Consider the following 279,135-nt stretch of genomic DNA (forward strand, 5'->3'; position numbering starts at 1 on the left):
GATAACTGACTAAAAGACTGCAAAAATATGTTTCTATATACATCATTAGTTGAAGCAAATAGTTAACAATAGTTTTATCTGAGTAGTAATCTGATAGATGGAATAGACTGTACTCAAAGTTCTCCTCAATTATTAATCATCTCTCAGTGTACTGAAATAACTTTACATTCACTGTTGTCTTGAAAAAAAAAAGCAATGATTTTCTACCTGGTTTTCTTTGCACAAGGGAATATAGACTGTCATTAATATGCATGGGTCCCTCTTGTCTATGTTCGGGCGTTTGGTATTAACCCTCAGAAACACTGGTGACCTTTTGCACGAAACCATATGGTTAACAGTGAGCGATCTCCCTGCTGTTCAAGCATCATTTACCTCAGAAAGACATGAAATCAGAGAGCTTCACAGCACAGCTCAATGAAGATGGGTCAAAGCATGTCTACTTATGGAGCCTCAACAACATAAATATATGATTATACTCATGTTTTGAAAATCAAACATTAGGGATTACCGCCTTATGTCACTGGAACTGAATCCAGCGAGGTATATCGTACTGATAATGCATCCCTACAAATATAAAAAACACTAACATTTTTCTAAACATGCTGAGCCTTTGCATGTGGCGGCGGTGACAACACACATGGTGTGCTTTCTGTTATGCAAATATGAAATAGAACCAGAGCACAATAACAGCTTTATGGTCTCACTGTACATTTGCTCAGAACATCTGAGAATACCAGACTGCATAATTAACTGCCAATGAAATGTTCCCTCGAGTCAGTCTCCTGCTTTATTAACAAAGTAATGCAGTTATTTTTAATTGCCCATTTCATTGTAAACCAAATTAGATAAAATGACACAGGCACATTTCTGAAGAGCGGGATAGTGTATTGTCCTCCTCACCTTTGTATTTCTAATGACATATGGTCATGACAAATTATATTTTCCTCATCAAACATAAAGAATATGATCTAAGATGCACTCTGGGGTGGGTTTAATGAGTCCTGAAACAAACAATTTACTACAAGGTATATTCCTACATTAGTGTATGACCTGTTTAATGGGCATAATGTGTGGATATTATGACATGCACTGTATCTAATATAAACACAGGTATTTATTATGAATATAGATTTATGTCATGACAGGTCAATTTTTTCTGTAAGGTATTGAGACATGGACAGCATATGAGTATGTCAGTATTAGTGCTGCTGAGGATGATGAAAATTCATTTATATTTTAAATGGATTTTTAGTCACCGGTTTAGTTTCCAGTTTAGTCCAGTTTTAGTATATATTTACACATTTTTTTTATGTGTATGAAAGAGCCGTATATATCTACATACAGTAGTGAAAAGATATAAGTAGTGCTTTCATCACCTATTATTACTGTTTTGTTGTCTGTTACAGATTTCACATAGATGAAAATGCAGTGATATTGAAGATAATGTTGACTATATTGGATTTTTATGCAGTATTGTTGCCTGCAAAATAGCGAAGACACTGAGTAGCATTAAAAACATGATCTGGGGCTACAACAATTGCAGAAACAGTTGCACTCATCACAGTTTGAGATGGAGTTGAAACTCTTTAATAATTTAGATCAAAGTAGAAGTTAAAAAACTGAAAGCAGGAGGTGCCCTTTGTGGCACCACATGGAAATTTCTTGCAGCGTAGCTTGAAGAAGACAACCAGGGGGCTGTCGAGCAGTTGTGAGGACATCAAACAGGTCTGCTTCCTATTGAAGAAATACTAGAGAATTTTTGGTAAGGGAGCCTGTCTTTTTCCTGGCAGAGATCTCAGAGTTGGTGATGCACTTAGCAGCAGGGAGGCACCAGTGGAGAACTACCTGGATAGCTTTCCTAACCACAGACCTCTCCCACAATGGATCATTAGCATTGTGCCAAAGATGGATGGCAACTTTCTGCACGACTTGCTGGCCGCCAGTGCAAGAGCAGGGCTCAGGCTTTCCTGTGGTCCCTTGGCCTGCCTGCTGACCTGCTCCTGGGTCTTAGTTAACATTCAGGGGGCCCTGACCTGAAAAGCAGGCTTGGCAGCAGAACCAAGGTCCCATTCTCCCCAAAGAAATTAGAGGTGGTAATCTTTCAGGAACAACTTGCTAACCTTCCCAGACCATGTAAATGTAATAGATGCAGCTGATTGCTCTGCTTCTGTTTTGCAGCCCCTCTGTGTCTCCCTGTCACTGGCCATGGTGGGTCGTGTCCAATTTGTGTGTATTTGACAGCTCAGAAGTGACAAATGATGGCTGGGGCTATAAGAAGGTTACATTTAAACACAGCACAGGTCAATGGGGTAGATGGCTGAATGCTAAATCATTGTCAGGGAAACTAATGATACAACATTATAAGACAACAGGGCACAGTAAAAGATAAAGTGGAGGATGTCACGCTGATACTATAATCAACCAATGTCTGTTTCAACCACACATTCATCTTGATTTTGCATAGACATTCACATATTCTAGTGACTGCTGAATGGAAACACTGAGAAATCCCATACAAATAGCAATTTATGTTGCAGGATCCTTTTGTGTGGCACAAGAGCATCAGGACATTATGATTCCCGGCAACATTATTATAGTGATGCTGGAAACATAATGACCATTTATAGCCTCTCCCTGTAATACTATTGGGACTATCCCAGTTCCAATTAAAACATAAAATACACTTTGTTGAGCATTGGAAACAAATATTTAATCCGCTATGTCTAAGATCTGTTACACCTGCTGTAGCAATTTCAAAAACACACAGGAAGTCTGAATAACAAACACAGAAAGAGCCTGGGAACCGAAGCACGAGTTGTGGCATCTTGACAAGTCTTTAAGTAATTCTTACAAGAACAAACACCCTTAGGCTCACTTGCTTCATTGCTTAAGTCAAAACAGAATGTACATACAGCCACTAGGCTGCCACGGAAATAAATAGTGCCCACTCTTTTGATAAAAAAGCTGAAGTCATTAAATGGTCATCAGTCAGGAGAATACGGGCTATTGTGTTGTTGGAAATGATGTAAATGCAGTATGAATCTGGTTACACTGACATCAATACACAAAAGCAAAATTGTGTAATTATTTGGATTTATTGCTGGGGTCGTGATCTTGCCAATTCATTCACAATTTTGTTTACATCATACAAATACACACCAAATATTTCATTTCACTATATGTAAGATTTTTTTTTTTTTATATCATGAGGAAAGGACTGTGTGGCAGCTAATAATAACCATTAGTACAACCTAACTCCATGTAGCTGGAGGTTATGTGGACACGGAGTGCCCAGGAAGCTCAAGGACGGCTCACACTCCCAGATTAAACAACATTCACTCTCTGTCAAATGCTTAGCTCCCAAAACTGCCAAGCCAGAGGAAAATGAGCCCCCACACGACCCTCGCTGTGGATGACAGGATAAAACACAAGACAGTTGTGCCTGAAGGAGACCCAGGATAACGAAATAATCTTTAATCTCTGTCCCTTCAAGGCACTTTCAACACCTGTTATTCTTGATGCCATTGTGAGAGAGGGCAGCTCGCAGATTCATTTTAAGCCTGGTAATTATTACACTAATTATTCACTTCTGTGTGGGGTGATTACCAGTCCTCGTTCAGGTGAATACTCGTCCGCTTGCACACCAGCTGAGGCCAGAGCAGCTCGGTGGAACAGTTGTTCCACTCCTTTTTCCCTTGCAGATATTTGACCTCTTGTCATGTTTGCAATCTGTACTTTGGGGGGGGAAGGGAGAAAAACAGCCAGAAACTTTTAATTGCTCAACAGAAACAGGAGTGAAAAGCACAGGTTTGGCCATCTGTTCAGCTCACACCATCTCTTTAGCAAAGAAACATCCTATTAAACAGGTTGCATGGTTTTCACTATCCTGCGCGATGGATCTATTGGGACTTTGGCATTTCTCATAGCAGAGTTGTTGCTATGCCGTCCTACGTAACAATCAGACATTATTTCTCTTAAATTAATGAGTACGCATAGTATTTCTCCTCCTTTTCTCCTCCTCATCAATAATTAATGAATCAAGATATATTCTTTTCATTTAATGGGGTGCATTTATAATCACAGCTTGGGGGTCTGAAAGCCTTTAAGACAAATATTTCTGCTCTTTGACTAGATTTAATTCAATTAGTAGAAATACAACATCAAATACTATGCCTCCATTAACAGATCTTTCATGTTAAAAATGAGTATCATGAATATTGCATCTGTGGTCATATGAAAACAATTATTCTGTGATGCTGTGGAGACACATAAAGCTGTATAAGTAATTTCCCTATATTGTGCACATAGTGGTGAGTTTCACATCTGACAGACCTGACTGTGGGCTGTAATGTTCCCTTCATAACAGACTGTTTTAATATGAAATGGCACTTCACAAAACTCATTTAAATATGCTGTAAAATTATCAGATAATAAATACTGTGCAAAGGATCAGCGGCAGTGAAAACAGAGCATTTTACCCTTTACATTTTGATGGGAAAAGCTTATCATATGTCTGCATCATTTTCTTGATATTCATCACGGCCTCCTGGCATTTTGTGCTTAGAGATTAAGGTTGGCGATGAATCCCTGCTCAGACAGAAGTAAATACTGTTTTTGCGAGGGACTATTCTTTTAGTTATTGTGCAAATGAGTTATTTACGACGCCAGAATAGTGGGATCAAAACAAGCTACGGTCCCAGTGAGAATCATAATTAAAGAACATTTTAGCCATTGCAACAATGAGTTTGTGAGAATGTGCTCTTAATAGTTTTTAGAGTCGAGGTATATCAGGCTTTGGCTACACAGATAGTACAGCGGTTAAATTCATTGTGGGTCATTTGTTGATAATTAGAGAAATGTAGAATATCACCAGACTTATCTTTTAAGCACACAATCTAAGACAGGGATCGAGAATTTGTGTGCAGATTTTGATATTGTCCATTAGCTCTTATAGATAAAGAGAAATATGGGATAGTGTCACTAATAGTGTTAGCATACACACTAAATACAACATATCTTGATTTAACACATATTTCGACACAACTCACTCACTTACTACTAACCTTGAAGGAACTCAGTGGTAAGAAAAGTCTTTTTAAAGTTGTAAAACCAGTGAAAAGAAATGTAATTCTTTGCCAGGCCTCCTAAAAGGTCAGGTTTCATTGTCTCTGGAAGCCCCGCTGAAATATAAATGCACTGTAACACCATGTCTGCTGATTGCTTTACTCTCTAGGCAATGTCAATTTTGTGAAAGTACTTGCAGATTAAGTCGGCAGGACGTCAAGGGCCCTTGTAGATGCTGCTATCTTGTCTTAGCGAAGGGTCCGAAAGCCCTTGTCTATTACTGGAGACACCCCAAGGACAGATGTTTTAGGCTTAGGGGGGTGATAGAGAATAATAGCACATTAGATTCCTAATGTCTCTCGGATGCAGGACTCAGGGGGAACAGAACTCCTGGGTAATCCAAATTCATCTCTCTCTCTCTCTCTCCCTCATTTCCTCCTACCTTTCTTCTCTTTCTTCGCTCTAGCCAGAGTTGGGTCCTTTCTGCCTCTTGAGGTGCTGAATCCTAGCCTGAAGCTACAAGCTACACAGTCCATTCATCAAAAGCATGACCCTCTCCAGTGAGAGACAGGATGCTATGGACTAATGAACTCGATGCATGGTATGAACGTATGTGTGTCATATCTCTGTACACAGGGGAGGGAATCTTTACTTATTGCAGGCTATCGCAACACGTAAAACACACCAGGATCATATTTCAACACAAAGAGAAAAGCCCTCGTCTCTCTGGTGGGTTTGTCTTTGTGTTTGATGTGGGACGATTACACTAAAGACAACACTGAAAGGCTTAATGTCACTGTGATGTATCAAGTGTGATGCTCATGTCTGAACAGACAGACAGATGTTTACGGTTTAGTGAGAAGTTTCATTCAATCTTTTGCCAACTTTAACTTTTTCTCTACAAGGAAGCCTGGTAAATATATTCCCTCTAAAGCTAATACGCAATGAACAGCACTGTAGCCGCATTCCCCTCTGGAGTTTTTTATTGTCATACATCATAAGTAAATTGGGGAAAAAGGGACTTTAACTTTTTTTTTTTTTGTCCCAGCATGTATGTTCGGGTGTGCTAAACACATGCTAGTGATATGAAATTCCTGCCCCCACCCTCCTCACCACCAGCATGGAGCCCCCACCCCCATCTCCAACCCCAGGCCAAGGGTACACCTTGATGAGTGAAGAGGGAGGCTAATTCAGTCCTCAGGCTTAATTAATCCTATGTCTTATTTGATGAATGACTCCCCAATTGTGCTGTAATAGTGGTATTTTTTTTTCGAGGAGGGGGCTGCGGAGCGGCGTGTTGACACGAAGCTAGGAGAAAGTCAAAGTCGGGACTTCTGAGAGCCTGGACTTGGGGCTTTGTTTGCAAAGTTGTTGTCCTCTGTGGACAGCTTAAGCCCTGTCCTCTGACGTCAGGCCAGCTGCAGAGAGTGATGGTGCGCTGCAGGGAACATGTGTTTATGGATTTCTCCTAGCTAAGATCACTATAGGAGTCCACCGCCTTTGTCTCATGCTGGGTTTGTCAGTTTTGACAAACATGATTTGTTGTCTGTAAATACCCAGAGTGCCCTGCGACGTTCTTTCTCTTTTACATGAATATCTGCCTCAGGGGGGCAACACATTACAATGATAAATCCCATGTTTAACTTTCTAATGAGAGGTGCCTAAACTATTGAAAACCAACAGTTATAATGAATCTAAATGTGACTCTGAATTGTTCAGTTTTACAACTATATTTATAGTATGGGTGTATGAGGCATCTGAGATATGCCATGTGTCTCACTTAAATATAGAATTTTATAACAATTTTAAGGTTATAGGCGGATTCCTAGCACAACTAATATATCATTTCATTGTTGTGATACTACACACTATTTTTTCTGTGTTATAAATGTGCCTTGAGACCATATGATATCGGTCTGCACACAGATTCAGGACTCTTGCTTTTGCCCCGTTTAGTATGAATCCTTTTGTCACAAAGGGTTCTGCTTTAAGTATGCATTGTCCTAACAGAGGTAGCACTTAAAACTAACGATGTCATAAATTTTTCTGGCTAATGTGGCAGGCGTAAAGGGAGCTTTGGCGGGTGGGGTGAGGGTCTGGTGATTTGAGAGGAAGGATGATGAGATTCAGTGGCCTAGCCCAAGCAATGAACTTGATTAAACTAATCTCATCTCTATCAAAGCATCACTCTGATCCCCCTTGTCCCATTATTCATGGCAATGGGATAATTACACTGAGATGCATGGGGCCAGACAGACAGCACTGTGACACGGGCCCTTAGACCCTGGGCTATGCTGCCACTACTATGTGGCCTGTTCATTTTAAACACAGATTAATTATGGTCAATGGGATGGTTCACATCTGTCACTCTTGGTGAGAAAAATGGAAATGATTGCCCTCAAGATGATAAAGGATGTATATTAAGTCATCTGCTAGTTGGAGATTCAATAGGGATGGATACGATTGGCATTTTAATTTTGACATCAGCACTATGAGTGTTAGAATAATGTGGTGAAACAGCAGGAGTAGACGGGATTATATTTATGTTTACAGCCGTTGTACCAGAAAACTCACAACCCTGTCTCATAAAACCAAAGTATACAGAGATAATGACAAGTGACTCTGATATGTTTTACCTATCGACACCCGAACATAGACAGACACACCAACATGGAGCATATTTCCCATATGGTCAGAAAAAATATTAAATTAAGTACTCCACGTATTACAGCTAATACAACTCTTGTAACATCGAGGAGAATCCCCATTAACAGTATTGAAAAACCGTAAGTCCAGCATTGAAAAGACAACAATATTTATTCAGTTTTATTGGATTTCAAACTTTATTCTGGGTCATTTTGACCCCCAGCACACGGGATGATAATATCTATGTTTATGCTGCTAAAGCATGCTTCAATATATTAAACAAAAGTCCTGTGATTCTACATACAAATATTTTCCTTTTCAAGTAAAATGTTTTTTAATTAATAACACATAAATAATTGAGTAATGCAATATTTATGTAATCAACTCAGAGGTGTTTGTGGTACAGCGCTATAACGCCTACACACATCAGTAGTTTATACTGTGTGCAATCTTTCCAGGCACTTACATTTGCTTGCTCTGAGTGCCTTTTTTATTTATGGAGACTGTAATAAAAAAAAATAAAAAAAGTCAGGCCTTTTCCTTTAGTTCAAAATAAATATAACCCTAAGCTGCTTAATTGCACAGAGTGTGTTTTAACAGGTTTTGTGTCTTTATTTTATTTTTGTTTGGTTGGCTGCGTCAAACACATTAATTTTTGTTCAGCAAAGCAGTCAGAGGTGATTTCAGTATTGGCTTGTCGGTTTGCGGGGTCCCCCAGTACACACACACACACACACACACACACACAAGCACACATGCACAGTCCCACACACACACCCCAAGGGACTACTGGGGGACAACGGGGAGCGATGAGACAATAGACAACCAGCCAGTGTAATTATCTCCTGGAGTGGTATATGTAGTCAGTGAGCTCTGCTCTGCTGCGACCGGAGCTGTGTGGCCCTCACTGCTCGTCTGCAGGTTGTTTTTATCACCACAATGATTGGGATTCTTCCCCCAATAGCCCCAAGGATGTTTTTCTCCAGTTCAGTCTTTCAACTCTGTCCCCGAGGACTAACATCAAGTCACTGCCAACTGACCATACCACTTGAAACTAACAAGATTATTTCGCTGCACAGCGTACTAGCTTTCATTTTCAGTCTTTCTTGTTTTTCAAGTCTACCTGAGAAGACATTGTTTTGTTGTTAGTTTGTTGTTAGAATACAGATCAAAACCTGCTCCACAAGCATATGCGATTGTAAAATAAAGGTTTACTATATTAAACAGGCTGCGCCCAGATGTGTGCAGACATGTTTATTTTCTTCTTCAGGGGTTTATATATTGAATTAAAAGTGCATGTTAATTAACACCCCTCTCCTTGTGCAGTAATTCTTTATATCTGGATTTGCTCCAACACAGTAAATATGCTCTCAGATGCAAATGTTTATTGCTTTGTTGTTTGTAATAGTCACCTTTCATTGAACCAGCATTTTACATGCTCTGACACAACAGTTAGAGATTGCAAATTAGGAATATTGTAATTTTAAATGCGGGAAGTGAAATGTGAAGGAAAACTACACTTTTGATACAATCTGGGTCTTCTTTGTCAAAGTTTTGTCATCATTCCCATTGTCTCTTTTACTCACCACTTTTGTTGCTGAGATCTGGACACACAGCAGCATCACCAGACTGTTCGGGCCACATGAGTATAGTCATGAGTAAACTGATCCAAAACCTTATTTGGAAGTATTTAGTGTACTAATTGAAACAATCCTATTGTTTTCAATCACTTTACGGTTATTTTTATGTGTTTATAGTCCCTTTATTTTCACTGTTAGAGCTCTAACACACACACTACACATAGCAAAATATGGCACATGGTCTATACATCCCAAAAAGTCACTGAATAGGTCATGCTCCAGCAGTAAAAACAGAAAAAAAAATGTTGATCTTTTAAGCTCAAGGCCTTCCTTTTTTCCTAACTCTGTTTGGTTTTTTGTCAACATTGACATCGTAGTTTTCTTTTAGCACCCAACTGAAGTTCAGTTTACGAATATTAATTTATTTTCAGACAAAAGAATTACACAAAACTGTAGCAATATCCTCACAAAGCCTGTTGTAGAGCTTTGACTAGTCTTACATGGTGACTGGAGTTGTGAGCACACACAAGGAAAGAAATGTACTGAGCTAATAAGGCTCCTAGAAACCCCTGAACAATCCTCTTCTGCACTCCTGGCTCCACTTTGTTAGTGTTGTTGTTATAGTTCACCGGTAACCTCAAATTCATAATTTACAGTAATTTGGGTTAAATGTGTGTTTTCTTGCAGTGCACTTCTTACAGTGGAGTGCATGTGTCCTCTACAATATTATTAAGTTAAGTGTTGTAGCTCAGCAAGAGGTATATTATATTATCATATACTATATACTATAACTATGAAGCTAAGACAAAATACCACAAGATTTCCTTAAACACATGCAACCATTAGAATAAGATACATTTTACTCAAAAGCTGTGAATGTGATGCTTTTGGTTGCGTGAGCAACTTTTGTACCTATCCCTAAATAGTAAGTCTCTGCACAAGTTTGTTTGGTAAAATTGTGGTTCCACTGGTGCGTAAAGCATGACAGTCGCACAGTATTTAAACTTTTAGTAATTACACCCTATGTATGTTAGTATGCCCTGGAAATGTGAGTTAACAGCAGGTGTTATATATCTCCTTTCATACACCTCTCTTATGAGTAAAAGAACTTTATATACTTGTCCTCAGTGCAGTGGTAAAGTATACATTTACTCAAGCACTGTACTTAAGTACAGTTTTGTACTTTACTTGAATTCATGCCATTTTATATGTCAAGGCCACTATACATTTCAAAGGGAACATTTTGCTTCAATTCACTTATTTAATTACCTCAGTTATTAGTTACTTTGCTGGTTAAGATTTTATGTACCCCTCATAGGATCGGCTACAAAAATATGATGCATTTTTATATATTAAATTACCCAACAACATATAACACATTTAGATAAACTACAACATTAAAATGCCATTTTAACCGTAATGCATTCATGACAACAATCAAATTTTATAGAGCACTCTGAAAGGGGTCATTCTGCAAAGTAAGTGATTTTACTTTTGATACCCGAAGTACATTTTAACATAAGTACGTCATACTTTTCTTTCTGTAAAATGTTGAATGCAGGACTACTGCTCCTACTAGCACTGCTACTAGCACTACTAGTACCTTTACTTGAGTAAGTATGTGAGCATTTCCTCATTCACTGCCACTAAGGTAAGATTCATGCTAACTTTGTGATGTTGTGCAGCTCTGTAGGTATATTGCACAAATGTCAGTGGAAAAGTACAAGTGTGAAGTTTCTACACTCATATTTCATAGTTCAACAACAAACTCACCCCCAGTAGAGACGGAGCTCATGACATCAACCATGCATGACGAGCTCCACCTCAGCTATAACAGCACAAAAGCCGCCCGTTGTTACTTTTTAGCTGGTTTGAGTGTACTTTAGTGATTTTTATTTGGATCATGTCTTAAGTAAATCAATATGTCTTTCAAGCATGGCCATTAACAGCGGTGTCCTTTCATTCCCTTTTTTTTCCATCAAACCACACTAATCCTGATTTACACAGTTTAAAACCTTGGCCATATCCCTTACCTTCCAAGGAGATAGGGTAATTAAATTGGTACTTTTTACAAGTCGTACTCAATAAATCTGAATAAATTAACAAGGCATTACTAAGACTGCTACATTAAATTTGCATAGTGTGTTTAATGAATATGCAACTGCAAGTGAAAAGGTCTGCTACTGTGAACTCTTGAAATTAGCATAACTACTTCCAGCGTGTTTCTTAAATAATGCTCTCATTTGCACATCACTGAGTTGGCTAATTCTAACTTCAGTCAGTGTAGCCTCATAATTAAGACTCTTGCTTTAATTTTTAATGAAGTTTATGTTACATCAATCCTGACAGTAATGAGAGGGACATGGAAACAAAAAGGCTGCTAATAATTAAATTCACCAACCAGTTTGAGGCGTAGTAATTCCTGAGGAGAAATTACATGACTAATTATTAATTTGATATTCATGCCATTCCATGGATAGACTCACATAACTGCTTGTCCTGGTGCCAGTTATGCTGAAATGCAAAATGCCTTTTCACTGCCCCCATGACTGGGAGGTCTCACATGGATTTTAGTGTACAATTAATCATGTTGACACTCACGATTAAATGCTTTTTATTGGCCCCAATTTATTAGCCCATATTACCTGAGTTGGTTTAACGCCCGTTGAAGTCTGTCAGTGAGACGAGGACATAAACAGAGTAATGATTGAATAACAGTGCTGATTTGGGGGCAGATCAGAACCGGAGCTGACTTTCAGCACTCCGATTAAACCAGGAAAAGGCCGTCTCTCCTTCCCAGTCGTGGCTGTTAACTTTCCCCATTAAGAAGTTTTCGTAAATATTCCTAGACTGTGTTTGTACAAGACTGCATAGCTTATAACTTAATGAAACCTTTGTACATCAAGACAAGAAAACACACTCAAAAAAACCTCAGTGAAGAGCTTGAATGCAAACCTTCATGTTTTTGATTTCAATTCTATAACCATGATCACCTATATTTTCTGTTTCTGATCTATTTCTTTATTTATTTTTTGTAGTTGAAGTTTTCCATTGGTTCAGTGTTTTCTGAATGAGAGGCTTTACGTCCCACCTGTCGTCCCACCCATATACAGAGGACACACCCCTGAATGCACCCATGCTCAGGTCATGCTCAGGTATTTCCCCTGCCTGGTTTTTAATTGTTTCATTACTAAGCCATAATAGCTAGATTATCTATCAAAACTGCACACAATTCCGCTCCTGTCGTATTGCTGTTTGACAATGGACGACTGCTCATTGCATTTTGTCATATTCGACATTATTTGATATGGAACTGGATAACATGCATACAATTTTACACTCATCTGGTTAATTGGCACCTTCTTTTATTGATAGATTTAATTATAATCAACACACAGAACATTATGTTTGAATATATTTTGTGTTAAAGGAAAGTTTGTATTCCCTCTAAGAAAAGGTAATTGGAGAGTCAGGATAAGAGTTCTCCTTGAGTAAGTGGAAAGCTATGGAAACCTATGATATGTGCATCAATACTTTCCAATAGAAACAACAGAGATACCATCGCTGTTTATAGAGAAAGTGGACACATTTTCACCAAAACTCTGAGTTTATGATTGAAGACTTTTTGAGATCAAAACATGATATCACTGTGTAAAAGTGTGCTGTGTCATTATCATCTGGTGTCTGAACGCAGTCTGTGACTTAGAGATGTGGTGAGATAACAGAAGTCTGAAGCATTTTATTCATTCATTTTGATCAAAAACTGTTCTCCATGCAGATCTCCTCATTTTAGACGTCACGACAACTGGCTACTCTGTTGAAAGTTAATTATTTGGGATTGTAATAGCTTTGGTTTAGGCAGGGGAACTGAACATTTCCCCAGCTGATAAGGCTGTTAATACTCGCTCTGTGCCTACAGTAGCTGTGACCGATAAAGATTTTTCCTGGCATGCAGCGGTACTTGACATTTCTTAGGATTCTTCTTCTGCTTTTCCATCAGTGCATTAAAAAAAAAAAGCGTCAAACTCAGCTCTAGATTAAATTTGTTTGATAGAATCGTAATTGCATTCTTCTGTGTGCATGCTGTCTGTGTGCATTTCCCATCTACAATTCAAATGCTTTGTCACATCTGGAGTACTTGCTCCTGAACAGGTCAGAGTCAACAACATTATTTTCGAGTGTGGGCCCTCAAGGGTGTAGTAATCAACATCACAGTTCATCAGTTCTATTACTACTATCCTTCAAAAATAAATCTCCTTGTGTATCAGCTACAATACCGCTTCAAGAGCCCTTAATCAACAAGATTTCAGATACATAAATACATATTTTTCTCTACATATTAGCCATGCTTTCCAAGGTCCTTGGCCGCCAGCTAGGGGTTGCATCCTCACACTGACGGTGTCAAAGCAGTCTGGTGGAATAGTAATGCAGAGTCGGCACTGTGCCCTGCCTTATGAGCGTGCTTTCATAGACGCAGAATTATTCAAACCTTGCCATAATTAATATGACAATATCCTTCTGGGGGTTCTTCCTGTGCCCTTTTGATTAGCCGTGGATTATCAGGACCTTTATGTTTTCCTCACTGCACCCATGTTTTCAGCACAGGTTAGCTCTCCTATTACTAAACAAATGAATTAGTGCCTGGAAATGTGTCATGCATATTACCTTTCAGCAGGAGGCACATTGAGCTGGTCAACCATAAAGGAGCAGTGCAAAGCGTACCATGCCACATTGCTTGTTTGCGTTTCTCTTTAAAGCTCTTTGTGATTTACTGTGAGGCTTGTTAATGCTTAGCAATGCAAATTTGAGTCTTACAGCAGCATATATCACACACCAATTAAAATATATCAATAGAAGTGGCACTTGGTGATTGGTCATTGTGTTAGTCACCCGTGAACACTGCCTTGGTGGCTGCAGTCCTGACCAGTCCTCACTTGTAAAATGCAAATACTCACTGGCATTAAAACACAAGACGGGCCCTTGTCTCTAAAGGAGCAGCCTTTAGATGTAGGTCAGAAAGAGCAAAGCCTAATTTAGATGTTCTAAATTGTGTCTCTCTGGCTTTGACAACTGGATGCCTGCACATGGGTTATGTTTGCAAACTTTTTTGCTAAAATTTTCAGTGGTATCTTTTCATTTCATTACCTTCCCTGTGGGTGTCACCAGCCTCAGCCGTGTGTTTTTGTTTATGCGTGTTGTAAACACTCCTGTATTGTTATTGTGTATTGTGTTGTTCTGGTCTTTGGCTCTGTTAGCCATCCTTAGAGACCAGGCATTTCCCCCGATGCACAAGATGAAAGACGGAAACAAAATGCCCCTCATTTAGTCCCAGTTGGTTAAGTGTGTTCTGATCACTGCCAAGGTCTGGATGAACATGAGCCACACAAAGGACCGTGCCTTCCAACCACACAAGCTCACAATAAAAAGGATTTGCCTCAGTCAGACGTCCTACATGCTAACCCCCAAAGGAGAGACGTGTTGATAGTGTTGCCGAGGACATGCCTACCAAACAACAATGTCAACTTTCTCTGAATTGATCCCAGAGTTCAAAGTACCCCACGCCGCACAAACTTTGTATCTAATTTGGGGCAAACAGTCAAAAATTAAATAGATTAAAACTGTTTTCCCACATTATTAATAACCCCCACAATGAAAAGATATCAGAAAAGTACACACAAAAGGAACGGTGAAGGGTTTAAGGTTAAACCTACAACACTGACCTCAAGGGGTTATAATTTCACTTAGAGTGACCCAGTGCATCGATCCATTCATTCTCTTCAGTTAATATGTCATCAGGGTGTGAGTACATCAGCGTTTAATGGCGCAACACAGTCCAGGGGAGTGCCAGCTTTCAAATCCTCCCTCTTTAAACGTCCTATACCTCCAATAATATTGTTTCATCCTGCTATCCTCATTGTGCAGCTGCTCAGAGTCGTGGTTATCCATCTCAAAGCCTTGCATATCATTTATATCCTCTATGAAAGGTAACTCTTTGTATGTGATTGAACTATGTTAATTCATACTTTCTTCTTTTTTTTGCATAATAGCCCTTTTATCTTTCTGCTTTACGGTGAAAGTTCACTCCTTTGTTGAGTTTGTTGTTAATATATTATGATCTCACATTGCTTAATATTGCATTATTCTCTGCAACAATATATACAGTACCTGTGAATCTCCATGATTATTGCTCATATGAAACAAGTTCATTATACAGTAATACATAGTACAGTACAGGCTTCTGCATTTTCTTCTCAATATTGAAATGGACTGCCATACTGTTATTCTGTTTTCTCCTCTCATCTCCATCACTCATTTACATTTTTTTCCCGTCTCACCATCTCCGCAGCGACTTTCTTCTTGCTCTCTGCTCCTTCCTCTTTATATCAGTCAGCTGGCTAAGTATCATGTGCAGTTTAATAGGATGATTTGTTGTCACGGAGTCATCTGTCACCAAAAGCTAAATGATGAAATGAGAGTGTGAGCGGCACTGTCTTGTCTGTAATGAATTATGCAGGGGGTCAGGGGCCTCTGTTTTGGTTACAGTCGACAGCACAAACACGGACCTCAGGTAGTACACTCATCAGTCCTGCTGTTTCTCACCATATGGAGTCAATGAACTGGGACTCCCCTCCTACACACACACACATACACACACACACACACACACTCACTCACTTCACATTGCACACACTCACATGCGCCTGCGGACAATTTCATAGTATTACAGTAGATAGATGGGTAGATGTGTTGTTGTTTTTTTATATATTGTGCTAAATTGTCATGTTGGCTCTTTAACTATCAATTATAGTCTACTGAAATGATAGATAGATAGATAGATAGATAGATAGATAGATAGATAGATAGATAGATAGATAGATAGATAGATAGATAGGTGGATGCATTTATGAGATTACATTACATGTGACAGATGTAATTATATTTAAGGTGCATAAAATTGTACAGCCGTATCTATAACAGAATAACCCAGAGAGACAGACTCCAGAGCCTGTCCCCATCTGATGGTCACAGAGTGAAACTGCTGCTGTTAATGCAGCTGAGGAAGAAAGCAGTTCTCCAAAAAAAATAGATAAATGAATAAAATAACGAATGAATGAATATGAATCAATATGTCTTTCTTTTTTCGTGTCTCTCAGTGTTTAATTGGATGAAAGTACTCACAGACAAATTGAATTAGAAGTTCCCGCCTCTGTTCAATTGAGATATCTGTTACAGATGATGTGCCGTATAATGAATGCCTAATTTATGTAATTAGACCATTAAGCATAATCCCAGCATATGTTCTAAATGCCCTAAGGTCTTCTTCCAGGTACTCCCTCTGATGTCACCCAGAAACGACTAATGGAGTGGGCTGCTGCCAGGACTATAATCCCGCTGTTTGACAAAACAAACAAAAAAACACAGTCACTATATTATAATATCATCATATTATATATTGCGAGCACAGAGACATGTTGTGATTCTGATGTCTCTTTCAGGTGAACATTGATATTCAGTGGGGCACCGTGTGAAGATGGCCTTTAAGTAGTGTGAATATCCCGTCATATAGGCTAAATTTGCCATCGAGGAGGTTGCAGTGAGAGCCCTCTGTCTGCTAATTAATTGTCATTCTGCTGAATATTCATACCTTATCATCAGCGCGTCCTTAATTGCACCGTAAAACATCTCTGGGGGCTGAAATCACCACGGACTTAATTAGTAGCGCGGGCCTATTGGTTGGGTTGGAGAGTCGCAGTTTTGCAGTCAGACAACAAAACTACACCTGCTTCAGCTGGAACACGGAGAAGCAAGGTGGAGAAGAAAATCCCTTTAATACGGGCTTGCTGATCACAATCCGCGTGACAAAAACTGAAACAACTCCAATGGAAAAGTGCGCTGATTTTGCACTCGTAATTCATTGGGATTAGGAATGTTTGTCTTAAAAAATGCGAATTTGTTCACCTCTAGCGACGATGTGTATATTTATAGGCTGCTTAGTGGCCTAAATACACATTGCCTGCAGTCAGCAACCTGCGTGCTCTGCAGAACCTGGAAAAGTAAACCTAAAAAACTGTGACAGACATTTTGAGAATCAGTTGATTTTAGCCTGAAAAAAAATGTAGATGCACTTCAAAAAAAAAAAATTAAACCTTACAGTAAAGTATCTCTATTAAATAATCTTCTTTTTTTTTTTTTTTCAAACTTGAGCTCGCCCCTTGGATACATGTTTTCCTGCGTAATAAGCATCGCCCTCAGCTTTAGATTTCTCTTAATCGTTCCCTGAATGGCAGATCCCCCCCCACCCCTTCTCTCTCTCTCTCTCTCCGTAGGTCTGGGTGGCAGCATATCTCAACTCGATTCAGTGTGACAATATTGTTTGGCTATCATTCGCTGCTTTAGGATGAATGGCATCGATCCTCTTTTAACAACATTTGTTTCCTATTGTGTTCGCGGTGCAGCAGAGGAGGGCAGACGTGTGAAAGTGGCTGTTTGATTCTCTTTTTCATCCCCATGACCTCAGCTTTTGTGTCTCGTCACCCTGGGAATGTCACGCCTCACTACTCTACTTTAAGATGTTTCAGAAAGTGCCCTTTGTTTTCGCTCCTCTTTTTTTTTTTTTTTTTAAAGCTCACACAAAATTGTTCTTGGTCCCCTCCTGCTATAAAGGATACTTCAGGCTGAGGCACGGTTCACAAGTGCAATGCAATTTGGCTTATCCCAACCTTTGTTCGGGTTTCTACAAATGACCAAACATAGTGCAGACTTGATCTACTGCTGCTTGAACTCAGGAGTTTGGGAGCAGCTAAAAACCCTATTCACATTCAGAGTCATGGTGGTATTTTCAGTGTGTGCATTCGGCAGGGACAAAAGGCCTACCAATATCCCATAACCCTGAAGCTCAAAAAGCCACACCGTCTGTGTGTGAGAGGAGGGAGAGAGAGAGAAAAAAAACTCTTACTGCTCCTCTGTGGCCCGGCTGGTTAATGCCGAGTGTTGCAGGTTAACTTGCAAAAGCCCAAACTGGCATGACAGCAAGTTTGCAGGACAAATAAAACTGACAAAGAGTCGAGAGGAAAATGTAGGATGAAGGAATCGTGCGTAAAAAAAAGTAAAAAAAAAAAGAAGATGCTCAAATGATCTGCTGCATGACATCTCATATTAATCACATTTCACAATCATAATTATTACACTGACAATTGCAACCACAGGCGGATCTGACTGCTGTGTTCACGGACGTATTAATCAGTGAATCCCTGTGTTTTTTTTTTTGTTTTTTTTTAAATGAATGAGTGGATGAACAGGCTGGATGTCAGAAGATGTTTGGTACTTGGCAGTGTGTTGTCATTATCCGCAGTGTTTGAGATGGGTCGACTTCCTTCTGGACGAACTCTTTTCAGCTGAACATTAACTGGAAACGACAGGTGTTAAAAGGCACTCTGCACGCTGGAAGTTTTAGACTAGACACTGAAGAAATGTGACTTTTTTCCAATTTATATTCTCTCTCCTTAAATGACAGGAGAGAGAGAGAGAAAAAAAAATCTATTCACTAGAATTCTTTCCTTTTCTCTTTTTCCGTGTTGCTTCAGGGTGTGAGACTGTTACACGGTGCTCATACTGCAGGGAGGACGCTCTTCTTCAACCTGCTCCTGGTTCCTGGGTGGAAAAAAATAGCTCGGTGTCCCCCCGCAATGCGATTCTTTTCGTAATCCGTCAGACTGGTGATGGGGTGCATTGTGGATTTATGGGAGGAAATTAGCATAAATTATGAGCAAATCTGCGTGCGCGTGTGTGGTCCCTGGCATTGCAAACCCTCCAAGCGGAAAGGTGGCCCTGGCCAAAAGCTTGAATAGCAATAGCTCAAAATAGGCTTCCCATTTGGTTTTCACATTCATATAATTGACTTATGGATATTTTATACAGTTTTCACCACACCATCCTCAAGGGTTTATTTGCATTTCTGAAGTACTTTTGAATCTTCTTTACATAAACACAATGGAGCTGATTGCCTCATGAAGTTTCAGTTTGAATAAGCTGTTTGCATTGTGTTGATGTTTTCATATCGTCTACTTCCTTTGCTCAGCTCTGGGCAAAATTAGCTGAGAAAACTAATAGTCGGCTCATCAACAAACCTGCTCATGGCATTATTTTGTTTGGCATTTCGTAAACAATATTAGACTCTAATTAGAGAAATGAGAAAAATGCATTTTCACAACATTTTCTTTTCCCCTTCCCTGTAAAATCAGCGGGCGTTTTCATTCATATCCACATTATAAAAAAAAGGATCAGCAGCCTAAAACACTTAATGGATTATTTTGATAAGTGTACTCATCACACACACCACAGCACAAGGCGGGAATATTCTTTTTTCTTTCCTTTTTTTTTTAATAATAAACCCATGTTTAGTCTCCCTCAACAGCAGCACAGATGGTTAAAAGTCCATTTTTTTTATGACAGAAAAACATCAAATTACAATACGCCGAATTATTTTCATGTCCACTCACATCCCATATATAGCCTACTTGTGAATTGCAACTGTAAAGTCCGCTGAAGAAGTATTAGCGCATACCTTCACACACTGAGTGCCATCGCAGTTCAATTCCGGTTGCCGAGCCTTTTCACCCCTTTTTCTGTCTTCAAATGGAAATGATTTCCATTGGCCCAAGGTGTCCATGTAAATAGGTGTAAATGAAACCAGATTATGCCTTCCTCCCAGCCCCCTCCTCCCATGGCAATTGTCATGTGATAGCGAAGAGGTGGCACATTAATGGAGCGCCTCTACAGGGGTCTTTTCTGCTCATGTCACTACATAAAACTATCAGATGGTTAGAGGAAGGCCATGGAGGCATCCACTTAGCTCGTCTTATCAAGGACGCCAAATGAAGTCTATTCAGCTCTGCTAGCGGGACAAGCTGACTTACTTTGCAAGAAAGACTTACAGCAGCCGTCACTCCATAAATGTGCACCGTCCGCCCGCCTGCACACAGCAGAGGCGCTCGAAGTGGCTGTTTTACGCACGAGGCAACTCCAGCTTAGCCTGCACCGAAACTTTCCCCAGCGGTTGTTTTCATGAAGAGCGGCAAGCTTTCGGCAAGGAATTAAGGGAGACTACTTTTTTTTTTTTTATTGCTTTTTTCTGAAAATATCGAGGATGCCTCGTCCAGGGAGAAACACGTACAGCGACCAGAAGCCACCTTACTCCTACATCTCCCTCACTGCCATGGCGATCCAGAGCTGCCCAGAGAAGATGCTGCCTCTCAGTGAAATTTACAAGTTCATCATGGATAGATTCCCTTATTACAGAGAAAATACTCAGCGGTGGCAAAACTCTCTGCGGCACAACCTGTCCTTCAACGACTGTTTTATTAAAATCCCCCGGCGCCCAGATCAACCAGGTAAGGGCAGTTTCTGGGCTCTGCATCCCAGCTGCGGGGACATGTTTGAGAATGGAAGTTTCTTGAGACGCCGCAAAAGGTTCAAAGTGTTGACTTCTTCTGATCATTTGGCTCCGAGTAAGCAGTCGGATGCTGCGCATTACCTCCAGCAGCAAGCCAAGCTGAGACTGAGCGCCCTGGCAGCCACTGGCACGCACCTTCCCCAAATGTCAACGTACAACCTCGGAGTGTCTCAATCGTCAACTTTTAAGCATCCGTTCGCCATCGAGAACATCATCGCCAGAGAGTACAAGGTCCCGGGGAGTCTGGCTTTCTCCACCATGCAGTCCATGTCTGCCGGGTACCCGCTCCACAACCAGCTGACGACAGCCTGGCCGCACATGTACAACACCAGCGTGATTGACACGGCGGCACCAATCTCCATGGCGAGCAGCGACTACAGTGCCTATGGCATGCCCATCAAGTCCCTGTGTCACGGGGGACAGTCCTTACCGGCGATCCCTGTGCCAATCAAGCCCACCCCGACCTCCATGCCCGGTTTCTCGGCGTTACCTCCACACATCCCCGCGTTTCTATCTAACTCACCACAGTCTCTGAGCCCGACGTCCCCACAGACAGCGACGAGCCAAAGCAGCCCAGCAACCCCGAGCGAGACTCTGACGAGCCCCTCCACACTGCAGTCTGTGGCTGTGCACTGACCAGCTGAACTTTTCCCAGCAAACGAACTGCTGGCCGGCTCCCGGCCCCTCTTTACCAATCCCAAAGTTTATATTTTCTGTCGTCGGAAACTATCAAGGCGAGTTGCAGTTGCATATCGATTTATTTGTGTATGTGTTGAATGTGTCGCTTTAAATTGTGTCATAGAAGTCCAGCACAGAATCGCACAGCGAAGTATTGCTCTTGAAAATATAAATTATTTGATAGTTCTATTTTTCAGTTTATTGTGAAATGTGAGTGTTGAAAGTGGAGCCACTGAGGGGATTCAGGGGAAGTTTGTTTTGGCACCATCAACTCTGGTTTAAAGTGCTTGTAATTCCCGTGGCAGTTTTTTTCTCTCTCTCTCTCCCAGTTTTATCAAATAACAAACCTTTTGCACCGTTTCTGTGTGACCACTGTAATGTCAATGAAATTGCGAGGCAATGGCTCTGTGTTTTTGTTTGCTTTTAATACTGGAATGATGGATAAGGGTATACCAAATAGGAATAGGATTTAGATTTGTTCTTACCATCCCTGTAAAAAAAAAAAAAGGAAGCAAACTGAGTTATGAAATCTTTTCAAAATGGAAAAGTAGTATTGTGAGACGTCCACAAAATGCAAGATGTGAATATTGCAAATAACTGATACTGAAATGTTGTAAAATGCACTTTTTAGTTTTATGTTTTAGATATCTATTTTCCAGAAAATGTTCTGTGAAGCATTTAATTTAAAAGGCTGTGGTGACCATGTGTATCAGATGCTGTAAATTTGTACTTTTTTTTTTTTTTTTTTTTTTAGGTAAAGCATGCATTCTAAAAAAAAAAAATTTGTGTTGTTGCCGTTGTTGTTATTGTTGTTGTTTTGTTTTTGTTTGTTTATTTTTTGCAAGCATGCGTGCTTTCGAAAAGTGTGCAAACAGTCTGCAATGAATTGGAAAAAAAAAAAAGCTGGTCATCGAAATATTTTCTCATTAAAAGTGAAGTAAACAATCAAAAATGTTTCTGAAGATTTAATCAAAGAAGACCGTTATTATTATTTTTATTATTATTATTATTATTATGATCGTTATTGTGATTATTATTACCATTCGTATCAAATAAAACAGCTATTATTCAACTGGAAAAAACTTTAAAAATTTTTTAGCCTTCATAATAATAATCATAATAATCATAATAATAATAATAACACAGACTTTATTTGTCTTGTGTCCGGACCTGTATGATTTTGTGGGAGCTGCAGAGAAGCTGTGGGGGCAGAAATGAATCGTGCAGTCGATTAGGATGCATGGAGCTGCGATGCCATGGTCACAGCGCACACAACTGGGCTCATTCATCAAGCTGTTGGCTAAACACAATTAAGCCCAACAATAAACATTTAGAAAAGCTGCACACAGTGTCCGAATAGATATTGTTTCATATCTCGACTTCAAATGTCACAGAGGGCAATTTAATAAGTGTCATGTTGATTTTCTTCCTTCTAGTAATGAGAGCATCTCACTGTTCCGATGGATTTTCTTTTTTTTTTTTTTTTCTTTTTTTTCCTATTCGGGGGAACTCAGTTCAACAGGTTTATAAATACAAGCGGGGAAATATCTGCAAAGAAAGTGGAAATAAATGTTACTTTCTTTTATTCGATTTGTTTTTTTTTTTTAGAATTAAATAAATAAATAAAAACACAATAACGCGCTTTCTCTGCCTCTCCTATAGAAAGCAACAGCCTATTTCGGGGCATTAAACAAATACATTAGAATTCCGTCACTTTATGCAATCGAGTAGATCAAATAAAGGGTCTCGGGCCACTTCATTCTCCCTCATTCACTTGAATTGAAAGTGCAAAGAATAGCAAACTTAGACTGGGCCACCAATGTAGATTTAGCCTTTTTTCAGCAAGACAAAAAGACTGATTTTTCACAAACACATTGCTGACTGGGGAACTAGGAAACGAGCTGCAAGACCCTTTTGGAATTTAAATCCACCCCTCCCCCATGGACTGTTTGGACAACAGTGTTAGTTTTTTTTTTCTCCTCCCGACTTTGTGCATTTGTGTGTGTAACATTAATTCTGACTGTGGATGATTAAAGGTATTGAAACTGCAACTCCAGATTACAAGCTTTAATTTTGGGTCAGATTTTATTTTAGTTTTTTTGTTCAGGCTGGTCACTGCAGTTCCTACTTTAAAAACCACAATATCAAACATATTGAACTTTTTTTTCCACTGAGCACATAAAAAAACAAAGAAATCCACCTGTGGTACATGCATTTTACAAAGTAACAACATATAGCAACAATATTTACAATATTTACCACATATTTATAATGTTTTGTTTCTATTCATTTGGATTTCAGTGTTTTTACGTTTGTCTTATTTTGGTATGTATTGCACTGTTACAGTTAAAATGTCTATGTAATATATGTAGATGAATGTTCTCAAATAACTCTTATGATTAAGAATTACTTCACTGTAAAGTCATCCCGGCATGTGAAATGTAAAAATAACCAAAAGTTTTCATTTGATGTATCGTGTGCTACTCTGAGGCAGAAATGCCTTATTCAAACAGCATGTTGCTTTTAAAAAAAAGAAACATCCTATGATCATGTTTTAAGACACAGCGAATGAGACACGATGACCCGTGCAGCTAGTGGAAATGTTGCACATTACTGGTATGAAGCCAGTCTGGAAAATCAAGATGAGGGTGCTGTTTGGCTGGCACTAAGCTCCATTGCAATTAAAATAAACACCTTCAGCTTTTCCTGCACAAAATATTCAAATGAGAAAATGAATTTAACCCCTGAGAGACAAAGTGTAAAACCACTGGCATTAAAAAAATGATGTAACAGGTGGGAGGGAGAGGAAGCACGTAGTAGACCTCAGTGTGTAGGAAACTCATCTTTGACACCTGGCACTCATCAAATTGAAATAAATAGTCTGGAAAACTTTTTTTTTTTTTTTTTTTTTTAATGAATAAAAGCCCTGAAACAAAGATTGTCTCTGACGCTACAAGCTTTTTTTTTACCTGCAACCACGGCTGCAGAGTTTTCTTCCCACTACAGTTTATAGCCTTTTCTTTCTCTCTATAATACAAATAAAATCTGTTCTTGCTGTTTCACTCTGTTGTTCGCACCATATCATCCGCAGTTCAGCAGCATCAGTATGAACTCAGTTGTATAATCTAAGTCTGCATTGCCCTTGTTCTCTCAACTATGTTCCACTTAGACAAAGAAGAAGGTCATCGTAGGCAGGGGATGAAATATAGACCACATGCAAAACCCCAATGTTGTAGTTTAATTAAAATAATTCATTAAAGTGGAGGCCCAAGGTAATTAGCATGTATAATTTATGATTTGCTTAATGCATGCAGGCAGTGGCCTCCGCAATAAACTCAACTTAACCTCAAGTAGGGAACTGATACAGACAGGGTGCCGTTATTTACTATGTGTTTATTGTTTGGATATTTGTCAAGAGGAAGCAAGTGTTCCATAAAACCCTGGCCGTTATCTGACTTCCACTGCACACAAACAACTTATTTGTTTATGACTTTATCTTGTGGATTTATGCTCACTCGTAAGAGGAGCTGTCAGATTCGCCGTGAAGGAGAGATATTGGGAATTGCCTTTTTGGCATGTACGTGTTCCTGGTTATCCTGCTGGTCACTGGTGTTGAAAAGCTGGTTTATTTGGGCTTCTCTGAGCTGACAGAATGAGGACGTGGACCAACGCCACGAGGTAGCTCCTCTTCTCTCCCACCGCAAGACTGTCAGCTCTGACTTTTAGAGGAAGCGAAATAATCAGTGATAGACAAAACGTGCATTAATTATGCTCTGCAAATGTGTCAATCCTTGACAAGCCTTTGACACTTCGGAGCTTGGCTCGTGGCTGTATTTTTATCATTTCTTGCAAGTGCATGTAGTTTTTTTTTTTTTTATAAAAACAACAGAGTAAAAACAAATATTTTCAGATGGAGCTGCGGACCATGGTAAACAGATTTATTTTAGTGGTAAATAGAGCAGCATGGAGATCTCCTGATGGGTTGGGGAAAGAGCTACTGAATTAAATTCCTATAATGTACTATGGTTCTTTTAAAACCTTTTAGCACAAAACATACAGCAGGTTTTGTCAGAGATCATCCCTCTGTTTCATTTGACATCATAATAAAAGTGGTATGAGGGTGGGAATGATGCTCTACGAGTGAAACTCACAGTGCGCATCATCATTATGAGACTACATGGTTAAATCATCATAACGTCATAACGTGTGACTCCCAAGTTAAATACATTGCGTGGCTGTGCGGGAGGGCAAAGGGCAGGTATAGTGGGCAGCTGGAGGGAGAGGCAGGGGAACGCCGCAGCATTCAAGGCTGGCTCAGCCAAACACCCATGTGTGCATGAAATTAGAGTGTCAACATCTGATTCATGCTGCTGGGTGGTGACTGTGAAACAAATTATGCCAGCGGGTGGCAGCGGCGAAATTCCACTGAGCTGCAGCAGACAGCGGCTACGTGGAAAGTTATGGCAGGCCGTAGATTCTGTTTCATCAAGTGTGATGAAACTTTCTACGTGATAAATTTAAAGGGTCACAGTTCGTGTTGCTGCTCATCCCCAAAAAACTGAGTGAAAATATATTTAGAAGAATTCTTGCGCCACAGACAGTGAAAATTACGCTCTGAAATGGAAGTAGGTGTCGTAAAGAAGATCTAATGGTCCCAGGAAATGGGGTGATAATTGTTATTCAAGATAGGGATGCATATTGTCACAGACAGGGTGTGAAGTGCAAATGTAAGAGTTCCTACTGTGACATGGTCAGTAGCAACTAAAAAGGGTCAGAACTCTCTGCAAGTCTATTTCATGAGACAGGATGAGTAGATCCAACGTGCAAACACTGAGCACTGTCTAACTTGCAGTGATACATTTATTTGTGACGTGCTCCATCAGGCAAAAGTGTGTGGGAGTGTTGTTTGCAACTATAGATAGAAATTCCACATCCAGGAAACACTGAATTTTTCAAATGTAATTTTTAAAAACAGCCATCTCTCTGCTATTTCCCCTGACATTTCTTCCATTTTTCTTCCTGTTAACTGTTTTTGTGGAGTTTTCTGAATCTGAATAGAGTGTCTTAGGATAGAGAATTCCATATGCTGTGCGGATTGTGAAGCCCTTTGAGGCAAATTTGTGATTTTCAGCTATATAAGTAAAACTGACTTTGCTTGACTTGACTAACAACATTAGGGGTGATGTTCTTTCGGTTAGACACTGATTTCACAGTACAGTGACAGTCACTGACTCGTTTTCCATTTTCAGTGAACAATAGGCTGATGTGATGCAACACCACACCGCGTCTTTACATACAAGGATCTGCGTTGGGCGGGTTGAGACAAAGTGAGACAGACAACCAACAGAAAACCATTCATCAAACTTTAGGCTCCACTCGTGTCAACTTCAACCTTCTTCCATTACATCTGACATTTGACTCACATGCATTTTCTTCGTTTCATCCTTAAAGTGGATTAGGCAAATGGTTAAAACTAGTATGGTTTGGACTTTTTTTTTTTGCTGTGCATGTCCACATGGGTGATCGTATCTAAATCTATTGTGTTAATTACTGATAAATCTATTCATACTCCCCTGTGTTTAATTTGGCATGCCTGTGAAAGGTGTGTTCCGAGAGCCAAAGCTTCTGCTCTGTCCCAGCTTGTCATGTCTTGTCTAGAGAGTCTGTTGCACTTTCAGGGTACTGGATAATTACTGTATATCTATTTCTTAATTCAAAGAAGTCCTACAGCTACGACCAAATGCTTGTTCGTGCAGAACGGGAAGCCGGCTAAATACAAACAAGCTGCTTTAATGAAGGTACTAAAGAGATTTGACACGACAATGTTTTTGGTTCTCAAGTGCTTTAGCTGTTAGGTGTTAGGACTTTAACAGATTCTGTGGATTTTAGCAGCCTGCTATTTCCCCTTTTAAATGTGGGGAGATAAGCTAATTTATCACCTTTCCTTGGGATCTTATCGTACCCTCTCCAGCCATAAACTAACACTTACACAGGACTTCAAAGGTGCACTAGATAGCAGAGGTGAGAAAGGGGGCCTGCATCCACTTGGGGCCAGTTCCTTCCAGAGATGAGATGGAGCTGATTAGCGGGAGTGTGCAGCAAGCCCCGTGGGGCAGCAGCTGGAGGAGCGGTCCCCACGAGAGCGCAAAGAGGTGTGAGTTTTGACAGCTCCTGTCTCTCCCCTCTGGATACTGCAGGGTCAGGGCACCCTCAGCGAGCCCGGGCTCCGAGCTGGATAGGAAGTCAGCAGTAATTGCCATTCAGCCTGTGGGACAGAATACAGGGGCCACAATAACCGGCGAAGAACCCACAGCCCGTTTCCTCTTTGTCTTGATGTGTTTGAGGAAGGATGCTACCTCCTCTCTGACACAACAAAGTCGCAATAAAGTTCTCACAATCAAACTCAATCTTGCAGAAGTTGCGGAGGAAGATTCTGGTGTAGCTACACACTCGGAGCCTTTTCCTATAGCAGAGAAGGCCCAGATGGCTGCTTGTTATTGCATAACAAGGCTGCTTTGTTTTGTTAATGTAACTTCATCTGTCTTTGATCTAATCTCATGTTGTCATGGCCAGTGTGAAAATCCCCATCAAGTGCATGATCCGGCACTACTCTCATTGTCATTGTGATAATCTCCTGCATTGAAATTCCACTTTGTTCCTTTGTTTCTTTGTTAGCGAACACAATGTGAGGTTAATTAGCAGCCACTGGTAACCTCTGCGTTCCTGGATACTTCATCACAGCTGAAGTGTACTCTTCACCGGGGCCGCTGGCACTAACAAGACCAAACACAAGGCCTTGAGCCAATTGGAAGTAAGCAGAATACAAACGCAGCAGCAACTTAATCCCTTTCACACTAACACACAGGCCTTGAAAGTATTGACAGTAATTGTTTCTTCATGTCATTAATTGCTCTCATCATTGTTTCCTTTCTTGGACCGAAAACACACAGAGGAGGGGCGGGGGGGTTGAATAAACCAGCGTAGCATTAGGATATGTTTGCAGAAAAGGTTGCAGTGATTAAGTTTGTCAAACATTAAAAGGCTTTAATGTGGTTGTTATCTGATTCCAAGGTGTCACCGTGTAAGTTTCTGTTTCTTATGCGGTGCAGAAGCTCTCAGCACATTGCATTTATCTGCAATATTGCCCTTCCGCCACTTCAGATCTCCCCATTCCCTGGTGGTCTAATTTATGTTAAGTCACAAACCTCCCCTATGGCTGTTTTGAAACGTTCAGAATGGAGACTGTGTGCTCCAGGTTTATGCCAGCACCACAATCCCCTGTACAATTGTTCTCTATGGGAAAGCACATCTCAGTGAAACCATCTGCAAGTCCATGGGGCAGTTTCCTAAGAATGAGTGGACTTCTTAGGGGGTTCCACTGCAATCCAGTTTCTCTTGTGAAGCAAGTAATTAATTCAAATCTCAGGAAGTCAATAGCTGCCTGGATCAGAGGAACGTAGCACACAGCTGCTGATACCTCCGAACACACTGCTTGTCTTCTCAGGAAGTCGCCAAACAAAAAGGTCACAATGGGTGCACACACCCATACAAGGCTCAGATAACACTCATGTTAAACTGATTTTTGTGTACTCTTATCATATGTTGCACACTTCATTAATCTAAATTGTAGAGATGATAAGAGTCAATAATACTCCTGGGAATTGGGCTTCTTTATGAATGATGCAATGTGCTGTCATATAACAGGCTTTCAAGGTTCTTTGGTTCCTCTAGCTACGCTTATTTGATCTCACCTTGATTAGCATTGCCTTCGAAATTGATGTTAAAAAAAAAAATAAACTGACACAGAACATCTTGCCATTATGCAAAACATCAATTGAACTTGACAGGATCCTGGTTTCCCAAATGGTTGATATCATCTTCATGTAAAGTTGAGCTTCCAAAATTGTGTGCGGAGAAGGCCCGCAGTTTTTGTGATGATGTGTTGAAAAAGTGGCGTTCCTCTCATTTGCTACTTTTTTTGGGTCATTAAATTCATTAGCAAAAGCACAGAATGATGAAATATGATGAAAGAGCCAGGGCAGCACTTTAAGAACCACAAATGAACATGACTCGCTTTCTGCATCCATCTTTCTTTTCCATAAACTGTAAAGTAGAGCAAATGAGAAGAGAGAGCCACTTCGGTTCATTTATTCCTAAAGTTGACCAGTTAGGCTTTGAGCCACCACAGCTCAGAATTTATAATAATTTCAAGGTAAAAACTTAAAGGTGCAAAACTACTATTTTAGACCTGAAATCAAACTGGAGTCTCTTCCACTGGACAGGGTGATCTCCGGGGATCTGCAGGACCGGAATGCTCGGTGTGTGGGGAGTGAAAGTCTGTGATTCACGGGCAGTAAACTTCCCTCTCCCCTTCTTCTTGAGACGGGGCAGGGCTGGGCTAAATGCCTCGCTGGGCTGCTCCCTACAGCTCATTGTTATCCGGCCCATGGAGGAAGCCACTGCTGTGCTTCCAGCCTGTCTCTGACAACAAGTGTAAATAAGGATCTAAATAACAAACAGCGGAATGCGAGCCTGAGTGTCACAGTGAGCTTCAGAGGGCTCAGCTTTAGCTCCACACCGGCCACCTTAACGACTCGGTCAAAGGGAGCGTGCAATGGTCGGCTAATTTCTTTTCTTTGGCATCATTAGATGGCACTCTAGTGGACAAATGAAAAGCAGGGCTGGTGTGTGTGTGTGCGTGCGTGCGTGCGTGTGTGTGTGTCATGGATTACAGGCTTTGGTCTTGTTGTAAAGCCCAAAGACCAAAGAGCTGGATAAGAAAATAAGCACAAGTAATAATCTTTTTTAAATGTGATGTGAGGTATGTTAAAGTGATGATAAACATCACTCTTGGAAAACGCCTCAATGCAGAATGACTGACAATACGCCTGGGCCCTGTGGCAATGCATACATTCCAAGCCTTATTTACAATTCAATTTGTTAAGCATCTAAAGTAAGTGGTGCAAAGTTCATGCTAGATTCACAGCTTTGTCTTCTGCTTTATTCTTTAATGGGAGACTTGCGCAAAGACTTATGACTTGTGTTTGTCTAAAACTGCCATCAGCACCTGTTTTTGAAACCTCATGAAGTCATCATTAATGTTTCTCATGAGAGGAAAGTCATTTTTTTGTTTGCATCTGATATGACTGTGACTAAAACCCCATGGTGTCACCCGACTCTCCATCCACTTGACCTTTGGCAGTCAGGAGCCCTGCTTCATACTGCATAGAGTGTGTGTTGTGCAGCTTGATTGAGGGTCCTCGAGCATATCGGCGAGTTCTACCTCCTTCTGACACCCTCTCTGGTTTGGCGAGAGCGTTGTGCAGGGCTGGAAAAGGGCTTGCCCTTCTGGCCACAAATCAGCCGGGAACGCAAGCTTGTATCTTCAAAGGGTGGGCTTCCCCCCGTGATTTACAGCCCCCACAGAGACGAAGTTAGGCACGGCCACTGTCTCTGCACCTGGGCCTTTATCAAGCAGCCAGGATGAGCTCTTTGCAGAAGACATTCAAATGTACAAGGAGCAGATTAGGCTGACTCAATCTTCTTTTGCTCTGAGAGAGAAAAAAAGAAAGAGAACCGGCTGACTTCAAAAAGACCTCTTTCCCCCTGCTTCTTGAATGAGTGAAAGGGTTCGGGAATGAAAACGGCCTTGTGTATTCAAAGTGCTAATTCACAACTTATTCCTCTAATACACTCATGAAGCACTTTTAATTGTGTTAGTTCGCATTCCAAAGACATGTTTGTAGCTTTTAATTGGAGGTCTCTTTGAAATCATTGAAATGTATGACTTGTGGGGCCAACTTAAACAGTTCTTATGTGCTTGGCGTGGAGGCTGCCTGGCTCTCATTCCCAGGACTGGGCGGTACTCAAATATTGGCAATTAGATTAAAAGTGGTCCCGAATCTAAATATAATGTTTTTCTTGTTTGTTTGTTTTTTATTGTTGTTTTTCATCATTATAATATTAAAGTTTTGTATATTTCTGGCAGAAAAAGTTTTGTGATTACTGATGGTAAAAACTATTTTGACCTTTTGATTGGTCCATTTGTCAATTATTCCCCCCTTTATTACATGCCCATTTAAAATATTTAAGGTATAAAGGCAACAAATGACTTTTTATGCTTTTTATAAAATGAGCTAATAAAGTATGCTTAAGTCACGTTTTTGTTTAATTACTGATCCAGTACTTTTCCATAAGTAAGTTTAATATCAATAACTGTAATACAATCAATAAATTACAATTTCAAACAGCAAAAACTTGACCAGTTGGAAAAAAAAGTGTACCTTTGGTATCCCTCATGTGCCAGATGACTTTCACTAATTTGTATTTTATTTTGAAATATTTCAATGCATGTGACCTTCTTTACAATTAAAACAGGAAAGGATGGGTATGTGTGTGTGTGTGTGCGTGCGTGTGCACGTGTGTGTGTGTCCTGTGGTGGTGGATGGGAGGAGTGAGGGCTACAGCATATTTCTCTGTCAATCTTCACACATGTCCGCAGTGCTCAATACACTTTGGCAACCTCTGCAGGTCTCAGTTACTTTTTTCAGATAAACTATGGACTTCTTTCTCCCTGACTGAATTCTTTCTTTAGCCATTCTGCCTTCCTCTCCTGAATCATCCTTTAATCCAGAGAAAAGGCCCCCAGAACTGGCTGTCATTTAATGCTGCCACTGCCAGAACTCTTAGCTTAAATAAAGTCAGTGTAGCATGAATCTAATTCTGTGGATGTATGGGCCTGGGACGGTGAATGTTGCGTCTGGAGAGCCAGTCCTCCTCAAAACCTCCGTGCGAATGCCTGGCGACTGCACAGTTACCCACAGTGAAAGGACCACCCACTTAGGGTTGAGAGGGGATTTGAAGCTTCCCTGCCTGCTCATTCCTTTCCAAGCCTTTCTGATACTGTTTGCAGCTCATCCAATTGTGCCACTCTCAACATTACTCTGTAGCTGTTTGAAAGCAAGCTTCAACTGTCAATCTTTCTTTTAGGATGATTTCAATGTTTGTGTTGTATGAAGGATGTCCTGAAGACCTTGAGCATACTTCATTAGATCTTGTTATTTAAGTTAATAACATACAGAGACTTATCAAATATTGAATTTAGGCACAGTACTTTCATCCTTTGCAGCTCAGAATAACCACATGAAGAGTACTAATACTGCAACTCATGCCATAAAATCTGTAGTGAATCTGATATTTTTAGTGTTGATTGTTGTTGTTAGGGCCAAATATAAAGGGAGAAATGACACGTCACATTAGAGTTTAAAAATGTTATTAATGCATTTTCACAAAAGCACACTTAGAAATCTCAACGTTTGGTGTTAAATTATCGCACAGTTCTCTCAGTCGCTCCTGTAGTTTGAATTTCAATGCTTTATACACACTGTCTTGGGCTTCTCTCTCTCTGCTTTTGCCAGTTTTCTTTGAGGTCTTGTATATTTGGATTTCCCGCTTCACTGCTCCACCCCAACATGTTCATTTCCAACTGCCCATCTCCATTTACAACCTGTTTTTATCAACTTTTTTCACAAAGCACAACAAAACAGAGGGAGTGGAGCCTTGCTGCTTGTGGGGGGCTAACACAGCCAGGAACATTGTCCATGAACTTCTCCTCATCTCCATCCCCCAGTGTTATAGACAAACAATCTTTTCCATATGCAGTGGAAGGGGTCATGGCGTTAACAGAAGGAGGAATGCTTTGGGGAGAAAATATTGTTCAGCAATGACACAGAAGTAATTTGGGTCTCACTGAGTGATTTCATCAGGGCCTTTTGTTGCCTCAAAGTGTTTGACCCAGAGGTCCCTGTCAGCCCTGTTGTTAATGGGAGCCAGAGCAGAGTGACAGCCCCAGAAAGTAAAACATTTTACTACTAATAGTGGGCCTCCAGAGGCTTAGGCATAAATATTTAAGCTCTTCTCCCTTGTCCCAAATACTGGGGGGTCTCCATGGTGCATTTATCTATAATGCAAGAAAAAGAGCAAATATATCCGCTAAATGCGACTATACCGGCTTGTTGGCGTTTTTTTTCTCCCTCAGAGTTGTTAAATGGAGTAAGAGAGTATGTTAACTAAAAGTTTTTATTCAAGCAGGAGATGCAATAGCACTGTATGTTGTTTTTAAGCCTCATCAAGCTCCTCGGGCTGGCACAACCACAAATATGAAGTCCTATCATCAATGAGGTCTAAAAAAAATCTTCCCTAATATAGCCTAGCATGAAGAAAAGATACTAGCTTAGGCCTATTTTTCAAAGTAAACTTCATTAAAAAAAGCCTATGTGGCTTGTGAAGGTGGTCTGACGTGCCTTGAATGATGGTCTCCACAAACAAAGCTGCTACACAAGCCATCGAATTATCTCTGTCAAACTTTGGCGTAATCTGAGCTGATCCTCTTAAAAATATTTAAATGAAAACATTTGCACATCAATGGGCTCCATGGCAACACTGTGTGTATTCTTCTTCGGGGTGCCTCTTTAACACTGAGCTTTAGAAAAGCACATCTCCTCTGTTGTGTTGACAAACAACAAAACAAACAATATTAAATGGAGGAGCTGAAGTTTTTCACATCATTGATGGATAGAGGAGTCTGAAAGGCCGGAGGAACCCCGAGTTGAATGAACACTCAAGTTTGAGACGCTGGTAATTATATGATTGGTGCTTGGGATGTGTCGTTATACATGGGCTATAAACCAGAGTGAGAGCATTTTGAATAAGATGACCAAGGTTGTGAGAGTGAATCTAATGCAGGACTCTTCATAAGTATTCACTGAGCCGCCTCATCAGTACTTTATAGCTGCATATTATGGCTCTCCATAGTGAGACCTGTGAGGAGCACCTCTCCCCCTAGTGGCAGAAAATAAATCAGCCTGCATGAACTTAAAATCATCCGCCTGTTCAGGTTTGACTCCTTCACCCAAACAGCTCCGACGCCTTCTGAATACATTATAACATAAACTCGGGCATATTCGTGGGTGCAACTGTTGCAACAAAATGTGATTATGTTTGTGAAAATAATGGTGCTTCCGTGGTACTTCCTCTGCATTCTGGGAAATGGGCGATGTATTAATATAGCTCGTGGCTTAATTGAGTTTTGGATGGTAGATTAATTAATTTGTGGCTAATAGGCACAAACATGAGAAAACAAACTTCTTTACTTTAAGCTCAGGCTGTACATGCATCTAAGTAAGTAATGTAAATTATGCAGATGGTGTTGATTATTCTGACAAAGAGGTTTTTGTAAGAGGTGCTTTAAAAGATTACTCCTTCCTGGCATTTTATCAATTGTACACTTCCATGAATAAGTTATGCTGCAGATTTGAATTATTAGTCTGCTTTGCTCAGACAAATATTGTGCAGTGATTAATGATATGGGTTGTTTATAAGTGAACTAATATCATCACTTTTACAATACAATAGCGTGTAGACTATATAATATACAACAAATGCACTCTGCCACCAGTTTCTATAGAGTACTACAATACAAATATGAGTCTTAACCAAAGCGCTAAAACTGTCACTCTTTTGTAACAGAGACAGTTTTAGTATCGGTGTCGGCGTTCAGACTTTCACACAACACAGAACTTGTGTTATAAAGCTAATTATACTTTTCTGTCCTTTAAATCCGCCGTTTTATCTGCAGCTTCCCCAGAAGACACTGGATCTCTGATGCAATACAAAAACAGATTTGGGGTTCAGCTCAGCCTTGTAACTCTGCTGCAATCCATGCCTGCAAACGGATAGCTTACAGAAATAGAGCCCCCCTGGTCCTTAGCATAAAATGTGCTCTAATCAGCAGAACATCAATTAACAGTTGGAAATAAAATGTCACCTTGCTGTTTCAGGGTAGAAGGCTTCTCCCCTCAAGCTTTCATTTGGAAAACTTTTAAATTCTTTCTTATGGTAATTTTCTGATTGCACTGTGTGCTAATGCCATTTTCATTTACTGGGGGTGTTAATTATGTTATGCAAAGTTTTAAAACTCGACAGAACAATTAGAGCCAAATAGTTGTACCAGAAAATGTCAGTATTCAAATATGTTTTCAAGGCCCCCTGTTAATCTAAGTTTTGTGTTAGGAAATGCTGATAGAGATGTTCTTTTGACACGACTGAGGCACATTCATGGGAAAAGACAGACAAAAGCCAGTCAGGAGAATTCAATATGATTTTAAGGAGATGTCTATAGGCCTAAATGCTAAGATTTTATAAACTTGATTTGATATTTGATATATATATGTATATATATATATATATGATTTGATCTAAAATAAACCTTACTTTGATGTATAAGCTCATACAATATCTCTAATGAGGCATGCTCCTGTTAATTATTGAAGAAATTCAAACAATATGTGTTACATCAGAAATAAAATGAAAAAAATCCTTGTTTTGTCATAAGAGACAATTTTCACAAAAACAGATGTAACACCACTAGGATAAGATTTGTGGAATGCCTTGTTTCCATTATCTTCTGTATAATACTAATTCCACATACATTTCTTTTTGTCAGATTAAGACATCAATGCAAATGTGCCAGTGCGAGGTCAGGCCACTGTATCTACTATGTCTGCAGATTTGGTCCAAATAATGGCTTTAGATCCTTTACCTAAAAAGCAGAGTGGATATGGGACTATGCTGATGTAGGACTGTGCAGCATATATCAGGCAAGACCTGCCAATGTGATAATTCTCCAAAGTTAAACAGCCATAAAAGGCTTGAGAACTCTGACCTTCACAATCTAACTAAGCAAGAGAGGCCAATGATGTGGAACAGACCCATCGCAGCACTCACATGATGATAAACTATGCTCCAGCTTTGCTAAAAAATAACTGTATGTCTTCGCTGACATATATAGCGCCAGCATTTCAATACGATCCCAATTTATTTTGCACTAAAATGGTTTATTGTCGGCTATAAAGCATATGCAGCAAGAGGCGGAAGGACGTGGCTGCTTCAGTGCAGCGAGTGTGTCTCAAAGGCATATTGTTCTCTCTGCAGCTCAAGAGCACATCTCAGTGATGTGCCTCAGCTCCACGAGAAGGCCGTAAAAACTATCAAAACTTATAAACCTTATCATTAGTCTGCCTCTTGTCACTCATTCCTGCTACTTAACTCACAGTTAGCTGTTTTCGTTCCATGACTTTCTACAAACTTATGAAAAACTTCTATCATAAGTGGGAATTTTGGCACAACAAAAAAATAATTTGATCTCCTAAGAAGTGTTTTACAACAACCCCCCCCCCATCACCACATGCACAAATTCAATGAATTTACAGACATTTAGGCTCCCAAGCAGTATTTGTCACTTTGTGTCAAAAAGTTATCATAGAGACTAAAATGGAAAAAGGAGGCTTTGCTTGTTGTGAGACTGTGTCACGATACGGGGTCATTTACAATCCTATAACATATTCAGACACTGAGCAGATAAGCGAGCGATACATCTTTCACCATGCCTGCCCTTCACACTTGTCATAGCAGCACCATAAACAGCATCCATAACAATTGAGCCCACAGAGGGAAAACCTCCAATATGCAGAGGAGCCTGGAGCTAGGGCATACTTTACTAAGAAATGGATGTTTTTCAAGTCGTTGTGAAAATATGAAAAACATTGTTCTTGTGACAAGCAATACATTCTCAGCAGGAATTTTATTTGCAGCAAACAGCCCTATAATTAATGAATAATGTAGTGTTTAGTGAGAGCGTTCTATTATTTGTATACCTGGTAGAGGAAATCTTTACGGGTGTGTAATTAATCATAATTAAGAAGATTTTGACAAGAGCTTGGGGACAGAGCAGACAAAGCCCTCTTTCTATATTCCCAAGGAGGGCACTATGAAATGATGGTATGCAGGCAGCTAATGAGATACGTTTCCTGTACTGTAGGTCTCGTTATGATCTTTGGTTTCCTCTGTGTTAAGGGACATCAGTGAGGGTTACAACCGCTGGCTGGAGAAGGGAGGACGCACACCTCCTTGTTTCTCTTAACCTCCTACTTAGATCTATTACAGTGCACTTCACAAGGCTAAGTACCATTTAATTTAGTCGCCCTCTCGTATTTATCTTCTGCTTGTGATTTATGGGGTTAGAATCTATGCGCTGGAAATGTAGGGTATCTCTTTGCTGTGTCGGTCCACAGATTTTCATACTATGTTGCATAAACAGCTCGTCCTTTGTTTGATTGTTACCTTAATTATTAATACACAACATAATGATTATTTACAATTTGTGTGTGTGAGTATATTTGTGTTGTTTCTGGTGGGGGAACTTATGACATATGTACATCTTGCTTATTTTTTACTACCTTATTTATATTTTTGATCCTTATTTTATCCCTTATATATGTCTTCTAATGCTTATGTTTGACACTTCGCTTTGCATTTCCCTCCACATATTACTGGTGTTTGTGACAAAGAAACCTTTAAATCCATGAAAAACTATCTACCACTAATCTTCATTGTCTTCCTTTTTTTTTTCCTAAAAATGAATTGGTGTTCTAATAGGACTTTTAGCATTTAGCATTCAGCTACTGCTCATCATTCGGCCACAGCTATAGTAAACTGACACAGTCAAGATCGGCTCCAGTGTTGGTATATTAAAGGTCTTATTCACACATGAAAAACAAACAGGCTCCGTTGTACTTACATGTAAAAGGGAGGTGCAAACACGCTCAAATTGTACAGCTAGAGACAGATATACTGACAAGAAAGAGGTCAGTGACCTAAACATCGAGGAAAGTTCCTGGGTGACAGCAGCTTGTCAGTACCTGTGTGTGCCTGACCGGCTGTGTTAAAGGTGTGAAGAGTTGACTGTTTGATTAAAGTCCTGAGACTCTTTAAAGTCCAGATGAAGAGGCGCCCATGTGATGAATGACCTCGTCCCTCAGTCCACCTCTCTAATTTTTCTTTTGGAAACGAAATGAGCTTGTCTGTTTGTGCGCTGTTAGTTAATTGCTCTTCACGAGCAGTGTTGTGAAAGTGAATGACAAAGTGAACATACCATCTGCAGCAGCTGCTTACTGGAGGCTAATGCCCCAAGAGCACGCATACTGTCCTGACACTGGCATTTCTCACTCTGCGCTGCTCCTCCACTCAGGAGTAATAACACCTCAGGTTGAATAATTTAGCCAGCGATCATCCACAAAGACAGCCTGAGAAGGGATGGCCCCAAGGTTGCATAGTTTACACATGTTCCATTTGGTTTGGATGCTGTAAATAAAGAAACAGTAATGTTCAATGCAAGTCAAAGATCGGTGAACAGATTACCAGCTTTTTGACGGTGGAGGTATCAGGAATATGACTCCTTCTGCAATGTCTGGTATTTGACTAAAAGATGATTATGAGCAGAGTAGAGATTTGTTGAGTGATTTAGAGAGCTGTCCCACTTGGCGAAGTGCTGAATTGTGTTTGATTTCATAAATAATTGCAGTCATCAGGGACACACATTGTTTTAGGCTTAACCGTGTTGTTTACCCATGCCACATGTCTGAGGGAGAGACTGTTGTGGATACACATCGCCCTCAAGGAATCTTACCAAGGGCCCATGGTTGGCAAGTGTATTAAAGGCTTTTCCAGTGTGTGCGCTCGTGCATGTGTGTGTGTGTGTGTGTGTGAATAAGTGAGGACGAGAACTTAAAAGGGGAGAGAAAAACAACATGCATCTAGTACTTGAGGTATTTAGGCGAAGCTGTAAGCAAACACATCCGTAGCTAATGAGGCCTGGCATATGGAGTGATGATTGGAATTCATCATAGCTCACTGTTGCTGCAGTGCAGGAGTGTTTTTTCTCCATCACTTAGACAACCACTAAAGACAAGTAAAAAAGCCTTTTTTACCCCAGTGTTAACAAATTATCTGACACATATGTGGGCCAAAAAAGAAAGTTGAAAAGAAAGGTGATTGATTGTTCCCTTGTTGCCTTCCTGTCAGCTCGGTTTCTGTCAGCAGAGGATACATGAAAGATGGAAACCATCAACGCCTCTGGCCGAAATCCCACTTTGCACTCACAAACGTCGAAATTCTTCGAAAATAACAAAAAGCAAGAACTTTTCTCATCCTAATGACCCCAAGAGTTTTCAGAATAAGAGGGAGAAAGATTTTTCTTTTGGAAGAGGTGTTGCTCTCGCTTCTACATTTGTTCATCAGAGCCTTGTGAGGATGTCTCCGGTGTGGACTGCGTGCGTGTATTTTTGTGTACAAATGTGTACACTTGCATTCATGTGTATGCTAAGGAGTGCCGAGAGGTGGAGGCAGTGGAGACAGATCTGATTAGGAATCAGTGTTTCTTGCTTCCTCTGCCTGTGTTTGGTGCTGGAGATGAAAGGGAGTGGAGGTGGAGGTGTGGGTGCAGGTGCTTGAATCTTTATTTGAGTGTCTCCCTGCACAGTGGAGGGACTGCTATGTCCCTATTATGGGTGAGTGCAACGATCTCAATAGTCCCCCTCAATCACCCCTCAAAAACAGCAGTGCAGCAAAATCGGCATGGTGCCAATTAGGATGGAGCAAGCAAACATATGCCTCTCTCAGAAAAATCCTGATGAAAGTGCATATTGATGTCATAAATTAGAAGAGTACAATAGATTGTTGGGTGTTTGTGTGTAAATGTTTAATTAACCTGCTTGCCTACATCACTGCTGCGCTCTGCAGCGAAGGAATCAATCTACTTAGCAACCCATTTAACAATACAAGGCCTGCCTAGTATGACACATTCATTGGGGACAGCCGAGCAGTTGTTAATGTCTTCAAATTAACAAAGCCATTAACCCAAGTGATAATGGTCTGTTTCGTGTGTATGTGCGGGTTGTCCAAGGACAATAACTCTGTATAAAACCTAGGTCTAATTTTCTTTATGGCTTCAGGTGAGTTATCTGTAGTTTAATGATCACAGGCACGTTTAAATCAGGATGCTAATGACCGAGGATGTGCCCAAACTAGCTGTGTTTAATCAGGAATGAAAAAGGGGAAATGTCTAATATAAATGTTAATAATAATTAAAAGAGCCGTGTTATTCCAGAGTGTGAAATTGGCATTAATTGTTCAGCCTCAGCTCTTAGTTTTCACTAATTCAAATATTTATCCAACATTTCAATACTACATGTGAATGTTGTGGACACGGAAATCTTTAGACGAATCTTGATTTTAACACCTATTAAGTCCTTCACGTTTTTTTTTCCAACAGTGGTACATAATAGTGAGCAGACTGCACCCCCCTCCCTTTTTTGCAGAGATCACAGAACACAGAGGGGGCCAGGATGACCCCATCCCAGAGGACCCTGCTGTTTTGCCTGCAAGGTAAAGAGCTGGGATGCAGAGGAGTTTTTTGATTTAATCACCGTGCTCCTCAGTGCACAATGTGTACTAGGAGGAGATGGCAATTATAACGCCCATGCCTGCCTGCTGTCCTGCCTGTGTGGTGATGTATTCCCCGGGGCGTCACAGGGAGACGGTGGCGGGGGGCACCGCCACCATGAAAGAGAGCAGAAATCCCCCCGCAGACACGCCAGGCTTATCACTCTGCACTAAGAGCCAAAGACGAGCCGGATCACTGGGGCGTGCCACACTTAGTTGGTGCCTCTGTTTGAACAGAATAAACACTTCAAAACAAGGTGCGTGGTATTTTTGTGTTTTCTTTTGTGAGTACTTTTCTGCCAATCCAGAAAATCCCAATACCACACTGACCCAGTTTACCTTCCTGCTTCAAATCGATTTGATTACACAGCTTTGTATTCAGTGGTTTCACATTTCCCTTAATCCTCATATTACTGCCATTCTCACAGTCCAGATTTAAAGTACCCTTTTGATTGTATTGTTTATACTAAGAGGAGAGGATATGGTATTATGATACAATATTGATATTTCCATAAATAAGTACTAGTGCCAGCTCTCCCACATACTGCATTCGTCAGACTTCTTCATACTGAGAGGAACTAGCTCAACAACTTTTCATATTGGATCAATCCTACAAGGAATATTGTTGTTTATTGGCAAACATCCTGACACATCATCATACACAATGAAGCAGGCATGAATAATTAATATCCTCTCATACAAAATATGCACTTGCGCTCCAATGGTGTTTACTCCCCTGCAGACATCCATACTGAGGATAACCTCTGCTGTTTAGAGGAGCGCTGCGTCTCACTTCTCTGCTGCTGAATACTGAGAAGTTACAAGAGACACAGTAACAACATAAAAGCAGCAAGAAATAGATCAGTAAATACACAGCAGCACTGTTTAAAGAGTGGCTTGAAAACACTGTGATTGTGTTTTTGGAACCAGGAAAAATAGTGCAGTGCAGCAGTGCAGACAGGAAGTGGGGACTGCAGAGAGACTGAGGCTAAAACCTGTGTACAGGAGAAGTGACAATGAGCTTAATGTGACTTTTGGCCTTTAAATGTAGAGAGTTTTAGGCGCAGCATGATAACACACTAATGGAATAGCTTGTTTGATAACCCATAAAATTTTGCTATCTGATTATAACAACTTTTTAATTCCTTGACACCACATTAGTTAACTTTGCCTTATCTTTGTTTGCTCAACAGTTGTCAACACATTTTTGCATCAGATTTGATTTGATTGGCTCCACAGAGTTTTGACTTCCCTCCTTCAGGAGTCCAAAAATGTTGCTTACATACATTTTCAGCCACACGAATTATGCTCTCGACAAATTACTGTTATTGTTAATACTTTACATTTCATTTTGAGCGCATTCATGTTAAAGTTAGTCACTCTGGTTTAGACTAAAACCAACAGACTTACAAGTGAATTTTGTATACCTTAGTGAATGTAATCCAGTTGGGTCCCGTAGACCGTGTACAGCTGAATATTAAGCTGGAGACTGACTGACTGATGGAAGACGGTGCAGCCCTGGGGAGACGTCTTTGTGGGAGAAATGACACTCCCCTTGTAACTGTCTCGGAAGTCAATGCTATCACACTGTCAAACTCAGAACTTGCTTCCCGCATTTCTTTTATTTCCCCACATCTCTGCATTCGAAATCATTCCTACAGCCTACAGCTATGAGCGCAGACTTTTAGTGCACGTCCGCTCTAGACGGGAAGTGTGGGGGACGGGGTGCATCCTGGGCCACCCTCACCAGGGAAAGTGACAGCCTGGATAATTGGCACTAATCAAGTGACTGCTTGTATTGAGTGAATGTCGCTATCTGTGCAGAGGGAGAAACAGGGTTGACCCACAGAGGTAGTGCCCAAGGCCGTTACACTCCTACAATAGATTCTGTCAATCTGCCGTGTGTCACAGTCATCATATACCAGCGCAGTCCCTCTTTGGTCAATATGCAAAAAAAAAAAAAGAAGAAAGTCGGAGATAAAGAAAGAAAGAGAAAGAGGGGGTTGGCGGGAGAGGAGAGGGAGGAAGAGAGACATTTCCTATTTCACATGAAAACTAGGATGTTATGGAGTGCATACTACATTATTCTTTTTTATAATATCTCTTACAGCTATTGCTTTGAATTACAGAGGACTTTTTGTCAAGAGCGAGAAGGAGATGAATCAAAAATTCATCTGAAGAAGTTCTGCATAGGGTGAGGCGAATATACCTCTGGTGGAACCAACATTTGCAAAAGTTCTATCTCCTTAAGCAATTATTAGCGGTGATAGTTTGACATGTACAAGAGTTGTCAACAACTGACTTTAAACAAAGTACAAAGCAGAAGTAAACAGTGCCTTGGGCAAAATTAACTTGGGGGACTAGCCACCTCATGAATTATAAATGGCTATCCATTACTGCAGTGAGTGGTACTACCAGGAGGCTTCGTTCATTGGAATAGACTAACCTATTTTCAACACATCTGACAGTGAGGCACTAAAGAATGCAGTTCAGGGAAAAATGAGCCTGTTATTTAGTAAACGAGTTGTGTAATTTCTAAATTGTACCAAACTAACCATGGAATACCCTCAGGGATTTGTGTCATCTGTTATACACGTTTGCCTACTAACTGCCATTCACTTGCAAATTAATTCCCTTCACAGAGCACATTTTAATCCATCTAATTAGCAAAGTGGCCTATACATAAAAGCCTATGTTTTATCTTTTTAATCCTCACCTCCCGGATGCTGCATGGTAATAATTGAAATTATGTCAACTAAGATTATATCGAGTCAGGATGATTTTAACAAACCGGACTCGGACTTTAATTTGTCCTCTTTGAAGACGCGGCGTAAATGAGCGCTGTCTCTGTGCATCTCAGGAGAAATGAAAAGTTCGAACTCATCAACAGATAAAAATCCACAGGTTCAGAGTATTTTCTTTACCTTCAGAGTATTTCCTTTGTCATAATTCTCAAGGTGGAAATGTAATACATCTACTGACCTGAGATGACAAAGAAGAGGGATTTGAGAAGCTCCCTGATGTGGCTGTGCAGGAGCCACAAGGAGTCTGGCTGGTCAACATTGATTAAAGACAGCAGCATGTCCTAACCAGGGACTCGTGCCTGCCTGTGCCTTGTGGGCTCTTTCTCAGAAAGGTGGTGAGACGTCTGGATTGGCACCTCTCTGGATACACTGCTACCCACTGGAGAGATGTGAAGCCTGAACTGCTGAGGCTCCCTGTAGAACAAGCTGCACACCAAAGGCTTCTTTAGACATGCAGAGAAAACAGATGCTGAAAGTCATTTTATACAGAGCACTTTGGGTAAGGTTTTTACAGACGTTAGATTCTGAAGAGGACGCTAATTTACATTCGCCTACATCTGATAATGAGTTTTACCTTTTTTATGCCGGGTGACATACAGAATCTGTACGGGGACAATATTTGTCAAATCTAGAAGGAGCTGGGCCACATCTGCAGCGAAGGAAGTCAGTTTCCTCCCCTGTCAGATAAGTCGACGAAGCTGCAGCGGACATGCAATCTCCATATCTGTGCAACTCAAGGGTGGGAATACTTTGCCTGACTTCTAGTGCACGCTCACTACACACAGCACGCTCCCTTTTTTCTTCTTCTTTTCCTTTTTGCAATTTGCGAGTCTTTGCACCGCATGTGCAGCGCCGCCTCATCTTCAAAAGGCCAGTAAATACAATCTTTTTACACCAGTGGAAATAAGTACATAGCTGAATACAGTAGGAAAACAACACTGTGATCTAGCTCTACAAACACCGTGATTGGCAGGTGTATGGCACAAAGTGGGATTCAAGCACAGCTTCACACATTAATTGTAGCTGCCGTTAAGGGATGTTAACCAATATATATTCAATGCTCCCTTTTTAGACTCAGTTCTGAGGAGTCACTCTTCAAGCATGGCGGTGTTATGTGAGCCGCACCGCTGTAGATTTCAGGAGACTTGAAATACCTTTTTTAGTCAGCGTGTCACTGCAGAACAACATTCCCCCCAGCTGTTTATTGGCAACAAAATAAACTAAAATAACTTCAGTTTGTTTTGAATTTAAAAGTCTTCATAAATGAAAATAAACAACGCTGCAGCTATGTGCTGCCGAATATTCTTTCCCGTACAAATGAATATATATTTACTTTTGTGTACTTTGGCACATCAATATTAAATTTTCCCTTATTTGATTTGATTGTTTTGATAAGGTCCAGAATTATTTATCACCCTGGACACACCGAGGCCGCTGTGCTTTGTTGTTTCTGATTAAGGCCCTCAGTTACAAGTCTATGCTAATCTGAAGAACACAGGGTTTGGTGAAGAACTTTACAGATGAAAGTCGCTGTGCTCTGATAAAAGGACAGTGAACACAACACTGCATAACATTAGCAAGGTGGAGTTACTTCTACTGACTCATAATTGTCCAACATGCCTGGGAGATACAAAGATGAGTTCACGGGGCACCAGAAATCCTCGCCCCTTGTTTTGCATAATACTCAGCTTTCCATGGAAGAAGGCAAGAAGGGGAAGCAGGGAGGGGCAGGTGCCAGTGATCTTCCCAGTGTCTCCAAGTCATTTTGTTTATCATTCAAATGAAAACCTTGTTCCATTATCCATGAGGGAGCAGCAGTAATGTGTTAATGTCCCTTACTCGTGGCTCGTCTTTTGGTCCGAGCTGACAGCACAGCACCCGTCCATGTCACAGATGATGAGAGACAAAGGACAGAGGGCGGCAAAACAGGTAATTACTTCATACCTCCACTTTCATAAAGGCGACACCCCTCAGCATTCATATTTCTGTATATTATAATTAGGCCAACCAGGCCACGGTCTGGGGATGCGTTTGAGGACACACAGACTTTGGGACTTTGATGAAATCTGAGGTGTCAAGCAGACATGAAGGGACTTCTGCACTTGTGCCCCTCACTCAGCTTATGTTTATGCTGCATGCACTAAAAGGGTCTCCTCATAGGGATCCTTTGCCTTTATGATGCTCTATGTGATTGATTATTTAGTAGAAAACTCCACAGCTCAAATCAGTGTGAAGCCAGCAAATAAAGTCAAATAACAAGGGAGAGTGCAGGTCTGAGGGAGGGAAAGATCTCAAGATGTTTTTGAAGCGAGTCAGAGTAGCCAAAGGCGAGTAGATCTTCATGCTTTCATATCCCCCCTTTTTAATATTTCTCCGCCGTTTTAATGATGTGCTTCCTATCCTTGAGTAAAGTTCTTCACAGCCAGTCTTTTTGCCAGAGAGGATTTTTTCTCTTTGAAATAAAATGTAAGTATATATTTAGTCTCGTAGTTTAGAGGCTTACAGGCCAAGGCAGAAATTCAAATTTGTGCTTTTATGAATACGCATATTGACGGTTGTCTGGCTATTGCCAAAATGTTAACAATACATTAATAAACAGTGTGTAAGTTCTGCTTTAGAGCTTTGCTGGAGGAACGTGAAGTTGGAGTTTGTAAATTAACAAAAATAATTACATAAATAAAAAAATACGGCACACTTTAATCATCTGAATGTTAAGGAGAAGAAAAACTGGGTACCAATTGGCTACAAAAAGAACATTTACACACATATATATATATCTATACATACATAACACAATAAACAGACAGGGCCGAGTGTGTGCGTGCATGAGGATGTACACAGGTATATGGGGACTTTGCATGAAGAAAAATCAAATATTGATGATGATAGTGGAGAAACTTCCAACAGAAAAAAACAATGAAATCCAAAGAGGCATGCGGCTGTCATTACAACACCTATAAGTGTTTGAGGCCCAGATATCAAAGCCATCCTTTTGATATAACCAGTCTCACAGAGGCCTGCTCTCCTTTAAACATATCTATAATGAAGGCGTTCCATCCCGCTCTGTCCGTCTCAATTATCAGCCTGAGCCTCGCACTTCCAGTCGCAAACCCCGAGGCTGGCTGAATATACCTGCATCTCTTTTTCTCCTTGACTAAAAGACACTGGGTGCACTTGAAAGGACACGCAGCCAGTAAAGTTGGCATATCTGACAGTTCTTAGTCTGCATTTTAAAGCAGGGGTAACTTGGACCCATCGTAAAATCTGTAAGACTGCACCATTAAAATACAAAAGGTAACGATAAAGAGAGACACAAGATAATAGGAGATTGCAAACACTATTTCATACAATGGAAGCCTAGTTATTATAGTTATTTTAACCTGGTTGAAAATGTACAATCCACATATCCAATGTTTCTGTTTCTAAATAAGCTCTCAGACACAGTTTCACTATAACTAAATCAAGATTATAGATTCTTTTTCCTCATGTAGCATGTTTTGTAGACATGTAGTTTACGAGGCTGTCAGAAACTATAACACTGACAGTTATAGCTTAACACAAAGACGGTTAACAGTATTGTTGAACCTATTGTTCTGTAACAAATATACTATAACTTTCTGAAAAATGATGTTGAAAGGGAAATATGTATAGAACAACTCCCCTCCCCTGTCTTAAGGCAGAGATAGCCATTGAAAAAGTGCTGGTTCAGTCTCCCTCTGTCTCTGGGCATAGCTTTGATCAGTCCTACCTCAAGACTTATCCTGGAGGGAGCGCTGCACTGCTATTCTCCATGGCTAATCATACTTCCTGTCTTTGTCTTTATGTGCTTTAGACAAGCGTCAGATAGAAGCACAGGAACAGATTTGCCCCGAGAACCTGGAGAATAAAGCCTCTGGTTGTGCTGCAGCTCGTCTTCTCCAGCGGATTTCCTCATGAATATTTCCAGTTTTGAAATGCTGGATTTCAACCCATTGCCGCTTTGAGAAAAGATGCTTTTGGGAGAGAAAAAGAAAGGCTTTTGGAGTTCAAGATGCCAGAGCAAATGTACTGTATGTCACCTGACTGTGGTGGATAGTGTATTTTTAGCTGTATCTATAGTTACTGATGACAGGAGAGATAAAGGCCAGAGGTTAGGCTGCTGTACAGTCTGGGATTACTCTTTACTTTCACCCCCAGCGCCTTGCTAACCAAAAGAGATGAGACACAAGTGGTGAAATGGTTAACAAAACAATTTCACATGCACAGCATATTCTTTGGGCTCAGGCAATATTGCTCTGCCTGCCACCAGTGGCACTTTTCACCAAGAAACGTGCTTTGTGTATTTCAAGCAAGTACAGAAAAGACCATTTCTGCCAAGAGCCAAAAAGAATGAAAAGAAAAAGACAAAAATCCTTTTTTTTTTTTTCAGGGAAGCTGAAGGCTATGAAAACCATCTTGTGTTCTATTTTTGAACTGATTTCCATATCCATGGCCACCTGAGGGAGGTCAGGCTGCTCTGGCCAACTTCCTCACAGGGAGAGGGACTAACGGTGACAGGGACACAAACCCAAGAACAAACCATACTCCATCCTTTCTAACACCCACGCCACTCACTATCCTCACTGGCACCAGCAAGACTCTCACACGGATAGGGATATTAATCGCCATAAAGAACCAGAAAACAACAAAATCATTTTTCCTTTTACTTCTTTCTTTTGCTTTTTTCCCCTCCTGCTTCAAAGCCTGCAACTCTCCGCTGTGCCCCAGGGTTAATTAACATGAATCAAACAGTGAATGATCAGAGAGAATGGAAAATCTCCAAAGGTTAAGTGTCACATGGGAAACGTGTTGTCAGAAGACGGCGGCTGTTTTTCTCCGCACGTTCAAAATCAAATGAGAGGGTAGCGTTGCAGAGGGAAGAAATTTGTAGACACCTTTCCAAAACTTTGCATTTCTCCTGTCAGAGGAGGCAGAGCTCAGAGTGTGGCTTCAAACAATATCTGTAATTCCATGACATTTTGATGAACAAAAGAAAAAAAAAAAAGCTTGCAGCTTTCTCGAACTTGCTGATCTTCCAGTGGATTTACTCCCTTTTTCCTGTAATGTAATTATATTTCACTTTAGAGAAGTACACACAACCCAGTTCGATAAAGTGATGAGCAAAAGCTCATCAAAAAAAACACATCCATCACAAAGTTAATCACTGCTTTTAAAGACCTACTCGTTGAAATTGTGTCTCCTCTTGGTTTATCCCAGGAGGGAAAAAAAGAAAATGACTTCATGATCCACAGATATCCTGAATAGCATGCCTTGCAGGTGAAATAGTATGATTTGTCTCTGTAATAATTAACATGGGCTCCTCTTCTCTCCCTGTGGCTTGTCGCTGACATTTGGTTCATGCTTGAGTGTCTGCCTAGCTGATTTCAATCTCTTGCATGAAGGTGAGCCTGTGTTTGTGTGTGTCTTCGCACGAGTGTGTGTGCGCATAGGGTCCAGTGGCCAGTCTGACAAGGACATTGGTGACAGGGCCTGCCTTCAGCAGATGGGATTAAGCATCATGACAATATGGATTAGAGCCCTGAACCTCCAACAGGTTAGAGGTTGAAAGCGCTGCAACACAAATGAGTCTTGTCAGCGTGTTTGTGTTCTTGCGAAATTGCGTTATGTAAAGGGTCGTATCTCACTTGCTTCTGAATACACATTTTGACAATTCCCAAATTGATCACACTGATCTGCATGCATTTTGTCTGCAGTGACACACCATATTGATTTACGCCGTCATCCGAGGATGGAAACACCTCGGAATGGTCACCTCATCCACTGCTGCAACAAGCCTTATTTTACATTATTACATTATGTATGCAGGCTTGAGTATGGATAATGGATGAATCTAAAGCAAAGCAGTTTAATTACCCACCATCATTCTGCCTCACCTTGCTGCGGAGCACACATCTTATTAGCCATGGTGTAAATAAACATTAATATGCCACCCTGATACAGACTATCCTTATCCTTGCTGTTCTTGGTATATCATCAACATCGCTGCAAAGTACACACACCCAAACTGATCCAGTGGCATGTGCAAACAACAGAGGAGATGCTGACGCTGGGGCCAGACAATTACAACCACTTCACAGAAAATTATCATTAGTGCATCTGGCTGGAGGCCACGCAGCCCCATCAAAAGATTAAACTGTATGCATGCACGCATCCTCTAACAGGAACCCCGTGTTTCCATAATCTATGTCAGACATTTGATCAAACCCAGTGGATCACAACAATCTTTGCAAATGTGGTTCTTTGTCTGAAAATTCCCCTTTGCATGTTTGGCAGACCGACGAGTGGCAGAATATGCACAGGGGATGAAGGCTGTCTCTGTGGGGCGACTGAAGTAGGGGAGACAGTGAGTATAGATAGAAAGCGTGTAGGTTAACCAGCCACAGGGTATTCGCATCCATTCAGCACATGGCAATAGAGAGGAAGCTTCAAGCAAAGAGAAAAGTCAGCATCCAGTCCAGCCTTGAGCCTCATATACTGCTGATCTGATAAACTATATAAAAGTCTGGTTAAGCCTCCAGGCATACTTTTTAACAAACTGGATTGTGACTAGTATCCGACATGAGGGACTTAATGTACAATCAATAACAGCATCGTCCTCATGTAATGCAGACTTACTTCATCTTGAGTGTAAATATCAAATAGGACGAACTGAAGAAGTATCATAGTGTGCATGAAGTATAACCTTTGTGAGAATCATTCTGGCTCCTCCAGATGACAGAAGCTGAACTCTTCAAAGACATAAATTGTGTTGCATGTACACAAAGCTCTTTTATAAACTTCTCGATGTGTCTTTTTTTTTTTTTTTGTCTGCAGATGGACTGACTGCAGCCAGAGCCCACGAGGAGACAGGCCTCATTCTGCTCTCTTATGTTGTTTCAATTACTAGTCTACTGTACAAAGGAGGCAGTCTGATGGCATGACGAGTGCACAGCGCTCTTCTGCCTGTGCTGTTGTCTCAGTTTGAGCCTCATAAAAGGAAGCGGGCCTGACGATGCCAGAGGCGGAGGATCCGGCTCTGCGGTCTGAGCAGAGAAACATCAGCAGTGTGCTATTCTTTAGAAGGAGATGTCCTTCAGTGTGGTGCCAGCTCTCCCTGGGGCGGCAGCATAAGACGCAACCTCTTATTTACCATATACTGGATCTCTCCGTGCCCTTAACGAGCCAGGATATTCAGCATCACAGAGACAAAGGCCACACTTTCACTGAAGAACCCGTGGTTTTGCTGAATTAAATAATGATAATTAAGAAAATATTAATCAAACTCTGGCTCTCTCGGCTCTCTAGCTGTGTTGGGGGAGCGGATCCTCCAGCTTAGCCTGTAGGAGTTCTCATTTGGAGTATGCCTGTGACCTATAGAGCTGCAGGCAAACACACACACACACAAACACACACAGACACACACAATTAAAAGTAGACCTTGGTGGCCTACTACTCTATAATTAAACACCCTTTGGTGCTCTGCACAAATATTCCGGGCTGGGTTCAGATGTGTCAAGGAGGGAGAGATGAGAAGAAACATTTAGAAGCTTTCGATTATCTAAGTTGCAAGTTCTGTTCAATGCAATGAATTAATAAAAAGCACAAACTAATACCTTCCCAACGTGCAGTCGGTATGTCTGGCGGGCCAGCAGCAGCTATACAGCTGTACTGTGAAACTTTAATGCTGCTGGATGCCTGCAGCGCTGCCTGGGCTTTGTCTCTGAGGTGAAGGAGGGGAGCTCTCCACATGTTCAATCTAACTGGAACAAGTATTAGAAAAAGGAAGAGCATTTGTCTGACCTTTAAGGCTAAAACCACTACGATACAGGAACCTGACAGTGGGGAGTGGCCACCGGTTCCTTATCTGTATTTTAGATGATTAAAAACAAAAAAACAGTCACACTAATCAGAAATCTCTTCTCAAATTCAAATGTTATTAGGTGATTATATGGTATTATTCTTCACCTTTTAGGCGTCAGAGTGCTTGTCATTTGGCTCTAGTTGTTATGGTAATGCAAGGTATTCCATCTCCTTCCCAGCGTGCTCTGTGTTTGACATTCATGGGGTTAAAGTCCTCTGAATGATGAAGTGCCAGCGTTTGGGACAGTAAATTGCATCGTTTCAATTGAGAAGAGAGTTCCCCTTGGGTTTGCTGGAGGTCCCAACGGGCTGGCCTTGAACAGAACAGCATGTTGTACATCCATATAAAAAAAAAAGAAAAAATATGGTGGTACTTTCCTCTTTATGATGCAGAGATTAATCTGTCACCATATTCACACGTAAATCTCCCTCTCTGCTTTGCAAAATACTGTTTTACCTTACTTTACACTATATTTTATTTTTTTTATTGCCTATAAACATAAACCATCACAAAGGGCTAATGTTCTCATCAATATTATTACAAAATGATCATAAATCCAACGCCTTGTTAAAACTTGAGGCCATTTCTCTCCTTAGCTACTCAACCAGTGAAAATATTAGACAGAAGCATTATTTTATCAGGCAATTTCTCCTGAAATAATAGATGATCTTCTATCATATTTGAGCCACAGTACACCACTTTGTTTTCATTAGATTATTAAGTCTGTGCGCTTTCCCTCACATCCTTTTCCTCATCGCTGTGTTCAGCAGTACTGATCTTGCCTTTTGGGGCCATTTTTTCTTATACTTCAGTAGAAATGCCTTGACAACACTGTGGTGGTTATTTCATCCTGAGAGACCACAAACTAAACAGCAGAAACACACTGTATAGACGCTTGTTTAGTGGTATGCAAATCATCTTTGCCAGAGGTAAAATTAACATTTTTAATTAAAATATTAGCACCAAACAAACACAGAAAAACACACTAATGATTAAATCATCTTGATGGAACCTCATAGTGGAAAATGAGGATGATTTCTCATGATTCTTTGTATGATAACGTGTTGCATTGACCATACATTCCCATTATAAAGTCATAAATCTTCAAGTTTGCAAACAGCGCAGCTGACATTTTGAATTTAAGCAGAGTAATTTTCACGACAAGTTTTAAATTTGACAAGCTAAAAAAACTGTTTTGATTTCATTCCCTCGTGCAAATAAAATATAGCACATAGCTGTTTTTGTTGATTGTAATTTAATGGACTAATTCCAATAATTAGAAAAAGGATGATAATGTAATGTAAAAATGTCATTTAAGATCAAATATTTCATTATATATTAAAACATTTAAGATCTTTGAATTTCTTCAGCAGGTATTAGACATGAGGCTCTGAGACACTGAGGAGCTGGAGCTTTCTCTAGCTGCCTCTAATGCTACTATAGCGCCCTCTAATGGTTGTCTACGTAAACATCATGTACAAATAAACTAGGTGGGGTGCAAACACAGTAAGGAACAAGACTCCAAACAAAGCAGCTTTATTGCTGTTTTGGCATAATGAAGGTAAGTGGTAATACAGGTTTTTCATGTATGAAAAAGGGAAATTTGTGTCCTTTAATGTTGCATTCAAATGTGTGCAGAAAAAGTAGGATGGGCTTTTGGTGGAGTTTGTTCCAAGTGTGGTATTCATAAGCCCACCTTTCCAGTACTCCTCCTCAGTGAGGCCCATTTGATACTGATGGTTCATCTTTCCTGCTCTGGTCCACACAGGCCGAGCAGCACCTTTTGGTAGTCTCCCTTTGTGTGCTCCTGCAGAAACAGAGCAGATTACAGCGACTGCATGACAGAACAAGCATTACTGTAAATCACTAATAGGCCAGGGGCAGCTTGTATGATCCACTTACTGTGATAGTCTTCTGAACAGTCTGTCCAAAGATGGTCTTGTATTCAGAACAGATCTTCAACATGTCGACCTCGCAGCGTGACACCACAATTCTGGTCACTACCTTCTCTTTGGCTCCTTTACACTGAGCAGACAAGCGTAAGTCAGCACTTACTTTAGTTGCATATGCTCTAAACTTAACCACAGCAGCTGATGCAACACTGTTGTAAGATAACTTTTGCCAACTTTGGATTCTGTGTTCCTGCAGCAAAATTGTACTTTCACAAGCAGATGTACTTTTTACATCTGTTCCAAGAAAAAAGAAAAAAAAAAAAGAAAAAAAAAAAAAGCCTGGCCCTCAAAATAGCCACATTTCAACAAGGAGAAAGAGAACAGCACTGCAACTACCTTCATAGCTTCATTCAGTCTCTTGGCAAAGTACAGCTGTTTGTTTTCAAAGCACTGAACTAGAGCAAAAGAGAAACAGAATAAACATCCACAATAATACAATTTGTCTTTGACAGATCATTTTCTCTTGTAATTTTAGAAATACTTCGTGAGAAATACTTACTGCAGATAATGAATAAATAGGGTCACTGTCAATTCGAAGAAACTATCTGCATCAATAATGTGAATTACTGATAAAATATATGTGTACCTAGCACCAGAAAGGACCTTTGCAAGTCTCCTTTAACTTCCTTCACAATGCTCTCCTGCATGTCGTAGGGGCTGTAACTCTTGTACCTCTGAAACACTAACAAGCAGAGAAAAATGATTAACTGATTGTGAATTCATTTATTTTATTAAAGAGAATTTTAAAAAAAAAACACTTATCTAACAATGATATCAAAAGAAAATGGGGTCTTTTACCTTTTTGCAGGTGGGGAACGCTTCTCTCAGACATAATGGAGATCCAGGTGGCCACATCAGTTCCTTTTGTCCCTATTCCAGCATCATAGAGTGCCTGAGTTGAATCAACAAAAAAAAAAACAATAAACACTGACTACTCCTTTTGAATGTGAAGATAGCAAAGTTAAGCATTATTAGCAGTCTGCAATGGAAATGCCTACTTGTACAAAATCATCAACTACACATAGCTTTACCAAATGATTCAGGTTTTCCAAACTCACTTAGTTGCTAAGTGACTTAGTTGCTTTGTGAAATGCAAATGTTCAATTTTGTACAATTTCTTCTGGGGTAAAACATGACACACACAAAGTAGACATGGTATTTATTTATCAATAAACTTGTGAAGTAAATAAATTGTTCATATTCAAACAACTTCTACATCAAATACCAAACAAATACAGTTGATCTTAAAGAGACGTGGGAGCACATCAATGAATCAATGAGAGTATTAGAATGGTTACAGGAACAATGTTCAGTCTTTTCTAGATCAAGAACAACTGAAACACATTCACTGTTGAAATCCTTTGTCTTTCAGAAATATTGAATATTGAATTTGATGTAAAAATTGGTCAACTTACTCTGGCATCCTCATCAATCTTTTCATAGTCTACGACAGCAGATGGTTCTGCTCTCTTGGTCTGCGCAGAAATGAGGCACAACTCAGGTCAGATTCAACTCTATTGTGTAATATAAATCATACAGACAGGCACTAACGCATCTCACCTGCACCAGAGCCAAAAGCAGCTTGGCAAAGTTCCCAGAGGTGTCACCTGCCACGTCTTTTTCCAGTTCCTTCTTGTACACTGTGGGAAGCAATATTTTCAATTTAGGCATTTAGCTCTCTTTACGTGGTCTAAGTAATTATATAGAGTGTCTGGTACAAAAACATTTAAGACAGGACACAAGGGTTTTGATGGACTGAAGGAGCCTTGGTTGTACAACAGCTTGATAGTACAGGGAAAGCAGATGGCACAACAACATCACAGTGAGTCATTATATATATATTAAAATTTCCAGCCCATTTTATGAATGCATGGGACGTTTCAGACTTACTCTCCTTGTAGTCCCTCTTGATCTCCTGTAGCTCACCACTGCTGCGTGAGCACAAAATCTCAATCAGCGTTTCTTCATCTGTTCCTAAGCCCTGAGGGACACAAAAATCTTTATTATTTTTTTACATATGATATTTTAAAATGTACTTGGAAAAAACAAGTTTCGTCATTTTTCCAGGAGAGGGCAGTGTGACCCTTCAATGGAATCCACTGATGCCGAGCACCACTGATACAATCCGTGTCCTTTACCTTGATAGATGCTCTGATCTCTGAGGCATCGTACTGGGTCGTGCTCTTCATCAGTCCCAGGATCACTGTTTCCAGAGAGCCAGACAACGCTCCCTTCAGGGCTGTGATCATGTCCTGAAAATACAACAGCGTTACCCGAATGGACTGATTGTGCCCCTCAGTGTTAAAGCCACTTTGCAATCAGATCTGTGAAGAGTTCAGTTTCCTGTCAAGGCCTACTGTACCTTCTTTGCCCTCCTCTCATAGGCAAAAGCGACTTCTCTCCTTTGTGAGTAGGTCCGCTTAGTCAGGACATCAATGATGGTCTGTTCATCTACTCCTGATGTTAGAATGAAATGGGCACACGTACATTAGACACATCAGGTAAGACAAAATGGTTGCAATTCAACCACTAAATACATTTGCAGAAAAAGTGCAACACAGCTGAGTGTACATGGCTTAAGAGTGGAAGAATAGTTAAGAGGAATATGGTACAAAACCTGGTTTATCAGCTAAACATGATGCATGAAAAATGACAAATGTATGTCTTACAACCTTTAATCTTTGGTGTCAATTTAACATTTTGAATTAGTTGAGTTAGCTGTTCAATAAGTAACAATATTCAACTTTTACAGAAAGTTATATTGTGTTAAATGTAGCCTTAATTCATTTTTATAAGAGGGCTTGGCAGGGAAGTTTCTCACATGACTTGGTCACAAGGTATTTTTCCACTCACACCCTCATTAGTAAAGAGACATCACTCCACACAGAATATTGTTCGTTTTAACAAAATGGTGGGCTGTTAAGGAAGTTTGCAGTCAGATCGTTGCCAAGAGTTCCCAGTCAGTGGCCAGAACAAGGCCTCTGCCAGCATCGAGGCACAGACTTGGAGGCGTTCCCAGCATGGTCAAAATATTTTAAGCCATGATGCTGACTCACAAATACCAGCTACTCATCTCTAGAGACAAACTGTAGAACCTAGCCCTGATTTTTTTTTTTTTTTTTTTTGAGCTACACATATAGTACTGCATCTTGCCTTTGGTTTTGATAGCAGTCTCTATTCTGGCAGCATCTCTGTCAGGGTCAAAGTCCTTAGCAGGTACCACCGTGGGGAGCCTGGGTTCATAGGCCTGAGGATTCAAAGGAAGTTTAGAGTGTGAGGGGAGAAAAATGATGCCAAACAACATAATGAAAATTTTCATCATAAAAATGAGACGGGAAAAAAAAAGGCCATCGGTACCCCAACGTTGAGAGACAGCTGTCCCAGAAATTCTGATACCAGAGCCATATTGACTGACCTGAAAAAGATGACAGAGCGATTAACATTACACAGTCTTGATCAAATCTCACTGTAATCCTATCACTGAGTTGTCTCAGCTGATGCAAGAGGGCATGTTTGTTTTGTCTCAAGATATAATCACCTAAGCCACAATGGAGATGTCTTCCGAGCAGGAGCAGAGAAAGTTTATTCATTTAAGTTGCTAGTTTTGGTTCAACCGAGTCACACAAATCACTGCAACGGACTTTAGAATTTGATCAAAAGTAATTTCTTTCGCCATTTTCACACAATAGTTTATAGTAAAAAGGTTAGACACTGAAAATCCTCTAACTCTTTCAAATCCTGTTTTCACTGCGACACACATCCTTAACAACCCCAAAGAGACACACCCTGGAAAAAGTGCTACTGTACTCCAGTCTGTGTGAAAACTGAGTACATTCACATGCACACAAGAGAAGAGGTTGGACAGCTCACACTGCAGGAATCCAAGGAAATCAATCTTACTTGACCAAAACTCAACTAAAGAAACAAAACATGTTTACACAGTATATACAGAAACTGTATGGAAATCATCTGTCATGACTGCCTTCAATCTTCCTGTAGTGTCAAGTTAATCTCAATTACAATTTGAGCTAGTCCACATTAAAATGTATAATTACACTGAACTTACCTAAGCTGTAAAAGCTGAGATGATGCAGAGATTTGTCCAGACGATGTTCAAGTGGAATGGGTGTGAAGGTTTAACTTTTCAGGGTTTTCCCTTTCACCTCCCCTGACTCAGTTTCCCTCCCCTTTTCATGCACTCATGACTCCACCCTGTTCCACAAGTAGACATTAGAAGCACAAGCAGGGCCGAAGCTTTGTTGAGTTACTGGAGCGCTGTGCCTTCAGGAGAATTCTAAGATGATGTCTAATCTTAAATTCACACGGTCTAGACAACAGACGCTTGCAAACATAAGCATTACAGACAATAACCATACTCCCATATGAGAACTTTTCCAAAGTTTATTGTTGATCTGTTTTCACAAAACATTAGAATTGAAAAAATATATACAAAAATGTTTCTGAACAATATAAAAACATAAAGTAAAAGTGCTTCAGCATTCACATTTATATTTCAGATCTCCTGTATGAAATCACAGACGTTGTCAGTGGTTCCTTTCCTTTCCTTTCCTTTCCTTTCCCTTAACAGTACAGATCCAACTCCTCCTCTGACTCACCTAACCTATGGTGTGCAATGATATGAATGACATGACATTAAATCTTTTGCCATGGGACTTTAAATGGACTTCTGAATGAGCTTTTTCATATACTTGTCACGCTTGGCCGCACGTTTGCTTTGTTTTTTCTTCGTGTTGCCTCTTGCATTAAAGTTGTTCTTTGACGGCCCGGCTCCACGATTGTTGAACTGCGATGACCCATCGTTCGCTGTCTGGTAGAATAAAGGACAGAAATAAAGTTCTATCTTTATTTAACTCAAATAATGTTTTTATTTGTCATTCTTAGAAGTACAAACATTTAGCGGCAAGTGTTGAATCCAAATGTCCAGTTGAAAACTTATTTCATTGAGAGTTGTTTTGTGTGTGTGTGTGTGGGGGGGGGGGGGGGGTTCCCACTGTTTGTGTAATGAAGGGTGTGGACTTCCGAAGCATTACCCAATAAACACTTCGTAATAGTTCCAGCAACCTTTCACCATTATTTTCTAATTGCCATTATTTGTTCCACCATGACATTCATTGCCTTTCTAGTCTTTCATCACAGTTACAACAGCGACATAAATCAAGTACACACCTTGAAGATGGGTTTCACTGGGAAGGTGCAGGGGACATGGCTGTGTTTCTGGTGGAAGGGCAGGACCACAGCTGGATCAACAGGTATCCAGGGCACGAGGCCGGAAGCCGGGGGCTGTGGGACAGAGCTGTGGACCTGCTGCAGGTTGTATGCCCCCCGACTCACTTTCCCATTAGCCGCTTTTAATAAGGTCACAAATGGTTCCCTGGCCTTGTGCGCCATCAGGTACTGTCCTTCCTCTAACCTACAAAACCAAATTAAGTAATCGAGGATGTGTTAACGTGAAAAACCACACACTGAAACATGCTGTACCGTTCGCAGCGATTTCTTGTTTTCTTGCCAAGTGACTGGAATGTAGGTGAGCAAAGCCTTAAGAAAGCAGAAGGTGACGCGTCTATTGTGTGCCGTTGAGCAATCAGTTGTGTAATCCTCTTGTGCAAACCCGGGAATACAAACTAATGTCATATTTTTCACCCAAGGCCGTCAGATCTGACTGTACATAGGCAATTTCATCATCTTAAATACAGCGTGAACACAGATGTGCCCAGACAACTCATGTGCAGACGTTGTCTAACTAAACAAGAGTTTAGAAGACAAAGATCAAACTTTTCTAAAAACTTAGACCAATCTAAAAATTGATTATTGACATACACATATTTAATATGTAAATGCATTAAATCAAAAGATGTAAAGGAAGCCTGGGCGAACATTCTTTCTGTAAAAAGCTCAACACTAATAATCTACAAACAAAACTGAGATAATTCATGTCGTCAACAACTCACCCAGTTAGCTTTTTCAGGAGGTGGTGCAGTATATTCAGTGACTTGGATGGCCTGTGGATGGAAAAGAGAGATCATCGAGCCCGCCTACTTTGGTGGGGATCTAGATGTCAACAGTAACTCTGATGACAAAACCAGAGGGGTTGATAGCTACTGTTGATGAGCAGGCTTGGATTATTGATAATCTGACTGGATCTCGAGATGACAGCCACTTAAGTGACATAACCATACAGTGGTGATAAGGTTCAGGCCAATCTTGTGCACACATCTGTTGTAACGACACTCACTTGAACCCACAGGAGATGTTCTGTTTCCAGTCATCAGGCAGCTTCCTCAGCACAGCTACTTTTGATGTGTGGGCATTGATGTGAGCTACAGATACAGAAAGGGAGGGTGAGAGATACATGAAAAAGACCAAGAGCTAATGAGCGTGCACATCAAGCACTCCACTTGATCATCAATGCCATTCCTAGTGCTTACAAACGTAATTAGTCTGTGATGATTTCCAGCATTGTTACAAGCTTGAGTGGGTGGTAAGAAAAGCTTGTTGCTCCTGTCTCCTTTCCTACCTCCCACACCAGCTTGTAATGCCTGCTCATTTTAACAGAGCCTTCCTTCAGTTATGGACTGTTTTAGACTCTGCAAACGCAGCCATAAATACACAATTGTGGAATGCCACATGATAAACCACATGATGGACTATGAAGCACTAAGCAAAGAAGGAAGTCTTCTGTGGCTGGTTCAAAATGCCATTAAGTGGGAGATATTCTATATTGTCTCACATAGCTTGAATGCTATCACTGTTCTCTCACTGGCTATCACTTTCTTATGCACTTTCTTATTATTAAACTGAAACGTTCTCTTCTAAATTATCTTGGGTCTCAGACGCCCGACACAGAGTTACGTCCACTTTTTTGCAAAGCTATTTATAGCAGTGAAGCTGATTATAAGGGAGCCAGTAGACAAGCTGGTTTTGCTGACAGTAATGCTGATGACCCTGCCCAGTATGTCAACTATGCTAACAGGAGTATAATTTAGAGGCTGCTTTTTTCTAAAGCTCTACATTAGACAGAAAAAAAATCTTTACGCTGGGAAGACATGTATATTCCCAGGCAACAAATCAATGAACCTGGTACAAAAAAAAGGATGGAGTCTTCCTCTGAGGTACCAGGTAAGCAGCACATGTAAGTGGACAAATACCCATTGAGGGAATTTAACCGAAGTTCAAGACAACATTTAGCTGAGCTCTGCACACCGCATTCTTTGTAATTCCCCACAATCAAGTGTGGCTGTAGTTATGGCAACAAAATAAACTCAATCACTACACAGTCACAGGAGGACGGTGAGTCATCGGACGACTATTCCATTGGTTAGTGGGAGGATCTGCCATGTGGACATTACTGAATCCTATGAGGGAGGGAGAAGAGGAAATCCTCTTTCTTCATCCACTTATATGTTTCTTTGGCTATTTTCTTGGCAATTGCGTTGGAAAATGAAAGACTAAACAGGGATACTCCACATTACACTTGAACTGAGAGCAATTTGGGTACATTTCTGTCTTGGTTTACATTGAATTTAGGAGGAAATAGAAGAAGAAACGGCAGGTAAAAGCGCTAAAAAGTTTTACCTATGTAGGATACAGTGCTGGAGTGGAGCATTGTCTCAGTCCACAGCTGGCAAGCCTCACTGCTGGTCAGACACTCAACACCATAACACAATTGGTACTCCAGCTTGGGTAAGACATGCACTGGCACAAACTATTGGGGCAGTAAACAAAAGGACAGAAAGAGGGCTGTTAGATATACTCATTTTATGATTTAATATGTGACATGAAAAACTGGAGGCTGTGTATAGTACAATATGTATACCTGGTTTTGGTTGCCTCCTACTTTTCTGGTATGGGTCAGTGAGACAGAGCTGCGCACCATGAGCAGCAAATCTTGCAGACTGTAGAGTTTGTAGAACAGGTTGCCTTCCTCTGGAGCCTTGTAGTCTTGTTCATCTTCTGCACCAGCCTGCAGGTCCAGTGACAGTATTTCTACACGTGGGGCAATAACGTACCATATGTTAATTGAGCACATAGACAGAACATGTATCAACAGAAGGAAAATCAATTTGACACCAACTTTTGTGCTCTGTAGCAGTAGTCTTGACCACTGGTGCAGATTCCTGAGGGGCAGCATAGATCTCTCCATCCTGGTTCTTGTTCTTCTCCAAATATGAAGACACACAGGGCTTAACCAGAGACACAGGTTGGGAGTGAACTGAAGCTGCCGTACATCGGGTGGGTGAGTTGGCCTCCTGTGACAGCGTGGAGGATTTGGCCGTGTCACTGGCGGAGTTGAACATGGCTGTCTGCATGCGCAGTATCTCACCCAGCTGATCGCCAGATACCTTGTCTCTTTTGATTTGTCGCCTCTGTTTTGTAAGTTTTTGAGGGGAAGATGAGTCTAAATTCATAGATACAGTCTCAGACACAGTGGTGGTTGCAGAGCATGGTGTGGTCTTAGGTGTAGGTTGTGTTATAGGTTTTGCAGATGGAGACACAGTGTCATCAATGACCAGCTTCTCATCATCCGAGTCTCCTGTAAATGCTTGGTCTTCGTTGCTTTCCTGAGCAGAGTCTGGTCTCATTTGTTTAGTTTTTGGTTCGATGGACTCACTCCGAACTGGTTGAGTTGTCTTCTCTGCTATGGGATCGTCCATATCTGTCAATGAGGTGTTCATCTCTTCTTGTGAAGTGCTGCTAGTGTTTATAAGATGCTCACTGGACCTTTTAGTCTTAATTATGTTTGGGGAACCTGCAACTTTTTTACTTTTTTCACACACATCCTGCTCACTCTGCGTCTTCTGCATCTTGGAGGTTTTAACGGGCGTCTCTCCAAATGTCTCCAGGTCAGTAAGGTCCACCTCAAAGTCAAGACCATTGTTGTCAAGAGACACTACATTTCTTTGTGAATTCTCCTGATACAGAAACAGAAAACAAAGAATCATTGTTCAGATGAAATAAGGCCATGTACATGATGCCATATGTATATGTGCACCGACATACCGGTGAGAGTTGCTGCTCGTTTGCAGGACACTCCGTCATCAGATGAAACACATTTTTACTTCCATTCTTCTTGATGGAAAGCTTCAGACTCTCAGAGTGGTAGATATGACTCCTCTCTCTCACTGTTATTTCAGTCTTCAGAAGAGGTGACTCTATGTACACAGTCTTTTTCTGACCGCTGCCTGTAAACAAGACAAGGCGGTAAGACATGAGTTAAAGGATGTGTGAAACAGTGCCACCATAAGGCCATTCAATATCAATACGCACAGTGATTTATCTTCAATTTCTTCACTGCTACATACTGTATTTCTTTCACACATGATTAAAAAAGGCTCAACCCTCAAAGACAGATTTACATGATTAATTTGTAAAATCTTTACATGTACTGCCAATGTGAGACTCTTTTTAGCTATCAGTGTAATAACCTTATGTCATATTATATGTGCATGACAGGTATATGAAAGTCAATAGCAACACAAAAAGGAGATAAAAAAGTGTGGGGGGGGGCTAGGCATGTTTTAATCTTAAACATTTTACCCATTGGAGGGAAAGCCTAATTAAACTAACTTCCACCATAACAGCTCGAGTGTCTGAATGATGGTTCTGTACCTTTTGCTGGGTTTAATTTGACGAACACAGGCAGCTCCCATTGCTCTCCAAAGTCAGGGCCATGGTTGTCGAGCAGCCTGAGCAGGGCATCTCGAGTCAGACACACGTGAGGCTCATAATGAGCACACAGGTTCTCAGCATTACTATCACTGCTGATTGTCTATAGAGGAAAAACAAGACCAGGTCACGCTACCAGAGAATCTACTGCATCACTTAAATGAACACAGGTAACTACACAACTTTCTACAATTAACTGGACTATGACGGTACTGTGTGTAACTGGGATCTTTCAGACACACAATTAGCACTGGTTTTGCTGAGCAAGACATGAACACCCTCTGGTGTCTTTTATGAAAACTGCAAGAGCTGGAATGGAGTTACAATAGACCTGCGGACATAAATCCCATTCTAGCAGTAAAACATCTCTGTGACTTACTTTATTGAAGTAATTAAAAAAGTGAGACAATTGCTTACAGCGTGCATGTCCTTAGCTTTTTTAGCTGGAGGATTCTCTGATGAAACACTCTGATAATCCGATGCAAGCTGTGCATCAGCAGGCACTATCTTGTGGTCTGTAACATCCACATTGCCCTGGAGAAATAAGGGGTACAAATATGGAAATAGAGGAAGTGAATCACCAGAAGACTGCAATACAACACTCAAAGTTGAAAGGTTGAATAGAAAACTGGACAATGGCATTCATGAGCAGCCCAAATGTATGAAGTCGAGTTGCTCCTTCAAAAGATCATTACCATGACCAGCAGCTGTTTTTCAAAGGTTATCGTCAGCTCTGGGTTGAATGTTCCCCCTGTTAAACTAGTCATCTCATGGATCTGGTAAAGCTGAGGAAATTTCTTTATGCACTCCAAACAGCCCCTGAAGAAATCCTGAAAAACAAATTAGGGCCCTATGCTTTAACACATCTCACAGGGCTGATGATGGGTAAAATCCTTGTAGTATCAGTACCTCTGAATATTGCACAGCTCCCTGTGATATGAAGTTGTAGTCGTCAGCACATATTTTGGCCACATCGTGCAGGTACCTCATGAACTCCATCACTTCATTGTTTACTCGTGCATTCAAGCTCTGAAAAATTAGAGATCGTTTGAAGAGGCGATGCAACAAGGACTGACACAATTTGCGTCCCATTAAAGGGTAGAGATTAAAGAATGATGGTACCTCTGAAAGATCCCTTGTTTTCTTACTCATCAAAATGCCAAGATATGCCTGCTGCTGTTTGCTGGACAGACTGGACAAACAGGGGTAGGGCAGTCTGGGTTCAGGAAAAGCAACATCTTCCTCATTCTCAACCTGCTTTAGCTTTGCTCTTGATTTTTCGGTATCCTTACGTTCTTCTGTGTCCTCTGCAGCATTGTCCGCATATACATCATCACCATCACAGCTGTCCCAACAGGACTTTGCTTTGCTGATGCAACTGTTGTCTTTAAAGTCTGCAGCTTTTGAGCACGAGGCTTTTCTAGCCTCAACATCACACTCCCGTTTTATGTTGGCATCCTCTACAGGACTTTGGGAAGGAGAAAAAAAAAAGGAAGTAAAAAGAATATGTAAGATAAACACTCACTAGTTAGCCTTCAAAAACTCACTAAATGATGAATTGATTGTTAATGTATTGACATACCTTTGAAGAAAGGCCCACAGTTCTCTGATATTAGGTGCAAGTGAATATTTGTCATAGAGATCTCTGGTAAAGAACGGAGCCTCAGGGACTGGAAGGTCCTCCCTTAAATTGAAAGGAGTATGTATGTATGATATTAGAGCGCCTTTGTTGTACCCAAACATGCATAAAAGTTTTGGCATTGGCCTGCTTTTGTACAGGGACAGACTTACATTTCTTTTGACATGCAAGACAGAAGAACTTAATTGGTAGCTGCTGTAGTCTAGTGCACACTATAATTGACCATTACTCTATGTAATGGATGACTCAGGTGTAGCAGCACTCTGTTTTGTTTTCCAAAATATACCACTACTAAGTTTAAAGTCAAAAGAAATGAGTTTGACATGAGATGAATCTTCAGAAGTCAGCAACTCAATTTCAAAGATTCACTGTAAAAAAAAAAGAGAAAGTATTCCCACATTGATCTATTGACAACGTTGCCATTAGAGTCTCAAAAACTCAAACATTTTAGCTACTACAACATTAACAACAGCAATTATCTAAACTTCCAGAAGACATAATGTCACTCAATAATAATAACATTACACAGTGGTAAAGAATTGTTTTGTGCAATATAACATTATTTTAGGGGAAATTATATCACATCACATAGGTATTATGTGTCTCCATTTAACTAACCAAACACAAATCAAAAGAAAAGAAAATCAAATAAATAAATCATATTTTGCTCTCATTTATTTTATAATAGATAAGCATCCAGCAAGTATGATCTAATATTACATTAATTACGTAAATTTTGAATAATTAGTGTGATTTGAAATCTTTCTGATCATGCTGACATTTTAACTTGAGCTTAATCATTGACCAACATTATATCTGTACTGAGCTGACACCATTTAAATGTGTGTGATGTTGTTAGTTTCTACTTAATTTGATTACATGTTTGTGTTCATCTTATTGAAATACAGCAAAAATGTAACTGTTCACATGTTGTGCCTTGTGATAATGCCAATCGTGTTATGTTTTGTATAAATAAATGCGGATGTTTCTGTATTTTTAGTGATACTGCGATCAAATTCACCTCACAGCTGCACAGGATGACTCCCTGCTATATTTTCACACTGTCCGTGATGAATGGAGTGACATTATACAACCAAGCACAAGCATGTCAGCACTAACGTGTGTCTGTCTGCTGCTGCTGCTGCTGCTACACAGACAGAACACAGACATTACGTTTAACTTCCCGTGTTAGCCTTCAAAATACAAGCTAATGTTAACGTTATCGCAACGCCATTAAAATCCAATTTAATCACAGTCAACACCAACAGTAACATTATTGTTTAGCTGGTCCAAGTAGGATATTTACGTGGCTTAAAATAGTGAGAAAACGATATAAAAACAGTCCAAAAACAAACTTTTAGTTAACTTCCTGTCTCATTATAATGACTTGACTGTAAGCTACTTTTAGCTTTGTGTACATCTCTCGTTTATCATTAATGTAAAAAATTAGAGTTAAACATTAACAACGAATAATGACACAAAACCTGTGACATAATGGTGATAAGTGCACTTTTGTTGTACAAGAAGCCAGAATTTGGTTAGCAAGGTTACCGTTAGCCGTCAGTCACAACACAACTCGTAGTATGCTACCTAGCTTGTTAGCTAACATTAGCTAGCCATGCGGTTGGTGAGTTGAGATGCCAGGTGAGTTGTAATCATGCCTCTGGGACATTCTACAAAATATTGCAGTGAAAATAATACGTACCATATCAGCTCCATCACTGTCACTATCTATCGTTCCGCAGGAAAGACAGCATTTGTAAGCTACTGTGGACAAGTCCGTTAGCGTTAGCCAGCTAGCAAACATTTGACAGGTGACTTTCTTCGCCTGGTGAAAATATGTTGACGTTAAAGCGCTTTGTGTACTTTGCTGCCCCCATCCGGACATCAGCTGATCTGCCCATCTTCTGTGCATTTGAATACAGGTACTTCAAACAACTGAACTATTCTGTGCAGCCTGACTTTGGTGTTCAGTAACCCCCAGGAAGAGAAGTAATCACATCCCTTTGTGTTCCCACCGACACCACGAGACTGCAGTGTCTTAGTGCGGCCTGGATACAATTATTCTCTTTACTCAAAGTTGTGAAGGCCTTTGTCCAGCACTATTAGATTAGAAAAATACTGTTTCCTTTTAACTGCTAAACAAACAATTCCCTTATGCCGTGCCTGATTGAGACCTCTGCATAAATCCTTATTATAACCTTATTACCTCAGCTGAGGGTTTGTAAAAAGTAAATACATTTGGAGATGTGATCTGTAGCTCCAGTGAGGATGCTCTCCAGGCAGACCTACCTGGATCTCATGCATTTTCCACTCTTACTGATACTAATTATCCCCATCTGGCTCAGGCACCTTTTTCTTTTGGTAAATTCTATTGAAAAATATCGAAATGTAATGCTCTAGAAATAGCTATATGATCATCATCTGGATTATCTGGACACAACTAGCTCAAATACTCCCACTGATGGCACTAAAATGGGAAGAATGTTTCCTTCTTGCACTAGTCTAACGATGAAATGATGACACCTTATATTTTAAATAGATGATATGGACATTATTTCACAACTTTATCACATTGCATTGGAAAATGAGGTGAAAAAATATTGCATCCCTGCAGCAAAATTGAGTCATTCATTAAAATAATTGACCTGTTTCCCAAAAATGTTAGGACCTACAGAACTACAGCCTGTTACGTACAATTTGGCAAGTTTATGTAATGTGTTTTAAAATCGCTGAGAGTGGTCTTTCTTTTTACTTTTTAAAGTTTCCACATTTGTATCATAGTTCTCATTATCACGTGTTTTAATACAGTTCAATGCTATAAATTGTTAGATTGACTGGGATTCTGTTTTAAGGGAGATTTTAGATGTTCCTAAACAAATTGTTAAATCTTATACATTATCTTATATATTATCTTGTTTAATCTTGTAAAAAGAACATTCATCTCTGAATTGATTGATATAAGTGTTCACCACTAAAATTCCTTTTATAATGTTAAGTAGATAGCATATTATGTTATGTGGGTAAAAATGTCCTGGACTGGCATAGCCATTTTTTAGTGTAATTCAAAATAATTAGTTATCAGGCCTGAAAAATATGCAATTTGATAAATGTATAAAATGTTTGAGAGTGAGCTAGAAAGAGACAACAGAGACAGATAAAGAGTCAGGAAATAAAAGCCCATTACAAGCGGTAAATTTTATTATGGGATAACAGCACATAAAGCACATCTAAAATCGATGTGTCCAATGCACTTTTAATAAAGGTAATATTAAAGGTACAGTTTCTAAGTACAATATAACAACATTCATATTAGAATGAAAAGTATTTAAAAGACAACATTAAATTTCTTATTTTTCTTTACAGCTGTATTTACAAAATGAATCAAAATACTTATTTTCATATTTAAGAATCAGACAAGAAGGAGCAAAACTACGTTTGTGAATAGACTACCTGCTAAAGAGAGTTCAAAAGAGCTGGATAAAAAGGTACATGATCATCTGTCCCCATTTTAACATCAGTAGCAAACATGTGACTTAAAAATTTGTGACAACCACACACTAGTTTCGGCTTTCCCATGATTTGTACTGCTTTTGCATGGAAAAAGAATCCACCCGTGCTCCACCCACCCTTCATGTTAAGTTACCCCGACTGAGCGCACATTGAACACAGAACATGAAAGAAATCCAGATGTGTTGTATGCCTCTTTTACAAACATTACAATGCATTAGTAAATCTTCTGTTCTTGGTGAAATGAAGAAATATGATACAAAACAAACAGAAAATGAAGAAATGTGAATTGCCTGTTAGTTTTAGTTTTTGCCAAAAAAATAATAAAATGTGCAGGTGAACTTTTTGTTGTAATATTATCTGCGAGCATTTATTTGACCATTCAAGATCAACATGAAAAAAAAAAAACTTCCAAGTTTCTCAAATAAGGTGAGGGGTGACATGTACACTCTAAACAAACCATTGAAACATTGAAACCCTTTAACATAGCGCATCACGTGAAAATGATTAACATCACATAAAGAAAGAGTCTGAAAAACATTTGAAGCATGTGAGAGTGAGAATTCATCCTCATGTACAAAATACATTGTCACTTCAGTACACGTCTGGAAAACCACAAAAAAAGACAATCAAAACCATGTATGCATCTTGTTACACCGAGAGGCACTCAGTGTGATACGTGTATTATTGCAAGCATATTCTCACTGATATTTGCTACAGAGTGGAGAGAAAAGGTCAGCTTTGTCCTCAAATGGCAATTCTTTCATGTACATTTGTAACACTTCATGTGGTGCAAAAGGTTTATGCCACTGGTCTGAAGAAACCACTATCAGGATAGTCTAAAATGGGGATTAACAAAAGCATACTGAGGCTCTGTTTAATAAAATCCAAGCACCACTTCCCTGCATCAGGTGAAGAACTATGCAGACACAAGAGAGGTAAATATTTAGTATGTTAAAACCTGACAAACTATAGCCTCAGTGAGTGGTTTTTACAATCAGACAAAGAAAAAACACAATACTGCTGTTTCAGTTTGAATATTATCATTTTTCCACAAACCAGAAAAGCAACCTTAAATAGTTTGTTAATTAGCAGATACTAGCTTTGCTATAAGTCAGAAGGAAATAAGTGCCTTATCCCAAGACTAGCACACTGATACAGGTGCTGGCTGGGTAATTTTACCACTATCATTTTCATTATCATTATTATTTATTGAGTCCTAATATCAATAATACATTAATATGCAATGAAATGAATGGACTAATAGGGTGGCCAGGCTTAGGAATCAATACTTTGTTCACAAAATTAACTTACCTAGCACCACACATTAGGGCAACACAAAATAAATGTCAGCACACCCTATCTCTATCAAACTAATCCTAAAGGAGGGAAGCAAACTAGAAACAGAGTTATCGTACAATATGGTGTAATCGATAAACAGATAAATATCTTCACTGGGTAGGCCTTAGTAGCAGTATTTTCCTCTTACCTATACAGACAGAAATTACAAAGCTACCTTTATACATGTGATCAATAATAACATTAAATATGGTGAATAAACAGCCGAGAATGAGGGAGAGAGAAAGAGAGAGAAAATAAGATATACAGCATACAGGCCATGTCAAGTTCTTAGTTCTCCACCTGGGAACAGAACTGGTCAAATATACAGATGAAACGTAAAAACATCCACGAAATCAACACAAAATAAAACAAAACCAAAAAGTGATAAATAAGAGGTGTATTTACATGCAGATGTTCAAAGACTATTATGCACAAAAGAATCAAAAATAATACACAGACATATATTATTGCTTGACATTCGATTATGGCTAAAAGTTGCTTTTCATTTTTTTTTTTTTAAACTATATTCTTAAACGTATTTTTAATCATAAATCCTTATCAGCTGTGCTTTGGAAAATGAGTTCTGTTAAAATGTGATGACTGACTCATAGTTCTGGGTAACACACCGACACTCCAGCACAACTTTAAGCGTGACATAACTCGGATCTTCACAATTTATAGTCAAGAAGACTCATTTTCACAATTTACAGTCCAGAATTCATTTCAGCTCAGGCTGTGGACGCGGTGTCCGAAATGATAGTGGAGCGTGTTTGCACTGTGAGTGCAATGCTGCCTCATAGCATTCTGCAGACCTATGAATTGTTGAAGGCGTTATGTCATGCTTTTAAAACCTACACCTATTATGGATGGATCAAGCTCAGCATTTCCAAAACCTTTTTTTCCAAAAAGTCCAAAATAAAACCAAGACCTCCTCGTTCACATAACCCTGTTCCTCTGTAATTATTAAAGCCTTGTCTGGGGTTTATTTTATTCACACACGGTGAGAACAAACACATACACACACGCACACACACACTATTGCTTTTTACAAACAGACAACAGAGCAGAGACAGAAGGACCAGCACATTTTACTGAACACTATACACTGATTGAATAGCACACTTAGCATCAATCCCTTAGTTAAACTGGGATATCTCAAGTGAGAATATACAGAAGGACATCACTTTATAGGCCTGTGTGAAGGCGCCGTTTATACTTAGACACAAGTATCCATGTGTTTGATGACCACTTTCTGCTATCCTGCCAATATACCAGTACATAAGGAGGTGAAAACAGAGTGATGGGGCTTTATTACTTTTTGTTCTCTAGGCTGAAGAGAAGTTTGAGTCGGCTGGAGAAATAAAGTCAATCCAAAAAAGGTTGATGACTGCACTGTAGAGACCCGTAATTGTAACACAAGGCATATTGCTTGTTTCATATTGTAGAACACATTACATGCTACTCAACCATTTAGACTTGAATGAAAAATAAATGAACAAATTTTCACCTCACGAGAGAAGAACCGTTGTGGTGGTAAACCTCAGCTGATCATATTTGAAAAAAAAAAAAAAAGAAAAATACTGAATTGTTTTTTGTTTTTTTTTGACCATCAAGCAATATTACAACAGCGTAAGAAAAAATGAATAATTTCCAAGAAACAAACCATAAATTTTGCTAATAAATAACAGGAAATCAGCCAAATCTTCATCTCTTAATTGTTTTCTGAACAGTAAGTGCTGCACTGCATGTTCAGTGTGCTATGCCAACTCCTCTTATGAATTGAGTGCTTTGAAGAGATTTTCAAGACCTCATGAATTCAGAAAAGAGCTAATTAAATGCTCTGCAGCTGTCCAGAGGAAAGCGAGCTGCTTCTTCGGTCTACCTGTTACCTCCCTGAGCGTTCACACCTCATCCTCTTCGCTGCTCTTGCCGGGCCACTGGGCCTATCAACCTGGATTGTCTAGCAGTGTTCCAGACTGGGTTTCTTTTGCTGGGAGACTGAGGTTTACTAGTCGTAGAGGGCTTGTGCATATCCAAATAGCATTGGATCATAACAGAGATTATTACTTAGGTACAGCATATCTACTACAACCCAAACACAACGGATTTAGTATTGCATAAGAATATTTGGTTTTTCTAACAAAGAGGGTTATCATTTTTAAAGACCCTGATGACACCATTTGAAACCAAAACAGATTTTTGTGTGACAGGAATATGCTGTGTACTGATAAAACTGCGGTTTGTAAAAGTGATGGAGATTATTGTTTGTTTTTTTTTCCTTTACAAATGAGATTTTCTTGAACTTGACAACAGGGGCGCAATGGTCTATGAGTGGCTGGGGGCCCCTTAAGGACATCAGTAATGTAAAATTATGAACCACTCAGTGATGAATATTCAAATGTTAATCTCAACCACTTCTCATGGAACATCCCTGACAAAAAAAATATATAACTTAAACCTAATGAGTACAAACAAATGTCCTCTCAAACAGAGAGCGCAAAAGAAACTCGTCCCTGAGGGGTGACAGCACAAGGCATTAACGCCTCATACAAATTGCACGGCAGAGGAATGATCGTGTGCAAACAGAAAACAAAAGACAAACAACTGGATTCTATGTTACGGTTGGTGACAGATGTATTACCATGCTTTGTTGGGTTTCTAAAGGGATATCATTTTTTTTCTCTTTTTGTTTTTTTTTTTTGCTCTTTTTTAAAGATATTTCTAGAAGCCGCTACTGAGATTGCTGGAATGTCTTAGGTATCCATTCTACATTATAGACGAGTAGACTGGAGAGCGGAAGCAACGACTACTGTTTGGCACATCCAGGGTTTTTTTTTTTTTTTAACCACTTTACTACCACACTGACAAGAAAGACACACTCAACAAAACAGAAACACAACAACAAAGCATTCTGAAAATAGCACTTGTCCTACCATTTTTATGTTTCTCCCCTAATCATACAAACAACAGCTAGTCTAATTATTGCGGGAATATAGTTAAGTGCTACCTGACATCTTTTTCTCTCCCTCGTTCTCTTTCATGAGTTTATTAACCAAAACGTGTTACAAAAATAGAAGCTTTACTACCAGACAAGGCTTTGAATATTCACTTTCCCTTCACTGTTCCTTCTGTGTCCTGTTGTGGCTTTGCTGGGCTGAGGCTGTGGTGAGAGGGCAGATAAAGTAACTCAAAAACAACAACAAAAAAAAAACACTCAAAACATTTTGACGGAGGCTCAAAAATGTGCTTTTAGGTTAGACCTCGTATCTTCGTGATTAGGCAGTTGAATTGCTTGCTGTGTCTTTACCTTCCACTAGGTGGAACAATTGGATTACTGTCTATGTGTGATCTGTCCAGTGCAACCTCAAGGCGATTCAGCATTGATTTGTAAGACCTGGCTGCGATAATGTGTGATATATATTTTATCTTGTGCCCTTCTTTACTTAATATGTGAGGTTTTTCACAGTTAAATTAGTACCAAATATTTAGATAGTATTAATTATAGATAATAATTAATAATAGAAAAGAATATGAAAGTCGGTGTATTGCAAATGTTTCTTGTATTTTAAAAAGGCTTAAACAAATGCTGTTCAATCCAGGTCTGTACATAACAAAGACCAAGAAAGCCACGGGACTGTAACATCTCTACATGGCTTGTTGGCTGTTGCTGTACTTGTGCATACTCGCTAAAAGGAGTATCAGAGCTACATTTTGACAGGTCTCATGCAGGCGGTTGTTGAGGTAACAGGTGATAGAGCTTCTCTAACCTGCCATCTCATCCAGTGCCTCTTTGTTCACCAACCAGCAGCCACGCCAGCAATCCTACCAGACAGCCCTTGCACTTCCAGACCAGTATCATCTGCAGCTCCCAGGACTAACCTCTGTGACCATGGTTCAACTTGTATTTCTTGTGCACATGCAACACATCACTAGGTAAATATACAAGTCTTAAATTAAAGAAAGGTGTAAATAAAAGTGCCTTATCAATTCAACAATTAAGAATGGTCTAACTACTAATATCATACATGTTATTTAAAATAGATTCTATAAACATTACTTTTTTCTGTATAGTAAGTACTTATGACCATATACCCTGTAGTACATTATAAAACAGGTGGAATGGACCCTTTTCATTGTGTTGGTGCCCTGTGCTTCTCCAGGGCACCTGTCCAGAGAAGGATTAATAGCAGATGGCCTTACATGATTTCACTATGCAACAATGGTGGATGGAGTCTTTGACAGCTAAAATCATTGCGTTTTCAGTAGAATTACCAGAATTCTATGTTTATTTTTTTTTTTTAAACGATTGTCCATAGAGAGGTGCCGATTGCATCACCATGCCGACAGACCCTCCCTCAAAGTCGCTGTGAGTTTTCATTCCAAGAACTGCGTCCAAAAGATACAACTGAACACAACAGAAGAACGGCTGAACTTGACCAAAATGTGCGCATTTATCAGCTATTTCTATCAGTTTGGGGATATAGTGTATGAGAGAGATAAGGATGAAACTATTTGAAGTTTTGAATATGAAAATACCAATATTTTTTTTACGAAGCGTTATCTGAAAAATAATACTGATGTGGATTTATCATCCAGTTGAAGTTGTTTTCAGCTATCTTAATTCCAAAAGTGACTCACACATTGTGCTCGAGAGTCAGGTGCACGGATAGATTATAATCATGGTGATGCAATTAATAGTGGTGATAATGAATGGATGAAATGAGGTGAAACATGAGTTCCATGTTAGAAATGCGCAAAAGAGGGTCAAGTTCAACCAGACAGAAATTATTTGTCCCTATCTCCTCTTCATGTCCCATGGGGTGTCGGGTCCCACAAGTCTTCCAAAGAGAACTAAATTCAATAAAGTAAACCTTGAAAATCAACTCCCTAAGCCCTCCCCTCCAATGTAAAAGAAGAAGTTGAACAGCGTGCCATCTGTCCGCTCTGGTTTGTGCAGGGCACCAATAAAGTGTCTCAGATTCCTCCTCCACATTCCCCTACGGTGGGCACACTGGCACCTGGCAGGGCTGCTACCCGTCAACGGGCATGGACTGCTCAAAGTCTGATCCGAACAGCTCCTTGTATAAGGGGGGGAAGTGGGCACGCACAATGTCTGGGTATATTGCTTTGAAAGCTGTAAGCTTCTCTGTATGCCTACTGCACAGCGCTCGCAGTGTCGACACTTTGCATATCAACTGTGGAGAGAGAGGAGACAGGCTGTTTAGATTCACAGGGAGGCAAGGACATGGAGCAATGGTAGTGAAAAACATTCTTCCCTACAGTGTATTCCCTCTCACACAGGGCCAAACAGACTTGTAAATATTGAGACAAGCGCTGAGGCACGAGGAAAGCTTGACACTTCATATTATGGGGCTGGTACAATTGATAAATTGCCACTTCTCTACCGATAAAAAGGCATTTCATGTAACATTATGAATGCTTCCCCTAAAATCTGTGCTAGTTTAATCTAATACACTAAAAATGGTTGATGGCCTGTGGATAAAGATCCTAAACAGTGAGAGATTACACAGCTACAAGGGTTAGAGCATGCTTAGCAGACAGCCACTTTAAGGGATAATGAATGGAGTGTGTACTGCATCGCACTGTACCTTTGTAAGTATACCATCCTCTCTGTGGTTCTTCTGCAGAACGTGCTGGAGGGCCAGTTGGATTTTCTGCTGGAGTTTCTCCACCTTCACCTTCTCTTGAAGCCAGGACCGGTCTGAAAGGTAAATTAACATAACTTTTCGTTATAGTACACGGGCCCCTTAACATTCAGCTTAGCCCATACGAAAAGTAATGATGCAGTGCCATTAGTACAACGCATTAATTGATAGAGAAACAGGAGGGCAACAGAGTTCCTTGTTGTAGTGAATGTGTGTCTACCTCTTTTTTTTTTTTCTTTGCACTGTGAGTGACACCTACCAGCAGACATCAACACAAAGGCGGAGAACAGGGCGATCTCATCCTCAGACAGGTGCATAGAACACAAGTTTTTCCCAAACTCGAAGACGGAGCTGATCAAGTCGTCACAGCCTGCCACAGCAAAGGACACAGAGAGAGGGCTTAGGATGAGGAAGACCAAAGAACAACATTCACTCTTGATCTTTATTGGGAGAGAGGCGCACAGGGAGGGGAGAGGAAGGGGAAGGAATGGAAAAGAGCGGCATGCTGACAGCACATGGGAGCGTCTTAAGCAGAACAGGCAATGCTTTTACCGAGTTTTGCCTCCCAGACGAGCCACTTTTGGCAGTTGGGTGGTGTTATGCAAGCCAAAATGAGGTCACTATTGAGGCTTTTAGTTAAATCAATTATCGGGGATAGAGAGAGACAGGCGGATGCCATCGCAGCTCGGGAAGCCCATCACTCTGCCTCCCCCGCTGCGGACCCCTCTGTACTGAACGCACAGGACACTGGGACTCGCAAAGCTGGGACAGATACACATGCTCACTCATATGCACACACTAACAGTAGGAGTTGTAAGAAATGGCAAACTTGCACCAAGAAACAGAATTCAGTATTTTTACTGCCACTGTGGGACGCATTAACATTTTTTTTTTTTTTTTTTTGTCAGAAAGCAATTGGAAATGCGAGAAAATCCGTGGTGGAGAGTCTCACTAATGTCATGGCAGTCAAACACAAATGCTATTTGCTTTCGCCTGAGATGTTTTATGTCAGGCTATCAGTGATGATTTTGATAGCGCTCTCCCTAAAGACACTCCGTCTGGCTTTATTTATTCCACAGTAACAGGAGCCATATGCAGCAGAGCCTCACTAACATCTCTGTTCTACCATAAATAACCGTTGCAGAGACGGCAATGCCAGGTGAGGCCGGGATGAGTGCTTAGTCTTTGCTTCCAAGCCTTTAGCATTGTCTAGAACAGAACAGCAGACTCTAATTTTGGCTATTACACCAAGGAAAGGAGTGAGACACTGTAAGAAACACACACAGCATACAAATACACACATGCAAACTCATTCAGGCACGCACATGCACACACCCACACCCACACCCACACACACACACACACACACCCATTCCACTTACCTAATGACTTGAACACATCAGGTCCGGCATACTTTCCATCAAAATAGACTGTGTTGTTTTGCGAGTCAAAGGCACGGCACATTCTGACAAACACAACTTCCAAAGAGCCTGTGGAGACAGACAGGAACAAGATGCTGAATCTGAGCTTTGTTTCTTTTTTCCCTAACAGTTACACATCAGTCAGGGATGCAAAACACATGATTGTGCTTTGTGCTATTCTTCTACAACATGAACAACACAACCACTTTGAAATAAAGAAGCCTGCCGTCAGAGGGAAAAAAAACACCTCTGCAGACGATAATATCATAGACAGAAGGCTATTCTTCCATAATGACATGCCAGATAAAAATTGAGCTTCATTCAGTAGTGACAGTGCTTATTCATTCAACCTTTATTTAGCAAGATAGGTAGGGATTTTTTTTTTCCATCCTGCAATTTGTACCACTCTGTGGGAGTGGATAAGAGGATCAAGAAAATGTAACAGAAGCCATTACTGCCTCTAAGGGAGATGCTACTGTTTTAAAATGTCATGTCTGACAAGGGATCTCGGTCTTTATTTCATTATTCATATTGGCTGTGCTAATGTAAATAATACTCAGGGAAAGACCTGTGAGGTGTTTGTTTGCTGCATGTGCGGTGTGTTTGTATCTGTGTGAGCGTTTGTATTTGTGCATAAATATAGGTGACAGTGTGCACAGAGCCATAGCTGCATTCAATATTCTGTGAGTACGTCTTCATGAGAGCAGTTTGAATAAGTAGACATCATCAGCGTCTGGGAAAAGAGAGGGGAATGGCAGCCGTCATGATAGGTATTATCTGAGCTCAGGAACACATTGCTTATCTAATGCTGTGACCATCCCTGCTATGTATGTAATGAACAGAGCAAAATAGAGAGCGACAGAGACAGAGAGAGGAAACAGGCAGGGTGGGGTCTTCTCTCTGTGACACTGTGTCTGTGCGTGTGAAGAAGAGAGCTTTGTGCAGTCAGGTCAGCTACGCCCTTGTGACAATGCCAGAGGGGGGTGGTAGGGGTGGTGGGTGAGTTTGACGGCAGCAGGCCATGTTGACAGGCTGTCATACCTGCTTTCAGCAGCACTATCTGATCATTCTGACACAGCTCCATGAAGCCGTCGATGCGCTTGGCGAACTCCACCACATACTGAATGGCCTCTGTTATTTTGATAGCACACAGCTGCCACATGACTTCCCGGGGCTAAGAACAGATAGGACAGAGAATTGGTTATCTGCTTTAAAACAATGGATTTGATTACTGTAACTGCCGTGGAGGCCAGCACCGGCCCGGTTGTGGACGAGTTACCTTGTTCTGGTAGCTCTCCACCTCCTCCTGCAGGAAGGCCTGCCAGGTCATCTGCTGCAGCTCCTCCCTCAGGTACTGACATGTCTCCATGTGTGACTTGGAGATGTTCTGGGCCAGATGCTCTGCAAACATAACCACCGTCACAAACCCAGAGGATCACAGTTAAGATCTGAATGTAACACACAAGGCTATGTGAAAGTGAAGACCTCACTGATGAAAAATGCCACAGGAAAAGACGATTTATTTATTGAGCTTTCAAGAAGGAGGAGTGGCATATACGCGTGGGCTTTTTTGACTGGGAAAAGGCTTGTTGACATTTCCTTTTACTGCCTGCAGGAAGCTCATAACTTAAGGTTGAGGCAAAGCCAATCTAGTTATGACACAAATGCATGGAGAGGAGGAGGGGTGCCACTTTACTCACTGAAACAAAGGTCACATTTTCTCTGAGAGAAATATTGAGTATAAGAATTTAAATGGTTTTGAAAACACATCTGTTAAAAGGAGTTCCTAGGCACAGGGGAGCCTAAAAAAATGATTTCCCCAGACGCCTGCCCTGCTGGATCCTGATTGGCCCTAATTAATGGAAACTAATTACAAAAAAGAGGCTCTTTTAATGAGTGTTGGAGATGAGTCTCCAACCTCCTGCTATTTTAAGCAACCTTTGTGTCGTTTGCCCCACGGTTGAGTTGTTCTCCCCCCTCCTCCATTTTGCTGTCTCTCTTGTCTCCCCCTGTCTCTCTCCTGCTCCTTACCTAGTTCAGCCATGGACACGGTGGGGGAAGTTTCTCCGTTGGTGAAGGAGCAGTAAGGGAAGAAGCCAGAGCCAGGGGCAAAGTCGCAGATGGGCTCCGGCTTGATGCCGTTGATGTCCAGGCCTGACTGGTCAGGAGATGGCTGGATGTCCAGGTAGAAGCTGCTGACCGCCGAGTCTGGTTTGCTGCCATCAGGGGTGTGACCATCCATGTAGCCACTGAGGTCGTCATGGAGCTCTGTGAGGCCATTGGCTGAGAGGCCATAGCTAGGTGTGAGCGGCTCCGCCTCTCCAGGCTGTTGTTGGTGGTCACGCTGCTGCTGCTGCAGCCGGTGCTTCTGGACCTCAGCATAAAGGCTGTCTCGCTGCTTCTTCGACATGCGGCCAAACTTCACCGCTGTGATTAGTAGAACAAAACATGTGTGAAACTCCAGTGAAATATCACAAACAATCAAATTCAACTAAACTGGGGTGTTTATTATAGAGCCTTCTCTGCATCAAACAAAATTAACAGAAATATGTGATAATAACTCGTAATCAAGTCATGTCTCTGTGTTATAGAAATGATACATCCTTTTAAAGGCGATTGCCATTTTACTGACTCATTTTGTTAATTTGGATAACCAACACAAAGATTTCAATAATTCAAATGCAATTTTTAAGATTCTATCATAGCACCCAGTTTTGTCTTGAAGATACTGAGTCTCATGTCTAGAAAATGCCTGAAACAGTGGAACTGCTCTGAGAACAAATCAAATTATCACAGTATTGACTAGATTCTTACTCCTTTGAAGAAAAACTAAATCCTGGGGGAAAATGATTGAATTAGATTTTTTTGGGCACATTAATTCCTTTCTTGCTATAAATTGTGTACCATATTCAGATCATTTGTTCAATTTAAATTTGTGCCGTTCCTCTGACAGAGAACCATACCACTAATAATCTGTGTAAGTGATATGTTACTAGACCCAAATGCTGCACCACACTCCACTATGCAGTACAGTACTAAGGAGCGATATACTCTTTTAAGAGATGAGAAAAAAAAAAGAAGCTAATTTCCATATTTCAGGGGGGAGCAGTAATGACTGAAATTATCACAAACATGAACAGCTTCATCAGTAGAGAGGCAGAAGTAGGAAGTGACTAACAGCCTACCAGCCTCCCAAACATAAGACAGGCTAAGTTGCTGCCTTCCGTTTCAAGGTTTCCAGACTAAACAGTGGCGCTGAGAATGAGACTCCTTGGCCAGAGTTCTGGGGGCCTGGCAGTATGTCAACCGGTCACAGTGTGTGTGTATATGTGTGTGTGTGTGTGTGTGTGTTTGTCTACGCACAGTGGAAAGCGAGTGGAGCAACACAGAGGAGAGTGCGGGCAGATGGGCTCTGGTGTGTTGAGTGAAGGCAAGAGTCACCTTCGTCTGTCCTGAGTGTGTGTGTGTGTGTGTGTGTGTGCGTGCGTGTATGTCTATGTGGGAATGTGTGTGGCACAGCAAAAGCACTCCTAAGTGCTTATGTACTTCTGGATTCATTTACATTCATGTATAAGTCTACATGTGTATAACTGAATTTAAGCAAAGCAGTGTGCATAAAGATGTGCCAGCCTCTGTCCAAGCACAGTCAGGTTGCTCTGTTCTGTCATAGTCTCCTCAGCTCAGCCCAGTCTGGGCCAGCCCAGTCTGGACCAGTCTGGCACAGCAGGAGCCCTCCAGCACATATCCCCACCTGTGTGCTCTCATTACTGCATCTCAGCTGCAGCAACACTAATGACAACCTCTAACAACCTCCTATTTCATCAAACCTAGTTTCTATCACAGCAACAAATTAGTCCCACAGACAAAGCACTCACCTGCTACTGGCAGACAATGAACACAGAGTGACGTCTTAGCATGTGTTCATGTCACGTTTTTCTTGGGATATGTCTATTGTGTCTCTTGGAGAATAATGGCAGCCATTATCTGTGAGTGCTTTCGTTGCCTCTCCACCAAGATTCAATACAGTACTCACAATAATACAGGGCCAGTCAACAATCATAATGATGAGCAGAAAGTAACACACAGCTAGCACAATGTTAATGGCTACTAAGAGGCAGCTATGAGTTGAGCTGTTGGAACAGTGTTGTGTTTTTTTTTTTTTTTGACTTTTTTTTTAGACCTCAGGCTCATAATTTTTGCTGATTATCTCAGATTTTTATGCAGGAGACAAAAAATGACAACTGATATTTTGAAGAAACTCTTTCCTTTCTGGCCCACCTTCACGGGGAGTTCAGAGTCCACAACAGCATCGCTGAAGCACTGGTCCAAAAGCACTTCAGCGGAGCAGATTCTTGCCCACACAGGGGCTTGAACCTGGACTCTTCACCTCTCCCTATTCACCATGCCACCCTGCTGTATGCACCCACCTCTTCCATCAAGCACTTACCATCTCGTGACATGCCTACTGCCAGGCACTTCTGCAGTCGGCAGTGCTGGCAGCGGTTGCGGCTGGTGCGGTCGATCAGGCAGTTCTTCTGACGGGGGCAGGAGTAGGCTGCATTGCTCTGCTGACTCCTCCTGAAGAAGCCCTGCACAGCAGAGAAGCATGAGGACACCTCGGGTTACTGAAAAATATTGTGGGACTGATGGATCTATTCATGTCTTCATAGCGTTTTAGTGCTGACATAATTCATTACTGATTAATAGTCATTCATTGTGTTCCCAGTGCTGATATTTTCAGTTTACTTCTGCCAAACAGTTTAGATAATATCACTACTGTGCTGGTGGTATTTTCCTGGCTCTTACACTGTAATAGCTGGCATTCAAAGAGTGCTATATTTCACCACTGTGTACTGCAGGAGGGTGGTGTGTTTGGGTAGGACTGATAACAGTGGATGGTATTTTCCTTCAGTGGGGTTATTAGTGTTGATTAACGCAGCACTGGCATGTGCAGTGCAAAAGGATTGTGAATGCACACCGACTGGATTCCTCATCCTTTGACTTAATGAATTGATTCCAGCACATCATTAACATGCCCCACTCTACTGCTCCATACACATATGTCTTAATTAGCTGCTCATTGGCTGTTTAATTACAAGAAAACAGCTGACAGCTGCCAAGTTGCTTTATAATGGAAGCCATTATGGAAACAGGCTATAACTGCCAGTGACAAGCAGCACTCTTTAATAATGCTATGATTTATGGTCCAAACTTTTGTACTCACACATATCATTAAAGGCCTCTCTGCTTTGGACTAATTAGCAATCATTAAAGATAGATTTCAGCAGTTTATTTTTTAGTGTTTTGTTCCTTCCAGCTCCTGTGTGAGGGAGAGGAGCACTGAATAACTGAAGGCAACCTCTCTCTCTCTCTCTTTCTCTCCTTCATTGTGACACACACACACACACACACACACACACACACACACACACACACACACACACACACACACACACACACACACACACACACACACACACACACACACACACACACACAGAGCAAACAGCAAAGGTGCAGGCTGGCTGAGGAATGCTAATGATGTGCTTGGTGACAAGCACAGGGACAAGAATACACTTAAAGCACAAAATTCCCCTCACTGTGAATGGCTGGTACATTTGAAACAGTACAAAAGGCAGCTTCAATGGAAGCAACACTGTAGCAAACAGCCAACAATCTGCTATAATTCAAAGCACTCTCCTTTTGATCATTTTATTTCAAGAAGAGCAGGCTGCAGCAGAAGCAAAAAAACTGTGAAAAGACATGTCCCTGGGAGGGAAAGGCAAGTGCAAGGCAGAGGAATGACTTTGTCCTACTAATTGTGGTTTTCTGTGATGTCCTCTGTGGGTCTTGACCACTTTAATGATCATGTTCTGTATGTTTACACTTCGCAGTCCCTCTCCAAATCATTGTAAAACTTCAGCAACATTTTCAAACGTTTTTCCTAGCAAGCAACTTTCTTTACTTCTTCAATTTCCCCTGTCTTCCCTTTTTCAGCTCTCCTGTCTCTCAGACACGCGCGCACACACACTCGCACACACTACTTCCCATGACACAAACAGGTTCAGTCTCTCGATGCTTACCTTACAGCCTTCACATGTTATCACGCCGTAATGGATGCCTGATGATTTGTCTCCACAGATCTTGCAGGGAATTATTTCGATTTGAGCTGCAGAGAAGAAAAGGAAATGAAAGAAATAAAAAAAAAAAAATCAACATTTTGCTGTCACAAGTCACTGTACAACACCCTCACCATGGATCCATGTTGGTACATGAAAGAGCACTGTGCTTCTAAAAACATCTCATCTGGTGGCTTTTGAATCCTCCACTTCCACAGAGCATTAGCTGAATATTTACAGTGTTTTGTGTGTGTGTGCGCCTGTGAGTGCGTCTATGTGTGTGTGTGTGTGTGTGGGGGGGGGGGGGGGGGGGGAGGGAGGCCATTTTAAGTCCTCATAAGCAGCTAATGTAAACATGGTATTAATTTGCATCCTAAACAAAAAAAAACTATCCTAAAAACCTAGCTAACCACAAATCTAAATTCACCACGTTAGTACTAATACTAGCCCTGTACGATGACAAAGACTCATTTAGCCACATGAGGAAACATATTCACTGTTGGAAAACTTGACTTCATGAAGCCTCTTAAACTTCAAAAACTGTAAAAACCTCAGGAATAAATCCACTGCGGCCACAAAGAATCATAACATGCCCACTGTGCTGGATGGAGCGGTGGCAGTGGCTGTGTTCAGTGGGGGTTTGGCTGTAGTGTTGTGTTGTTGACAGGCCTGTGATTCACCCGCCATAGAGGACAAAAGCACAGAGAGGACAGGCCTCATCCATCGTTGGCCTTCTCTTCAGGAGCAGACCACAGGGCAACACAACAGAACAGACAGAACACACAGACATCAGAGACACAGAACTCCCAGCTCGTCCCACTGCTCTCAGCTTTATCACTGCAGCCACTGATGCTACATCCCTCTCCACCTCCACCTCCCCCTCTGTCTTACCCCTTCTCTCTCTCTCGCTTTCCCTCCAGAGATCTCTATCTCACAGCCCTCCTCCACATCTCCAGCATCTCAGTCCCACCATCCCAACAGTGCACTGCAGCGCCAGACGAACTCCACTATCTGATCTAAATCGAGGAAAGATCACCGCGGGATATTTTCTCACGATGTAATGGTTTTCTCCAACCAGCCATGCAGCCAACCAATCAGAGCACATGGAGCTATTGCAACACAAGTCTATACCAATTAGGGGAGGAATATTATGATTTTGCCTTAATAAGATGCAATAAAAATTATAATAATTAAAAATGTGGTGGTACACTCACTATGTCAGAGTGTTACATCAGCCTCTCCCCTCTAGCCAGGCCTAACTGTCTACTATAGAGTCTCATGTCTCTTCTCAAGAGTAGAAGCTTCAAATATCCCCCGTACACCTTAACAACCAACCTCTTTAAACTAGTTTGATCACATCAAAAGTACTTTTGCTAGGGTTCAATCCAGAGATCCCTGCCCATTTTAATCATCTGCCTAGGAGCTTGTAATGTGTCATGTGGATAATGTCCTTGTCCCTGAGGCATGCCCGGGAGAGGCCCTTAACACAGAGCCTCTAATCCACTAACCCCGGAGCCACACTCTATTCATTCAGGAATCTGTGTCTGTTCTCCTCGCGCTGCTGGAGTCAACAAGACCGGCCATGTTTACATGGAATTAGCCTACATTTTAGTAAAATGAACAAAAGGGAGTGGTAGAACATGCACAATTAATTCTTCTCCAGACAACACCTCCTGCGATTTGTGATTCTCACACACAATAGAGGGCACTGCACCTCGTCGGCCCGGATTAGAGTGAAATCCAGGCAGGAGGCGGGCTTTGACAACCTAACTGAGAGGGTTAATTTATAATTAATCTTTTCCTTACTGTGCACAGTTGCTTGTTATTTCAGTTAGGTCTATCTCTGTATGAGTGCACTCTATTGTTTGTTTTTGTGTTCTCCCTGCATGAGCATTAGCAGTGCAGTGTGTTTCGACTCCTTTAGCATTTTCAGCCTCATTACTTACATAATTTGTTCTGACATGCACTCACAACAACTGAAGCGTGCTGTAATTATGACTAGCTATGGTTATGGTGAACTAAAGGTTGTAGTGACAGGCCCCAGCCATTGGGTGGCAGTGCAGGGCTGTGGCTATGGTTGTCTTGCCAAGTTAAGCCAAGCTTCCACCCACCCCATCCAGCCCACAGGCTTTTGGCTCTGAGCTCCAGCCTCTGATAGCTCCAGGCTTAGGCTGCTGCTAGTTTCCCCACCCCCACAGCATAGCTGTGAGATGCCTTCATCTCTCCTGAAGAAGCGGAGCTGGCTGGGCGCTCGCTCAGGCCTGACAGAGGCTGTGCCACATCAGGTGAAAGCAGTGGGAGTAGAGACGCGGGGGTGCCAGGCCGGGCAGGGCATACACATACACGAGCACAAAACCCTATCTGCAGCAGGAAGGCCCTGAGTGCACACAGCCTCACCAGCTAACACCCTCTCACTCCACCGCTGCACAAGCCCCTAGATGCTCAGTGCACTCAACAGTAAAAAGGGTTTGTCTCTGGACCGGCTGAGGCAGGCTCTGTAGTTTCTTTTATGAGAAAAGACCTCAGTCTGAACATATAGTTATTTCCACACTGGGATAAGCTGCTTTCAAAAAGATGTGGAGAGGGGGGTCAAGGAGAATAAATACAGAGCAATGACACAATGGAGATCAAATACACCATGAAGTCACCTACATCATCAGCTTAAGTCAATATTTGTATACTCGTGGGACTGTGCAAGTTGTCCTCTTGAGTGACTGGACATGGGGCCCCTAAGCTACACTTCAGACACTGAGGATGATTTAAACTGAATTCACACAGGGGAGTCAGTCAAACAAAAAGGCCTGCGCTTATAAGCACTCCCAATCTGGCAGTCAATATCTATTGACATGAGCTGCGGTGTTAACTGCCTCTTGGTGTGAAACAGGCAGCTGCTGGCTTGCTTGAGCTTGACCAGCCCAGTGCCACTGATCCCATCCACCGTGCCTGCCTGCCTGCTTGCCTGCCTGCCTGCCTGCCTGCCTGCCTGCCTGCCTGCCTGCGTCCCTGCCTCCCTGCCTCCCTGCCTGCCCGCTTCCCTGCCAGCCAGCCCTGCCTGCTCTGTTTACGACATCAAAGCCAGGCACAGTTAGACGGGCAGCCATGCTAAAGCCCATCCCGGCAGCCTGCCGCTCCTCACAGCACTGTGAGATGGCCTCTGCATGCAGGCCACTTCAAAGTCACCTGCTGAGACGCCAAGATTATGTGTGAATCACACTGCAGCACAATCACACCACGTGCATAACCATAAGGGCTAGACAGCGGCTCAAGACTGATTTCCTGTATGCAGCATTGCAGCCTGGCGTGGGTGTCTTGGACAATGGGCATGGCAGAGAGGAGACAGTCAACCCGAATGTTAAAGCTTGTTCTTTGTCTGTCGGTGGTTGAGCAGTTCAAGGACACTGATTCACCACACTAGCAGGCCCTTTGAGGGGATGACGTGTCATTCAGAGCACATGTACAATAGGGCAGCGAGGCCTCTGCATGTTCACCCAGTGCCCTTCACTGTCTTCTCCCCAGCCTGAGATCAACCCACCGCTAAAACCACACTATCAAAGACCGGAAAACTGACAGTCAAATGTAAACGACCAGAACAATTTGCCAAATGCACACTAACAGCTTACAGGGTCCCTGTCATAGTTTATTTTATTATAGGCACTGAATAGACAGTGTCAGACAGAAGACTTCCTATCCACCGCGAATGCAGTATTGCTTCATTGAAAGAAATAAAGAATAACTCACAACACAATAAAATTGTGAAGCTGAGAAATACATAGGAAACATTTCATTTAGTAAACAAATATTTACAAATACTGAAATACTCAGTACCTGCTATTTGCACAGTAGGCTATATTCTTGTCAGATTTTATTTAGTCCCCAGTAATTATTCTTGAAATGTTTTCATACATCTTCTTATTTATACTGTCCAAATGTTCAATATAGCATTCAGGTACCGTACACAAAATAAAATGAGAACTGAAAATCCTACAGGCTTGTGCAAAAGTGGAAAATCGTTTGTCAAAATCTCCTGGCTGTTCCCACTGAACCCTTGGACTACTGACATAACGTTGAAGGATTAAGATTATCCCTTACATTACAGACCCATGCCCAGGCCACCATCATAATGCTGAGAGCTTAACCCATTACTCGATTGGACCATTAAATCATTTTCTCATGGCCTGATGATTCATGATAGATTTGCACAATAAATAAGGTCTGAAATCATGGTTTCAATACTGTTCTGTGTATGCAGATATTTTTTTTGTCATTGGCTCATTTACAATGCACATCCTTCTGAAAGAAAGCATGTGAGGTAGTTGGAGGAAAAACACATTTGATTCTCTCTGGATGGTTCCGTATGAGTGAGCGTGTATATGTGTGTGTGTGTGTGTGTTTCGGTGGTGTTGTGTTGACAGCTGTCAATGACAGAGTGACGCAACCCAGTGGGCTCATGTCAGAGATTATGTAAGGAACTGGACAGGGCACAGCATTATGAACAGATTAACAATTCCTCTCCCATCAGAAAAACTGTGTTAATACATTCTCCTTTTATAATATTTTACAACAAAACCAAACAAAAGCTTAGAAGGATCACACGCCTGCTCTCATGACTGTTAAACAGAAGCAGATTTTCTTAAAATTAACAGAGCTTTTACACATGTCCGACACGCAAACACCAGGGGCACTGAACTGGCTGACAAACGGGCTCTAAGCAATGTTCCTCCACCATTATGTGCAGCTATTCATTTTGCCACATGAACTTCCCATTTGGCGATGGAGATCAGCTGTCGGTTGATAAACAGAGTCTTCTCTAAACAGATACCCATGACAGTCAGATCTAGCTGTAGAGAGACGACAGCCTAACAAGAGCTGGAATCAGAATTCTGCCTCTTTTCATCTGCCAGGGCTCTGCTGTCATGTGAAGTCGCACAACACAATACTTTTTTATTCCCATTTATGCAGCAGAAGAAAGGTTATTTGAATGTCAGCGGCAAAGGACAGTTGTGGCACGGAACACAGGCTGAATAGTATAAATGTGTTATTTGTTTAGGGATCGGAGGCTGCTGGCATATTACCATAGAGCTGTACTAATGGCATTTGCTGGTTTGTAGCACAAAGAAAGCACACAGCGCTGAAGAGAAATTCACCTGCAGACCAAAACTCTGTATCATCACTTTAAACAGCTTCCATTCAACCTATAAACAAGCTGAAGTCATCAAAAAATATTCTGACCACAGGGATTAGAGCAAGGAAATACATAATTGACACATTTTGATGTCTCTATGCTACTTCTTGCTAATTCCCCCCCAATCATTTAGCTGCCTAAGCTGTGATCCCCCTTCACTAGAGACCAGCTATATTTGAAGAGATATTTCCGTTTCAAAAGATGGGCTCTTTAAGCCTTTCACTATTATTCCTTCATAGCAGTGCAGTGACTTTGCTAAAGCTCAGGTCTGGACCATTGCCCTGGGCTGCTTTTTGGATGAACTCGTGCGTACATCTCTGTGTTTGTTTGTGTGTGAGGCCTATTAATATTTCAACACTGCCCAACTCCAGATGCCTGTACAACACAGCAGTGCTTCTCTCTTCATGTCTCTCCCTGTATTTACTTGACTGTTTTATTGAAGTGCATTCTGACACCCTCTATGAGGGGGAGCAGGAGAGGGGAAGATGTATTCCCAAACCACAGCACAAGACATCTCTCTCCATGTCTCTTTCTCCACCGGCGTAACAGTAATTTGGGCACTAATTTATGTGTTGTTGTGGCAAAGATTGACGAGCTTCCTGACTGGGAGTCTGCGCGCCTGCACTCTAGGGGAAACAACAAAAGCCTGGGTTTACTGAGCAGACGAGCACCATGAAGGGTAGCATGTGTGCGGCGCTCCTCTCCCCACCCTTGTCTGCCCCACCTGAGCTCAAATCTCTCTTCCCATCATTCCTTACCTCCCTCTATCCATCTTCCCCCACCTATCCCCTTCTTGTCTGTGACTGCAGTGACAAGTGAAGTTGTGCCCGGGTGCTGGGGACCGGAGGGCACGCCCCTTCTGTGTATGCGAGCGTGTGCATGCGGGCGTACATGTGTGCCAGGAGGGAGAAAAGCTCACACTGTTTACTCTGATGGCAAAATACAATCTGTAGACAGCACTCACTTATGCATTCTACCAGTCCTTAGTTAGTCATAGAGAGCCATGAGAGCTGAATAAAAAATTTGTGTTGTAAATATTTACATGGTTTGTCTAACTATTTAGATCATTTGGTTTGGGCCCTTCTTAAATTCAAATGTGATACATGCATTTTTGAAGGGAAATAGAAGTTTTTAAGTTTTTCATTTTAAGTCTGCATCAGAGTTGCTTGCACATTGTTTCTTTACTCATGCATTGTGCAGCAAGGCACTGAGATGCATCAAAACTCAAAATCACTGAGGCTGAAATCACACAGGACCGATTGATTGACTGGCGCAGGAGCTGCTGCTTGAATTCTAAGATTTATCTGAGGATCATGTGATGTTTCTGAACCTTTAGTCTGACCACTTGAACTAAGCATGCAATGGTTAAAGCCTCTATTGTCGTACAGTGCCTTGGTAAAGCACCTTTCGGCTCCCCTTCTCCCTGCAGGGATGGCAGCCTAGTAGGCTCCTTTAGAAAAACACAGGAATATATTAATAATGAATCCTTCAAAACATCCACTGCAATTACACGCAGAAACCTTTACATAACAACAAAGAGCCTTGTCTCATTGCACCAGGGAATTTGCTACTGCCACATTGTCCAACTTCCTTCCTCCTATAATTGCTGTATTAGTATGCATTTCTGTAAGACAACCATATTCTGCTGTGGGTTTTGAATGGGATATACTGTTTCACACAAAGAAATCAAAACTTACATCCATACAACTTCCTGCATGATATTTTTGCCAGAGGGGTGACGGAGTATATAAACATTTTATGTGCACATTCTACACATTTGCAAAGTGCATATTTGGGTGCCTCCGTTATGGTGGATATTGGGGGGAGTGGGGGGGTATGAAGGGGAAAAAGAGGAGGGAAGCTAGAGGTCCAGCCTCATGCTGCTGCTCAGGGTCAGTGGGTCAGGGGCACGCAGCCAGAACACACATGGAGAGCAGGCTGAATAGCTCAGCTGACAGTAATTGTCCCTCTGTGGTCTCCTTAGGAAAACATGTTTCCAGACAACGCAGACTGGCTGCACGGGCCAGATAGTAATCATGATCTTGATTTGCTCCATCGAAGAGGGAAGCTGAGCATAAGCCTCCAGTTATGGCACGAGTCAGTATTTCCATTGGAGCTGACATCAGCTGAAGCCAGCTCTGTGCAGGGACGCAGCACATGTGTTAACAGATCAAGCAGTGAGCTTTATTCCAAAACATTTGAAATCAATTTTTTGGGAGAGAAAAAAAAGATCGTCAAGCAACGTCATACTGCAATATCTCCACAAGTAAGAAAAAAGGAGAATCCACGGTGTAAAAGTGTGTGTCAGTTAACAATGATCCTCAAAAAAAATTGTGATTCTTTAGTTTTTTTCATATTACTTTGATGTGCCACATCCTCAGTTAGCTGAGCTTTAAAATCATATTGGCATATATTTAATTATTTGAGCGTATTTGAATATTTCTTTATGCTGGAAATACCTTGCTCACATAATGACAGCAGCTCTGTACCCTGCACCTCATGGTTAAATAAACAGTTTACATAGATTTTTGTTGTGTGCAAGGTTTTGTGAATGGCACATAAAATAAAATTTGAAAAAAAAACAAAACAACTAATCATCATCATTCTACTACTGACTGGACACAGTTGTCTGTGGCTGTACTGACTGAGGTAGCGGACAGAAACAACTGCTCCTAGAAGACCCAAGATAAAAGAATATGTTTTCACTGTCTAATGACAATGTGCCAAACAATTGTCAAAGTGAATCTCAAAATTAAAAAGTGTCTGCCTTAAATGAAATCTGGAAAGTCATTGTCTCGGAGTTTTATGAACACTCTGAACAGCACTCAACAGTTTTTTACGGCTGGGCTGATGAGCACTTTTTGCAGCACCTCTGCCATTTTGCTTGAAGGTCTTGGGTTTTCATCAGCTGAAAAAGAGCAGGCAAGGACAGGGAAGATGAATGACATCAATGGCCAGCCGATACTTCCAGGGACGTGTGATTGAGACAAATGAGCCTTGTTACATTAGCTGGGATACTGAATCCTGCTGCTCAAAGATCCAGAGCTTGATAGAGCTGAAACTAGAGGCACCCAACCTTTCCACAGATCACCGGTGTCATGGGGCCCCAGAAGAAGAGCTTTCTCAAAGAGCCTGCTTCACTGGGCTCGCTCTTTCTGTTTTTACCTGGTCCACTTTTGTTTTCTCCTCACACACACACACACACACACACACACACACACACACACAGTGCTACTATTTGGCTTTCAAATATTTTTTTAGGCCCTCTCTTCCAGGTGCAGAGAGCAAATTAAAGTGAGATTGAGTCATTATCTAATCCATATATAGTGCCCTTGGCTATTAGTGTCTTAATAAGTGACTGCGAACGTTTCCAGCATGCATCATTTATCCTCAATACTGCTGAATGTTCAGAATGATTAAACTTAAAATGTTATGATCATGACCATGTAAAATATTTACTTGTGTTGAAATTTGCAAGGCATTTTATAAATCAATGTGTTTATAAATGTTTCGCTCCTGGCAGTATATCAGGCCAATGGTAACTAGACTCAGGCGATGCTATGTCGCTTTATCAGTAACCATGTACATAACATATGTTATATTTTAGGGGCTGGAAAAAAAACACAGCCATTTATATTAGTTTCTAAAATGCTGCCAGTACATTGATAATTTCTGCATTCATTGTGGAGGAGCTGCTGAGCAGCCACTGTCCCCGTCCCTCTCCTTAAGTTGTAGCAGACCGTATGAAAGGCATTCCTAGACGACAGGGGTGCACGAGGAGTGTCTACTGCCACACAGAGTTCACAGACTGCTTACAGCATGTGAGGCACATATCCCCTGCACTGCTGTTTTCACAGTCCTACAAACACTGGCCTGGTTTTGTTTAACATGGCAGGATTAAGCAGCCATGCGCAAAGCATGCTTCCCTCCTTGCACGCTTTGCTTACAGTGGAAGGCCTGAGCGCTCACTCCTACCTTTTGGTGAACCAGCTTCCCTGACTGCCGGTGAATGCACCATGGTGCCCTAATCCCAGGCAAATAAACAAGTGCCAAGATTAATGATTGCATAAACACATCCCAAAATCCCTGGAATAACAATCAGCTCTTCAGCCTGCTCTGCTACCATGCAAAAGCTTTAAGAGTCAGCTGACGACCAATATATCCCTTTTTCCCGTCCTGCTGCCTCACATCAGCCAGGAATTGTCCGTGCTTTGATGCCTCATTAACGACAGGAAGTTGTCAATATTATCCACATGAGAGTGGGTATTTGCACTGATGTACTAGGAGGGAACTTCTAAGCCAGAACAGGGCATAGGGTCCTCCACAGTTCTTCAGCTTTTCCCTTCTTCCTCCTTTTTGCCACTACACAGCATGCCTGGCCCTCCACACTTGACATGACACATGTAACTCTGAGGCCATTATGAAGACAGCCTGGTTGGAAGAATGTGGACGTCTCAATGCAGTTCTGATTATTCTGTTTGTCTACCTGTTCTTCAGTTTGAGTTCTAAAACAATAGTATCTTTGACTTATTGTGAAAAAAGACAGCTAAGCAGACATCTAGGAGGACATTAGAAGTGAGTGTATAGCAATCAATCCGCACAATAGACCAAATAAGGCCATTAAAATTACATTAAGAGTTAGGGCCACCCTCTCATCCCTGGACTGCGACCATAAGACGAGCAGTTTTGTGGTGAGGGAGAAGTAATGGTGACAGGGAGAGATGGTAAGCGAGAAAGAGAAGAGAGAGACAGGAAGAGAGAGCTGTGCAGTCCACTGGCCCAGGGCAGGGGAGCGTGGGATGTTCAGATGAAGTGGGAGGCCCCTCTCCAGGAGGTTGCTCCTCAGCATGAAGGCAGAGGCAGCACCCCGCCTAATGAGGGGTGAAGTGGAGCCCCCTGTGGGACCCCCTCAGGCACATTCATTAGGAGATGAAAAAGTGTTTCCTGCGGCAGAGCAAGTACCTGCCTTGGCTCGGACATGTTTAATTTAGGGCCATGTGAAAACACAAGGCCACATTGGCCAGGTCTGCTATTGTTGGTGACCATGTGTGTTGTTGATTCAACAACACACATGGCCACTGAGCCAGAGCTTGACTAAATAGCTATGTGCAAATTGAATCATGCTAGAAAGGGTTTAGGGTGTGGTAGCACCTCTAAAACTTATAACATTCAGTTTATTAAAGGTCAAGTGCACTGATACTTCCGACTATGGGTAAAAAGTCTGTTGTAGACATGCTATTATGAAGAAAATGTGCAGCTTATCACAAGTTTCATTCCCTTCAATGCATTGCATTTTGTTGCATCTTTATGGCTCCAGGCAAAAATAATAGATTCATTTAGCCAGTGGTGGTTTGTGGAAGGGAACCAAGGATTATGGTAATGCAGCACTGAACGCTGCAAGCAAAATACAGTGAAAGAGAAATTGCTGCAGTAAGAGACACAGGAAGAATATCTGAGAGGTTAATTTATATGATTGCACAAATCTGCATTCACAAATGCATCTTGAAAATCTCATATCGCACAAGGTAGGCTGTTTGTAAAGACAATAGCGGAGACTAAAGTGCTTCTTTCCTTTCACCGTATGAAGAAGGGCATTACAGGGTATCAATCTATGGTGATTCAAATACATGTCCGCTTATCACAGCCGCTTATCCTTGTTCCTGATGAATCCTCACATTTATTAAGGCTGTCTTCTTGCCTTGTTAGATATGTATAACCAATCTCCTGTAATTAGCAACTGCTAACCTTTGGGGTGCTAATCCCCCATGAATTGTGGATTTGTACATCAAAGCCCACACTCTCCCATATAGCTGGTGCTTGAAATTACACTCGATTTGAAACCTGCAATTATTTGTATAGCATGGATGCAAACAGTCTCCTCTTTTATGTCTCTGAAAATCCCGTGGGTTTGCAGTAAAGAATCCTTAATCCACTCCAGTGGAATCCAAATATAGAGTTAACACTAGCTCCCCAAAATTTAGATGCACAGCCAAGTGCCTGCCGTGCACGTAAAGTGGAGAAAACCACCCTCTCTCTCTCTCTCTCTCTCTGTTTAAGATTAAATTTCTTTCGTGGCTTAGATGCATCATATAAGAACCAAAGGGGATTGCCCAAGGGTATAACACAACAAGGCTTCAACAGTGGAGCATGGCTACGCGTGTAGTTGTCACCCAGTCCTTTTCACAAGCAATAATTGAAAGTTAATTAAATAATCAATGGTCTTGCCCCTTTGTTTAATGTAATCACATGTCCAGGGCTCTGTCAACAGGGTGAATGCACTGCTGTTTAGAGTCAGCTGCAATTTGTACTCTCTCTCATTCAAGGCCAGGCTAAATCCATTGTGCAAGGAGGGAGAGATTATAGAGAGGGAAAACAACTGAGATAACTTCCCACACACACGGACGGACGCACGCACGCACGCACATACACACGCATACACACAAACTTGATGCTTTTGCAGTGAGGATGCCTGAAGCATTTATTTTCTTTAATGAGAGACATGAGTCTCACATGTGTCAGTGATGCACAGCATGGGAACAATAGGGTGGGCTTTAATTCCATCAATCTACTGCATTTATCCTTGTATCACATCAATACCTGTCAGTTAAGCTGGATAAGATAAATCATGTCAAGCAGACTGAGTCAGGGCCACACTGAGCTCAGTAAATATGCAGATTTAAAACTCATCTCAAAACTCGGGGGTTGAATGCGGCTACACGCAGTCAGAGACACATTTAGAGCTTGGGTCTGAAGCAAGGAAATACAAGAGATTACCTTTTGAGACAACATGACACAAAGATCATCCTTCCTGCACTTACTCTAGTAAGTGATTAAATAGCTATGAATTAACAATGATGTTGTTAGGTATTTAGAGGAAATGCTACACCTTAGCTGTCACCTAAGCCTCCCATGGAAATCTCTTTACTTACCTTACTGTAACAAAGATCCCACAGTTACTCTTAAATAGTAACTGACACCCCACCTTCCGACACCTGACATAAAGTGCATGCATAAGTGGGTAAGGTGCTATCGAATGACACGGAAAACTTGACTGCGACAAGCAGAATCGAGATTCATATAGGTCAGCCTTGTGTGTTTATGTCATGTTTGCGCATGGCTAAACTTACATGGACAGCATGTGTAAATCTTTGTGTGTGAGGAGCAAAAAAAACAGACAGCAGGATCTTCAAAAGTCTTTCTCACATATGTGCAATAACATCAGATTTATTGTCAGATAAAAAAAAAACAAAAAACATATAAAACACTTCGAGAATTGGCTTTGAGCGATAGCAATAACCCTGCAGGCACCCAAATTATGATTTATGTACTTCGGCTTGAGAGTGCATGGGGCAGTAATGCATATGTCTATGGTAGCTGGGCTTCTCACTGTAGCATAGGAGCGACTCAGAGAGAATACATTTGGTGTAAAATTGCTTCATCTGTTTACAATTCCATTTGGAGTTTATGAGAAAGACAGGCAAACACAGCCTGATATATTGCCCCTGTGTCACGGCATGGCAGGAGCATCCACACAAAGATTCATCTCTCACTTAGAAGCCAAATGATACGTCTAATTTGCTGCGAGCACAGTTATTTTTAACCTCTCCAGCTGTCAGATAATGGAGCTTGACTGTCAGCGCTGGTGTGTATGAGTGTGTTAAAAGGTTGCAAACTCTTTTCAATTTACCATTCCCTTTGAGTGAATTACAAAATGCACATTCCCATTAGTTCACCTGATTGACATTGCTTTTTCTTTTATCAAAACCAAAGGGGGGTTTAAAAGAGTTGAGTGAATTAAGATGGAGACTTCCAACGGCAATCTAAATTTGGTTTTCACATGCGTTGTCAATAATTATGATGCCTTGAAAACATCTCAGACATCACACGGAAGTGAGGGTTGTTTTCATGGTTTGTCTTTTTATGACTTTCCTGCACGATCGAGTCCTTTTGTGCAGCATGCTACACTACCATCTTGTACAATTCTGTTCCATTGCCTACACTCCACAATTGTTCCTACATTATTCTCCCACAATTTAGGAAGGTGAGTCACTGGATTTAAAAACAAAATGTGGCAGCTTTTATTTCATTAAACCATTTCTCTCTGACAAAAGGAAAATTCAACCATATTCTACAATGGCCCTTCTTGCCACTAACAGAAGAACCGCAGCACTGTTGAACTTATGCAAAGGGCTAGTTACATAAGGCCATTGGAAACTGTTCTTAATCAATGAGCTGGCAGCGGGCTGCAGGCTGGTGTCAGTGGTTTGGCTGATGTAATTTAGATGGACACTAATGGATTCCCCAGCCTCAGCCTTTTCATCAAATATAGGTGTAAATCATTGCACCCTCATTGTTAAGGCACATCCGACATTTCTAATAGACAGCGCTGGTTAGGCTGCACTAACATGATAGCGTAATAGGAAAACAGTATGTACTCAAGGCATGGGACGATCCAAAGAACATAACAAAGTGTGGGACATGGACAGAACAGAACAAGTCGTGCCAGTCTAGTTTTACAGACTTTACATTCAACACATAAAGGAGCTTTTTCGGTTTTGAATTGAATATGAACTAAATAACAAATCCCACATACATGAAAACTCACTTTAACGCATAACAAATGGCAGGAGGAAAACCGTTGTTTGCCTCACGCAGCAATCTTATTTATCTACTGTAAACAGTGCTCCAGTGAATGACTACATTTCCACTGTCCCAATAACCAGCTGACCTCTAATGTTTGCTAACTCAAGCTTAACAGCGCGTTACATAAGAAAACTGAGAGGGACATGCGGGGACTGAGCTCTGTTCAGTTGGAGCAGCCTAGCACAGGAAGCCGTCTGCCTGCCTTTGTGCATCACTGTGCTCTTACAAAAGGTATAGCATGCTTTCAGTTGGCAGTGACACTTCACATTGACCAGGTCTGACTTCAGCTCTAAGGTAACTCGAGATACTAACCATGGTCATGGCACAACCTCAGCTGCTCTCAGACCTGTGCTTACATGACCAGATTGGAGCTCAAGTGAACTGTTATAGAATAGCTCCTGACCTCAGTGTTAAACTATAATCTGTGGTTGTTATTGCTTTTAAATCTCCATGCAAGGTGTTGAATCACAGCCAAAGCTGCTGCGGTAAGAGAGAAAAAAATTCTGCTGTGCAGCAACAGAAACTTAAACAAGAAATATTGTAGTACCCTGTGATATGGCAAAATATCTGGTCTAAAAACTTTATATCACTATGTTATTTTTTATTTAAGATTCACTTCATTTAGTGTGAAATGACAGCTTCATGGCAATCATGCAGAACGTTGTTCTTTGGAGACAGAAATTAAAAAATCATGTGCTGCGCTAGGAAGTTAATGTGCTCCAAAATAAAAGGGGGATCATCTTTTTTTTTTCCTTCAAAAGATGCATGCTTATCAAAACAGATTTTTTGCAAATAGGCTGATGCAGTACAATGCTGCTCTTGCTCAAAAAACCTGCTGAAAAAGCCTTTGTGTATTCTAACCAAGCACTCACACTTCACGCTGTTGCAAGTGAGCAGCCACTGTATTGTTAATATGCTTCCATATTGGCAGTGTCTCCTGTCTCACTTCATGGACAGCTAAGCTTCATACACAGGTGCCAACAGCAGTGCTCTTTAAGGGTTATATAAGTAGCTGCTAATGGTGCTGGGTCAGTATTTGGGACCTAATCCTCAGAGGCAATACGATCCACCACAACAACTTTCTACATGTTGCCCTGGCCCGGCAGGAAACACAACACTCTTTATGAATCGACACAAATTGCATACAGTGGTGACTAGCAGGAGGAATGATTTCTCTCTCTGTCTGCCTTCTTGACACACTAGATCCATTTCTCTGCCTGTTCAGTTGGCACGAACATTGCCCCGTTACAAAAGAACACAAGGCTTGGGGAATTTTCTAGGAAACCCGTTGCAATTCTGCGCCATGCTAGTTAAATTACAGAAGAGGTCACAGCAGGGGACTTCGGAACACAGCTACCAATCAACTAGAAATTCTCCTGGTGTGTTTGTCAACATTGCTGCCTGCTGTAATTGGCATAATTGTCAGGTTAGAGCTAGGAACAAACTGGGCGTCCTCTTGGCGAGCGCGGGCCGTGTCATTAAAGGGACATGTTTCTGGAGGCGCTCCCGGGGACACATAACACGCAAGCATGTTGGAGCGACAGCTCGCCTGATAAAATGGCTGCCTCTTATCTCTACTATGCATATGAAAGGCTTATGCCTTCTCCATGACAGATTCTACGCCTCATCACCACGGGATTTGCCCAGATACACCAGAACAGAAGCTGGGAGAAAAACAATGTATCACATGTATAGCCTCATCTTAACACTGTCAACTGATGTTTGTGTATATGTGTGTGTATCGTCGTGTGTACGTACACGCATATCTGTGCTCACTTAAGAAAAATACAGAGCGAACTCGAAAGCACCAAACGGATTCGGTGCTAGTTTGCTGTGGATAACAAAATGTGTGTGTTTCTCTCCTGCACTGTAATTCCCAGTTTATTGGTGGTACAGCGGCCTCGGCAATCCTGGAGCAAGCTTCAATTATTTTGATAATCTGTAGTGAATACTTGATATAATAATGATATAGTATCTATAATTACCATGATGAGGTGGGGTAGAGTGTGCTGAAAAATAATCATTTGTATCATCACCGCTGGGTAGCATCATTATTAATCTGACAGCACTCATAAAGCGCTTTGTTTGTTTTCTCTGATTGCTCTTTTACTACCAAAATAAACAACTTGGCTCCTTTGAGTTACAGCGGTATAATTTGCTGGAACAGCAAAGGCATTTATCTATAAATTTATTTTCAATTTGAGGTAAGCTGCAGTCATGAAAGCTAAATCACTACCAGGGAGAAGATTATTCTAATTACTAACCAGCTGTCGCACATGCTGCATGAGCACAGGATGTGTCAGAACACAGAGCAACCAGTAATCAGTTTCACAGAATCATTTGAGCACACATTTACATCTCACACTAAATGTTAAACATGAAATTGTCTTCATTTGTATGGTAATGTTGTAAAACTAAAAGAAGCATATGCTATAACACGGCGTGACTGAATTTAGAAACACAAATTTTATGGTCAATTTGTGATGCAATCTTAAAAGCTGGGTGTTTATTTGCAGATGAAGCAAGCCTGATGGTATTTTAGTTTATACTCTGAAGGATATGATGACCGACTGAAAGCACAAGAACGTAACTCATATACTTGGACTAATGTGAGTGACGCTCATTTCCAAAAGGGACAGGGAAATGGGATTTCAAAGGTAGACTGTGTTTCAGCCACACACTAAACTAGCAAGGCAGAGTAGAATTTTCTCATGTCTTTTCCGAGCTATATCTGAATTAGACCATAATGCTAGCATGGCTTGGTCCCTGGGGTTTTCTTTGCCATTTGCACTGCTAGCACTGCAATCCCCCTGACAGGCCTGTTTACGACTGCTCTGCTATCAGAGGGCTGAGCAGAGCCAGGGACGAGCCTTCATTAGAGATTAAAGTGACCGTCACAAAGTCCAAAATCATCACTGCTTCCCACAGCAAGGCGAGACACTGAATGGGCTTAAGCTTATGCATCAACAACAACTCCATATCAGACTGATCCTCTGCTTAACACACAAGTTCCTATAAAATTTCAATACACATTCATAATTGACATTTAAAGGCATTTTTTAAACTGGCTACAATCAGTCTGTTAACTGGAAAAAACTGTCGTGTTCATGGCTTCCTCGCCATAAAACAGCTTCTAACAGCTACATTTTGGAAAATACCATGCATGACATTACCTTCTAAAAAGAGCAATATTTGAAGTAGTAATATTTGCGCCTCAGTAGCAGACATTTATAATAGAAAAATGAGGTTGTGCAGCATCGTATCAAGATCAGATGCAGTTTCTTGCTTATAAAAGCTACAGCATCATTCACGATTTCTACTGACCCCAGAGGTTAGGCTTTGTGGAACTTCTTGCCTTTAGTGATAAAAGCTTGTCCATCTCCTGATTCAGAGCTGCTGGATATTATTACTGATAGGAATGAATAATATGAGACAGTATGTGCGCAGCTGGATGGAATTCCTGGCCTTCTGACCACAACACTGGCCATAACCACTCAAGATGCCTTCCCCTCCCAGGCATTGCATGCTATGCACTCATCCGTCGCTCTCCCAAAACCCTCACAGGATTTGGAGAGAGAAAGATGCTACTCTAATTTAACTCTGATAGTGGGGAAAAACTCACTGATGAGTTTAAATTCAGAAAATCTATGAGTTCTTTTACACCTACACTGAAGGTAACAAAGAGCAATGTAACGCATAACAATACTGCCCGGAAATAATGGCAGACAGAGGTTAAACAAAGCAACAAAGCCCTTATACACATTACGCACTTATTCCTCCTTCCATCAAAATTCTTGCCGTAACTCTAGAACAAAGCAGCTATTCTCAGAGGAACGTGAAAGACAGACACCTGTCAATCACAGCTCCTGTGACTCCATATTTCTTGTGTCAGAGGCTGCAGGATGGAGAAATGTGCAATATTCTGATAATATTTCATGCAAACTAATGCAAGTCAGAACACTTCCCTGCTGGCCAGAAGGAGGGGAAATGAGAACAGGTAATTATCGGATTGCCTCAAGGCAAGAAATGATAGAGATTGCAGAGAACGGGGATATTTAGCCCTGCTAATGAAGGCCCATGTTTTGGGAGCACCAGGAAGGGGGAGCAGAGGGAGCTATGCTGTGGCTCAGCAGGAGGCAGAGCCTGATAAGGCCATCTTACATAATGGCCACATCCAGGCCTGGCTCGCTGTTTGGACTGAGGCTCCCTGTCCCTCATGTTCTCTCCCGTCCACTCACCATGGTCGGCTAAGGGAGCGTAACATTGCCTGGTATTCCATTTCCCTAAACATTACCGTTTAACATATTAATTCACACCAAGTAGTAACATTTACAGTGTTGAGGACTGGAGGTTGGGGTTGGTTTACAGATGCACAGATGCAGTAGAATAATGGGCGCAATGCAAATGACTACTGCGGCTGAATACAGTTTCTTATGATAAGTATATCAATATAATTTATATTCACTTAAGAGAGACAAAGACCTGAGTGATCTCACTGAAGGATTGCCCTCCCACACTCCCACCTCCGCCCAACACACACTTGGCCTGGCCCTTTTAACCCTATTGAAGGGTTTATGTTTGCCCATCTCAACAGCCTTACTTAAAGTGCTGAAAATAAAAAGAGATTGCTTATTTTGTATATGCAGCACTTCCCCCGGACGGATATGAAAGTTTAATCATGGCATTAGGATTCACAGGCATTCCCTTGCCAGACCTGCTTGCAGACATCAGAATTGCTAATTTGCTGGTTTGCCCAGGCAGGGCTGGCTGGTGGGTGAGGAGGGGATGAATGGAAACAGGAGTCTGATTTGTCCAGATAACCTTGAACCCCAACGCTCAGCTTCCTGTGGATGTACGGAGCTCAATCAGTCCCTCTTTATCATGTTGATCTGAGCCGCTGTCCAGTGCTGCGGCCGGCACAGCGCTGCACTCGCTCTTACCTGACTACTTTGAGAGTGTGTTATTAGCCAAAATCATTTCCTGCTCGCTTTCCTGCCTGTTCTTACGCAGCCATTAACTTCCATCAAAACGTCATGAATGACTAAATACAGCAAAATAATTGCTTTCAAAGGCAATCTTGGCTCTGCAGTAATGTCCCGATCAGATATCAACATTAAGCCAAAACAAAGCCTTTGACAAAAATCACAGTAATTGTGGCTCGGTTTCTAATCTGAATAATTAATTCCTATTGCTTGTGATGAGAGTCCACCGGAGGCACAGACATGATAAAGAAGAAAGGTCCTGACAGGGTTATGAGTCAGCAGCGATGTGAAATTCAAATTGGCCAGGCTAAGCAGTTTGGAGCTGATGGTGATTTGAGTAGACTCACTGGTCAGCCCTACAGTACAGTACAAGAGCCCTGGGCTGAAAGATGGTGGAGTTACTCATGGGCACAGGTGCTTTATCAGCAGACCACATGTGAGGGGTGAAGCAGTAATAATTGTGAGCTTCATCCAATGATCCGTGGTACTCTGTATGTTATCGTGAATTATCTTTATGGTATCTTCATAAAAGCTAAGCTTTCTGTTCCTCTTTTTCCAAATAAACCTAAACAAAACACATCTTTACGATTAGCTTCATCTGAGCGAGAACTGGGCAGAATACCTGTTTGTGTGCTGCTCTGACTCTATTGTGAGTGCTGGACTCGTGCTATTTACAAAATTAAAGTGGAGATCTATCATTGGCAAGGGAAGATGAAGCAGCAGGAGCACAACTCTCACTGTTTTCTGTCACAGTCTCAGCTGTGTGCACACACTCTCCTTGCACACTGCCATCTTTCACTCAGCCAGGCACTTGCCTACTCGCCCACTGCGCCCACCAGGCCCGGGCAGCACATGCCACTGCCAAACATCCATTTACTCTCTGCAGGAATCCCACGAATCTGAAGTGGGCCTGTCACTGAGACCTGTTTAGATTTTATTGCACTGTATGCCTGGTGAATACATGTTATTTGGTCAGCTACACACACACGCACACAAACAGAATGTACGTAATTAAATGCTCCGTTTAAAATCAGCTTTGATAATTTCTCCGGTAACACCCTGTCAAGCTGACCGACTAGACTCGATGGAGGGTGGTAATTGCATCCCTGAAGAGAGGCCAGTAGCCTTCAAGTAGTTTGTGTGGAAATACTGTGCCACACATTTTCACTGGACTCGGCCAGTGAAAGATGAGGATAAACACATACTTAACAGCCATAATACACAGTAAGTGTGCATCTGCAAGTCTTTGTGTACCTATGTGTTCATAGGTTCAAGCTGTGTGGGCAAACATACAAACATTAATTGGCTAATATATGAGAAGCATGACCCGATGACCAGAGAAATGCTCTCTCAACAGAGAATCCCACCTCCAACATCTTAGCCCGGAGGCAGGTTTAATGCTTACCTGCAGATGCTGCCTTTGTCTTTGAAGTGGAGCGATGGATGCAGCAGAACAGATGGAGATGTTGGATGCTTTCAGGAATTATTAATGGCACGCTATGATCCCAAATGACCTTCAGCAAATAGTCTCCCAGCACTGGAGTACACAGGCAGCCCTGCACATCCATATTGTATTTAGACAACACACCTGGGTCAATGGAGAAACACCGAGCCATCATCACTGTACTTCGAGCTCTAACCCAATCGGGGAAGTTTGCTCCCGTTTCCTCTCAAAAGCAATGCCGGAGCATCCAATCACATTAAACACAAGCATATGTTTCAGGAATAGATATGAGCTTTATGCAGCAAACATACTAATTCTGTAAAGCCCAATTTGTTTCTGCTACAATGGGAACCATAGACTGGGATTAATCTGCAGAAAGCCTTTCCTGTAGTTTTAAAAATAAACCCTTCATCACTGGAGGTTTTTGTGGTTGCTCAGGGAATATACTATTGTGACATCAAATCTATCTTACAAACATACATCAGTAATAGCCATAAAATATCTGCTGCCTATGGATAATGTTACAATACAAACTGAACAATCTCTGGATTGCCTCGGACAGAAGCTGAGGAAAGAAGAAGAAGAAGAAAGAAGCTGCTGAAATACACTTCCCTCGCTCAGAAAACTCTCAAAAACTTGATTACGTTAATTAATATATGGAAAATAGGGAGGAAAAATAAGAATAAAAAGGTTCACAATGCTGGACTCTCTTGAAATTCTTGAGCTTAAAGAAATAGACCTATGCATCTAATTTCTGATTTAAGGTTGTCAAAGCATAAAATATGTAGTTTAGGTTTATAGGTCTCTAAAAGTAATGTGACAAAATAATTGTTAGGATTTATGATAAATAGATGTTAATAATGTATTTTACAGAGACTCTGGGGAAACTTGACATTCTTTAGAACTGCCCTGCGCTTTTCAGGACATTCATGCAATTTGTGCTAGCAAATGCGCACAGTTAGCAGTTAGTGTTTCACAGGAAAGCTACTAATTATTCAATAAGTGATGGAGACTGCCCTCCAGGCACATTTATGTAGTAACAACATTAAATTACAGTGGTTGCAATTACCTAGCAATGAAACTGTCTATATATGATCACTGACAGAGCTGTTATGCACCAGATTGAGTAACTGTTTTACTTTGGACAAAGCTAATATCTTGAACCTTAGTGCAGCACCACTTTGGATGGTGTGTATAAAGTACAGTACATTTTTCACTTAAATCCACACATTTCTGCATATTTGAACTACAGAACATATAAGGGAGCATCTAGTGTAGAGTTCGAGCGGTGATTTCACTTTGTTGTTGGTATGTAGTGAAAATGTCATTGTCTGGTTGAGTAGGGGTATTGTTCATGAAGTGATAACGGCTGCTAGCATTATCAAATATTTCATATTCATATTTATATTTATATTTAGTTTAACAGTGCAATTTTCCTTTACCCACATCAACCTTTCTTTAAGAGATCTGCACTTTTCCATGCACAAATGCCCTTCCATCATCCTATTATTTGCCTAATCCTTCTTGAATGCGAGAAAGAATGTACGAAAGTGATGTGTGGTTTTTTTCTCGGCTTTCATGAAGTTGTGCCTGAGTTGCCTGAAAACTAAAATCATAAATAATCTGGCTCAGAATGGCACAAGAAAGGCAGACAAAGCCTAGTATCTGGCCTTCTGTATTTTTAGTGTAATTACTTTCACCATTTTCTGTGAACATCAACACTGAACTGCAAAAAAAAAAAAAAAAAAAACTCTGGACATAATAGAAGTTGCAGTGCTGCAACATAAGGAAGCAAGGTGAATGTTTTATACCTGTACGGGTTTAATTGGGGTTATATGGTTCCTATATTTAAGGGGAATTGTGAGCTATTAAGTTGAGGCAACAATGCCCTGCCATGTTTGTACAGTATATGCAAGGTCTGCAGCCTTCAGTTTCTAGAGAATAAATACTGTGGTGGTGCTCTCATAAGACACTGCATGTCTTCAAAGAGCTACATCTAAGGGAGGAATTGATCAGACACTTTTTTTCTCACACTCGGTAAGAGTAGAAAGGAATAAATTATTTGAACGGTGTCTATCTCCGTATATACCACGGTCTCTGATTAATTACCTTAGGGCTTGCTAATGAGAATGTGTAAATGAATACAATGTTAATCTACTATGGATACTATGTTTACTCAACTTTGCTGAGGCTCAAGAAAACAAAATCCCTTATGTATAAATTATAATAATCCCACATCAAGAGAAAGAAAAAAAAAATCCATGCAGAGATCAAAGCAGAAAGGCCCGATGTAATCATGTGTCAAAAGATAAAAAACATTTTCCTTACCCACTAAAGTGGGCAAGGTGTGTCAAACGTACAATAGTTTTACTCTGATCATCCTCAGTTTGAGGAAAATCTGCTTTTACCTATCTCCCATCATGCCTTTGATTGTTTCCCCTCTTACCTCCAGTTTCTCTACAGTGACAGCTAATATGATGCAGAGCATTGAGGCTGATACAGTGCATCACGTGAAGAAATGTTAAGAGGGGGAATTTTTCTGTGCTTTGTGTAACAAAGAAATGTTATTGAAAATAAAATCTAAGCATGAGGATCTTCAGGTTTAGATTTGACCAGCGGAAGCAGTTCATTTCAGAAACTAATTTATCGGTGCTTAGATGTACTGTAGCATGCAATAAATATTTTCATTAATGTGTAAAATACATACAAATAAAATGACTTAATATTATATACACATAATAACGATTTCCCGCCTCAAAAAAATAAATAGCATACCTTCCGCCAAATATTCTGTTAGGAGCTTCAACCCATCACTTCTCAGACACTGTGGTTTTTGACTCACACATTGAACATGTCTTTCTTGTCTTTCATCACAGCAGTGTAACATTGTAAAACATTTCATTTACACGAGGAAGCGAGTTCAGGATAGGAGAGATCACACAATAGCCATTTGTTTACTGGGACTGATGGTAACACGTTTGGAACTCCATTACCTTTCCTGTTGACTTCAGGTCCGGGCACAGTAACGCAAAAGAAATAAAATACTTCAAATACACAAGAGCAAATCACAGATTTGTTCCTCAGTTTATTAGCCTACGTGTATCCGTCTTTAGACCAGTGTATAATCAGATGATATTGCTAGTAATATCTTTGCCTTAACTGGACAATATGAAGTATAATGGCTGTATTTTCAGTGGGTAGCATAACATATAAGCATTAAAACTGTGGGTGATGCGTTTGACAGTGGGACGTCATTAGCAGCGTGCTGTACTGCTTTGATAGTAATTGAGAATGCTCTGCTTGGGCAGATTCCTCCTCTGTTGCCCCCAGTCACACATTAAAGACATTAAAACAGCCATCAGCGCAGTAGGACTGTCTTCCTCTCCCTTCCAACTATTGACTAAAACAAAACTTAGAGATGACAGCTGCTGATTTGTAACTAAGCGACAGATCCCTGCAAGCAAATAAAGCAGTCATGCCAGTCTTTTTGCTAGAAAACCGTGTTTCCTTATGACAGAAATCCATTGAATGCCACATAAACCCTTAAAAGTTTACATGAGGATACATTTTCTGAGTAGTATTTCTTTTAGTTTATCTAATGCCTTTGCCCCATGCATTGGATACTGGGAGCTCTGAAAATGAGCAAAGAGAGAGCTTTTTTCCATCAGGAATGAGGATTCTTTTTTTGCTCAAATTAGGCTCCAGTAAGAGGGTGATCATAAGCACATCCTGAGACTTTGAGCGAGGGTCTTTGCTGACGCTGCTGTTGTTGAAGCTGGACTAGGCTGAGCTGAGCAGCCAGGTTGACAAGGACCTGTGCTCAGCACTAGGAAAGCTCTCATCCAGAAACAAGAAGCCCAGGGGAACAAAGACAACAATATGCCAAAAAACCCACTTGAAAACAACAAAACAACCCAAAAAGCATCCAAAAGAGTCGGTGGTGGGTGATTGCCAGCTGCACTCCAGATTACCAGGCTCTGTGAGAGTCTTTCAGCAATTGCTGAGAGCTGTAGCATCATCTTCAGCTCCTTAATCAGTTCAGCTGGGGAGGAATGGATCCTGACATGCAAAAGGCTCAGCACGATGGGGAATAAACTCATAATCAGCAATCAGATATTCCACATTGTTAGAGGGGGCGGGGAGCTCATCTCAGATAGGTCAAGGATCTCTCCACAGCCAGTTAACCCCTTTGCTCCAGCTGAGAAGCATGCACACACTCATTGTCTAGGACACACATTGTTTAGTTGGCTCTTCTGTCTGACTCGCGAAATTTGAATGTTGAGCCTGGCACGAGCAAAGGAGTGCATCTTTTTTCTCTTGTATATTAACTGTGTAAATACAATTTCAATTTCAAATAATACTCTATAAGATCATAAACGAGGTTGGATTTCATTGAAGCACCATGTCCCTGAATAAGACATGTGCTGGTGCCTTTAAACAAAGTTCATTGCCTTGCACATTCTACTTCCTTTCATCTTTGTAATTAGCACTGAAACAGCATTTCTTTTATTTCAAATGAATGCATGTGCATAAAAATCAATCTTAAGCAGACTCTTCTGGCAAGGCTGTTTTTCTTTGTTATTTATGATGATAAAATTCCTTTCATGCATCCTTGTTAGGGTGAGGAGGGCCTAATGCTGCTAACCTTGAGAGTTAGTTCTCACTCCGGCCTGCACAGGTTCCTCTGGGAGATTCAAACATGCTTTATTACATTCTGCTGCCTTGTGGCGACATCTAACCAGTGTTCGCAGTGATGGTGAAGTTTGGAGACTAACAACTTCAAAACTCTGTAGTACGGATATTCACATTATTTCTCTTGCTTGAAGAGCACCCCCTAGTGCTCAGGAGGATTCACAATCTTTGTTTGTTCATCAGTGCAGATGCCAGATCAGATGATTGTAAATGATGCCATCCTACAAGTAGAACCCCTAATGGCCTCTGCTGGGACATGTAATCAAACGCCTCACACACTTCTCTCCCTTTTGTAATCAAGCGGAGGAGCGCATGTTGTGACGATCTTTGTTATAACGCTGCTGTTCCCTCATCTCATCAAAATTCCATGCACCTCTCATTTTTCATCCTTTGTTCCTCGCCAGGGTCCCGAGATGCCACAGTAACTCTCCATGGAGCAGAGGGGAGGGTGACTTAGTATGCTGTGACCTCTGACCCTTCCTCACCAACCGGCTCCACGGCATACTTTTACTGCGATTGTGGCAACACAATCATTATTTACAGTCTTTCCCCTTAATATAAATTCCAGGGACTCAAATATGTCAAACCCAGTAATTCATTTTCAGCAAAGTTCATAAAACATGGTTGTACAATACGTCCATGGCATAAGTGCTGAGTAAGCCATACAAGTGACGGCGCTTATCAGCGACTGTCACTGAGAGCTCCTTTTTTACTCACCCTAGGTCACATTAACAGGAAAGTACTCCACTCTCATCTCACCTCTGCTGGGCTGACACAGGAGGAGGATAAAGGTGATAAACCACACAAACAATACTCCTCTTCTTGCCTGCTGCCGGCATGCTTGCCTAGCAGGGAGATCTGATTACAACTGAGAAGAGAGCAGCTTGGTGTTTCATGGAAAAGCAGGTCAACTGGAGAGTGCTGTCAGAGCTCGGGAGTCACCGGCCTGATGGAGGAGGAGGAAAAGCTATCCGACGTGGTGGGGAGAGACGAAGGTTTGTCTCCAGCTGTACAGTAATGGACTTTATTTATTCTGCCATTAGGAACAGAAAGGAGAAGAGAAATGATGGAAGCGAGAGGACTGAGCACACGACTCTAGGGAGAGATGCATTAGCGTTGTCTGGTGTTCCTCCTCACCTTCTACCTCTTTTCGGTTTCTCCCCCATCTCCCTCTGGTTCACACACAAGAGACGGAGCTGCCCCACTGCCAACACCTAACTCCATATGTGTTTTCCTGTCCTCAGTGTTTGAGGCAGACAAAACGCAAAATCAATAATGCTTTTTCTCCCCCATTTCCTCTTTGATGCAACTTCAAAAAGCCAATGGACAGGCCTCCAGAGGCCCACAGAGGAAAAAAAGCCAATGGTACGAAACAAGCTCAGAATGAAAGTAAGGGGGGAAGAAACTTCACCCTTCACTCTCTTAAAACACTGCTAACTTCTGAGCCCCAAGTGGCAAAGTCTGTGAAGGTAAAACAGTGATCGTGAAGCTCAAGAAATGTTCATTCTTATTATCAATCTACGTATTTGTATGTTTTTTTTTTAAATAGTGTATACACAAAGCCACCCTGAGCATATGCATATCAGTGTGCTAAATGACGACAAATAATTCATTTGAATGTAAAGCAAAGGGTTTCTGTGCACAATCTTCTCCCTGTACATATCATGGAAGCTACAGGAAGAAAGAGGGAAAAAAATGAAAGGAAAAATGTTCTTTAACTCCATGGACTGTGGTATATGATTATCTAAGGAGTGCTGACAGAGGAAGTATTCTATCAGCAGCTAAATGCTGCATGACAGGGAGACACTTCAAAGGATCTATAAGTGACTCCTGAAATACTGAGTGAAAGTAAAGTAGGAAATTACCCTTAAGTTAGAGACATTTGACTAAGCCCAGCTCTGTGTTTTACCTGACTGGGGAGCCAAATTGAGAACCCTGACTGAACTTGGTGTGAAAGTTTCAGAATGAACAAAAATCGCCTCGATGTAGTCTGATGGTTATCTTGAGCCACTGCTGTTTGTTGTACCCCGCTGTTTGATTGGGCATAGGACAGGAGAGTCGTTTAACCTTGCCTGTGATTGGACTAATCTGTCAAAACCACAAGGTGTGACTGACAAGACAAGATGACTGACAGAGCTGTCTGTCACCCCGCCAATGGCTTGGATGGAGTTGTAGATTAATGTTTGTATCAAAACTATACTCAGACATAGCTGCAAAAAGACTGCAAAGGCTGTAAAAGCATTTTTACTTGGTTGCTGTTATAGTCTATGAATTGTATGTACTTCCATGCTGAAAATACATTTCTTATCAGTACCTTTTAAAGTATGCACTGTAACCTGTACCTCTAAAATGATTAAGAATTTCAGTTGTTATTTTATTTTGATGGTATTTTCATGTCTATCTATTTTATAATAAAGTTCTTCCTGTAGCTAACACACACACGTGATTGATTATGATATGTGTCTTTTGTTATTACGTACAGTCTGAATTTCTTGGATTATCAATAACAAAATCTTAACATCATAAATAATACAAACTATTGCTACTTCAAAACAAAGGACAATATCAAATTCAGAAATGAATGCTCATCATTCCACTCCTGTCCACTCCTCTCCTCTCCTCTCCAGAGTGCACCTCCCTATCCTCCCAATTTCTATGGAGCCAAATCAAAAATCCATGCTCTCAATGGGCAGTCAATATCTCATTAACCAGTCCCTCCACACACAGTCAGGCAGCCAGGATGTTCGTCTCAGTGTGCACAGCACAGACTGGCACACCTCACACACTTTAATAACCTGTGGGGACGCCATTCCACTTCCTCAGCCAGCAGCTAAGAGGCAAGTGAGAGGGCTAAGGCACACACCCACCGTCTGTCAGAGGGACTCTTGTTTGTCTTTTCTTTCCAGAAATGATCTTTTCCTGTAAAATATAAATGATCCTTTAAAGAATGTGAAATTGAATCAAAACAAATTTCAAAAATTCAAATTTTATGAGACATGTAATCTTAGGGTTGTATAAAATATTTTTTTTGTATTATTAATATTGGTATTCAAATTGTATTTGCATTCACATTTAAAGTATTTTAATAACGAACAGAAACTCTTTGTGATTGGGTCTTTTATTTTAACTCCTTGCAAGTGACTTGTGCTATATTTGCCTTCACCTTAATCTGTGGCGATTTCTCCTTTGGCTCTTCATGTCCTCAGTCCCTAACTGGATAATAGCCAATCTTGTTAACCTCTGCTTTAATGTGTGAGAGCCTGCAGCACTGGGTAGTGAGCACTTCAATCGGCCACTGATAGAAAGAGACAAAGAGTACCAAAATCTACAGCAAATATTTACAGCCTTGTTAACATAGCCTCAAAGCGCCTATCACAAGATATTTGGCTTTACCTTCTCTACGGCCCCAGAACATTTTTTACAGTCTAGTACACACTTGTGCTAAATCACATATTTATGTGAAGTCTGCATGCACTGTAGTGGCTTACTGGGCCTTGCCTTCAACAATTTTAAAACATTGCTGCTACATACAGTATACCTCACCACAATAATGCTCTTTTTGAAAGGTTAATTATATGTACTATAGATGAGAAGCACTTTTTACCTTTTCTGTTGATCCACACATCAAACAACTTTCTTTAATTATGTAATTGGAATTTTCATCTTAATTGTGCTGAGTAGGCTGGCTAATTTGCATGGGGTAATGAGAGGGATGTTTCCATTACAGGTAATTAGGTACTTGAGAGGCAGTGGTGTGGTAGAGAGGCTGAATAGACAGGAGAGGTGGGAAGAGGGGGGTGCAGGGTAGAAACAAAGCCACAGAGACATATAAAGATGTTTGGTATAATATATTAGCATTATTTTGCAGTGTACGGTATAAAAAACAAAAAAAAAAATGGCACGTGCTGTATGAACATGTAACAATATTAACATAACAAGCAAGTGCATGCCAAGGCAGAAAGTCATTGTGCTGTTCATTCATTTACTGACCATTTTCAGGAGGAAATTACTACTGCCATTTAAATTAGTTTCCAATTATACAGCTTGTTCACATTTTAATTTAATTTCTGACATTGTCACAGTATCCTATCATGACACCAGCAGCTCCTATCAAACTGAAAAGTACCATGAAGGGGTAAGACAGAGCTAAAAGAAGACATAACGAATGGAAAATAAAGAGGCATTCACTAGCGACTAAACTGGACAACTTATATGTTTACTGCTAATGAGAAATACTGAAAATCATACGTCTTCATTAAACTAATCTATCAAAAAAAAAAAAAACACCACTGCGTCAAGGGAAGAAGAAATAAGGAAAGGTTACACTGCAGAAAACACTCGGTCCTGTCCAAAAATGTGATTTCATAAAACCTTCACTATAAATTACATATAAAGGACATTAGGTCAGAGGCCATTTTTCCATATGTGTCTCACTGAAAATAAGATACACAAGCACTCTCTCTCAATTTCACACAATTCCACTGACGACTGTGAGCTTCACTTCATAAATGAATTCTCGCACACTGTGAGAGAAGCCGTGATAGAAAAAAATAAGAAGTTAACGCTGTGGTCAGAGTTGCCAGTCTCACACAAAGAGCAAGATACTGAACAGAATCTAGATGGAAAAATAATGAGCATAAATATAGACTGAAATAATGATTAACTGTTAGATCAATAATACTAATATTGATATCAAGATATACATTTGATAACAGTTGATTAATTATATTTATATATATTATTATCTATACACATAAGTATTTTGACTTGACTTTTGTCTAGACAGGTACTATGTTAAAACAAATGTAAATTCATGTTTGGACAAAAATAAAGCAGCAGTGTCAAATCAAATGATCATTGCTGATATTTTTCAGTAATGACAGCTGCCTGTGTCTCATCAAGGTTATTGTATTTGACTGGATCTTGAGTGCGTATGAGCACATATGTTTGGATCTGGTTGCTCACATTTCTGTACGTGGAAGAAGGAGATTCATATGTGTGGAAAACATGATTATGTGCATGTTTGTGCACATGTTTGCATGTTCAGTGTGCAAGCTTGCATGAGAAAAGTGCGTGCTGTACTGTATGTCTGACTGCACTTTCAGTATCTGTCTGCATGGATGTGTGTGAGCGCATGTATGCCTGTACGATGGAGGGGGTGGAAGGGCTGGGATTAAGCATACTAGATCAACATCACAGCGACTGGGAGGACCCAGTCCTGCTCTCATGGCCACACATGTAAACCCGACTACCCAAAAAATAGGTCAGTGGAACACAACACACACACAGATCTGCACACACATGCACCAGTATCAACTCAAAGAATCACAGTCTGCCAGTCGCGCCAGTGCCTTGTTGCCCGTCTGCGACCCACGTTCAACACTGCCACGCACATCTTCCCGCGGAACAGACACGTCCTCTGGACTGGAACAACAGGATTAAGAACGGGGCAGAAAGGAATAGCGACAGTAACCCCCCCTCTCTGACCCTCTGCCCCCCTCTCTGCATGCTACCTCACATCAATGCCAAAAAAACTTCTGCTCTGAAGCTCAGGAGCTGTTCTTGTCAGAGACCTACTCTGTGCAAAGATTACACCGGCTCTGGTTTCCACAGCACCCCACACAACAGTAGCAGTGAGAAAACACACACTGAGAATAATGAAATCAAAGCAAAATACATTTACAGGTTTTTATAGCTTGAAGAATTCTAGCTCAGTTTCTCTAAAAAAAAGAAAATTCTGTTCATGCATGAAAAGAAATATTAGAAAAGCTATATGCACTTGCACACATTCAGATGCTATGTATTACTGTATTTTTCCCTCTCTCTCTCTCTCTCTCTCTCTCTCTCTTTCTCTCTCCCTCTCTGTCACACTCATGCCTTGCAAATGAAATGCAAAGAGTTGGCAGGCTATGAATAGCGGAGCCGTACTTCCCTACTTGTTACTCAGGGTGCAGGATCAGCATGCATTTTGCTCTTACCTTTCATAGCTGAAATCACAAAATACATCATTAAGCTTCGAGTCCATAAGAGAACAACTATCACCAGCGCAAAGCCCTCCACTGCTGTCTCAGCAGCAGCTGGCCAGCACAGCTCTGTCTCTCAGCCTCCGAGCATGACCACACCAGAATCCATGTGACTGTGACATCAGTGTTCATGTCTGACTGCTCCCCACCCACTAGCCTTTGATTGGCACAGCATGCAGCCAGTAGGGGCGCTGAGAGCTCAGGCAGGGAAGCTGGCCCTCTTCCCACTGATTGCAGTCAGAGCCTTGTATACCGGCTTGCTAGACACAGCACACTCTCGCTATCTTTTGTGGCTTATCTTTTTAGTGCAAGGATAAAGTCAGAACCAGTTCTAGCAGACACCACTTTTTTTTACGCTCTTGTTCAGCCCCCTTTCTACTCTCTTGGTTTTCTGCTTTTAAAAATGGTGCAATGTCAAGGATAAGAGAAAAAGTCAAAGAGGGGATAAAAAGGGCTACATAGGGATGAGAGAGTTGTGAAGGAGAAAAAGCGCAGAGGAAACAACAGACCGAGGAAGCAAAAAAAAAAAAAAAAAAAAGAGAGAGTGGAGAGGATGGATAAGTGGGGATCTGTAATTTTTCTGTGGCTCAAAGATGGAAGCTCTCCGCTCTTCTCCTCCTCCCTGTCTGTAGATATGAGTGATCAGTGTGAGGCCAGATGTCTGCGAGCAGCGGTGGGCCCGACACAGAGAGAAGATGAGTGGAGCCTCAGCTTCTTCCCCTGACCTCTCAGAGGACCCGCATGCCCCTCTCTCTTACACACACTCCGACGGCTCTCACACACTCTTTTTGACAGGTGAAGAGGGGGAGATAGTGACGGAGGGGTTTGGATGATCCCCTCCACCCCACAGCGACCGGGCGATGAGTTTCTTGCTATCATTTCTCCCTCTCTCCATCCTGTGCCCCTCACTCTCGCCCCCTGCTTCCCATTCCAGTCCCTACCTCCCTCTCTCTCTCTCTCTCTCTCTCTCTCTCTCTCTCGCTGTCTCTCTCTCCTCCCCCTCTCCTCGCTCATCCTCTCTCATATGATAATCTGTTCTGACTCCTAACCAGCTGCCTTTCTCTGATACAATATTCTGGTTTTAGTGCAATCCAGCCTTGGCCAATAACCACGTTGCATTTGGCATTTCCATGAATAAGCTGGCGCTCATATCATCTACAAGACAAACATCATACAGCTTCAGTTTCAGGCGCTGCAATATTTGAAATCTAAAGCTTAAAAGGGAAAAAATATATTTTTTTCACTACCAATATTTCAACTTTGGATATTTTAGAGGCTCATTTCTCATTCTCGACAGTTGTTTGATATTAATAACACTACAGCAGCACTATATCTTTGCCAGAGGATCATGACGCTTCCACAGGGCAAGAATTTCATATTAACAATGCGATTGCAAGATTTTGATTATTTATTTATTCCTGTTTTACACACCAAATATCTATATTCATTTGATGCCTTCTATTGTGTTCTGTTCATTGAATAAAGGTACTTCTAACCACATATAAAATGGAAATGAGGACTCAGAAGCTTGCAGCATAAATCTTCCCATGACAATGTTTCATTAGGACCTCTATGATCCATTAGAGACACTAAACACATTAACTTGCATTGTGTCAACACTGGTCTCTTATTGCACGCCGTCTAATGAACAAAATATCATTCAGAGGTTGATAGCATCAAATGGAGCGTGCCTGGGATACAAACTACATGTAGACAGGCCCTAGCAAACAGTTCAAAACAATGCTATGTCTTAGACAGTGCAGTCTCACTTTTAGTCTGATTTCAATGTTGGCGTTTTCCCACAAGATCTTCAAAGTTCACCAGATGAGTCAGGGCCAAGGCCCACGCAGGAACATGTTTAACTGCCACTATCTGTGGTTGTCTCTCAGAAACTGTCTGCTTAGAACCAACTGTGGCTCGACACACTGTGGCTTAACACTGAGCTATGGTTAAGGGAAAAAAACCCAAAACATGATAGCAGGGGTTGAGTCTGTTGGCTGGTTATCCAAGAACATCTAAGAGGAGGATAACATCCATATTACGATGTGAGCAGCAAGGGAGAGTTGGGAGGAGCACATGTTTTGTCTGCTTACAATCTATGTGGTGAATAAGTGAAGATCTCAGAGAAATTCCTACAGGTTGGTAGAATTATGAAACAACTAACTGACTATTTCTGAGAATAAGAAAAGTGAAACCTATAAAACGTTGCATTAAAATCGATGTCGCACACAGGAAAAACAGCCTCCTTGACTTTTTGCATCTAAAGACAGAAACCTTTTATCGCACTTTCCAGTGAAGAGGTCAAACAAAATCTCTGTCTTCCCCTAACTTGTCTTCACTATCCAGTCCACTTTCACAAAAAAACAAAAACAAAAAGCAGACCATTCCCCATCTCCTAAGTTCCTGTCATCTGGCTACTGTTGCTATCTGCTTTCCCAATATAATGAGCACCACAAACATAGATATCTGCATAGCCAGACATAACTAGAGGTTAGTGAAAAAAGGTTTTGGTGACTTTTAAAAAAAAACATAAAACTGATAAACCAATCTGGATGTTGTTCTATCCTTTCTGCCAACAAACGTAGTGCCTCTAACTGTATATAATTGTGCCCAGGCCTCCCCAAGTAGAAATGTCTCCCACAAAGCTGCTTCATTTATTCTTGATCACATTCTCCCTTGACTGCCCCACATTACCAGTGACAGTATGCCAATACCCTGCTGATACTTGTTCATTAAGGCATTGATTAAGCCACAAAGGCACTGATGGTCAAATGTCTGCGGGTGTTAATGTAGAGATCTCTGATGTATCGCCATCAATGGAGCTTTAGTCAAACATTTCTTTAAACCCCTCAGTTTAAAAAGGAATCGTGATAGTGAAGTTGCAATGACTCAAGGACTGACTATCTGAATTTCTGTCTACACATTACTGGCGCAGACACTGAGCTGAACCAGGCACACAACACATGAAATTTGTGCATTTAGACTGGCCCAGTCATGTGTCTCGCACTCCTCTTGGATTAATTCAAGCAAATGTATTTACTGTAAACAAGCCCAGTGGAATTCAATTGAGATGAGGTGCAGAGCATCCACTGGTGCCCCAGGAGGAGAGAAGAGGACCAGAGCTGATAATGGCCTCATTAGCAGTCTGTCAGTAGCCATTCCACGCACAGACCCACCATACAGCTGATCCATGTTAACTCTTACAGCTCTGGAGTGGCCTTAAACCTGTAGTACGCATTCTGTTGCATTTTTCATGCTTTGACCCCACAGAATAAAAAGTTATGGACCTCTTAATTTTGTGTCCCAATCTTATTATATGGTATTTTAGAGAGTTGAGGTTTATATTCCACCACAGAGCCACCTGGGTGTTTGGAACTGCACCACCAGCCTGAAGCAGCAGTAGAATTAACAAGCTTCAACAGGCACTCCATGAAAACAATACAGATCAATTTAATATAGATGCCAAGGAGTGGAGGGCATAATATTAGAACCATAACAGCACCGGCCCACACCACACAATCATAAACCAATTTAGGGCCATTCCAGGCAATTTCCTGGGGGCTTCCACTTGTGGGAAGACTTCAATAAATCACACAGACAACAAAGGGAATATCTATTTCTGTGAAAATAGAGGACACTATTGGGTTATGTCCAGAGGACTGCGGAGGGTTGCATTTAAAGACAAGTTTAAATAAGAGCAGTGGGAGTTTAAAAACATTCCACATGCCACTGCTGTGCCCGTGTTTGATAGTATAATGTGTAGCTACAGGAAATGCTGTTAACTCATTAGGGTTAATGGATTTTCCATGGAGTAGAACAGTGTGTCTAGTTTAACGAATTAGCAGCTGTAGGTTAGTCTCGTGCTTTTTACAATCTTAACAGTTACACCCTGATCAGTTGACTCTATGTTAGTGACTGTATACACTGCCCTTCATCCTTTATATGCACAGCAGCTCCAGGGCCAGCTCAGCACTATTCTCTCTGTTTCTATCTGTCACTCACTGCACATATACACAAGCACAATATTTATAGAACGACAGGGTCAAAAGGAAGAGATATAAAAGCATATCATTCCTACATAGGTGAAGTGTACACCTGTCAACTGTCATGTAATCAGAATCAACAACACAGTACTTATAGTGAATGGTTGACAAGGCTACAGCCTTTTGTTTTACTGCCACGGTTATTTGTAGAGCTAAATTTAAATCTTTTTTTGAACAAAACACAAACATAAGAGCCTCTGGTATTTCCAAATCAATTGACTCAAATGTTTCTGAAAAAAAACCAAAAAAAAAAACAGACAAACAAAAAATAAAATTGCAAGTACTGTGTCACCATGGTGGCAAAGCCAATTTGTACGGCATGGAGTGGCCGAGCTTCACATCATTTAAGGCAGACTTGCATGCCTGCTCTACATTACATGACCCCTAGCAGATATGAGAAGGGTGATGACAACGCTACACTACTTCACTGAAAAACATCAAACACCCTCAGCTGCTTTTTAGTTGCTATTTTGTTTAGTGGAAAAGTGGATCTTTAGTTGTTGCCTGTGTGAGATTTAGACTAAATGAAATGCCTGGCCGTTTCTTTCCTTTTGGCCAATTCAGCTGCAACAAAGGTGTTTACAATCTGCCCACCGGAACCGGATGTTCAATTGATTGATACGGCCTTGAAAAAATATGCACTTCATACATTCAACAAAGGTTGTCATTTAACTGACTGAAATAACTCAGTTTATTTATTTGCTTTATCAGATGAAAAGGCAGAGGTAAGGAGAGATCATCAGCACTGCTGGAGTGCTATCATATATCTCATGGAACAATTTTTCAATAGATCAATAGAAATCAGATTTGACAATGAATTGCACCGCATCTCTTTTGTGTGAAGCTGCCTTTGGGAACAGAAAGGAAAGGGATAGGAGGATAGAGAGAGAAGGAGCGAAAGGGAACGAGGAGGGGAGATTATCGCAGGCATGGCAGCCTGTGTGAGAGGCTTAGCCTGGCTAGGCAGGGAGGTGGAACCCTGTGAATTCTAATGAACTGGCAAGTCTCCCCCAAAACCAACTCCATCTCCATGGCATGAGGACGACAGGAGGGAAGGAAGAGGTGATTAGGAAGGCGCAGCCCCTCTACGGCAAACCAAACAGAGCAGGTCATTTTCCCTGTGATAATTATGGCTATAACCAGGCATGAGGGATTGGTAATGGACCTTCTTATTCTTCATGCCCCGCAAAGGCAACCACTGAGCCTGTCAAGGGGAAAAGCATGATGATGTGTTTTTTTCTGTTGGTAGGGTGACTCTGGTAAGAGTTGCAATGGCTGTTGAAAAGGGCAGCAGGGGAACTTGGCCTTTGAGGGAGAAGTTAACGAATGAACTTCATTATTGAGGAACATACCAGGGAGACCCCCCGGAGTGTGTGATGTATTACCTAGCGTCAAACTTACACACTCCCCCAACATCACCAATATAGCCCGACATCAGCTCTGGGGGGAGGTAGGTGTGTAAACTAAAATAGTTAACCTTCTGGCTTAAGGCAAGAAGAAATGAAGAAAACAGAGAAATGAACCACGGTGTACACGATAAATTTGATTTAAATAAAAAAATTAAATAAACCTCTTAATTACACAATATTTCCTCAGCTTTTAGACTGAACAATTTCGCAATTAGTCTCTCTATTGAAACACTGAGGTGAATAATGAGGCAGAGCCTTTTCTTGTGACTGCTCAGCGCAGAAATCCTCAGAAGAAAACTGTTTTAGCTTAAACTAACACATATTTAATGTTCCTTCTATGACTTCAGGTATTGCAGTTGGTCCGTCGAGGCAGTCCAGATCAACGTAACATAGATTACTCTCATTTATTAAAAAGCAGCTCTGTTCAAGCATGAAAGTAACTTTTCCTAAGTTCTATGAGCTTTCTAAACACAAGTGACCCACTGGAGGGACTAATGTTTTCCTCAAGATTGAGGGAGATCTTCAGGCTATGCGCGACGTGCACCACTTAGCCTTCCCCTCTCTCCCCTTTCACCAGGCCTGGATGGAGTTTCTCTATGGTGGACGGAACGAAGGAGCTCTTTTACTGAGCGCACTCTCAACACTTTTACTCTTGACTTATGAGGATGCCATGGGTGCAGGGGAGTGATTCATCACTGGGTGTGCTCCTCTTGCACCCTCACACATTAGTAATGTGGTCCGCTGAGGAGGAGTCCTGTCATCAGTCTGTACCTGGACCCTCTGAACAAGGTAGGTCAACAGGAGGCAGCAGTGGCTGGCCCACTTTTAGTCTTTCACAGCACCTTTAAGTTTCCTCCAGCTCTGCCACAGCTGAGCCTGACGGACACACTGAGACCAGCCTGGTCAAGGGGAGACACTGCCTCGGTGCTGTAACTGGTGTACCCACTGTATCTGTTGACTCAGTGAAGCTTGTCCTCCCAGTGCCTAAGTACAGCAGGCCATGTGAAACTTGGTGAGAGGTTAAAACAAGGGAGGAGGGGGGGTACTATCTCCATTCAAAATATTACAGAGTATAAAAGCAGAGAAAAAATAAAAACACACAAGAAATACTTCATAGTTTAGATGAAAAGTTCCCAGACTTATCCATCTGAAACCGCCTAAGGAAATTTCATCACAAGACTCCACGGTCTTCTGTAATACAGCAGCAACAAAATAAGTGGCAAACACATGATCATCTGCTCTTTCACAAAATATAGACCCACTTTAAGTCAGAATAAGCCTTTGACCTTAACATTGCAGGTAATGCACATTTAAATACCTACCTCAGTATTCATGTTTGTCATTTTACTTGTGAAGATTAGGTGTAAAAAGGCTATTTGAAACCAAAACACAGGATTAAGGGATAATGCTGCTCTGTGTCTTGTGAGTCGACCTTGATTCTGTAATCCAGCACAATACTGGAGAACAGCATATTTCTCTCTCTTGTACATTCAATACTCTCACTGTAGAACAGCTCACTCTGATGTAATGGCAAAAGCATAATGGCACCATGCTGAAAGAAAAAGTAATCTGAATTAAGGGGAACTTCATTGTAGTATCTGTGTAATGGAGCTGGAAATAGTATTACAAGATTTGTAGAAAGAAAGAAAAATATCATTGACGGTACCTTTACATTGATTAGATATAAAGGGAGCCACATGAAAGTCTGAGCTGACAATGTTGTTACACGTACGAGAGGAGAAAAAATACAGACAGTAAAAAAAAAAAAAAAACATAAGTGAATTGATTTGAATTACGCAGACCTGCACCTTAATGATCAAGGTGAGAAATGAACTTGATCTTTAAAGTGAACCAACCTGCAGTCAGCCACGGCATTATTAAGGACTGTGCCACTTAATCAGAGAGGACGCCAATTTAGCAAGGAGCTAACTATGCAAGAGGGACTGTCTGTGGCAGCAAACACATTATAGAGCATTGTGTCACCTGACTCGAGCAGGTACGTATACACGCTTCTCCTCTATTCTCTCAATCTGCCTTATTTTCCTGACTTCATATCTCCTTTCCTGTTATTTTTTTTTCTTCACCCAGACACAGTAGAATGAAAACCTGCCTTTGATGTCTGGGATCCTATAATGCTGAGCAGTAGAAATCCGCATGCCTGTTATCTGTAGAATCTTAATGATGACGGCTAACTTCACAATGGGTTAACCACATCTCTCTGTTCTGGCACTGCACACCCACAGAAACACAAATTAATAGCAACGGGGAGAAAACAGCATTTCTCTAATAAAGCAGATTCAACAAAATGTGCACAATGCGATCAGCACAAATGTCAATGTATAATATCACCGAAAGCTATTGTGAGCACTTCTTGTTTTCTGTTTTCTTCTCCGTAGGTGTAACTTTTTCTACTTCTGTTTCTGAGCAGAATGACATTATTCGTGAGAAAGATGTGATCCTTTCTTCAAATGTATCTAATTAAGTTTCAATAAACATGTGATACTTGGTATGCAACCAAGTCTAGTTTGTTGTTTTTTGTTCCAACATATTCCCTTTTCTTTGATGCACTGTAACAATTATTATTGATCTTAAAAATAATGCTCACAGGATATTTCAAAAGAATTTTATTATAAGGGACATCTTACTCGTTGCATGGTTTATTCAAAAGCATTCTTCTGAATAATTCAAGAATTGAATTATATATGTTAATTTTACTTGCCTTAATTCATGCATGATATTGCATCAGAGTTTTCATATTCTCAAAGATCCATAATGGATTTTTTTTTTTGCTCTGCTTCAGTTTAGTGTGATATGTCTCAAAGTGCACTTCAGTGAGAAGTGAAGACCATCAATATCAGGTACGTGCTGGTCAGAGTGATGAGCTCTGAGCACGAGAGGACAGTCCCTGTGTATGGCTGCGACTGAGGAACTTGATGATGGCACAAGGACATTTAATTATGGCCCCCATCTTAAAGCTTCCCCATCAGCATCAGTCAGGATCATATCTGGAGGAGCTCCATGACCTCCGCCTCTGTCGCCCTCCATGAATCAAACCTTTCATTACATGCTGACACTCTGAATGTGTGTACACCATGGGAAAGTGATGAGGCATCGGAAACCTGATGAGTGACGGATAACCTGCGCTTGTACAAAGGCTGGCTGACTGCGTGCCGTAGTGATCGTGAGGCCGTCCGTGCCCTTCCAGCCATGCCAACTGCTTCGCCTGGCAGACGCCTCCATCTCAGTGCAGTCCTCGCTCCCTGGCCTCTCTCACCTGAGGTGGCAGACAGCCGGCAGAAGAGAAATCGCCCACAGCAGATGGGGCCACTTACTTTGGCTGGCCCATCCAAGCATTGTGTCCTTGTCACATGTCACTTACTCTTGTTTTCTGGTCTGACAACACTTCAAGACAGAGCCTTTCAGTGTTGGGTGATACACAAAAGAGAAAGGGTGAGGAAAAGCTGACGAGGCCTCTCTTCACTCTGGCTCAAATTTTCTGAAAGAGCCGGCACCAAGAGAAGAACCAGATTAAGAGCCAACAAAAGCAGAGCACCCCCACAAAAAGATGCTGTGCACCCCTACGGTTCTCTTCACCAGTCTCCTCCTTATAAAACACCCTGGGCCCCCAGGAGGTGATAAAAGAAGTCTTCCTATCCTCGGAAACATATGCAAAGAAAGTGCATGTACAAAGGCCATTTGCAATTTTACAAAATGGCAGACATAATGCTTTTACTGAAAAATGGGGACCTGCCATATTGTATTGGAGAGGAAAAAGTATGGCAGCAGAGGAAAAATGGAGAAAAATCATGCTGGCCTGGTTTACGACAAATAGATAGCTCTATTGATTTCCCTTTTACAGTGACTGTCCATCCCTCACTGTTGTGATTACACTGACCTATTTCAGAAAAAAAAATAGCCGTCTATTATAGATTAAACCAAAATGTCCAAAAAGAAAATACTCTTTTTGTGGAAAAAAAAAACAAATAGAGTAAGATGAAACATAACCTACAGTACAGAGGGAGAAAAAGATTGTGTCAATTTAAGCGTTCAATGTTGCTCTGGGAGAAGAGGAAACAACAAGTTCTAGTACCACGCTGAGAATCAAATAACTTTCCACAGAAAAAGCGGCTGTGCTTAGTGGGGCCCTGCATTGTCAATTTCAATTCAGACAAAAAGGCAGCAACATCAAAATGATTGCAATATTGCTCAACCACCGTTTAAATATAATAATGCCAATTTTACAGACTTGGAATACTGTTTAGTAAGAACAACACAGTATAACACATTTGATAACAATCTAATGTACTGTATGTGCTACTGTATTGTGTTTTTTTTACTCTAATATACTACAGCACAGCTCAGTGTTGTATGCTTTGTGCTGATGATTCCTCTGCGTCTGTGTGTATTGCTGTGTGTGCTCGCCCTGCTCCACTATGTCTGTGCTGTGTGTCTCACTAGACTATCTCTCTCCGTGTAGCTCAGGGGACTCTGGCTGGCTGATCTTCATTATCAGCCCTAGCTTAACAATGTACTGGATGCACTTCCCACATGAGTGCAACTAACAAATCCCCACAGAGCTGAATCAAGGCAACAATGTGATGAAATACCTTCAAACAACCACTGAGCATGGAACACTGAGCTATGCAGAGACAACTCACACTGCCCCGGGCGATTCCACAGGAGTGCGCCTGTTGCCAAGCAAAATTAGACAGCAACTGGGACATATTATTCTCCTAAATTGGCAATGTACAGCACTATTAAGGACCATAAATCTCATGTTTGATTAACTGAAAATACCTCAACTCACAGGGCCAGTGCATTAGCATTCTACAACTCAGAAATCCAAGCCTGAGCTTCTATGTCATTTAGAGGTAAAGCAAATGCTTTATAGGGGTAAAAGCTGTCATTGTGTTATTGTGAACACAGAGATCATTATCAGGATTAATAATGCTGCTATCCTATTTTCACAAATATAAGTACAAATATACGCCAGACTACTTTTCAGAGAGAAAAAATTAAAATGCACAAAGGCATGAAATCTACAATCTTTGCCTTTGTAACTTTGAGTGAGCCTCAATGACTGATATAATATTCCATGTAACTCTGCGCTCTGTTTTTCTAAGGAAGTGGGAAAGAATCTAAATCATCTGGTTCCTTTAAAACAGATTGGCTGTACTATTACTATGTGAGTGCAGATCTCTGACGGGAGAGACTCAATACCAGCTGCTAGCAAATAAATGAAGATGCAGGGACAAGTCCATGTTTCTCAATCAGTGTAAGGATTCTGTCGCCACAATGGAGATAAATATAGTGGGGAAAAAACTGGGACTCTCTACAATGTATCTGTGAGATTGTGGGGAGGAAGCCTCGTATTTCTCTTTTTCTTTTTTCTTGGGGTTACACTTATACTACTGCCTCCCTCTGGCCACTCTATTCCCAATCTAAACTCAAGACGCACACCACGTATAGTGCTCATTAATACAGGGGATTAGCAGAATGACACAAATACCTAAATATAATTAAATTAAATACTATAACAATGTGTGAATAATGTTCTGTTGTTAAGACTGCAAATTCTGATGTTGCTGCAATGGATTTTATGATATAAATTTATCATATATATTATTCATATAGGATTATATTATACATAATATTGTAAGGTGTATCTGTTATTTTGACATATTAACGTAGTGTCAATCTATGTTTTGTCTAATCTATTACAAAAAAGAAAACTAAAAAAAATATTTGCAACTTAATGTGTGTTTCAATGTGTATGCCTCATGGTGTATCATAGTCTAAACAGTCACATCTATGGTTGCAAGAGAGAGAGAGAGAGAGAAAGCATTAGCTTTAGGCAATCAGGAGATCTGCTCTGTTCGAGGAAGAGCATCCTGGCTACACGACCTGTGTTTGTGTGTGCGTTAGCCAGCTCTCTGCTATTCGAGATGTGAGACAGAGACCCAGACTGCTGATGGTAGATTAGAGGTGAGACGTCTAATCTCAGTGTAATCAGCTGCTGCATCTGATCCTCTGCTCCACACCATCTCTCTCAACAGGTCCAAACAGAAACTCATCTCACAGCAACGCAGCCTTGTCGAGGTAGGAGAAGGTGACGGTGTGTATCTGGTGTCCAGCATCACACTAAGGAAAAAGAAACTACACTACGAAATTTAAGCCCCTAATCTTTTGTCGTCATCTCTTTTTGAAACGGGCAGTTTCAGGGCATCAAGTGCTGCTTAAAGTAAATACAACAGAGCATACGTAAAAACTGTTGGGGAAATGTACAGGAAACCACAACTGACTTCTTGCTGAGAATTACAGCCCTGTGGCAAAAGAAAGTGTTGGTGTGGGGCCGCCCCTTATGGGGAATGAAGAAAAAAGGCAACAGAGAGAGCAAAGAGAGGGGGCTGCCTCAGACAGTAAATCTACGCAAGTCGTTATAACAGCCACAATAGTGAAAGGACATCACAGTCATTGGCACAATGATACAAGTATCTGTTCTCATCTAGAAAACTTCACCTTCTGATGGCTCAATGATTAGTTCAGTCAGAGGATGGAGAGTGAAAGTATAGGAAAGAAAAAGGAGAGGAGAGGAGAGGAGAGGAGAGGAGAGGAGAAGAGAGGAGAGGAGAGGAGAGGAGAGGAGAGGAGAGGAGAGGAGAGGAGAGGAGAGGAGAGGAGAGGAGAGGAGAGGAGGGGAGAGGAGAGGAGAAGAGAGGAGAGGAGTCTGCCAGTGAACAGCTGCCCCTGTAATTTATATTGATGAGGGGACAGGCATGGCAGGGAGCTTCCAGCAGTTTGATCATTCAGGCAGAGTGGGGAGTTAGTCAGAGACACAGCCCATCCCTGTGGTCTGGGTTGGACTGGGAAGACTTCCTAAACACACACACACACACACACACACACACACACACACTTGCACACACATACGTTCAAGACTGCCAAGCTCACATTACGAGCGGCAGTGTGGACTGGCGTAGTGGGGAAGCCAATGTTTTCACTCCGAGAACAGAAATAGATCTACAGCCTGACTATAACCATGTAGGGCAGAGCAATCTCCCTCATTATTACTCCACTAGCCATATAATCACCAGGCTTCTCTCAAAAAGACCTTCCCTCCACATTCTCAATGACCATTAACTGGCCCTTGAACTTCTTCTTGTGCACACAGCTCTGACGACGTTCTATAGCCGCTTCCTGTCTGTGAGGCACAGCAATCAGCTACTTGTTAAAAGGGCTTTACTTTGATTTCCTCACATGGACAAGATTTGAATATTTCTCACTGAAATGAGATAGCGTAGTCCAGTCTCTGCCCAGGGCTTTGAACCCAAGACTCTTAAATCATGCTCTTTGATTTGAGCCCCCTTCCGGTGTAGAGGTGCTTAGCGCCGCACTAATTAAGATAGTGGGGCGGTGGATGGTAGGTCAAAGCGTTTCTGTTCTACCTTGAAGATATCCTGACACAAACACGAACACACACACACACACACGCACGCACGCACGCGAGCACATCAAAAAAAAAAAAAAACCATAGCCCCTCCAGACAAGCAAATAGCTTAACACACAATCATGCTGCTGTTTTGACGGGGCTGTTTGAGTAACGTAGAGCTGTCTAGCATAGAAGATCATATCCTTTGCCCTGCTGTCTGATGTAAGAAAGAGACGGGGTGTTTTACAGGGCGAGATGCAGCCTCTTACAATCTGAAACACTCCGACCTTACAAAAAACCCCTCTGGCCGTCCCTCTCCACAAGTTTCATCAGAGTGATCAGAGCGAAAGGATAGCCTTCAGGGCTAGTTTCTTCCATTCACACAGTGGGGTATGAACACACGCATAGATGTACACACATGCACAGACACACTGCAGTACACAACACAAAAGCGGTTTTACATGCCTTTTCGATTGCACTTCACACATGTCAAAATACAGTACAAATCTCCTGGAAATCATTGATTTCTACAGGTTTGACTGTTCATCAATTCTTCATGAGCAGACTGAAATTGAAAAGACGGTGGTGGTTGGAAAAAGCAAAGCCTGTGTACTATTGTTACAGTGCACAAAGGAGTCTTGCACCTTACATGTGAGACACGTGTCACATACTGTGTCTGTATCTTTCAATTTTTGTGATATGATCTAAACTTGAAGAATACACGCTCTTGGTAGTTAATGCAGCCTCAGAGGTTACAAACCACCACACAACACCACATCCGCATTGTTCAGCTGCAAGGCCTTGCAGAAAACAAAGAAGTGTTTCAGCACACTGTCTGCTTCAACTGTGCATGATTATCAAACAGTCATAAGACTGCATAGCATTTTAATTTCCTCTCTGGGGTTATCAACATATTCTCTCCAGGATGGAGAAATACAGAATAGTGAAAGTTGATGGCACAGATCTAATTGATGGTATTGATTTATTGCAGGACTAGGCAAGCAACAATATGTATATAGGCTCTGATGAAAGAAGAATCAACATAGATAAAAACAAAATGAACTTATCACCTCTACGGTATATGAGGCAAGGAATTTTTTGTTTCTTTATACAAAGTCTATGCAAAGTTTGTCTAGAGATCAAATGACATCTTGTACCACAATAGAAATAAAATTGGAAAAATTAAAAAAAAATCTTTGTACTCACAGGTATGTGTCTTCTTTGTTACTGAGATACCTGCAAAGAGAAACAAATCATTAATATTGTGTGTGGATATATAGAGAGATATGTATATACAAAACAATTGTAAAACGACCAGCAAAAACATAATTTACACAGAGCTCTGCTTATAACTAACTGATAGTGATGATGGCGATGAAGAGGTAGACCCTGTGGTCCAACAGACTGCCAATGTCCAAGGTCACTGAGGTGGCAGGCCCAGGGCAATTATGTACGTAAGCTGGTGTCTGACCTACGGCCATGCTACATCAACATCCACGCCAAGGTGGTTGAAACTCTATCCTCTGAGGGCAATGAATGAAAAATTACAACACTAAAACAAACAACATTTGGAATGCTAATGCGTTGAGCAGCCAGGCTGATTGGGCCTGAGCACATGACTAAGCCTGTGGCCCACAGCGGGATGGAGGCACTTTGACCTCAATGTTAGTTAGTTTATCTTTTATTTAACTAGGTAATCTCATTGAGATCAGGACATTTTTTTAAAGAGACTGTGTTCAAAAATGTACATGAAAACATTAGATAAAAGTATAATTTAAACACAAATTAACGTACATAACACCAATTAAGTCCGAATTAGAAGAAATAGATTACGTGATTACAACATAATATCTTTTAACAATTGAAATGGGTTTTTGCACATCATTTCATTGCACAGATAATAGTATTTAAAATAGGCATTTGAAAGCTTGAGACTAAAAATGTGGACATATCTTGTGTGACCTGATCAGAGAGGGGGTGACTAACAATGTAACATTACTTGTCTCTGGAAAGGTCTGTGGTGAAGTCCACTAAGGAGTCCAATATTTTAGCTAAGAGGGTCATTTTGAGTGTGGATGGTAATTATTTTAATAAGTTAGACAACCTGAGCAGCCTTCTGTACATTTGGAATTATAATGGATATAAAAGTAAGGTCAACCATATTAGCAATTGGTGCTGCACGATGAGCACTGAGGTATAGTGGAGGGAGGATGTAAAAATAAAATCTAAATGATCTACATTATTCTCATCTTTATACTTTCTACAATTTAAACTCATCAGTTTATTTTAAACCTGTGAGACAAAATGCTTGATCATCTATAAATGAGTTACAAGCAGTGGTGTGTGGTTGCGCACTGCTTATCAAACAAGTGCCCAGTCTGACCAATGTGAGTCAGACTTAGGTGGAGCTGGGCTGCCACTGCTCATGCTGCCCTTCTTCACCCCTTCGGGTGTCAACTCATCGAATGAGCCACTCCGATTCTTGCTGTGGCTCCGGCTGTTTCTCCTGTCTGCAACATTACTCTAATGCCCCAGGAGCCTGACGCGGACGAGCGCACAGCCAGCCGTGGTCCCCAGCGGCCTGCTGGATGCTCATGCTTTGCAGGGCGATAGCACACTAATAGATCCCACTTGTCATGCGGAAGCAATGGCTAATTTTTCTACAGCTTGCATTTGAAACTCGAGGGACGACGAGCTGACATGATTCAATAACTCCCTGTGAAAAAGGCGTCTGGCCGAAGATAACAATGTTTCAGACACGTTTGAGGGGAAACGAGTCAAAGAGCAACGAGGGGGAAAACAAATAAGCCCGTCAGCTTCCTATAGACATACAAACAGAAACACATAACTGATATCAACTCTAGTGAGCGGAAAGAGGGAAAACAGTCACCTAGGGGCCAGCAGTCTGTGATGGAGTGCTAGCATTGCCCCAGCACTCAGGGCCAAAAGCTTGTGGTTCTACTGTGATATTACCCAAGGAGAAAATAAACAGATATCCACTCCTAATTCTACACTTCAATCAAATGACATGGAAGCCAGCAAGAGCTGATGGTCCATTAAAGAGCAGTGGTGTCACGGTGCTGCAACACAAAGCAGCTGTAAAAGCCTATATTGAGCAGTTAAATGGCTCTTTGTTTTGATGGGTAAGACAACTTCTTTGACCATGTATGGACCACAGCTGGTGCTGTATTCCATGGAAATAGCAAATTATGAAAAAGAGATATTATTTAATCTAATGGCACTTTATTTTCATATAAAATGCACATAATATGCAGAAGGGGCAATAAATGACAAAGCATGCACAAAGTATAACAAGCTGTTGCTTGTGTATGTCTTCTTCTAAAGCATTAAATGCGTCTTTGCTGAGCACAGTCAACAACACGAGTCTCTGTGAGAGGGTGTGTACAGTACTTTAGTCACACAGACTGATGATGTTCATGCACTGTTGATTGGCTCTTTCAAGTCACGAGTGAAGAATTCACATCAAATATGCAGTAATAAATGATCATTATTCTATATTCACTAAATTTGACTTGATGGCTTGTATTTTATTACAATGTAACTCTGATTCTAAGTAAACTTCCATTGCCACACTGTAGTGATCATGCTAACTCTGAGTGCTTCATAAAGTCAATTCTATTTAAGGAGAGATATTTACCGTAAAGGTACCCTGGGGAGTTTTCAGTGCAAACAAACACAGTTTACTGGACTTTGGAAGTTTCTCAGTACATAATATTGTGTGTATCCTTAGGGCCTAAAAAACATGCTGAACGCATTTTACGACCACATGAAAATCAGCAAACTTGTTTTGAAACCTGCATTATTTAAATCATCCAGTGATTGCCTTCTTCTTCTCTTTTTTGTCCACGTTGCAAATTATGATGTGCCACCGACACCAGCTGTTGTGCATTATACCTATCCACTGCAGTCACCACATCACCCCCAAGCTTGAGGTTTGCAAGTGTGTCCTTTTGTGCATGCAGGCAACAGCTCAGTGTAACTACAGGTCTAAAACTGCTCATAGTACCTTTAACATGTTTGTTATTAAGTCAATAGAACCATGTGCTAGCTTACATTTGTGTATCCATGTGTGTGTAATAAGGGACTCCACTAACTCCTGTCTGTCTCCCACCCACCAAATCCCAAACACCCGATAATATGGAAACAACTCTTTTCATAGAATATTTTTAAGGTGCACAGAGAAAACTAATTCTGTCTTTTACAATAAACGTTTTTTAGGCCTGTTGCTATGCAGGTTAGAGGAAGCAGGAGGAGTGGTTAGTGGGCCCACTTCCTCCTCTGTGTCATTCAGAGCCCTGTGATTGGAGGTGGCAAGGAGAAGGGGCCACAAAGCCAATGAATGAGTCAGGCGGTGAGAAAGAAGGAGTTAGCTCTGGGCACTGACATTGGCAATGCCTGCCAGCTCATGTCTTCTCCACTGGATGGCAGGTTCAGAGGTCAGTGTGGAGGTGAAGCTCTCCTTGGCTGACAAACAGGCTGCTACAGTATAAACATGTTTACAACTTTAGGATTGTCTTTTATAAATGTTCATGTGCTTTGTGGGCATTATTTGTTTAAGTAATAATAGGATTCGGAGCTAAGAGGCAAGCCTGTTGTCTGTATGAAGTTGCAGCTGAATTCTAATTTCAACATTACCATTTGTCACAATGGAAGGAGGGACAGTTGTCACGATGTGGCCTTTGATCAGTCATTTTCCCTTGCAACAGTAAACAATTCAGCACATGTTCTCATGAGACTGCCTATGCATAAGAGGAAGAGAGGCACTGTGCAGGCGACTGGAGGTTAACCTCAACCACATCTATCTGCAGGGGGGCACACATCCTGTAAACATGCCACTTAGACAGGAGGAGAGTAAGTCTGGGGTTTGGCAGCAACAGTGCTGCAGCCGGCTGTGGAGCGCCGTGCCATTCCAGGCGACTCAAAGTGACAGCGCTGTAATGAAGTCTGAGGCGCATGGCAGGCTGTACGTCATAATTTCAGGTTCCTTAAAGCCTGACAGGGAATGATTATCATGGATGGTTATTGTCACCCTGCCTCCCTGGGAGACGAGGCGTGCTCTGGGGTTGTTGCACCGTGACATTCAAAGTTACAGTCTCCTTCATATAATGGAGCTGTCCTCTCAGCACGCTAATGGGAGCGATCCATTTAACCTGTGCCAGAAACACACAGACGAGGAAGTTCCTAATGCGAGGCCTCTCCCGTGGGGACGTCACACTCCCCCCCTGGCTGCTCCCTTCCTGCTGCTTGATTCATTGACTGGCGCTCCTCACTTATCCTCATTCACTGTTCAGTCTGGGGAGACAGGGAGGCTTGCTTCCTGCCGCCTGCTCCACATGCCACTGCTACACGCCCGCCGCACACAAGGACACAGCCGGCGCAACAGACCCAGCTGCAGGAAGAGCCAGTGAGGGTCCAGTGAGGGACGGACTAGACACCTACTGGAATTACGGGTCAATACCACAGGCCTTGGGAATGCTAGCAGTGCATACTCTCTACAGTTAATAAGGCATCTCAGGTAGAACAAACATCAGACAGTAAAGAGAAGGTTTGGTTATTGTCCTGTCTTAATGATGGCAGTTGTATGGGAATGTTAATTTTAGGCTACTCCTGAGGTTGCTGGTTAATGATGGTGCCTAAGCCATGGTCATGTTAAGAATGATAGATGCAGCTACATTCAGTAGTCCATCTTTTGACTGCTGCCACCTGTCCAACTGACAAATTGCTGGTAGGTTCCTGAGAGAAAATAATTAGAAACAATTAATGTGTTTCTCTTCTTAGCCATCACAAAGATCCAAAAGCAGCCTCAACTGTTTAGGAAACATGTTTTGCTGTAATGTATGGTCCTGAATATTTAAGAAATTCAACAAAGTGTGTATTCAGGCTCGAAGGAAACTAGAATATTCAGTGTGTGGCTTGTTTACATAGTCAGCTTAGGCAATTCATACATTTATTTAAAAAAAATCTCTTACAGTAACGTAGTGGGTTAGACAGTAAAAAGCATAGCCAAAGTACAAAGATATGATGCAAGGTTACTCTTGCATTAATGCTCATCTCATCAAAAGTCATAAAATAAGATGGATGAGCTGATTCAAGGACCTCTGTGCTGTTCTAACTTTGGCAGTCTTTGTGAAGGCCAAGTTTCATACACAAAGTCATTTAAACAATTCTCCCTTTTGCAGTGACACACTTAGCCTTATTAGCTATTATCATGCTATAAACTATACGTGCAAAAATGTAATGATTAAAAAAGCACAATGATTCTAATCAGCTGCCCCCTAATATACTAAAACACTTAATCCATGGAGAGGCCAACTCTCTGGGGAGGCTCAAGAGAAAAATGACTTCTCTGTCTCCAGGCGCTGTTATTTCTGGTCATTTCTAATTGGTTTTAACTAAAAGCAACCACTCCGAGACTCCACAGGTTACTTCAATGCATCGCTATGGAATTGTCTGCAAATAGAAGATATACATCCAAATTAGTTTTAGAGGACACCACAATTGTCTTTCAGAAGACGAAAGGAGAAAGGGCAGAAAAAAATAAAAGCATACATGCATTACTGTGAAAGGCAAGAAGTTGGAAGATCCCCACAGAGAGGGGATGTTATAAGGGTGACCCTGAGATCACAGGTGCCGTGAGGTACCATGTCACACACTCCTTGCCCCCTACAAATGTCTCCCAGGCTTCATGTGCAACATCTCCCCCCTGCAAGTTATGCATTGCTGGCTCTGTTAGTCTCCAGGTGAGTCCTCAGCACTGTTTGGTGGCTCGTGAATTATACATTGCAGCAGAGGAATTGACGTGGCCCAGGAGGGCCGAGAAACAGCAGGCATGGCTGGGAGGCAGATTGAAGACTCTGACGGAATTTTAATTGTACCGCAGGGAACGCTGCGATAAGAGCCATTGTTATTGGTAAGACACCGCTGCACAGGTTCACTTAGCTGAGAGCTTAAAAAAATGACAAGATCCAAAAACGACGTCCAAAGCTCTAACATGGCACCAACAGCTCTATTGTTAATGACTATTAAGACGAGTATAGTTCATATCACTGTCGTACTAATATTTATCATTGCACTCTGTCTGTACTCGGTATTTTTCTGCAACATGCTCAGAGGACCAGTGAAGGTTAGTTATGGCAAAGGAAGAAAAATCAGGAAGCACCTACAAACTAAACAAGGAATTGCTCAACCAGAAATCACTGAGGCATTCCATTCAGTTGTTTTGTTGTGCGATTCAGTACTGTACTGCAGGTGAAAAGCCAAAATGTTAGGATTTCTGCTGCTCTGATGTTGTTCACTCTGATCCTGGCTCTAGCTGTACGATACAGTAATTCGCCTCTGAGTGCAAGCTGCTCCCAGGGGGCCTGACGGATGCAGGAAGGCCCTGGGCACTGGTCAAAGTGAGGCCAGGGGCACAGGCAGGCCTCTGTGTACTCTCTGCACTGGCGGTTCCCAGCCCAGCGGTAATCTCCCAGTGATCCAGCCTCAACCACACATGAAACCCAATAGCCTTTCAGCCCGCACCATAAATAAAGACAAACCACATTCAGCAGACCACCCTGGCTTACACTACTGTTACTACAGCTACACTGAACAGCAATCTGAGTAGGCCACCACTGGGTGTGTTTACACACTTATATATGAAGGCTTTTACTTCAGAGATTTGAAGTGGATATGTTGTCAGAGGACTGTTTATGTCAAGTGGTGTAATTACATAAAGATATCATCTCGGCCTTTCTGCAGTTTTTTATCTACAGAACATATACAGAAAAATACATCACGATTCTCATTATTACAAAGGAGAGGTTAGAGGTTGCTCTGCCTCTCTAGTAGACAACAGTTAAGTTCCCCAGTGACAACACTTGTGAATTTCTATTCACATTACAATACCTTATCCCTACACAGGTTAAAATCTAAAGGGGGAATACAATTACCTACAGCTCCTGAGGCATGCACTCCAGTTATGCACTTTTTTACAATAATGGGTTGTAAGAGTATTACAGTTGGCCAACAGAGATGTGCCCCCTTGGGCTAACCTATTCAGAAGAGCTTAAATATTCACAATACACGGCACACTGCAGTTAAATAAAGAGAATCTCAGATTTACAGTTTGTGTTGAAATTGCTTGTTTTCACTTGTTTTGTTTTGTTTTCCTCCGTCTTCAGTTTCTGTGCATGGTTGCAAAGGATGATTCACATGCCATCTTCTTCAGGCAACCTCGGTGGCAGACTGCTTTAGCAAAAGGTATATGTCATTTTAACGGATGAAGTGTTGCTTAAGGTTTGTTTATTCAATTCCCCTGCCCATGCATGGTATGTATTTCATATCAGAATAGCAGTTGTAAAAGATGGGATTTGAGCAGGTAAGTGTTGATGTGTGCTCTGACAGTTGTTGACAATGTGTTACTAGAGGTGTCCAGGTCTGTCAATAGACACGCAAGCCTGCTTGTATAATCACCGGGGGGCATGGTGGGGGGGAGGGGGGACAAACTAATGTCAGCTAATATCAGCTCTATAAAGGCTGACTCAGAAATATATTGGAACCCTTTCATTACCATCACTCATTCAGTCTCAATTCTCATCCAGTAAAGTACAGTACAGCAGGCACTTGTCTAATGAACAAGGGTCTGTGGGGAAGGATCACTCTGTGTGAGTGTGTTGGAAGTCAAGGTCCCACAACAGTGGACTCGTGGCTCTGCTGATAAGGACTTGGCTGTAATTGCTCAAAAGGGAGGGAACTGCAGCCCCATTAGGTCTAGTCTTAGCACTTGCCAATAAGCCAAACTGCCCCTCTGAAGCCTCCCATGTAATGAAAACTACCTCTGAGATGAATTACATGTCTGTCAATCCACTAATTAATATCATGGACTTGTCTTTTTTGCTTCTCTGCAGTAACGAACTGAGTCAGAGAGACAGGGATTGAGGTATTTCTGAGCACTGGAAGACATAAAGGAAGGAAAAGCAGAGGCAAACTAGCGAGAGTGCTGCTACTGTGATTCACTGCAGTCATGGTCGGCACTTAGTGCAGCATCTATTTTTCATGTATTTCATAATTAAAACCTGCGAGTTCTGTAAGCCCTCCATGCTCCATGCAGATCAAAGGTAGTCCTATTAGCGGGGAGTTCATCAGTGGAGCCACTCTTCCATTTCCAGGCAACAGAGCCATGCTTAAAGCACAAATATCCTGTAATTACACACATGTGTGATAACGGGATGGCCACAGAGCTGGACTATGATTAATAGAACACAGATCACAGTTTCCTCTTCCTTTTTCAAAGCTAACACAACAGAGGACTTTACACACAAGGATAACCCATGTGTAGCAGATAAAGAGGTTGATGAAAGACTGAATACATATTTCACACATCGCCTCTTGTGGTGCAGGTGGAGTGTGCTTCAGTTTGTTGCCTTCTCCCTCCCCGCTGCATTCTCTATGTAAATGTAATTGGGGGATAACACGGGATAAAGCTCTGAAGAGACGAGACACGAGGATTGGAGACTTCTACGTGGATGGTGGGGTAAGAACCTACCCCACATGGTGTGTTGACAGCTGATGAACACTGGAATCCTATAGGTTCTTCATTTTCAAAGTGGCTCCGAACCTTTTTAGCTTGTGACCACTTAAAACAAAGCAATGTGTTTAGTGGTTGTGGCACGTTGAGTCAAAGAGTGATTTTCCCCACTGTTGTTTATTTGAATACATTTCAGGTTAAATTAATGAGGAATTTAGCAAGAAAAAGATCAGACGAAAGTTTGAAAAATTAAGAAAAAAATGGTGAAACAAGTTTTTTCTGCATTCATATCCTCCCAATAAGCTGGCAACCTCTCCGATTTTTCTTGCAAACCCTTGTGGAGATCATGACCACTAGGTTGGGAACCGCAGATGTATCTGATATATATGATAATATCCTTAACGGCTAACACCTTGTAGAGTATTACCGTCATTAATAATATTAAATGTAGTACAAAATACATGCTTTGCAGTAATAGAGGAAGCATCCAGATTAAGTAACAATATCAATACCACGGGGTAAAAATACTCCATTACAAGAAAAAGTTCTGGATTCAAAATCTTTGAGAAGTAAAAGTATATATTAGTATGCTATCAGCAAAAATGTATCAAAAGAGAAAGTAACTCAAGTACAAATACCTCAGAATGACTAAATATTGACTTGAGTAAATATACTTAGATGCCTGTATCTTGCTTTTTCAAAGCATCCTGCTGTCGATGGGGTTATTCTTATGCCATTGCATAACAATTTCAAAGGAAGAACTTGTGGTGAAGTCATATGAAAGAAGAACTATAATTAGCCATACTAACATTTGCACACTCATACGAACAGCAGTTGAGCTGTTTATGCTTTTCTTACTGAAAGCAAAATAACTCTCCACTCCAGAGCCAAGTTAACGGTGGGGAGCAAACCACTGAACTTCCTCCAGGCTCATGAGGTCACTTACAGTTCAAAGTACAATTGTCCTACACTAACAAGTGGACAAGGAAGCAGGAAGGGCTGTTGGTTCATCAAGTAGGCAGATGACAATCCTAATATACAATCCTGATGTTATGAGTTAAAATCAGGGCAATTGTCCAGAAGGCACAGCAAGATAACACATCCTACAGCCAAGCCAGGTTACAGAGAGGACAGACAGAGGGCAGGGATTTTGCACTTTACACAGGGGAAACATTTAATCTGCATCAGCTATCATAATGCTGGCCTATAACAACAGCAGTTAACAAAAGCTAACCGACCCTGTGGTGTACAGGAAGGCTTCATGGAATACTGACAATTTCGATAAATGTTTGTTTTAATCCACTTTACGATATTTTTATGCAGCTGTCAGCACTGTAATGCAGGCGGCCAGACACATGGCATGAAGGGCATGCAGAATACACAAATGGCCCCACACACACACCAAGTGACATCCACAGCATATGCACAGACAGCCCACTGACACTCAGTGCAATCACGGAGTCAAGAGGTATGTGACGTTGAGGCTGGGAGTGCGTCTATACTGCAGCCACAGCTATACATTCTCAGCAATGTGAAAGCTTGCAGCCGTGGCCAGCAGTAATAATTAATAGCATAGTCTATAAGCATTCCATTAGGTGCAAGCAGCTGTCATAAACATCTTAATTAATTTACAAAGCAAGCAACTAGGGAATTATGGCGACGTAAAAATCTGCTTCCCTCTGCCGCTCCATAGCACTGGAACAGATCGGGCTTTTAAATTTTTAAACATGCCTTTCATGTTCTCTAGAGCACTAAAAAGCCTTTGAACAGTCAGCTTGTTAGGAGATGCACCTAGCAGCCCAATACCTACGGGTCGTCTTGCTATTCTTTTCATACAGTGACAAGAGGTTTTGGGCTTCTCTTTGCTGCTCCGGCTTGACTCAAGGAATCTCTCTCTTCCTGTAACGGTATCAGCCCTCCTTCATATTTTTTTTTTGTCAGTGACAGAACTGCACTGTGCTTTTCTGTCAAACACTCACTCCATCTGAGTTCTCTCGCTGTCCTCTCTCAGTTTGCCTATTCAATTTTGTTTCGGTTTTCCTCTTTTTTGACAAAGAGGAAAACCAGCTAAACAAACCAACAAACAGCTACTTTTCCTTAAGCCACAGTTACAGACTTTAATCAGAAATATAACAATCTATTTTCCCCACTGAGTGCCTTATTCAAATTGGACAGAGATCCTCCTGAGGACACTGACTGGTGCGGCTGAGGGACGGCGGCAAAAGAACAAGCATGCCACTCTTGCACTGCACTGTAATCTGGGCAGTATGGTGCCAAAGCAAGGGTCAGAGTGTTGTGGTAAAAACTCTCTGCCTTACCTGCTCTCACTCAGAGAGGGCAAGATTAGACTGGCCACTCCATTATAGGAGAAAGGCTTAAGAGCATTTCCACTTTCAGAGCTAGGATATCAGCAGCTTCTGACACTAAGCAGGGCTGACCCATCATTTTGGAGGGAGTTGAGTAGAGGAGTATCAGCTGTGTGCCCGGCAATACAGTTGAGTCTGGGCTAAGATCATTCTTTTTTTTTATTTTTATAACCACTACAGTTTAAAAGAAATACACTGCACATGTAGACACTAGCACAAGTGTCACTGTTCTATTTAGAAACAGGGTCAACAACTCCTCATGTCATTAATATAATATATCCACTACATGCAATTATGAATCAATTTAACTATGCATAACATCTACAGTATGCCAGTTACCAAACGGACATTGAATTTTAATGTGCCCATTACTCTCTAATGATAGCCAGGAATCACATATCCCTTTTTCCCATTCTCAGTTTAACCTGTCTCTTCTTCCCCATCTCTCTCCATTTCAGCCCATGCCATATTTGCTTAACCCAGCCAGTGTGACAGCACTCAATGCTAAAGCACTCCCAAGGCAGATGATCAAAGTCAGCAGTCAATTCACATTACAATGCATTGATTTGATGTTTCCTAACCTCCCAGGCCTTTCTCTAATGCTGCCAAGGACCTTCAGGATATTTCACAGCGTACCTCCCTTCCCAGTAATTCTGTCTCCCTGTGTGTGTGTGTGTGTGTGTGTGTGTGTGAGTACAGTGTCTGCAACTGACAAAGATGTTTCCCTGGTCATGTCTGCATATGATTTGATTCCTGCATTTTTCTCTGGTACAAAAAACGGACAGTTTAAAATAACAGACTCGACTCAAAACCCAGCAGTAATTCATGTGAGGCCAACTACTTCAAAACCACCCTCCTTTTACAATGTAATTATTGCCCCTCGTTCACCTGCTGTTTCAAATATTGTTTTAGAGTAAATCACCCCCTTGTTCTCATATACCACACTTCGTTTGCTTCTCATCACTTATTCATTTGCAATTCTTCATTGAGTTGGCTTCTATGCTTTAGTGACTGCCATTTCCCTCTGAGGGGATGTTCAGAGCACTTCCATGTTTTATTCAATTATGAAAACCTAATATGGTAGAAAGGTGTGCATGGTGCTCACTCATAACCATGCATTATTTCACACATATTTATTCTGTGTATCTGTTGTTGGGGGCGCAGAGACTTGAATGAGCAGCGTAAAGAGATGCACGCTCTATTGTTTTTGGCCTTGACCTCTGTCTGCATGGTTAATAGGGGCTACAGACAGAAAAGGAAATAGAGAGTTACCATATCCATGTATAACAACGGAATCTATTGCATCTGGCTTGCTTTTAAATGGAAGAGAGTTACTTTTGGTTTTTTTTCACTCAGAGGTTGTCAAAATGCGTAAGCATCATGACCATGGCACAGTGACACACTGACCTACAAGCACAAAGGAGAACTTTGTGTGCCTTGATAAACACACACACACAAACACACACACAGAAAGAGCAATGGAGAGGAGACAGAGTGTGAAAGAGAGAAAGGAGGAGAGAGAAATAAGAACTATTGATTTATGTAAGAGAGGCATTTCTTAAACAGCATTAGTCACCATGGTTGTGTGCAGCAAGCTAGCTCTTTAATTATTCTTCAGAAGCCAGACAAACTCAGCACAGCGTGAAGAGCGCCTATTGATTTCTGCCTGGCAGATGGGACACACTTACTTATAGCAATTCACAGACCGTGTGGATGATCAGAAAGACAGAGATGGTACTTACCTCCTGTTCAGTCTACAGAGGAACAACACATAGAGCAACTGTTGAGTCAGGCCATTGGGCCGGTGAGCTGGACTCTAGGGTATGTCAGGTCAGACTACAGAGGTAAGAGAACCTGTTGTTTTGTGGGGAGTGTATCCTACAGGTGAGTGTCACCATATAACAGTTCAAGGTGCCACCAAAAGAGAGCAAGAGGAGATGAGCTACATGTTACTGAGCTGGGTGTAAAGAGTGGGTTAAATGAGAGGACCGTGAAGATGGGATAGGTAAGTTATTTACATATGATTTGTGGTCTGTGTTTGGTTGTATTCACTGTAACTGTTTATCATTTTTTAGATTACCTGTTTAATCTGGAAATGTCAAATGATACAGAAAAAGACGCAGTTTGAATTTATTATTTTGTCCGACAAAAAAAAAAAACTGAAAGATATTAGATTTTCAATAGTATTTTCTGTTGCTATTTGGTAGTTTTGTTTCATCACTATTGCACAGCATGAGTTTCTGTTTATCTAGGCTCCTGTATGCATGTGTGCATGGATGAGAGAGAGACAGAAATAGAAATAAAGACAGTGATGAAGTGTGTGTTGCCTGCTCAAGACAATTACATACGCTAAGTTCTTTACCCAAAAGACCAGCTTTCGAGAAGAAGAAGGATATTTAGAGGGCACAATCAAAATGAACTGTAAGAACAGACATCTAACAATATGGTGTAGGCTGCTTGATGCACCAAATCTGCAGTAGGATATTAAAATGCTCCAATTACATATCAAATAATCCATAACAAATACAAAACATGCTCAGAAAGCTCTAGTATAAAAGTGCATCTGTCTTGCTAGTATGCCTTTTTTGGAGCCGACCGCTCATCTTCTGTGAGGTCTGCGTTTTCAAGTGCCACTCTATTGTTATTTTATGAGAAGGGCTGAACACAGAGCCAGAGCCTTGTCTGAGCTGCGGAGGGAGAATTCCCCTGCATGGCTACACAATACACAGACAGCACATTTAGAGATGTCAGCCCCTAACTAGAGAACAGTCAGTGAGGTGAACCCACTAACCCCACATCTTCACCAAGTCTAGCCAGGCTGCTCCGGAAACCCCACTTAAAAATGCATTTGGTGTAGGTGATGCAGCCGGCAGACTATGCTAGGCATGCCAGGCGGGCTAGAAGACTCACATGAGCTGCTCACAACCCTGGTTTGTAAAATGCCACTACTGTATATGCCTCATCACCGCTGCTTCCCCTGCACTTACATAATTTACACAAGCAAAGGGAGGGGAGGACAGCAGGGGGGTTGGGTGGATGAGGGGGAGGGGGGGGGGGGGGGGGGGGGGGGGGGGTGAGCTGCCGGGAGCTCACGTCCAATTGCGTTTGGCCATGTGGAGAGACAAATACGGCAGTACGAGGGGAGCTCATGCCACAGCGGGTTTTGATGACTACATGCTGAGACGCCCCTACGACATGCTGATAGACAGTAGAAAGACCCCACCCCTCCTTTGCATTTACGAAGCCAAGCGGAATATAGACGCAACAGGAACAAGGCAGAGAGTCTGAGCACATTAGAGGTGCACTGATCCAAGACCATGGCATGGTTATTTATTAATCAGCTGAGCTTAGCTAACTGCCTGCTTAGATGAACAGCACAGGCTTGTGGTACATTGCAGCATCAGCCCCAAGACAGAAAAACTGTTGACATAATGCAACTTAAAATACATGATGTGTTACCTTCAGATAAGGCTGTCTCCCAGTTCGATTTTGCATTTCCTTATATTTTCATTTTCATGTATCACTTTTCCACTAATGATCACAGAGTGTGAAAATAATATCATCTAACACAGTGAACAAACAATCTAAAGCTTAGCACTGTAAATCTATTTGAGCTTATTTGGCTGCAAAACAAAACGTTACTATGTGATCCAAAGTAAATACTGTCAGAGTGTACAGCAAACAAAGAATGTTTGCCCATTTGCACATTATTCATCTCCTAGGGTGAAGTCAGTGATGAGTAGCAGCATGGCGATGTTGTCAGTAAATACACTCTAACATACACAAAATCACCCCTTTCATGTTGTACTTTTGGAGTTCACTGGCACCACAACACCGTGCGCTGACAATGTTTTTTGCCAATTTCAACACCTCACAGTTGGGGTGTCAGCACATTGAAATGGTGTTGAGAAACATAGCCTTTTAACTGAGACGAAACATCTTTTGGAGAAAAAAAAGAGAAAAGAAAAACAGAATGGGATGCAATTCTCCAGAGTGTATCCCCCTCATGTCTCTTCCACTGTTTTTTTGGCAGGCCGGGTAATACACAGGAAAGCACTGGCACACAACACTCTCTCTACCTGAACACAAAGGGAAACATCTCAGCCTAGAGTTTGGGCTTCAGAGACTAATAGGAGGCTTGCACATCACCACAGGGAAATCGAGTGATAGGCTCTCCATTGGCTTATACTGTTGATGCAAGCTTTACAGACAGAAGTGTTTTTGCTAAGTTCTTCATTACTTCAGGAGCCATTTACAGAGGTGTCATGAAGGAGTGATGGAGGCTTCCGAGGACACGTGGGGAGCAGGCAATGGGCAGGAAAGGTAGAAAGTTGATGTGGTCATTACTAGACACTTCCTTTCATCATTTCTGAGACTACCTCACACACTCTCTCATTCTCCCAGACTTCTGCAGCACTGAGCTGAGAGAGCCTAAGCCTCTTGGACAGTTCATTTAGGATAATGCAATGATGAGAAATGAGGAGGGGGAGCAGTGTGTGTGTGTGTGTGTGTGTGTGTGTGCCCAATCATGTCTGATAAATGTATCTTTTCAAAATGTCTCCTCTGACTCAAATGCACTTCAAGTGAGATGCAAAACACGTCAGCAAAGACAAGAATGATTATTTTCATAACCTGCTGAAACATAAAAAGGCAATCTATAGTTCAGACATATAATTATTTTATGAAATCAAACAACACAAAAAGGATATTTCAAAGAAATTTTCACATTAAAAAGATGGAACAGAAATTATCTAGGGGCTTTTTTCCCTTTCTTCAGACTTCAGAAAAGAGAAATTTATTTCTGCCTTCATCTCTAAATTGGATGCAATTTATTGCCTCTCCAAAGCTCATTTTTCACTGGCTTGCAGGATCCATGGGCCATGGCAGGCAATGCGTATCTGCCCGCCTCCCCTGGCCTCGGGTGCTAATATGTGGAAACTGGCCTGGGGATATGGAGCCCAACCAATGGAAGAGGAGGCAGAGGGACAGAAGAGAGAATCAATCCCTAATCGCTGAGGAGTAGGGAGTAGGAGGGGTGAAGAGGAAGAAAAAAAAAAATATCAGGAGAGAGAAAAGACAGAAAGCAGTGTGTTTACCAGCAGACATTTGGGTGCTGTCAGCTGACTGCAAGAGCTCTGGGATGTCAGAGAAAGAAAAAGGGAGTTATATAACCAGGCTGTTATAGCAAAGGGAGAGAGAGCGAGACAGACAGACAGAGACAGAGACTGAGACAGAGACAGAGAATGAGAGAGGGGTGAGAGAAAAAAACGTTGCCATTTAAAGTGACAGGTACAACTTGATCAAAGCAAAAACAAACATGGTACATGGTGCTGCCTGCGCACACACCGGACTGAGGCAGGTGAGTGTCCAACGAGCAGAGATCTCTGGTGAGTAGTTAAAAATGCAAACGAACACATATGTGAGCACAGAGTCAGAGGTTGTTACATCCATCATGTATGCATTATCTTAGCACAGGGTCTCATGTAAGCAATGCTTGCATGCCCCTGGAGCGGCATGGTTGCCTGGTTACCTCTGTGCTTTTTGGGTTTCATCCAGCTCCACAGGAAGGGATCTCAGATAGTCCAAGTTGCACCACAAGCCAATATCCAATAAGGCCACTAATAGCCTATAAAGGTCCACTCAACCCTTCAGTGTCCACCCATTGACTACCATTAGCTCTGCACTTGAGCTGGACTCCATCAATTTGGTATGAGGCTTACTGTAATATGAAAATAATCTAATAGTCTCAGTTGTGGAGGATGCAAACTAAGATCTGTTCTGTTCGACACCACACACGCTGTGCAGCCACACATGAGCATTAAGTACAGTTAGCTCAAGGTGCATTCTGTCCTGTGACCTTGCTGTTACACTTCCGCAGAGCAATGAATAACTATCGCATTTCTTTGGCTGACAGCTGACACCAAGAGGCCCAGGTGATATACGAGACATGACAAGTGATTCTAATTAAATGTAGAGCTTGTGGATGTAAAGTGGCAGGAAGGGAACAAATCCTGTCCAGGCAGCAAGCGGTAAAGCGGCATGCCTTGCTCCAAACGAGATGAGCAGGGCTGTCAGGGCTGCCTCAGCTGTCCTGTAAACCTGGGCCCAGCTCCCCAGGGGGACTGACAGGTTTCAGCTGGAGGGGAGAAGGCACACCGCAAACCTCCTGCCCTTCCACAACAACAAACACATGACACACAAACAGGCAGTTCTGATGCAAAGCAAAAGCCATGTGGACCATGTGCATTTGTCACATAACTGTGCACTAACAGGGTACAAAGCATGGTTGTCTGTATTTCAAGCCTAGATGAAGGCTGTCATCTAGGTTCCGGTGACTCAATAAAAAAAAAAACAGACTACAATCACAAAGAATCAATAGATACAGGAAGCAAGGCACCTCTGTTGATGCTGCATCCCACTTGTATTTTCACCATGACTGTATTCATCCAGCTCAGGTTGAGAACAAAGGACTAGACATGGTAGGAGTTTTTTCACAGACAGCAGGTTTGTTTTTTTCAGGACACAGCAGAGGACCCAATGGTACTCAAGGCAAACATGAGTGTGTCAGTATGTGACACAGGACTGCACTTTACAGAGGACACTCACAGGGCCTTCAGTTTCCCAATCAGACCCCCAGAGACAACCCTCACCAAATCAGTTAACCTTTGACCCATGTGGAACAACCATGTGGTCCCAAGAGTCATGGTCAGCCAGCTGAAAGACAATGTACATCATGCTCTTTTCGGCTGTCATGTTGGTCGGCATCTGTCCAATCCGCAAAATGAAGGAACAGCAGCCCATCATAAGCCCATCCAATTCTGGCCTGGAAATATTTCTTTGATAATACAAAGTCATGGCTCAGTGCTTCCTGTTCTCTCCAGCAAAGCAGGGTCTGACTTGATACATCTGGCTTACAACATGTCGATTTTTCCACCATGGCAGTATAGCATAATGTCTTTAAACACATCTTGCATTCAAATATACGCACTTTGTAATAATTGTAGTCGCTCATTGAAAATGAGATGTTCATTGAAATGTTTTTCATTTCATTATCGATTATCTCAGTTGCACCTATGTTTTTTGTGCTTTGAAAAGCAAACTGACTGCTATGTAAAAGGTCTATTGAAATTGGTAACGCTGCCATTGTGAGAGTAAATCTCCTAATTACTGGGTGCTTTGCAGAGAGTAAGACGAAAAGATTAATAACACTTTTATATGACTTTCAGATGAACCTACAACTAGAAGGCCTGTAACTTTGGCTTAACATAAAGACTAAAGGCAGAGGGAAACAGCTTGCCTGGCTCAGTCCAATGGTTTTTACACTTCATTTTAAGATCAAACATAGGAGTGGTAAAGTGCTAATTAGTAAGTTTTAGAAGTGCTGGTAGGTGCTTTTACCTTTTTTTTTTTTTTTTACCTTTGGACAGAGCAAGGCTGCGGTTTCCCCTGTTTTCAGTATTTATGCTAAGCTAAGGTAATTTGCTAGTGGCTGTAGCTTCATATTTACAATTTCAACAAGAAAGCAAATAAATGTATTTCCCAAAATGTCACACTATTACTTTAAATACAGTAAAGACAAAAAACTCCACTGAGATTCTTAATGGAGTACTTACTGACACCTCAGTGTAAAACATTCCTCAGGATTAAGTAACCGTCTGCTAAAAAGGTTTAGAATGCACTGTGTTTGACTGAACACAGAGAGCCCTGAAATTAAATGTAAATTTACTGCAATTTGTTTCTAGACAATTGCATCCCATTCTGTTTTTGTGTTGTCAAGTTTCTTCCCCCTTTCTTTTGGGGTCTCCTACCCCCAAGCCCTATGCACTAATGAAAGTGAGGAGTCTGCTCCCAAAAAAGGCACTGTCTCCTCAGTCGTCTGAAGGTGGTTTTGTCTTGCAGTGTCCAACCTCTAGCAAGCCACAGTCGACTGTACAGTTTGTCTACAGTCTGTGGCAACTAAAAGCAGCAGCCCAACTTTATTCCAGAATCTAAACCAGAGACACTCAGCTGAATGGGAGAAATGAAAAATCAATTGAAACCGTGAATCAGGTGTGGTGTAAAAATTGATATTATTTTAGAAAATGGACTTGGGCTAAGGCTGGCCCATATGGCCCAGCCCTAGCCTTAGTACTTTCTTTGGCCCACAGCTACTAGACCCTTTAGTTTGCCCCGCCCCCTGTCCAGCCCACAATCCCTCTATTTTGGGTGTCTCACAAAGCCACTGATGTGATTAGAGAGGATGATGATTACAGTTACATAACAGAATCAAATTAATTTGTGGTCTGAACACAGCAGTGGCAGCAGGAAATCACTCAAGCTCTCAACTCTCCCTTTCTCTTGGTTGCTCCTGCGTTCCCTATCTTCACTCAACACCCCCTTCCCTCCCCCTTTTCTGCACTCGCTGCCCCCTCCTAGAACACACAGACACACCCCTCTCTCCTCCCTGCCCCTCCCTCTAGTCAATTAAAGTCACATCGAGGGATTAAAAGGAAGTAGGTCAGTGGAGCATTGCTGGGGGAAAAAAAATGCAACAAACCACGTCAGAAGTCACTGTATCGACCTTGTGAAGCACAGACCAAACTAGTGGCGGTGTGTGATCTCATCCAGCCTCAACCAATGCTGGAGCTCCTCACAGACGCCAGGTTCAAATCCCACAGACCAAGCTGTGCCCTCACCTTGATTTCTCTGCAGCTCACAGGAAACCCCCCCCGGAGGGCAGCCTAGGGAACTAAGCTTTGGTGGCGGACACTTGCTACCCTCTACAGAATGCTTTGTCTCCAGTTCCCCGCACAGTTCCTCTTCAAATGCAGGATTAGAGCTGTGCTACAGGCAATGAGAGCCCTATAACTCCACTGTGAGCAGACATTGCCAATAGCCACAATGCAAGGCAGAAACAGTACACATGCTGTGACACTTTTATATCCCATTCATACAGCAGATGCACATACGATGCAGATCCAAGTTCTGACTGTCTTTGATCCATTTATATAGTTACAAGGCTGCTCTCACAGGTTAATCCCCTGCCTTTATTGTTTCAAGTCTCAAATGTGCAACTATAATTGATATTGCTGATAAATGCATTTATAATGGCCAATGGTACAATATTTTTGATGAACAATGCAGTTGTGGAGTCTTGAAAAATGTGTGCCATTCTTGAATCGAGTTTAAAGACTGATTTATTTTCATCCTGATTAAAATAATAGAAACCAATGAAATAGTAGAAAAAGTACATTAAAAGACAATAACAACACTGCAAAATGATGACCTGTGATGTCGAGTATATGATATTTGGCTCTCTTTCTTCTTCTAACTTTCTTAGAAGAACTTTCTTTTAAGTCTGGAGGTTGGTTGCTCAAACTTAAATAACATTATTTCTTTTTAAACTACACTCCTCATTATAAATGCCTTTTAACCGAAGCTTAACAGAAAAATTAGCGAAACAATGCATATTGCCCCGTACAGATCAACCTCTGATGCGGCTTTCACCTGCCCAATTGTTTCTGTCTGCATGTAACATTAGAGGCGGTCTCCGCTGTGTGATGAAAACTCAGCAGGGGAGGTGAGCAAGGAAAGGCCTCGCTTATGCTGTGCCATGACAGAGTGGTGCTGCTGTCAACATATTGTACCGTATTTGTCCAACTTAATCAGCCTCATATTCGCCACACACCATAGAGGAGTGAATAATAATGGGAAAGAAAGTAGAAAGCTTGTCATCACTGCACATTAACAAGTGAAAATTATATTAGCTACTTCCACACTCACCAGCTGTGAACAACTTGACAAATAACGTGAAAAGTGTTTTACTATGACAATCACGGAGCCGAGACGACAAAGCTAATCATTTAGCAACACCATGTAGTGAGATGACGAAGGGTTTGAAATAAAGGGATGCTGCAAGTAATTTGTTTACAATGACAAGATGCATGATAAAGTATTTTTGAGCATTGTGCTGCCTATTTTATACAGTGTTTTCTTGGACATCGTAGGGATTTATGAATAATGAATAATTTGACGTGTACCACATGTTGTGTTGACTTACTGTTATATGATTATATTATTATATTATTATATATATATTATATTAATATTTTTCATTAGGTCATCTTGTCTGGTGAATCAAGCTTATGAGCCACAAATTCCCATTACAGCTGCTCAGTCTGAGGACTTGGCTCTCTCCCCACCTGTGGTGTGTGTTGTTCAATGGGAAATGTGGAAGGTCTTGCTTCATTAACATGTATTATGTCATTCAAGCCCTCTTTTAAAATAATAGAGGCACACCCATCATATCCTTTAGCCTGCTTCTTTATTGCTTTATTTTATAACTACCTTAAGTATTTTAAACAAGTACAGTTTCGCCAAGCAGCTTAATACAATACAATTCACTAGTCCTAAAAATGAATTTTAATATCTATTATTATATTATTATCTATCAAGTATTTTTTTCATTGATCGCCTGTCTGATGTTACATTTTAAAAAGCTGGTTTGAGGAAAACCATGCTGCTCTGTAAATGTTACAGCAGAATGTGAACACTAATCAGTTTTAATATAGAATTTCTGCACTGACAAATCTTGTTAACACTAAGATACCCAATATATAGCTTACGGAGATTAGAGATATATAGAGTAAAGTCAAAACACATGTACAGACAGAAAGGCGTAGAAACTGTTGTCACTGATCTGCAAAGCTGATTTACAGAGCTACACTGAGATAGACAGAGTTGACTTAGAGAAAGGTGTGGGCAGACAAGCAAAGCTGCAGCCCCACCAAGGATTTGCAGCACCATGTCTAATGCTCCCTGATGACCACTAAAGGGCCTAGAGTAGATGGAGGAAATGAAATAATTCCTTTTGACATCAGATCAGTCCCAAAGACTTTCCCAAGCTGAGCTCATAATGCAGCTCTCTTACTGCCCGTCTACTGTAACTATTTCCAATATACATCTGCAGTGCTGCAGTACAACAAAACCATTATTGCTTAAAATAAGTGCTTCACTGACTTCATATTTCCTATTAGTTGTTGTTTAAATTATATTGGATTTCTATCAATAAAGTCATATCAAGTCAAATTTTATTAAAACGCCAAAAATCACTATTTGCTCTAAGGTGCTTTACAATATGTACAGTGTTCAACACCCTCTATCCTTTGACACTTGATTCGGTGAAGGAAAAGCTCAACAAAAAAAAACCTTTTAACAGAGAAAAGCAACAGAGGGGGCACTTGTCTCATAGGAAGGACAGACATGCAATAGCTGTTGTGTTTACAGAACAGACCAACAAAATCACAGAGGAAAAAGTCAGATTTTACGGTCATTTTTTGGCTTTATCTTAGAACCGTTACTATGTTACTTGCACAATACTAAGTAATTACGTCAAATGGTGAAGCAATCAAAACTTTTTGATAACCTGGTTTGACTAAACAGCAGTGTTTTGCTTTGCGAATGATTGTGAATTTGTTATTTCATAATGTGGTTGCACGTGAGGCCTACAGCTACTGCAGCTTGTTAACAACTATTAACAAAATAGCAGAAAAGGTGAAAATCAGAAGGAGGCAGACAAACTAGAAACTATATTGGATTACTCTAAAGGTTGTCTAGTATTAGACTTGTTGTATCTAAGCTTTTAAATGATTACAAATAAAAATATTCTTATTTCGATTTAGTACGCTTACACACATAACTATGAGGACCTCTCAGCACATCTCAGCATGAACATATAGCGCGTATAGCATCTATAAACTCCTACAAACCTACAAACATAAATAAAACTACTGACCTAACCCTACAACTGATTAATAATCAAAAATGTGCACTTTAACAGCAAAGCACTAACATGAGAGTCACACACATTGAATCACAACACGTGAATGACAATAGGATGCCTGAGGATGCCATCTAACAATCCACTTGTTAATGGTGCTTAACAGGGCTATATCACAGCGCAAAGCTTTCATTAAGGCATCAAAATAAACGGCCAAACAGGGGCACACTGGGAACAATGTTGTTGCTGGATGATGATAGGATAATCACCTTCGGATGCAACTGGAGACATTCACACACTGACTCAAATTCTGCTCTGCCTATGCGTTGTAAGATGAAATACTACACTGTTGGAGGCATTGATTTTTGATTTTTTTTTAAAAAAAAAAGTGGTCAAGCCTGCCACATCAACACTACATCAAGGCAAAGCCCTTGCAGGGATGTTGGCTCGAGTCCACCTCTCAGACGTCCTCCATAATGAGCATGTTATCGCATCCTGATTTCAATTAGAGCAGGACACAGATCTAGACAGCTGCATGTTAAAATGTGTGCACCTCAGGATTCCCTACCGTTATCAGATGAGGAGACGACTGAGACAAACCTGATTGGTTCTGTGACAAATTGCAGCAGGTCACGGTTTAAAACTGACTTAAGAATCCATTTGTTGCGCCTATCACATGAAGAAATCACAAGATTTGATGATATGAGAATTTTGATTAGATAAATGTTGTCGAGGATAACATGAAACTAATATCCGGAGTTCTAACATCTTGCTCTATGTGAGGTTGAAATACCCAGCCAGCATAAAGTGGATGCATCCAACCCTCTCGCTGAAAGAATGATTGTTGATAAAACATTTGCACAAAGGATTATTATGTATTTCTTGTGATAAATACACAAAGAAAGGCTTGGTGTGATTCTCTCCCTTATCAACAAGATTAAGAACCACTTCATTACGCATCTGCACATAAAAACAGGGGCTCTGTTCTGCTATTATATCAAAGCATCATCGACAAAAAAGTTCACACATATTTTTAGTGGTAAAAATGAATGATAAGAATGCAATATTGCTAGCAAGATTAGCCATTCTGACCCTTTGTAGAAATGGCTGTGACAGTGTGAAATTCCATAGACTCGTCACTGTGAGGATGAAAGTCTAAGAAAAGCAAGGGATGAAATCTGCATCCCCGAAAGAGCCTGCTGCTCTAATCTTTGCATTGTGAAGGCAAAAGACGAGTGAGTCAGATTTACGTCACTATTTGTTTGCTCTTTTTTCCACCCACAAATGCCTCTTCCTGCTTTTTCTTTCAGTCTTGCCTTTAGGAGATGAATCGTTTTACAGTTTATTTCCTCATTTAAATGAAGTGGGCGGGATGTGGGGAGGGTATTTTAATCACTTATATAAATATTTGCATTCACATGGGCTGACCCTTGGAATAGTCTATTACTTCATCTCTTTCACCCGCTGGCCCCCACCTCTCATCCAGACACGCTTATTTACCTCTTCTGCTCACCCATTCAATAAGACTCCAACCAGCCTAGAGACATTAGCATAGCCACACAGCTCCACAGACCAGGCGGCTATGCAGCTTTGTTCTCCGCTTTGTTCTGAGGGGACAAATAAAGCCTGCTATGTGAGACTAGGAGCAGAGAAGGAAAGGGGGGGGGGGTGGACCACTAGGGAGACTGGCAAGTCCTCTGTTTCTACCGTCTATTGCTTTGACAGCGAGTAATAAATTGATCATAGCGTTGGGCATGATGCCGACCTTGAGATTTCCTCTTAAAGTAGTAGCTGGGCAGCGCAAAGAGATAGGTGGTCATCATCTGACTACAATGTGTGTGCGAGTTACTGGGAAGACGCAACGATAGTGATCTGGGATGGATCTCAGAAGAGACAGGGCTCCTGCATCTTTAATTGTTCAGAGGAACAGAGCCTCATCACAATTATAGAGCATTCAGGAAGCCTCCAAACTCATTTAGCTCTCCTCATCTGGGAACAGGAATCCACTAAACACAAATTCCTCTTCTGCAGCCTGCGGCAAAAAGCCTTCTTTTTTTTTTTAAAGATTAATAAGATAAGAGATTTAAGAATATCCAAAAGACAGAGGAAAAGACTCATTGTTGAAAATGAAACATCTCAACGTGTCAGCATGTACAGAGGGGGAAAAAAAAAGATGCACAAAAAAAATTTGACAACGCTCTTATTGTCCATTTCATTACTTTAATTAAAACTTAAATAAGCTCTAAAAATATACATATTTTCATCGCCGTCCAAAAAAACTCTCATTCTGTCTGGTCTTTTAGTCTGCTCATTGTCTGCCTATCTGTAGTGATCACACATGGACAGTGAGTGAAACATGAGCTCATGAGAGAAAAACATGCACAAGGCAATACAGCTAACATTCATTATAAACCATGTCATCTCTCCATGCGCTCATAATCTACTTCCCCTTCAAGTGCATGAGGTAAATTATAACTATAATTGAAACATTGCACATGTTTAGCAAATGTGAGTTCTCTCATCCATAAGGAGACGGAGGCAGGAGATGCATTAAAACAAATAAACTAATCAAGTCAATGCGGCGCGACACACCCATCAAAAGATAAACACATAAACAATTTGTACCAGTGCGGCATGTCAAAATTGGCAGATGCAAAAGAAAGTGATGTTGAAAGAATAGCTATGGGCTTGTACACAAAATACCAAAGAGGCTGAGTCTTTAGAGTGATATTCTTTCTCATCTTAATGGATATATGACTGTATAGATCATAGCCTTTGTGCTGGATGTCCCTGGGCCCCGGCAGTAAGTGCACTCTGATTCCTTGCATGGCCCTCAGTGAGATGCAGCATCACCGAATGAAGCCCAGAGAGATAGAAAGGTGTGACCAGGTATCTCTCACTCTCACACACTTATACACACACAAGCACAACTCTATATTTTACCTCTTCGAGCAATCCACGTTGAAGCTTTCAAGGGCCATGAGAGTGAATAAATATTTGAGGTAAAGTAAGCATGCTGTTCCTTTACCTTTGACCGTGTGCATTTTTAATGCCGCCACAGACTGCCCCACCACTTTATTGTTCCTTTTCAGGGGGAACAATGTTTACAAGGATCTCTTTACCCATACGGCCTTTACTAATATTTAGCTGTATGTGAATTTAAGCATTAAGCATTAAGGATTTGTTTTCTTTCAGGAGTTATGATTGTATCACTGTATTCAATTGCAAGATTTTCAAAGACCATGTTTTGTCCTCCTTCTTTTTTTTTTTTTTTTTTAACTTGCATCAGTGGCAGTAAGGACTGTGGAGTAATCAGATTTAGTCAAGAAAAAGAATGTCACCAACATACACCTGTAGAGGGCATTGTGATGCATGCAAGGAACAGTGCCCTCTCCATGCGCCTTGTGAAGCTGCTGTAGAAAACACAGTCATGGCACAACTGTCACCACAGTGCAAGTCTCCCTTTGCATAATCACATCACCCTGATCATGGCTCTTTAGTCATCACGGTCACATGAGAGAGGGGAAAAAGAAGTGACATAATTTCCTCCATTTCAGCACATCTGTTCCACATCTGACAGCCATCCAGACAGATTTAGTGAGGTTTTCTGCCCCTGCTGTGGAGATTGTAAACAGGCCATTCAGCTTGTGTTGTTAACTCAAACAAGATGTGAGGCCCTGGGCCAAGTCTGCGTTCAACCTGGGGCCTTCTGATTACGCTGGACTCGGGACAGATTCAGCCCCCTTGCTGAATGTCAGCCTAAGCCACAACACCTGGTCTGAGATCAGCAAAGGAACACAGAGCAGGCACAGGCTCTGCGAAGAGGGGTTTGTCTGCTGTAAGCCAGGGCTGCCGAACAGATAACTCAGTTGCGTAACACTGCCCACTTCAACACTAGCCTTAATAAGGAGAGAGCCTTTCAATTCGCCTCACAATGACGAGCTGTAAAGCAGAGAGTGAGAGAAGAAAAGCGCGGGGCTGCAGGAATCCCATTTGTATTTTCAAGATGAGCTCTCTCTGACAAAGGTGTCGCTCGTAAGTATCACTGTGTAATGTGGCTAATCTCACACCGAAGATATTGTAAATGACTGCTTAAGACCTCTCATTCATCTGCTGCACTGCTGGCACTCATCCATTTGATCAGCATCATTTAGCACGTAAACATGCTGCCAGTGACAGGTATCAGAGCTGCCTCCCTAATCATACACATACCTCAACACTGTGGCATGTCCTCATCTATCTCCCTCTCCTCAGAGGCAGCACAGCCTCCCAATCAGAATGGATAATACCCTGTGGACCAACTACCACAGTCTACACAGACAGAGACGCACTCTGCAGCTAAAAAGAAAAGACAGCCAAGGCCCATTTAGCATTGGTGTGTTGACACTAATGGACACACGGACTACACCCTCATGTTTGAGAATAAGGATATTATGCAGACATCCAGCTATCCCTTTGCTTTTCTCCCCAAAGCATAGGGTGGCGGGGGAACAATTGGTTTCATGGGTGCTGTGGGGTATCATTTGGTAAGGTCTCCCTGTCTCTGCCGCTACTTTGTGAGCTGGAGCTGGTGGAGTTTAAGAGGAAGGGGTATTATCTCAGACTCTTGCCAGCCCAGTGCACTCTTTGGGATAATGTTCTTATTGGGCGTGATCCTCCAACTGCAGAAGTCATGCTGTCTTTACTCAGAAAAGCAGAGGGGGGACTGGAGGTGGGTGGCTGGCTTCGCCCCAGCAGATTTAAAAAAGAAAAAAAAATAAAGTTTCCGTTACACTTGCTTGAACCCACATGTTTGCAGAAAATTAGAGAATTAGTAATAACAAGACAGGGGGTTCATACTGCCGTAATTACTCTTATAATTGCATGAAAAATGCAAGAAAAAGGCACCCATTTATTAGATCTCACTGGTGAAAACAAATGACTTATAATTTAGGGCTTTTTCTTATATTTAAAACAGATATGGAAATTTGAAATTCCTGACCTACCAGATATTTTGTGGTGAAAAACATCCTTAGAGGATTTCCTCACCAGCAGTCTTTGTGCACCTGTTTGACTTTGCTCTTGCTAAACAAACAAACCACTCAGGAGGTCATATGGACCAAAGAGAGAATACTTCATCTGTTCTCTACACGGAAAACTTTTTTTTTTTTTCTGTTGTAACTATAAGCTATGTCAATATTTTACTCAGACCCTGACAGGATGTTCAGGGGAAGCCAGAGGGATATACAGTTCCATAAATACATTATAACACAGGAATGCAATAACAGTATGAGGGTCTAATAACGCTGTATGGGCAAACTGTAAAGACAGGTACAACCTCAGCAGACCAGAACAGGATCATAGGTTGGTGCCTCAATTGTCTCTGAGCTCAAAGAATTAAACATAGCATTATGTTAGCATCTCCCCTCCAGCACCACATCAGAGAGTCTTTTGAAGAATAAATAAACAATCTATGAGGCTTCAGGTGACAGCGTAGCGTACTGGCAGCTCCTCAGCATCTGATAAGGTCCATCTCCTTGCCCGTGGCTCACAATCGGAGGGATCAATTTCAATCTGGAGACGTGATAAAGAGAATTGACAATGCGACCCTGCAGCTGTAAATACACATTGTCATGTCTCAAAATAACTGATGAGGAATGATCTAAGCTCAAAATGTGAATTGATTTCATTACCAGGACCCCCATCTCATTCCAACGATTTCAGCTATCAGTTCTGTCGACTGTGCGACTCCAAAGAAAGAGGTACAAAAAATAAATAAATAAATCAACGGCAGAGCACCATTCTCAAATGCATAAAAAGATCACCTTTCTTTCTAACATATGAATAAAAGATATTGCATTACAGTCATTTTTCCAATGTGGTTTCCCAGTTAGCCAATCAAAACGATACAGTGTCATTTCATACAACAAATGTGTTCTTTATTAACCAACAGACATTCTAGTCAGACTGTTTCTTGCCAGACAGAGGTGATTGTGTTATCTGTGGCTGGCTGTGCAACTCTCCGCTGGGCTCCTGCAGCTCGAGGATTGTCCCTTACCTCTCCACTACCCCAAGCACTGCTTCTCCCCTGCACTCTAATTGCCTCCATTACTGTATCTGCAGTCAGATAAAATGCTAATTTCACAGCACATTAATTTCTCCAGGCTGAACAATAAGCAACACAAAGCCCAGGCCGCCTGTCTTTGCCTGGGCAAGCACGTCTGCAGCGCTGGGCTCCTTCCCAATGGTAGAGGAGTGAGAGCACCATTATGCACAGGTCAATGAAATGAAGGAAAAATCCATCGATTCTACATTTGAAAAGAAAACACAGGAGAAGGGCTGGGGCAGGGTGATTTATCAGTCTCAGACGGAGTCTGGCAGTCAGGCCTGGAAAATGCTGAGAGAAATGCTTCATCCTCATTGGCCTGCTTCGGCCAGGCCATAATACAGTAACATCTGTCTATGAATAGATATAGCTTTTCAACCTTCACCTGTAACATGAAAGACTTTTTGAAATGGGATCAGAGTTGTAGAGATAAAACTGTAGGTTCACTAAAATGTATCTCCTGTTGACATTTTGTGGATTTTCAACCAAACTACGTCTCTGATCTACTTAAGCTTTATGTGGTGATTTAGCTAATTTTATATCCATCATTGTTTCCCTCTGGAGTTCATCGATCATCCCCATTTCTCTTGCTCAGAAGCACCCGTCTGTGTACATCAACCTAATGTTCTCATATTATATGCATGGCTTGATTCCTCCCTCCAGCATCCCCAACTGTCTCTGGATTAGCAAGTCCACACCCCACTTCACAAATCAAAACGTTTAACATAATAGCTCCCATCCTCTAATGGCTACACAACACACTTCATTTATTCAGCCACAGTTTTTAATAAGTCATTATCAAATTCTGCTTAATTCTATTCAACCCTTCAGGATAGCGAGAACAGTGAGGGGAGTGCTGTTAACCCTGTGCAAAATTTGAGATTGTTTGTGCGCGCATGTGTGCATATGCTTGTGCCAGGAGCAGAGTGAATCCTGACCCAAGGACAGTCTCTCTCTTCCTGAGAGAGGCAGATTTCTGCCCTGGAGTAGGGCTGGCCTCGTCACTCACTGATAAGCCCTTCACATGAAGAGCACTGGAGGGCTCACTACAGTGTACACCAACATACACAAGTCACATCAAGTCACTATTCAACTCTGTGATGTACAGTATATTAACTGAGGCTGCTGAAATTTGTAATATGTTAAAGGTTGTTTGGTGATGAACAACCAGACTGGGTCAAACGAGGCCCAGCTTGTTTTTTTAAAAATGCAAGTTATTGAAGTTATTCAAGTGATCACAACTCACTCAGTGTTAGGTATGCTATTGATTTGGTACTGTCTAATAAGCATATGAACAAAGCAATGAAGAAACAAACAAATAAATGAATAAATAATGATCAAACGGTGGTGAACATCTTAGGTACAATAAACTGAGATAACAAAGCACTTTGCGCATCTGGTTTGGATCACTGTTGACTTACAGTGTGCCAAGACAGACACAGTTAGCAAGTAAACATAGTGGAGCTTTTAGCGGTAAAAGAGCTAGATTTTTCTACTTAGAAGTTGGTGGAGATCATAAACTGCTTAGAGAAAGAGAGAGAGAGTAACACTTATCCAAATCAACGTAAATGATGATGATATGTCTGCTGCACCAAAGTCAAGAAATCAGTTGTGGCAGGTTGTGCAGACTGTACCGGTGTCTCTGTGAAACTTCCATCTCACAAAGAGGACGACATCAGATTACAATTCTTAAATTGGTGTTCAGCCTAAAGGCTTCATTGATCACGCTGCAAAGATCACTCAACAGCTGTTCTCTCCTGTACAGCAAATTGGTGAAATCACAGGTCTTCTAGGTTATCGAGTCAGACTGCTAAATGTTTCTGATTCCACCACCACTTCGACATGCTAATTTGGCAAAGCAATCCCTGATAAAGGTCCGCTAGAGCAAGCAGTGCTGAACACACTGCACAAAACAATCTGTTTGTCCCGGACACTCAGAACTTCTGCAAATAAAATATAAACATTTTGCTGGTTAGATTTGTTTACCAATGGCTACTCTAAGTATGCCAAGTAATTTAAAGAGACACACTGGATACTCAGCACTCACATGATTTTGTAGACCACTGAATTGCCTAATTCAAAGCAGCTGGGATGCTCTGCCAGACAGCGAGCAGTATGATTAAGCGTCAGTGAAACGGATATAAATGTGATAGTTAGACAAGGTTTTATCTTTTCACGATCAAGAATATGTTATTCAATGGTAAATAGTCATAAATCAGTTAACTGATTGAGTAAACTACTGAACTGGCAGCAGCATGGATATTCTGCCAAGCAGCAATTATGACCTGTCTTCAAATGTCTGGAAGAAAGCCACGCTTCAAACACGTTGCTTTTTCTTTTAATGTGTACACGACTGCATTCTGAGCACTAATAGAACAAACAAGTATCTTTGTCAAACAAATTTTCCAACTTTTTAACAAATTACCCTAATTTTTCTATGTCAACCCTCTTCACAACAAATGAAACAACAAACAAACCCTACTCTAGGTAATCTATAATTGTAAAATCCTAATGTCAGGTAATATGCTGAATCTAAAAGTCATTTTAGCAGCTTTCCAGAAAACACAATTATATACAGTACTGCACTTTTTTTAAAATTTGAGACTAGAGAACATTCAACATACAGTGAGTTTAACATAGTTGAAGTTAAACTATTTGAAAATTAAATAAAAAGCCATTTAACAATTCTTCTGTACACTGTGTGTGCAGCTTGGTGGTTTGGAGCACTCAAATACAAATGAAGGTTTGTGTTTCCTCGTGTAATTACACGAATCCCTCAACGTCTAATGCAAACCTTCACAGTGTTACAAATGTAAACATTCTTGCTTAACAATTTCAAAATGTTTACCATTCACACAACTGGAATGGAGCTGAATATCTATTAAAACACAGTCAAGCTAGTGAAAGGCTTAAGTGTGGCAGACTGAGTTACATCATACTCTAGCTGGTATTAACCCCCTGTTTCTGAGGCCTGTTCTGGCAAGCATGTATGGTTCCTCCTGTTTCCATTCAAACACTCTGAGTGCTGTGGAAGTGTTGACAGACTGAGCACGCCCGCACTGGCTGGCTGGCTGGCTAGGGACTGGGTGGGGTGGAGAGAGAGCCTGCTGAGGAAAAGGAAAGAGGATAGGAGGCTGGGGCCACAAGCTGCACGAGGGACAATGAACAGACAAGCTCTGTTAACTCTGCATCTCGGTATGCATCAGCAGGCACAATGCTAACAGCTTAAAAAGATATCAATCAGATAGTGTTTATCAAAGAGTGTGGACGACCAGTGATAGATTGAGAGGTGTCTCTGGTGTAGAAATCACTTGGTGGATGTTTGAGAAGTGATGGCAGGTGGGATGCCACGATGCCTGCCTCCCCTCCCCTAATTAAACCATTACTGCAGGGCGTGGAGACTTGGAGGGGATTACATAATGCACTCCAATGTGCTGGAATAGGCCAGTCCCAGTGGACAGCAGGCAGTGAGAAAGTCAGACAGAGAAAGAGTAGAGGAGAGAGGCATTTGAGGCATTTGAGATTAAGTCCCTTTCATCTTCAACCAGACTCATATTTCCTAAAGTTAAGTACTAGATGAAGACTGTGCGATTACTCTCCCCCTCTTCGTCTCTCTCTCTCTTTCATTCTGTCTTTCACACACTTTTGCGTGCACACACACTCTCTTGGTCTCTTTCTTTTTTTGCCTTAGTGGAGGACTCACGAAATGCGCATTCAAATGCCTGTGGAAGACTCAGGCTCCCAATCCCCAGTGCTAAATACAGGAATTTCTAAGAATCACAGTTCAAAAAGGAGACACTTAGCTATCTGCTCTCACATTTCACAAGAGAACCAGAGTCAATGACTGGGCTAGGATGCTTATAGTAAATGCTTCAACGTGGAGTGAATTATCTCAAATGTTTCAGCGAATGCTACAGTGCTGCCTAACCACGCGATAAGGTTTATTTGTAAATATCCTCAAAGTTGCTTTTTAGAATTAAAACACACCCGTGAAAATAAAGTGCATGAGCTTAACAAGTGCTGTCTGGTATCCACTGGGAAACTATTTTCACTAATGTAATCAAAAAGGGGGAAAAAAAGACCTGATTGGAAAAAATGTGTTGTGGTGAGAGGAAATACAGGCATGTGCTTGTGTTTAAGGAAGCATTTTTCGGAGTTACACAGAGCAGATGTGCGTTACACTCTTTCAAACATTCTCCATCGTGAGCAGGCACTTTTGTCTCTACCCACAGAGGTCATAAGTCAAGCTGTATGTTACACCTAAGAGAAACTTTTTGCAAAAACAGTTTCCTTAAATGCTGCTTTCTGTCTCAAATGCTACTTGTGAGAGAAAAATTATCACTCCAGATCACCATTCACATTTCTAAACACACTTTTATCACACTGTGATAAAAAAATAAATAAAAAATAAGCAGCAAAGCTCACACAGGTTGCATGTGCAGAGGCAGATGTGGATATATTACTCCAAATCTCATATTTGATGGAATTGTTTCAGCCAGATACGAGTCAGGGGAGTAAATCACCGAGATTGCTCACAAACAGCCGGATTCAGCCGAAATACGCTCAGGTTGGGGAGCTATCACTCAAGTCCCAAGAGACAGAACACTCAAATCTGCTCTCTCTGAGCCGTCTCCATGTCAAGTGGATGGGGGGATATCATGACATGAAAAATGTCTATTCTTTGGCTCCAATCACAGAGGCCCTCATATGATTAAGGCATTGCGGCAATCAAGCAAATTCCTGGTTGTGTGTTTGTGTGAGAAAGGGAGAGATCTCCACTAGGGCAGGGCTTCTCCACTCAGCAGTGTTTGCTGAAATAAATCCTGCATCTCCAGTGGTGCCAGACAGCAGACGATGTCTTTGCCAGCTGTCTGCCATGCCGCTCTGCTCCATTCTACTCGCCGTTTGCTGCCGTGACTGCTGTCCGACGCTCAGCACTCAGCCCCTTGTTTTCGTAACAATTCCGGCACGGACGGCTGGCACAGCTGTTCTGTGGGTCCCCACGGCCTTTTAAAAAAGGCAATAAATCAATCTAGGCACTCAATACAGGCGGGAAATTGACCAATTAGAGTGGCCCAAGATGCTTATGTTCAGGCGGACGATTTTACAAATTGGCTATCTATTTATACCAACACAGGCACTCCACAAGAAAAATTCACTGGCTGCAGTCAGTGCATTAATGTTTTTTTTCTCAGGCAAGAGACACCACATTTTAGTATTCTGAGGCCCTGCTGCTTAATCACACATCCTTCATTCAACACAGTCTTTGTATGGCTACTACGTTCTTTATAACTCCCACTGTCTCTATTAGCAACACAAAGAAAAGATGTGATCAAACATCAAATGGTGTTATTTTGAGTTAGTTTTTATACTTTATGTGCAAAAATAAAAATGGTCCTGAGCGGACCATTGAGTAGTGAAGTCCTATTAGCATGTACACTCACTTGTTTTGACAATGCATAATAAGAAGTGGCAACCCACACTACTAGGCCTACTTATAAATACTACTAAGCAATTGCTTGAAAACCGTGTAAAACTTTAAAAAAAAAAAAAAAAACAAGCATTCATTAGGCCTATAAAATACACAGTGGCATGAAATGCTATAGTATATGATTATTATGAAATTTATGTTTGGTTACTTATTGCTTCTTTAACTGTACAAAATGTTAACTGATATATTGTTAGCCTTGCATGCCATCATAATATCAGTGAATAGTGATTCATCTTGTTTTTGATAGGGGTGAACTTTTTCACTCTTATTATATAATGTTTTGAACAACAGGCCTGTCGTCTGTCTAACGCCTTTCTTCCCCCTAAAACTGAAAATGAACTCGATTAGGAGCTACAGGTGTGCTGGCATCTGTTGGCAATCTGTCTGTGTACTGGCATTTTTTCTGCTCTATCTAAAAAGCATCCTGACTGAACATCAACGTGATGCCTTTGTTGTATGATTATCAATCTCTAGGTAACAATCAAATAACAGGCTGCTAGCACCTGTACGGCTGCATCTCCATATGCTGCTCTCCTAACAGGTAACACTATAAGTTAGCATTCCTCCTCAGAACTGGCTGATGCAATGTTCGGGCTAAATCATGCACAAGATCCAGAAAGGAGCCACAATGGTGGTTTTGTAGAGCCGCTGGCTAAACGTGGTAAAGCCTAATTAGTGCTACTCTGTAACAAAGTCCACTGACTGCGTTCTGAAGAATGCCATGAGCACAAGCAGCAGTCCCTTATGTTATGCTAAGTAGAACTCCTGAGCATCATTATCATTCACAGTCTACTTGCCTGCAGACTCATTTATGCTTACATGTCACTTTCCCTCCATATAGTCTAATCAGCTGATTAACACACGCATGCACGCACACACTCAGTGAAGACTATAAAGGTTACTGTCCTTTCCTGAGTACTTAATCTAGATAACCCAGTGTAGTGGGGTTATCTATATTAAAATAAACAGGAAATGAAAACAAATAGGCCTGTGCTGTTTTTCTCCCCCATTCTTTCTCCAAAAAAGGATGGCCCATGGCTCTTTCGCTGCAGCAAGGGAGAAAAACACCACGGCCTGCTGCTATGACTCAATCTCCTCTGCTTGCCACGATTCATCAGCTAGTCATTTGTGCCTTTCATTCTTGTCTGTGACCATGTATGCCATTCACAGCGAGGTTTGAGGGTTAGATTTGTACTCAACAATTTTATCATTTAAAAAAAAAGGAGGATTGGTTCAGCTGCATTTTTGGCACATATTGTAGCAGAGTTCAAACACTTTCATTTTGATGCTATCAATTACCCTCTTTATTCCTCAATTCCAACTCCTTAAATATTAATATGATTCCATAATGAGGTTGAGTGGTCGGAATCACTCACTGTCCCTCAAGGCAGCTTCGCAGTGGACGAGTGCACAGACCTCGCTTGATGAATAAAACCATCCCATTAAGCTACACTTCACCACTCATACATGCCTCTGTGGAAATTCTGTCTTCCTCTTTGTCACAGGAACAAAATAAAAGGCTCCATGCTCACTCTGCAGGTGCCTCCTCTAATAACTACATTCTTCACCTGGTGTCTTAGAGCTGCATGCTGCCAGGTTAGATTTAATAAATTGTAATAGGTATGTGTGTGCAAATGCGTGCTTGCATATGTAGATGTAATTGGGTTTTGGGATCTCTGGTAAGAAAACTCAAAAGTGCAATACAAGGATTCAAGCAAGAAAAACAAAAACTCAAGATAAAGCCATCTTAAAAAATTCTCCACAAAATGCTTTCTCCTTCATTCTTTGAGCTTGCTGCTGGGCTTGAAAAACTGTTTTTTGTACTTCCAAATGAACTGCATGATAAATTCTAAGGGGTCAATGGTTTACAGGCAAAGGGGGACCTTTCAATTACTGCCTGATGAGGCCTGAAAAGAGACAGTCCTCAGAGGAGTGCACAGAATGAGAAATGAGACGCTTAAGATCACTGAAATTGTTACATTTCAAAAAGCAATTTTCTTAAATTGCTGAACAAGTTACTAAAATCAGACACCCAATTAGGATCTGATTTTTGAGAGTGGAATTAAAGGAGTGTCTCTACTATCAGCACTGTCTGGGGTACAGGCAACCATTGCTCATCTCCACAGCAAGGCTTTTATGTGTAGGACCCCATATCATGCAACTCACACAATCTAATTAGCTCCTCTCGAATGGAAGAACACTCGTTTTGAAATGCAGCTAAAAAACGGCACAAGATAACTTGGGCTGCTGTTATTGTCGCGTTTATCGACAGATCCTCCCTTTCATGTGTCATGCGAAAATGAGTAGCCATGCTACTGAATCATCACTATTTAGACAGTTAGCTAATATACTGTGAAATGAGCACCACTTCACCACCACAGAGCAAAATAAATCATGCTCTGAATAGAGCTTTTGACAAGAGCGTTTATTATTTCTATAATACTAGCAGCTTGATACTTCTTGTAATAGTGTATTAGGAAATGATCCTCTCTTGGAACTGCAATGACCTTTCACTGAGCAACTTAACATAATATCCTTCAGAGAAATTATGCGACTGCAGAATTTGCTACTCACTTACCAATTCAATAGTTACGTAAAGCCCTTCCTTATGCGAATACATGCACATACATATAACTACGTATATGTACACTCGGAGGCATGCAGACAAACTGAGACGTGTAGATTCACCCAGACACACACACATTCAAACACGAGCAGAGACGAGGCAACCAGTGAACCATGAAACATCTTCATCCATCTCTGTTCCCATGGCAACAAGTGAAATCATATTCCTTTTACAACTTTGTTCTCCACTCAAAAATGTAACCATCTGCTAAAAACATATAGTCACACAGAAAAGTTATGTGATGAATATTTTAGGGGGGGGCTTCGCTCGCGGCTGCAGGCATTATGGTCCCTGGCCAACCTCATCCTTCCAGGCAGAAAACAGCCACATCCTCCCCCACTGTGGATGATGCTGAGGGGGACGTCCTTCTTCAGGAGAGCCCTGGCTGCTCGCACTCCTGTACGGCTATAATTCTTCCACCCGAAACACCACTGAATTATAGCTGACCTGTCTTTTTCCTTTTTAAGACAATTTGTATCACGGTGTATATATAGTCTCAGGTTTATCTTTCTGTGGGGTGAGTGTTGCTCCCACATACAATTGGTGCATGTTTTCCGACACTCTCTGTGTTCACTGAATTTTGATATTGAGATTATATCTAATTCTGAAATTCAGTTTTACAATATCAGATACTTTAATTGAATATAAAAGACTTCAAAATATCACTTAAAGCAAAGTACTGCTTTATAAAGCAGGGTTCCAAACTGTACCATGAATTCAGACTCGGTTCTTTTAAAGTTTTAAAAGCTGCAGCAAAATTCAAGTGATTGTTTTTTTGTTTGTCTGTATGATTTTTTCCTTGTGTGAGTGTAAGTTTAGGTTTTATTTTGTTTGTTTTTTCTCTAGTGTTTAACATGTTAACATATACTGACTTACTAACAGGTGCAAAAAAAAAAAAAAATCATCTTAAAACATTTTCCCCATGGTGTACAATATATTTCACAAGTTCAGTCAGTCTTAACAATTTTCTTCTCAAAGCTGATTGACAATCATGCCATGCAATTGTGAATAAGCCTAATGATAACAGCGGTTTTACACCTGAACAGGCTTAATGATGCATATTTCACAGAAATGTAATCAAAGAAAAAAAAAGCCATCTTATTTTTTCAAGTATCAGTCTCCCAATAGCATCTTCGTCGGTCATATCTGGAAACATGACGCTACTTTCAGTCATCATCTGAACCGTGAAATTATCTATTCTCTGCTAAAGATGATTTAATATTTTATTTTAGAAATTTCTAAGCCTATGTTACAAGCATTGTTCCATGGGGAACCAATAGACTGTTTAACACAGTAATTTACCTGCAGTATATTCAATTTATCTCATCTGTTATCCATCATTTTCAATGTAAAAACTAAACAGCAGTCAATTCATGAAGCCTATTTGATTCAGTTGATGGTGAAATGCATTGCAGTTAGGCAGTTATGACCCTGACCGGCAGCAGAAACTTACTGCTGCAGGACAATGTAATAATGTAGTATGCTGGTGTCCAGCATTAGTCTGTTATGTTGATGACTAGTGGGCATAAAAAAAACACAACTATGCTACTTTCTCAATCTATTTTAATTAAATCAAATGTTTTTGTCATTTAGCTTTGGTGTGTAGAAGTGGTTAAAATGTATGAGCTCACAGGCAATCCACATGATTTACAAAAAAATACACAAAAATTATATAAATTACACAGTAAATGTAACTTGCAATCTGAGACTGTCTATATTGTATTGATATATTAATGTTGACACATATACTTAAAGTGTATTTGTATTTTTTTGCCATTTGGACGCAACAGGGCAATGTGAAAACGCATCCTTGTCTAACGTTTGCTATTGTTAGCCAACAAGTGCCCGTTTACACATGTAACAACCATTCACCATTCATTTGCAGTCATAATGAATGTAGACCCAATATTTACTGTCCTTTTAAAAAATATCTTCCTGTTTAGCTGCTAAAATGTGCCACTATCTACAACTAACTTTGTCTGTCTGTGATCTGGCATTGGACAGGTAGTGTACAGAGAAATTTTGTCAGAGCTCAGTTGAAACAGAACTCAATGACCATGTAAGTTGCGGGGCAGAAAAAAAACATTGAGCTCTCTACAGATGCGTTAAATGATTGTATTAACATTATATACTACACTGGCGTTACCAGTGTGTTGCTCTCCCTTTCTTCCCCTAACATGCTTAAACTTAGCAAATTTACATGCAAATGTGCTTAGTAAGTTAGCAAGAACAGCTGAGATTGACAGGAATTTGGCCATTAGTTTTAGATATATCCGTCCTGATGTGTTGAACGCATGAAAGGTTTTTGCCCAGAGTGAATGAAAATACTCAACGTGTGAAAGTGTGTATTTATTAAATCACTAATTTCCCTAATCACTAATTTCACCTGGTAATTTTTTGGGTCCAGAGTGAGTTGCAACACAACCACAAAGTAGAGATTTCCTTTTATGCAGGAACTTTAAAATCTGGCTGTTAAAGTTGCACACAGGTCTCAGATTTGTTCACCATTTATTTTCTCAAAAAAAAAAGTATTTCACGTGGTTTTGAATAAGAAATATCTTTCCTTTTTTGAAAATGAAGATAACAAATACATTCCAAGGTGTATTGTCACCATAAAGGGTCGCAATTCGTGGCAATGCTATACAGCAGAGCAGTCGACACACTTCAGACAACACAGATCAGACCGCTCGCATTCCCAGTCTGGACCAGTGCCAGAGAGCTTCACATGGGTTGAAACCCCATTGTGTACCAGTGGGTTCGCTCCTCGTGCAATACATCACGGGAGGACAGGACACTGCTGAGGAATAAAAGGGACAACTGAACTGGTATATTAAGTACAACAGCATCCAATCCATAAAAGTCAGCATTAATAGCCGGGCTGGCTATTTAATATTTCATCTACAATGAGGCCAATTTAGAAGAGTTGAAATGAGCTGTTGGAAAAATGCCCATTTTTTAGCACAGTGTCACAAGACACAGCCACATTATTTATTCCCCTCTCTGCCCCCTTCACCTGCCAGAATTAATGGCTCACAAAAAGCTAATTATCCGGTTTAATCTGGATTATAATGTATGTTCTCCTGACCAACAGCAACAGTTTGTGAAGCATATGTAGCGAGTCTGTGGTGTTCTGCTGACCTCATGTCGAACATTACTCTGGAGGACTGACACTCTACGCACCAGATGGGGGAAGACCAAGCTCACAGTGTTCAGGAGAGTTAAGAGCCGGGATGAAACAACTCACATTAACACCACAGCCAACACATCTGTTTCATCCTGTGGCTATATTTGAATTCCACTCGTTTTTATCCTGCCACTTTTTGGTTGTCTGGGAACAACTTTCAACACGACTGACGAGGCCCCAGAAGTGGCATGTGGTCCAGAGGAAATGTTTGCCTTATTTTCTTTGAATGTAATGAGAAGTTCAAGTTCAACCACAGACATGTAATGAGTACTATTGTGAATTTCTGGAGCTCCTTTACTTTTTTATTTGTATTTTGCAGGACTGGAATTCGTCGTCTCCCCCTGAGATTCTCTAAAAACTGTGTAACCTAACATAAACTCACACCCTTTTAAAAAACCAGCTATCCAGCTGACTAAAAATAAAAAAAATAAAAACAGAGCTTTGTCTGGTGATTTCATAACATTACAGCAGTGCTTCTACTGAACTGTAAATAAAAAATCTGCCAGGCTTTTGGAAGAAAGGATAGTAGTTATGAAACAAGTTATATTTTTAATCAATTTGTGTGTTTTGGATGCAACATCAGTGCCACCTGTTGAGTAACTACGTATTGAGCAACAGCTCGATACAATTCATAACATTTGTATAAATTGCAGCACTGAGAAATTACAGTGCTCAAGAGAATTAACAGTGACATCGTCCTGTGTCTTTAGCAGTAACACTGACACCTGCTGGGAGAGGAGTGACTCCTAGCTAAATTTGGGGACAGGTAGAGGAGCCACCAGTACCTGAGAGGAGCGAGTCTAGAGCTTTCATCATACTAACAGCAAGTTTATACTGTATGAAGACGGCTTCTCTGCCCCTAGGTGATATAAATATTCTCCTTCATTTAATATGTCTTAAAAGTGTCTAAACTAATGGCATCATAAATTCATGCAAACCCACTGATGCACACTCTGTAGACAACAAACTGTGGTGGGGTGGGGGTTGTGGTAAGTGGTGGGCACAGGATTTTAGCTTAAATACAAATACTATATCTATCCTCCCTTGTTGACTGCATCCCCAGGCTTAGAAACAACTTAAAGTAAATCTTACCCCTTCCCTCCACCCCTTTACCACAGCTCTGGAGAGTGGAGGTGGCAGTGGGGGGAGGAATAAATCATTTGGCACTAGAGGCCCCATGAGGAGACCAACTTTGCCTGTAAAATAATCACAAACACAAGTGAAAATGTTCCATTTTGAACAGCATGCTTCCTAATGTAAAAGTGGCAGGTGGCATATTTCAAGTGGGGTTTGATTGATCCCCAGCTGTTTGTAAAATTGTCTGTCGTCACAGAATTCAGGTCAGAGTGATAAGCATTGTGGGCACTCCCTCTGGGAATGCTGTTCACATGTTCTCATTCAGGTGTCTGTGTGGTACACTGTACCTCCACCTCCGTGGCTGTGGCAGGCCGAGGCTACGGTACTGAGCAGAGCAGAGGAAAGGAAGTTTGGAATAAAAAAAACAAATCATATTTGTGATATGTAACATACATTAACTCTGACATTATACATTACTGTGACCTCCTGGAAACATTTTTTATCTTTAAACAATCTGTGTCCTCTCCAGCAATCAACCTAAAAGGTAACACATTACATGTGTAACTTTAAAGTCGGCTCCAGCAATACCAGTATGGAAAAAGAAATTTGATCCTTTCCAAAAATCAAAGTGAGTTTTTTATAGAGATAACCTGAGGAAAAAGAACCTACTGCCATGGAAAGCAAGTGCATTTTAAAACAAAGTAGCATTAGAAAAGATGGCAGCTGTAATTTTTTTTTTTTTTAACCATTTCTTTTTTTTTCTGCCAACCTGGCGAATAATCAAAGCCTCCAACAAAAGAAGGGGGGGTGGGGGGAGGCAGAAAAATGAAATAAAAACTACATGAGCAGTCATACATTTCTAATGGGACTCTTTTAATCTTGCAAGGGAGACTTTCAATAGTGAATTAGTCTTTTTTGTATTCCTTTAATGCTTCCAAGAGAAATATATGCAAATCTCTGGCTAATGCTAACTGCAGTGACAAAGGAGCCAGCTCTTCTCTGCTACACTGTGTTACCCAGCCGGCAGTGTAGCAGTGGCCGGCATAATGCCTCCAGATTCCAACAAGGCCTGCTGGATCAAAACCAGTAATGGATACATATGGATGTTCTTCGCTAGAAAGATTTCTATCTCCTACCAGCCATCACCTTGGCCAAGGCTTCCTGTGTTTTCCTAAGCCTCACCAGGCTATGATTTTAACCACTAGTGCTTTTTAACAGAGAGGACATCTTCTTTTTCCCCTTTTAAAAAGGAAAAACAAATCTGCATCTTTGGAGTGGCGAAAAGTCACAGTGCCACAATAACATGAAAAATTAAATGTCAAGAGAGTGAGCAGAGTAAGCGAGTATATGTGAATTTTAGAGAGCTGAATAAATGTGAATATTATAATAAGGTGATACAAAGATGTGATGCTGCAAAAATATTATCTCACAATTAAAATATCATCATTGATATTCGTGTGCAAAATGTAAATTTGACTTGCTTGTGTTGTTGAATACTTGCTTTTATCCTGTAGTTGTTGCTAATGCAATTATTGATAAATTGATAAATACACTGCTATAAGATACTTGACGACACACAATCGAAACACATTGATGTAGGCATTTGAAATCCATCTATTTTCATTTTGAGGGCCTGCCTGGCAAAGTCTAAACGTGGTTAACTAGTAGAGGCAGAGTTAATCCTTTTATCTAGATCCCTGCTGCAGGGGATCCCAAACACACTCTGATTAAAAAAGGAAACGTGGGCAATGAACAGTTTAAGAATCATGGGCCCTAAACAGATAAAGGCGGAACATCTTGTTGCTATGGCAGTGCATATGGAATGACTGGCGACAGTTCTCTCCCCGTCTAATATATTCACATTATTTATGAAATATTTTATAAGTAGCATAGCAAATGCTAAATATAAATCCCAGGGAGATGCTCTGTGCCTTTCCAGCTGGAGTTGTGGAATGCCAGTGCCCGTGTTACACAGCTTCTTCTTTGGAAAGACTGGGTGTTTGTTCACAAGACACACTGCTTTTGATTCCCCGTCCTCCTATTCTTCAATAAGTAAAAAAAAAAAAAAAAAAAGAGAGAGAAAAAGAAAAAAGAAACCTCGATCTTTTTACATTGGCAGATAGAAACCATGAACAAAAGAGACAATTTGATCTGCTCATGTGGGAAATCAGATTCCTTTCTGAGATTTATCCATTGCACTCCAGGATACGAAAAAAGTGTAAGAAATTATGATATCATATAGAATAGATAGCTTGCATAAGAAATACAAATGTCTAAAATGCCCATACAATTATTATTCTTTAACGGCAAATGAAAAATATTCAATTTTTCAGGCACAGGCACACTGTATGAGAGTCAGACCGATGTGAACTAGACATCCAGAGTACAGGACATGTTACCCCCCCCCTCCTCCTCTATATGCTGTGACAGAGCAGGACAACTGCACAGCTATTTCTCCTGTCAATACTCTCCCAGCATCCATTTTCACCTGGCTGACACCTTTTACTGGTCAAGGGATGAATAAATCACACTTAGTGTACTCCCCTGGTAGTTTGACTAAAAAAAGGATATCAACATGAAGGAGGACTGCAGTGTTTTCCTGTCATCGCTGCCCCTGAGGTACGGTGAAAAATTACCGTTGATAAAATATCATTTTTCAAAGAGCCTTATTGCTCTTTTAATCTATCCGCCACAATGGATGGCTTCTGGGATGTGTTTCATTTCATCTGAACACAAACAATCTTTCAAAGGGCTTAATAACAGTTACACAAATGAGAGTCATTAATTACCTGCTAATGGAATAATAGATGTGCCATCTAGTGCGGCTCTACAACAGGAAAGGTGTGGGGCTTAAAAAAAAAAAAAAATTATCTAGGACTCCACTTGTCTTTGAGCTTCATTAGTGCTCCAACACAAGCACCATAATGCAAATACAGGCACAAAAATATGCTGATCATATTCTCTCTGATTCTGGTTATCTGTTTACATAATGATAGAAAAATTTACGGGTGGGAATCATTCCAGCTGCATAGAAAGGGCAAGGTAAAGAAATAATGCAAAATGTGCAGCGCTCTGAATATTACTGAGTGGATTCCTAAGAAATAGTTTATGGTTGTTTTTGTTTTTCTTCTATGTTAATGTATTTTGTGTAATTCCTCCCATACGATGTAATTGCTGTTTAACTGCATTCCCAGCAATAATCTAAATAAATTACCGGAGTCTAAAAGAAAATATAAAGGCTTTTTGCAAATGATAGCAACTGTGTGCGACTTCGGCTTCTAGACGACAACAAACTCGACGATTGAGGGAAGAATTTCACTTGCATTATCAAATCAGATCTGACTGATGTGACACACTTGCAGTCAAAAATCGCATTAATCTTCTTGTAGAATCAAAAACTAACACACAGGTATTTTTCATCCTAACCTTAGTGATAAAACTAACAAATAGAGATGGATTTAAGGGGAGAAAAGAGTAGTTAATGGATGATGAATTAGAGACGAGGGGAAACATCATAAATTCTGACAAGGTGCTGTTGTCTGCTGGATGATAAACAGCACTGTTGGATGGAATCTGCCTCTCTGTGTATCTCTCAGACACTGGCTGCCACTTTATCTCTTCCATCCTGCTAGATTACACCTCCAGGGTTCAGGTGGGAATCAATCATTGCTATTATTACCTGAAGTCACAAGATGCATCTATCACCACTAAGGTTACCATAACCTCAATATTAACAGAGGAAAAGCCCCTCTAATAAACAGCAGAAAGGATGGGCTGGCTGGTGGGATTTCATCTTCCTTTCACTTTTAATAAGGCACTCAGAGGAATAAAGATTACAGGCCATATTTAGCATGCAGAACAAATCAGGCTCTTCCAGGCTCTTCCTCTCCTCCACTTCTCATTCTGGTTAGTCATTAAGACTGAGGAGGAAGGGGGGGGGGTGGTTCTAGTGTGGAGAGGCGTTTCCTGGTTCAGCAGTCATGTTGCTGCGCTCTGTGTTCTGCCTGAAGCTGAAGTCAATAAGACTCTTCTAAGGCCCAATATGTGTAAACTTAGTAGCGAGTCTCAGTCGCCTGGTTAGACCACTGGTACTCTCAGGCCTCCGTAGTGCACCACCAGACACATGCAGTGGTGGAAGAGTGGTTAAAGTCCTGGGGACACAACCCTGTTAATGTTCATCCTCTTTTATAAGCCACCATTACACAATGGTGTCTCTGTAAAACAAGATGCAGAAAGAGAGTGAGCATCAGGGCAAAAATGGCTAAGCTTCTTTGAGGATTAATGGAATTTAGTCAAGTAGGAGTCTGTGAGTGCATTAGAGCAGCTGACATGGGGTCATGGCACTGCCGAGTGTTTTCACACGCCACCCCTGACATGAATCATTCATTGCCATTCAAATGAATATCATCAGCCGAATGAAATATCATTAACCACCGCTAAAGTCATTCCATAATAATATACCTCCAATTAAACTATGATCAGAGCATCAAGCCTGATAATAGATTCATACCAATTAAGTTAGAAATATATTCAAAGGACTTTTCACTTTGAAACCAGTCTTGTTATTCCCCTCGACATCCAACAACAGCACTCATTACAGTGGCTCCAAAACTAGAAATGGAGAGACCATGTAAATATTTAAAACCCTCACAAATATATAAATATTCATTCCAGAATGATTTGATGCGCTAAATAAATAATCCCTTGTTAAATAAATGACACCCTAAATAAAACTTTAAAAACAGGATCTGGGGAAATGAAGATGAGATGAATCAGAGGGGAGGATTCTGGAAAGAGGGGAGTAAGGGGGAAATGTCAGCTATCACTCCACCCTATTTGAATTCCTAATGGCAGCCATGCAAACGAGCTGGGCTAATTAAAGCCCAGCAACCAATTAGACGAGCTTTTGCTGAACCTTTTGGGGAGGTACTGAGGCTGAGCCACAGAGGGAGATATCTGTTTGGGAGGAGGAGCTATGGAGTCAACTGAAAATATTTCTCCACTTTTCTTCTGTAACATGCTAAAACACAGGTTTTTATTTTTCTCCAGCCTCTTAAATCAATATACTGTGGGCTTTTTTCTGTGCGCCAAAGGCAGCACCATGCAGGATGTGCAGGAAGGAGGTAGGTAGGGAAGGGGACATAAATAAACCAAATGTGAGAAGCCTCAACTTTTTCACATTTTTCACTCCGGTCAACAACTTTTGATTAAGAGCCAATTGTGAATAATCTATAACACCTTGTGGTATGGTAGGACTATTATTCATTATGCTCCAACGTCCTCCACACATCTTCAGTAAAGTACGATAATATACAACTGTTATCGCTTAACTTTTCCTGTTCTCATCACGTGTTCTGAAATTATTACTGTTCTATTGCTTCAGCCCTGAGCCTGACCTCTTCTGATAGATGTCTGGTCCTACAGGCCTGTGTTCTCCCCACACGGTGGACGAGACATAATCTTGGGTGTCGCCTGGCCTATTCTGCTTCCCATTTGACTGCCTCTTCCAGCCTCCTGGCTCTCTGGAGGGCCGGGCCTTTATGCTGCCGGAGCCTGTCCTATCACACACTGGGCTGCAGGAACAGCGCTTTTGTGATGGCTGTGATTAGTCTTTTGTGTTCCCAGGTAGAATTAAGATGAAATTCTACAGGCAGTCATTGTGTTCCTATCTTCAGGACACTCAAAGAAATATGTTGGGTTTTGAAGGGGTGAAATGAAGCCCGCAGGGCCTTGGCAGACCTTGCTCTGTGGGGAAATACACAGTGGAAACACAATGGGAACAATCTTGTCCTTCAGTTTCCTTTTGTGCTCTGCTGAACCTTAGTCAGTGCTGCCCATTTACTGTAGCCTCTTTTTAACAGTGCAGTATTGTCTCACTCCAGTCTGCCTTTCCCTTTTTGCAAGCTTCTGAGAAAGACCCAAAGGCTGATGAGATGACAGCCGCGACTTTGCCAGAGTCTGGGAGACCCTCAGGGTTTATTACCCACATTCCTCCAAGTGTTGGGTATGCAAATAAAGTTTGGGATGGCGGCTTTCAGATGTGATAATTATGGATTTATTTGTAAGCTGTCACTTCCCTTAATGCTCAGGGACATCAAAATAAGTTCAAATGCAACCATCAGAGAGGATCACATTTGCTAGTGTACCAGAGATTCAAACAACATGTGATTCTCATGACACCAAAGGTCTGTCAATAACCACTCATTTAGACAGCAGTGAGCTTTGGAGACCTTCACTGCATGCAGTCCCGCTCAAAATGTCTGGTAGAAAATATTTACATTTTCTCATTCGGTTAGATATTCAAACATCAAGGCGCTTTTATCTGCGGGTACCGCACAAACAAAGACGGAGAGCAAATTTTTGTTGCCACCTCATCCCCTGAAACAGACTGGAGCTGTGTACAACTGTTTCAATCAAATCTCTGATTAAAAACAGAAGTAGCTTTTTATACTCAGATACTGCACATCGAGCCAATTGGCTTAATGTTGCAGCAGTCCTCAATAAATACCCTTACCCTTTAACATCTGTAGATTACATCAGCAAGTTTCTTGACAGGAGGACATAAATGAACAAACAAGTAAAGGGATCAAAACCCCAAAATAAGGGCCGTAAGTTTCTGAGTCCTGCCAGATGCCTGACAAAGACAACAAAGTGCCTCGCAATGAATTGCACATCTATTGCCCTGTCAAGTAGTGCCTAATGGGGCAAAAGTAGGTGAGGATTTCCAGCTGCTGTTTCAGCAGGAGTGGAAAGGCAGGGCAGAGCGTTGAGCTTTGTGCCTACCTGAGAAACCTTGCTGGCAGGGCTGCCTCATATCACAGACTCTCTGATGGAGGAAACTGGCTGAACCCAGAGAGTGCTATCTCTGCCCAGCTCAATTCTCAAACATTGGTCTGTCGGCCTCTAGGAGAGTTCTCTGTCATTGTATAAGTGCACATTATGGCCTGATAAAAACTATAGAATCCAGCCATCCGTCTTGATTTGCCGGTGCTAGTGAGCAGGGAGTATGGGCACTGAATACCTGCCACTCAGTGGAAGAACACTGCAACTGTAGGTGATTTGCTTTATACAAAGACTGACACCTACCTATATGTGTAACTTCAGGCTACCAACATTTAATCTGTTACTGTGTCACTACGTTCTGATCATGTTGCAGGACAACTGCCCACTTACCTTGTTTTGTCTTTGTCTTTAGAGAACAGGGAATACATTTCAGGTTAAAAATAATGCAATTAAAACGGGTCATCTACAGCTAAAGCGAGACAAATACATCCCTGTCACAGAGCATACATATAATGGAAAAAGTGTGTAGTTGATGTATTTCAAACACCAGTAGTGTAATTAACAGCCTGATGTGTGATTTGGAAACATCACTTACCTTTAAAATGAGTTGATGATCAGACGAAGACGCAAGGAAGGACACAGCACCGAAAAGAGAAACAGACAATTCATATAAATATATCTCTACTGGACACAATTACAGTTGTGACAGCTTACATTTAAAAGATCATTTTCAAATTGGTTGTTAAATCAATCGAAATTTTTCTGGATGTGGCAAAAATATTGTGATTGGCATTAAAACTGCACTTTAATAGCACAGTTCACACATTGTAATAAATCATATGAAGGCTCATTGAGGACAAGTGGTTGCCTTGCAGACAAAGACCTCAAAACACGTCTGTATTAGCCCTCTGCTGGTTGCTATCAGGAATTCAGATGATAAACGATGCACAAAAATTCATCATCTTATTACAGCCTAGTCTGTTCATTGCAAACTAAATTAAATGTAACGATAAGAATCAGTGCAATGACAAACCGAGGTTAAATACTGTACCCTACTGGCAAATACGTGTGTTATACTGATAAATAGAGCTAGTTCCCAGAGTCTGTGTCTCTGTCGGTCTGTTGGTCTCTCTGTACCTCCAGCTCTCTCTCTCTCTGTCTCTCTTTCACACACACACACACACACAAGGATACACAAACACACAAAGACAAACACGTATAGATAGAACTCACACACTTGCGCGCACACTGAGACGGTGGCTCTCTAGGGGCTGTTTCACAGTGGTGCTGGGCTGCCTCAGAGCACATTCTATCACCAGCGCAAGATAGCATCTGATGACTTGTGCGATGTAATTGAAGTGTAGATTACTATCTCTCATGTGCTTGCCAGATCAAAATAATAAAAATGCAGTGAGGGAGAGATAGAGAGTGGAACGTGAGTAGGCTACTCCACTGTGGCAGAGTTGTACATGCCTTTCCACTGCTGGAGACAGAGAGAAACCTCACTATACTTCTCAGGAGGACGATATGATACTTAGAAAATTGAATCCACCCCACCTCCCTCCTAAACTGCACCCTGGATGGGTGTATGACAGGCCAGGACATGTCTCGCTCATACAGAGTGAGGCGGAAGCCTGGGTGTTGAGAGATGGGAAAGTGTTGGAGGACATGGGCGTCACTGAGGGTTGACTGACAGCTGTGACAGCGCTGAGATGTCAGAAGTGGGCTTAACAGGAGTCAAACAGTTCAAGGACACCAAAAAGCTTGGCGACTTCCAGACATATGATGACTGTCCGACATTCTGTGGATGGTCATCTTTATAGTTAAGGGACATGTAGACAAAACGAAAAATAAAAATGTTAAAAGGGTAAATAATAACTACTGATATATAGCAACTAGAGTGATAACTTGGTACGCGAGCAAGGAAGAATCTTAAATCTCAACTTAGCTGAAATAAAGATGGGATCAATGAGAGGAAATCTGAGTGGAGAAATGGAGGACAAGAGAGACCAAGAGAGAAAAATAGAGGGGGGAAAAAAAGAGCATGAGAGGAAGCAAGAGAGTGGCAAAGAGTGGGAGACCGAAAGGAGCGAGCGCACACAAAATGAGAAAATGATCAGGTTCACATGAAGCGAGGCCACCAAATTTGTCGTTGTGTAGAAGAACCCCTCATTACTGCACCTCATGGGCACTCGGCGTGGCCTTTGAAGTGCTTTGAGGTACATCATCCCATGAAACGAGCATAGTTAATCCACTTGTTAATCAAGTGTGCTCATGAGCTTATGTCTGAAGTGGCTCTTTCTCCTCGGAAGACTCAAAGCGTTCAAAGGAAATCGCGGTGGGGTGAAAAGACGAGGTATCGAAAATTTTCAGACAAAATCCGACTGCAGCTATGTCAAAACATACACAATATCCCACATTTGTCGCACAAGTCGGCTCTGCAACGAACCCTGACTTTGAATGGCTGGAGTGATTACATTTCTTAAAACCCATCACGATTTTAAGTTTCTCTCAACTACTGCTAAATATACAATTGTATCCATTTCAGTATTTTCTATGTACTGTATATTCTCTCATTTATTACAACAAACAAGTGTTTTCACTCCTTCGGTTCTTCTGCTTAAACTGAAATGTTAAAGAGACAATTCGGAAGGGTGGAGGCTGGCTTCACATGCTTGTCTTCCTCTTTCACTCCCCATCCATTCCTGATGAATGGGTTGTCTCCCTTTCTCTCCACAGCAAACAGGAAACAGACAGACGTGAGAGAGGGATGGCTGACTCTCCCTCTCTTTCCCTCTCACTCTCTCTCCCCCAAAGCCTGTGGGCCGCTCTGAGGCACAGCCACGGAGGCCTGGCGCTGCCTCCCCCTGCTGCGCCAACAAGTCTCCTTTTCACTTCAATTAATGAGCCATAAATAACCCAATGAAGGTGTCAACAAAGAGCACCATTTATCATGGCTTTCACCAACTCCACTTCATGTGACGAGGAAAGCTCATTCCCAGCCTACAGCTCGCCCAAACAAAGACAATGCAAAAAGAGAGAGATTTATTCCTGGACGAACACTCCAACCTAGAATTCATCTTGTGCAGGGACTCTCACAGGTGCAGTGATTTGACAAATATACCGGGAACAGTGGGCCCGTGCCTTTGTTAGATTTTCACAGTCAGACTAGCAATAAATTTGGTTAAGAGTAGGGGACAACACTCTCACTAAGCTCCCCAGAGGCTGCCAGAGAGCCCATGTTAAAGACACTTCTTTCTGTCTCAGTCTACTTCGGGCTGTGGATCACAAAAGGCAGCCTGGGTCTCCCAGAAAAAAGTGAATACAAATGAATGAGAAAATCTGTTGAAAATACCGGCCCTGGTCTGAGCAGCAGGAAGAATTGCTTTATCAGGGTGTCCCATAAATGTCACTTTGAGTCAACAATGAGGAAAAAAATATATACAGCACTGAATCATAGACCCTCCTCTGAACTGCATGGCTCCCAGATTCATGCAGCAAGCAGAGGTACAGTACTATAGTGAAGTGCTTCGGAGAAAAGACGAAAACTTCCTGAATAATATATGACAGCTTAGGTTTTGAATCCGACATTAAAAGTGATGACGTGAGTACAAACTCAGCTCTGCTTCATCTTGGAGCCACAAATCAAAACCTAAGGCATAAAAGTAAACAGCAAATAGTCCATCTTCACAGTGCGAACATTTATGGTGTAAAAAAATAATAATAATAACAACAAGCAGAGGGTTTTGAATACATCTGAATGCAAGCATTTTCCGCCTTGCAGCTAAGTGGGAACTAGAGTCTATATGATCCTGCTAAACCAATTAATGGCTCCTGTTTACCCACTCATCTTTGGGGGGAGATTGTCTTTCTAAATAATACAGCAAGATGTCCCCCATCCACCACGCAGCCCACACACGTTCTGACAAAAGACTAGCGGATTGTTACTTGAATCTGGGGCTCCTCTCACACCACAAACACACATTTCAACTCATAGATTCCGCACAATACGGAGAGCGATGGAAGTCTTTGTCTGGGTGTGGAGTGAATCCCCGATCTAAACGCCTCCACACGCCAGACACTTTGATGGTGTCTGATACATGCTTCATGAAATAAACTAGCAATAGCATACGATTGTTGAGACTATTCAGACAAGGGAGAAGAGGTAAGGGAACAAAATCAAATCCATTACAGCAAAAGGGATATTAAGTGCCGTTATCACAGAAAAACATTGCATTTGTACAATTTTCCAAGCCACCCCCAGTGATATAAATGTCCAGCAACCATAATCAGTCTGGGTTACAGACACGGCCAGAAAGCCGCGATAAATGACATTTCCCAAAATCACGCTGACATTTTCTCTTATCAAGCAGCAGGCACTGGCATGGTGAGAGCAGGCTTGTCAGTCAGAGGCAGACAGGCCTCACACCTTATCACAAGGGCACTCAGCCTCTCTGGAGCTAATGCTGAAGCTGGGGATGGAGTTTAGAGATGGGGCTACGGGGCGAAGACCGATACTGAAGCCACCCCCCCCCCCAAAAAAAAAAATTAGACAGTATAGTTATGCCAGGTTTTGAATCTTTGGGTGTTTAGAAATGGCAGCTCGCAACTGGACTTCAGATGGAGGCGATGTGGAAAAATACTGCTGTACTTCTGCTTTGGTTGGAGCTGACTTTAAAGCAGCGGATGCAGATAAGGCTGATGCTACAGCACGACTCTTTCCACCACCACCACCACCCCCCCCAACACCCCCAACACCCCCTCCCCGCTGCTACTGCTCTTCCAGTCAGCCTCCCTCGGAAGCAGACACAGAGCGGAAAATTAAATATTTAAGGTTGATAATGACACTCTTCATTAACATGTGATTCTGAATAAAAAGTGGAATACATAAATAAAGAAATAATAGAATGCCTATAAGCGGACATGTTGAATGAATTTCGGTGGCGATAAAAGGGAGCGAGCGAGAGGGATTTCTTGGTTGGGGAGAAAATGATTGAGGCAAAGGGGAAGAGATCAGAAAGAAATGGCGGTCTGGGGAAAATAAATTGAACATATAGTGTGCATTACTGATTGTCATGGTTTTCCTGTTAACTCCATATAGATTATTTTGCCTCTGTATTCATTTTTTTAGCGTGGCCATGCTTGTTGTGGCCTTGCTGTTTTATATTTTCCCCTCATTATTATATAGTAATTCTATTCCTGCTTTTCCAGATTCCAGATGGTACATTTCTCACTGTCAAAACTAAGGCTGGACTTCCAACTCTGTCAAAGCAGCGGGCTCAGCTTCACAATGTTAACAACTGTCACTGAGACACCTCTCTCCTGATAACACGCAGTCACCTAACACATTACAATGTGGGAGAAAACCCAAGATATTCTCCCTTTCGCCGAGGTCCTCAGATCGCAGTCACCAGCCTGATTGGCCTGTGTTCATAAGGTAACGGACTCATGGGACAAGTTATGTTTTCTGTGTGACGAGGGATTCGGTTGGAGATGGCTGTCTGAGGCAGCATTGTGGCAGTGAGACAATAAAAGTGGGGGAGAAAGCCTCTATCCCTGGCAGCACATGTTTGAGTCAGAGCAGTAGATCCTGCTAAGCCTCAGTGACTCACAGCACAGCTCGCAGTGCGAATCATCAGCTGTATTCCTCTGGTGTGTAGGAGCTTTTCAAAGTCAAAAGCATTACTTCAGGAATACAGGGTTAAAATCTGCATGAAATGAAAGACTAAGCAAGCAAACACCAGTGTTTATGAGAAGAGTTCATACAAAACATACGATGTTATGAGAAGAATTTCTAGTATACAGTATAGATGAATGCCATTTGGAGATGTTTTTCTCTTTTTTCCCGTAGCTGCAACAGCACTGGGATCTCAGCTTGTAGTTAACTGTATGCAGGGAGGTGATGGATGGGTTAACAGGGTATAAATTATATAACAGCAGGGTAAACGCAATACACTCATTAGATTCCAATGCTTTTATTTTCCCCAGGAGTAGCTACAGTAATTGATGTCTCGCTCCTCTGTCTGTTTGTTTTACCCTGACAGAATCAGTGAGATAATTCACACTCAGCTGCCACACTGGCACTAAATACAAAGCAACAGTGTTGTCCCTGACTGAATGGAATAAAAGGCGACTATGGAGAAAAGTACTTTGGGATATGATGATTAAGCACGCACACATGGCAAATAGAGGTCAAAGTGAGGAATTTTTTTTTTTTGCTGCAACATTGACCACATGGGCCTCACCACTACATCAGAGCCTATACAATGATGTACAATAATGACTGCTAAACAACTTGTGCAAGATGACCAAATTAAACCTTTTATGAAGCCACTGTGAGACGAAAAAGTCAAAAAAAAAAAAAAAAACACAACTGGGTGAAACTATCTGCTGACTTCCTGTTTGAAATCCTCAACTGAACAGGTCACACAGAGGTTATTCAAAAAATCCACATGTAATGAATATAAATTGAATTGAATTTCTTTAATGGCCAACTGAACTGTAGCTAAAGATCCAGTGATGGCGGGGCATGCAGACAGGAACATAATTATTTGTATACTCCAGCCTGTCTCTGGAGTCTCTGAGTTATCATGGTGTTTATGCTCCCTTTGTGCAACAGTGACTTCACTGCTGTTGTCATCTGTTGCAAAAAGACACTCAAGAAGAAATTATTTATAACACTGTGCGAGCGTGTCCATGGCTCCTGCACTCCTGAAAAGAAATGCCAACACTGACTATATGTACGATGTCATTCAGTCTTCACCTCAAACTGTCTTTGATGGCATGACTTTAAAGCTCTAAAGAACAGAAATGTCCAATCTGGTGGAATTTGACAGCCCCAACATTTGAGTAATGGTCAAATATGTACAACAGTGAAGATGATTTGATAAAAATTAAACACCGCTTTTAGTTTTAATGTTCAGTATGAGAACACTTGTTGTTTTATGACGGTGAATTTTTTAGCACAGCTTTCGACTATTAACTTTGTTTTCCCATTGGTGGTCGTCAGTTCACTCTCTTCAGTGAAGCCATCATAACAGATAGACCAAACATGACAATACAACAACAGAGTAGAGTTCTTCATACCGTACGGACCATATGGGCTGTCATTTCGCTTTACAATCTTCATGAAAGTTGTCTCTAATAGTCTATTAAGGAGACGGGGCGGCTCCAAAACCGCTGGCCTGTACGAAGGGAAGCTGCTTGGGACATTGGTCCTATTTATTTCCCTCTGACATTCTTTCTTCATTATGTAGCGTGCTGTGCCTCAAGCCAGTCAGCTGGCTCCCTGTCCACTCTCTTAAGTCTTTAAATGGGACAGCACTATTGAGAAGATTTGAAAAAAAAAAAACTAAAAAAAAAAAACTTATTGGGACCTTACTGAGGAGAGGGACTAGACATAAACAAGGTTGATCAGAAATGATCACGTCAAAGAGATTAAATTATAGCGGGAGATTCACTAACAGAAAAGTTGACATTTTCTATTAAGAGCACACAAAACACATTGCTATGAAGCTCTGTGTGAAGAGAGCCTCTTTAATAGAAAAAAGAGAAACTAAAAAAAGTAGTGATGCTTACCATTTGACATTCATTTTTCAGGGAAGATATCTGACGCCCAGCACACTAGCTGTGATCAATATCTAATCTGGGGAAATAAATTGCCCCTGTTTGTCTTTCATCTTTGAGGAAATGTATAAGCATTCTGACAACACCGTGGAAGCATTAATCAAATAATGAAATAATGATTTGGGAGGGGAAAAGAAGCATTTTGTAGCCTGCTCTGATATTCACTGTGACCTAGCGCTGTTGACATTCTTGCGTCTTGTATCACATCTTGTTACTTCAGTGGAGTCGAGGGGACTTCAGTGCAGATCATCTCCTCTCTTTGTCAGAAAGCAAAGCGATGAATTGGATATCTAAGAAAAGGTATCGGTCCCCTGTGTACACTGTGAATAATACACTGTAACATGCATGGATGTCATACACTTGTGCTTCTGACCTTCCTCTATCTGACAGTAAAGAACTCTTTTTTTCCATTTATTCTCAGCCCTTGTCTTTGCAATTACCATGTTCCAATCTTGCCTTGTCCCCACAGTCACCCGCAATACCCAGAAGGATAGGCAGTCTTTCTTCTGGTGCAGCAATTACCGCCCCTATCTCTTTGAAACAAAAAGTTTGGTGTAGGATATTAGAAAATGTCAAATTCAGGTTATATTTCACTTAAGTCCAAAGGCGATGCTGTGTGCTCTCAGGAAACACTATTTTCTCAGTCTCTGCATAATGCATGAACCTTGAGGTCCATCATTATTTTCTAGAGGAGGCAAAGGAGTACTGTTTGCTGTCAGCAACGTGGAGAAAACATGACTAAAAACACACACCTGGTATTGACATTCATAGAAGCATGTCATACCCAATCAAATGTAGCAGTTCAATTAGCAAACGAGAGTTGATTGACTTGGAAAATGTATTCGACTTTTTAAGCAAGTCTTTATTAAGTATCACTTTTTGAGAGTTGAGTCAAATAGTTCCTCCTTCGCTGATATGCATGAACTGTGGCCTCTTATCACAATCCTGCAGGACAGACTAATCACATTCCAGTCTTTCACCTGCATGCCTGACATGCTTTGCTAGAGCTCATGATGAACCTTCTCAGGCAGGCATGACACCACTCTGTCACTGATGGTGCCAGACTTTCATCTGTAGAATATAATACTGCCACTGCTAGTTCTACTACAACCACCACTACTGACACGACCAGTAATAATAACAGTGATAATAATTCTAATAATAATAATACATTTTGTTTGGCTGTCACGCCATGTCGTTAAAGTTCACCTCACTATGAAAATACCTAACAAATAAAGTGAACAGGGACAGTGGCAGGCAAAGTGTTTCAACAGTGGGGGTCCGTGCAGAGGTAGGATGAGACTCTTTAAACATACCACTGAAGCCCCCTTGCTGTCCCTGTAGCAATGCATTTTTAATCAGGAAGTTAAGATAATTTGTATTAGTTCTGAAGATCTGAGGGCAATGAGAGGAGTGGCTTGACAAACGTAGTAAGTGTTGCTTGTACGTGTGCTGAAACACTAAATTGCTATGTTTGTTAATACTCTTCTTGCCTTGCTGGAATTTTTGCAATTTCTAAGTTTAATATTGTGCCCCAGACTAGTAATTTGCCTTAAAAGGAAGGAACAGCAGTTGTGCACTGATATGGTTATATTTTGGATCCTGCTCATAATGTTATGTCAGCTCTTTTACCTGTTCAAATGGCTATGCTGTTTGTGATCAAGAGGGAAGACAGTGACATGCTGTTAAACACTTTTATGTTGCAAAAGGACCTCTGTAAATATGCATCTTGTTCAAAACAAGATATTTAAAAAAAAAAGTAGATGGGGTAGTAGGAAGACATTTTTTTTTAGAAGAATTTATCATCTAAAGAAACATTTAGACATGCATGTAAATGTGTCTTCTTTAATTCATGTGCACATTTCTAAAATGAACATTATTGCCAAAGAATATTCTTCTAACATTTTTCAGGAGTGTGTTTATGTATCCAGCATTATTCAAAATATTTAGTGCTGGTATTTCAAAGTGAAATAATTTTCCCACAATGCATCTTAACATAGTAAATCTCAAACTGGTTGTAAAATTACATTTAGAGACACTGATTTTCATTTGATACTGGTTCAATATGTTGAATACCTGATGAAGAAAAAAACACAGCATCTGGTAATTAACTGTCTTTTATAGCGTTGGTGTTATTTAATGGTGGCTATTTCACATCAAAGCAGGACTTTGGGTAGTTTATGTCTGGATAGCTCAGTTTTCATCCAATATGTGCAGGTCAGGTGGATTTCAGATTTTAAGCATCACATACAAGACCTAACTACATACATAATGTATACATGTATGCATGAGAAATTTACAATTTCTAATGAATTCCTACATGTGATTGCTTTGCTTGGGGCTTTTTTTAACATTCTCAACTTTTGAAAAAATTGGTTTAAGCCAAGTGTCAAGCAAAAGTTTAAGTCAAATGTTTGTTAATACTTCAGACCAAAATCCCAAGTCTGCTCGGTGACTCTGGTCCTGTGAGTTTTTCTGTGGTGAAGTATGTGTGGCCTGATGGAAAAGTGGAAAAGTCTGGTGATGTAACACCCTCTGAGGCTGAATGCTCCACACCCTGTTCCTGTCTCCACGACCACTGCGAACTTCCATAAAACTTCTTCTCCTCCCTGTTATGTTGTCGTGTTTGCAAACACTGACAAAGCAAAAACAGAGCATCACAGATTTTTGACAAAAAAAGAAGATTTTTCAAGTGTGGCATGTGCAATGCCTGCTATGTAACTAAAAGAGCCTCCCTGATGAGGTCACTCCTCACAGTGAAATCTGAACCTGCTTGGAAAGAAATTGTTGATGAAGTGTTATGAAAAGGAATAAAGCTGTGCAACAAAAAATTTACTTTGGAGTGGATCTGGCAAACAGTCCACGGACATCTGTTTTCTACTAGTTTAGCAACTTTATACTTGTTCAGGCTCGGTAAGGCCAAGTTAAGAGCTGCAGTTGCTATAGAAACAAAACAGGATGGACAGTATTGTCGGCACTGTGGTTGAAAGTCTGGGATGAATAGACTTTCATTGTGTTCTCTGGTTGGTGAATTGAGGGAGTTTTAAGTAAAAAAAAAAACAGTAATATCCTGTTTTGGCGGTAGCATAGCTTGTTTAACCTTTAACCCGTCACGTAATTTGTCAAGAGGAAAATGAACAATAACCCACCAGGCGACTCCCAGTTTGGGACAGTGCAGATGAACCTGAAAACAGAAAGGGCCCTAGACCAGAAAATTGTACTCCAAAGTCAAGGTGGACAGATGGTGGTGCTCTGGTTTGAGCCTATTCATTTTAAGTGAAATCATGCACAAGAAATAATAGCATTCCTTTGAGGGGATGCTGTTAAAAACATACCAGAAACAGGTTGCTCATTTTCTCCAGGTTAGTTGAGGAGGGGTTTCCACACAACAAAAAGAATGTCTACAAAGTCACTTTCAATCCAGAGATAGCAAATCATCTCAGCAAAAAACAAGCCTTCATTATTACCTGACCCCTGAGATGAGCCATATACTCTACCATTAGTGAATGCACATTCAATTACACCGGCTGGAAACAGCTCCAGGGTGCTGAATGGGTGAGGAGAGCCAGACAAGACAGAAATTAAGCTTGTTACAGACTGATTTTCAACTTCACTTAATTCAGCTTTCCTTTACGGATCCCTCCCATAGCCTAGCGTTTCTCGTTTTTTTCCCCCCCTGCTCCTCAACATGGAAGCAGGATTTACATATTGCAGGTAAACTGGGGAATAAAGAATGCAGATCCAATTAAACCTCTAGGGAGCTAATTAGTTACAATTAAGTTTCTGCTTCACTTGTTGTGTGGGATTATTTGGTAAACACCTACAGAATGTTGAAAGAATCTTGGCCTTTTCCCTGAACTTGAGAAGTGCTCTATTCATAGAGGAAACTTAGCCTTTGTAAAGATTTTTTTAACACATTAATTAATCTGTAAGGATCCTGTGGTGGAGTTATTGACATCAAAGTTGAAGAGATATGGTGAAGGAGCAGAAGATTCCCTCCATGGCTTTTTAAGGAATCTATGAGATAAACGAGGTGTATAACCTGTCACTGTGGACACAAAGAATGGCAAGTGTTATTATCAAAGAGGGTGAATGATTTATTGTACAACCAAGGCCTGCTTTGAGTTGACTTCATTAACCTTGGTGCTCAGTATTAAGCACCACTTTCATGCTGCCTCATTGTGCCTAAACCACATCTTACAGAGAGAAAGCAAAAGCTAACAAATAACACAGACAAAGATAACAAGTGTTTGTATCCAGTTTGCTGCTCAGTTGAATTGATACCAGCAAGCAAAGAGCAATGTCAAATAACATTAAGCAACAATGGCTAAGGCATTTCACCTGCCTCTGCAGACTAGCCTGCAGCCAGTCATAGGTGTGTTCACTGGCTTTGTCCTGTCATCACATATCACCATGCATTTGTGCAGTACAAGGTTCCACACGACATGTCCCTTTCTGTTACACTGCCCGCTAAGTGACAGACAGAGTTTCAGCTGGCCTGTCAAAGAGTCCCGTATGCATCAGAGATAAACAACAGGAGAGCTTTGCATTTAAACTAGACAGAGAGCTGAATTGGTAGTTGTTGTTTTTTTTTTTTAAGTTACCAATGAGACAATGAAATACAATTGGGGAAGTCCAGCTAATGTTCAAAGGCCCATCAGACACCAAAACACCTGTTTGTGATACTCTTACAATTCTGGGACGTTATAATGGCAGCAACAATTTTATCTTTCATCATGGCAATTGCAAAGTAGACAGCAGAAATATGGCATTTATATTACAATGTGATCTGCCAGAAGGATGTGTTTGCATGTATGCTACTAACGAAGGCAGCGCCTTGCTTGATGACGTTGCTTTACAGTCTGGGCCGAGGGGGTTAGGGTTTTTCACACAGGGCTGCTGTTAGTCAGTGGTAAGGCTGTGTTCCTTCTGCATTATAGGCTGGATAGTGTCTGTCTTTCATGGTTCAAGATGTAAAGTAACAAATGACAAATGTATGACACATATTGCATCTTTTTCTGTCTTTGTTGTCACCACAAAGAATTTCTCCCTCAATACAAAGAGTTAAAGATTCCTCTGTGCTAAGACGAGGTAAGGAAAGAGGGACAATGAAGATTGCTCGATATATAAATAATAAATAAATCTACTTCATTTGAGGAAAAGAGAATTAAAAAAGATGAAAAGAAAAGAAAAATCTAACTGCTATTTTTCTTTTCAGTATTCCCATCACTTCCCATTACTTTGGAAAATCCCGAGATCATGCTGTCAACAGTTTTCACTGGAAGTAGGCTACTTTTTTGCAAAAGTAAACTGAAAACAGTTCACATAGAGGTCTGCGGATTATCCAGAGTAACAGTGATATTTTTTTTCTGGAAACAGTGCTGCTGTTGAATTTTTTAAATGTCTTTTTTTTTTTCAAAGCTGTGAACACCATGTATAAAATTCCACTCAAACCACTGAAATGGGGTGGAGACAGAAATCTGAAAGACAGATATCTAAAAACTTAAACAAATAAATTCAAAACTATCCCAACAACTCTATATCTTTTTTTTTTGTTATTTGGGTGAACCAGCCCTTTAAGATTCAAGCACTAATAGAGTGTAAAGCGTCACCTTAATAGCAACTGAGCTTAACAAGCAGCACATTACTGAACCCTTTTCCGTGTGGTGCAGGGAGGTTTTAAAGAGGAGGTCTGTGAGCTACATGCCTAAGTTGACATTGGCATTCAGTGCGCTAGCAATTCAAAGTGTTTCATATTATGGCAGAGAGGGAAATGGCACCTGCTGGGCAAACACGCCATATATTGTAATGTAGCTTAGCAGCACTTGCCCAGCTCCTTGCACTACAAAGCAGTCCATCAAAGTGAGATCTGAGAGGGAGAGAGAAGAAGATCATGACTCTTTTCACACCTTGTCAGACTGACTCGCCTCTGCCAGTTCCAGACCGGTCAGTGGTTTTCCTCCGCACTACAGCAACATCTCCGAGGAGTGCCACGGCAAAGAAAAATAAACTACAGACAGTGGGATAGTGATAATCAGAACACTTTTTGATGTAGGGGAGCATGTGAGTAGTGTAAGGTGAGGCGGTCTATTTCCAACCTCTCAACCAAAGTCAACACTAATACATATGAGACTTTTTTTCCCTTTCTTCTGTGGCAAAACATTGGTAATATACAATACCACCCCTTGTTTAATTCATTAGGTTGTTTCAGGTGTGCAGTTCATGCTTTCTTAATTCTTCTTACATTAGTGTATGCACATGCGTGTGTATGTTACAGTTTGGTGGAGTGAGTTACATAAGTAAAATAGTAATCTAAACTCAGAAAGTAAAAAAGTTACTGTAACCCTACAGTAACATTTGGATTTTCACTGAGCTTGGAAAGAGGTTTACGCCAAAGCTAAAGAAGGGTAATTTCCATATTAATGACCTGTTTGATGAAGCTCATTTAAATGATAAAAATGTTGCAGAAAAAATTTTTCGTTTTCTTTTAATGACCAAAGTAAGAGGAGGCTGTTGATATAGTTCATGCAATTTTTCAAACAGCCACATTCTGTGGCTGCAATACATGTTTTAATAGAATTGATAAACTGATTATACTGTATGTTCTAGTTTACATACTACATACTATTGCCAATACAATATGAAAAACAACCGATGCAACACATGCATAAAACAGTACAATGCAATCTAATAATATAGCCCTGCAATTAATACTCATTTTGCAAAACTTGAGACTGTGTCAGATTTTTATCCCTTTCCAAGGTTATTCTTGATGATGTCATGGTAGTGTTGTTGTACTGTGCTATATTGCAGGTATTCCTGTTATTTTGTGCACTGCTGTACATGGATGCTTTCTTTGCTACTGCCGTTAAGACTTTGAGATTAGTCGTCCATAGTAGTAAAATTGTTTTTCATTGGTTAAAACGTCAAATTTGTAGCACTGGATAAAACTCAAATACAATGTTAAATATCCTCTACAATTATTAGCCATACTGAGCACCCCTGCTGTGCAGGGGCCTCATAAATGTCACAGGAAAAGCTTTGCCACATGCCAAAGGCACTCGTCTCCATTAACACTGCACCAGGGGAGACTTACTTAGACTGACAGGAGGCAACAATACTAAAAACTCTCCCAACTGTGAGAAGAGAGACACAAAATGAAGAGAAGTGAGAAAAATGAGTTTGGAACTTTCATTGTCCTACGCTTTCCCTCCGCACAGATGCGCAGCTGAGCCAGTGCAGCTGGCCAACTGACAAATGGGAAAAAATAGTCCAATTTGAGCTGGTCGTTAGCAGTCGGAGCGCAGCATTCCAGATAAATGAGCGGCTGCCTCAGGTATGGCAGGAGATCTTCCTGAAGCATTCCTGGGAGACCAGTCCGTACCACTGCAACCCCTTAGCCATGCCTTCGATCCGACAGGCCCGACACTACAGCAGAGGTGACCTTGCAGTGCCGCTCCTGCCGGGCTTCTTATTTTTACACTCCCCCTCACAGCCCCCTCTTCTCCCTTGGCCTGCACTCCTCTTTTTTCTAATCCCCACTTAAAGAGACAGTGTGGCGGTTTTTATATCATTAACTTCCCCTTCCCACTTCTTTTTGTCTGCAGACAGAAGCAACGATCAAGACAGAGCGAGTGAGAGAGAAGTGGTGGCGTTCACCTGGGCTGGATCCAGGGTGAAGGGTGGAGGGAGAGCCAACTCCATTAAATGTGTCTATGAGGGGTTGAGCTGAGTCAAACACTTACTACGGATGTTTGGACTCTGACCCTCCCCTTGTTGACGCTATGTAAGACTGCTTTGCTGCATGTGTTTGTGTGTGTGTGTGTGTGTGTGTGTGTGTGTTTCTCAGTGTGTTTGTGTATGTCACTGTGTGCCAGCGTATGCCACTGTGCCTAAGTATATATGTTTCAGTGCCAGCTGCCAGAGCGAGGCCACTTTCTTCTGCACACCCACTGTGGCCTGTGGGACCGTAATCTTTGTCAATGCCATGCTGGTTACGTTTCGCAAGAGCCCTGAACGGAGTGGGCCAAACAAACACAGACATGGTTGATTCCGCTTGTTTTTCACTCTATTTTCAGGACATAGCTAGTGGAACCCTGATCCAAAGGCAGTATTTAGACATTACCAGATTAGAAATGAATCAGAAGCCAATTTAGAAAGTGGTTGAATGGCCTGAATGAACTGTCTGCAGAAGCAAACACATATAGTGAAACAGGCGTGTGCTACAATAAAATGTAAAAGAAATTAGCTTGTTCTTTTACAAGTACATGATCTTCAAAATATGTTCATATCAGAAGATGATTTATCTCCTAATACAGTAATTTGCCTCTAACATTCGCTACATCTGCGCATCACTCATTCTTGGCTTTGGTTAAAACAAAACCTCTCAATCTCTGTGGACTTTAACACAAACCAGTGTGTGCCTCTCATCAGCCTCTGCACACTTCACACAACCACTTTCTGACAGCTCCTTCATTGAATAAATCATGACTATTGATTAACATGCATACAACAGTCTGCACATGCACATTCTGAGGTTTGTTTCTTGAGTGCCAAGCTCATTTAACATGGGCTCTTTCATGTGAGTAATTGTGCACCCTTCCAGCCATCTACAACCCCCCCTCATATAAAATAGAAAATCCCACAGCTATTTCTCCCTCAGAAATTAGTGAATTGTGATGAGGCGAATTGAATCAATTATTGCCTTAAGGTCAGAACCTATTAAAAACATTTTCCCCCTGTTGCCATCAATTATCTGTTCTGATGTACGCAATCTCATTCTGTGCGCTAAAACAAGTGTGACACACCTTGCGATTGTAATTATCTATTAGTATTCATTGTTCTTTTTCTTGAAATTTGTAGCGTTCCTCACAGCATTAATGCCTGGCCTGACTTGACTTTGACTGCATAAATAAATGCCTCAGTGAGAATTTCTACCAAATATTCTCATCATGTGGGACTTCTTAACGGAGACATAATGTGAATCATCTCCGTAAAAGTTACATTTTTGAGAAACATAAGAGCAACAATGTAATTATCTTTTTATTAGGGGTCCAAGTAGCTTTGCTCTCTTATGGAGCCCTACTGTTTGTGATCTCTTTATTCTTTTCTTTCTTTCTTCTTTTAAAAACGGTGAGAAAAATTGTCACAAAAATTGGCTCGACTTACAGGTGGGTTGCCAATTCACCTACGGACTTTGCTGATCTAAAGTTAACATCGATGTGTCAATCCATTTTGAAATTACACATTTTTAGACTTAACTTAATATTGGCTTAAGCAAACGTGACTAAAACTTGACTATGTGTTCAGATGACTCATCTAGCACTTGCCATGTCAAAAAAACAACCTAAAAAACAATGCAAAACCGCAAAAAGCAATCAGTAAGTCACTCTGTGGACACAAAGGTCCTGGTAGGAAATCTCCAGGTGGCCAAGTTCTTCCTCCTAAAAATTTAGCAATTTCTGCATGTGATTTGAAGTACTCAATGAAGAAACAAGTATCCAAATGCTTACATTTTGCCTGTACACTGATCATTGCCACTTGCTGCTATTATTAAAAATACATTTTTATCAAAAATTGTTAAATCTTTATATTGAGTGTAATATTAAAGTACTTTTACACCTGGGCTCGATTTTCACATAATTGGGGTTTGAAATGACTGGTAGATACAAAAGGTTTTAGAACTGGTCCAGTAGATCATCTTAGCTGACAGCCATTACTGGGCTCCAATGGCTGCAATATAATCCTATGGGGCAATCGCATCCACCAAAATACATCCATTGAAAGTAATTTTTTCAACTGGCAGGCTGTGATTGTTACTGAAAGTGTCTGACAACATTTCGGAAAGGATCCCTACAGAGATAGACCTGTAAGATGTTTAACCAGAAACAGCCATTATATTGCTTTTCAAAGCCACGAGACTCCAGTGACAAAAACAGTCATCTTACCTCACAGAAGAGGGAGTTGCTAGTCTAGCGCTGCCTTGATCGGTTAGTTTGTTTGTGTGATTGTGTGAATTTGGTGTTTTAAAGAGTTGGTTCCAATCCAACATAATATTAGTGCAACACATAATACAATAGGACCCAGTTTTTAAAATACTAAAAGCAATCCTTTAAGCTTAGCGTAGACTTGAAGAATTGCAACATTGACATCTTGTCTACACAGTATGCAGTGAATGTTGAAATTGGGAAATGATTGTAATTTTACTATACACTTATGGATAAGATAAATATACTATTAACATATTCTGCGCACTATGTAATGAGAGGAGAGGAGAGGAGAGGAGAGGAGAGGAGAGGAGAGGAGAGGAGAGAGCCTCCAACTGTCACAAATTGGAAAAGGGATCCCAGAGACAAGGTGCGTTCTGGGATTTGTTCAATCACCTCAGTGCTACAGTGAGTATGTAGATACCGTCAGCCAACCATTGGTGTCCGTGGTCATCACAGCCAGTCTTTCCCCTAACCAACAAATGAGCCACCACTGTGTCGGGCAGACATGCTCATTATAAATGAGGATATACGTATGTGGGGGGAAATAAGGGAGAGCCATGGCAGGAACACCAGGACTTTCCTCCCACTCTGTCCATCCCTCCCTCTCTCTCTTTTCCTCTTGTGGAAAGCTGAAGACCATCAGAGGAGGGTGAAAGCATCTGGATCATGACCTTTCCTCAGGCGCACTGAGACAAATTAAAGCCAGACATCTGATGAGAGGAGACTGAGGAGACCTTCCAAGCTGCTCCAAGAGCTGCCTCAACGCTTCCACACTTACAAGTCACTGCACATAGACCAGGTTACATTGTCCAGCTATTTTAATAAAAAAGCTGGGGGCCTGCAGTGCATCTCACACTTTTTCACTAGCAGATTATGTGAATTACTGGGGGAGATTTTAGAAATAAAAAGGAGGTCTAAACTCTTTAAATTTACACTGTTGGAGACATAAGAAACAAACCTTTAACTCTGAGGAACTACATACTCTCTGCTAGCTCCCAATGACACAGCAAAAGCTGTGAAGACTCTAAGGCAGAATCCAACCACACAACAGACTACCTCAGCTATGGAACTAATTGTTTCCATTTCAAAGCCGATTAGCAGCCTCAGGGAAACTCTGACAGTTGGACACCACAGACCCAAACATCCAGGAAGAGGAGCTGTGGCTGAGGCTCAAGCTGATCACCCAGCACATCTGCTTCTCTGCACTCTGGCATGGACAGAGACTCACTTAGAATCATGGTCCATCTCAGTCAAGACCAACAGAAGCTACGCATTACAGACTGGCTAGACTAAATAAAGCGTTCTCCCTGAGGTTTAAATGGAAAAAGACTCTTGGAAAGTCCTTTTTTTCGCACCGTCTTAATTGCTGAGGAAAACCAAGAGACGGAAAGGCTGTTGCTTAATTTATCAGAAACAAGTGCTGAGATTGGCTTGACGCAGATACAATTAACCGTGGATACGGAGCCGACGAGAGAACCTATGCACAGTAACAGAGCATGCAGATTTCGTTTTAATGTGCAATTTTCTGTGGAATATGACTGAAGTAATTAAGCTCAGTGCAAAATGAATTAGCCTGATGAAATATCCTGGGAAAGTTTTAGAGATGTGTTAATGTTATTGTGATGGGTTTGAATTAAAGCTTATGCTCTTTGAAGTCCTTTCTTTTACAATGGACTGCTCACGATGACACATCTCCCAGTGAAGTTTATGTTTCACTTAATCTGTATGAAATATATATACTTTCAAAAGAAAGGAAATACATTGTATATGCATTTATGTATGTAGCCACAAACTTAACAAAATTAAAAGCTGAAAAGTAAAACTATTTATTGGTATTAATGATGGAACAAGTGAACAATGCCAGGCTTGGACTATCACAGAGTATAAACTGAATGTTTAGTTACATTTAATTTAGATAGTGGAACACTTTCTTACCTGGAGTACAGAGGGAAAAGCCACCATCAACGGGACAGCAACATAAAGAAAGAAAAGAGAACATTTCTAATTAGGCAAGCCAGGGTCTATTTTTTTCTATTAAGCATAGTATAGCATCATCAGTTCAAATATCCTTGCTCAAACAGCACTGAGAACATTTATAGAAACATATGTAAACAATCTTCCAAGGAATGAAATCTGTTACAGATTGTGTGGCATCCACCAGAATGTGTTTTGACCCAATACAGATAAGTGCTCTCATAAGATGAAACCTTCACGATCCCCAGGGGAAGAATGGGAAACATTAAAACTAAACCACGGCTCTCATACGTCTGGCTTACACCCTATAGACACAGGCTCATCTCTTTGACAAGCTTAAAAATATAAAGCTTGTAAGACATAAACACTCTCCTCAAAGTGTCTTCACCTCCCTCCCTCCCTCCCCGTCCATAAATCTATACAGACAATCACAGCGGCAGGTTAACACATTGGAATATAAGTCAATGCGGGGAAGACACACCATTGTTTGAAGTAGAGATTATGCGGTGAGGGCAGTTGTTACACTAAAGTAAGGTTTGTAAAGCTGTAATGGAGGGGATGTCTCTGCAGGAGAGCCTTCAGCCAGGACTGAATACTGATGCGTCTGACTGATTGCCACGTCTGTGGGATCTAATTTGAAAGGTGGACAGTGATGAATGTCTTTCCTCCACTTACTAGCCGTCTGATGTATTATGCATCCCCATCTGATCAGAGAAGCTGATGAGGCGCGGGGAGATGAGGGGTGTCCATGTCCGACGCACCCTGACATTGGTTATATAAATGACTGCACCTCCACGCCTTTCATTTCCCAGCTCACAGGTCACGGGAGGAGCTAATAAGGCCATCGTTAATAGGGGATGACTGACTTCAGCTGGGGCCGCCCGTGCATTTTGATGGGCTACACATTTGACAAAGTCTCTTAACACAGTGGCTGAACCATGCTCCCTGTCAGCCTGGAGTCTAATTGTCAGAGACACAAACGTGGGCAGCAGCCGCGGGATAGTGCTATCGGCTGCCCAACCGCCACTGTGATCATCTGTCTGTGTACATCTTGGCTCTGCATGAGAAAAGGTATGCTTACTTCAGTTGTTTGGCAGACAGACGTGGAGGAAAAAGGACCCTTATTGTTACAGCCTGTCAGCGACAAAACCCATGATTTAAGACTATTGCTTTGATCCGTGGATACCGGATAGCGTATTGTGCTGTTGACATCTTGCAAGCTGTATAACTGAAGGAGTGAAACCCTTCTATTAGCCTGTAGGAAAAAGCCTGAGCTCCGTACCATGTTTTGTTCTCTCCCCAGGAAAAACAGCATTGGTAATTGTGCCTCTGCTGAGGGAGTGGAGTAGGCTCATTCTTTGTTTAAGTGTCCACCTGGAGAGCACTCTCTGACACAACCAGGGCTCCTGAGCGCCCATCAACTGCACATTTTAATGTGCTGAAGCAATATTAACCGCAACGGCAAATAAAGATGCCCTGGCCCTGGCGGGCACGACGTGGGCCCTAACGAATTTATGGCTGCCCTAATTGAGCCATTTTCACATTAGCTGCTGTTTTTTGTCAGATCAGGAACTACTCTCCCACTCCCAGCTGTGATTTTCTCTCCAACACTCAGCTCACGGCCCCCATATAAAGCCTGCACAACGGAAGGTCACCATTGGTACAGATAAACTCATTCACAGAGGACCACACACTAAAACACCCCGAGAAGAATTTGTTGTTGAGACAACATCTCCTGGAAATACAAAACAGGACGCACAATCATTTCTCAAGGCTGATAAGACAGAGCACAAGTACAAAAGTTGACAGTGATTAAGAGCTGCACGTGGACGACTGCATCTGACTCCACATGCACTGTTTTTAACATCTTTCACTTTCAACCATTATCTGAATTTTGAATTTAAGCATGGCACTCATTTGTATAAAACCGTATGCTGATTATGCGGCAAACAGCAGTGTTTACCAGCCAGAGAGCAAGGAAGCCATCTTTAATTCATTAGAAAAACACACTTTCAGTGGAGGCTTTACATTACTCAGGCTGCTTTAATACATGCTCAGTATGCAGGGGACGCCTATGTTAAAGTAGTGGATAATAGGTGAAAAAGGCTGGAGTGAAATTCAGTCCTTCTCCAATGAGCCATTAATTAGTGCTGAAGGAGGTGAACGACATGTTCAAAAGCTGAGGATTCTTCATTAGTCATCCGGGGGCTGCACACTAGTTATAGAGACACACAATTAGCCCTCCCACCCCGCCAGCAGGAGCCTCTCTTCTACGGCGAGATTGTCACAATTTGACGGACACGATGAAGCTAATGTCCACTCTGTCCGTACATCGTGTCAGTGTACGCATTTCCTTCCCTATCAGCCTTCTCTGTCACACAAACGCTTTGATTTAGAATACATGTGTCCCATTATGGCATATCTGGCCGTTATAATTAGACGATGGGAGCAGATTTCATGAGGAGACACTGCATGTGATCTAATTAGCATTGTATTAAAGCACTAAATCAAAGTTGTAGCGCATGTGCTTTTGTTTGAGAGTTCTTTCATCTTTGGGGGATTGTTGTAAAGATTGTTCATGTCATTAATCTCTCTTCAAGATGCTAAATGAGCCAGAATATTAAGTACATGACTGACATACTGCAGCCCAACCGGATTTGGTATACATGGTTTTTGAAGATTTATTGTAATCTTTCAGGGGAATTGTAAGGGCTTTTTTTAGCATCAAGTGGAGACTGCGCTTTGTTATTTGTGTTTTATAAGCAATGGCGGCCACTGATAGATACATTGGATAAAACGTATATTCATTACAAAGCTCTTGTAAACAACTTCTTACTGCAATAAGACTCTAAGTGTGTATAGTTTAACATCTGACTGTTTTGTTGACATCACAATCTCCTATTTTCTGCCAAAATGGTTCATTCAGCTTGACAATTTAAAACAGCTACAACCAGATTTCTATTTTAGCGTGGGTGTTTTTATCTGACCACTCAGAAATAAATGATTAACTGCATTCTGCCTTGGCAGCCATAATGCTTTTGTCTGCTGTGTCTTTTTTAGAACAGCCTGTACCCAATATTCCCTTTTAACAACGCAAATAAAATGAACTATTACAAAATAAACTACAAGTGAATCAAGTTTGAAAAGAGGTAGGCCTTGATGGTAAACTTCAGAAGGCTGCGCTGTGGACAAGTGTGGGAGCAGCAGAGACAAGAGCAGCATAGCAGAAGAGGGAAAAAGTCTGTTCTGCTGGGGAGGCGACAGGCTTGTCTGTGCTAAGCATATTCTTCCATGCTAATGTGAAACATATCCATGTGCACACGTAAGTGCACACAAGCAGATTCGCTCATGAACAGGCTCCCGTCACTGATAGCCCTACAACTTATTTATTTTTTTATACGCTTCCTGTCGTGATACGCTGATAAGTGGCAAAGACACCAAACAGTGAAAAGTAAGAAAACAACAGCAATATAGTCATTTAAAGGGAGTCTATTTTGAGTCAGGGACAGCTTCTCTCTCCGTTACTGAATTAATCAAATCCAAAGGACATCATCTTCAAACTCGACATCCCCCTAAAGGCGAGCATCTCATTCTGTATGCAGCTGAGGAAGCTTCACAACATCCTAAAAATACAGCGCTCCTGGAAGAGAGGTGCTCTACCAGTCTGAAGGGAAGAATGAAGAACTAGCAGGCCCATGGGAATAGACATTGTGATTAGATGCAAAAACTCTGCTTTCATAAACAGCATTAGTTCTTGTTAGACATCCCACCCCTCCCACAGATGCAAGCCCTCTCTGTTTTGCAAAGCAGGGAGAAGGCATTATTGTTTTATTTGCATTTTCGTTTCCTGAGCTCTTTACCCCCACATGTTTAACACTAGTGGGCAAAAGCTGTTGCTGTCAGACAGGTGTTTGGACTGAATGCTCTCAGCGTGTTCATCATCTGCTGGTCTCCGGCTCTGGTAACAAGGAGCCATCTGAATGGGGATTTTTCCGTTTTGCCCACTGCCTCTTTGAACTAATCAATTTGCTCCAGGCTATTGCTCTCCTGTGATTGTATAATATGAGTCCAATAAAAAGGCCTAATGCAGCATTTGGACAGGGTATCAGTTTATTTTGCTGTTTCATCATCAATGTTAGCTTGGTGTGCAAAGGAAAATTAAATAGACACTGATGATAATACCTGCCTTTGCATCATGTCCTTTGTTTTAAATAATAAAAAGGTACAAATTATTAACTTTCATTATGCAATGAAAGTTATATGATTATAACTTCTTTATTATAGATATTTGAATAACGGTTTATTTAGGTCTGTTAGAAGTTTCCAGGCATATATTATCTGTTCTAAACAATTTGCTTACCAGTAATCAATGTCAGGTAATGTAAAAGTTGTTTTTTTTAATGCTGAGTAAGGGCTGCAGTAGCAATGAATACAAATGATATGATGAAACATGTATTTCAGATCCAAAAGGTAATGGGAGCAGACGATTTTGCTACTCATCGCTCAGTGTCAGTACCAGTTATCAACAAATTTGTCTTTCTGCCAGGTTGTCACTCTCTGGACTCCCCCATTACTCTTCTGTCTAAATTCAAGAAAATATAATTTCAGAAGCAAAGTGACACTTTGTGAAACTTAAAGGGCAGGTAGGAAGGAGGGTTTTTTTAAATCATTCTGTTGCTTCACATTACTGTTCCATGTGTGGTCAATCCTGAAAATAAACTGTGATCCAAGTAAGAATGAATTTCTACACCAAAATGCTATTTTCCCACGGCGTTGTAAAGACTTTTATTCCCACGTGGCCTAATGTGGGTTTCTCACTGATGACATTGCTACATATAAACCCTCTAGCCTCCTAGCCAGTGCCTCTACTCCTGACGATTGAACCAAGTGAGTGTGTTATCGATCTTCCAAATTAACTACTTAGTCATTCGACATTGTGTTATTGTGTTTCCCTTCTCTTTACCAGTTACTCTTATTTCTTCCCTCTCTTATTCTTCTAAACTTCTTTTTTTCTCTAAACTCTATCACTGTTGTTCCTTGGGGTTACTCTGGGCACACACGCAAAGTGGCATGATATCTTGGGCGAGCAGTAGCCAGGTTGCTCACAGGAGAAGTGCATTTTTGCATTTTTGCCGTTGGTCTGTCAGTATGTCTGTCTGTCCAGCGTCAGCGAACTGCATGTGTGACCATGTGTGGGTTTAAGGGAGCAGAGGGCAACAGCGCTGTAACCTATGCCACCTATTTTTGCTCATGGTTGAGCGGGCGTTTCCATTTGAAAAGAACTCAGAAAGGAATGAGGGTGTACGAAAGGGGATATTACAGCTGTAACATGATTATATTTTATCCAAATAAAATTGCTGCACGGATTCATTTTTTAAACTGCATAGATGTGTGAATTAAAGACCGTTAAATTCTTTCTGCAGTTATGATGTAGGCTTTAACAACTCTAGATGGAAAATAATTATTACACACTTAAACTTAAAACTATCAATTTTACTTTGGGCTACCTAACGTTGAACACTTTTGGAAAAATGTTATCATCTGTATTGTCCACCGTCTGTATTACTCCGTTGTTTTGTTGTTTCATTTAGTATTTAGTTTATCGTTAAGTAAGATTAGCAATGTTAAAACAACTGTGGGCAAGTTTTCATGCAAATGTAGTGTAAATTTTAAACAAATTTCTAGTAAACTATCAAAATAATGCAAATTAATGCGCATTTCGATCTACGACAAATACATGAACATGAACATGGAGCTTGGCACTTGGAAATAAACTGTGAGTGGCACTAAGTCAGATACCATGATAAAGAACAGCGTGCAACAAGGCAGTGCTCGTGAAACCTCAACTGATTGCATTGAGGAGGAAATATAGCATTTATATTTGGTTTTATTGTACTGATTAGAGGAAAATTACAGTCTTCTCCTCAATCCACAAATACCAACGTTTACATTCGCCGACATTTTCGGTCTCATCAGTGGAACAGAAGCTTGTGATAATTAAGTCACAGTTCTTACGCACAATATAGATTATTTGCTAAGTTCGTTTCCATTGCCCTTTCTCGCAGTTTCCTTTTATCAATACACCAACCTTTCCACCTCAGCCGGGTGTAAAACGTGTTTACGATATTTCCTTTTTTTTTTTTTTTAAATGTCTATTACCACTGATTTTTATGCACAAATTGAAAATGTGCATATAAACAGGTGGATGGAAATATACTGGGAGGCTCCACTATTTTCCAGCTTTGAGGCCAGAGGAAATTAGCATTACTGCATTATATATGGGATAAATTTCAACATGAACTTTAGAGGCTGTGTGGAAAAAATGATATATGACTGTTGCTGTTCCATCTCCTTTGCATTTTGGTAGGTTTAAGTTACTGTACAATAAAAATTTGTGGATGCGTTGAGATGTCTTTAATTTATGCTCACAGGCTAGAGCCTCCTGGCTACATCCATACCGTCTCAAGAGAGAGTTCATAGCTGGACTAAGAGAAATCCTTAGCACCGTTGCAGATTCAAAACAGCCTGAAGGAAGACATATTAAATTCCCTAATCCATTTTGATTACAATGTCTTTTCATCTCACTTTAACAGCCATCTAAGCAAATACTGCCCTGTGCTTTCACATTGAGGCAGCTTTATTGGTCTAATGCGTCTTGAATGTGGGTAAAAAGTCATCCTCATACCCTGCAGTCAAGACATGTATTGTCTCTTGCATTACAAGCATTTTAATTTGTATATTACATTGGAATTTAGAAAAACTCAGAAATCAATGCATGATAAAGTATTACCAGTAAAAGAAATGATGCAAGCTGAAAAGGCTTTATAAAAAATGTTATGTTACTGTTTTCATTTCAGATGTCAGAGGAGGCAGAGTTTGCATCACCTACTCAGGACAACAGTCAAGATCTAGCAGTTTAATGACTCATCATTAAATTAATTGCAGGATAGATATCAAAAAGACATCCATGGATGATTGAAGTGTCAACTGAACATGAATATTTCAGTGTTGTAAGTTGTTAAATTCTTCCTTCCAGTTTCTGGGAGCAAATTAAAAGCTCTCAGATTACCGAGACATACCTCTCCTCTCAGTGACAGACACTATTACACACAAAACTGCCTGAACTTTTCTGATACTTTTTTCCTTCTATTTTTACTACCAGCAAATTGATCATTGCAGATGCTCCTAAAAGTGAATGCATCTGGTCGTGTGCCGCATCCCTGCCAGCAACTGAAATCCTTTTGTCCGTCAGAATTGTGAGACTTCTGCGGGATATGAAGCCATTTTGTGAGCATAGTTCTTGTAAAATGAAGTGTATATAAAGTAATAACATGCAGGAGGGTCTCCTCTCTGCACCATGAATGAGTCGCTCCTGCCGTGGGGAGTTGGTGACATGATTGTGATTGGACGAGACACAGAGAATCCAGATCAAAGCAATCTCTAGTGTTTTGGCCCCCAGCGCAGTGTAGAGCAGGCCCACACACACACACACACACACACACACGCTCACTCACGCACACCACACAATATACTGTATACAGACGAGTATGTACACACACATGCGCACACAGTCTTGCACTAACCCTGAAACACATGCATCCCCTCTACCTTTTCACTCTCACACATGTACACTCACACTTGGCGTCACACATTTATGCACTCTGCCTCACAAATTCAGTCTCCATCTCTCCTGACACATTCACACATGTTCAGCAGACACTCTAATGCACTCAGTGGCTGTAGAGTGTTGATTTGGATGAGTAAACTGCAAGAGCTGAAGGACGCTACCATGTCTGTGCTGAGCACAAGATATTTAAATTATTAGACTTTAAATTCTTAGTATTTAGAGTTATATTTTATGCAGTAAGCATCTTAAATGAATATTATGTAGCAAATTTCAGTTGTTGAAACATTCATCATCGTTATCCTTTTTAGCATTATCAGTATTTTTGTAGTACTTTGCATGCGTTATTTACAGCGCAGCATTTCATCATGTACATTTATCTACATCTACAGCATATACATACTAAAGATTCTCTTATTTTTTAACTGCAAAGATGGTGAATTAAATGCAAAGCCCCATCACGTTGCTTGCACCACAAAGCAACTACATTTAAATATACATATATATATATATTTATATAACCACCTTTGCATCCAAAAATTATTGCCATAGAATTTTAAGATCGAGACACTGTTTCCCCATTTCCCCATGTCAAGCTTAATGCAATGGTCTTATGCTGTAGCATTAGGGAGCTTGATTTTTAAAAAGATGTAGCCTAAAGCTACAATATGCGTTACAATATTTGTCTTCTTCCCCTTGGTTAGTCAAATTTCCCTACAATAACCCTAGCCTGTCAGAATGTTTGTGACTAGTCTTAAAGGACAAGTTTGGTGATGTTCTATATTTCTGTTATTTCCAATAGACTCCATAAAATGGCCAAAAACCAACAATTACATGCACAGCTGATTTGGGACATTATTTAGATTTTTCTAAAATCAAAAGTACATATTTGTGACCCATTTTCTAAAGATTTACACGTTCACTAGGAACAAACAGGCTCAGGGCTGACAGGGTAGGGAAATATCAAGAGACTGACTTACACAGCCTTGACACTAAGAAAAACATAAAAGAGGCCCACATTTAACTTTTTGCAACTGTGTACAAACTGAACTGTTCGTACTATCTGTGATGGCCACTTATAATTGATTAAAACAAAATTGCAAAACCAATAATGAAATGAATTGTTAGTTGGACGCATATTATTTAATAGTTATTAAGTGTTTGCGCGTCTCCTCTTGCAGTTTGAGGTTTACAGGCGCCACCCTGGTCGTTTGCTTTTCAGATGTGAGGTCTGACTGAAACACTGAGGTGAATCTGAGGTGATGATGAGGAAATTTGCTGCCTGTGGCATGCAATAGCCTCACACATTTACCACACTGCAGCTTTAGCTCTCCCATCTGCCTCTTTACTTAAACTAACCATTTAGAATATAAACACAATTATTTTAGAAATATATTTAGCGTGGTGGGTAATGATCTCACTGTGGCAAGCTGCCATCGCACATAAACACGGCATCACAGTTTGAGACTGAGGTTATGAGTAACATCATCAGTTGTAAGTGTGCACTGGAGTGCATGTAAACAGTCTTTGTCTCGCCTGCACACACACTGCCGCTGTGTCACATTTGTTGTGAATACACTCATGCAAATTCAAGTTCTCTCTTTTTCTTTCTTTGAAACACACACACACACACACACACACAGGCATGCACACACAAACAGATACACTCATTGGCTGTAGAGTGTGGGTCTGGCTGCTGAAGGGGTGGGGTAAAACCTGGAGCTGAATGGGAGGATGTAGTGCCTTCTATGTGACCTTGCTAGTGACATCAGAACAGAGTCTGTGCTATGTGCAGGCAGGGACAGACAGCTTAAGACTGACACACACACACACACACACACACACACACACACACACATATGCACACACACTTATACACTGTGCTGAAATAAGCAGATCGTGGTTACAAGACTCTCAGTCTTATTTCATACTTTCCAGTGGTAACAGTTAAATTGACATTTTCTGTTCCCGCCATCCCATAAATGGAAGCCTCCGTTTAATTGCTTTCATATGGTTAATCCAAATTAAGCATGCCCACAAAATAAGATATTCCATTTCATTTGGATAGCTGATGATTCCAACAAATCTTCCTTTTCCTTCTCCGTGTGCTCGCAATACCATGGCACTTCTGAATGAATAACTTCAAACCTTGGAAAAGACCCAATTTTGGGCAAAACTGTTTGTACAAGACAATCCTCTACATTTGCCATGGCATGAATGCTGAATACGGCAGTATTGAAGTGTTATAGTGGCTTAGAGAAAGTACATTTGAGTTGGAAAAAGTTGCTTAATTGAACCAGATACTACATTGTGTAACATTCACGTTCTTTCTCTAAAACCAACAGAGCAGAAATGAATGTGTGAAACAGCCGAAAGAATGACAGAATTATCTTCATGTCGTAATTCATGCGGCTCTTTATGTCTGCTGATTTATCTCAGCAGTGGTCGGATACATTTCCTCCTTCATAATCAGTGATGAAGAGGGAATTAGAGCCACGTTCATTAAAATCAAACAATTTCTTTATTCTAGTCCTACTGCTGCGTGCCTTGTGTGAGATTCCAAAAAACTGTATAGATACTCCAGAAAAAAGTGTATAGATATTTTAGAGAAACGCTTTCAGTGTGTACTTTCATCCCATTCAGTTACTTTTAACATATTCCATAGCAGTCATGCTTGCTAGGATGTGTCAGGTGTGAAGTTAAATTGTTAAAATAAAGAAAGATTGTTTTGGAAAGTTAAAATATGTAATTGCAGTTTCATATTTTGATCATTTGGTAGCTTGGCTCATGTCACTAAACTAAACTGAACGCTGGAAAAGGTGTGAGCCAGATGTTAGTGGTAGTAACTGAAGACAAGACAGACTGTGGAGTTCACAGATATTTGGAGCGCCTGTTTTAGGTTCCAAGCTATAAACTATTAGTATTAGTTCTGCTGTCAGTTCTGTCTTCACTCTTAAAGGCAAAAATGGGGGACCTTTTTTCTCCTCACATAGGACTTGCACTGTCACACAGGGAGTACTACCACTACTCAAAAAAGGGACAGGGCCTTCAAGTTGAAAAGTACTCCCTCCCTCCCTCCCTCCCTCGCCTCTCTTTCTCCCAGCTTCACACTTGATTCCCACAGGCTTCCATTGATTCATGTGCTATAGTGTTGATGGAGAGCAAACAGATATCCCCTTTTTCAGTGTACTAAAGTCTCCATTGCCTTTTTAACCTGTCTACTGATAGAATTTCCTGCTTTTGAGTGCTAGGAATACACAGTGATAAAATAGACAGACGTCCCTCATATTTTACTCAAAACTGCTTCATTCCAACCATAAAATCAGCCCTGTAAGCACAAACATTCAGCCATTATTTACACTACTGGTGAGAGTGTAAGGTTGAATGCGAACAGGGTAAAGGGAATGGTGAAGCAGTTCTTTCCCTTATTGTGTTGACAACAGAAGACGTAGCATGTATCTTTACTAAACAACTTTGAATTGTTTGAGTTGTTGAGATGTCTACACGTTTTTCTACTGTCCTGCTGTAAAGGGATTTTGTGCAGACAAGTTGAAGAGAAAGCCGGCTAGCCAGTCTCAGGGTGACTGAGTTTGCAAGTTCAAGTCAGGACACACTTCAACAGCTGGCTCTGCGGGAGCTCTTGTGCAATTATCAACAGCAACAGCAGGGAAAGTGAAGAAGGGGCCAAACTTTATGTCATCCAATGGGAAAGCACAAGAGCCAATTCGAATGTCTGAAATTTGTAATGAAGTGTACTTAAAGTGACCATTTAAACTGACCAAAAATCAGGTGCCTCAGCTAGACATGAAATATCTTTGAGGGACAAAATCCCCAAAATGAATTCCACATGTGACGGTGTACTTTAATGAACAGCCTCTACAGTATCTTTATGTTACCAAACAGTTACACTTTTTAAACCGATAAGGGTAATTGCCTTACATTAACTCATTGCAGATTGAGACAATGCAGCACAAACTTTGGAGGGTTCTCGGCTCTTATCTAGTGAGGCTGCATAGTAGAGTAACAGCAGCTGAAAGCCATCTGCTGTGGAGGAAGAACTGGCTGCCTTAACAAGTAGGCAAACTGTCAGAGAGGATTAATGCTCTACCTTAAACCTGAGTTAATAATAAATGGGCTGTTTACTTGTTCAAGGGGGAGGCCATAGATAACAGCACTCAAAACCCCTCCTCTTACTGCCAAAAAGATAAATTCTGGTTAAGTGGGGACCTGCCTGCATTGTGGCCTCCAGTTCCCCAATCATTATGAACAAAACAAGAGTTTTACTCTCACTTACTAATGGAAAAGGTCAGATTGCATGCATGTGTACACCATATTCTGCAGAACCTTTAGGATATCATGTTCAGTGTCAGAAATCCTTTCAGCTGGACTGAACCTTCTCAAAGCGTGAAGCTCATGGAGATGACCTATTCTATTTTTTTGGTTTTTAATTTTTTTATTTTTCTCTTTATCAAACACCTCGATCATGTTTGCAATTCAATCGAGGTGGTTTCATTAAATTTGACCATCAACGCAGCACCCTGCACCATCAAACCACCAATGACGGGCTTCAATAGAACGCTGAAGGCGGCTTCAAAACTGGCGACGTGCATCACCTTCTTAGCTGCTGATGCATGCAAGAAAATGTGGGAAAGAAACCCCTGAGAAGGAGTCAAAGAAATGTCTTCCTCTCTCCCCCTCTCTCCTTCGCTCCTAGAGGGCTGTATTAGCCCACGGTGGGGATTTAACTAATGAGCCTAGCTGCTCTCCACTGAGGGCATCCCAAGACAGCCTTTCTCCTACAATTGGTTCCAAAGGGTTTAAATGCGCTGGTCGCTGCAAAGCTCCACTCTGTCCAGGAGATTATACGGTAATAAAATAGATGGAAGAGATGTAGTAGAGGGGTAACTTTTCACATTATTTGCTGTTATGATGATTGCTGAGCATAGAAAAGCATGCTGGTAAGTCCACTGAACAAATTTTACACCTGCATATCTAATTTCTATCACCTCTTTCACATCTATTTTGGATGCATTGTGAAAATAAAACAGACCACAAGAAAAAGGTTTCTTAGTCTTCTCTTCGTCTCTCTCTCAGCCTTTACCCTTCATGCCCAAACTCACGTAAACTACCACATGTGGTCACTTCTTGGAGCTACTGCTACTGGACCGCAATGCCATATAGCCATTTGTTCATTTAGTTAGTAGTTGTGTTTCTATCCAATAATCAGCTCCATTATGTTAACCTACTAGCTTATGAGAGGGTTTCTGTTGAAAATAACTGGGTTTCATGTGAGCAGTGAGAGTGAACCAAAACAATTTGCTGATGCTAAAGATGCTAAAGTGGTCCATCGAGCTGAGGGGGACTGCAAACTCAGGTAATAAATCTCTTACTTTGTCATAATTGGTTACTCCCTTTCACAATACAAGTAATACTTAAATTCACTGTTAACATAAAAACATTGATTAGCATCGATTTACAGCTTAAACAGAGTCACGTACTGGTATGTTTGCATGTTCTCTTGCTCCACCTCAGCTCTCAGTCTCACTTCCTTTCATTAAAATTTTGGCTCTGAAAAGAAACAAAGCTATGGCAGCAAACTCAATCATTTCATTCAGAGAGCCACGTGTGACATCACAGAACCATATTTTTATATAGTCTATGATGTCATCCCATTTCTGGAAAAGAGCCTGAGGAAGTTGCTGGCCATTGGCAGACTGAAGGCTTTGTCTTTTGATGTGGTGATCCCACATCTGTGGTATAACAGAACACATTGGAATCTGACTGAGCATGGCGATTTTCCTGCAGTGATGTCAGGTTTGAAACAAGTGATTTTTAAAGACAACCCTATTGGGCATTACTTCAACTGGACCTCACTACAGCAGGCAAACAAGCACCAAACAACCCATAACTCTTCCAGAGGCAAGGCATACTATGATACCTCACCGCACATAAATTGTAGATTATTACTTATTTAGGCAGTTTAGGGATGATCAAAGAGTTGCAGAGGTTGAGACTGGAAATGGGCAATAATGACAGCTGGCACATAAATGAATGCGTGTCAAATTATTGTCAGTATCACATTCATGCTAACAAACAGCTACAGCAAGTTGTGAATTGAGCTATTGTGTGAGACAAATGTCTGAAAGCTGTTTAGTGTGATACCATTTGTCCGCCACTGTAAACATTCCAATACTATGCTGCGCTGCACCTCATCTCTGTCCTGAGCGGCAACGGTACGCTCTGCATGCTCGTGGTGACCAGCACAGATGGGGGATGCTCTGAATATCTGAGCAGGATTTCTGACAAAACTCTCAGCAAATACGTGAACATGATCTTTGGGTGCAAACAGATATTATGTGACGTCAAACTAAGAGGCTGTTCAATCATATCCATATGGTTCTATTGTATAACAACATTAAGTACTCTACACATGATTCCCGAGATCAAATGGACAATATTTTCACCCAAACAATCCATCTTGGCAAAGACCTATTCATTCAGGAGGATCTATTTCAATCTTGTGGCCAATGTGCAAACAAAACCTGCTATAATCCTGCTATGGCGCGTGTGTGTAAAGATTGGATTCTCTTGACTGTTCCTGTAACATGAACAGCTGACAAAGAGCTTATCACAGAGGATTACCCATTGCTTTTCAAGGTGTTTTTCAACATCAAAACTGTAATGTTTGGCACTCCACCAAAGAGCATGGGTGTGGTGTGCAGCAAATCCCTTACTCTTTCAAAATCCCCCTTGTGATGGTCGAGCCTTTAGACAGGCCCAACACGAGAACTTGTCTAGCAACAAGCAAGGTAAGACCTTACAATGAGTATGGGGTAGACAAACACTGACACCCACCCTGATTACGCTGTGTATACAAAGCCAGTGAATACATGACCCTCATGAATCAGAGAAGATATCCACTGATTGTGAGGACAGATGTGAATTTGTCTCCAGTTTAATCATGATCACTGTACAATCACAGCTGACTTTATCCAAGCTGAACTGTAACATGGGTGTGTCCCTGAGCAAAGATGTCTATTCAATAGCTGCTGCTTTGTTTTCATGACAACCGATAAATAAACCTTGAACAGTGACTCACTCTTCGCAAGCTCAAAGCTTGAGTTACTCAACTGCACGGCTTGGGTGATAGCTCAGAAAACCAAACCGAAGTGTTTAGGCCGTCTCATCAGCAAACTAGAAGCAAGGGAGTATAGTCCCTTTTCTCAAAACTGGTATCATTTTCCCGACAAAGCCAGCAAAGGGGCATCTCCTCACTTTTCTTCCTCCTATTAGGCATCCAAGGGACACTCATTTGCAACACTCAAACGACGCCGTGAATATCACCCTCAACTGCTAATTCTCAGAGGTCTTTGTGGCGGTATAAATCATTAAGACAGATACTCCTCAGAGATGCTATGGTGGTCATATACCTCTTGCGCCAAAATGCATTTGATTTAATTTTGTTCTGTGCTCTGTATTTGGCAAACTGCATAACAAGCCAGGTGATGTTAAATTTAACACCATTGTTGAGATAATTTGCATTATTTTCATCTAATTTACACACCATTGCAGGATCTGCAAATGAGTGCTGGGAGGGGGTTGTGGCCAGGGACAATATATCAGATTAAGTGATACATACAGTAATGTGTCACTTGAGACATTTGCAATTCAAACATTGATGAACAAACAGAGTAGATTCAGTCTAATTCGGACGCTTATAGGTGAGCTTTCCATCTGCAGCAGATATGGCGATGTGCTATATGGAGGATGCTCATTGTGAGGGAACCATTGTTCTAGTGCTAATCCTGGCTCAGCTTCTCAACCAACCAGCACTGGAGGCTTAAATGCAGCAGCCCTTTTAATTCTCCACTTTGTGCTGCCGTTGTTGTGCTCTTTTCGTAAATAATACCAACAGGCTCAAGAAACAGGCCTGCAATTGAATATGAACCATGTCTGTAGAAATGCATTGTGACTTGCAAATTAAGTTTTTTTTCCCCCCTTCCTTTGGACTGGCTCATGTCGTCTGCCAGGAGATGTGCAGCAGCAGAGATATGACTCTGGTGTCGAAGAGCACATCAAAGACGGGGCCTATGAGAGGTCTGCTTTACCTTTGAACATAGAATAGGATTGGAGGCTGCGCCAGCTCTCTGCAGGCAAGGCTCAGGCTGATCAGAGGCTGCCCAGCGCAGCAAATGCAGCAGCAGTGGGCACAAACACTCGTACTATAGTCAGTTTCAAAGGAGCCCTCTACCCACCACTGATAGCCTACACACAGAGTGAGTGCAAGCTTCGCCACTGAGGGAAACTGAGACTGTATGCCAAACCACAACACCCTGCAGAGCTGAGGCTGTGTCATATGGAACAAAGTTACTGATTCAACAGTCTCTCACATAGTTCCTCCTAAATACTGTATTTCCCACTAAGCCAAGCCAGCATGAGGAAAAAAGATAAGTGCATACTACATACCATCTCTCAGAGGGAGGTTCACAGTGTCCACAACATTATTCAGAAAAACAAATCACACGCACACCTTTATGTTTCTACCGGCCGAAGGGAATCGTATAGCAGAGATAAATTCAGCTTGTTCCTCTGACCTGTTCCCAGGGAGTGATTCAATTAAAATTAGCTTTATGTTTTTTTTTTCAATCTTTCTTCCTCTTCTTCTGCACAAAATATTAATTACATGAATCATAGTTCACAGTCTCTCAGTTAATTGTTCAGCAGTAGAGCATTTCACAGGGCCGCAGCTGAAGCCTGGGAGATGAAAACAGGATGGAGATGGGGGGATGTGAGGGGTTTGGGAAAGGGGGGGGGAGAAGGCACTAATGCTTTTCCACTGTCACTGGACTGTAAAACGCAGATGGGACCCCGTCATGAGTTGCTTGCTCAGCAGAGAGGCAACCACCTTCACAACTATTAAAAAGTTAGTATCTATTCTTAATACTTACTATTAGTGTCAACAACCTTCATTAGTTAGCCGCCATGCATGCCCCGAGTGCGATAAGCAATATTTAACTCCATTTAGTAGTAGAACAAATGTTTCTGAACTCCATCCTCCTCCTAAAACTCTAAGTTTATTTTCGGTAACATGATAAAGCCCCTAATCATAGCGTATACTCTTGTCACTTCTGGGCAATATGATTGTTTTAAAATCATTTGGCAAATTATCTCACAAAAATGTTGCGTGGGCTGAAAAGTGTTTATGAGCACAAATGATTATCAGGTTAAGCAGAAGAAAGCCATGAGCTGGCAGTTTGCTTGCTTTGTGATCTCTACCCCCATATCTTTGTAACAAATTTAGTGTGGACTCCGCAGCTTACAAAAAAAGGATCGTATTCCTGCAGTAGCTCGCCAATTAAACAGATAATTATGCAAATGTAGCCTTTACTTAGTCAGCGAGTGGGCAGCAGCAGCAGCCAGTGCTTTCTACAGGGCAAAGGCTACCACTGCATTCACACAGGAGAGTCTATAGTCGAGCAACAGACTCATGATCTAGCCTCCCTTTCATTTAGACACACACACATAAACACACACACTTCACCTTTAATTATCAGAAACAGGAAGCTTACAAGATGAAGTCAATGACCACAGGGAGAAAAAGAGACACCCCTGCTGACTGTGCATGAAAATCATTTGAATGCTACGATACTGTAACTGTGCACTGAATCAGTAATGGCTGTTTTCAAGATCTGATAAAGCAAATTTCTTTCTCTAATGTGCCTTATTACTTGTGTCAGTTTGTCAACAGCAAACCACTTGTCATGATTCACATAAATGAGGTTGGGAAAACAAAGCGGAATTGTAAAGTGACACAAGTGCCAATGCAGTTTTAGTATGAAAGCCGTCTCATTAGTATTGGATGTATCGCCTTTTTAAGACGCCTGCCAGATTGAGCGGTTCTAGAAGCGTACTGAGCCATTCAAGATGCACACCACAACAAAATGCTAATGGAAGATACAAAGCACTGTGCTGACAGGATTTCGATACGGGGATTGTTAACAGTCAGGCAGAGAGAGAAGGCTGGATGCCCGAGAACTCTAATCCCACCTGCTTCTATCTACACTGGGGGGAAGACGAGAGCAGCCCCCAGGAAGTTCAATATCTGCATCTGCTTGACCACATCTCAGCCCTCTCGATGAAAAGCTGTGCCTCTGTGGCAAGGTGAAGCAGCATGGCTTGAGGAGTGCAGGATTAGGCCAGAATCTCCAGGCAGACCTCACAGCACTTCGCTGAAACATTCATAAGGCTGCCAGCATGGAGGCACAGAGACAGAGGCCAGTGTCTGATCCATGGGCAGAGCCCCCTGCCTGAACTGGACCCCCCACTGCTCTTTAACCAGGGTGAGTGTGACAAGCCCTCTCACATAGCCCATCAGCCACTGGCTGCGGGGCTCTGTTGGGACTCTGGTGGGCTCTGCAGGTACTGGCCACTAACCAGGTCCCCCCTGGGAGGGTGTGGTAGCCACGCTGAGGTGTTCTTTAAGCTGAGAGGACTCACACTCCAGAGACAGAGGCTGGGGCTTTCCTTTGCTTCGCATATGTTTGTTCTTTAGTGACTAACAGAGGGCTGCTTGTGCCTGCGGAAAAGACATGGTGAAGCTGACATGTTTAGATTGGAGAGCAGTCAGGCCTGTCTACATAGTCGCAGTGAACCAACAAAGGGCTGCTATAGAGCTAATACTGACAGAGGAAATAGTTGTGACTGCAAAGACCAGGATGTTTTCACTCTGTAGCTAGGTGCTCATGGATACTGTGAAAATAGCAGAAAGGTCAAACACTTAAAGTAAATTGCCAGCAATGCTAATCGTTACTGAACTCAAATCTAAACCTTTTTTCCCAGCTCTCAAAGCCTCTAATATTGATTTTACTGAACTTTTTCCCCCCCCCAAAACGTCTTCATCATTGTCGTAACTGGTGATTGTTTGTAGAACAATTCATGGGGTGCCAAATTATTTCCTCTTGTTCCCACAGTTAACCTGTCCTTGATGAATAAATGTGGCAGACACGTGTCAATTACAGTAACATGAGTCATTTCTGCCACAACACCAGCCAGCCAGCTCTGACAGTCTACCACTGAATAGCTTGGCTTTGTCTTCTTTTCGTCATTATTCAAAGTCATTTTATTAAAGAAGTACCACAAAGCAGCAAAGGTATAACCAGACTCACACTGTGTAGAAAATGCATCTACGGAAAAGGCAGATGATTCAGCATTATATATTTATATATATATAATGAAAGGCAATGCTATATGAAAAAACAATTACACCTAAATGCTTTCAAGTAAAAATATATCTTGATAAATCATACTTAATTTTTGATCATGTGCAACTCCTAATTTGATGTGCAGGATGAATACATAGTATACAATACACACAGTAGACCTATGCAGTTCTGTGACATGAGCATCGTTTAACTAGGACCTAAGAGCAGGGGTGTCTGACAGAGCAAAGCACACACTGTAGTATAAAAATCACAGCGTCTCCATTACCTTGCCACCACCACACTGCATGACAATCACAGCACCACAGACATAAAGTTAATTTGAGCACTACATATCCACAGGCAATCTGCAGAAAGACACCAATTACACAGAGTTTTAAAGTGTCTAATTGAGGCCCTTCAGTCTGAATATGTTATTGCCAGTTCTGATTCAAGGATGAAGACAACATGCTCAGCTGCAGCCTGCTGCTTACTCTTCAAGGGATATGTGGTGTTAATAGGATGGATGCTCAGCCTTTGGTTCAGCGTCCTCCTACTGAACCAGCACGCCACAGGGTGATAATCCTTATTTTGTTGCACTGGCTTATTACAATGCTAGCAGTAAATTTTGCATTTAACCACAGGCCCTAGCTGCTTGATGTGAGAGCAACCCTCTGGAGGGAGTGTCAAGGCTACAGCATATCACAAAATGGCCTATTACGCTTAGAAAACTTTTTCAGTTAAAAAATTATGCTTGGAAAAACCGAGCATTACTATTGAGGAAAACTGCAGAATGTCCTCATTTCTGACATAAATTATCATCGTCATCCCCTATTCTGATGTTACACTACTCTTAGAAGTAATTTATGAATGCGATGCCAAAATTATAAGACGGATAGAACTTATAAAGACACGAGGCTGTGATGAATGTGAATGATTTTTCAAACTTGAATCAAAACTCATCTAAATTGGAGTGCTGATGAACTCGCTTGGCCTTTAATTCCACTTTCACTGCACCACAAAAGCAAAAGCTTTGTCCACAGACTCGAGTACGGGTCACGCTGATTTCCATGACTCTAACTCCAAAAACAGCCACCAGACTCTCATTAGGAACCCCATGTTGGAGAACATGAATAATGCAGCACACTTAGAACACTGGCCAGCGTCTGTACATTCACCAGTGTGTTTGATCTTGTCAAGTTTAGCTCACATTTCTGCATTTATTCTGTGGCGTTTAACTAAGCAAGTTCCCCGAATGCACACAAGGGTGTCGCAGGCAGTCACTGGTATTTGATGGGTATAAATATGGGAACGTTTGAAGATTAACCCAAAAGACTAATGCAGCTGTAACACTTGCAACGGGTAGATCAGCTAATGAGAAGCCAGCCCTGGTCTTTGGCATCATAAACATTTTACCAAATGTATTCCAAAGCCCCCTGGAAAAGCATCTTGAGAGTTCTTCCCCTTATGTACTGTACTTCATCTCATTACTAGAAGGAGTCAAAAACATCATCAGGAACTTTGAAGCTCTGAGCTCCTCTGCGAACCAGAAGGCACAGAGGTGAGAGTGGGCATATTAAAAAAATTTATAGAAATAAAATCTCAAAACAGTCCTTCCAGTCCACCCACTGAGGTGGAAAAAATACTAAATAAACTGCAACTGCACACACCCAACAAGTGTTATGAAAGGTAACTTTTAAGGGAGATTACTCTGTGTGCTTTAGTTTAGAGTGCAAAAAATGGTCACACACATGTTAGCAATACATTTATGATCTTTATCTTAGTTTCTCAGTCACACCTAACTGGATCTAAAGAAAAGGGGAAAAAGTGAAACTTAAACTTACAAAACAGAGTTGTGGTTTGGGTTTATGTAACTACTCCCTGCATGTTAAGCCATGCAAGAAGTTCAAGACACACATCTGCCAGTCGATCCAGAATGTCCTTCATCTACGGGATGCTGGTCAGGTGATCAAAACAAAAAAAACTCAAACAAAAATCAACAGGTGACGAAACAGTGCAGGTCTCTGTTACATCTTGGGTTATACTGTGCTGATTCTAATACAGTACATAATACATAATTATTTATCTAAATACTGATCAACTGAAAATTTATGTGGGATGTGAATCATCACCATTATAGTTCAATAGTTCATTCCACATTTATACGTGGTGAAACGTTAACATGAAGCACAATGCGTCAAGTTGAGACCTTTAAGGGGAAAAAAGCCATTCTAAGCGTATCATCTTGGGGAAAGTCCTCTGAATTCCAGCAAAAACGGACCTTGGAGAAATGTAGGAAAACTGATGGCAGTTAATACCAAGCCATCATGTTACAAGCCCGCTGATTTGAAAAGACTCAAGCAAAAAAGGGGGGAAATAGGCATGTCAAGCTTAGCTTTATTGAAGGTCAGAGTAGCCTACTTGCAGTGTGGGCAATCTTCCCCTTAAGTCATTTAGCTTTAATTTCCACATCTGATATCACAAAACGTGCTCCCTGTAAGAGGGATAAGCTTAGCATTGGCCAGAGCTAAAAATAATAAGTCTTAGATGTTAAGAGACCAAGGTTTGTTCTCCCAAGTCATTAGCTGAGATAGCCGTTATACTGACTTTTATTCCCTGAGAGGAGCACAGGAGGAATGGTGCACTGCCCGCTCTTGCCTTCAAAGTCATTCCAAAGAGTTTGGTCTCCTCGAAATAAAAGAAGATTTTCCAATAAATATGATTCCAAAATGAAATAATGGAAAAGACTACTGATATGATACTGAAGGTCTCTTTGCTCATTTGACATGATGCTGAAATAATGCTGCTACAAGTTACTTATTTAGTCACCGAGTCAGAACCTATCAAGTCAATTTAATGATGATTATCCGTGTACACTCCCCAATGGATGACAAGCTGCATCAGCTGCATAAAGATAAGAGCATATTTAATGCACACTGGGGAGATACTATCAATGCCCCTGTGAAAGCAAAGATGGGAAAGTTCAGCAGAATTACCAAGTACTCATCGAAGAACTCAATTACAGTAAACAAGAATAGTTAATTTGTTGCCAGCAGATAATCAAACCGGATTAAGCTGATAAAAAACTGATTTTAAGGTGCCATGGCAGTGAATGAAGTGCATGAGCCAAAATGTTTCCAGTTTGATAAGTCTGCCGGATCCTCCTTAAAGCAACACATCGGTATATTTGATACACAGTCACTCATCCTGCCCCTTTGACAGCAGTGAAGGTAAAAAGTTAGGGGCTATAAAAATGATATACATGACAACGGCATTTCATCATGTGTTGTACCAGCTCCCAGATACTCGCTGTTAGCTCAGGACCCAGAGGAGCTTCTGTATCTCCATGATAAACTCATCTGGCATGATTTATTAACTAGTGAATCACACTCTACTCTCGCTCCGTAACACACACACACACACACACACTCTCTCTCTCTCTCTCTCTCTCTCTACAACTTCTGTGGAACAGTAAGCCTTTCCACAGGGACAGTCAAAGTCATTAGCACCTCCAAACTTTCTCCATGCTAATTTTTGCTTTGATATACTGGGTAGCTCATTTAAAACATAGTTCAGAAACAGTGCGCTAATGTTTAAAACTTTCACAACCAATACCACTTCTTAGCGCTCACACATAACAGAACTCGCTACAAATTGTGAGAACTTTAATAATGCTTCTTAGAAAACACATCTCTCAAGCTCCACAGTTAAAAAAATCATGACTTGTTTCACTTTTAACTCATCCATCTTTTCTGTGAATTCAGGGTGCTTCCCCTCATCAGTGCGGTGCTCTGCTCTGGCCAAAATGACCTTGTGGAGGTTAGGCTAAGGCAGCTGTCTTATCACATCGGCCCTATCCTAGTCTCAAGCGGTCCATCGAGTGCACTGCTGGCACCAGACTGCACAAAGAATGCTGGCATCATTTCATTCTTTGAGCCTCCATCTGCCACGACTCTGACCAAGGGGCTACTTCTTATTTTAGACCATCTATTCACATCCCCGCGTCCGTGTCCGCTCATACAGACCCCCACCGGCCCATCACCCCCGTCCCATTTACCCCTCACATCCACTCTTCAAACGCAAAACTTGGGCTCCCAAGGCGGAGCTAGGCTGAACTCTATGAAGTAGACTGGAAACATCCGTGTCCTTTCCCAAACTTTGTCAGGTGAAGGATAGTGGTTCTGCTCTAATGGACAGAGGAGCAGCTTTGCCCTCGCACTTACACAGCACTTTAAAAGGAAATCCCAGACAGACAGCACAAAGGAAACACTTATACCTTTGTAATGAGTATAATTTAATAATAAAGTTGTTGTTTCAATGGCTAAAAACATTTGTAACAGCTAGAAACAAACTGGAAATCCAGTATATTGTGTTATAATCTATGCATCAGTTTACATACTAAGAGTTTATATAATTATTTTCTGTACTAAATTACTACTGATGAGCAGTTATCATTTCTTATATATTCACAGAATATCTGCCATAGTACAGTGCAGTTCAACAGAGTTTTTTTAATACCAAAAATGCTGTAAATTGAGACAGATATACCCTGTCATCTACCCAGAGAACTCCTTTTCTCAGTATCGCTTGTTCATTATGTTTTCTTATTTACACGTACATACATAAAAACACACACTGTGCATAAGGTGCAGGCTCCGTTAGGAAATGCATCACATTTTCATGACTACTGTAACTGCCTGACACACCAGGCTGGAGACCACAACATCAGCAATGATGGATGGCCTTCATATTAAAGATATCAAAGTAACCCCAAAAGAAATACATTCTAAGTGACATCTATGTATTACCAAGGGGGAATGGTTGCACATAATTGACTTCATATGCAGCTAGAATGAGATCTGGCATGCAGCTGACAGCTTTGTGGAGATAGTGAAATTTAACACTACACAGAACGTACTGTGGAAAATGATGGACTGCAAGGACCAAATATTTGGTAAACGGCCTTGTTGTGTTTTAAATTCACACTGCACCTTTTATTTTAAAGTCTTATCATGCAAGTCTAGGAATGAGAATATGAATATTAACTATTTTTTGTTTACCATCTCCACTAGTTTTTATGCAGAGTTTATACTAGCATGAAAGTCAGTCAAATGGAAAAAGTTGAAATGACAATCTGACGCTTACTGACATGCATAAGCTTCAACATTGTTGCTTCTTTAACCACCTTGTTGGCTGGGCTGGTACGTGCAAACTCAGAGCCAAGTTAAGTAGTGAAAGATTGCCAAAGAAATGTCTGGCAGAAAAAAATCTTTCTCTCCTGCTGGATGAATCTCCACGGTAGAAAAGTACACCTGAGGCCACTACTGTACCAGAACAGTTGACTTTGACTTTTTTTGTATTTGTAGTCTCTCAGGTGGGACCAAATTAACTGTAATCATACCCAACTTCTAAATTAATACACCTCTGAAAGCACAAGCAGCATAAGAACGTGATATTAGAAGCTTTTCTTTATTTGGTATTAATCCAAACAGTGGCCAGAAAGACAAGTATGTAGCTCAATTCTACCTTTTAAAACAAATGGTTTCTTAGAAAAAGCCATGTTAAGCAGAAGCCCAGCTTATTGCTTGAGTACTAAAATATAGTCCACCAGGAAACTTGACAGTTTTTTGTCCATAACCTCCACTTCTTGAACTTTTGGCTTTGGAGCTTTTGTTCCTTGTGTCCCTTGGCTGCACTGTGCCTGTATATTGTCTATTCTCCAGCAGTTAGAGAAGATAAGACTTTGGTGAATCTGAATTGTTCTGTGTTTTAAGATTACTCCCCAGAGTGTGCATCACATCCCCACACCGTTACTTTGGAATTTAAAGGAGTGCAGATTAATAAATCATAATCCCGAACTCAGCACTCCTCAGTCACCTTTTTTGTTGTATCTAACACCCCAATTCCCAGTAGGCTGGGCACAGAAAGGCATGTAAGATCTGTGCTGCTCAGGAGAAGGGAAACAAACAGGTGGTGTAAACCTCGGCGGGCCCAGCATCTCCGCAAGAAGCCTCCCTGACTCTGTCCTATCAAAGCAGGTTGTGAGACCTTGCTGCAGTTCCCTGGTAGTCCCTTGCTATGCACACTTAGCGGCCTCTGGGAAAAGCACTCCAGGTGCTCATTGACTTGCATGAAGGCTGACTTTAGTTCTCACGCTGGTGTATTCGAAAGACTGATGAGCTGCTATTGATCTCTTGCAGTAGATGCTTTTTCTCATGTACAAAGAAGATTATATAAGAAGTAATACCAAGAAAAGGATTTTACCAATTATCTTCACTTGTTATTATTCTACTAACCATGAAAAAAATACAACAGGAGACACATTTAGCATCCTTTTTACCACCAACCCTTGTTAACACTACCAGTGGAGGAAGCATGTGAATCAGCCTGATACAATGAGCACAGAGTTGGGGAAAGTAGACTGCTATTACCCAGTGCTGCGAGATGCCCAGCATAAGTGAGATGCCGTTTGCTTTCAAGGACACCTAGGATCCCAAGGTACTTGTTGAAGAGGAGGAATATTATTAACCCCAGTGGCATGGCCTTCCATTTCTTTATATTTCACAGGCAGAACCGTCAAACCATTATATTACAACATTTCTTTGAATGGTGAAAGCTAATTTGACTTGTGGAAAATTGTTCTGCGTAAGGTCAAAACAATGCCACAACAATGGCGGAAATGGGGCATTTTAAAAATAACTAGACAGGGGAGGAAACTTCAGCAACACAAGCTGTTCTTTTTTTCTAGGCCAGTGTGCACCAGCTTGCCATGACTAGACACTTGTCTAAGTAAAAAAAAAAGCGAAGTAACACACTTTTACTTTAGAGAAAAGCCAGATGAGAGTTGATAGATGCACAACTTGCTTTTAGATTTTCAGCTTCACCGTTCACTTTGGGAAACTTTGTAAAAGACCTTGAAAATTCTCAGATGACAAATTTGTCTCCCTCGCAAACCAATTTAAGCTACGATAGTAGATCTTGTTGGAGACGCTGGAGCCACTGGGTTAACACGGAAGATCTGAGTAAATAGAAGCAGTATCTGGAATGACCTTTTTCACTCATCTAACAAGTGCTGGTAAACTAAACAAGGCTAATTGTTTGAGGTCCCACTAGTAGCCTTAAGGATCTGCAGTGTTCATCACAACCCATAATACTAAAGTGTTAGTGACAAACATACAGATACCTTCTAGAGCATTTCTCCCTTGGGGGTAAAAAATGTAAAGTCTGACCTCAGAATGGCACTAGAGAACAGGTCATTGAATTACAAATTTCAGATGTGTTTTTCTTGTTGAAAATATGAATATGCACAGAAAATATAGTGAGAATTGGACACAACATATTATCATGTATGTCTTACACTCTATATGAGACATATATATCTTATATGTCTCGTGTTTAAATTATTATTTTTTTCTGTGAGGGGGACACTACAGGAAATAATAACCAGAATCAATTCAAGTTTATCTTTTGGAGACCTTAAATATCCAAAGCAAAATTCAAAGCAATTTGGTTATTTTGTGTGCAACATTGCTAGTTTGGCACAAGAGTGGCACCACAGAAAAGGTCATACATGACCAAAATGGACAAAGTTCCTCTGGGGAGTATGACAGTGTTCAGTAATGTTCATGGTAATCTGCCCTTTACATTTTGAAAGATACTATGTACAAGTGGAAATTTTGGCCTGAGGGTGGTGATAAAGTAAAGGTCAAGGGGTCACCACAGTGAACTATGAATGTGTTCCCCAGAGGATGGCAGGACGGAATGACAGCGTTCTTGTGCACAAGTGCCTTATGGACATCACCATCAAGGAGTACATGCCAAGCCTAATTTTCTCACCAAATATGACCAATTTGTAAATATACATAGACGCACCGAGCCTTGATTGTTTTTGTATGTATTAAAAAGTTTGTAGAAGGAAAAGTTGATATGAACCAAATGCCAATACTTTTAACAGAGGAAGAGAAACAAACAGCCAATCAGCAGCCTGTTTGATACACAGCTGCAGTTTGGTTTTCCCTTAAAGGGGAACTCCACCGATTTTATACATCAAAGTTTGTTTACAGGTCTTGCGGAGCACAACTGCATATGTGGAAAAAGTTGTATAGAGCTTTCTGTGGCTGCAGAGTGAGCTGCGTGAAGTCTGATGAATTGCTTCGAGTGATGTCACTTGAGGCAAAAATAAATCTGGGGATGTGGAGTCTGAAAGAAGTGAGCTTACCAGACCTCTGTGCCCTGCTCCTCATCTCTGCTTGAGGCTCTGGGCTCAAGGCTACATTAGCCGCCACTATCAGAACACAGCTGGATCGCCAACCAAACTGTCTGTGGTCAAATTGCATTGTGGGTAATGTAGGTGCTAGGGTTGGACAAGGAAGGAGAATACGTTAAATAAAAAAGATGGTATCATTGGTTCGGCTGCATCGATGTCCATCATGAGTCAGAGAATGTTCCAGGCATACAATGTAAACTCAGTGGGGTACTCCACTTTAATTTCCCCATGCTGAAGATGGGTGTAGCCTACGATGGCATCTAGGGACAAAGTCTGTGAACATAATGATCTACCATCAAGCATCAGTGTTAATTAGAGACGATTAGTGATGACATGACATCAGCTGATGACATGAGAAAATGACATTTTAACTGAAGAAAGCGGCAATCTGTGCCAGCTAAAAATGAGAAAAGCTGCTAGCTGAGTGTTTCTACTCTGTTCTTTGCTAACAAGACAGGAGCGATCACAGCTTTGTCACTGTCTGCGCTTTGCTATCCTTTTTTTCAGAACATTGTAAATCGTCTCTAATTTTCACTGATATATGGAGCGAAACGCTTGCAGTATAGAGGCGGGTTGTGCTTAAGGAGAGCAGTGCACTGCAACACTAGCAGGCTGAGGTGGATAAAATACAGTAAAGAACAGTTAAGCAAGTGTTGGATCCATTAAAATATGCAAGTATCAACTGGGGAGATCCCGAGTTAAGACATCCCATGTAAAGACAAAATGCACTGCAAGTAATCCATTAAAATGTTACCTCACAAAAGTTACCGGCCGGTGTATTGGAGTATTATTACCGATTTATCCGCCAAGCACATATTTTACCAGCCACTTGGCTCTTGGCAGCAACTCATTTCAGACCTGGAGTGAGATGACTGTGGAAGAGAGAAACGCTGCAGAAACTCTAGCTGAGCAGGTGTGCTCTTACTCTTGTCTTCTCTGTATAGGACATGGCAGTATGACAATATTCTGTCTACCATCCTTAGTGACACAAGACTCTGGAGCTCCCCTATAATTAACCCTGGCTGAGCTCCAGCCCAGGTAGTGCAGGAGAGAAGGCCCACTGACTGCCAGCATGTCTGGCAGACACCATCCATTCCCCAAACCTGGAGATGATCCTGCACAGGAGACACTTTGACACTCTCTACCGCATACACGGTGGACTCAGCAGAGCTTCAGCCAACAAACCCATCTGTGGAACTCATTATTAGATCACTGCTAAAGACTCAAGCAAGACCCTCCACACTGAAACTCAGTTCTGCAGATATTTCTGAGCTGCTTATATACAGTATAATTATTCCATCGGCTCATTAACTAGATTACAGTATTGCTTTATATATTCCTCATTCACATAATTTGTATAGAACGAGTTGATGCTGCACCTTCGTGTTGGTCGGTTTGACAAACCTGAAGGGTTGTTTTCTTTGTTCAGGTGGTAATGAGTAAATGTAAATAACACGGAGCAAAAATAGACTCCATGCAGGATGAAGAAACATTAATATGTTAATGATGTATGGCTTGTAGAGTTCCAACTAAATACTGTATATAAAGCACAGAAACATTTCCACAGCATCCAGGAGTGCTGAGCATTATTGTGCATCAGCATTTCTTAAAAGGGCCCATAAGAGCTCTAACATCCTAGGTATCATCTCAGTCGCTGTTGGATAAAGAGAATCCATAAGCCCCTCATTGTTTGCAGTTTGACCAGGTGCTTGGCACATAAAACCCCTACATTCATCTGCCAAAAACTGCTGGCTCGCACACAAGACTACAAACATCTCCCCTTGCTCACTGCTCTGAAAATAATTTCTTCAAGAAACTGCGCTCTATGTGGAAACATACAACAGTTTATATAATCAGATATTTCTTTTAAAATAGGAGGAAATTAAATATACATTTATCTTAGCAGTAGATATAGTGTAATGTTTTATGACAACAACGCATCATCTTCATCCATTTATCTTTTGTCATAATCTGTTACTTTGTTCCTGTTAATGAAATGCATAAATCAAACTAATCATACATACTTTGTATTCTGTAATGCTTATGTACAAAAAAAAAAAATACAAGACAGCCCTGTCTAATCGAGTCTCGTTCTTTTCTTTTTTTTGCTGCCTTGTGATGAATATGAACCTGGGGTTAACCTGTTCTTTACAAAGACCAGAAATCAATTAATATTTAATTTGTCTGCAAATTAAATATTGAGAAAACAGGAGGGCTTTCATAATGTCTCTGCAAGTTTTTTTTTTTTTTTTTATTAGATTAATTTGAGTGTTTTTCATCAAAGGTAACATTACACCAAAGCTGCCACATCCCCTAGCCTTCCCAGTTTTGGCTTCACTTTTCTTTCAAAATGATTGATTCATGAATGGATGACTGCACAGGCCTGGTGTGCAATTCAGTGTTTCTTTCATGCTGCTAACACAATCTGGTTTTAAACATCTTAGAAGGTTTCTCATATGAAATTTTGCATATCCCATATGACCAGAATAGATAAGGCTAATAATTCAAATACAGACCGTATTAAACAGCTACTGTACGAGGAAAACAACCTTTACTATTCTGATTTACTTACATGTTATTATTTCTTGTTGCTAGACTTCTTAAATACAAAACACACTTGCAGTAATTTACCATCATTAAATTCTCAATTATGAGCTGTCACTTTATAATGGACAGTGAGCAATTTCATTGAATAGGATCCACTGAGCAAGTATGACATTAATTACTCCACACAAACTCTTGAGTTAAGCAACAGATAAACATGAGCGACATCTTGGCATGCATATCCATGCTGCTTCACACTCAAGAGGCTCACAACATCTGACGGTTTTGATGTACTTCAGTCACCCTGATATTTCACTTGTTTAGACAACCTGCACTGGTTTCATCATGTGAATGTCTAAAATCATAGAAAATAACTCAGCCATAAGTTGTTGTTTGAATTTCAGCCTACAAGCCTCTACAAAGTATGTCTGCAAAGAATGTGACAGCATTTTAATTACTGGGAAGCAAAGCATTCATTTTATCTCTGCTGACCTCGTCCCTTCACAACAATTTTAAGTTTTATTTTAAATCCCCTTTTCCCAACTTTCGATCACTTTGCCGTTCAAAGACACACAATAAAGGGGAACGTCCGACTTGTTACTAAACAATCAAAAGCCAGAAATTATGCTTGTTAAGCCTCAACATGTTCAGCATATCCAGCTGGCAAACCATCATTTAACAAAATCAGACTTGCCGGCAACACCCTCTACAAAAGATTTTAAATGATTGTCATCTCCTGATATTTAAACCCTCATATCTACATTGAATTATCAAGAAATATTGGAAATGTGAAACATAAAAGATCATTATAAGATATCAGATAAATTACTGATTGCATCTTTTTTTCTTCACATGGTTTAAAACGAAAATGTAATTTCACTTTTTTTCCATTAAATACAGAGTGGTATAAGTCATTTTATGGAATAGTTAGTTGAACCTGGGCTGCCGTTAAGGGTCAAACAATATCCAAATGTATGACACAGGTTTTAACCACCCAGTGCTCGGCAAATCAGCTGGGCACAAAATACCCTTCTGTTCCCACTGTCACCTCCTGGTACCTTCACGCTTTGTGGATATATCTGGGAGGGAGGGGGAGGCAGGGGAGAGCCAGAAACCAGGGGCTGAGGCCGAGGAGCCTGGATAAATTAGCCAAACCACTTAGGTGATTTCAACTAAAATTAGCAGTGTTGCCTGTGGGCTCCATCAATTCTGAACTTGCTCAAACTCTGACAAGCATGGGGGAACTTTTTCCCCCTGGCCCGACTATCCAGGAGCCCCCTCTGTCTGGCTTGCTCTCTTTCCTCCTTATACCCTATCCTCTACTTTCCCTTTACATTTCACTATAGAGAGCTCCAATTAGAGCTCTCAACCACTTTGCATGACCACTACTGTTCTTCCCGACATAAGGATACTAATTTTCGTTATTTCTTACCTCCTTCATATGAGACGCAAGAGTAGCATTTCAATTTTGGAACATTTTCAAAGGTTTACTGTGCGATATATTCACTGAGAGTGCCAGGGTTGATGAAAATGATAAAAAATGAACATTATTTCATTTTGCAAGCACAGGCAAATGGTGGTGTTGTTTCAAAACTGTGCTGTGATTCAAGGCTCATACTCAGCATTCAGTTCAATGATCACAGGTGCTCGTAGTGTCTGTTGACACACAACAGTGTGGTAGCTGAGAAACCACATGATCTGAATAGGGTAGAACAGAATGAGCCGAAAATTCAAAAGGCTCATTTTGCAAAGTTGTAAAACAAATATTAGCGGCAGGGCAACAGAGATTTGTCTTTTTTGTACATGCAGCACATACATAATGCACACATCTTGTTCGACAGTGCAGAACAATGTACATACAATTAAGAGAGTAATGTAGCAATCATTTGTTAGAATTAAGTCCTGTGTTTGTATGATGAATAGACTATCCCCTTTATAATCTGATGACTTAGGTGCAACATTTATCTACACCTGGCTCCTCCTGGCACCAGGATCTCTCTCAGGGCCAAATTGCCAGTCCACCAAAACTCGCAGGTGGCAACCCTAAAATGAAAAAAAATTGCAACACATTTTGAATTTAATGTCAATTATCTCTCTGGAAGGCAATTCAAAAACAGTGCAATGTCACATGTTGTGTTCTAAACAGGAGTTATTGTGACTGTAAATACACGGCACTTTCCAAAAGCAGCAGTGGATTCTGAATTCTTTTATAGAAAAAAAAAGAAAAACGTGATTTAACAACACAGAATAATGCCTATTCTAAAACCCCATGTTTTATTTGTACTCACATATGTTTATGAAATCAACCACTTAAATTTTAAGGTGATTTTCATTAGCATGATTAATTGCTCACAGTAGTTCAAGCTGCAGGGTGAACAGCGCTTTTCACTGCTAATCAGACAGCAACTCATCAGCACCCAAGCGCCATGCGTGCCGAAACAGAGCACAGGAGCGTGAAAACCCAAGCACATGTGTACGCATTCACATTCCCAAACCAATAAAAACAAAATGACAACATTTAAAACTTCACTGCCGTGACTCACTAAGACGTTCAATCAGACACGTAAACATGCATAAAATAGTGACGGATCACATTTGCTGCTCGAGTGACTGCCTGAGTCCACAGAGCTTGGGCAGATGAAGACAAAGATATTTCATAGGAGGAAATGCACAGCTCCAACCAGTCAAGCAGACTAAATTGACCTATTCCTTAATCGCTTTTAATGAAGACAATGTGAGCCCTGAGAGCCGCTGAGACCTCGAGGGCTGGCGCTGCCTGTGCGCACTGCCGCAAACTGGCTGCCACACAAACAAAGCAGAGCAGCTGATTTTTAATTCTAAATTGTGAATTCCAAATCATCTCTCCTAGAGATTACCTTTCCCCCAGAAGACTTTCTCTAATTTGTTCAATTAATAGGAATAGTGTTCCAATTAAAATGTCATATCCAAATGAATTTCATTTGAGATGAAACTGTCTGTGACAACTAGTTGGTGAGAGATCTCTGACGACGGAAATGAATAAAGCAGATAGATTAACATCCATCACTCCATTTTTCGACTCACCCTTTTTCCTAATCAGGGTGTTTTTTTTTTTTTAATCAATTCACAAGTTACATAAGTTACCTCAAGATCATGTTGAGAAACAAACTAAATGGCCAGTTGCCTTTAAACCCTAACTCGATTTATAGTCATGTCCTCATTAGTTGAACTGTTTCATTAGTGTAACAAAGACACTCAAATGCAGTTACATGTATTTGGACCTTGTCCCTATTCATCCTGACCTGTTTAATGACACTGTTTTGTAAGCTCCTACCAAGAGGCAGCTACGAGATACCACAGAGACAAAGAGGTCAGATCAAATTAAACTGTTTGATCACACCGTTGTACAACACCACAGCCGGCTGCTTTTTTTTCTTGCCATTATGCAACTGCTAACATCTGTTACTTCTTCATAGACATTATGTGCAACCGAATAAACCTGCAATGTTATATGTGGGGTTTGGAGCAAGAGCTTAAATTTACATCAACACGAAACTGAATAAGATGGAAAAGCGCAGACCAATTAATGGCAGAATCAAATATCACAAGGATGAAGGTTCTAACATGCAAATTGGATGACTTTTTCAATTTCCCAGGTGAACTAACTTATTTGCTCACGTGTTAAATGAATTCATTTTGCTTCAACCTCCATTTTCTACTGGGCCAGGACTGGTAAAAATGTATGCAGACGAATGTTCTCATCTCTTTTGGGAATGTCTAGCGGAGGACATTTCTCCGGGAATATGCGAACATTCTTTATTCGGCATAACAGCTCCCGCAAACCTATTGTTTTGAGTTGACAAGGTGCTCCATGAAAGCACGTCAGCTCCTATATCAAATTCGCCATTCTGACCTTCACCCTAGTTTCAAGTGGGGAAAAAAGGAGTGCATGTGAAACGGAGTGGGAGAGGGATAGGGATAGAGAGAGTAGAGACAGGAGAAGTTATAGAGAGGAGATTTCCAAGGGCAACACCAACTTCCTAATGGAGTCTCCAGAAGCTTGAGACTGGCGCGCCAGTGATGAGGAGGCCAACAGGAACATCGGCTCACCTTGGGGTGAGAAGACGGGGCAGCGGTCAAGGGTACCAATACGATAAGCAACCAGATGACTGGCAGTTTTACTGATCTATCAACTGCACAACTGAAGCATTAAGGCATCAAAACCAGCTATCAACTATGGATTAGATATAAATACCAGCACACTACACTTTTCCTGTCTTCTCACAATAGATGCTCTTTGTCATCTTACTTTGTTTGTATATATATCTGAACTATAGAGGACTAACAGCCTGTAAAAAGGATGCAAACTATCAAGGGGCCCAATTTCAAACACAGCTGCTTATTTTCTTACTACAGACCTCCCAGTTCTAAGTTGTGTTAAGAATACATCTCCTCAAGACTGCTGCTGGAGTCCGTCTTGTGCAGCTGAACAGTAAAAATACCTTTTCTTAAATAAAACATGAACGAGGAGGATTTAATTGTTCCTGCTTCCTTTCATGGCATCATAGTGCATTTTGGCAAGCCATTACATGAACTGATACAGAATCAGATGTTAAAGAAGCCTGCTGACATTAATGTAATGCAGCCTGCAGCATGTGTTCTATCCTGCGTTTCTATACTCACTTGTTTACTGTACACAAAACTATGGCTAGACCATTCTTTATCAGAGGAGATAAAAAAGTAAAAAGACTAATCTCTTTTGTCTTTTGTTATTTCTAGCCTGACAAAGTGCTGAAAGTGTCACTGTTGCAGCACTTTCTCCATATGCCTCCAGACATCATCAAAAGACTATTTTTACTTTTTATTGGTAAATCATCAACTTTTATTTGAAAGTAAAACAAATGACAGACGTTTCAGCCCCTTGGCGCACCATCATGTGGGCAGGACAGCAAAGCCAGGCAGCCTGATGAATGCCCAGCCAAGGCAAGCTGGAGAGAAGTAAAAGACACTCCTCAAACGGACCCGTCAGCTTTCAAAGAAGCAGCCATTAGCGAGTGCTCATCAAGCGGGAGCAGGGGCCCGTCTATTTCCCTGGTGAAGGGGACCAAACGGCAGGCCACAATGCCTCTACAGGAGGAGGGAGGCGGAAGACTACAGAGATGAGCCCTGGACCCAGTGGTGTTTCCGAGCGGAGTCAAGCCGCACGTCCCAGGCACACTCAATTCCCAGCCCAACTGTCACTGCTGGCACTCAATTCAGCCCCTTCAAGCACATAATCTGTGCTCGTATGGCTGTTAAACACCACACGCTCCGGTCCCTCACTCATCCCATGCCATCCTATTGTTGTGTCTGCTGTCTTTCTTTCTATTATTGAGCCATTAAAGGATTTGGATGGAGAACCATTTCTCAGCATATGGTATCTTGATCAGCAACAAGGCAACTTAGGGACAATAGATTCCTTGCACATTTAGAAACTGATCATTTTTTTTGTATCAGAGGTAATACAGGAAATAGCACTAGATGGATATCTATAGTCTGCGTTGGAGCGTGCCGTAACCACAGCAATCATTTGCTCATTGGTTCATGCAGTGAGGAGCTGTGTGCAACGCTATCATCGGGAACAGGTGAGAGAGCTGACAGAGATTCTTGCAAGTTGGAGGGAGAATCATTGCATTAATCTCAGTGAACACAGTGGGGTCTAAGGTGGCACGGTGCCATGCCGGAGATTCCCACTTACAGCCATCTCTCCCGATGACAGAGCGATAATGTCACATGGGTCCAGGTGAGCGAAAAATGGCAGCCTGCTTGATGCTCAGCCGGCTGCTTTAATTGGCTAAAACAAAGTAATTTGAGAGCGGTATGGGGGGCACAAGGGGGTAAATGATGGGACAGAAGGTCATTGCTTCTCTTTTACTCTGCTGTGTGCCATCCACCAACACTCCCAGCATGTGCTGCAGTTAATATTGAGATCTATTATACACTAGCCTTTCACCATCTGCTTCACACACTGAGAACCTGTGCTGCACACCTTGTTATTGAATAAAAAAAAAGAAAATTTGTTTTGCTACACTGTATGTCTGTTTGAGGATTGTAGCAGCATACTTTGATTCATGGGGATCATAAGACACTCAGATGTTAGTGATGGTTGGTAAATCACAACAAATGATGTAATAGCATCAAAAGAGCTTTTAAAGCACAAAGAGCAGAGTATTTTTAAAATGCCCTCAGTATCCATATGGCGCAGTCAGAGCAGGAAACAGTGAAGCATGATGCCAATCTGACAGTGTTCTTTTTACTCTACATTTAAAAAGAGCAGAACCCAATGATTATTTTAGCTTTCAATTAATTGATTAGTTTCACAGTTTTACAAATAATTAATCATTTTGTCTTTAAATGTCAGAAAATAGTGGGGTGGGGGGGGGGACCTTTACAATTTTCCCACAGCCTTAGGTGATGTCTTCAAATAGCTTGCTTATCTGACCCACAGTTCAAAAACTAAAGTTATACAATTCTGAATGATAGAAAACAGTCAGCACAGTAACTCCTTGTACTTTTTATATTTGACTGTTTGCTTGATAGATAACTGAATTTATCGATTATCACATTTTTGCCAACTTATTCTCTGTCAAGTGATGACTGTATTAATCACTAATTATTGGGACTTGGGAACATCAGTTTGAAAGCTTTAGCTTGCTCAGAATACAGATCTGAATATAAATGTACTACTTTTAGGAATTCAAAAAAACTGCAACTACCATGACATACTTCATCATACTTCTTTGAACAATGTTTCTTAAACTATCCCATTTCTAAAGGACTATTTTACAGTATATTATTTATAGTGTATTCCCTTGTGATATTTTATAAAAACTGAAAACTGAACAGGTAAAATGTGACAGAAACAACAGGTCATAACAAAAGGTGCAGCACTGCAGACATTTCCAAATATAAAACCACGTGCACAGACAGCATTTCATTAACACTTGTGTGTCTGTGTGTATGTGTGCATTCAGGCGTGTGTGTCTGTCTCTGAGCGTGCGTTCAAGCGTGTGGGTACACGTGTGTGCACGCTTGTTTTAGTGCGTTGAGATACATGATGCACCTGTGTTAAACAAATGACCCCCATGCCTGTGTGGGTTTCTCCCAGGTGTGGCTGATGCATGGATCATGTGGTGCAGAGTGCTCGGGGCCACATTGGCTCAATCGTCCTGGGATCATCTCTGAATGTGGCCCTGAATTTGCATTGAGTGAAAGAACGGTTCACCTCCTCAGCACAGCCTTCGACGCATCTGAGGTGCAGGGGAGGAGTGTGCTAGACCAACCCCCTGCAGGCAGAATCAGGTGTTATCTGTCTGACTGGGGACACCACCATCAATCTCTCCTGTCCACTTTCCTTTGCCCAGAATCAAATCAGCACAGGGTAATACATCTGCGCTGACGACGCGCAGACAAGATAAGCAATCGAGTATGCCAAAATTTTGCCATGTTTGCCTGATGTGTGGAAGGAGCAGTGATAATGTATTTATCACTATCTGCTACTGGTTTAGCCTTTATACTATCGAAAGACTGTGATAAAATGAGATACTGCTGTTCTGCCACTTAATTCTTCAAACTAATTCCTCAAGTTTTCACATCAGAGCTCCATCGCTAAGCAGAGTGACAGCAACAATCCAGGTGCAAAGTTGTTACAAGTAAAATAAGTGCTCTTGTGCACAGAAAGGAAATTCACACAGCAAAATGTCAATCTTGTTAAAGAGATCAATACGCTTTGTTCAACTAAAAAACTGTTTCATTCAATGTTTGACCTTTTAGATCTTATTTAAACGCACTGACACTAAACACTGCTTAAATTGACCAACTAAAATATGACATAAACTTGAAAAAACAACACTTGGCGTAATAAGTTCAGCTTGTAGAGTACCTCTTTCACACTTATTTTCCATTTTTTACCCCACATTACCTGGGCTGCTCTTCAAAGATCAATTTTATGCCCCACCTTATTTTCCATTTCAGGCTCAAGCTTTTCATCAACAGACAACTAAATATTTCCACCTAATGCTGCGAAGATAATACACAGATGTACCACATCCTTGAAGGAACAGACTCAAGCAGTGTAACTGCTGCTCGGTGTGTTTTATATTCAAATCTGGTCTGGATTGTGGGCCTGTAAACTGTCCAGAAAAGATGGAAAGTCATAGTCTGAAACGTAACCTCTTTTTTTCTATAATTAATCTGTTGAAATATAAATGGAAACTGTCTTTTATCTTTCCAGCATTTAGTCTACCCTAACTTTATTCTTACATCAATCAGAAGTCTGTTTCACTTCCCTGGCTCATTCAAAATTCAACAGTTATGCTTTTAACTGATTCAAACGGACAAAATAACATCATTGGAGATCAGCTCTTTTTGTTGGTTACCTGTTATGCTAAGAATTGATCTGAAGATTTCACCGATTACTTTTACAAGCACAGTGAGGTCTGGCCCTGAGCTATACTGCAGACCTTTAAGCCCCCTGTGAGCTGGCCTGCAGCCTCAGATTCTGCGTCTGGCTATTGCAATTGTTTTTGTACTTGAGACTAAAGATGACAAAGCTATTGCTTTTAACAGGAAAGAGCTTTTTGAGGATCTCTGTTAAATCACTTGAAAATGATTTTGATCTCACCTCGTTTTAGAAGATGTCTTTTGTCCAAATGTTGCTCTACAGTATACAATAAACTCTCCAAAGTCAAAACTACAAGTGCACTTTCTTGTAATTAATCTGTAAAACAAGTCCTATTATGCCTCGGGCCACTAGGCGGCAGGGAGTTAAAAAGTGACAGCGCAGGGAAGATCTAAAAGTCGACCAAAAGATGCAGAAGAGAGCAGGAGGGGAAGGGGGAGGTGGAAAACCTCTGTTGACACCTGGTCTGTATGATAATCTGATCTGTGTATGATGGCTCAGAGTTTGAAAGGCACTTTGTCCAATTAGAAGTGTGCAGCAAATTTCCACCTGCCCCTGACAGAGATGAAGTGGCTCTTTCAGAAGACGCTGTGGCACTGAGCCAGCAAAGAGAGCCCAAACACTGCAAGTGGAGCAAGCAGAAATTAATGAGCATCACAAGCCACACTTGTTTAACACAAGATGACATTGAACGAATATTTCCTCAGTTAAACTGTTTCTTACTACTATTTCAATTACTAAAATTAACGTAGAACCTCAATGAAGGCTGAATAAAAACAGTTTATGACAAGAGAATAAGTTGATGAAGGTTTTGTGTTGACTGTAATTCAAAAAGACTTTGATTTGTATTGGATTTTATTTACTTGCCACTTTTCCAAAGTACTGTCCTTAACTTAGCTATAACCCAAATGTTTTTTAGTTATTCATAATGGCCAAGGACTTCCAAATAAAACAGTTACAACTGAAAAACTCACTTTTTTAAGGAAGCATAACTTGAAAGCAACAGGAATCTTTATGAAGTAAGAAAATCTCAAGTTCCTTATAACGTCATAGTACAGTGTACTGTGTAGAACGTCTGCACGATGTGCCACTGTCAACATCAACCAGAGAACTTCATCTTCCTATTTCTGTATGTCTATTTCCGTCTGTCACATAAAAATAGGCTTTTAACAACCCAGCATGGCGTTAATTATTGGCTCTTAAGTACTGCATTAGTAAAATAAAGCTGCAAATATTGATTGATCAGATGACATTTGTCAGTGAATGAGAGCAGAATTCGTGTATCATACATGGTGAAGAGTGACACTGTCTTTCAATCACTGTCAGAAAGCAGCACAGCAGCAGCATTGCTGCATTGATTGAGCCCCATCGTGCCGCACTCTGTCTTAGTACGCCTCCTAAAGCAATCAATCTACAGACACGCAAGAACCAAATATTCATTAGTGACTTATTCATATTCAAAAGCTGCCTCCTGAAAGTAACAAAAGAGCAGAATTGTCTTTGACAGGCGCATTACAATGATTCTACAACATACTGTGTGAGGCATGGACAATTGTGATCATCTTGTGTTATTTTATGAGTAAAGAGTTGTGTTCATTATTGTTGTCTGTCAGATGAAGAACTCTGTATTAACAACTAGATTATCTAATAAAGATTATAGTGTTGTGATTCAGAATCAGACAAAATGTTACACTACAAAACAAATGCAAATGAATTCTTTGATTTCGCAAATATTCAAGCCGGAGTTCTCCACTCCACTCAGGTTTATTTATAATGACACAAATGTCAGTGAAAAAAATTGGCATTTGGGCAACACAAGGAACGGTGCGAGATGTTTCAACAAGAAGAAGCTAATAGTTTCACACAGAGTGATTCAACATGATTAATACTTATGGGTATTGTTTAAATACTCCAGCCCATTGGCCCTCTGCAGCTGACAAAAAAAGAGACATGGGCTGCGATGTTAATAATTAGTTGGTTCTGCGCTCAAAAAAATTCTGTCCAACCTCACCAGATTTTAATCAAAGGCTGAAAATAGTAGCTGATTGTAATCGGCACTCAGAAGTCACCAGGGGTGTTTGAAGAGCCCGTCAAGCCTGAGAGTGGAGCTAATTCGATTAAGTGGCGGCAGTACCTGGAGGGGACGGATCTGTATCTCTCCCTTTTTTATTTATGAGATTAAGTCGCGCTTGTTATTCCAATATAAATAATCAAGCCAACAGAAATGACACTGATTTTCAAGTTGTTTTATCTCCCTTGTCTCCAAAAGTTTTTTGTTTATTTCAGGTGACAAATAAACTTTTTTGAGTAATACTCCAGCGGTACTGATGTAACAAAAATTACAGCGGAGGGTGTGATATTCGTGCTTTGCCTTCCTCGGTAGTATTACCTTACCTCATGTGATAGAGACGAGGGGAAAAAAGTACAGGCAGTGTGTTCTGCTCCTGCGTTCTGTGTTATGTACAGTGTAATATTTGTAAAACTTGAAGATGGATTAGTGCAAATGAAAAACAATAACTTTGCATGGAGTGAAATAATGACGCTGAGACTTATAAAAAATACAAAAAAAAAACGCACTCTCCAGACTGCTGTGATTTCTCTTCTCTCTTCGAGACTATTCTAGTTGTATTCATTCATTTCATTCATTGTATTGTGTTCTTTGTCTGTTCTACATGGCCACAATGCGCGAAACAAATTTCCATGTTCATCTTAGTCTGATGTTGTAGTCCAATGCTCAACAGTCCTTAAAACAGAGCTGACATAAGAGCCGTTTAGCCTACAGAAAGCAAGATAAATAACGGTTAAGAGGCTCTTGAGGTGTGCTGTTTGAATATGCTTTAGATTTTACAACGTTACCTCTTCCTGTTTTAAAGCACGCACATCCACATAACGCCTGGGAAAACCTCTGTGGCTGGGAGATCATCCTGATTTTTCTCTCAAGTGTTCAACACATGTCAGAGCTCTGCAGCCTGCATGAAGCCTCTGCGGTGAAAAATATAGGCTATACTTTCTCTGAGTGTGCAGACGCTTGGATTTATGACTTGGAACACATGACATGAAGCAGCATGAATGTATGTGTCCAGCATGACTTTTTTTTTTTTTTTAAAAAGGCACAAGAATGATGGTTTCAAAAATACTGCTGGTAAAAGTTCCCGACTGAGTGCTAGGATTTTAAGTGTGAGGGGCTTACCTACCTGCTCGGGAGCTTTGCACCCTCCACACTGCTGGATGTGAAAGGCTTGGCCCTAGATGTGACATAAGAATTCCTCTGAGTGATCCTTTAGACCCCTCTCACCACCTCTTTCCCTCTAGGCCTCTTCTAAGAGGCCCATTTCATATCAGAGAGGCACAGAGCAGCACGGAGCCAAGCGGCACCAGTACTTAGGTCACAGTGTACCACATTAAATTTAGACTCCTTTAACACCCTCCAATAATGCATCTGGAGTATTTCCGGTCATTACTATTCAGACTTTTCTATCTAAGATACAAACTTCTGTAAATGGGCCATAGATCTGAGCTATCATTCACCACTGGAGATTTCACATCAAATCTGGTGTCTGTCACCAGTTGAAACTTCCTCGCCAGCCCCAGTTAAGCCACTGGTGATTCAAACTCCAAAATAAATTGTCCCGCAAGAATAAAACTTTCAGATTTAGTCTAGGTTGAGTTTGACATTTCGAAACTTTTTTTAATTAATAGAGCCTATTAGGGCTCACATTGCGTTGCCTCCAACATATGCCCGATAACTCTAAAAACTGACTTACAAATTACCCAAAAAATGCAGCTACAATGTATGCTTGTTGTAGTATTTTAGTTTTTCACAACCTTTCACTCTTTGTTCTGCTTCTACAGTGTGTATCCTGAGCTGACGAACAAACCGTTTTGTAATATGCCAGCACCAATTAACAAGTTGTACAACCAATGCACTTTAATGGAAATTCCTACACTGATTAAAAGCACATTCAGCTGGGATTGGATCCAGTACCCTCACAAACCTCCACCTACAAGTGGTACAGATATTGGATGGATGGAATGCAACGCAACATAACGCAGTTGATATAAATGCATATAGATTTCAGCATGGTGAACTTTGAAGCTATTGGAGAGGAGAAGAGGGAATCATGAGTCCAGTGTTGAACTTGGGCAACAGTAAGCCTGTTAACAGCTAGCAACGTCCTGTCAGTGTGTAAATTTTCACTGACCGGGAAGCACCACCAGTGCGTCTACAAAGCAATTTCCTTCAATAAAACCCACAGGAGTCCTTTCATGCAACTTCCCTTGTACCAAACACAAAAAACGTTCCACATCATCACGGGTTATTGCATGATTTGTAAGCTCTTCATATCGTACGATATGGTAGATTAAATGCTCCAATTATAATTTCAAAACAAAAAAATCTTAAAAATCTTCGAGTGACCACTAGATTGCACACTGATACAACGAACTAAACCAAAGTGGTTAACCGCATGACCAAAAAAGTGTCAGACTTGCCTTTCAGCCTTGCACTCTCCCTAGTGGACCTCAAAGCATTCAAATGTCTGCTATTTTAACATTAAAAGCACCAAAACTATTTAGTTTAACAGATCTCATAAAATGCCTTTCTGAGTGTAATTTTTCTCGCAAAGTTTGACCCGTTTCCTCACAAAGCATGAACATAAGGCTAGACCTAAAATTGGGACTGACTACATTTAAACAATTTAGAAAGTAAAGAAAGAATTTAAAAAGGAAATTTAAGCCATCTATATCACAACTAAGACACTTAAAGAAATAGAAATAAAGTTTCTGTATAGAGGCAGCCAAACATCTGTAATAGTCTTTCTAATGCTAGTAAGTCTTATTAAGAAGATAAACTTACAGATTGTATATGACAGAGGACTCAGTTAGGAAGCTAGGATCTTTTTTTTTTTTTTTTTTAACCAGAATTTGAATATACACGCAAAGCATCCGGGAAAAAAATGTGTTTTATGATATAAAAGTGTCCAAAAACACTTTGGCACACAACAATAGATAGCAAAACAATCCACAAAGAGAAACAAGGACTGATAAAGAGAACAGGAATTTTTCATTTCGTGTGACCTCAAACGTAATGAGCAATTTAGAGCACCTTACAATAAGGAGGACAATTCCAGTAAAAACAATATCACATTATTTTATACATTTTCTTAATCAATATTTTTGAAATGGTGGTGAGAGAGAAAAGAAAGAGCTTCAAGCCTGATATGACAAAATCTCAATCAGTGCAAACTTAGCTACTGAACTTATGCTGACATTCACAGGTACATCCTCCTTAGATAAGCATGTTGCCACTCAAACGAAATTTGACCTTTGAAGCCCATAAGAACAGAGGATATTTTTTTTTTTAGGTAGCGAGGCCAAAGTCTAAACTAAGAGCAGATGTCATCGTCTGCGCAAAAGCCTTTACAGTCTGCAGTCGAAGAAATGCTGTTTATCTTTTTTAGTTAAGCTTGCTGATGTTTTATACTGTTGGCCTGAGGAGAACATAATGTGAACAGATCAAACACTGAGCTTTGACCTCAAATAGGTTGACTGTTAGCATTTAACAATGTTAACTGTCTGACAAGTACCAATAAAAAAGAGTTTGCATTATTATCACCTCTCCCACACTTGAAACGCAGGAGCAGTGAAACTCAATATTATGTTACAGGCAGCCAGCCAGAAAAAAAAGAGACCCCTAATGGAGTTCCTCTCCCGGATCTGTCCGTGCTGAAGGCTCAGCTATAAGCCTATACCTGTATCTTCATGCTCTCCAGCGGGCAGAGAGCCCTAATTCATTGAATTTGAGAATGCCACAGCCTCAATAATGTTGCTGTCCACTCGAGTGGCGTGCAAGCACCGTGCCAACTCCTGGCTTTCTGAGATTTTGGGTAAAACCTTTTTTTTTTTTTTTTTTAAAAGCCCCAGTGTCCCCAGTACCTCATCCGTCTTGTGACAACAACAGCAAAATAAATGCTGCCACTCTAGCTGAGAGCTCTCATTTCTCTGCCCAAAAATAAAACTGCTGGATGAAAGTCTGGTTATGTGTTCATTAAGAGGAGACCGAATATTTTTGTACTCTGCCTTTTTAGTTTAGATCAGCTCCAAAAACTGCAGTGTCAGGTGAGATTTGAGTCCCACAATAAGCTAAAATGAATGTATCTTAAGAAAATGCTAACAAAAACTTGCAAAGGAACAATCTGCAAATATTGTGGCATAATAGGCTGAAAACTGGTATTTACTACGGAAAGATCAAAGGAGACTCAATCCAGACATGACGAGATAACACGCAGGACGCACTGTAATATAGGAAGCCACATCGCACTTCGCCTGGTGACAACTTTCACAATGTTAAACGCAGCATAATGTTTTTTGTGTTGCAGCCATCAGTTCTACCTCTTTCTCCCGAACGAAGGGAAATTATGTTCAGATGACTCATTTTCACTGCAAATGACAGTAACAAGCATTTGTACAGCACTAGACGACAAGCGTAGTGGTCAGTGTCGTTCAGTGAAGTCTGCTACAGCTCTACAGCACGCACATGGTCTGTACACACACACACACACGGCCTGTACACACACACACACAGACTTTCGGTGCTCAAACAAACTCCACGACATATCAGATCTGTGGCTTCAAAGCTTCCCTATGCAATTGAGTGGTTCCACGCCTCTGCAGAGACCGTGACCTTACATAACCAAGCCATTAATATTGATTGTTTCCAAATTTGCGAACTGAGGGATCTGGCGATATGAAAATAACACCCTTTCTTCTTTCCAGTAATGATATCCACAGCCCTCCAAGGCCTGTACTCTGACCCGCTCAAGTCTTACAGCAGAGCTTCTGCTGAAGTAAGCCCTTTCTACTTAAAAGGTATTAGTACTCAGGGTTAAAACAGTAAACGCTCTGCATGCAGGATAAGAAAATATGCATCCTAAGAAAGTCTAATACAGTTGGCGTAGAAAGGGAAACTGCGCTTGAGCAAGTGTCTGCTGCCTTTCAGATGTCGGCTCCTGTGGCTGGCCTGAAAAGCCGGAGTCTGAGCGTAGAACTGTAATCCTACAAATGTCTTACAAGTCCATAATACTACTGTGAGACATAAACGTTTTCTTATTGTTTTATTCTTTGAGCAACCTTGCTCTGAACTGTGCCGACGCAATAAACTCACTGCATTTGCTTCTTAATGGAGCACATATACTTTTACATCAGTGCTTTATTAAATAAAGCAATTAAGCCATCATTTCTTTATGAAAGCAAACATTTCTTCTGCTCTCCTGCACCGTGAATGTTTTGAATATTTCCACATTATTACATTCAGAAATAATCTGCTTTGTGAGTCCAGTTAAGGACCAGCAGACCAACTGTTGCAGTGTTAAATATCTTGTAAACAGTCCAGCGTTTTTTAAGAGAGGACAGATTAGATGGCAGATCACAATACAGTGCCGGCACTGTAGGTAATCATACATCTGTGCTACAGATGGCAACTTAATGATTCTGAAAGATAAGATAAAAAAAAATGAATTGCCTGTTGTTATCACAGTCTTTTAAAAATCAAGCAGGCATGTGTGAACGGACTACACGAAGGCTAGCAGACACTAAGACTCGACTTACACTGTTAAACACGACAGAAAAACTGTATTTAGGAATTTAATAATGACTCATTTCAAGCAAACGTTTTAAAGTTTTTATAAGAAGTTTGCAAAACTTTTCTGCAGGCCTTCTGGTGCTAATAACCTCTGACAGTCATTTTAATTCTTTCCAGAAGGGTCACAATAAAGTTTCAGGGCAGGGAAACTCCTTTAAAGCTGCAGAGGTTGTCCCACTGAACATGTTTTTTTTTTTTTTTTTCACCCATTCAGCATTACATAACAGACCGAAGGCGTTCTTTTTCCTGTCTTTCTCTTTCCCAGACGCACTTTAATCCTGTGCATAAAAGGGTGGGGTGAATATGGGTCAGCAGGTTAGGAGTGTCTCTAAGTCAGACTTGGGAAAAAAGAAATCAATCCACGAAGCCTCCCAACTACCTGTCTTCGCCCCGCTATTACATAAGTGCTCCGGCTGTGCCAACCCACAAAGTCACAGTGTTTCCCCTCAGTGGTGCATAAATACCCGCAGAAGTGCCGTGATTTGTTTTAATTAAACAGTCGTGGCGATCGTGGGGAGTGGGTGAGCTCCTCCACAAAGTGAAAAGATCTGCGATGGTGATTTCTGCTCTCAGTTGCGCGCCTCTGTTTATGGCTAAACCTGTTACATAACCAGCTTACATTCCACATTCACCATATCACACTCTAAATATACCCTTGCGCACAGGAAGAGTGCGCACACAAGACCCACCATGCAATGATTTAATTGTCATATGTAACCTACGCCGTTTGCCTCTACTGTCATGTATGCGCCAACTCTGCTTGTCAAGGATCAGCAGAAGAAGAGGAAGAAAAAAAAAAATCACTATTTCTTTGAACTTGGATGAGGCTGGTTAGCCTGTACTGGAGACAGCCGAGAGGGGGTGTGGTTAAATACTGTCTGTACTGTACAACATGGACGGGACGTGGTGGATAAATCATGTAAAAATGAACCAGTCCTCAGCAGCAATGCAGACACACTTTGGACGGGCTAATTGATAATAAAGGCCTGTTTAGTTTTTATTGTCTGATCATGTGGGGAGAGGGGGGGAGGTGTTGGGGTTTAGTCGCAGGAGGCGTGCAGCGCCTTCACGTTTGCAACAGTGTTTGAGAGCTAAACAAATTCCAGCTGCTGGGGCGTCTTTTTGCACACAGGAATAGCCTAAATCTGTTAGCTGGTGATGTTAAAAAAAAAAAAAGAAAGAAAGAAAGAAAGAAAGAAAAGAAAACAGCCATCCAGACGGCGCTGTGTGCTGTAGTATCAGGAATAGTGGAGGACACGTCCCTACAAAGGAGAACGGGACTGATCGATAAACTAGCCCACAGTCTGCAAAAGTTCACTTTTGACACTTTGACAATATCGCGTCTGAGCGGACAGGTTGGCCTCTTTTGGCTCGGAGGGAAGCTCCTGTTGGTCAATTTTAAGTTGCTGGGTAATTGATTTATCTTGCAGTCTGAGTAAATGTGACATCTGTGACCGTATCACCCCCCTATGATTTGAGCTGTCAGTGGAACCTGAACACCAGCAACACACGCCGAGGCACTAATTACAGCCGAACGGGCAAAAGCCGAGGTGGTATAAATAAAAAAGCCGTGTCCCCGTGGTTGGGTGAATTCAGTCAGTGTGCAGTTATTTATGGTGGTGGTGGTGGTGGTGGGGTGGTGGGGGGAGAAGCGATTTAATTCATTTTGAAGTTTGATTAAAAAAATCCTCGATCGGTCTTCATTCCCCGCACAGTAAAAAGCGAAATACGGTCCGCTCACCTCTGTTGGTGCTTGAGCAGGTCTGCCTTCGAACCGGGGCTGGATGGTCCGCTTTCCGGAGCGTCTCCAGGTTTACCGGGGTTTCCCTGACCGGGGTAGCCGGCTCCGAGGCGCTGTTGCCCGGGTCGCTCGCTGGATCTGGAGGGGACTCCATGTTGAATTTCAGATTTACTGCTTAACTACAGCTAGTACTTCAAACTAATTCTATACGATCTGTGAGCTCCGGCACTACGTCTTGCTATCTAATTTAGACTAGAAGTAAGAAATGAGAAATGCGAGTGTGTCTGGAGGTGGGTGTGTAGGTTTGATTGTCCACTAGCAGCGCTAGTGAGAGCTCCAGTCATGCAAACTGAAAAGGGAGAGGTTGTCAATAGCCGAAGAATAGATGTAGGCCTGAAAGTAATCCATGCTGATCGACCCTGCGCAGTTTTACATGGGAATTGCAATATTTTATTGGGCGAGCCTTCCTCAGCAGTTTCCTGCATCTAATCTAATATCTCACGTACAAGTTGGACAAATTATATTCATCCTACCTATAGGTTGCTGCTGAATGTACAACTGAAGCTGGACTAAATGCATCATAATGACATGCATTTACATCATCTCAGGATCTAAATCCTTTTATTAGGCCATTATGTTGAAAAAAAAGACCATCATTTGCGTGCAAAACTTCAACTCTTTGGATTATTCTGCTTTAATCACAGTCTGCAAATCGCTTCCAGCTAAATAAGGGGTTGAAATATGGCCACTATTATGCACATTCTCCATTCACAATACGCAACAGCGTTTCAAGTCCACAGTCAAAAAGCTGCGGAGGTACAGGATTTATTTACTGCAAATTCATTCGCTGTGGGTGTCAGTCCTGGCTGCAGCATGAGGCAGGCTGTGGGCTACTCCCGACCGTAAAACGGCTCAACTTTCATGTGTGAGAATTCAAACAAGGAGAGCCGGAGCGCTCTTCATTATTTTCATCATCATCATCATCACCACCACCACCACCATTATCATCGTCATCATCATCATCTCCACCGTCCTGTGGGAGGAGCGGACTGCATTTCTGAGTAGTCTCCTCGATGCTGATGAAAGGACTCTTTCCCTTTTACTCGCTGAATAACCTGCGTGTCTGCGCTCTGTCCGATCAAAGTTAAGATTGACAGCAGCGTGGAGAGAAATGCGCTTTAGGATACGTGGCCGCGTTCAGCTGGCATCAAACGTCACTCTGGAAACCGGCATCCGTGCACCGCTTGTTGCGCAGCAATTACAAACACCACGCTTCCTGCATGTGATCAGCGGGCAAGCTGCGAGGCGGAACCCCGCCTCTTCAAAGTGGTGCACGTGGACTTTGACATGGTCCTGCCCTCTCAGTGCACAAGCCAGACTGGAGATAGCCAAGTCAGTAAAAAAAAAAAAAGAAAAGAAAAGAAATCACTACACCAAAAAGTTCTACAGTGATCACATTAGGGAAGGAATGAAGGGGTTATGTACTTCAATACATGTCTGTAAAAATGTCTTGGTAGATTCATTTTTCATTAGGCTGACTTTACAAGGGCTAGAGTTGGCTTAATAAAAATGTCCAGGACTAACATAACAGTCCTGATGATTATGAGACCAGCATGACTGCCTTTAAACGAACAAATCAAACTTAATTCAATATATTTTGCTATACAGAAGTTACCTTTCAGAGCTCCCTGAGTGTCTGGTCACCTGATGAATTATACGGTTTAATTGTTTGTTAGCATAACGTTACTTCTCTAAATGAAGGATCTCTAATGTGAATGGCATTAAAATGATAAATGGGATAAACCTCTGCAAAACAATAAACATAAACGTCGCCGTGTTTGACTGCAATCACATATAACAGCTGTAGCACATGACTATAACATAGCTGAGTGTAAATGGGAGAAGTGAAGGTTACGTACTTTTAGCAGAGTCTTGCTTTGCTGGTGTATCTCTTTTTTTTTTTTTTTTTTTAAAAAGAAGCTGTGATGGATTCAGTGTCTTCAATGAAAATGATCACTAATGTTAAGTGCAGCCTTTGTAAGTGGTGTCGACCTTTCATTTGTTTGTTTGTTCTCTGGTAAAGCTGGATAAACACTTCATTAGACAAGTGACATAATTTACCTGTAGGCAAACAGTGTCAAACATGGCACCGAAACGCAAGATGAAAGTTACAGAGTACGATGGTTTACAATGCTGCTGTCTAATTTTAGCTTTACTGGGCGTGTGCGGGCGCTCATCATTCAAAAGCATGAAGACTAAAGCAAAATATACATCATATAAATAAATACTGAATCCACAAATCCTGAATAAAATACATTTTAAATAACATTTTAAGTTTCCACTAGTCTCATGGCGTTTTCATTTTACCAGTGCAGTACTCTTTGCATGTAAACTTACAAAAAAAGAGCATGATACAACTTTTGGTGCTGTGCTACAGTGAAGGCCGACTTTTTGTCAGAAAGCCAAAAGGAATCTCTCACTGCCAAGCGAAGAGGCCAAGCTCCGTTCCTTCTGCTCAGCTTTAGCTCCTCCAAATTTCCCTGACCTCCTGACCCACTGCAATTTGACCATGTGAACCCAACACTAATATTCCATGTCGGTTGCACATCGAGGATGAGAAACTTGAGATATGTAAGCGCACCAAGAATTCTATGTCTGAAAGACACAAACAGAAAACAGCATTTGTGCATAACTGCAATGAAAAGTACATATCAAATACAGCTCATATATGAACACCCACACTTGTAATTAAAATAAACATACAGAGGTACATCCCAACCTTCCTTACACGTGTGTACGTATTCAACAAGATAAGGATAAGAGGCAATGTTTTATATTGTACCTACAGTACATGATGCAGCTGCAACATTAATGCACAAACAAAAGTAGCATAAACACGCACTCAGACCAACACACTGCTGTGTTTAAACCAAAAACATGCAAGGACAAGTTTGATGCTGCCTGTTTAATTTTTGAGTTAAAATGAATTATGCTGCTGTCACATTGTTGAGCAGGGGAAGGATGTGGCGGATGTGAAGCGAGTAGAGTAAGCATGCCTGCCTGTGTTTAAAAATGATTGATTAAGCTGACACCAGCTCAGGGGTGCAACACCGCTCTATTTTTCTCCCTCATTATGTAAGGCTATATTTCAAATCAGGAGTGCACTGGAGGAAGACACCAGAGACACCAGACAGGACACCCTTCAAATAAAAAGTTTATCAGACAACAGCCAAGGAGACTGATGAGTTCCTCCCTAATCTTGTCTTGGGAGTGGCGATAGAATGAGGAAAAAAAGTGCTTGTCAAGCCACAGGGTGATTTAGACAAAACACACAGAACAATATGTCTGACCGGTTTGGCCACAAGCAGCAGTATCCACAATGTTTGTACAGTTCATTTGGGGCAAATGTTTGTTTAAAACTAAACTCAGTACAGAAGGTTACATGTAGGCTATGAATTTTTAATCATTTATTAATTTTCTTGAGGAAAAAATAAGTTCAGCTGTGCTTCCAAAAAAAAAAAAGTAATTAATTCAGATGCATGCAAACATTTTGCTAATAATTTAAACCAGATAGAACTCTAAGAAATTTACTGTGTGAAACGTACTCCTCTCTTTGTGCTGCATTAGTATTTAAACAGCAGGAGCAAAACATGAATTCTCAGAATGACATTTTTTTCATGCGGACATGGTGACATATCTTTGTTGCCTTACAAATCGGACATCAGAACCCAAGCCCAGCAAACACTCTTTCTTTGCATGCTCATGCAGTGCAGAGTGCCAGATTGTAATGAAAGAGACATATTAATGGCCTTTCACTTATTCATGCGTCGGAAATGAAGAGGCACAGTCACATTTTGAAACGGTTGACAGAATAAAGAGCCAACATTGGGGAAATGATTGTATTTATGATTTTACTTTGACAGATGAAGGTATCAAGAGAGAGACAGAGTGACACATTTCTGACAGTTCAAAGTGTTAAATGATGTGATGTATGGCAACATACTCGAGTACAGGGGCACCCACTCTTATATATTTCCACTTTAAGAACCAGCGCCTCAGGAGTGCAGACCTGGGAGGCAGCTGAAAAGTCATTGCTGTTATTTCTGCAGACATGGGGAGTACTGTGTCTTGTACAGTATTTACATATAAGGCACTGGAATATAAAAACTGAACTTCAGAATAGCTACTACTAGATTGCACTTATTCAATTTTGGCAATTACAGATGAATCTACAATGTTGCCTCACTCCAAGTCTCTCCCTCAGACAGAGTGCTACCAATAGCACCACCTAGCAGCAGCTTGACCACAGTAAATCACTGTGTCCACACTCAGCCTCAGGTTGCTATCACATCATGTCTACATTTCTGTATAAAGAGTACTTCCTCTGCATACTCATCTAAATATAACATTTCTTTTTTTATTTCATTTTATTTCTAGTTATGTTGGCAAATACGTAGGGAATAAGTGTGTTAACAGTGCCCCATTTGTTCTGCCTGTCCCACATGAAAAGCCATGATGACAATTTGATTTACATTGAGTCTTTATAGCAATCACGCATTTCATGCAGTTATAATAATGTTCATGCTATGTTCAGCCGGAGGATTAAGTGTTGATATTTCTTAAGTATCAGACAATTTATATCTATTCTTAATAAGTTGTCTTACTGCATGCTGTAGCCTCTTGGTCACAAAAGCATGAAAGCAGGACAGCAGTGACAGCTGCACGCACCCATGCCCCAATAGTTAGAGAGTAGCGCATGCATATAGTCTAAAGCAAGATAGGTATATTACTGCATGCCCAATATTCAAAAACACTGAACTGTGAAAAAAAAAAAAAAAGTCCTGCAACAGCAAAGAAATAAAGATTGGCGCGTTAGAGTGAACTCCTTCCTGTCAGAGGTAGAACTGACTCATGGCATGTGCGTAGAGTTCATATGACTGGGGACCAGAATGATTTTCTCAGTTAAAAATCAGGAGGTGAAAAATGGCGTGGTTATTTGTGCCTGACAGAAGTTAAGAGCTTTTCCCTGAGGCCCGCTGCCTCCCTGCTGACCGCAAGGCAGCCTTCTCCTCTAGCATCCACTCACCTTGTGAGATCACACCTCTATGCCGGCTGCTGGGATGGCACATCCCGCGACTCCAAGCAACTCAACTGTCTGTGCATTTAGCGTAAAGGTTCTCTTTTTTTTGGGGGGGTGTTTTTAATTTATGAGTCAATATGAGCCACTGTTTTTGTTTGTGTGCAAGACGTCTGCAGAAGGTGGCAAAGCACAGAGTCAGGTAAATCGAGTGCAAGGTCATGGTTTTATATTTGTGTAATTAGTGGTGTAATTGCTGCCTGGTTCTAAGGTTTATCAGAGAACCCTGTGTGGCACAAACAGGTCCCACAGGAAGAGATCAAAGCAGCGTCTGGGGAAGGAGGATCTCCATTAGAGTTTATTTCAAAGGTTCAGAGGATAAAAAACAATCCCATATCCAGGATGGAATATTTCTTACGGAGTTATATCTGGATACATGGATGTAGATGACAGCAGCTGCACAAGCAAGTTCACCAAACACTCCTGAAAAGTGGCAGTCTAGTCATGCTGTCCACTCTGCTCATTACAGATCAGAGTAACTACAACATACTGACAATTGTTGTGTATGTAAATTGGAATTATGACACAGTGTTTGAGAGAAATAATGGCCATATGAATGTTACAATTAAACCAAAAATCTCTTATATTCATGCTATATAAGGAGGCACAGCATGATAGATATAAGGTATAGTTAACAGACGTTACATTTTTATTGCTCAGTAAAAATATGCTTTTGTTTCTCCTTGATGTGGTGTCACTTACAATGCTTTTAACATTAAAAATTGAATAGATCTTACATTACAGCAAACATTATTTTTGACTCATCAGTCAACAAAGCACCATGGTCGCCAGCCCATACTGTTGCATGTGATGATGAAAACAAGACAGCAGCAAACTGCCTGCCTGATCCTATCTGACAGTCCTCGCCCATCCAACATTACTGTTCGGTCTCTGATGTTGGGCGGCTGCTAATTTAGCCTTTAGCTCCATGGTACCGTAAATCACAACACTCAGGAAGACAAATGTCAGAACACATGTTGCCAGACTGTGTCTTTGAGCAGAAGTTTCCTTTAATTGGGTGTGCAGGGACTGGGTCCAATCCCCAGCACCCTCTTCTTCTTCCTCCTCCCTCACTCTCCCTCTCTCTTTCTCTCTCTCAACATACTAACAAAAGGCAGGGAGATGAAAAAGACAGCGCCAACCTATCCCTACTTTGTGCCATTATAGAACAGACACACTAGGGGTAAAGAGGTACGATGCTGAACATCAAGGAGAGCTTTATATAACTCTCTTTTTATTCGCCTTGTTTCATGTTTATTTTACTTCTTCAAGCTATCATGTCTGATTGACACTGCTCGCTGTCATAACAACCATTATTCATCGAACCAGCTTATGGAATACAGTGATAGCTTCTGGATATATTTGTCTGAGTTTAGGAAAATGTGTAAAGAATCAAAAATGCTCTCCAAAGTATGTTCGGTGTCATCTCATCATCAGTGTTATGATTCCACCCTTCCCCTTCCTCCGCTCACGCACACTCTGAACTTCAGCAGAGGGAATAGAGATCATAAAGAATAGATATTCAAAGGCTTTAACACAAAAAGACTTTCCTCAAAGCCTTGCCTCTCTCTGGATCCGCTGGGCAAGGGAGGGTGAAATGTCCACACAGAGAAATCACAGGACTCAAGTCAAAAGAAGTCATTTTAATTCTGTTAAAATGTATTGTTCACAATTTAGATATCATTAGCTTTTGAGCAGCAAATGTTTATTTCATCATTTGCAAGTTCATCTGACAGTGTGTACAAATGTAAAATTTACAATTTTTGCTAAGATTGAAGTTCAAATGCCTCCTAGTCATCTTAACCCACGCTGTGGAAAAAAAATCATTAAAACAAACTTATACAAGGGAAGGGCCCAATTCCCTCATTAGTTGTAATAAAGCACAGTCAAAGGTTGCAGGCACAGTAAAAAAATTTTTAAAAAAACTCAGACCAAGCTGATATCACTTCAGATGGTATCTAGTCAACACAAAAAAACTTTGCTATAACCTAAGACCCAAGTTTAATTAAGTAAAATCAGATAAGTTTTTCTCAGAGCAATGCCTTCCCCAAAGTTGAAGGATTTGTAATAGTAATTATAATAATTCTGTATTTCTTCATGTGCAAGTTAATTCAGTGGAGTTATTTGCTCAGTGTACATGGGGGTTAATGGACTGAGTTTGAGCATGCAGAATACAGACTGTACAACTTCAACAGAAGTGTGATACAGCTGCAGGTAAAAGGAAGACAAAAAGCAAATTGGACATCGCATATAGCACTGATGAAGCTCCTCTGAAAAAAATCTTGTATCATCACTTTCTCCCAGATGCTAATGATGCTAATGATTTATTGATTAAAAAAACATTAGGAATACCTAATGTCACATTCAAGAAGTAAAATAGCCCATAATATATACTTTTGTTCGCAAAGCCAGCTAGATACAAATAATTTACTATAGGTAAGATTTATGAGCTGTTGATTTGACATTGTTTTAATATTCCACTGAATCTACTTGATAAGCTTTATAGAAACAGCAGTCACTAGCAAAGGCAAAATGGTTGGACCCATCAAGTTCTGACATAGAATTCATTTTATTGGCTGAGAAAAAACTCAATAGAGCAGCGATAGTGTGGTGAGTTTGGGGCACTAAGGGTTGGTCACTGGGTCAATAAAATCAATAGGTTTATGCCATTAATGTAAATAAAAAATTGTGGGCCTGTATAATAGCATATCTTACATTTGTGCTGCCTACTGTTCAATGTAGTTCAGCTTGATTTGTGTAGCAAAGTGATTTAGCTCTATAGCCCGACTGATACTGGATTTTTGAGGCCGATAGCTCTGTTGTTTATTGAGAGGTGTAAAAAACTCGAATAACAAGATACAGACAAGAAACAGCCAGTAGTCATTGCTTTTACACCAACACATAACATTAACAAACATTGCTGTGAATGTCCCATAAATGTGTGGATTTTATATTTAAGAAGTGTGACCATAGTATCTACTGGGGAGGACAATTTGCCGTTGAAAAAGAACTGCATTTCTGTACAGCAATTTCTTGTTTCTTATGTGCCCATATCTGGAAATTGACTATATGAGCCTAGCTGATTAGTCTATTAACTGTCTGATGGTTTCTGGTTTAATTATATTACTTTTGTGTCAGTGGATAAGATGCATATCACAGCAGGTTTAGTTGAAGCCAGTGTGATTCACTGTGGGAACTATATAACCAAGTCTAGTGGCATTAGGGGTAAAAAGTGAGTTGTATTCATATTCATGTGGTGAAATCTGTACCAATCTATCAGCCTCAAGCACAGGTTGTTGTTTTTTTTTTTATACTGCTGTCTTTTGAGCATGTTTCCTGAATGTAGACTTAAATTTAGTTTTACTTCATAAATCATATTATTCTTAAATGAATAAATAATACTGACCAATTCATTTTATGGTTAATTGAATTCAGAATGCATGATAGGGGTCTGATAGATTACATGTGTTGTGATAAGTAGGTGCAAGCTCATCACAAAAATCCAACCCCAGTACATTCCTTTGTATTACTTGAAATAACAATAGATGTGTGTGTATACCATCAACTCCAATTACAGTTAGAAATGCACTGATTCCTCATATTCTTTTGCATTTCCATGTCTGATGGCAAATCTCTACATACTGTTTGATGAAAATCTAATCTGATACACATTTATATCACTATATTCCTCATTGTGTAGCTCATTGTGACTCAGATCATTCTTCTCTGTATAACCGTATACGCCAACATTCATTTTGGGTTTGTGCAAATATAAATTATGACGTTCAAGCAAGCATATAAAATTATTTTATCATACCTTTGTAATGGCAGTGAGAAAGAAACAGTATTTAATGTAGATTGGTAATGTGTGGCCATTATCTGATCCATTTCGTAAGGTCAGTATTGGTGCAAAGAGCAGCCCAGTGTATCAGATAACTGCATCGCTGATTAGAGTCAACACACTGAACTAAATGAAACATTCCAAATGAATCTGAAAAGAACTGGAATTAATCCTGATGACAACATTGGGTTTGATTATGCTGGTGACAGTGCCGCTTAGAAATTTCAATAAATAGAAATAACCTTTCCTCAACCTAAGTCACAGCTCACATGTATACTGTGTTGGAAATCTTGAGCACTGCAGAAACTCTTATTTCCTGTAATAAACTGACGTGATTCACATCATCTCTGTTTGTTTAGGCAAGGCCCTGCATAGCAGTGGGGAGCGATGGGCAGTGAGCTGCACAGCGCCACTCTAATGAGCAGAGCTGGACACAGACAAAGAGAGTCTGGACTCTGTTCGGCATCCTTGCCCATTATCTGGCTCTGGTCCAATACACAGATATTAATCCTGTTCCATTTAGCGACTATGGTTTCAAGTGTATCACTGTCCACAAAGGCTGCACAAACTTTAATTAATGTGCCTTAAATCAATATGGAATTGTCTGTGTGCAGCTGTTGTAATGTAGAGAGAGCAGTGATTTACTTTAGTAATTTTCATAATAGACCAAAATATAACCATCTATATAAGACTCGATGAATCCAAGGAATGGGACTCATGAGGGTAAAATCACCTGAAATGTGGAAAAAAAGACGAATTTCTAATTGTGATGATTAAAAAAAAACATTGATTAACACAATCAACACAGTCATATAATTACAGTGCAATCATGATGACGACATTGCACTCATGAGGACAATGTCAATGTCTCAGTAATAACAAACTGCTACATATCGATGTGATCAACTTATAGAAGTCCCGAATGAAGAAATGCACCCATTAATTGTTTTGTTTATGTGTTTAGAAGCTTCATTACTGGACTGATCACAGTGTCTGTATTCTCTCTAAAACGCGCTTCTTTGGGTTTTTGAAACTGTGGAAACAGTGTGGCTTGCTAAAATGTCAGCCTAAAATTCACCGGGACTAAAATAAAAACCCTGTAAAGAAAATTACATAGAGACAACAGCCAAAGCTGTCGTTTTCCCCAAGGTTTTCTAAAGCCTGAATTGTTCGCAGTAATGTTTGTCTACAACAACAAAACAAGTCTTCTTCTTCTCCTTTTCCTAGGTGGGATTTTTCCCCAGCCAGACCCCATAGTGAGCAGCAGGCACCTTTTATTGATCAACACAAAGTCCCAAATAAATGAGCGCAGAATGAGAGCTATGCTCCAGAGAGTTCAGGGGAGCTGGAGCTCCATAGGTTCCCATCAATTTTAATCACTCCACTAATGAAGAGGCTCCTCTCTGTTGGGTGTCCATAACTCACTGTGCCAGAGCTACCTCCACTACCTCAATCAAATCATTTCTACACAGCCCGCTTCTCTTCACAACTCTAATGACCTTTTCATAATAAACAATGCCTGCATTAACAGAGCTGAAAAAACGTTAGATATGAAGTTAAGTGCTTTCCGAGAAGAATGCATGCAGGACAGTGAGTTAATCAAGCTCACTTCAACTTGCACAGCAAGACACAAAGCGTGCTTGTAGTGCATTCACAATGAGTAAATCAGTACATTACAATATATTTAAATTGTGAGCATTCGTAGGTAAGGTGATCAGGTTGCAAAAAGCAGTCACTAATAAGAAAAAAATTATTGTTCCTTGCAAAACGTTGAATAGTTTTACTTTTTTTTTTTTACATTCATGTGCTTCAAGTTCACAGATTTAAATTTTATTACGTGATTTATATGAGTGCAGGTTTTGCTTTGATTCGCGCAGAGATCAAACCAATATTTCATCTGGGCAACATCATATACTGCCAGTTTTAAATATAATATGCTGTTCATTTCATCTTTGCGCAGTTGCAAATTCCTTTTGTCTTCAATGTGTCAATAAACACAAATTCAAGCCCACAAATCTAACTTGAGAGATCTGGGCCTTCCTGGGGAGTAGTTCCTCATGCCATGCTGGCGTGTAATCTCTTCGTCTCATCCTTTTTTACCCTCCAAGTATTTCAGAAGTTATTGAAACTCCAGAACTCTGTGAACTAGTGTTTCATGTACACACACATACACACACAGCCGCACTCATATTTTACTTCTCGTGACGTCCAGAATCTTTCTCCAGCATCTGCTCCGCTCACTGTAGGTAAGGGAAAAAATCCATCACCTTCCCCCTGGGTTTGCATAAGCCTCTCAAAGAGGTGAGTCACTGCCATTGGGCTATTTGTTGCCACGTTCTGGGATTTGCCCTGTCTTTTCAAATTTGATATCTGAACTCTCCCTTGTGGGCATCTTGCCGAATGCTCAGGTTTGGCCCAGGGTGATGGCATTAGGCATTAGGTATTTGCATTAAAAACTACGCTTTCCTTTGAAATGTAATATGATATTTCTGCCTTTTGCAGTATGTATAAGTGTACTGGGACTTTTTTTTATTAACCAAAATGTGCACTGTGTGATTTTACGCTAATGCAAGGGAGAGTCACACGACGTAAAAGAAAGCCATTATGTGCTATTTCATCCAATTCTACTGGCAGTGCAATAATGTGTACACTATCATGTGAGACAGTTTAGAAAAACAACAAAAAACACACAGTTTAAATGGAGTATTCTCAGGGTGATCTCTCAACCGGAACACATTTAATTCACTGTGATTAACAGCTTGCTCTGTGAGCCTATGGTGAACATTGATGTTTGATCTTTCATTTGTGATGTAGCACATGGGGCACTCTTTGTGTGTTGTTGTTGTAGCCTGTGGGCACACTGCGCCGTGTGCGCAGGCAGGGGCGGTGGGCCAAGTGGACAGAGACTTTGCTCTCGTCTCTGCAGCTGGCCTGACCTGCTCATACATCCACATTAAGAGTGGATGCGACCAGCTCCAGGGTTGCTCTGCAGGCATCAGACTGGGAATACTCATAACACACTGTTGCATTAGAGAAAAACACAGTATTACTGTAGATTCGAGCCAAATAAAAAATTGTTTTACGGCTGTAAAAGTTACACTCAGACCTAAAGTATCCAGTGCTAATTTTGTCTTTTTATAAAGCTCCCACATGTAGATATGTTATGCTACGTGTCTCTGACAGACAAGGATGAAATACGTCTCTCTGTTGAACTGAAATGAAAGAGTAAGATAATGACTACATGCTGATGAATGAGTTTGTTTGGCAGGCATGTCTATGTTAAGATGCGTTGGTTATTATCGATCAAACTAAACAAACTGATGGAGCTGACTGAAAGTCACCTTGATATAATTCTGGCTATCAATCATTTGGAGTGCACTCTTAGTCATGGTTGGCAGTGCCATTAGCATCACCATGGCATTGTTTGGTGAAGACGACAGGGCTGTTCCGCTGTGATTAACACAATGAAGAATCATATCCTCCTGTCCCGCTGCAGTGTCTATTGTTTCCCATTTAGCTCACTAATCTCCTCTGGATGCTTCATCTCTGCATTATAACTATCCCAAAATGTCTCAAATGTCACTCTGAAAGTGTTTGTGTACACTTGCGTCTGCGTTTGTATTTTTAAGCCTTGCATTGTCAAGCAGTTGTATCACAATGAGGAAATCTACCATGGATAATTAGTTGAGAATAAGGTGCAGAGGAGCCAGGAGATTGCTTATGTCTTTTCTTTTTTTTTTTTTTTCAAACAGTCCTCTCAAGCCTTTCTTGTTGCTTTTGTATACAACACTGAATGTTCAAAAGGCACTTACATTAACTGGAATTAGCCCAGACCAGAACAACTGCGCAGATTTCCAATTTCCATGAATTTTTGCTTCATCTTAATAATTACAGTATCAGACCTGGGCAACTATATATCCTCAGCAATATGTAATCAAGCTGTTTGCTAGACCTCTATTCACAATGCAACAATCCACTGGACATAAGACCTGGCAATGTGTTTTACTCATTATCATTACCTTTACTATACACCACCATCTAATTATTAGCCGTTTTGCTGCCAATGTTCACAACAGAAGCACAGAGAGGCAACTCGCTCAACACCTGGTCTGGGATCAGGGAGCAGAACACATTTGCCCTCTGGTCTCACATGGACTGCATTCAGAGACGAACTATGGGCTTCCTAAAGGTTCTGTGTGGTTGGGAGACATATGGCTTAGCCTGGTGTTATGTAACCCTCAACCCTCACCATCTGCCTGGAGGCCCAGGTGTGCAGAGCCTGCCAGCCTCCGACTGAATCCAACACCACTGGAGCTCTGTCATTCATGGCTTTTTAATCTCGCCACCATCCCTTCCCTTGTTCCAATTACCAGACATGCACGTGTACAAATACGCAGTAATAACTGTGGAAGCCCTTCCCAATTTGGCTCAACAGAGGTATGAAGCACTGGAGAAGCTTCAACTGTGGATGTGGGAGGGAAGGTGTAGGGGGATAGTCGTGCACAGCGTTTGTTGACAGGAGGGCCCAGTGCACAGAGCAGGCTGGGAATTATTGGAAAATAAATCATAAATCATCTCACCTCAGTGACAAGGAAAGGTCCTAACAGAGCACATCTCCTGTGTGGCCAGTCTGACTTCGTCTGATCGCCTGCTCCTGTAATACTCATGCTAATACAGCTCTAACGAGTATGCACGCACCACACCTCGGATGGATCATTAAGGAAAAGGACTGAGACACGGATGAGGAAGGAAAACTTGAGTCCCACTAGCAAGAATAACTTTGACCTCTGTGTGAGCGCAACTAAGAGTTCATCCCACAAACACTCTCTGCTCCCGTGAGGCATCAAGGCTTGTTTCAGAGGTGATTTAGCCAGCAACTCATCCCTTCAGAATATTGGGGGGGGGGGGGAAATCTATAGTGGGACTTGAAATATTGTGGGTGGCTTTATATCCAAAGCACTGACAGGTTTGTAGTCAGAGTGCAAATGCTGCAAAACCAACAAATGTATTTGCCTTTACAAATACAGTGCATCCAGTCAGGTGATCGAGCCTTTAGTAAATATTGAGTGGAGGGGTGTCCCAGCAGCGTGGTCTGCAGATTTATCTGTAGAGAGAGGAGTACAAAGATGAGCCCCCATGAGGATTCGGGGAGAGATGGCTTGTGTTTGATCACCCATCAGGTGTCAGCAATGTTTCGGCTGTTAAAAACACAGGAGAGGCTGCCGCTCTTGTTTGTGCCAAGCACATCTCTTCAAAGAGCCTCGGAAGCTCTGTAGCTCCTCATTTAAATGGGAAAGTTTCTTTCAGCTGATAGCGAGCGCTGGTGGATCTCTTGTTGACACAGGACATTTTTTCCTGTGAAAACACATCACTGTTGTTTTTCTGCCTCGTGGTGAGAAGGTGATTAATGACCAATTTTGAGATTCTATCAAAGCAACTGCGCTGCTCTGCAAATCCACCCTAATTACTACACATTGTTACAAGCGTAGGAGAAAGAGAATATCACATGAATGCTGAGACCCAGGGAAACAATGACTTTTTGTATTTGATATATATTTAAAAATACTTCAAACAATGCTGAATCATTTCTACCTAGATAATCACTTAATCTTTTTTCTTAGTGATGATTTTCCTTTTTTTTTTTTTTTTTAAATGTAAGCTTGCTCTCAGCACATACTTGATCAATTTTAATTGCCACTGTTCTCACCCCTCCAATACAAACAGAAAGTTAAAAGTAAAAGTAAGAAAAAAGAAAGAATGAAATGTATTCCCACATACTATGATATGGTAAATGTTAGCGCCTGCTGCATCGCACTCCATATCACTTCGCTCCATATGAAAAATAGTTTGCTATTTTGGAACCCCCTGGCAGCCATAGTGGATCACCACAGACCCAGAGCTCATTTATCTTTTGTCAGAGATGAAGCCAAACTAACGCCATCTCCTGAAGCTGCTAAAGAATGAGGAGGGACGTAGGGAGGGTAAAAATAAACCCGGAGCCCAGGTAGCTACACAAAGAAGTCACTCTACAAGTAATGGGTGGCTTCTGAAAGTGGAACTCTGTTTGGAAGTGTCTCTCCGCATGGAAATTATACTATTTAGTGTCCAAGTTTAGTCAGTTACTTTTGCTGGGTTTTATGAAATTGTAGACATTACGAGAATGGGTAGATATAATAGCAATGTTACCTGAGTGGATAACTGACGAATTAAATTATGATTTAGGTCCCATTTAAAATCCCCCACGAGTACAATAAGGATAGGCAGAGCTAAAACAAAAAGAAGCTTCTTTATGTGTCATATTCAAGTGCTGCCAGACGAGCTCCAGAGCACCTTACCTACAAATTAATCACCCGAAAGAAAACATACTACTGATGTACAACACTGGTGTAAAGCAGCACTAATGCTTATAAATTCGACCATTATATGTTCTGTTTATTAAAAGAAATACTAGTCTAGAATCTTTAAATTAAAATTAAATAAATATTTGATTATCAAGTATATGATTATGAGTATTATAATGTGGAGAAAGAGAGATAGCTATATTGTTTCACCTAGATTATTGAATAATTCAGTTTCCCTGCATGCTCTCAAAACAATTCTATACACAATCCGTAAATTTTATCTTTATATGCCACTCAAACTCTACCAGGAGCTACAGTAACAAATACAGCAAGAGGAGGTTGTCTGTTGACTATTTTTGCTGCAGTCTGTAACTCAGACTGTAACAGATGTTGATTCATTACGTGTCACTGGGACTTCAGCTAAATATTGTAATAGTTGGAGCAACTGCATGAATAGAATCACATTAAATAGAGGGCGAAAAAAACTGTAATTTGAAACCTTAAATACAAGGTAATGTAAATGCTTAGGGCAACAGATAATGTCAATTCAATTCAATTTCATTGTAATCATAACTTCTAAATGCTATTTCCCCCAACTTACAGTGCCAGGGTCATACCCCTTCCTTCTGCCTAACCAGGTAGATCGTCGTCCTCTCATAATGCCAGGTAATGTACAAGAAACAGACCTGCACGGCACAGCACAGCACAGCACAGCACAGACAACCCAACAAATAAAAACTGTGTTTACATGCACAGAATGACCTGGCTATCAGCCACACTCTCAAAATCTTGCTTGGCTTTATCTTTTTTCCACAAACCTTTGATACCCTGCATACATACATCCCTGTTGCCATGAATAAGCCAGTTGTAAGAATATTTCTTTACACCTGTGGTGCCCCAGATAGAATGGTCTGCCAGCAAAAAGACGTAGCCGCCAGCTACAGCCTCCCTCTTTGATTCAGCTCTACTACAATTCTTCTATTACAGTGAAAATAAATGATAAACCCTGTAGTAATAGTAATAGTTAAAATGTCCCACAGAATGCAGTAATAAAGAAAATACAGTATCAAATCAGTATCAACGTATCAAACATAAATGAAGTAAAGTGTTTTACTATGTTTAAATCAGTGCAAGACATCTTAACTAGTTATTTGATAATTGAGAGATGAGATGAGCTTAACCTGGTTATTTAGTCATAGTCATGTTTAATTAATACTGGTGTACCTAAACTGGCTTTAGCGCACATAGTGACACCCGAAACTCTGAACATCACTTTCACAGCAACACAGCTCCTCTTTTTTTGATCATCTCTTGCAGGCATCAAAGTTCAGGCTGCACCTGGCTTCTATCTTTTTCTTTGGGGACATACACATTACATAAAAATGCACACACAAACACAGTGTGAGGTCTCAACTGGAATTGACATTAAAATCAGTGCCCCAAACCTTTCCTTCATGAAAAAAAGCTTCGAAAGTTAAGTCCTTCATAATCGCGCTATTACTCTTATTTCTCCCTACTCACGCTACAGGTTATACACCTAAAAGGGGATGGCTTTTATATGATAACATTTTCTGGAAATAGCAAATACACTTGGAGGAGAAAATGTCTACAGAACTACTGTATGTCATAGTATAAATCACTCTGCATCTGACACATTGACAGACCACATTATTAGCCATTGTGTGCATCTTTTCAGCTTACTAAATGATTGACCAGATCTGTGGCGCAATAAACTGTAGCTGTGGCATATCTCTCTGACAAGCAGTGATAGGCCAGTCTGTGTCTACTCAGAATGAGCCATCTGTGGGTCCCGGTGCTGGGCTGCTTTGTGGACAATATGACAGTCCTCAGGTATATCTCTCAGCATGGCGCAGGCTGATAGCATAGTGGACTGGCGTGATACACTGCTTGGTTACTGTTACAGATGAATGACCCTGATGTGTCTGACTTACTGTCTGTCTCCACCCCTGTCTCTATCTGTGTACCTCAGAGAAGTTCTACGGTGAAGGAGGGCAGAAAAGCGCACCCAGAACCAACAGACAGCCAGTGGGCTTGTCATTGGGAGAACACACCATGACTAAAAAAGGCCCAGCTGTGATTGCTTCTCCATGCCTGATGTGGTCTGATGATGGCTCATCCCCGGGCCCGGAGATGAGAACCTGATGAACTGTCAGGAGCCAAACAGCTTTAAATGAGAAATCGACACACAAGAGCTGCATATAGGGAACATAAAAGACGCATTGAGATCCTTGGGCATCTCCTTGTAGGTGGTAATATGATGGCTTCTCTGTGTCTCCCCCATAACATTCAGTACAATGCTATACAACACTAACAATACATACAGATAGTGTCTGGTATCCTCTCTACTTAGATACAACAACTGGCCATATTTCCATTCCAGTGTCTTGTTAATTATAAAACTGCTGAAACAGACTATGCATTGTTTCATGTTGCACAGCTATTATCAAAGAAATGTATTATTCTTTCTTGCAGTGAGAGATTTCATCACATCTGCGGAGCTCGAGAGCCGTTTGACTTTGATCTTAACGTGTCTTTTTAATCAAGTTCCAAAAGAGACGTCTTCATTGTTGCAGGCCTTGGCCAGACAGCACTGGGAGACATATGCTAAGTTTATCTTCAGCAAATAGATCAGCAGTGCTTTAATATTTTTGCTCTATAATGGTCTTCTTTCCCATTGCACTGGGCCCATTTGGCATTATTGGCTGCTAGGCATGACTTCTTAATAGAATCAGAATTCCAATTTGAGTCTCCCGCTTAGCAGCCTAAATTTGAAGACAGGCCGTCCACAGCCTTGGAAAGTGGAAGGCAGTAATTTGAGCAGACCCCCCAAGCATTACCACTGCTGCATAAAGCATAATTCCTGGTTACGTTTTTTTTCTTTGAAGGCTACAAATGAAATAACAGTGTTTTTACTGTTGTGACATCTATTCACTAAGATTAAACTATATTGTCTGATGGTACGGGAAGTTCATCTGTTTGCTTGCCTGCCCCCTGCAGAGTGGTCAAGGTACAGGGTCAGCAGCAGAACAGCGGGCCTGGGGTTGGTGGAGATTCACACGTTTGCTCAAGGACACTTCAAAAGGATGGATGTATTCTGTCATGGGGGCCTGAACTCAGACCTTCTGGATGAAGGACAGTCTACCAGATGAAAACGTCGAACTTCAGAGTATTGTAATTCACTCACCCAAAAGAAGTCCAATAAGATTGTACACCTTAGCTGTAATAGCAAGGGCATCAATAATAAAATATTAGCTTTAGGGCAACAGACACAAAGAGGCTGCTAATTGAGTGTATAATTACCAGAACATGAAGGGAGGCAAAGTGGCTCATCAGCGCACTAACAAGCATGTGACCAGTGGTTTCTTGAGAAGCTCTTTGAGAAATCATTCCTCACACTGGAAGTGACTGCCTCCTAATGGCGTGTGTGAAGGGAAGGAAAAAGGAACTGAAAGTAGGGTCTAAACATTACATTTTATGCAATATAAAAAATGCAATTGCATGTCTTACAAAAGAGGATATGAACCGAGCTTGATTGTTCAGAGACAGGGCTGCAGCTGCCAAATTTCCAGGTGAAATATGGTGAATATTTTTCCTCCTCACTAACTGATCATTTAAAGTCGGCTCATGCTATCCATCATACCATTTATTTACACGTAATTAACCAAGTCAATAGTCTAATATGATTGCACAATCAGTTGTGAATCTCAAAAAAACAAGGGGGCTGAGTGTGTGTGATGTGCATGGATAAAGAGGGAGAGAGGAGTGAGATGAAGAGAGAGATGGCTGCCCAGACTGCTGGCACTCAGACCCAGCTGGGTTATGGGGAGGCAGTGGCTGCCTAATGAGCCTCTCTTACCCTAGAGAGCTCACCCCACTCCTCCCCCTAGAGTCCCTAATATAAGGATGAAGGACTGCACACACTCCATCACGATCACATGTGTTGCTTTTCCAACACACAGCAGGGGAGCTGATGAAAACATAGTCTTCGTCTGTAAAACGATCACTTGCTCACCAGTTAGCAGTGTGCTCATTTTGTCTTGGACCACAGGAGAAACAATGATCCCTATCAACACAAATACTTACACATACAACTGAGCCATTTATTAATCACCTGTCTATTTTCTTCTGTGTCAGCTTTCACCAGGACTGTGTTCATGACACATACTCAGGGGATCTGTTTCGCAGTATAAGCACCATAATGTCATAACTAATGACCACCAACACCACTGTGGCAAAGGTGGATGTTGTTTTGTGTTTAACAATACTGTGAACACATTTTCCTTGGCAGTTTTAAAATTCATGGCTTGTCCATGAAGTCCATCTAGCTTTCCTGGGCTTGTAAAAACCCTGCTTAATGGCCTTTGCTTTGTAAGGCCATAGTTCAACCTCTACAGAGGAATACTCCCCAGACAGTTGTAAATTCCAATAAAAGGTTCATGCCAAAGTGAGCGTGAGTGAGTTATTCTGTTAAGGAGGGTGGTGGGCAGAACTCCAGTGGGCCCTCTTTCCATTACCACAGCTCCCCAGTGCCTAATGGTCAAGGCCTGTCTCCACTGGGTAAATGTTTACCCTACAATAAGAAAAGAAGAGGCTCACCACAAACAGGAATACAGAGGCCAGCATGGGCAGGGAGATAATGAGCTACTATCAGCCTCCCTGCCTCGGCCACAGCCAAAGCTCATTAGAGCCCGGGTGATGGGCAGAAGAGTTGAATGCACTCAGTCAAGTGCTCTCCGCTCTCCCACAGAAGAAACTGCCTTCATATTCAAAACGAGAGAGAAAGAATCAACAGTAAAAATATTTGAACAATCTATTCAAACACCTTGTGGATTGTACCGGAGGCAGCCGGCCAGAGAGCAGTTGCTGAGAATGGGCAATGAAGAGATGGCGAAGACTCGCAGGCAGTTCAGTGGGTTTTTTGTCATAAGCTGCCAAAATGGCTTTGATTTACGGAGGGACCTATTGATAATTAATTGTATCATCTGTTTCCTCCTCCACTCAAGCCAAGAAAAGCGAACCCCAACTCTTCATCAGAGGCCTGGGCACAATTCATACCATCAGAGAGGGTGATTGGACCGAAGCTGGCTGTGCAAGCTGTCAGCAGATGGCAGCTAAAACTAAACAACTTCACTCTCAGCCCTGAAGAGAACACAGACTCATGAGGCCAGAACTTTGCCAAGGTGTGAAAGAAACAATTAATAGTGTACTTATGAATCCACCACTCTGGATGCTGCTTACCTAATTTAATAAACTGGAAGGTGGGGTGCTTCCTCCCGCCTCGTCTGTAATGGCTGATACTGCAGCCTTCTTGATTTCATCATTCCTTAATTTAGACAGACAAGAATGCCTTTACAGGTTGAGGCTATCATCTACAGTTGTGACTGTCCGTGGCTGTAATAATTCCTGTCTGCCCGCTGTTTCACACAAACACAGATCTCCAACACATCTATGAAGTGGGCGCTGTCTACAGCAAGCTACAGTACATTGCCGTATATGGAACATACTTTTAGCTCAATAATTCATAATCTTGGAGGGATGCTGAATAATTGAAGTGAACTTGGAGGCCTTTCAGCTCAGCGGAGCTTTGCATGTAGCTGATGGATCTGTGGGATTCAATGCACATTACAGGGGGAGAGGGGAAATATAGTGCTAAGCTGTGTTTCTGTTTTCACTGCACATTCATTGATCAATTATTCAGCTGGGCCCTCTGACTGTGACCTACAGTTCTGAGAAGAGGCCCGAGTCTTCTCAGCCTAAGACAGGTCTGTGACAGCGTTTGCTTTTCTTATTGTGCTGCATTTCATGCTCCAGCCAGCACGCTCTTATACAGAGCATCTCATAAAACACACCCAAACTTCTCTCTGAAACGCTCTCAAGTTGTTCAGCTGCGGTGGCCAACGCTTCAAATATTACAGTAACTGTCTTTCATCTTCTAAAATGAGTCAAAGTGGCGAGGCTGCTTATGAAATGAGCAGCATGGCCACTTCAGGCAACTCTGTTCTTGCCTTGTTCTCCTCTAGTCTGGGGAAAGAGGTGAAAAGGGGGAGGGGGGGCGGGGTGTTGCTTTTAGAGAGCTGAGGGGGTCCCCCGGCTGAGCGTGGCTTTATCACACAGGCCTTCTCATGAGTGCTGGGTCTTTTAATCAAAGACATTATTTCACAGCAAAACCAGCCTCGCAGCCAACATGACTGGGAGTGTCTAATTAACACAAAAGAAAAACACTGCTTGGGCAGCGTCCCTCAAAACAGCAACCTCCATCACTGCATCTGAGATAGCCTTACATTCCCTAAGAATGCTGTTTATCACAGCCTGATGAGTGTATCCTCTGTGGCTATTTTAGCATGTTTAGCAGAACTCAGAGGGTTTTTGTGGACAACAAATATTGCATTGAAAGCTTAATTTATTGAAAATCAGCCACAAGCTCATTTAAATACAGAAAAGAACTATTCTGTAAAATGTAGGACTTAAGAAATGGTACAACACAGTCTCACTTTTCAGATTTATCTGAAAAGTACAGCAAAAGTCGTTGGACAAAACCAGAGATTGTTTGTTATGCAGAATCAGTCCTCTGGGATTAAGTCTGCATTGTTCAAAGCTAAAATAAAGTAAGTGTACCTATTGAGGCCAAAAGACATCCACAGTGAATCAGAATAGCCTGATATACAACCGTTTAGAGGTCAAGCTGAGCTTTGTCTGCTATGATTTATGATCCACTTGCTCACCTACAGCTGTAGGGGAGAATACATGTCATATAACATTGCTTTGTTAGAAAAACACAGTTTGATACCATTTTGATAGATGGATTTGAAGTTACCCGGGCTTTCTGACATGAGCTGAGTGTGTTTTAGACAGAGGTGTTTAATCTTCATCCTGACTGGTAGGCTCCTCACGTCCCCTGAGCTCCTTGTTTTCCTGTATTGATTAAAATCTGCCCTATCCACCTTCCTGGTGTAAGAACTCCTTCAAAGAAGGCTCAGTGGGATTATTCACTGAGAAAAACTTACCCCAGTCTTTGTTCTACTGGTTGCTCTACCTTGTTCGATGAGGCAAGTCTATGGGCCAATATTGGTTCAGAAAAAAGAGCCGTTTTGCAGAGAACCCCTTCTGTGAGTGCTATATTTTCATACTGTATACAAGGTAATATATCATAATAGTACATCATAAGGTGTATTTGGAGGATCTAAACTGCAAAGACAGAAAGCCAAAGGTGACCTTCGTACGGCATGGGCAGCTTCCCTGTTATTTCAGTTTGACCCTTGAAGCTGCAGTCTGCACAGAGCAAATGAAGCGGGGATTGAAACAAGGGATTAGTTTGGAAATGAGCCCTGCCCTATCTTTAAACACGGACTGGCTGAGGACTGGGTAGCTTACCACTTATCTTTTTTTTTTTTTTTTACTGTTGCCGGAGCTAAGGAAATAATTTGAACGCACACATTCACAGGTCCGTATCTGGGTATGTTCTACAAAGGTATGATGGCAACAACCACTTAATTCGTGATTAGGGCTTTATTCAAAGGCGTGTTTATTCTCCCAGGAATTCATTAGATCCAGAAGCTGCTTCATTTTTTTTTTCCTTTCCTGCGACTCATTCCCCCAGTGAGGTGATTTAATGCTAGTCTCTAGGTGATAAAAAACTGAAGAGCATGACCACAAATACACTGAATACATTAGCTCTTTTTTTCCCTACCAAACACAGGGAAGGTTATTCTATCATGCAAATTACCCAGCGCACCAACACATTCCTCTTGCGTCTCATTCCACAGACATCAAATTATTTTAGGTTTAGTGCCAGGTGACTTACCTGTACCTGTTTTAATGTTATCTTTGAAAAAAAAAATTGTGCCGTTGTTTTGGCAGCTAAAACTATTTGAAAAACATTCTGTGCCGTGAACTTTTCGGTGAGAGTTAATGTAATATGTGGGAGAGAAAGTGAGCATGTTGAAATGAAGACAAATCCTAATTCCAAGGTGATACAACTACACAGGTGCAGTTCACATGCACACGTGCATTCACTTCACCAAATATCACTTATTTTAACATTGTTGGTTTTAATGTTTTAACTTTAGACATAACAAACCTTGACATGAGAATAATCTATTTAGAATGTGTATTTAAATACACTGACTGTTTATAATATTTATTATTTTAATGCCTATTGTTTCTCTCATGAAGACTATTTTGTTGGGTGAGAATATGATTCCAATCTCATTCTCTCAATCTGGAATTTTATTTAAAGCTGACACAACATTGACAATTAATTTTGTAACACCTGTCCAACTTTCTGCTGCTGACAAAGTCAGCACAAGCCTCAACAAGAAAGTGTATTAACAACAACTAGAACTTTCAAACTTTTAATCCCCTTTAACCCTCTTAACAAGGCCTTCCAAAATTTCATTTTAAAGCACTTGTAACAAAATGGGAATTGCAACAAAAAAGGTGTCAGCCCTGCAGATTCTATCTTAGATAACATATTTTGGTATGGCTTGTGTACATCTCATATGAAATCTATTTCTATGTGAAAATACATATACATCCAAGAGGAGAATATAGGAAAGTAATCACTTCTTACATAATGAAATGCAGTAAAGTTCTCAGGTGTAATGAGAAAGACTGCCACTAAAGGCAAGGACAGAGTGTTTGGGGTCATGTCTGGGACGTGGGACCATGAAGCAACGCAGCTGCTGAATTCAATGAAGAACTTTCATCAGTTGATGGAATTTCCACTTTTTCCCCCTTCCTCCTTTTGGTATGCATTATTATAAACTCAAACCATAAGCTGTCATGCGTACAAGCAATTTTGAAATCCACAGAACTTCATTCTAAATTCCAGTCAAGATCAAAAAGTCACCAGATGTGTGATGATGAATCAAAGGCAAGTGTATATAAAATGATACACAAGTCATATAGATTATTTCTTTTTGATGTAATGGAGTTCATAAGCATCACATGGAGTGCAAAGTTTCACTTAAGTGATTGAACACACATGGATACAGAATATATACTGTAATATTGTCGTCTTTCTGTCTTTAAAAGCTACATATATACAGCTTGGCTGACTAAGGTGTTATGGGAGAACTTTAAGGTTATATTGACAACATCAGCGATGGAATCACAGACACATGTTATGTAAGCAATTACTGATTTTAAAAAAATGTGATGTTAAAATAAACTATTGTTTTGTTTCAGTTTGAAACCAATTTGGACTAAATTCAACTTGCACCTGTACAGTAATAGAGTTTGCCCATGTTAAGGGATGATATGTGTGCTCTGAAGGCTATGTTTCCAGACGGCTTTGAGCTGAGCTGCAGTGCACCATCTGTAGCGGCCAAGGGGACAACTGTTGCTCATTAAATTAGCCAGTTCCATCATCCTGATGCATCAGAGGAAGACCTGGGATCTCTGTGACCTTTCTCTCCCCCACAACCAAGCCCCTTCCTTCACTAATATAGATGCAAACTCAAGTAGGTCAAACACCAGGTATAAATCTTCCTTGGCAAGCGGCTGCGGCGTTTGCCAGGTATGCACTGCAGGCTGGCGTGACGGACTGTGAGTGGAGGTGTGGCTCAAGCCTGAAGTGGGCACGCTGTTGCTGCTGCCAGCAGGCTGGGACCAGCTTGCCGCTGGCCGAAGGGTTTGCCTCCTACATAGAGACCAGTTGGCTGCTACAATGTGTTTCTGAAAACAGATATTTGTTATCAGAATCAAGCTGACTGTGCATTTACATGAGCAGTTGAGAATGTGGTGTTGCTGTAAAAACTCCAGTTTCAGGAAACTGAAACTCTTAAAAAGAAATAATAATGTGCGTTTTTCACCTATGCAGTATTAGCAGGAGTAAGGTCAAGGTTATGAGCTTCTTTTTATAGATAGTCCTTCATAGAGAAAATGAATTACTGGCATGGCCATAAAGCTTTTATACCACAGTAGTTATGCAGTCTATTTAACACTACAGCAATTGATTTTGACCTTTGAAGTTTTATTGCAGACAGAGAGGTCCTGCCCTCAGTGAGTAATAATATAACGACAAGGAGTCCATAAAATAATTGTAATGCACAGTACTTCAGGAAAGAATTTAAATGCTCAGAAGAGGTGAATCTCCTGACTGATTTAAAATCCTGCAGAGAACACTACAGAATAGAAAGTCAGAATACCCATTTACCACAGTAAAACCTTCCTAAAATGTTCCTTTTTTAGGGGCTTTTTCTACAAACCTTCCATACAGTAACTTGCAAATTGAATCTGCTGATTTAGCCAGCCAGCCAGCTGATCAACTACTGGTTTTAGCCAAAATACTTTGATGGCATAAGCTCATTAAAAAATGAAATGGTAAACTGTGCAATGCTGAAGGTGTTGTGCGCAGCCTCCAGGTAAATGATGGCATGACCACTGGAGTGATTATTTAGCTTGAAAGAGCAAGAGACAGTGATCGACTGTGACATGAGCAGCAGATGTCTTCGAAACGGCAATTATATTCAATATTACGAATTTCTGTACCATGTACCATGTTTTCAAATTACTATTCAGAGTAATGTACTTGATCACCAAACATGATGATGAAATGATTAATGAAAAGGACTGAAAGCACTGACAATTGAAAGGAACAGAAAGATATTTTTCTTGGGAAAACATTTCAAATGAAAACTGGCTTTCTGTCAATTTCTTCTCCTCTATCACTCTTGTTGAAAAACCTGCATTAGTGATGCCTCAAAGTGGTCTGTGCATACCGGCCTTTCATGCACACACACACACACCGTCTATGTAGTCTTAAATTCCCAAACCTCCCTGGGAAAACTCACACCTGTGGCAAATTCATTCTCTCCTCTCCTCTATTACACTTACATAAGGGGCACAACAGAGCCCTCAGTGGTATATGGTAATACTTGTTAAAAAAGTAGTGAGCAATCCTCACTTCAAACTTGCAGGCTCTCTCAGTAACTTAGGACATTGTGTCTTACCACAGGAGGCAGGATTCCCAGCGCTTGCTCACAAATGCTTAGGCTACTATGTAATTCATTTCTACATGTAAATCAGTCACCTATTAAACATTAGTTTAGGAAAAATGAATGATGCTCTATGAGGACGCTGCCTTGGTGCTGCTGTTGTTGCAGCAAATGTAATATTTGTCTCATGACAGTCTGCAGATACTGAGCAGTTTTGGCAAAACAAGCTTTTATACCTTTGTTTTTATAGTTCACATTTTTTTGCGTGTGTACTTTTATTTTTTAGCCTATTTAATTTTCTTCATTTATTTCTCATTCGGCAACTAGAAGATACACAAGGGTTGGTTGGATTATTCTAATCTATTAATTTAAAAAGTAATGCATATTAACTAAAAACACACAAGTGGAATCGACACAATTATTAACTAACTACAAAGAACAATCAACAAGCTATTGGTCTCTAACAGTAAGAATATAAGATATAAATAATGTGTAATAATAATGCATAACAATAACCATAAATGTAACGTGTACCTTCCAGTTCCACCAAAAGCAATTAGCACAGAGTGCCATTCCCTCTAGTGGCTTATAGAGTGTACAACACTTTATTAGGCAAGAACCTCAAAACCTAAAAAGTTTGGTTCGAGTCGACAAAATTATTATGCTGCACAGCTATTTAAAGCAAACAAGCTCAGAAAACCCAAGCGTACACTGCCTGCACAGAGCTAAATGGTGGTTGCTGCACATAGAATTATTTTGAGCAAGCAAAAGAGATTGGGAATTTTTAGCCACGACCAGCAGCTGTATAATATATATAAACAGATATCTGCATATGAATGCAGAGTCTGTAGGCAAGGAACAACATTCTGGCATCGGAAGCATTCTGGTTTCCATGTGTGTTTGTGGTCCGAGCAGTATTGACCAATCATTGTCCATGTAGAGAGCAAAAGAAGTGGAACGCAAACTCAGAACCCATAGGCTATGGTCTGATGAAGATTTAGTTTCTTAATAGCCTATTTTACATTAATGTGAACATATTTGTAGAAATTAGCCAAAAGGAGTTTCAAAAGTCTTGGCCCAGATGTCTGCTGGCTACACCAGAATCATCGAAACATTGGGCCTCACCCCCAGAGACTAAATCATAAGATGCTAGCCAGTGGGTTCAGAGACAGGCAGCTGTATAGTTTGCTTCTTGGTTGCTTGCTTGGTACACAAAAATTTCCCCACCCCTTGGCAGCCACAGTTTTCACCCTATGAGGCTCAAATTTGCCATGGAAGTCAAGTGTGTGTGTGTGTGTGTGTGTGTGTTTAGGTGTCTGTTTGTAATCATGCCAACTGGCTAAAAAAAAAAAAAAAAAAAGGGGGGGGGGGGGGGGGGAAATAGCAGTAGGAGTGGCCTATAACAAAAAAGGCACCTAATTTCCAAATTGATTCACAGGCTTGTGCACAACATTTTGTGGAAAGGTTGGTCATGAGCCACCGAACAGCTGATTAGCTGTTCATGCCAACTGGCAATTGTAGTAGTGGAAATTACAAAAAGGTGCAGAACCTCTAAACAGATTCATGTCACATGAACAAACACATGAACAAACTCAGGTCTGTCTGACAGACAGACAGATGTACATGTTTTTAGGTATTATGGACAAAATGTTGTGAAGTGTTAGAGGGCCTAGGGGTTCAGAAGCCAAACATAAATTGCAATATTGCCAGGTACCTTGGTTGCAGGTGATTCTCCTTTTCCTGTCATTTACTGTCATGTCTCAACTTTGAGGCTTTAAAAGGGTGTAAAGAAAAAATAATTTAACATACTTCCTTTTTACAATCTAAAGATGATCTTAAATATCTATAATAAAAGAAGAGTTTCCATTATGCAGTGTCACCAAAGGATGACACTGAATGACCAGAATTTAATATTAAATGAAGTGCAAAAATCTGTCAGATTTATTCACTCAAACACTTAAACCATATGGGCACAAATAAACTAACAGATATATAAGCCCAACAAACAATATTTCTTCCCTTTTAAGTATCTGAACTACCTTCAAAATGGAACACTGACACAAATAAAACATGTCTAGAGGAGTGCACCTCGAGTTTCAGAGGTTGAGGAGAGTTAGCAGAGGTTGCTGTGCTTAGCCAGTATAAAAAATGGAGGCCTGTATTGAGTTTGTAGGCCTGCAGCTTCAGGCAACGGTGATAAATCCACCTGTGAGAGAGCTTGTATCAGACAGGCCCAGGCCACTGGCAGATAAATCGACTGGCCCGTGCCCTGACTGGGAGACGCACCCCTGTGGGCTTCCCTGCCGCTGAGAGTTATATTTCCAGCTCTGTCCCTCGTAGGTTGGAGCAGCGCTTCAGGATACGAGCAAGCTAAATGAAACACTAATGCACCAAGTTTCCCATCAGAAATTTCCATAATTCATTTCCACACATTTCCTTGAGAGCACACTGTGGGATTTGAGGGAGGGGCTGGGAATCTAAATGTACCAGCTGTGTGAAAAGAGGTGTCTGATCAACAGCTCAGTGGCTGGAGCCTTATGCTGAAAGCCAGCCACCTGACCTTACAAGAGTATTCCCTATCTTTCTAACGAGGGTTTTTTTTCATCTGAGTGCAGGCAGAGTTAGTGTAGTCAAAATGTGCTCTGCTTCCTCCCCCTGTCTCTTTGGATTTAGAGTTTATACAGCTGAGAAAATCTATTATTTTATGTTGCACATTTCAAAGAAATTCCCTTTCTCAGCCATTTCATTTTCATCAATAAATAAGCCAGATTCTGCTCTTTCATTCAGCGCTTGAATCTATGTTGAATGATTTGAGGGGCTTAAAACTCCTTCAGCAGTTCTCTTTGTGTTCCTGGTTAAATGTTTCCCTCCAGTTTGTTTTTGTTGCTGTTAAACTACTTACTAAAAGCATTTGTTCTCCGGAAAAATAATTCTCTATTGGATTGCAGAGCAATGAAGATATTACTTTTGATGTTGTTCTCTCAGACCAAAGGCCGTTTGTGTCTGTTGGTATATTGAACCAAAGCCTAAGATGTCCAATAATACACTCTGCTCAAAAAGTGCAGAAAATATTTCATGAAAGGACACTTCAAGCTTAGGATCTTTTAGAACTGAACTGAACTGAACTGCTGTCCCAACTCTTTGTTCATGGATTATTACTTTTCCATCCAGCATCCAGCCAGAAATAATGTTAAATAATACTGAAAGTGAATTACCCTTTTTAGACTTCCAAACAGAAAGCAAATTGAAAATAACTAATAATTTGTTCTGTAACAATAATGTTCAAGATGGGTGCAAAATCCTCCAAGAATAATGGAGCAGTAATGAGGCTTTGCAAGCATTGTTGGATGGAGAACAAATGGTTTGTACCAACAGTGTTTAGAACACAGAAATAGTCTGAACACCAGGTGCTGTAGAACAATATTCCCTGCAGTGTGATGAATTGGTTGACTAAAGAGGGTATTCATCCAAAAGCACCATAGTCTGCAATATGTGATTGCTAAACCTGACAAAGTGTAAGAGAAATGGCATGTTCTTTCAACTTGCAATACATCAACCTTACTCTGAAAAATTATAATGACACATCTATTTCACATTGTCAAGAGCAGACAAAATAATAATCTCAACAATCCTCCTGACTGTCGCCATAAATGTCCAGTATCAAAACCAGTAGAAAATGTCACGGGTGCAGTTGTGAATGCTGGGATGTCACTAAAATGCCTCGTTTCTTCTTGCAAAACTGTGCCAAAAGCCTCAAACACACAGAGGACTTTCATGGTCAAATTAAGATAAGTTTACTCTCGTGTTCCATTGTCTGGAAAACAATCCTAATAGTCTTTTTTTTTTCCTGGGTTTGTAAAGACCAAGAAAAAAAGAAAAACAATCCTCCAGGGGAGCTTTTGCCCGAGGTAAGACACAGGTGGATGGAGCCCAGAGCAGGGTCACAGTAAAGATTTATATTATGTACAAAGTAAAGAACAGAAGAAAAATGGCTGTTCATGTAGCGTCTCAGTGAAGCGAGTGAAACAGCTGTTCATGGAGTGAGGAAGTGGTCAGGTAAGACAGGCCTGGAAATAATAATCACAGGCCCATCTGCTGACCTGGGACTGCATGGCCCCCGGGCTCCCAGCACAGGCCCTCCGTATGGAGCACAGCACAGCCCTCGCCCCAGGAAACCTGGCCACGCCGCACTAGGCTGCTGACACTGCCACATGCTCTCTTTCTGTGGCCGGGCTAGCCTGCAAGCCTGTGTACTCTGTCTATATGATACACTCAAGTTAAGGTGCCACTGCAGATACTATCTATAACCAACTGACTGCTATTAAATGTAGTGCACTCTAGGAGCCTATTTATACTGCATGTGTACCTCAGGGAGGATGCTGGATGTTTAAACTTAAAAGAACAAAAGATCCCAAACAAACCCCTGTTATAGGTGATGATAAATTGTTGTTTAACCATAAGTTCCATTTAAAGAAATGGGTTCATTAGATATGAGAACAAAGTTTTAGAGCAAAATGACCAACAACAGGGGTTCAAGGGCCAGTCTCGTTCCAACTGCCAAACTAGTTAATTCTGATCATTAATTCAGTGACTAATAGCAGTGTAAGATGGCATTTTAATGTAATGTTGGATTAAAACACATTTATCATATTAGAGAGCATATCAGTGATTTCCTGGCTGTGCATCCTTGATGGTTTCTCCAGGAACAAATCAATATTGTGCTGTAATTGAGCGATGAGGAGGGTGAGAAGTGTGAACAGCCTAATCATAATTAAAGAGCGGGCTGCTGAACATGAGGGTGAACTAAGGCTCTGAAAGATAAACAGTGTCAGCAAGAGACGCTGCACCACAAGGCAAGCTTTGTTACAACTTTCCTGTGTTGTTGTCTGAACTTACATCAGAGACAAAATTAAAAAGATCCAGGCTACAGTCATCCACCTCTGAAATGCTGAAAAAACTCGTCTGAAGTAGAGAGCAAGTTAAGGCTGCAACAGTGACAAACCCTCAATTGATGGAGGATTTATAATGGGTGAGGACGTGGAATCAAAGGGGTAATGACATTCCTCTTATTCTGTAGTACTGTACACACAGTATTAAGACTAATCATAATTAGTCTCCATATTCACTCCTTTCAGAATGCAATGTGATGCAGATAAACTTCAAAACCACTTAAAGGAAGCAGATGCTTTCTCAAAATCCACCTGCTCACACTTAAAGCAAACGCATATAAACAAGTTCCCACTTAATCACTCTCTCTGCCTTTCGGTCTCTCGCACACAAACACGCACACATCACACACACATATTCTTTGCTCTATGACATGCCGTCAAAGCACGCAACACAAAAGCACCTTTAATGTATTGGAAGAAAAGTGGTAAACAGATTTGCATCACTACCCCACATTATCTGCTGACACCCAGAAATGATTTGTTTTATGCACACTTGGCCTTGAAGTTTGCAAGCAGGTTGTCAGTGATGATAGAATTGAGGTAAATGGTGTAGACTGAGAAAACAACAACTTTGCTGAGGTCCCCACTTTGAGTTGCAAGGCGAACTGCTTAACGCAAAAGGCAATTTTAATTGTATCGATTCAGCCATACAAATGTAGAATTCTCTTCAAAAGTGTGCAAGTCAGCACAGTTTCTGTCTCCTAATGCAGCCAAAAGGAGCTAGTTTATTTTGTAAAGCCCCTCAACCCAAGTAGACAGCACACAATCATAGGATGGGGTTTTAGTTTCGCATGATCCAACACAATGCTCAAAAGTTATTTGACAGAAAAAAAAAAAAGTGCAGATTGTTCAAAGCACTGTTTAAATATGATCAGCATTGCAAAATGCAAACAGCAAGATAAATACGAATTTTTGCTCTTGCAATTTTATGTCATTCGTCGGGTGGGGAATAGCAAAGTGGCCTTTGTTGCTCTTTTAATAGCTGAAAAACGTTCTTTTGTTATGGAACATATGAAGAAGCTTCAAAGATGTGTTATCAGAAAATAAACCTTGCCAGAGAAATATGACAAAAGCTGGACAAATAACCCACGATTATGACTTCAACCAAGCAACTGCTTGTGCATCACAGATAGCTCATAGCTTCAAGTTGTAAATTATTTCAACATTCACCTGCCGTTTGAGATTGCCAACAATCTATACCCTTTTTTTCCCATTCAATATTAAGTGTCAGGTGGTTCTTTGACAGATGAGTAATTTAGTGTTCAGATACAATCATGATAAACTTGTGCCCTGGGCCAACACTCAACAGGAGCCGCAGGGTGTTTTTGTTTTTTATGTTCTGATTAATAAATTCTTGGGCTAATAGACACTAAAATTTTATTAGTCAAAAGTACCAGCAAGCTACTGAGACACTTGAAATTCAGCTCTGTGGTCATAAGGAAATAAGGACAAGTGAGAATTGAAACTTCATTTAGAAATCCAGTAATGGCAAAAGTGACAAATGACCAATAAAGTTCTGAGAATTTAGCTGTTTGAAAAACTTTGCTTGTACAAATGCAAATGAACACAGTCAGTGTAATATGTGGTTATTTATTAATGATCATATTAAAATGAACCACTGTTAATGCCAACTGCATGGGAGTTTCAAAATTCATGAACAAATCAGTTATGTCTCTAAGAAACAGTAGTTAACAGTGACATTTTGATTTGATAAGGCATTTGTCTTATTATTTATTAAAATCTATTTATTCAACAGCTACCAGTGGAAGCTGTGAAAAGGGACTTCCAGGCACTTTCAGAATAAGTGTTACTGTGTAGCTGGACGCACATTCATACAGTACTGTAGGGCTTCAATTCACATGATCACGTCTTTACATTTACTCGTGATTTATAAGCAGTGGATACTTATATAATTACAGTTCCTTATTAAATATGGACATTCATGATATAAAGTCATACAAGTGAAACGCTGTCTTGAGATTGCTTTGACTTCTGTGTTTGCCCATAAAGTTTGTGTTTCTATAAGTGTTCATTTGTTTGTGCGTGTGTTTATTAACGCACACTTTATGCGTATAAGCATGCAGGCACGGGAATATTTGTGTCTTTGTTTACACACAGAGCCGATCTGACTCGTGCTGCCTTACACTGACATGTAGTAGATGACAGGCCCTGTCTGATGGGGATGGTCATTTCCCAGGTAGATCTGGGCACACCGTGAGGGATGGGTTCTGTGTGGCTGTCACAAGACATTACCAGGCAGCACATACTGCTCCACACATACCACAAGCCCATGAAGATGATCACATTTGATACACAGATGACATTCTATCCCTGCTGTGACAACACGGGCTCATTTTTCTGCTCTGACATCCGTTGCTGTGTGGGTGTTATTCAAGTCAAATCTATCATTTTAATGGAGAAGTAGTCAGACCTGAGGATTATTTGAGGGATAAATATATCATCGTCTGTTCTTTCGGTATCGACCGAATGTCATTGTGCCCCGACTAACTCTTTCAAGACGAATGCCTTGAGATACCATAAAACATACACAAGTGCGCAGGCCCCATACCATAAAACATGAGCGAACATGCTGTAGAACCATTTGCATAGGCTCTGATAAACTCTTTAACATAACAGCTGAGGGATAATGAACAGGGTAATTATGTTATCCTTAGTGAGTACAAAGACACAATAGACCCATCAATTAAAAATCCTCAGCACTGCTCCTGTTTAGCACCATGAGTGTAACAAAGTGAATTGTCCACCACGATTTTAGCTTTTTGTAAATGTCTTTAGCACAGTAGATCTGATGAAACTCCAATTTGCCAGTAACCAGTGCACGGGGGCACAATGGAGTATTCCAGCATATTGCTTAAACCATGGCCTCTGAAAGCACCGCTAATTGCATCTGGGATTTGGTTATCCAATCCCACAGTGCATTGCAGCCGGGCGAGGAGCAGGGGGGTGAATTAGAGGCTGGCGGGGTGAAGCTTCTGCTTGCTGAAGCCTTGACAGTGCTTTGTACTGAATGATTGTTCTCCAGACAGCTGACGGAGGTAGCAGCGCACGCAGAGTTGTTTGAAAGCCCAAAAGGATATGCGGCTGCATCATCAAAGTCCAGCAAGTCTTCCATGTGTCAGGGAGAGATTAAGCTCTTCCAGAGAGGGCAACGCCTCTGATCACTCTATTCAATCGATGGGATTTGAATAAAGGAATAAAAGATCAGGCATTGTGTATCTGGGTGCTGTGCAACCGCTGGATAGGATTAAGGCATGTTGGAGCTGTAACAGTGACAGATGCCATCAATCACAAGTTCCCTACACTAGTTAGCTAAAGTTGATATTAGCCCTAAATAGGACACATCTGTTTGTTGCTGCACACTCTCTGACTTTAATTAATTCTCAAGTCATTTTATTTTTAGGCACGGGTTTTTATTTGTTGCTGCTCCTGTACATGTGCACAAAAATGTAAATTGCATCCTTCCTTTGCTCACAGTGAGGGGCTCACATACACTGTGATACTGCAAATTAAGCACGCACACACGAGTTCACGTGCACAGAGGAGCACACACTGACTCATGCGCACACAAACACAAACAATATGAAAGTCACTGTGCAAACAAACTTTGGTCTGGTGGTCTGCTTCGGCCTCATTTTCCTGGCTGAGTTCTCTATCATCGCCCAGTGTCTCCTCCACAGGCTGTGTCAGATAATAGCTTCCTTTCTCCACTTTTCAAGAGAGAATGAGTATATTCCCTGGGAACTGAGTTCAAGGGCAGGTCTGTGTAACCCAGAGAGACAGACTCTTGCCAAGACCTTGGCTTCAGATCCTGGAAATGGCCTAGCACGTTTTATGCCTGATTTGAACATGTACGCTGCACTGACCAGGAGCCCCAACTCTCCCACATCAGGCTGAGGTGTGTTGATCCAGTTCGAGTGCTTGCGCTGCCCTTGCCATCTTGACCTCTAAGTCCAAGCTGCTACTAATTGTTCTGACTGTCATCCTCTTGCATCAGAAAAAGTGGTAGTTTCTTGAGTTGCGCTTTGCAAAACCAACTCAACTGATGCTCTCACTTGCTAACCCCCCCCCCCCACACACACACACACACACACACACACTCCACCCCCTGCACTATTGTCTTCTCTCTTTTAGCCCTATCCTCTCCTCTTTTCACCCATCATGTCCCACAGTGGGGCATAATTACTAGAATCCTTTGCCTGGCTATGCTTTCCTATTATTAGCCTAGCGTTTAAGCCCTCTCCCTGGTCAGATGGTCAATGCTTGAGGGCAATATGTCACACTACATGGGCACAAAAGGTAGCCAAACAATGCCTATTGAGGACCAGGTGCCATTGCAGTAATACCATTTGGCTACCATTCACTATTGTGGTACACTGTGGTTGTTGATACAGTACATTAATTGCTAGTGGTTTCAAGCAACCATCTTAATTAATGCACTCATGAACAAGGTGTGTGCACTCAACTGTCTATAGAAGCTATTATGACAGTTCTCCGGATTAGCTAGTTGGCATCCTTGAATGACTCATATAAAGACACAATGACAGAGAGGAGAAAATGTGACTGCACCCCACATAAAAGAATATGCAGTAGCATAGTTGTGGCATCATTACGATGGCTTTTCATCATTATGCTGCATGAGAGAAATGGGCTTTTTTGCAAAGATATTCTTGGCGATCAAGCCAGCTTCTTTAATGATGTTTTGGAGCTTAGTGTTCACTGAAAAGAATGAATTTGATTGGTATTTTTGACGTTCAGTCTTTCTTTCATTTTTAAATGGGTCCTCTGTTTTCAACATAGTATGACATGTAGCATTAAAATGTACTGCACTTTACGCTGCAACAGAACAATTGTTTCTCTGTTTGTATCCAATTTAAATGAGAATCCAGTGACTCCAATCCAGAGCCACTGCAGACTAATGAAGCGTGTCTATTGGTTTATTTGTAACAAGTGAATAATCTTGCTGATTGTATTAGGGCTGCAATTGCAATGACTGCTTTTTTCAGTAATATGTTAATTATATTTTGATTTATTGATTAATCAAGTAAAAACCCCAACTATCACATAAAACAGAGAGAAAAAGTAAATCCTCACATTTGACAAGTTGAAACAAGATTATATTTGGCATTTTTGCCCATTAAATGACTTATACAGTTAACCTAACTATGAAAAATGTAATTTTTCAATTTAGCAAATATTCGGCACAGAATTTAAAGAATGAAAAAATGTAATTGCTACCTATTACAAATGTTGTAAATATACATATTTTACCACATGTCACCCATAGTGACCTTTAGTACAAGTGTAGGATTTTTACAAACTCTGCCATTCATTAATTGCATTGTTTTTTTA

The 279,135-nt window shown here is 41.0% G+C and overlaps 4 protein-coding genes across 4 annotated transcripts; 1 reads left to right on the forward strand and 3 right to left on the reverse strand.

Moving 5' to 3' along the window:
• Positions 1-20,436: 20,436 nt before the first annotated feature.
• On the forward strand, positions 20,437-21,378 carry foxb1a (forkhead box B1a). Its single transcript, XM_070831340.1, has one exon. It carries the CDS (start codon positions 20,437-20,439, stop codon positions 21,376-21,378), a length of 942 nt encoding a protein of 313 aa, XP_070687441.1.
• A 31,583-nt stretch (positions 21,379-52,961) lies between these two features.
• On the reverse strand, positions 52,962-57,564 carry LOC139201011 (annexin A2-like). Its single transcript, XM_070830213.1, has 13 exons — positions 57,460-57,564; positions 56,751-56,808; positions 56,547-56,640; positions 55,756-55,850; positions 55,532-55,645; positions 55,284-55,374; positions 54,954-55,033; positions 54,809-54,868; positions 54,192-54,285; positions 53,980-54,075; positions 53,730-53,788; positions 53,344-53,466; positions 52,962-53,248 (listed from the first exon to the last, which is right to left on the reverse strand). The coding sequence occupies exons 2-13, from the start codon at positions 56,796-56,798 to the stop codon at positions 53,183-53,185; spliced, it is 1,020 nt and encodes a 339-aa protein (XP_070686314.1). The 5' UTR covers positions 56,799-56,808; positions 57,460-57,564; the 3' UTR covers positions 52,962-53,182.
• Positions 57,565-57,780: 216 nt separating this feature from the next.
• On the reverse strand, positions 57,781-66,533 carry ice2 (interactor of little elongator complex ELL subunit 2). The gene is made up of 15 exons (XM_070831411.1): positions 66,422-66,533; positions 64,660-64,761; positions 64,200-64,545; positions 63,987-64,106; positions 63,773-63,907; positions 63,495-63,611; positions 63,021-63,180; positions 62,412-62,593; positions 61,486-62,323; positions 61,228-61,397; positions 60,987-61,116; positions 59,647-59,731; positions 59,363-59,413; positions 58,581-58,824; positions 57,781-58,221 (listed from the first exon to the last, which is right to left on the reverse strand). Exons 1-15 carry the CDS (start codon positions 66,433-66,435, stop codon positions 58,069-58,071), a joined length of 2,847 nt encoding a protein of 948 aa, XP_070687512.1. The 5' UTR covers positions 66,436-66,533; the 3' UTR covers positions 57,781-58,068.
• Positions 66,534-73,202: 6,669 nt separating this feature from the next.
• On the reverse strand, positions 73,203-242,699 carry roraa (RAR-related orphan receptor A, paralog a). Its single transcript, XM_070830197.1, has 11 exons — positions 242,540-242,699; positions 127,827-127,856; positions 82,738-82,823; positions 81,102-81,243; positions 78,686-79,081; positions 77,934-78,055; positions 77,696-77,828; positions 76,616-76,723; positions 75,493-75,603; positions 75,177-75,289; positions 73,203-74,762 (listed from the first exon to the last, which is right to left on the reverse strand). Exons 1-11 carry the CDS (start codon positions 242,691-242,693, stop codon positions 74,598-74,600), a joined length of 1,560 nt encoding a protein of 519 aa, XP_070686298.1. The 5' UTR covers positions 242,694-242,699; the 3' UTR covers positions 73,203-74,597.
• Between the last annotated feature and the right edge of the window lie 36,436 nt (positions 242,700-279,135).

This window comes from Pempheris klunzingeri, chromosome 5, assembly GCF_042242105.1.
Source record: "Pempheris klunzingeri isolate RE-2024b chromosome 5, fPemKlu1.hap1, whole genome shotgun sequence".
NCBI lineage: Eukaryota > Metazoa > Chordata > Actinopteri > Acropomatiformes > Pempheridae > Pempheris > Pempheris klunzingeri.

What these genes read in the sequence shown, in the direction of transcription:
- roraa (XM_070830197.1), bottom strand. Translation starts at nt 242,693, where the DNA reads ATGGAGTCCCCTCCAGATCCAGCGAGCGACCCGGGCAACAGCGCCTCG. An exon ending in AGTAGGCATGTCACGAGATG is followed by an intron (nt 79,082 to 81,101) that starts GTAAGTGCTTGA and finishes TACTAATCACAG; the next exon opens with CGGTGAAGTTTGGCCGCATG. An exon ending in CTTTGTGTTGATGTCTGCTG is followed by an intron (nt 75,290 to 75,492) that starts GTAGGTGTCACT and finishes TTTACCTTTCAG; the next exon opens with ACCGGTCCTGGCTTCAAGAG.
- ice2 (XM_070831411.1), bottom strand. An exon ending in CTGTGGGCCTTTCTTCAAAG is followed by an intron (nt 64,546 to 64,659) that starts GTATGTCAATAC and finishes TCCTTCCCAAAG; the next exon opens with TCCTGTAGAGGATGCCAACA. An exon ending in CAGCACTGTATCCTACATAG is followed by an intron (nt 59,732 to 60,986) that starts GTAAAACTTTTT and finishes CTGTATCTGTAG; the next exon opens with CTCACATCAATGCCCACACA.
- LOC139201011 (XM_070830213.1), bottom strand. Translation starts at nt 56,798, where the DNA reads ATGGCTCTGGTATCAGAATTTCTGGGACAGCTGTCTCTCAACGTTGGG. An exon ending in CGTTCCCCACCTGCAAAAAG is followed by an intron (nt 54,076 to 54,191) that starts GTAAAAGACCCC and finishes TCTGCTTGTTAG; the next exon opens with TGTTTCAGAGGTACAAGAGT. An exon ending in CTGTTCAGAAGACTATCACA is followed by an intron (nt 53,249 to 53,343) that starts GTAAGTGGATCA and finishes CTGTTTCTGCAG; the next exon opens with GAGCACACAAAGGGAGACTA.
- foxb1a (XM_070831340.1), top strand. Translation starts at nt 20,437, where the DNA reads ATGCCTCGTCCAGGGAGAAACACGTACAGCGACCAGAAGCCACCTTAC.